The following is a 258,928-nucleotide window of genomic DNA, read 5'->3' on the forward strand; positions in this document are numbered from 1 at the left end:
GAAGGGAAATTGAGAACTTGTGTAAGCGTAGAGGCTGCAGCAAACATTAAAGGAGGGCAACGTTGCAATAAATTTCAATTTAAATAATCAATGTCTTTTTCAGAGAATTGACAATTTCGGGATGAGAATGAGTGATAGTTTACCTCAGAGGTACAACGGGCCACGCTTGAATTCAGTCGGGGTGTAAGGGAAGGAGCAAAGCGCACAGAGTTAGTGTTGCATGCAACAAAACGAATATCATCAGAACGCCTGGATGCAATTATTCGAGCTCTATGGATTTCCGTGTTGCATACGCACGGAAGTGAAGGCGTTTTGACTCTCGAGGCACGCACCGCTTAATCCTGGCAGCATTGCAAGCCCCTTTCTACAAAATGTAATCTAATCAGTCACTTAGTCGTTCAGGTTTAACGTGTAACTACATGACTACTCAAACGATAAGTTCGATAGTTAAATAAAATCAATGAGCTCGACTCTAAATCTAACTGTGCCCTATTTTAAATAACTCCGGTTCAGAGGCAACATTTTCCGGATTTAGGGGCCACATGGATCCAGTCGCTGAGCCCGAAACGTGGATAGTAGTCCTGTACTTTGAACTGGATCATATTCAACCCCTTTACATACGCTATCTGGTATTTTTGTCGCCAAAACAGTTCAAGCTTAATGCACGAAAAGTATCAGTTTCTACGGGAAAGTATAATTCACTCAACAGAAGTTGTCCTCAAGAGGTTTTGTATTGGCTCTCTAGGTGGTGTAAGAAAGTGAATCACGAGTTGAATCTGGAGTCAACACACTATTCTCGCTTAATGATGATCGATGAATCACGTGATAAGTATTTATTTTGATCTGATAGTGACTAAATAATGACGGGTTTAGCAGATTACGAAGAGAGTTTTTCAACCCAAATCGCAATATTGGGATTGTATTGATGGTAAATAAGTTTGAATAAATTGAAAATTGCGGGGTCAAAGTGTACAGTAAGTTTATGAACGCAAAGTCTTCACGTTTGAAAAAATAATGAAACATATCTCTCATGGCGATTTTTTCCCTCCAAGACGAGCAAGCAGCCAAGTGGGAACGTTCGATGTCAAAATAGCAAAGTAGAACTTTGTCATGCCGGCTGCTTGATCGAACAATATACGCAAGCCGTCTCTAACTTATGTCCCCCCCCCTCCCCCCCTCGACACCCCGAAACATCGCGCCCTAGTTCTGGTCCGCATTTGAATTTCATGAGCAACGACACTGAATGATTCCCATATGCATTCCGTCTCGACTTTGCTATGGTAAACATTAACCTCATTTTTCCTCGGCAGAATCCCCTGTGTGAAGTTGATGATTATTTTAATCATTGTAACTACTTTGCTCTTTCAGTCCCTTTTAATGCAAAGTATCAGGTATGAGGAAGATCTGTGAATGTAAGTAATGAATGATTTGAGCATAGGCACAGCTAATATTAAATATTTATCAAAATAAATATAATAATTGGTCATTTTCTCTCGGCTCCTAGTATAAGAGTAATTTGGAGTATATATTACACCAAAAGTTTGCATGCAAATACCTGACGCATTACAAAATAGCATGGTGGTTTCAGGAAATGCGCTGAACTTAGAAGATTATCAAAATATCCAAACATCAAACCCTGATCTCAAGTCTGCAAAATGGACGCATCTCTGCCAAACGGAATTAAAGACGAGTGGGAAAGATGGAGTGTACTCATAAGTAACAATGTAAAAAGGGGCTTGGTTCCCTTTGGATAAGTGTGGAACCAGGATTATCTGTCAAATGAAACTATGTGCATACTGAATGCGGCACTCATGAGCCATGGGCATGTGAAAAGAGCGTTGTGGACAGGGCTCATGAGTTAATGATTCATCCGGCGACCTCGACTAACGAGCACACCCTTTCTTTCCAACCTGTCTCTGGTTCCGTTTGGCAGAAGAACGTCCAAATTTACTCAACAGTGATGTGTACAGGTCACCATTTTCATTCTTCATAAAATTTTTGTCCCACAAGTCCGGCAAAAACACCTTTAGGGATTCTTTTCAGTCGAGCCTGGGTCCAGTTTAATCACATTTTCCTCACCTATCGTTGCCATGCTGCCACCAATGAGCATCAGCAGTAGACCAACAGACAATGCCTTACATGCGTTCCAGAAGCATTTCGTCGACACTTTGCCGGACACGTTCCATTGCGCGGGAGTGGTGCATCTCCCTCCATGTTCCGATGCATTTCGCCAACTGTTGGTCAGCAGTGCACCCGGCTGCATAATTCACCTGAAATCAAATCGGATCATGTACAAAACTGTCCACGATAGTAAAAATAAGTACAGTGAGGTTTTTACTGGAGGAGGACTTCTAAAATACGATTTTGGTTCGGAGCGCTTCAGTTTTCCGATTATGCCTTACGGTTTTGACGTGCAATTAACTCCGCTACTTAGTCGAAACTCTACTCAAATCAAATCGCCTGAATGCAAATTTAATTTCACAGATTCTGAAGCATAACTTGAAATTGCCTTGGAACGCCTTTCATGTTGAACGCCTCTCATTTTCATGTGATACTCTACGAATTAAAACGCAGTTAATTTGGTTGTCCAGCCACCTCGAACTCAACTGAGAGTCAAAAAAAGGAGAATTCATTCTACATTCCAGACCCTGTTTCAGCTGAGAGCTAACTCCATGCACGGAATAATTTCTGAAGCTTTAAGGAGTGTTTGCTCCCATTTGCTTGCAGACATTGACTCGTCTCGACGAGACCATAATGTTTCCTAATTAAGAAAAAGCAGTGGAACGCGAGAGAAAAAATAATGAAAGCGATTAAATTATTTTTTGTGCAATACTTTTAAATTTGAACAAAAGTTGTACAGGACTCGATGAAAGTAGAGCCTTTTATAATCGAGATCTTACATGCAAATGCTTGCTTCAAGGTTTGTCAACGGAAACGGCAACATTTTAGAGGCAGAATGGAGTGTTAATCGACCCGTCATTCAGATTGAAATTAGAAGATTGAACAGCTCTATCAATCAATCAAATTGACAAGTGGAATGAGGATAACCACAGGAATTTTGAATTTGTCAACAATATTTGATGTTGCTCAAGAACAAAACTAATTTTTTTTGAAAATTCATTTTGTCCTTAATTCGGAATTTTTTTTTTATAATTTTTTATATAACTTTAGACTTTCACTTTTGCTCTTTCAAGTCACTCTATAAAGTCAGTATGGTGACAACTATGTCAAATAGATTAGCTGTTATCAGGTCAAAGCATTCGTTACTTTCCAAATAATATGTATACCCTGGTTACCCTGGTGCCCGAAAAGAATACATAGTTAAGGCGGCAACATTGGACGAAAAGTAGAACAGGTTGGAGGGGAAAGGAAAGTAACGTGGGTAAGTTGTAGAAACAATTGATCGTAGAAAGCGGATTCCAGCGCTAAAGTTTCAGACTATTTTGAAAATTTGTTTTGGAGGATGCTCAGTGAGCAGCATCCAGGACCAACATAAGCAAAGCGGAGTTGGCGATCGGCCAAATAAGTTTATTGCATTCACGTTCTTTCCAGACCTGTACGTTCCGGTGAAATCTTTGACCTTTTTAAACCCTTCTCTAAGCCCTCAGAAAAAGTCTCCGGGATGCCTCACCTTCCAGACCTTCTGCGCATCTTTGTCAAGAGAGTCGAGAGGCTGAAAACGTCACGAATACTTAGCTCGACTCGGCGGAAAGTTTCAACTGACAGCCTCATTAATGACCCTCCTTTCAGGCAAGACAAATGGGCGACTAGACAAGGTCTGAATTAGAAGCAAACGTCACATGTTTCCACTTCCAAATCTTACGTGGAAAATGTTTCACACAATGTGAAGTTCGGAAACTAACTCATGAATAAGATATGAACAAGTGTTTTAAACACAGATCGAATGAGGGGCTTGGAAGACAAGGCGCATAAGTGCAGTTTTTATTATTTCGAAAAAAACGAGTTTGAAGTTCTGGATTTTACTCGGACCCATAGAGTATTCCGAATACCTTCAAAATTTACAAGTGTTGGTCTAACACCTTAAAGAACATCTTCTGAAATTTTCAGCTCAGTTGAACTAAATAGACTTAAAGTGACGGTAGATCGCACTTATCCCGCGAAAAATGCACTTATCCCATATGCTATTTTTTTCTGCGTCAAATGACTTCCAGGCAAAATCGCTTGGTAATCTGATTGACCTCACCTTTAATTTCAACCACCAAAAAACACGCACAACTCAATTTTGATCAAAGACATGCTTCTGTGCACACGATTTTATTTTTTTACCATCCATCCTATTTCAACACGAAAAAACATGAAATGGTCCGGATTTCTGTTTCCCCCTAGCCTTTCCTTCTTGTTTTTGTCTAATGTGCTTTCAGTGAGATCCAGTCGTTTTCTCGTATCTCACCTGTTGAACCACAAGCACAACGAGCTATGGCAGGCAGCTGAGGTGGCAGGGATCTAATCTCTAGTCTCCAATTTCTTAAAATGCACTTATGCGCCTTTTCTTCCAAGCCACTCAAATGGAAGTCAGATAATGCAAATTACGTCATTTGTATTTTTTACAATGTGATCAATGTGAATTTTAAACCTTTATATCTTGTTTAGGCGTTGATTTCCAAACCTTCCGTTGTGTAATTCGTTTTTTTTTTGAGCTCTAATGAGTACCAGTACAAGACTGAGGGGGGGGGGGGGGGAGAGTGTTCAGCTCAGGCAGCTTGCGTTAAAATACTAAGTTGAGGTCACGACAAGAGATCTGTAACGTTTTGGGTCCTTTTAGACCTTATCAGTAGATCACACTCGTCAATGAGCCCAACTTAGCATCCCGCAAAATCCAAGGGGGCTTCGAAATGCCATCCTCTATACGACGCGAGGCATGAAACAAAAGTGCGATCCTCGCGCCATTTACCGTCGCTGCTGAACAACACTCATAACAAAATGAAGAAAACCCGAAAAAAATGATTATCAGGCCGGCATTATTTCCGAACTCTTTCAAAAAAATCTTGACGATTTGTCACTAATTGATCTGAAAAGTAGAATGTCATGATCAGTGTTACTTTAGGAGATGAGCTCGATTCTATGTGAACTTCCCTCAAAGGAGAAATTACCAAAGCACTTCAAATTGGAATGAATCTTAAACAAAGGATGAAAGGGTAGGCAGAAGCACTGTGACATCAGCTGAACGCACTCACGCTTGCAAGCTTGCATAAGGCTGCAATTACTGTCACATAAGATCCAGTGAATTCTGATGTTAATACGGCAGCAGTGTGACAGGTCATTACAATGGTCCAGGGATCAATGGCGGTTGCCGAGAAGTCAAGCACATGTGAGGGCCTCTTCATGAGAAACGGCACAAAGTATCAACCATAAAAGCCGAGCATATGCTCGCAGTGGCGTGTCGTGCTGTGCGATGAATCGATTGATTTGCCGCTTAGACATATGGAAAAGAGTCGATTATCAGGGTGTATATTAATAATCGATTCTTTAACATAGTCTCAAATGGGATAACATCGATAGTCGGTGATTCGGGCCTCACCACTGGTGTTTGCAAGGCTCTGTACATAAAGTAACCGGTTCTCAAACCCCAGCCATGTGAAACAAGCGTTTTTATCTCGAATAAAGCAACTCAAAACTCAAAAGACTACGAGATCGAAGAGGTGAGTTTCCGGCTTGAGTCTTAAATAGGATTTTTGAGAATGACAATTTTTTTTTGTCGCTTACCGCGGTATCTTAAGGGAACAGATACGCACATCGCACAAAGATATTGAAGTTTCCAAGACCAACTTATCTCAGACTCTTACTACCAGAGCGATTTACAGTACTGCAGGCAAACTTAAATGAGCTTTATTATTTCAGACACTGCTAGAGCGTTTCTGCAATGTGTTCCACATATGAACCGCACAGAAGAAGGGGAAGCTGTAAGAGCTTGAAAAAAAAGTGTGGGGAGCTCAATCCACCCAAATCCTCCTCATTTCCGTCCATCCCATGAGCAAAATTACTTGGTATGGAGGGCATACTATGTCGTCGAAACTTCAGACTTGTGCATTCGGGATAGAGACAAAGAAACTTTAAAGGCTCTTTTCAAAGGTTGAATGAACGTTTGAGTGGTTTAAAGAATGTATTTTTACTTAGAACAGCGATTCGTACAATTATGCAGCAGTTAAATGGCCCCCAGGTTTCTACTCATTTTAATTACTTTTAATTAATTGTTAAAAAAACCAACAAATTCGTTGTTTCGGTAAGTCAAACCATGCCGTCAACGAAGAGCCGTATCCACAGGAACAGGAAGATCGAAAAAATTTAACTGTCTTTAGATTCGATGGGGTCTTGGGTAGTTTTCAAGGGCCCTCATCACCGCCAAACTCTTAATAATCAGACGTTTTTATGCTAAAAGGAACTATGTTGCGCGTAAACCCTATGCACCTAGTTCCTTTTAGTAAAAATACGTCCAATTGCTCATTGCGTCCAGTAAGTGTACGTTCTACATCCCTGTGGCAGTTGGGCGTCTTAGCAGAGCGTCCTAGTGCGCTGTGAAAGCGACTAAAAATAATTTATACATTCTCGTTCTACACTATTACACAGGTGAACTTGAAATGTAGATTTGCTTGGTTTTCTCAACATTATCTGATTCGTCACTCAAAATTTGGCACGACTCGATTTACGTAATACTTTGTGACATGACCAAGGATATTTGTAAGTCTTGTGCTACTCCCTTATCGTGTCATCCATGCAATCCTCGGTTAATTCCGTCGCCACGAAGGTAAATGAGTTGCCTGCAACAATCATCGGTGTTCCGAAACGTGAGCTTTGAAAAAAAAGGACACGCTGGTTACGTGCCAAGATTTCCGCCAAACGCTCGCCAACTTCCCAGCACTTAAGATTTAAGCGGGTTAAGCATGTCTCCTTTAGCGCCAAAGCTTTCAGAACGAGAGGCATTCGGCTGATTCACAAGTGCACTTTTTGCTTGCTAATCAGACTCATGAGAGATATTTCCGAATCAAACACGATTTCAAAAATATTTAAAAATCAATTTCATTTTGAAAAGACGATACTGTCAACGGGGAACCTAAATTTCTGGGAGAATATTTAGCACGATGGCAATTTTTGTTTCGATAGATAAATAAATGTAACATTAGAGTTTTTAAAAAGAAATATCTCTACTATAACACCCGAAAATATTTAATGTCAGCGGTTTAGTTCATTTTGTGTCTACGGTTGAAATTCAAGAATCCGTCAGAAAATGCTACCTGGTACCAAGTTTCATAAACATCGATCGAACAGGAGCCGAGATAGCATTTCAGAAACATCCGCCATCTAAGATTTTTGAATTTCAAAAATTTGAGTTAAAGGTCAAGTTTCCCGTCATAAATACCTCTGGCACCAAGTTTCACAAAAATCGATCAAACGGGTGCTGCATATTGTAGGATCAACTATAAAACTCTACACAGTACAGTGGTAAGCGATACCAATAAATTTACATACGTCAGTAGCCTTCAATTGTGTTTGATACTGTGCAACACTTCTGTGGTGGAATAGTTGCTCAGAGCACCTTTAGCAACGTCGCTTCCATTTAATGGTAGCAGATAACGATTACTCGTCTTGAGGTTGGCGAAAACTCAATGGTAAATACTGCCGTGCTAAGGAAGAACGCCGTATGAACATTCGAGAGTTGCAACATTTCCTACAATAAAATGTGAAATTTTGAGGAACGGTATGAATATTTTTCCCTGAAATTTTTGGACACTTTAGATCAAATACCGTACAAAATTATCTACGAATTTGGAAGGACAATATTCACAAATTTTCCTGAAAATTAGTGGTTTGTAAAAGGAAATTTGGCAACGCCTGGAGGCTCATACGGTGTTTTTCCTTAACACGGCAGAATAATACTGGCATTCAGCTCATGTAAATGAGTTCAATACCAAACTGCGTCGTTTCCTTGTCTCATGTCAGGCTATTTAAAATAGCTTTGATAAATGAATTACAAAGTAACACAGAAAGCTTTTTCCGAAAGGTGACTGTTCCTATAGGATCTTTCGACTGTCAAAAGAGCTCTCTCTTTTCCTCATATCATTTTTCTTCGTTTCAAGATGAAATTTCATTTGAAAAAGTGATTATGGAACTCAGAGGAGGTACGTCTATTGACCAAAGTCGCATCTCAATGATCGAGTGACTCTGAAAAATGAACCGAGTGAATTGACGTTGAATTTTCATAAAATGTAATATTCAACTCAATGCATTTTCTTGCGCACGATGACTTTCCATTGTGCACCTAGGATCGTCAAAATACCTTGTATCGTAATTTGATGACCTGCCAACAGCTTAATCGATTATCCATTTTGTAGACCATTTTAAGTTGTTTATTTCATCGTGTTTTTGGTTAATTAAGTTGTTCCTTCAGTCTTAGGTAATTTTTAGCGGCCTCTAATGCGGAGCGTGGTGGATGGAAATCGTCGCCGGACAGTTCGTAAAACAGTAGCAATTTTGGAAGTTGGCAACAGTGTTTTTTCGCCATTCAAATCAATTAAAAATTTCGATTTCGGGTGAGGCAAGCTGCCTCACCGTTAATCGATTGTTTTACATGCATTTAAATAGAGGAAAAACAGCGTTGCCAACTTCCAAAATTGCCGTTGTTACGAACCGTCGCTGCGACGATTTCCATCCACCACGCTTCCGCATGAGAGGCCGCTAAAATTACCTAAGACTGAAGAAACAACTTAATTAGCCGAAAGGACGATGGAATAAACAAATTAAAAGGGTTTACAAAATAGATAATCGATGAAGCTATCGGCAGCTCATCAAATTACACCAGCACGAGGTATTTTGACGATCCTAGATGCACAATGGAAAGTCATCTCCGGTAAAAATTGGCGATAAGAGTGCGTTTCAAAATACCATAGGAATTCTTATAGCCGGCTAAAGAACGCTACGGAAAATCATATAGCTGGCTGTAGAATGCGGAGAAAATCATACGGTCGGGCTATACGAAGCGATAAAAAATTATGCAGCCGGGCTACAGTTCCTATCGCCGGGCTTTACACTTGCCTGGCTGTTGCTTTTTCGCCATCGATTATGAAAGGCTATAAGAAATTGTGTAGAAATTCGTGTGCTTTGGAAATCATTAAGTTTGTTACGGAACCACCTTAATATTTACTAAACACACATTATATTTTCCTTCAATACATACTTTTTTTTCATCAATTAAAATGAGAATAATCCATACAGGATGTGCAAACATTTCAAAATCATGAGTTGAATAACGCTGACTCCGCCAGATTATAGAGCCTAACACAAAGCGGAGCGGCGACGCACTGGCGCCTACAAACCTAACAGGGATACTTCACGCATTGCGCAACGCGTGAAGTATCCCTGTTAGGTTTGTAGGCGCCAATGCGCGTTTCGCGCTGGCCGCACCGCAGCGTGCCACGCCACAGCGCTTGAAGCAACTATTTCACACCAGAGGTATAGCACAGTATCATACGAAACTGAAGGCGCTCTAATATATTAGGAATGACAGGCATCCATCAAAAGTACGGAGGTTTCCTCGCAAAATAAATCAAGATACTACGGCCCAAAAAGAGAGCAGTAGTCCAAAAACTCACCAAGTCCTAGCATCAGTAATTAGGTAGTAACGTTTAGTATACACTTTATAGCCTGGCTGTTGCTTACTCGCCATCGGCTATAAAAGGCTATAAGAAATTGTGTAGCCGGCTATAGAAGCTATTGAAAATCTTACAGCCGGCTGTAGGTTTATGGTATTTTGGAACACAAATTCTACCGCCAATTTTTACCAGGGCGTGCGCAAGAAAATGCATTGAGTTGAATATTATATTTTATGAAAATTCAGGCATTTACAGGTTCTCAAATTACAACAATACGAAGTATTCTGAGAGTCCTAGATTCATGCGGGATCTATGAGAGGGCGGTAATGAAACAAAGACGTTAAAAGATTGCTCTTGTCGGCGGGACTCTTGAAAGGGGCCTCAGGTGTGTGCCTAGTCCCACGAAGTGGCAACTCCATTGGGCGGAGTGTCGAGCGGGATAACTTAGTTGCGACTGGGACTCGCCCGGCAAATGTTAACTGGATGTAGATTACACGCCCGAAAAGGCAAAGCTCCCGGCTCCGGGCCCGGCTCTATCTCTCACTTGTAATTGATTACACTCATGGTGACGGCTTCAAATTATTTACAGTCTGATCCATCTCTACTTTGCCTTGTCACGCCGGACTCCCCTACCCCTTACCCCACCATCGAGGTCTCTCGGATCCATTCATACCACGCCATTTTAATACAGTGCTAGAGCCCCTTTATACTGAGAGTAAAGACGATACGAATCAATTTCTGATTGGTTCCCGTATCTAAGGCCTCTACATTGTCACAAAGACAATGCGAATCCATTTCTGATTGGTTCCCGTATTAAAGACCTCCACAGTGTCACAAAGATGATACAAATCCATTTCTGATTGGTTCCCGTATTAAAGACCTCCACAGTGTTACAAAGACGATACGAATCCATTTCTGATTGGTTCCCGTAGGCCTTGTCTCCACGGAACGTTTCATAGGATTTGTCCCAGAGAAAAATCTCACTCGCGAAGTTGGGAAAAATATTGAGTTAATCAATACTTATCGCAGTACTAAGCAGAATCTTTGTGGGGTCCTAAATGCGATTCAGAGAGAAGGAGAAGAAATTGTGTTGCTTTGTTTGGTTTTGGACCATTATTTTTTTGAATTCAAATAAAGCACATCAGGCCACCTGAGAGTATGGCTGGATGATTAAAATCAACATTTGACCGCTATTTTGTCCATACCTTTTACTATAGAACAAAGAAGTTGTGCAATTTTTTTTTTTTTTTTTTTTTTAAATTCCTCTTCAAGTCTTTTTAAGTTCTTTAAGTCCAAAGCCGGGGTAAATTAACAAATAGCACGAATATACCAAAGCACTAATAGTTGTATCCCTGCGCTTTCATTGAGTCTTTTAGAGCTTTTGACCCCGATTAAACATTTTCAACGAAGTTTGCTCCGTTTCATTATCGCTGAAACGCTGGATTCAATCTTTGCATAGGACTCCTCTTGGAAGCTTACAGAGATAGCCGATCCAACGCGAGAGAGCTTTTTATTAAGCTCAACTAATCCTCCCGTTACGTCTTACATTTACAATCTTTAAACATTAATAAATGTAATGCCTCTAACATTTTACTCGAGGTATCCTGGAGGCAATAAATCTCCGACCAGAGCTTGAGCGCGGATTGCCACCATTCCGAGAGGATTTGCGCGAAAAATAGGTCGTATTTTTGCAGGTCGAGGCAAGGATATAAACAGATTATTTTCTCGTAAAAAAAAACCCTTAATGTGCTATAAAACAACACGGTACGTGGTAAGCCGTATGACGATTAATATTCTTCGTCTAACTCACTTAAAAAAAAAAAAATAAAATACATGCTTTACACAGCACGGTGTGCGTAGCAAGTAAATGATGAGGTAGCTAATCGCTTTCCCATAAAAAAGCATTTACTATTGATTAATGTATTTCCGGTGAGGGTGGTGGTGAAAAATTTGCAAAGAAGTATCTAGCTCGATGATGGCGGCTTTAGTGATAATCCGTGGCGTAACATCAGTGGCGGACGGTTTTTAAAAAGTATTTACTCAAAAGCATCACGAGATGAGAGCTTCAGAGTCTGGATGCAGGGGACAATAATTGAATCGGTCGAGTAAGTAAGCCCATTTTCCAATAGATATTGAGCCTTATAGCTGCTATCATGGTGACGTCGCCAGAGGGATTCTCCGCTCTAGCGAATTGGATCCAAAAAAATAAAATGATGGCATAACTTCCCTTATTGCTGCCAATGAGAATAAATCGATGTATAGCTATCGATCTACCAATATATCGCTTTTCTTTAAGGTAACACTGGTAGCGTACATAAGAATGTCGAAATCTTAGAGTTCATCAGCTAATGGACAAGATCGGTTTTAACACTGACCGATTTAACTATACTAGAGAAAGAGGCGGGAGTTAGACTGAGTTGTGATGACACCGAGGATTCCGTTCCGTTCGAATTATAAAGAAACATTTTCAATTTGAATTTCCAATCACAATGTAATTGGAAAGCTTTGATGCACCCTTCGAGTTGGTTTAAGCCGTACCATGAAAGTCACCCCTATTTCGAAACGTAGGCGAAAACTCCGTCTCCGAAATTGAGACGATTATCCATCCACCGTTTCCGCGACCTAAATACTTTGCTGCACTTTTTACTTTGCTCTAAACTTGGTCGACATTATGCACAAAAGAACCAAAGTTTGTGAGGAGATCAGAGAGGGTCAGCTAGTTATGTATACATTTTGTTTAGTAACATCAGTCACTGCAGCGTTGTTCTCTCTATATCTTAATCAAGGAATATTTTTTAGCCTTCATCGATGAATGATAATTGACTGCATTTCTTCTAATCGGAACTAAGCGTCATAGGGGGAAGAAGGGAATGCGGGTTGGATTGGCGGGTGCTCCGGTGCTGCGGCCCAAAAAGCTCGTTTCGTCCGATGCTCACAATGCTTTTCCATGGCGCTTAGTTCCGTTTGACAGAACGCTCTATCCCGGATTCTAAAATCTTCAAACGGAACGAAATTAGATCTTAGTTCCGTTTAACAAAAATACGCCAAATTAAAGTTTTGATCCCAGCAATAAGGAAAATCCACAGTGAGACCAATGCTCAGAGACAAGAAACCCTCCACTCGTATTTCGGCTATGGTGTAAGCTTTTACTTTCAGGACTTCAACATTAAACTGTTGACTTACCTACATGGTTGATGTTCAACAACGTGTTGGCAGTTTCGTTTTGCAAACAAGCCGAAGTTTGGGAAACTTGTTTGGCTCATGACGTCACCCGAAGCTCATCATCCACCATGTAGGTCGATCAACAGAGCCGAAAAAGAGTGATGACTGTTGCTCCCTTATAATTGTCCATGAGGAAGTGCTGAATTCCCGAAAGTAAAAGCTTCTACCTGTCGCCAAGAGGCCAGTTGAGGGTCTCTTGTCTCTGCCAATAATGCTAAATCAAGAATTTATAATCGTGTAAAGTTATTTTCCCGCAGCTATGCGGGCATTGTGATCCTACGTTAATAACGTTTGTATGACCAAGAAACAATCAAAGTGGTTTCTAAACAAATAAAATATTAGGTTAGGAGGCTAAACCGTTGTTCAAGCTGTTGCATTTACGCGCCCGTGCTGCGCGCGCGGAAGTAAAGTGTGTATTAAAAAATGACGGCATCCGTTAGCGCGGAAGCAGGGTTCAGTTGCGACTGAGACAAACCTGCAGCGGTTAGATGTCAAAGCCGTAAATATTTATGGCGTGCTAAAAAGCATTTCTCGCGCAATGTATCAGAGTTTGTGATTGTAGCCGCGCTCGCTTTCTGTCCCTCCCGTGGAATCCGGGCCGTAGCGCGAGCGAAACGCTTGGAAAGATACGAATGCAGGCTCATAGTTACCGCGAACGATTCGCGCTGAGAGCGATAAATGGGAGGAAATCGCCCAGTTAGGTTTTAGTAGCATCGATTTGCTCCGGTTGGTCGATTTGTTCTAATTAGCGATTCGCTTTTTCTCGGCTCTCGTGCTAAGGAAACACTCCGTATGAACATCCAGACCTTGCAAAATTTTGTTTGATAAAACACGAGTTTTCTTAGAAACTCGTGAATTTTTCTTATAAAAATTATCGCAGAATTTCACTCGCAATTTTATCTAACTTATCTAAAAATGTAAAGCAGAAATATCCATTAATTCTTCGATGATAAATATATTATCTGGGGAAAGTTGGCAACGCCCAAATGTTGATCGACGTTTCTCCGTATCGCGCCAATCGAGACCCTATGATCACCTCGTTCTCGGGAATTCTTCTTCATATTGCTGCTCTCTTTGCCTTACCTTCTTATCTTGCTCTAGATTCTTGGAAATTCCACGAAAGTTGTACTTTCATTCGAACTCTCGGTGGAACTTCTATTAATATTCAGCCTATAAATAAATAAAAATCTTGTTTTTAGCTGCTTATGTAGGTGAGGCTACCGAAGAAGTTGCTTGATTGGGTTCTTCCTGGGAGGAGACGAAGGGGACGCCCAGTGAAGGGGTGGCGACAGGGGGTTTTAGAAGAAATGAGGATTTGCTTACTCCCTGAAGGGCTTTGGGAGGATAGGGGACTTTGGCGGCAAGGGGTCGCAGAGCGCTGAAGAGCCCTATAAAAGCGGCACATACATACATACATGTGCTATGGTCAGATTACCATTTTAATCATAATTATTGATTTCCTAAAAAATTCTGAATTAATGAAGTTAAAAGTCATGGAAAGGGGCTGATATTCTTGTTAAAAACAAAGACAACTGAAAAATCAGTTTTTGCATTTTATTCTATCTTTTGATAGGAACAATAAGCTTGAGATTTTTGGGGTTCAAAATGTCAAAAAATTTATCTTTTATGATCTGTTCCAAAGGTTTTTTGATACTTGGCTGAGGTTTTTTTCCTTAAAAAAGGGGGAAGAAGTCTTCAATTTCCATAAAATTAATTATCCTCAAATTTAAATAAAACAAAAATGAATTCCAAAATTTTCCTCTACAAAATGAAACAGAAAGTTATTGTGGAAATGTTTTAAACAATCTAAGTTCCTTGTAGCAACGCTGCAGCGATACTATACAGCACACTTGAACACCGAGATTAACTACGGCCAACGCAAATCAAAAGTGAAACTGCAAAATTGCGTATCTCGGTTGCTGTGATTAAAAATCCCCTCTCCTATTGTATTTTTCAATAGGAGAATAAACCGACACCATGACTTGAAATTTTCACATGCCATCATGCTTTACAAAAAGAGAGAAAATGATATCTGCTATACATTTGAAGTTCAGTAGTTTTACTTTTAGAAAATGAAATATGACAGAAATTCTGCAACGCCGCAAATCGAGATAAGCAATTCCATAGTTTCACCATTGATATGCAACATGGGTTCCCCATCGTACGTCGTATATGTGCACAAACATTCCCAGCGCAAGATTAGTTTGGAGTTTTAAAACTGATCTGTGAGAACACAGCAAAGCGCCTTCAATTTTGCTTGATACCCTAAGCACCATCGCGGAGTTAGTTTAGTTGCTTAACCCAACCGAACCTAACGCTGTGCCCCGCCTTAAAAAAATCTGTAAGTACTAAAAGCACTGATATGCCTATGGTCACTATAACTTCTTACACACGGGTACAACTAACGATTTTTGGCCGTTAAACGCAACTCAATATGTTTATTTTTTTATTTTTCAATTTGGCAACGCTGTGCCGGAAAAAACAATTTTTGAGAGTCTCGAAACTTTCAGATACATTATTCTTTATGCCAAGAAATACCATATTAATGTTTTAACAAAGCAATGAAAAAGCATGAGAAGCATGTTCAAAGCAATGATTGAGGTGCGAGAGGTTTGCTCCGTTCCCGCTCCCGAATTTGATTCCTGAAAATTTTTAAGGTTTATTTTCCAGGGGCTTGGAAGAATGTTCTGATTTTTGGCTAAAATGTTAGTGAAAATACTCTACTATATGGTCTTAAGGGTCCCATCGATAAGTTTTTCCATTTTATTTAATTTTTTTCAAGCACACTGTGGGAGTTGTAAAGCTGATCTGCGAGAACGCAGTGAAGCGCCTTCAATTTCGCTTGATACCCTAAGCATCACCGCGGAGTTAGTTTAGTTGCTTAACCCAACCGAACCTAACCTGGCTTGTTACTTGTCACCGCCCGCTGTTCTGGGCGATAAAAAGGATACCAACGAAATGGCTAAACTACTATTCTGTCTTGTTTACGCGTCATAAGCTTAATATCTTGTAACGCGAGCAAAAAATGTACTGAATCACGCCGTTATGAAATAATATTTGTAATCGGTTTAAATACATTATGCAATGAAGTGGAGAAATGCTCACTGACACGACCAAAATCCTTTTCTATAAATTTCCGAAAAAGCTCTACGAAATAAGATTATTGCTCATAGTCCCGATGTTTTATCATTGCCTTTCATTTTTAAAAAAATTCAATGTGGGGAGGCTCTAACGTAACAATACGTGAGAGTCCGCGATTTTTGACTTATTGATATTATTAGAAAATATAATTTTTCTCTTTACCCGGTGCCCTCCCCCTCCCGTTGAGAATGATGGAATACATGTCTCTGAAATATTCAAGACCCCCCCCCCCAAAAAAAAACCCTCTTTTTCACGCTACAGCGTTGCCAAGTTCGACATTTTGAAATTAAATTTTAAAAAAGGAATAAAGCTGTCGAGTTAACAAATGTGACTTTAGAAATCTGCCTTACGAAGCACACTTGAATATCAGAGAGGATAGACTCTACAGGCCTCTGTGGTTCTCTTCAGAGACTGCGGAGTAAATTGTTCGGTGAGGAGTAAATTTAGGCATGATCAGTCAGGAGCTCAACAAGCGTCTGAACACTCAGTCCATTGCGGCTCCTTTTCGCTAAACGATATCCTGGCGGTTCACTACCATCGGCTTTGACGATAAACCTTAAAAACAAATTACTATGAACGAGTGTTTTCGGGCTTATGTCACGTTGTTCCGCTGTAATAAATCCGTTTAATCTTTGTTAAGTGCCTTAAATAAGCCTCTAAACCCTTTATATTAATGTTAGTCAGGCTCGGGACGTATTCCCGAGTTACCCCGAGAAAATAACGCGAAGGCGTGCTCTGTTTCTCTCCTCTTATTAAATCGTTTATTGAAGCTTAGGATAATTATGAAACGTATCTATAAAGTGACGCGCCAAAGTTGTCGTTCCTTCGCCAATCCGCTGCTGGAAGAAAGGATCATGCTTTGAATTATGCTGTGTTACCCTCGTTGAGTGTATTCAATGAGGCAAAGAAAATATTATTGATCATATGCCGCGTGTCATTTTTCCAATGAATTAATTTCCTTCGTTTTAAAAAGATTGGATCAGACTTTACATGCTATTTTATTATATGCATTATCTTGCATTGATGTTGGTAGTATTTTAGGGGCCACTCATAAAAAACTGAACGCTAAATTCCAGATTTTTCGATCCCCCCTCCCGCACTTGTTGGGTTTTATCATTAAATCACGTTAAAACAAAATGGCGCGACACTCTTTTTGACCTTCCTCCCCCTTGCGCGTTACGTATTTTATAAATGTCACCCTTGCGCCAATATTTCGGATTGCAATAGAATTATTAATCTTCAGCATACTTCTTTCTGTTAAAAATTGAGTCCGTCAAAAAATAATTTAACAGGTTAAGGGTGCAATCTACGACAAAATTATGCATATTCTTAATATTTCCCACATGTTCCGAAATAACTCGCCAAGAACAGCTAACTCAGGCTGCTGTAAATTTTTTTATTTCAAAAGGGTAGTTTGAATAAACTGCAGGATCTTCCCTTAATTTGTGTTTCAATGGTCAGTAATTTAGTTCCTTTCTCCGAATGCAAGAATTACCCAGCAACTTAAAGAGAAGAACCAAATGTATAGTAGGTTCCCTCCCTGATGTCCTATTTTTCCGATTTTCCAAGGGAACCAAGTGCAAAGTAATGCTTACTGAGCTTTTCTAAGCATTGGTACGCATATCCCAATGGTTTGCAAAGGAACTTGGTTGTTCTTTACTGTTAAACCTGATCCACTCGCTTCAAGAAATAACTCAAAAATTATGCCAGCATTTTCTTTGTGTTCTCATAATACTCGGGGAAAAACTTCGTCGTGAAATGTTTCCTGGCTTGTCGTGCCCTGAAGTGGGGCAACGGCGTTCCGTGGTTAGAGAGTGATTTATTTTTCTGTGGGAAGTGAACAAAGCTCTCAAATAATGATTTAAAAAAAGATTAACGGCCCGCGGAGTGTCGAGTGCCCATTGATTCCACGGCCCAAAAAAACGAGCAACTTTTCTCTTATTCAACTCTCGGCTCGTATCCTTCTTTGAGTTCTTTTTTTCTCTTGACAAAGAATGTTTCACGTCTTCGCAGCAGAAACGTTTTATTAGCCGTTGCTTTGACTTTATTTTTCGTGAAAATGAGCATACCTCACTGAGTGCAACGGTTGAAGGCAACGACAATTTAAGAAAGAGAAAATAAGCAAGCAATAAGAATTCGACAGGTTTGGGGCTTTCAATTTTATTCTTTCATCGCAAAGTTTAGTATTGAATAAAGGCACCACGAAGCTACCGTTCAAACTTATCATCGTTGTATTTTAATTATAAAATAAGGTAAAATGGATTTTTTTATATATTTCCGAAATCTATGACTTCAGGTTATTCTGTAATGTTTTAAAGGTCAAATTATCTTCACATATTGATTAAATTTCTGATAGTAATTAAATCAATCAGTTCAGAACATCATCAGACCAGTCTCAGTGCTTTTTGGTTGTATTTGAACCTCATTTCTCGTACAACTTGCAGTAAAGAGAGAATATTTGTTTTCTTGTAAACGGGGTGGACCCCGTCATAGACAAGTGCTCTCTACATAATTTATCACTTCGCCTATTTGGAAGATCTATCTGTATCGAAAAAGGTAGGCTGTGTCGAAAGTAGGGCAGCTCATGAAATTCATTGAAGAGGCCAGCGATGATATTAAATACCGAGGCACAGGGCAGGATATATTTTTACCGAAAAGAGTTTGAGTGTAGCTGGAAGCCACCAGAACCACCCCTGTCAACTGCCTAAATGCGGTCCTCAACGCTGGCGTTACCTCAAGAAATATGACCTAGGTTATTGAAACATCCGCCATCCATACTTAGCGTACTATTTTGGCATCGTGCCTCGGTCCAACACGGTATCTTAAGGAGCTTAATAGAGGTGGAACTAAATAATAGGATGCTGATGACTTCGTGGAGTAGACATCTACCAAAACATGCCAAGGAAAAAATTAACATCTCTCTCCAGTAAGAAGGACGAGGTATCCTAGTTTTGAAGGATCTTTTTCACATGCAGCTTAGTCAGTAATCTTCGGAGTTATTAGTTTCGTAGAATCGACAGTCCAGTGCACACTCCACTTAACAGAATCAAAAAACCCCACATGCGTTTACACCTTACACGTCATCATCCGGATGAATAATAACCCTCGGCTACAAATACACCAAGACAAACTCTCCATGCAAAGATAGGGAGCAAATACGTTGACAGGGCTGCCACTTTATTCGGGGACTCTAAAACTAAACACAGCAACCCTGTTAATGTATTTGCTCTCTACCTTTGCATAAAGAGTTTGTCTTGACGTAGAGGTGGACTCTCAGGATAGCGTGGGATATCCCCTCCATTTTGGCCTCAACTTGAGAGCTGTTTTTGAGCTTGGGAGTTAATTTCAGAGAAAACCGGTGGCACCATCGTGTTTCTCACGAACTTTCACATAAGAATCATTAGTCCAATCGCAAATTCCTCACACAAGCAACATCTCCATTGCCTATACTCAGCTATGCCGTTTTGGGATATGTGAATGGGAGGAATGCTTACTTGTTGTTAGCAGAAAGGCAACTCTTTTCGGAAATGGTAGGATTTAGTCATTCCGTAAGTTATAGTGATAGAGGACTAAGGAATTAGTATTGATAACTGTAAAAGTTGCACGGAGAAAAAAAAACTTGGTGCGTGGAACCTAAAGTTCAGGTCATATGGATCTCTCAAGTTTTTGGATTGTACATCTGAAAACTTAAGATCCAGCTGCCAAAGTTCGAATCACTTATCTGAAGTGTTTCGGTACTTCGGTTGAAACTACTATTGAACCAACCGAAGCACTTAAGTACCTCAGATGTGTGATCTAAATTTCGGCAACTGAACCTCAAGTTTTCGGATGCACGATACGAAAACCTCAGAGTTCCACCCGTGAGCTCTGAACTTCGGGTGAGTTCGGGGTCTCATTCTCGAAGTTTCTTTTCTCCGTGTACTTACTCCAAGGAAAAATCAGAATTCCTGAGTGTAAGAAGTGTCACGCTGTTTCAGAGACAATTGATCACATATTTTCTGGTTGCTTGCTTCTTATGTGGAAGGAATAGGCTTAGCAGCATAGTCATGACATGGCTGAATTATCCACCTGGCAGCAGCAACGGATCGCGAGCTATGTACACATTTTAAGCCTTATTACAAATATGTACGATTCTCGTGGAGTCTCGGAGGATCAGCGTTTTCGATTATATTCGGGATGATCCACTTTTGACGGATAAAACCGTCGTGGCTAATGCTCCGGATATAGTGTTAGTTGATGAGTAGAACTGTAAGGCTTACGTTATCGGTATCAATATTCCTAATAATCACAACTTGGAACCAAAGTATCAAGGGAGGGTCGCAAAATACCTGCCCTTCGTAATGGAAATAAAAGCATAATTATATAGAACCTAAAAATCGTTCACACAGAACTCGCTCATCTCTTGTCGGTTAGGGATGTTGGTAAAAAATACCTCATCAAACATCAGAGGGAGCTTGAAATACAGAATTACCTGTTTTACACAATTCAGTGGTCCGGAAAGGACGTCTAGTATCGTTTGATCTTTCCTCCCTATAATTACTTGGTTTTCAGTTAAAATTTTTTAGTTTTCATAATTATTTCTTTATTTCTTTCTTTACCTTAATTAAATTTAGTTATTTTATTTGAATGAAGCATTCAAAAATTTCAAAACTGTGTCACTCTCGTCATTGATGCTGGTTTCCGGAAACATTTTCTCAGAGTTTTTCATTTTTAAAAAAGTATTAGCGGTGACTTTCTTGATGCTTTAAAATAAATAAGAGGCATGGTATGTTGAAGCATTGGTAACTGTCGGATTCAAATGTTAATTTAATTCAAAGTCAGTCAAATATTTCTAGATTCCTTTTGACAACGAATGACAATAGAATTCATACCTGACTTTAAGTTTTGGATCAGTATCACGGTGTTTGTGACAATCTTGAAAAATCTACGTTACACCTTAAAGATCACGATATGTTGGTATTCAGTGGTCTGTTTGATTTATCGCATGCTGCTGAAATGTTTTACAGCGTACATGCAGGAGATCGCACATAAATTAAATGTAAAAAAATCTTCTAAATGTATTATACATTTTCGGCTCTAATTAATCAACCAAGAAAATGTCCTAGCATTGTGCAAGGAATGTGAGTAATAAAGAGCTTCCTCGATGTACTAATCTTTGAGCACAAATACATCGTTCATTAGCAAAATAAACAACAAAGTAAACAAAAAGCTGCCGAGCACGTTTACCTTATTTGAGGTGAATATTGGGTTCCCATAATCTTCCTCCGTTCAAAAAACTTGGCTCAAAAGCTGCGACAGGCTGAAACACGACGAAAGATGAGGCTCAAAAAAACCTCGAACGCACTACGTAGAAATTCAGGAAGGCACCCTCACGCACACTTTCCGGGCACGGTATTACGAATTCATTAGCTCAATAGCATCCTGGAAAATCGTAAATCTTTATTTAAGAGGGTATGAAACACAGACCGAACCTCCGATGTAAAAAAAGGGAAACTATGAAAAATCTACAAAACTATACAAAAATATAAACGAGAGAGTGGTGGGTTCCGCGCTCGATTCGGATGTCTAATCGCGAAATGTTTCGTTGCAGGTGACTGGGACGTATGATATAAGTATTTAGACGATGCTCTGAACGAGAGGGAGAGCAAAAGAGCAGGGACCGGGGGACAAAGGGGGGCTGGGATGGGGCGAGGAGAACCCACGTTACCATGACGACCACGGGAGGACCATGCGCCCTCTCATGATCTGCCTATCACCCGTTGGGACTCGTGAAATAACAACAGGTTGGTCATTTCACATTACTTATAAACAGGGTAATACCCACCGCGCGTACTTAGCGGTTTTTAACGTGATTTCAATCCTTCTCATGCTGTCCTCTCGGTTTTTAATTCTGAACCATAGTTTGATTAAACAGACTCGGTAAATACTGATATTATTCTAATATAATACAATTATTTTTAAAGACCATCAATTTATACCAAACGAGAGACGTATAAATCGCGGCAAACCCGTTTTCCCGCTGCTAGATGGCATGTCACTTACATATTCTTTCATTCTCTTCTGTCTATAAAGGCAGTAAGAACCGTATGTTGGCTGTGGATTCCGAACGGACTATAGGCCACTAAATCAGATGAAAAGAAAATGAAAAAAGTAAATTTTTTTTGGTGTTGTCACAATGTATGGAAAAATGACCTGTAATGCCAATTCATGGGAAAAACCTTGTTATCAGATACAGCAAGGACACCTTTTTAAACGTGCGATACGTGTTCCTTTGCGTGTGTTTTCAAATGAGATTTAAAAGAATGGCCTTTGTTTTTTTTTTAGAATGTGCCCGTTTTCTGGCAAATCAGTATTTGCCGATTTTTGAGGAAAAATCTCGATTCTGTGGAAAAATTGTGGGCGATGAAGGAAATTAAGGTAATTTCCAGCAGACATCGTAAATTTACGGAGCTTAAAATGTGCGTCCCCTCTGAAATCAATGTTCAGAGTGAGAATAGCTATAATTAAAAGAATAAAGGGGTTACAAGACATTTCTGGAACACGAAATAAGATATTCGTCATCTTGAGTGAAACTGGTCTTGGGTTGAACATTGTAAACACATTAAAGTAAATTATTTTTGACCTCAATATTCTAATTTTAAGTTCACTCATGTCTAACGCTACATCATATGTAATTTCTGAACTGCGAATGAGGGGCTTGGAGGACAATACGCACAAGTGCAGTTCATGCTGTTTCGAGAAATTCGTGTTTGAAGTTTCGAAAGTTCAAAGTGACTTTTTGGTGGTGAAAAATTGGAAGTAGAGAGCAAATTTTTCACAGAATATGCGTGAAGACTATAGTTTTACTTGACATCATTGATAAATCAAATTTTTACAAAAACCGCATTTATGCGCTTTGTCCTCCAAGCCCCTCAAATGCGTTTTTCTCGAAATCACAAGAATGTACTCAACTCTTCCATGCGCGATACGCCCCTATTAAAGTGTAGCCCGTGCGAGACAAGCAACGCCGGCGAGTGACCGGGCAACTGGGTGGTCTAGAAATCAATTATCCGCGACCACGTTCGGACATTAGGTTCTAATGAAACGGCGCTTGTCTGCAATTTTCTTGGTGACCTCATCAGGGCGAATACCGTTTCTAATCCAATTAGTTTCCAAATCCGCGGACCGTTTGTAGTTTTCTAATGAAAATTTTACACGGAGGACTGTGGGTGCAAAGGCAATTTTGGACATTTACTCCTACTTTATTGAGGAATTGAAGGAATTCAATTGAAAATAATCTCGAACGACGCGCAGTAGGATCGAGTCAGCAAGAGAAGTCGGACAAAATTTGGAAACTTTAAACGCTTATAACTCCGTTCATACAAAATTTTGAGGTTCTAAAAGTGTTTTTATAGAATTCCTCGTGGAATTTGCTACTGGAAGCACTTCATGAAATGTAAATTGTGACAAAATAAACACCAAAATTTGCAGTTTGAGTAAAAAATGTCATGTCCGACCTCTCTAATTGACTCGATCCACTGTGCAACGGTGGAACTTTGAGCACGCGAGGATCCTTTTTGCGGTGTTTCAAAATCTCCGTTACCAATTATTTGATCATAACTATCCACTAATCTAATATTTTGACAAACTATTCCAATTGTCTGACATATTTAGTATTTACAGAGTATCCTGCAGCCAGAAAGGAACAGTTAAGGAATTTTTAGAAAATAACGTTAGTCAGTTTGCAGCGTTACCAACCGAGATATGCGCGATTTCGAGTTTCATCGTCGAAAAGTGTGCATATGAGTCTGCACATTTGAACCGTCCGTTGTGGGTTTGTGCGTATCAAAAAACTCTCTGCGCATAGCTGATTTTATGTGAAGTCTAGTGTCTTCGATAATAGGGGTGGGAGGAGGGCAAAGAAAACTCACATTGACTTGGCGATCATTTAAATAATGCAGGGTCATTATTCTGATCAGCTATCGGAAAATCGAGTGAACGCCGGGAAATTTGCGGAGGGACCTTAAAACTTAGTAACGATTAAATGAAACATAAAACCATGGCAAATCGCAGAGTACTTTGAATGCCATTAAAACTCGTTCGTAACGACGGAAACCTGCAAAACCTCGCGAAAAAAGTTACGTATTTTCAATTATTATTTTTCTAAAACTTATTTTTGAACGTTTTAAAGTTTTATTAATTGGTTTAAAAGTTGAAAGATAAATCAGACCGATGACAACGGAAGACGGCAGAGTATTATTAAATATGTCAAATGAGGGCTTGATTAGACTGAAAAAACGGAAATAGGTCGTAAGAACCGCACGAAAACCCGTTAATTCTATGGATAACTGCGGGAAAAATCCGCGCAAAATTATGGTAATGGCAAAATGACTAAAATCTAGTTTTTGGTTCGTCGTGATGCGACATGTTGTTAGGAAGAAGACGCCATAGTCACGCGGCCTGCAAAACTAAGAGATAAGAGGCCGTTCATAAAGTACATTAATCTTAAATTGGTAATTTTATAACATCCTGCCCTCACGCAGGTTTGGATTATTCCTGAAAAATCACGTAAAATTCTGCTAAAAATCCCCTTTAATAACACCAAGAAACCAAAAAATTGTTTTGCCGATTTACTTACCATAACCGCATGCAAAAATGTCCCTTAAACTATGGTGATTATTGTGCGACCGCCGCCGGTGCCATACTGCTCTTTTCCTTCTGTCACTCATTTGGGACACAGTTAAACAGTCTCCTTTCTTCACAGTCCATGACGCAATTTCCCAGCAAAGCATGGCGTCCTCCTAGTGCTTGAAAACTCAACATGAAATCTTTATCCTAATCGTATATAAGTTACGTTGCTCATAAAATTTACATATGTTGCCCATAAAATTTACAGAGTGAGCTGAACATGAACTCGCTATGGTAATCGTATTTATGTCATATAAAAAAATGTATAAAAATGTATATGTGTGTTTATAAAAATGTATCGAGTTCAGCGATGGGAACTAAATACCCTAGGAATAGCAAGGAGTCTGTTTCATATTTTTTTTTTTATTTCCTGTAAAAATGTCGTAAAAGTTCCAAATTTCAATTTTAATTAACTGGAGGAGTGCGTTGGTGACCAAGACCAATCAAATTTGCTGGAAAAATTAATATTTTAATCATTAACTTGGCACCTATATCTTCTGAATGCAAAAGGGAATCAAATCAACTTAGAAAAAGGAAATGAGTACACAACTTGTTTTCTCTCAGGTTTTAGATTTGGTTTCTTCTTTGGTTTTCTTTTTCTTTTAGATTTTTCCTTTTTTTTCCCTTGGTGATAACTCGATTACACACAAAGGAAGCATTTGTATTGTTTTGTGGAGTTATTCCAAGCAACTAACAAAAAAAACCGCTCGTTTGTCAAAAAACATGGTTCTCGCTGTCAAATTCGATCTGGATCTTGTTTTCCGTAGTTTCTTATTTTAACTATAAAATGTGGCAGGATATAATTGAAAATTAAAGGGGGAGGAGAGAATATAAGCCCTTCTTCAATTATAACAACGTGAAATTCCTATTGATGAGAGATAATACGGGTTCGTATTTGAGAGAGGATGTCCATTATTTGATGTATCTCAGTACAGAGTCATTTGTATGGAGCTCAGAACTAGCCGGGTAAACTTCAGTAGCAAGGCGTGAAGCATGGACTATCGATATTTTCCCGCTTTTAAAGCTACAGTGAAGAATCGAATAATCGGTCATGATGCTATCACCCTGATAATCGATCATTCTCTCTAGGTTTAAATAGCAGATCAATTGAATGATTCCATATCACAACATACCTCTGAAAGACTTGTTAGGTTTATTCATTGACCGATTCAATTACTGAACTTGGACAGAACTTGGAGAGTCAGAATGATAGGGGTGCAGATGTTGCCACTTCATCCTTAATCACCATACACGGCATGCGACAAACTGCGCACAATGCAGAAATGGACCATGAAACAGTGTACGCATTGCAGTATCACTAATTATGATTGTTTCATTGGAATTTTAAGTACCAGGGTGTTCCAGATCATCCGCGCCAAGCTTTTTTCTCGGTTACTATAGGTCGAACGAAGTCGAGAACCGTGGGGTTTATTAGTGAAAAGACTCCAAGGAATCCGAATTTCATCACCCCCAGGCTCCGTCCCCCCTCCCGAATTACCATTACCGGTTACCATAGGGGATTCTGATCTGTAAAAGCAGGATCCCCGTCACAATTCTATGAAATTTAGGAAGAACTGAGAATTATATCCTTAATTGATGACAAAAAGTCTAAAATCGCTACGCATTTGCCCGAAGTACTGTCCTCGGAAGTTGGGAGATAGAGTCCCCCTGGTAAAATTTCAGATCGGTAAATTGACGTAGCAGTATAAGAAAAAGGTGTTTACCTTGGTAATTGACCCTGAGGATCCGAATTTGATGATACTGTAGCCACTCTCCATTGAATAACTTCAGTGTATGCGCTGCAGCAAATTTTAAAAGTACATTTTTGGAACTCTAAACAAAGGAAGTATATTTTGAACCATACTGAATAAAGAAGCTGAATACCGATAAAAAACTGGGAACTCGTTTTGATTTACTAGATTTCAACGAATGCAAGCTTTATGTAAAATTCAGCATTTCATCCTAAAAAACTTATCCAAAATGTTGGAGTAATAGTAAACGGTTGTAAATTGTCATTGTGCAAACATGTGTGATTCTTGAAGTTATAGCGATAAAAAATATGTAGATAATCTCTGTAACACAATTTCAGAAACGCGTGCCGCCGGTTGCATAAGCCGGCGCTGTGAAGGCGTTCTGTAGGGAAGACTCATTAGTGCATTTACTTTACCGTAGACAGCAGCACATGACCCGAGAAGCAGCTGTAGTTGCGAAATACTATCGGTAGATGGCTCTTGTATCCACGCCAGGTGTAGCATCCAATCAATACTGAAATACTCGTCCATGGGGTATTTTGAATCTTCTGCTCTGATATGGGTTCCGCGGCATTTCAACGGAATTCCTTATCCCGTCACCATTTTGCGGGTGCTAAAAATTGAAGATTCTCATTAAAAGCATGTAAAATGTTATAGAGTTTGCATAATTATTCATAACAAGAAGCTCTCTATCTCTTCCCTGGGTAAAAATTGGCGATACGAGCAGCGTTTCAAAATACCATAGGAGTTCTTATAGCCGACTAAAAAAGGCTATTGAAAATCATATAGCTGGCTGTAGCAAGTGGAGCAAATCATATAGCCGGGCTATACGAAGCTATAAAAAAGTATACAGGTATAGCTCCTATCGCCGGGCTTTACACTTTATCGCCATTGGCTATAAAAGGCTATAAGAAATTGTGTAGAAATTCGTGTGCTTTGGAAATCATTAAGTTTGATACGGAACTACCTTAATATTTACAAAACACACATTATATTATCCTTTAAAACATATTTTTTTTCATCAATTAAAATGAGATGGCCCATACAGAGTGTGCAAACATTTCAAAATCATGAGTTGAAAAACGCTGACTCCGCTAGATTAAATATTAGAGCCTAACACAAAGCGGAGCGGCGACGCATTGGCGCCTACAAACCTAACAGGAATACTTCACGCATTGCGCGGCGACGCACTGGCGCCTACAAACCTAACAGTGATACTTCACGCATTGCGCGGCGACGCACTGGCGCCTACAAACCTAACAGGGATACTTCACGCATTGCGTGGCGACGCACTGGCGCCTACAAACCTAACAGGGATACTTCACGCATTGCGCAGCGTTTTATTTCCATAGTTTTCACTGAAATATATTTTTAACTCACGAGACATACGATCTTCGAGGAGTTATTATTTCCTGTGATAAGAGGAGACAGATACTGAATATCGGTACATATTGCTTCCACATACTATCTCTACTGATGTAGTCTAATGTATTTATCACGAATATTGGTAGATTCCCTCGCTAGGCTAAAACTATAAAGATTTGTGCACCACAACTGAAAACAAGCCTAAAAAATAAGATGCGTATAAAACGCCTTCAAACTTCTCTGCAGCGAGCGCACACAGCAACGCGGGTCGATAAGCGGATAAAGGTCGATAGACCCCGTATAAACACACAGAATATTAGGAATTTCCAATTTTTGCTATTTTTGTAACCATTGGCAAGCTGAAGCAAAATAAAAAAAAAAAAAAAGATTATGAAATAGAAACGAATTTTTTTCTTATTCTTATAATCAATTCATGCCTATGTTATTACTGAAATCAACTCTGACTTTCCTTCTGAAAAATCAAATAGTGTACAAAGGAGTATCAAAAGGTCTCTGCTGAAATGCGATTAGTTAAATTACAACTAAGGGGACTAAATTTACCATGGCAGGTGCATATTTTTGAGCTTCATTTATATGTAGAACATGTATCTGTTCTGTCAATAATGATAGATTACTGAAATGTATATGGTCCGGGGGGGGGGGGGGCTCTTGGGCCGGGGACTGGGGACCAAGGGCCGAGGCTCCCAGTGCCCATTGACAAATTCCAAATTTTTAACTTACAACCGACATGATTGCACGGGAAACGCGTGGCCGTAGAATTTCCAAACACCATCCGAACAGCCCAATTCGACGAGGAAACGTAATGCCTCAATGTTTACACAATCTAGTGGTCTATTGACCCACTTAGAGTGCGAGTGTTCTGAATTCAGATCGTTCATCTCGCAGGCGAGTCGAGGAGGGGCGAAACCCGACAGCGGCGTGGCGTGAATTGCGATACATCGATTGTTATGCAATTTAAATCTATGGAAAAGGATCGATAAACAGGGTGTTCGCAGCGAACACCTTAATAATCGATTCTTTACTATACGTTTAAATGACATAACAATGGATACATCGCAATTCACGCCACGCCACTGAAACCCGAGGAAGCGAGGATGCCGGGAGGCGGGAGTATCTTTCATTGAGGAATCAGTTCCAGGATCGGGAGCGCGTAATTAGAGCCAAAAAAGTTCCGACCCATCAACCACGCTCAATTAGACAAATCCCGCTCGGCGAGAGCCAAGGCACAAACAAAAAGCAAGTAATCGAGTTTTTTCCCGGGTCACGACGACAGGCGGGCTGCATAAATCCGCAAGACTTCCGATGTGCATGGCCGCAGCGTAAACTTCGCAGACATCCTCGCTCCTCGGTCAAAACAACGCAACCGCATCTCCACGTCGCAAACTTCCCACTCGCGATCCGTCATCTCACTCGGGCTCCATTCGTCAAATCTGATTGGAATTTTCTAGGATTTTTCCCCTGGTAATGAACAAAATCAGCAGGATTTTGGAATCAAATGTCGTTGGGTCACATTCCTTTGAAAGGTACGATTTGTTCGAGTCGACTTTGCAACGTTGGTTTGGGGATGCGTCGGAACGCCGACGACGTGCAACGTCGAACTCGCCAAAGTTCACCGTGCTCATTGGCGAGGCTCTAACTCGCTAAAACTCGAGGATTTATGGCCGCAATTTAACGCATCTTGCCCAGGCGTTAGGTTTTCTCCTCGCGAGCGTGGATCAGCCCGCCGCGAGGGAGGCCGCGACTCACTTACACTAATTCGAACCCATCCTCTGGCTTGCAACTTTATCGCTCCCCGCAAGCGGTGTGCCGCCTTCGATAAATCTCATCAAATCGGCAAATTTGCCATTCCAAATTCAAGGAGATGAAGAAACTCGCATTCAACCGATATATTCGCGAAACCAAAGCTTATGAATGTTTGCACACGTGAGTTTTGCATTGCCAAGCGCGCCAAATTACTTCGCTGATATCGTATAGGCACAAATCGTGGTTCCCTGGACGACGGAACATAACTTCATTCCAGGATTGAACATTTGATTCAAACACACCATTCCCTACAAGCCCTTACATGAATATAACTGTTCGATACCCGTCTTAAGTGTTGCTGACTTTCACCTGTGATCAGATCACAGATCACTGAAGCTTTCAGCTCCAGAAGCCCGACAGAACCCTCCTAAAATAACAGATTAAATTAACCGAGTGGAAATTTTGCAACGCTGACTGAAGTTACGTTTCGTCGTCTACTAGGGGACGAAAATAGGAGTTGCTCAAAAATACCCCTGAAATTTTCAACGTGGTCACCCTCGAAGAATATCAATAAGAGGAATCGGCTCTCTAAAAAGAGGCGAAAAATATGAGTTTGCCTTCCCGCACCGAGGCAACCATAGATAGAGCGAAGATTCGAAAAATTATTTGACAGGAGTGAAAAAATATGGTGTGGTCGGTGCGGACGGTTTTCATGATTCTTGCCGTTAGTCTAAAGAAAAAGGAACCGCGTGATCGGAGGTTGAAAAAACCCGATACAGGCCAGCCCTCTGAAAGTTGCCACATTCTGCAAACTCATAGGACTTTTAAAATGTTGTGTCAATTTTTGTGTTTGAAAATGTTATCTAGTCTAGAGCCCCTATATTCAGTATATTCAGTATATTCAGAGTAAAGACAATGCGAATCCATCTCTAATTGGTTCCCGTATTTAAGGCCTTCACAGTGTCCTAAACTATAATACAGATTACATTTTCACCAAATGCAAAGATTATAAACTGGAATGGACCGGGGAATTGGGGGTACGGCAAGGAACAAACGGAATGAGAGAGGAAACGGAGACAGGAATGCGGGAATGGGTTGATCAAAGATTACAAAAAACGTCCGATTTGTGTAATCTTCATTCCCGTTTGTGACATCCATCAGCCGAGTTGTCTTAACTCTCTATACGAAGGGACTCTAATACAGTCTAGCGATTAAGCCACTAGTTATCAAGGATGGGGGACTTTGAAAACAACTCGACTACTTTTTTCATTAGGAACTACACTCATTTCTGGCTCACTTTAGGAACACTGTATATATCATTAGCTTTTCTATTTATTGTGTTCTTAGGAAGAGCCAGAATTTGTAGTTATTAATTGCAAAATGCAGTTCAAATCACGTTAGCCCTATTGCGCTGTGCTGTAGAGGTTAGACGGTTCTCGCAATCATAATGAAACAGATATGAAAGTATGTGGGTATGGAAAATTTGGAAGAGATGACGAGTAATTGGGAGAAGTTAGGACAAATACGGATGAGTTGGGATAAAAAATTACAAATTGGGAAACTGTAGTAGAAATGGAGAAACAAGCAGGAAGCTCCAACGCATTCGCGTCGGAAAGCGGCTCTGGCGACGGTAGGTAGTTGTTACGCGTTTACGGTTTCCTTGGTAACCTTTGTTTGCTATCAGCTGATGTCGAGTAGTATGACTAGGAAGCTCCAACCACGGCATTCTTCGAAAAAAGCGCGAAAACTTATAGATTTGAATTTTCAAATTTTAAACGTAAAGTACATTTTTTCCAGCGCGAGATTAAAGCACAGACCCGTTTTGAATTATTGACAGTATCACCATGATTCAAAAAATACACTACACAACATAGCATTCGCTCACAGGAAAAAGATATCAATTAAAATAAAATCAGTCCCCCCTAAACAGCAGAAAATGGCGCCGATTCCCATCAACCAACACGCGGTCTCTCCAATGTAACATGGTCCGTTGATACTCCCCAGCTGGGACCGTCCGGAATAGCAGCTCTAGTGCAAGCACCAGAGCCGCTAAAAACGGTATGTAACTCGGCAATTTGCGGGTTCAATAGGGATTCTTGCGAATAAATAAAGATAAAGCGTCGTGAATTCAGATTAATATGGCTCTTCCGGGATGAATATATTGAAATATAAGGATACATCATTTTAGACATCTTATGCGAGGAGATCATTAAGGAGAAACAGTTTCAAATGAGAATCTGCGTGTTACTACGGTAACTTTCAGGAATTTAGCGTGAAGCGACGGAAAATCAAAACGCCTTCAAAAAATTGAATAGGCACATCGAGCTTCCAGGAGGTCGAATAGTGGTATTACGCGCCGTACACTCCTACAGCACATAACTTAAGACTTTTTACTATAAATCGTGTAATTTTTTTGCTGCCGTGCTAAAGGAAAACGCCTGTATAAGCCTTCAAACGTTGCCATATTTCCTTCGATGAAAAATGAATTTATTCGAAAAATTGTGAATATTTTTCTTCAATTTTTTCTGACAGTTTTGTTAGCAATTTGATGTAATATCTGAAAAGTGCGCGGACAAAATAAACATAACTTTCCTAAAAAATGAACGTTTTATCAGAGGAAATTTGGCAACTCTTGAATGTTCAGAGTTCTTCTTTGGTGCGACAGTTTGGGTGATTTCTTAGGCAGTTAAAACATCTATTTACTTTAATGAATTGATTCGAATATTCCTCTCAAAGTTAGCCGGATCCTATTGTCTATAACAGTTTCCGTAAACTTTACAACAGAAAAAAACATTAATTTTCCAAGAAATTGGTGAATTTCCCGAGAAAATTTGGCAACATGCGGAGAGTTGGAGTGGCATCGCATTAGATCGAGTTTGACACTGATACACGTATTTGGTGAGTTAGATTCGTTCGATGTGTTTGTTGTGATTGTCGCGTTTGATGGGTGTGCGGTGTGTAGGTGGTTGATCATTATGATCGTCGTGTTGGATGAAATTATTGTTCATTGTCTTCGTGTTGGTGGATAAATGAATTAATTTCAGTTAAAAAAAGAAAGTCGTCCCTTGTCTGAGGTCGGTTCATTTATAATTAAACCAACTTGAGTTTTCTTCTTCTTTAATATTTATATTTTCATTTCTTTTACAAGTTGCAGAATGGTGTGTCAGGCGAACAGATCCATAAAGGCTAGTATGAAAAATGAGACTCATCAGTTTGGAATTTTGTGAAACCCGCGTAAAAGGGGTGGAAAAAAGGAGAAAGAGAATTTCGAAAACGGAAATTGGCAGTCGAGGTCGAAAGGCCAAAGAGAGGGGACGTGTTGCAGCGCAAAATAGGTCAGTTCAAGCCTCGTTATTTAAGCGTACGCAAAAAAATTCCGCTCACAATCCGCACAGAACAGTGTTGTCAATTCTGCCGAGAAAAATAGCTCATTGTACGTAGGTTCCGACGGAAAAAATCCTAGAATACATCATGCTTAGGTAACACTGTCACGGGGGTGGCAGCGGAAGTGGCGCAGTGGTTAAGGGCACATTTGAATGAGGTTATTAAATAAATGGAGTAGTACAATAAATTACTTGAGCTCTCGGGCAAACATTTATTTTTCTATTGTAAAATCGCTCTGTTTCCATTCAAACGCGCCCCGACTCTGAGGATTTGTTTGAGAATTATTGTTCCCTCCATCCAAGCCCTGATATGTAAACGAAGTCGTGTGCCAACTTAGCTCGGCGTTTCCTTAGCGAAGTCAATTCGGTTAGCGTTCGTTTTCCGTTGCGAAATGCGAGTTGCGAGGGACGATAAATACGTGAAGACGGGTCCTCATGATTCTAGCACCTTCAATAAATATTCTACCACCGACTCGAGGAGATGGCGCGAAAAATCAATCGTCTTTATCTTGAACACAAACGTTTAAACAGTTTGATGATTAAACTTGAAAAAAAAAGACACACTCCAGTTGTTGCAGCCTTCCATGAATAAATTGATGTACTTGTAATGTTCGTCGTTTGAGGGGTGAGAATGGGCCAGTTGCGCAAGTCATAGAATTGTATTTTCATTATTCCAGATGATAGATCACCGAAAAATGATAAGATCCGTCCAAATATCAAGTTTCTACGTCCAGTATTGGCAGAGATACCACCCTTCAAAAACACGGCGTATGACGTCATGCACTGCAGTGGTGCTTACCATGGTGCCTTCCTTCTTGGTTTCTACAGTGTTTTGAGTCGAGGAATTAATGCAATTGTGGGCATCAATAATTGATGAATTCAAGGGGGAAAAGTCCAAGGTGGTATGTGCTATTGCGGCAGTTGACGTCATGGGCCGTTTCATGCGTCTTTTCATCCAAGCGCCTCAATTTACCTTGGATTTTGCAATGAAAAATTAGCCTCTATCTCTCAAATTGATGTGAGTATTGCTAAAATAGGTCGGCGTCATGCGGAAAAAAGTATTAGTTCCAAGATGTATTTTTTCGAAGAGACGCAATCAAAAAGTTCGAATTTTGTTTGTGTGTTCACTTGTATACTTGGTCCTTAGGCTGGATACCTGGAACCATTTAAAAAAGGATAGCCTCGAATAAGGGTCGTCAAGTTTCCTACCTAAAAAAAATAAATACTGTGAACACTTTTTATTGTAAAAATATCAGTTTATTTTCCGTGAAAATCATCTCAAAGATTCCTTTCGATAGCTTGTTGAGGGAGTTCCCAGGAAAACCAAGTTATTTTTAAGGCGTGGGTGAAAAGCAAGGGCGAATAATTTGACCGCTGAACCGAGACAAAATAGCTTGATTTGTGGAGCTTGCTTTTGTGCAGTGATCTCGGAAGGGTTCAAATTAAGCGTGGAACGAGAAATTCTGTTCAAACTTCTAAAATCCACTTAAAAGTTCAGGTATAGCCTGTTTCAGTTGAACGCTACGATAAGTAGTTTTGAATTGGTTTGTTGGAATATTAGACTTGCCATTCTCCTTTTCGAAATTCCCGAGTCAAAAGTCTTTGCATGTTAAAATCCTCCCTGGACGCTGGACGCTGCGCCATTGTGAATCTTAATTTGATATCCTTTTTTCTGAAATAGTGACTAATATTTGTGGATACAGAGTACTTTGTACTTGGTATTTCAGTGAAAACGATACATAAATAAAACAAAAATCTAAAATTTTAATCAATTTTCAATTAATATCAATAAATTGAATCAATTTTTCATATTTCACCATGTGACTTCAGCGTCAGGATATTGATGATTCCCACTCTGTCATTCGTTACGTTTCCGTTCAAAGGCAATTCCGCCTTGCTAAGGAAGAACACCGTATGAAAATTCTAGAGTTGCCAAATTTCCTTTAATAAAACGCGTATTTTTGACGACATTCATGCTTATTTTTCTTTGAAATTTCCAGATATTTTAGATTAAATTGCGTAAAAAATTGTCTGAAAATTTTGGTAAAAAATATTCACAATACTCACAGTAAGTTCGGTTTTCATCGAAGGGAACTTGGCAACGTCTGAAGGCTCATACGGTGTTCTTCCTTAGCACGGCAGCATTGCACAGAACATAAACTCATTTTACACTCTCAACACATAACAACTCTCAAACATAAACTCAAACATTTTTCAACTCCTTCACAGAGAGATACCTAATTGAGAAATGGCGTGGATAGATGAAATATAGGGTCAATGGGTTAAGTGGGAAGTATTTTGTAACATGAGATCATATGACCCCGAGGTCAAGTAATAATGGGAAAGTATCGGCCAAAGTGAAAGCCTAGCCCTCTCGGATATTGAATTTCGTGCTAATGCGGGCGGAAGGGGCAATTTTCCTTGACCAGCTTTACGTGATATAGAATTTGGGCTTTGCAGCTGGTGTAATAAGTGGGCAGATTTAAATGAATAAACGAATGACCCTCTTGATTCAATTGACCTCGTAAAATCTATAAGACAAGGGATGTCTCCCTGTCTATCTCCTTTTTTTTTGATAGTGCAGGAGAGCTGCACGGATAAAAAAGCACGGTACAGGTGGCCACCGACTGTCTTACTATGAATCTTTCTACCTGGAGCACCTGCTTACATAGCTTTTAACTAAATACTGTCTCAGTCTTCAATTTTAAGTGAGGATCCTTGACCCACCAGCTAATCTAGTGTAACTCATTAAGTCTAGATCTAGTTTCTTAGCGTTAATCAAATATTTCTTGATGCATGTACTTGTAGTCGAAATTTGAATAAAAAAGAGAGAGAAAAAAAGAGGAAAAACATTTCTGTGAAAAAGCATCATAATCAATGCGAAATTTGGGTCAAAGGTAACGCGGTTATGAAGGTGAGGTCGCGGTGTGGGCTGCGAAGTGAAATAGGGCGTTATAGACAAATGAACTAAGGTCCTTTTTGTGCCGCAGCCGCGAATACTGCCGTGCTAAGGAAAAACGCCGTATGGACATTCGAGAGTTGCCAAATTTCCCATGATAAAACCTGTATTTTTGACAAAATTTTTGCATATTTTTCCTTGAAATTTTCAGACATTTTAAATTAAATTGTGTACAAAATTGTCGGCAAATTTGAGTACATATAATATTCACAATTTTCCCAGTAATTTCGGTTTTTATCGGAGGAAACTTGGCAACATCTGAAGGTTCATACGGCGTTTTTCCTCAACACGGCAGAATGCTAAACGTACGAGCGTGAGCTAATTAATGAGCGCGGCAAATGAGCGGTAAGAAAGAGCGATCGCGCGTTTATAAATACAAATTGGCTTGCTATAAAGGGGAGCTAGGCACCGGAGCTTGGAGACGGCTTTGAGCTTCGGGACGAGAAATTGAAAAAAGAAACCAAAACGTGACTTTGCGGTCAAAGTCTTTGGTGTGAGATCCTCGATGTCAGCTCTGATTCACTAGAACGTCCCTGTGTTTGTTTGCTACTTTCATCGCGAACGCCTCTTTTTTTAGCGCAAAGTTTCCTCGAGCGAATTAGCCCATTTCCCCAATATTCGTAACATCACCAACGAACTGCTCTTTAAGTGGACGTATTCATGATAAAAGGAACTATGTTGCACACAAACCCTATGCACATAGTTCCTTTTCGCATGAATACATCCAATTACGTGTAACTCTCAAAACTTTTCATGAGATCACGTTGATGTCAATCACATTTTTAGTACCCACGGTAAAACTTCAGAATGTTACCTATTTCTTGAAATTACTGGAAACCTTAACACCCAATGGGTCGTTCATAAATTACTTGTTTTCAGTTGTGGAGTCCCCAAATAAAGTGGCAGCCCTGTCAATGTATTTGCTCCCTATCTTTGCATAGAGAGTTTGTCTTGATGTAGATGTAGAGGGCGACTCTCAGGACAGCGTGGGATATTCCCTCCATTTTAGCCTTAACTTGAGAGCTTTTTTGAGCTTGGGAGTTAATTTCAGAGAAAACCAGTGGCACCATCGTGTTTCTCGCGAACTTTTACAAAAGAATCATCAGTCAAATCGCAAATTCCTCGCACATGCAACATCTCTATTGTCCATAGCGTCGTCTATCATTTTGGATAATCAGCCCGCTGGGCCCTTTTTTTTTGTAGAATAACATCCAAATGAGCATTTTCTTTTCACGAAATTAACGATAGCAAATGTTATGCGTTGTTGTTCGTAGAATGGCTGCGGATCTCATATAGCACTGAAGCTCCCCGCAGAGTAATTTCAGCGGTAAATGACCGCGGTACAAACGGCGGATTTTCCAGTGGCCGCGCAGCGTGTACCGTGTTGTTCGGTCACATTCTAGCTCGGAAACCTTGCGACAGCCGGTTCAACGGGAGCACGGACGTAAGTTTAGCGTGCTTCAAAAGCTCCTCCAAACTCCTGTCCACACCTCGAGCGCTCCCGCAGTTGTGGCGTTGACGCGGATCAACCGCATTTACTAATCGACATGGGTTAACGCTCTCGAAACTTTTGACCGCCTCTGGAATCCACCTATGGGAAACGGGTCGAGTAACATAGGAAACACTATACGCGAGAGACAAAGAAATATCAAATTGATCGGAATTTTATTACACAAAAATGTGGGAAAATATGCACATGTACATATGCATTATGCATGTTACATTTTGATTGACCTTACGGTTCATCGAGTTTGATTTCAAGAAGGCACTAACTTCTTTACTTCGCCTCTTCTGGCATATTCTCTATACCCAAAATTTTGATTTTTTCAATTGGGGTCTTGACCCAATAAGAAAAATAAAACTCATCGCAAGCACAAATTAATTTTTAATGTTTATATTTGTTAGAAACAGATTTGAAATCAGAATTTATGTTGTCAAATTAGGCCAAGGAAGAGTTTGCACGGGACGGGTTTTATTGTTCATCCACATAAAGCATCGTCACTACCATTTGTGACCATCTGTAATAAAAAGAGACCGTTGTTGTGTCGAAAAACTTACGATTGAGCTAGGAAAGCACCACGGCAAAAAGGGATGCTTTAAAAATGAAGTTTCTTGTAAAATCGCAAAAAAAAAAAAAAAAAAAAAAAAAATTAATGTTTCGAACTAGACACGCTATACATCATTTTCCACAATCTTTTGACAATCGGTAAGCATTGGCGATTTTGGCAACAGTGTTTTCCTTCCATTCAATTTCATTAAAAATATCGGTTTTAGGCGAGGCAAGTTGCTTCACCAAGAATGGATTGTTTTACATACGGTTAAATTGAAGAAAATCAGTTTTGTCAATTTTTAAGAATCGCCACCGTCGGTATAAAATGATTTTCAAAAGCGGCACCTATTTACGTTCTTAAATTAAATTTTATATTGCTTTTTCACCGAAGATCGATTCATATTCACATTGGACGACCGAATCGGGCAACGTCGCGAGTTTAAAAGGTGCAAACAAAGTAATTTGTATTCGTGAGCGGTTTAAAATGACGAAGCTGGCCTCCGCGAGGCTGGGGGGCTCTCGGAGCGCCGTGCCCCATTTATTGATTAACTTTGAAAAGGAAACAAAAGAAAGCCGGGGCTGAGTAGGGTGCAAAGAGAGCGAAAGAGGGGCGGGGGGGGGGAGGGATTCATAGTACCGGCAAAATCTCAAACTGGTCTTTGACCAGGTCATTGATTTATGTTTCCATCTCCGTGGTAGTTAAATGTAAACATCTCATTAACTTCGCAATTTTCCGCGCCCCCTCCCCCCGCTCCCGACTAATTCCATTTCTCTCTAATGAGTTCAATTTTCTCCGCTCACTCCGCTGCCCACATCCCCGCCGTCCGCGTCCGTCCCCGGCGAATTGAAAATAAATAAATTGGATCGTCAGTTTTTGTTTTTATACGTGTCCTGGGCCGGCGCACGGTAGTTCGAGTCAATGGGGGAGGTCGGACAAAATTTGGAAACTTCAAAAGCCTATAACTCCGTTTATACGAAATTTTGAGGTTCTAACAGTGGTTTCATTGGTTTCCTCGTGAAATTTCCTCGTAGAAACACCCCTTAAAATTTAAAATGTGACGAAATAAACATCAAAATTTGTAGTTTTAGTCAAAAATTCCATGTCCGACCTCTCTAATTGACTCGATCCACTGTGCGGTGCGGAGCGGCGGACGCGCTTTTACAACTCATAAATTAAACTTCGGGCGGTGATTTGATTCATAGGGCGCACCGAACCCTTCGTCAAGTCTCAGAACTTCCCTGCCGAAATTTACGAGCGTCCTACAGTGGCGCGGCGTGATTCTTCGATCATCAATATGTCCCAATTCGAAGCCATGGTATAGAATCGATTGTTAAGGTATACACTAAATCGATCCTTTTTCATTGGTTTAAACGACCGATCAATCGATTTATGGCAAAGCATGACGTACGCCACTGGCGTCTTCCTCCGGCCTTGAGAGCTTACCGGTTTTTGACCAGGGAAGTCTTGCCAAGAGAACGTATCATCAAGTCAACGGTGACAAGTTTCCACTCGCAAATTGTATTTTTTGTAAAAATCTGCTTGGAGTACGTATACCCGATGGAAAATTTCACCAACCTTGAGTCTTTATCGTCGTTCTTTTAACTTAAGGGCGTAACGGACATTGAAAAGGTAAGCGCTATTTCCCATACGACCACGTCACTGCTTTCTAGGGTCCGTTAAAAGTGAGATATGTCTTTTCGCAGAAGAGTGATGTTATGCTATAAGACCTGCGAGGATGACTACTTGGTTGCTTGGTATTAGTCAAAGATATTGACAAATGACCCAACCAATGTTGTATAAGATGCGCTGTTATTGCAAGTCAGGGCCGGATTTAGGGGGTGGACCACATGACCGCGGCCCATGGTGGCAAATTCAGGGGGCGGCAAACATTGCATTTATTTTATACGTACGTATAAAAAAAATCGGATTCAGAAAAAAAAATTACAAACGAGAAAAGGCGACAAAATCTCTCATTTTCTGAGTAATTTATAATTTTGTCGTTTTTCGGTGATACAAGAGACAGCACCTTCATAAGTCGAGTTAAGAGAGAAACCAAACACGCAATTTGGCCTGGAGCGGCGCGGCGCAGAGAGCAATGATGACGAGGACTTGAGATGAATAGGAGAAGCCCTTCCTCGGCGCGGCGGACGGCATGTAACACATTTTAGCGCCTACAAGACTGCATGAATACTTCACGCATTGCGTCAAAGACAGTGCAGTCAGTCCAAGACAGTGTAGAATCACGCAGTGAGACGCATAGCGCCTAACAAGACTGCATGAATACTTCACGCATTGCGCAAATACAGTGCGGTCACCGCGGCGCGGTGGTGGAAGTTAAAATTATTAAACCACATTTATGTTTGTTCTTCCATAATATTTTTGTTAATTTCTTATAAATGGAAGGCCTTGTCTACACAGAGGTAGGCTTATGGAATTTAACTTTCGCGCAAAGTTCCACGAATTTTTGCTAGTAGTGTTGACAGGGCTTTCGCAAAAAATGTGTCCAACACGAGTAAACGCGTCTTATGCACCCCTTCCCCTCCGGCACGTTCACTTGATGGTTTTCATTGATGTTTCAAAACGAGTGAGAAGGGGGCGGCAAAATAAAAGCGGCCCATGAGCGGCAAGTATGTGAATCCGGCCCTGTTGCAAGTTATAATTTGTGATGTTGTAATGTTGTTTCTCAGGATTGAAAATTTGTCTTTTTCTCAGTACATCATGGTACACCGCATTTATGCCGGGTCGTCTAGTCAAGCCGTTTTATACGATCGTCTTATTGAACCGTTACGTTCAACTGTCTTTATGGGCTGTAATGTAAGGACAGATGGATTGATGGACAGGCGGACGGACGGACGGACAGTGCACGGACAGAGGACGGAAATTGGCAAAATATACTCCAAATTGATCACAAACTCCCGAACATACTTCAAACTTGCTCGAGGAATATTTTACTGATCAACATGAGATGCAGGATAAAGTAGGCGTTATTTTACCACACATGCTTGACTGTGATGGACCACTGGACATGGTAAGAATCCAGACACTACAAAAGTCTCAGTCATTCATATTTTAAGCAGAAAGCTTTACATACTCACTAAAAGTTCAAAATCATTGAACTGATATATAAAAAATGAGAGTCAATAGTTTACATTGAAGCAGTAAACTCAAATTTTCACCACTGAAAAGCCTACAATCAACGTAGCTTAGAATCGGCCATTGAAAGTAAACTCGGAGTTCGAGAAAAAAAAAATTGTTGGGCTCCGCTAAAATTTTCTCATGTTAGTCTGATGCATCGTATATAGATATTTCAGCAAATATAGAGAATTACTTTTATCGTAAAAAACTGACATTGATTAAGAGACCATATCCGATACAAGTAGATTTTAGGTTTGTTGCAATTAGAAAGTTCAATTGCCGAACACTTGAAACGTAGATTACTCCTTTATGAATTCAAATGTGTTTCCACTGCGTTTTGCGTGAAAGTTTGGTGCGCTCTTGAGTTTAGATTCCTACGCAAAGTAGATGCATTCTGCAGGAGCAATAATAAGGCTTAGGAATAAGACGCGTGGTTATGCAGTCACTGCAACAACGCAAACCATTTCGTGGACACTAACCTTTCACACGTTTCTCCGCCGTTGGGTATGTCCTTATTTGGCAACAGTAGCAGCATCTTCCTCTATCCCGCATTCCCTGGAAAGCACTCATCCATGATCTTATCTTTGTCTCTCGTCATGACTTGAACTTGAGCTCTCCACTTAAACTCTGCAATCAAGCGTTAAGTGCTCCCCATACCGAGCCGGCGCTTTATTAACCTTTTCCCATTTTCTTCAAGTTCTGAAATTGATGTTCGGCCGGTTCGGGAAAAACTTTATCCGTTTCCTGTACCACCGTTTCCGTCGTCGGTTTCAAGTTTCTGTGTTGCGCGGTGCTCTCAACCAGGGGACCGTTCATAAATTACGTAACGTATGGCGGCAAAGGGGTTTTAGAACTGCTTTTAAGTTACATTCAGGGGATCGGAGGGAGATCGCACGCAGTGAAATGATCAAAATTTGAAACAAAGGCATTGTCTTTTTTTTTATTTTCTTTGAAAGAACGATATCTTCACCAAAATTTGATAGATATTGAGAAATAGGGTAACTTCCTTCCGAACTTTACATGATTTATCAGAGGAGTTCGAATACACCTGTGCGTTACGAATACGTTCCATGGCAGGGTGATAGGTAAAAGCTGTATTCGTGTAACAATGAGCGTTAAATCCACAGAAATAAAAGGACCGTAACTCAAAAAATCTCAAAATTGAGTTATTGATATCGGAGCATAAAAAAAACGATTCTACTAACTAAAACAAAAAAACTACAAAAAACCGAAATCGAAATGTCAAACCAAACCGGATAAGTAGTGATTAAATTTTGAAACTCTAGAAATTTATAATTCGAGGACAAATATTTTTAAAATTCCGATCCGCTTGGTGCAGGGCACACAGATTGCTGTAAAAATACTGCACTTTCTCTATTTACGCAAAAATAAACTAAAGCATTCGTAACTTATTATTCAGGACACTGGAGGGAGTAAGCTGTTAAGTTTCTAAGTTCAATTTTTCAACATAACTCTAAAAAAATCGTTCCGATCAAATTGTTGAGCAGTTGACGGTAACAAATGGACATGTTCAGGGGAAAGAAGTTTATTTTTTTCGGGAAATACCTAGGGGGTCTGCTCTTTGAATTGTTCAGCAGTATTCCCTTTCTCCTCCCCTGTTGAGAATAGCGACACCTGGCAGCATAAAGCGAGAACAATGCAAGTGCACGCATTACGATCTCGCGCCTTCAATTTCACACATGCAACACGTCGAACACGAGTAGTTGTATCTCTGCGCCGCCATCAACGCCTCAGTACAGATGCCCTAAATGGCACATCGTTGGCCCAACTCCTTTGACCTTGAAGGGAAAAGGGAGCAAATCAAGGGTTCTGGCCTGAAGATCACAGTGTTTTTTAGACTTTCCTGCCGATCAAAACCACCCCCTTATCATTGATTTTTCGGACCAGTGAAGAGGTTATTATATCACCCACTCTCTCAGATCGGTCAAAACCTCTTCCGATCATAACGGAGGTATCATCCCGTAAAAGAAAACCGATGATAATTCATCCCCCTCGTGGCGTGGTATCGTCTGAAACTCAACGCGTGGAGAGTAAATTATATTTTTAATTTCAACGAAAAGAGAGCATAGCAACGGAGGGTTTTAATCAAAAATTTCGGCACACAGCAAAATAAGTCCGTCTCTGAAGTGATCCAAGGGTTCCAAACAAGATGCTTTGTCTCATCTCTGAACCAGAGTAAGCTTTACCCCTTCCTCTCTTTTCCCACCCATCACGCTCACGACTAACTTGCGCATCTCTAACAGCGTTGCCACAATCGCACTTAAGAACCTCTCGCTTTAAATCTGTGCGCGTAAATTAGGAAACGCCCTGAACTCGGCAACGCGAGTCTCCTGAGATAAGTTCGAAATTAGGTAGAGTCGAAATGTTTTGTAAACAAAGGCCAAATTGCGAGTAAGTAGAGATCTGGGAGATAGGGATATTTATTGCTGTTACTTTTAAACGCTCTTCACAGGGATACTCGTTCGGGAACTAGCTCTGTCTGCAGGTTTTCTTTGTTGAGCAGTCGAGTGTTTTCACCCTTCTTTGTTCGAAGATTTATACAATTACCACTTTTACCTCACCGTCATTCCTCGTAAGTCTCTAACAGCAGCAGCCAACTGCAGGATCTCTAAAACCTGGATCCCTTACAAAATAATTTTCCAAATATAATAATACTCGTAAGACAAGCATCTCAGTTACTAGGGTTTTTCAGAACTTCTAGGAGTTGTTTTTTTTCGTAAAGTCGTTTAAAAATCACGACAATCCATTTTTACAGAGAACCTCTGCACACGGTAAGAATGAGAGGAGGGCTATGCATTTCCTTCAGTTGAAAGCTCACCTGGTCAACGAATTTAAAATTTCCACAATAAAATCATTAGCGAGATATAAGCGACAATAGCTTACGTTCGAATCATCGAGATCTGTTTAAACCTCTCGATCCACAGATAGATAGGTCCCATTGTGTACTGAAAAAAATAACAGTTCGAGGTAATAATCAGAGTTCATCAAATTAAACTCAGTACTAGCTGCAGGTACTCAAACAAAAAAGGAGAAAATAGAATGCACCTTTTCTGGATTGTCCATACGTACTGGTGGGTATGTGTATACCAGTACTTGTCAAATTATGCTTCAAACAGCGGACTGTCTTGTTTGTTGAGTTTCATATAAGATCTAATATATCTTGTATTTGGGAAGATTTTGGCTCCCAGCTTGTCTTGTCCGTGAAAGACGCAACCTTCACCTTTTTTAAAACTGGAACCAAGACAATGGAATGTGCAAAATTCTTGCAAATACTGTGATGCTTGCGAATACTAGATTTTGGACATTTTCAATGCGATCTCTTTGGAAGTGGAGCAATATCACACAGAGAACAACGCTTTTCAGCTCCACGGAAGGTAGCAAAAAGCCAAATTGTGTTCAAGCGATAAACCAACATTTTGAATTGAGTTCTTGGAAGTATACTATTTATGGCACTTCTCCGCAGTGTAAAGTTCTTGGAATGGGATATTTTGGACTCGATTTAGGCAAAACCTGATAATTTTCGAAGAAAACTGATTCTTTGTTGAGAGGCTTTCTAAAAAGTATGAGCTAGACTAGTTTATTTAGCGAGGGTATACTTATCAATGAAGTTGAGGATTAAAAGGCTTGCCGTTCTCCCATTCTTTAAGCTCGGCTCTTTAAGTTTTTCTGCAAGTAAAATATTCTTCTCGACAGCCGATATCGTATAATGTGCTATTATGAAAGGAAAAGGATTTTCAAGCGCAGAATAGCAATTATTCAACCAATGCGAGTTTGCACGCGAGGCAAACGTGATGAAGACAGGCATCTGAATCGAAGATGTGCAGAAAGTTACTTTAAGTGATGGTCTAGTAAATCGGGCAGCTAATTTTGTGAAATAAGACCTCGCGTTAGACAGGGCTGGATTTAGGGGGTGGTCACATGGACCGCGGCCCATGGCGCGAAAAAAACAAAAAAAAAACCGCAGAAAAAAGATGAAATCTCCTGAGAAAACCTAAAAATGTGGCCAATGTAGTGCTAGACTCACACTATTTGCGGGGGGGGGGGGGGGGGGGTTGGACCGACCCAAAAAGTTCAAAAATTTTCAATCAGAGCAAAAATTTTGTGCTCTAATGAGGATCAGTACAAAACTGATGGGGTAGAGTGTTCAGCTCACACAGCTTGCATTGGACTATTAATTTGAGGTCACGTCGAGGGATCTATAATTTTGGGTCTTTTTAAAATCTCATCAAAAGATCACACTCATCAACGAGATCATATAAACCGCTGTTTCACAGGATTAAATCAAGTTTGGTAACCATTGGTAGGAGATTTCATCTTTTTTCTGCGGTTTTTTTTTTGTTTTTTTCGTGAGATGAATCGTTCAGGAGATATTTGCAAAAATCTAATCGTGGGTTTTCTCAATTTTGAAAAAAATCAAGATGGCGGCGTCCTGACCACCAGATAATTTTCCTGAAGTTAATATGGGCATGATTGGACTTCTTTGCACCTATAAATTGAAAAAAATTGATCTGGGTCGAAGGACAGAACCCATGCAGAGCGGTGTAATGTGTGCCGAAATGGGCAATTTGGCCGTTTTGAGGTTAGAAAATTGCGTGCGTGGGTGTTGCGCACCACTCTGATAGACACGATATTTTAACTAAATGTACTTAAGTGTGTAACTCATGAGGTAGGACTATAATATCGAATGTACCTACCTCTCTTTTTTCACACGGAGTGATAATGGGTGCCAAAATAGACATTTTGGCCGTTTTGAGGTTAGAAATCGGCGCTTTCGGTTGTTGCGCACCACTCTGATAAACACGAAATTTTGACTAAATGTACTTAAGTGTCTAAGTCATGAGTTAGGACAATCAAATCGGATGTACCTCTCTTTTTTTTCACGCGGAGTGATAATAGGTGCCGAAATGGGCAATTTCGGTGTTTTGAGGTTAGAAAATTGCGTGCTTGGGTGTTGCGCACCACTTTGATCAACTCGAAATTTTGACTCAAGGTACTTAAGTGTCTAAGTCATGAGTTAGGACAATCAAATCGGATGTACCTCTCTTTTTTTTTCACGCGGAGTGATAATAGGTGCCGAAATGGGCAATTTCGGCGTTTTGAGGTTAGAAAATTGCGTGCTTGGGTGTTGCGCACCACTCTGATCAACTCGAAATTTTGACTCAAGGTACTTAAGTGGATCACTTAAGAGGTGAGACGATAAAACCGGATATTTCTCTCTACATTTCTCCACGCCTAGTCATCGAAGGAGGCTAATGGTGGCATTTAGGCCGTTTTGAGGTTAGCAAATTTTGCAATTTTTTAAATGTAGGTATAAAAAAAAATCGAATTCAGAAAAAAAAATTACAAACGAGAAAAGGTAACAAAATCTCTCATTTCCTGAGAAAATATTTCTAATTTTGTCGTCTATCGGTGATACAAGAGACAGCACCTTTAATTAGTCTAGTGTAGAGAGGAATAGAACACGGAATTTAGCCTGGAACGGCGCGGCACAGAGAACAATGATGACGAGGACTTGAAATGAAAATTAGAAACCCTCGGCGCGGCGCGGTCGGCATGTAAACACATATTAGCGCCTACAAGACTGCATGAATACTTCACGCATTGCGTTCGTTGCGGTCAGCAGCGGGCGGCGTGAAATGCATAGCGCCTTCAAGACTGCATGAATACTTCACGCATTGCGTCAAACACTGTGCGTTCAGCAGCGGTCTGCACCGGCGTGAAACGCACAGCGCATGTAGGAATGCTTCGCACGCATTTTGCCAGTGTGGTCAGCGCGGCGCGGCGGCGGAAGTTAAAATTATTGTTTGTTCTTTCAGTAGAGAGAATGTTGCCAAATGAATCTGAAACACTTGATTATGAAAATGCGATGAAAAACTCTCTCTCGTGTCCGATAGAAAAGAAAAAATTCACGTCTAAAGTTACAAGCGGTCTAAAACACGTTTGTGCCGAGTAAGGGCAAAACGTTCCATTGTAATTTTGGGCAAATTAGGATTTGGAATAACTTCTTCTCGAAACGAGACTTTTTGATCACGGAATGTTGCAATTCACTGATTCTGAAGCGAACTATTAACGTTAATCCCTCAATTATAAGTCAATTTTTGTTAATTTCAGTACATTTAAAGTGTCGCACGTGACATTTTCATGAGATGGCCTTTCTATATGGTGATGTCCATCTCACTCTGTGAATTGACCCATAGGATGCAGAAAAACTCTATGATTAATAATTCTTTGAAAATGTATAATAAATATTCTATTAATTGTTTGCTGAGGTAGATTTCATCCATCGAAACACGATGCTGTTCGTGATATAATAGATCAATCGCATTAGAACACTGCAAAAAATCGTATAAAATACAAGTACGTTTTGGACCGCAAGCTGCCAGCCTCAATTCCATGTCCTCCTCATACCTACTGGGATGGTTTTAGCATGCGTATGCGGTAAAGGAGGAACTTCGACTCCTGCAATTTCAAGGTGAGCAAGACGCGGTACGTGACCCACATTCAGTGCAGTTCCCGATGAAACAATAAAAATGGAGAGTCCGGGGAGAGCAGCGGAGAGAAATGGAGCGCTAAGGAAGAGCAATAAATCCTGAGAATGAATCGTAAAAGATAGGATCGAGGAGCCGGTGCACAGAATGCACACACTGGAGATAATAGTGATGTCCACAAATAAATCATATCGAAACAATCTGAAATAATTTCCCTCAGCCCGACCCGGTATGGTGCACGCTTCCGTGCGATTTTTCGACGAATCCTCGCCGATTTCTTTCGGCCGTCGTCGGCAGAGGGCGCTCCCCCCGCCCGGCGTTACGATCGTTTTATCATGCGCATATTCATTATTATTAGTATTCAGAATACAGCCAATTCCTGCATCCGTTCGATGGAGCCGAGTTCATATGAATGTCTGCCGTGAGCGTAACCTCCTCGCCGAGACCATATTATATTCACCGCATGTTCGCCGAGAACCTCTGCTCGCTGCAATCGCTCAAAAATGCGCCCGAGCTTTACAACTGTGAATTGAGTGGTCGGGTATCAATATCGATTCGGTCTACTGGTTTGTTCCTCGTGTCTCTCACATTTTCCGAAATGAATCCGTGAAATCGCTGATCAGCGCGTTTTATAAGAAGCCTAATTTTTTCTTCACTTGAATAGTATCATAGTTAAAAATTAAAATGGATTTCAAATGTAATAAATGAGGGCAAATAAAAATCAATAACTCCGACCCTTGAACTTAAATGGTTGCGTGAAAATATATTTCTCTCCTCGGAGAAAAGGGATCCAAGTTCTAAAACTCAAAATTGATTTTTTCACAACGGGACGTAGGGCATGTTCTTTGCACTTTTCAACACAAAAACGCTGAGTAATGTCGAGCCATATTGAAGTTCTGGCGGTTAAAGCTTACAATTGAAAATAAATCAAATGGACACTAGTTTTGCATTTTGGATAACCAAAATTGAAGGCACGACGGTGTGAGACGTGATGTCATTAAGACATCAGCTCTATGCTGCTAGTGAGGTGTCACTCCCATTCAGAAGAAACATAAAAAAACGAGGCCGGATTACGTCTTTTGTATCTTCGACTGTTTTGGTCACGTGTCTCTTGGAGCAGTACCACAAGTAAGACAAGCGGAACCTACAGAGCATGGAAATAGACCAAGGGAAATGACACGCCGGGGAAAATTGTAAAATTTCTCGGGGGGTGCCCCTCGGACCCCCCCCCCCCCGATCCGTGCTTGGGACACAGACCTTAAAACTGGCACCACGGCCCGAGATGGGATGTGGCGAGCCTGCATGAAGGCTATTTCCATTTAAATCTTCCGTCACATTTTTACGGCGCAATGATACAACTATTTGAACTCTCCGGAATGCGTGAGGTATCACGCCGCATTTGAAGGCGTTTTCAAATCAGCCAAGTTCCGATACCCGGATTATCGTCTTGCATAGTTCATATTCTTTTGTTATATTCCGTGCCACTTGTTTATTTTTAATCCTCGTAGAAAAAGCACCCATTTGTAAATACAATTCTAGCTGAAGCGCACTTCAGCTATACATTCACTACTGCAAAAATGTCAAAGGAAATCGACACGCCCAGCGTGCAGGGAGGCTATTTCCATTTGAATCTTCCGTCACATTCTTACGGCGCAATGATACAACTATTTGAACTCTCCGGAATGCGTGAGGTATCACGCCGCATTTGAAGGCGTTTTCAAAACAGCCAAGTTCCGTTATCGGAATAATCGTTTTGCATAGTTCATAGTATTTTGTTTTCATTTCTAACCATTGACAAACGAAGGGGGAGTCCAGGGGGGCCTGACCCTCATAGAACTGAAAACAGTATCATATGCCCCCCCCCAAAAAAAAAAAAATAAAAATTTTCCAGATGTTTTGAATGCAACAATTCGCAAGTATTTTGTGCTGAAAGTAGAAAAAAACAAACATAATTATTCCGCAGAAATTGATGGAAAAATTCTTTATGGAAGCTTCAAAATGCGTCCGATTAGTCGTATAAATTCTAAATTTTCTCGGGGGATGCCCCTCGGACCCCCCCCCCCCCCCTACGTGCTTGGGACTCGGACCTTAAAACTGGCACCAGGGCCCGAGATGGGATGTGGCGGGTCTGTGTGCAAACGTTTTTCACAGTGTTATGCATTACGTTACAATCCCATACGTAAAGTCAACCTCAATAAAGTAAGTGTAATACGAATTGCAATTGTAATTCTGTATCTGTACCCCCATTATAATTATAATTGGAATTAAAATAAAGGGATTGTCCTCTTTCAGATAGAAAACAACATGAATGTAATAATTATAATACGCAACGATTAGATTTAAGTTCAGCTTAAAAACTCTAAGAGTCTTGAAACGTAAAAAGTGATTGTTCGCATCGTATTGATTCCAGTTTATCCTTCTTACAGATCCATCTAGAGAAGCCTGATTGCAAAACTAAACAGACAAAGATGCCGAGATGAGCCGAGATGCTCAAAGATGCCGAAGCTGAGACGGTACAATTAAGATCTTTGATCTTAAGTTATGTTGAGAGAATTATCAGCAGTTAGATTCTTTAAAAGAGGAATAATAAGAAATTCTGCTCTCCTCTCGAGTTTCAATTTATTTTACCTAGAGAGAAAACTCGGAAACTGTAAATCCGTGAGCCTCAGCGCTTAATTTAAGTAGCGAAGAAAATGAAGTTCTTTGCAGTCATGTCCATGCTCTACCTTTGAAACTTATAACTGCCCTAAATATCCTGAGTCAAGCATTTGAATTATTTTTCCTCCATTTCTGCGCAATACACTCATTTGCGTGGACTCATCATATCTGTTCGAGGAAACAGATTAACATACGAGTTAATAGCTTTTGTTCAGTACTGTTGGAGTCCTTCACAAATTACGTTCCACTAACAATTAACCCCTTATTCTCTTTAAGTTTGGACTCCTACACAAGCTCCTGAATAAATTAAATTTTGGAATAAAAGTAAGTAAAATTCAACCCCGGATTTTTGTAAAATGATCTTTTCAGCAAATTGATATCATAATATGCTACCACAAAAGCCAAATGTGTGAAAGCAAAAGCCGTCAGAGTTTGATAGAATTTAATTTAGGTAAAAACTGCGCTACCTTTAAACTTTCTGAAATCATTCCCTTTATTCCCTTCATGCCCATCATTCCCTTCATTCCCTTCATTCCCTTCATTCCCTTCATTCCCTTCATTCCCTTCATTCCCTTCATTCCCTTCATTCCCTTCATTCCCTTCATTCCCTTCATTCCCTTCATTCCTTCATTCCCTTCATTCCCTTCATTCACATAAATAATTTCCCTACCATTTTGTTTCAATTTTTTCATTAATATAGGTAACATAGTATTGATGGTATTCTTTTTTTCCCTACAAGAATTTATTTTTGAAGTCATCCTGTTTAATTTTCAGATTTGAGTTCATTATAAAAGTGTCAATTAGCTGGCGCTGCGTCCGATCCTCTCTCCATTTCGCTAAAACAATTTGGGTCCCCTCACGGGATGGAGCTGTTTTAGACACGATCTTAAATACGGCCCTTAATATGAAAGTCTGTGCTCGCACTAATTGGAAGCGTCAAAAAGTGTAAAACTGTAAGTGACTAACTCGAAGAGTCCTGCTCCTTGAGCTTCACTGTACGTGCCCTGAGCCGCCGGAGAACCTCTCGTCCACTAATTGCAAGCCTTAATATTTACATTAAAGTTTCAATCCTCCGCGGCATTATTTGAACCGTTTATCTCCCTGCACAATTTATTTGTTTGCTAACGACCCCTAATGCTCAGCTCAACGTATCCTTTCGCAAATGCAACTGCGCGGCGTTGTTTATTTGTTCATTTATTATTGCTCTTTTTTCGTTAAAAGTGGGTTTAATTTAGGTTAAGTTGTCTTAAAGTTATGGAGCAAAATGCTGGAGGAAACGAAAGAATAATTACCAAAAAATTACCCTCTTGTTGTTCTCTACTCGGCGAAAATCTCGACCGCAGCCAGGAATGAATGACCCTTAAAACTGTGGAAAAAGTAAAATTTCCTAAACTTTTTATTCAACGGAATCCGGTGCGGTGCCTTTCGAGGATTAAATATGTATTGCTTCTAACTTTGCCTTAACTAGTGAAGTACAAAGGCAGATTCTTCAAGAGAGAAAGGGAGAGGGAGGGAGCGGGGAAAAAGAGAGAGGCAACAAAACTCAAAATGCGGCCAAGACATCGTGTAAGTAACTGGCTAGATAGATGATAGTATTGGGCCCACACTACACTGAAGAGGAGAGCAAAAATGGGAGATATGATGTTAAACTTTGCAGACATAGGTAAAATGAACATGGTCAATTGGCGCAAGCAAGTATATTACTGCTCCAAATACGCTCAGATTACCTGTCACATTTTTAAAGTCAAGAATGCATGAAATTACTTTGCGTTCACAGTGTTTTACACCAACGGTGACCAGTTCGCCTTCAAAAATTTTACTTGCAGTTTCAAACGTTTTTGGAGCCGTAATAATTCTTGCTTGCACCAGTTTGACCATGTTCACTCGCTTCTACGTAGCAAGGTGAGCATGTGAACTTACTTCATTTCACCAGTTTGACCAATGACCTTGTTCATTTACCAGTGCCGGCAAAGTTTAACAGCGTTTTGATCATATTCCTCGTTTTTTATCCTCCACACAACCTTCAGTTTGGACCCAGCACTATTCTACTAGCTAACAAATTCCGCTACCCTCCCCCCCATTCTGTACCTCGGAGCCTATATTTCAGAAAAATTGATATCTTCAATTACCTGCTGCGAGATAGAATCGCGGAAGTTGGACTGATTAGATTTCCAAACCTATAATAACAAATGAAATGTCACCTGAAATAAAATGCTCACTAGCGCAGGAGGGATTCGAAATTGAATCGAAAGAAATAATAAAATACGGCAAAAGTTTCGGGATCCCTCGCTCCAGAGATGTTTTTAATTTAGTGGACAGGAAATTACTTGAAAGCTTTTCAGGCCCGATCTAAAGTTCTTTATTGGCGATGAATCTTAAAAACGTCTCTCTTTCTTCAACTCAATCACGGACTCTTCTTTGTGTCTCGTATCGCAACTTTCCGTCGAATAATAATTATTAACGGGGGAGAGTCCCTCGCTAGGTATTACGCTACTTTCTTCTTTTACCTACTTTTTTTTTTTTTTTTTTTTTTTTTTTTTTTTTTTTTTTTTTTAACAAGAGGCATTAAAACGATAATAACTGCCCTAACTTTTTTCCTCGGCTCGGGACTCGGAGGCCGGAGCCTGGAGTCCGGACGCGCTGCGCCGGAGTTCGGGCGTCCTCGGGAATCTCCGGCTCGGCTCGCGCCCTTTGCGCGCCCGCAGGGATGCTGCGACTGTTTATTATGCGTGACCGTGCTCTCAGTTCGCTCCGGGTCAGCCTTTGAGACGCCCTGCTTCTCTCGGACGCAGTCAGTTCTCGACTTGAACACTTCGCCACGAAAAAATTTCTCCTGACAACCCCCTCCTCCCATATGACAGAGATCATTTCAATCGCGACACTCTGTTTATATTCAATAATACCCGAACGAAAAGTGATTTTTCCCCGGAGAAGTAGCGAAAACATGTACAATAATTCTGTTTCATAATTGTGTTTATCCGCCCCTCTTCCCTCCTCCCCTGTGGACCCCTCTGATCCTTTCCCTCGGAGCAGCCTTTACTTTTTAATTATCTCTTGACTGAATCATGACGCTAAGGAGCTCTGTGCTGGATTGAATTTTGTTAGACTCGGTCTCTCGGCGAAACAATAGACCTCGGGCGATAAAAGCTGTTTGTTTTTATGGTGTTTGCGGGTCGCGCCTTTTATTCTCATTTGGTGTCGGTAGTGGCAATGATTCCGTCGGTTTTATGACCCTGGAGTTATATTTGCACAGTTTTGTGAGTCTAAGTGCTTCGAGGCAACAGATTTGAACCATTTTCCCGACTGCAGATAATTGCACGGAGGAATAGGTGCGTATGCTTCAAATTCCGAATTTTCTCCCGCTTTTCATAACTCAAACTCTCTTGCTCCCTTCCTCCTTTCTCTGATCAGGCAGCGTTCATCAAAAACGGATTTTTTGGCAAAGAAAAAGACTGCGTATCGAAGAAGCGCAGAAAAAATGTCACTTCAATTCTAGGGAGGGGGGGGGAAGCTTGAAAAACAGTTATTTTAAGCATTTAATTGTTCCTACTTTTTAAGATTTTTGCTTCAGAAATATGAATGTGGTCAAAAATTCACTGTTTGTCTAAAGTATTTTTCAAGGCATGTTTCTTTTTCTTGAAAAATAGAAAACGTCGTATTGTATCACAGGAATGGACATATCGACGCTTTGCGTTATTTGAGAATTCTGAAGAACTTGCCTCACAGAAAGGAACTGGAATCACGCACAGATGTTTAATTTCATGAAAAATTATGCCTAAGAACTCCCAAAAATGCTCCCGATTTTCCAAAATTCTAGCCTCTACCTTTAAAGGCAACCCGTTTGTTTTCCATGCGACGACGAACTTGCGTGCAAATCCTACGAAATGTCATTTACCGTCGAGAAGAGGTCATACCTCTTCGGGCCGAAGAAAAGGGTTTGTTGACTCGCTGTTCAAATATATTGGTGTTATTCCAAGAGCTGACGTTGCTAGCTCCTCTGCTTCGATATTATAGCAAGCAATTCAATTTTTGTGGACAGACATTATTAATGAGATGAAGTGAGCATGGGATTAAGCATTTAACTAGTGAATTCATTTATTTTTCAAAACAACGTTAGGCACTCGGTTTTCAAATTTGGATCAATTTTTGATTTTTAATGAGGTAAGCGTTTATAATCTCAAAGCAGAGGAGCAAATATCATTCCACCACGAATTTTCATATTTGTTTTCGAAAAGAGGGCCAAGAAGGCATTTCAAATTTTCCTATTCAAATTATGCAATTTCTGCTGATTGTGCTTCCAAATCTCGAATATTCTCGTGTGAGATGATCTAGTCGATTATAGAAGTAGGTTATGCGTCCTTTGCTTGTATTTAAGAAAGTAATAAGAAGTATCATTTTTTGGACAGGTGACTTACTCAATATGAATTTATAAATCAAATGCGGATGGGAAGTTGTGAATTCCGTCAATGGACCACTAGACAAGGCACGAATTTCAGCATTCTGATACATGTGTCTTCACCAAAATTTTACGTAAAACACGATGCGCACAACGAAAATTACCGAAATCAACTCCTTCCGAAGATATTTAATGATTCTTGGTGCGTGAGTTGAAACCATCCGCTCATGAAAACTCAATGCTCTACGTGATTCACATCGCGCGCGAAACGTTATCATAACAGTCTCTGCGATATAAAAATCTAGCAACCTCAATCTTGACACTTTGGCTCAGCTATAGCAAATTACTTATAGTTTGAAAAACACATGGTGGGAAATGAACGTTGCTCGATTGATAAGCTTGCTGAAACCGTTGTAGTGCGCAATTTCACTCACGTAGAGCTTTGAGTTTCTTGTCAGCGGGCAGTTCAAATTCCTCGTAACCAATGTGAAATAAAAATGTTAATATCTCCGTTAGAAGTTGGTTTCAGTAATTTTCGTAGCGTGAATCGTGTTCTACGTGAAATTCTGGTGAAGAAACATGTATCAGAATGCTTAAATTCGTACCTTGTCTAGTGGTCCATTCCCTTTTTCTGGGAGAGTAAAGTTTGCCGATTTACCCCCATTTCAAATTGTAAGTTCCGCAGTTTTGCCATCGTGTGAAAGTTTAAATTCCGCAGGCAAGTGTGTTAGTTAGAAAGCACACACTTTTCAAGGAATACAAATTTGCTTACCGATAAGTTAAGTTTGAGATTATCACAAGGTTTTTTTCTCATGAATGTATTGAAAATGATCACTTTATGAAAAAGGGTCGGGTCGGTAGAAAGTTCCGAAATATACCTCCAATTAAGATGGACTTTTTTTAAACTGTGGAAATAACTGTCATCCACGCCAAAGTTGGCAACACAGCTGCCTGCATGCAAGCTGCTTGCAATCAGCTATAGATATCAACTCTGAAAACTCGTATAGATAACATTTGTATTTGATGCTCTTGTATTGTGAGAGTCACCGGACCGTTCCAAAAATATTTGTCTCTTCCATCATCGGCGGGATTTACAATTGTTTGCCGGGAATGAGCGGTGGAATTTTTACTTTCGGAAAATGGGAATTCCGCGAAATTTACGAGCGTCCAACCGGATGAGTGCACATCCAACCGTCGCAGTCATTCAATCTCATTTTATCGCATCCAAGCATAGCAGAAGAGGGATACAGACCATACGCGCAAAATTCTTTTAATAAGGAGCCATAACATAACGAGAATACAGCCAGGAAGAGGCAGAGGAAACATGCGTTTCGCGGATTGAAAAATCATGCAGTCTCACGATCTCAGCAATCTAGCGCTGAATTTTTATGTTTCACCTTTTGACAGACGCCCGTCTATCCGCCCGCCTGATCGATTCATACTCTCCGTTCATCAAAAACCATTTCTAGAAGCAATTTCTTTCCAATCTTTTATGAATGAAGCCATCACCGTATGAAGGAAGGAGAGAAAGGGGCAAGTGCCTCATCGTTGGCGTCGAAATGGCAAGATGTCAGCTGGAGAAGAGAATGGGAAATTTGAGAAAGGCTAGTTTTTGGGACGCGAAAATAAGATTAGGGATTTCCATTCGATGTGGCTACTACATCCATTAATGAATGAAACCGGGATAATTTAAACTAAGAGGGGACCAAATAATTTTGAAACATTTTCAAGTGAGGCTTAAAACGCAATAAATGCCCCTATCACCGTGGACAACATATGGATGATGCTGGTCTCATTCTGCCATGCTAAGGAAGAATGCCGTATGAACATTTGGTAGCTGCCAAATTTCATCGAATAAAACATTATTTTTGAAGAAAGTTATGCATATTGTTCTTTAAAATTTTCCGATATTTTAGATTTAATTGGGAACAAAATCGTCAGAAAAATTGGGGGGAAAATATTCAGAATTTTCCCAATAAATTTACAGGTTATTAAAGGAAGTATGGCAACGCCTGAAGGCTCATACGGCGTATTTCCTTAGCACGGCAGTATTGAAGTATGTGTAATAAGATTCTGATTCAAATGTTGATGCGGGTTGATCATGTGCAATGCAACAATTTCATCCCATGCTATTTTTTTGTGCCAGATCATCTGTATGAAGGAGAAGTACACTTTAAAGCGAATGTTTGAGTGCGCTTCATTTATAAGTGAGTAGGTCCTCCTGACACATGCAGGCAGTGTCAGAGGAAATTTGAGAAGCTACGCGTGATTGTTCATGCAGCGTTTTCTCAAATTATGGCAGAATGATAATCCAATGTGGTTTCTAGTCGAGTTGTTCATAGAGGCGCCTGTTTTTGAGAACAAGAAATGCGAGTTAGAAGACAAGAAGAGAGCTCGCAGCCATTTTTGTGCACGAGGTTTTCAAAGTGTTTGTGTCTCAGATCTGAAGAGTATATACTGGCACGCATTCCAGGAAGACCTCAGAGCAAACTGACACCGAGAGATGAAAATCCGTCCCGAGGCTTCTGCATTTCAAATCATCTTCGATCTAATCCCTACCGCGAAGCGAGCGTATTTCCATCAGAATTGACTCGACCGATGGTCTGACAGTGTTCGCAACGCTCCAGACTCCGCAGAAGTGAGAATCCACGCCACGCAAAACTTGACGAAGAGACCATCGCGAAGATTTCAAATTAAAGAACCTGGAGATGTATTTCCTTGTAATACAATCACGCAAAATACGTGCGAATCGTTGAATATTTCCATTTGAAATGGGCCTGTTGCACACTTTTGCCAGAGCCGAAACAACGGTTGTCTCTTTCAGTAAATGTCTCAAAAATCACGATGAGCGCACTGGCAAAGTTAGAAATGCGTTCCTAATTTCATAATCTGCGTAAGAAATTTGCGTTTTTTGGTGCCTCCCGCTCATCCCCGATTGTAGCATCGTTTTTGAAGGGGGAAGCTAATTAAAACGCAAAGTTCTCGCGCAGATTGTGAAGTTAAGAGTGCATTTCAAGCTTTGCCAATGCGCTCATCGTGATTTTTGAGACATTTACTGATAGAAACAACTGTTATTTTTGCTCTAGCAAAAGTTTTCAACAAGCCCATTTACTTATAAAATAGACAGTTTCCGGCCCAAAAAGGAAACCAAACTCAAGACAGGCCGCACAGGCCTTGGCATCAATCAAACTCTTAGATGTAAAAGTGATCTGCGAGAGCGCAGCGAAGCGCCTTCATTTTCGCTTGATACCCTGAGCTTCACCGCGGCGTTAGTTTAGTTGCTTAACCTAACCGAACTTACCTTGGCTTGATGCTCTTGACCGCCCGCTGATCGCGGCGTAAAAATGGATAACAACCAGACGGCAAATCTGTTGTTATGTAATTTTTACACATCATAAGCTTATTATCTTACGATGACAGAAAAAAGAGCCTTGACATATATAAATTACGCAATAAAGCTCAGAAATTTTAACTGACACGACGAAAATCCGTTCATATAAATCGTGGACAAAAGTACTTTCTGAAAAAGGAAATTATAGCCCACTGCTGCGATTTTCTATCACTGCCTTAGACTGACCTAAAGTGACTTCAAAAATTCGTCTACGACTCTACGAACTGCTGTATTCTATATGGATTGCATTTTGCAAAAAGGAACCACTAGCATTGCAATGTTGCTAAGATTGTGCAACTCCTTTTGTCTTGGAGGAAAACCCCGATTATCCATTCATAGTTTCTATTTTACTCGCTAAAAACTGTAAATTTAAGACAAAAATTACCATCTAAATTTCATAGTTTTTCACGATTTCCGCAATTTTATCGCAACAGATGAAGTTGCACAATCTTAGCATCATTGCAATGCTAGTGGTTCCTTTTTGCAAAATGCAATCCATATGTCCTGCTTCCAAATAATTCCAAAGAATATATGCATGAACTATCACGTGAAATCATAAATCTATCCCGTAAATAAACTTTGAGGGTTTGCATCGAATCCAAAATGGTCGGGTTTCGCGGCATACCCAATGTCCGCGGGGATCATTTTCTCGGAAATGTTCAATATCCTACGCAAATGAAGCACCAAACAACTGCCACCCGAACGAAGAGGCCGCTCCAATCCATCCGCCGCACATGTCGATACTAGGCCGACCAAAGGACGTAACTGCACTTAAAGATGGACCCGAAGTAGCATTGAGTTACAGGGACCTCAGGGTTCATCACGAGTTGTAGTTACGCCCTCATGTCAGGAGAGCGACGATGTGTTCACGATGGCGTTCGATAAAATTTCCATCCTCGGCATCTCATCTCCGACAGCGGTGATCGCGGATACGTAAGTCTGAAGAAAACGGCGGGGGCTCGCTGAGGGATGGAGTGGGAGGGGGGAGAGGGGAGGGATCCGACGTCTCCCCGGACTCGACGCATTCATCGGTTAATTGAAAGGGCTCGACTTGACGTGGTTCGGCCAGCCATCAGACGGTCCCACCAAACACCCCCCGCTCCCACCCACTCCGTGGGGGCCATCGATATCTTGGGAAAGTTATGACAAAGCGCTTCAACACTTTTTTGATGCCCGAATCGAATTTCAGCGCGGTCGGGGCCGACACAGAACACACCGCCCTCCTCAATCCCGCCATCCACCATCCGCTCAATATTCATCCGTCGGGTCTCTATCGTGTCACTCTATCTTTGCCTTCTCACGCGATGCGGTGTGAGAGAGGTCTGCATGAAGGACTCCATTATCCGGGTTATTTATATGTGCGCGTTTATATACACATTTCTTTTACGCGTCAAATGAGCGGGCGTTGGATGGATAGACGGAGACTAGGAGTCACATTGTCACTCAAGTGCCACTCCGTTGGGGTGTTGTTTACTTCAGCCGCGGGATCCACCACCCTTTCACCCGTGATGCAAATGAAATGAGGACCCAAGCAACCCGACTTGACAGCGTTATGCGTGTATGCTCTGTCGAGTATCAGACTTGGAGTCTTTCCTTCGCTGTGATCGAGTATGATGTCTTATGTAGGAGGTTATTAATTTAGTGGCCTACGATGGCCTGTCCAGGATTTTTCGAGTGTCGATGGATTTTTGCAAAAAATGTTGGCCACGTGGACGATCCACCCTCAAAATGACATAGAAATCTCTATCTTTAATCTTATAATTTCTCTATTTTTTTTTATCTATTAATTTTTTTATTTTTTTTCCTGGAATCTAAAACTATTTGGTTCAGTGCTTTTTTGATGTTACATTCTCAAAGTCACTCAAACGGTATCTGAAACGAGCTTCATGTTAACAACATTTCTATTCATCTTTGTTAAGCTCTGAGAAAAACGAATTGAATACTACTGCCGTGCTAAGGGAGAACGCCGTATGAAAATTCGAGAGTTGCCAAATTTCTTCGAATAAAAAATGTATTTGTGAAGAAAGCTTTGCGTAGTTTTCCTTGAAATTCTCAGATATTTTAGATTAAATCGCGAAGAAAATTTCCTGGAAAAATTGAAAAGAAATTTTCACAAGTTTCTCCGTAAATTGGACTTTTATTAAAGGAAATATGGGAGCATCTGAAAGTTCATACGGCTTTTTTTCCTTTGCATAGCAGATTAGCTAACGTTACATAGGTACAGTACTAGCATTTTATTTAAACTTCAATTCTGTCGTTGAATGCGCCACTATGAAGAGCCTCAGAAAAACCCTATTTATCTAAATGTGTAGTTGGGCATCATTTGTGTTCCGAAACGGGAATCGTCGTGGAAACCGTCTCTCTCCACGGATTATCTCCCATTTAACATGAGATAGGAGTTGAGGAGGGGTCAATACTGCAGCACTTAACTGTGATTCAGATCGATGTTTATTCACTGAAAATGCCGTGCTTAGTCATGAGGATCTTGGTCGAGGAACGGAAGGCGAAACTACGTCCATCGCAGGGACATTGCAAAAAAAGGGGGGAGGAGGGGCATCGTTAGTTCCGGATCCGGGTACGAACAGAATCCGGCTGACGTACAGTTCGCATTCTGCATACTCTATGCTGCAGTTTCATTACGTATTCCCCTTTGCGATGAAGCATTTGAGAAAATGTTGGTCGTGGTTGTATGCATGTACTAACTCAATCGGGATGGAGTTGATGCTTTGCGATTTTCTTGTTTTCAGCAATTTTGGGTCTGGCTGACAAATATTTTCTGAGAGAATCTGGTAGTAAAATTGTTAAAGTTTATGAGCGTGCCACCTTGTGCAAAATAATTATCTAAATTTGACAGCATGAACTGTGACAGGCAACTCACAGGGAAAGTCCCAATCCCAACTAAAAAGCACTCCAAACATTGCCGTATGTGTAGAGATCGAAACTTATTATAAAAAAAATAAACAAGCCATTCTATGATTTTTTATTTTTCGTTATTATGTAACTTTCTTTAAAAAACTGAGAAGATTTAATTTTTTCACGAGACAATATTTACGTCTTGTTTGCTACATATTCTCGTCTCACGCTTGAAAGCAATCCGAATTTTTCTTAAAACATTAAAGTAATGCAATCTTTGCGTGTGAAAAAAAAACCAAAAGAACTGTCAATGCTCATATATGGACGAATAACTGAAGTAAAAAAAAGTCCCGACTAAAAGACATCAGTGTTGAAAAAGTCGTTAAAACCGTTACCGATACGCGTACCTAACACCTGGATGCAGCTATGTCAGCTCTACAGATGTCCGTGTCGCAATTGTTGCATATTCAAAGTTACGAAGGTGTTTAGTACTTTCTTTTGCTCACAACTACGAATGAGCGTCGTGCTTTGCAACTCGTATGCGCGAGGTAACTTAAATGGAAAAAAGCTCACACTAACACCCATTATTATTGAATCAAAGAGGGGAGGAGGTTGAAGAGAGAGGATCATCATTTATCACGTTTTTGGAAGGATAAACAGAAAAAGAAGAGGAGATAATATTGAAGTATCTCGTCTTCCCTGTAGTTTTCGATCATTCATGGCATGGTATCTTACTGCTACTATTACTACTACTACTACTACTACTACTACTACTACTACTACTACTACTACTACTACTACTACTACTACTACTACTACTACTACTCTTATTACTACCACCATCATTCCATCCTGGGACTCACAAACCTTTGTAATTAGAATTTTTGTAATGTTCCCAGCTTTTAATCGATTACCCATTTTTCAGCTCTATGTCTCGCTGATCAATCCAAGTGTCGGGTTTTCTGTTTATCTGACACTGACTTCTAGGCCCCTTCCTCCATATTCTAGCACTAACATCCGCCCCAAGTATTCAGTATCAGCCGGTCGTCAGCAAAACATGATGTAAATACCGTGCACGTATTACTCAGAGGAAACGCTTTTTGCAAGCCAAAAGAAAATTCCATAAACCGGAGAGTTGCGGATAACCAGTGGCGTGGCATGCTGTGCGATATACCAATTAATCTGCCATTTAAACCTATGGAAAAGGATCGATAATCATGGTGTTCGCAACGAGCACCTTAATAATCGATTCTTTGCCATAGCTACAGATGGGGGAATAACGATAATCGATCATGCGCGCCTCGCCTCTGCGGGAAACTAACTAAAAATCTCATCTGAACATTTGAAGCCGACCACTCTCAGTTTCAACCGCCGAGAGTCCATACTCTTCGGTCATTCGAAAGTTTTTCAGCCCTTATTTAATCGAGTTTATTCTTTTTTGAAACTCTCCCGCACGTTTGACCACTAATAGCAACATTCACCTCACGGAAAAAGTTCATCAGTTTTGCGTTCGATTATAGGCCCCCTCTAAATTGTTAACATCTCTGAGGCAACATGAGTGGAGGAGGAGGACGTGGAAGGGGAGGGGGGATGTCGATCTTTTCTAGGAGCGTGAGTGCATGGCGTCCGCATGGATTCCTCGATAATCATCCTGTTTCTCAGTTGAATTACCTTCGTCTCACTCCCGCTGAGAATTCCAACTCGTACCTTGCTTGGTAATACTGCAGGAAACTTTGGAAGTCTGCTCTGGCAAGTTTCCCGCTCCGCCGGAGGATAACCTAGTTTTGTGTAAACTTGGGTCTCCGGGGCCAAGTTGCCGTTATTGGCAGGCGTCTCTCCGATTTCAACGCCGATTTGTGCACGAGGCAGTGTGAAGTATAGACGAAATGTCATCTGAAAAATAATTGCAAGGGATAGGTCAATCGAGGGGCTTGGAGGACAAGGCGCATAAGTGAAGTTTTTGCTATTACAAGAAATACGTGTTTAGAGTTTCAAAATTCCATGGGGTTTTATGGCGGATTGGAAGTTCAAACTCACTTTTTGATACTTTGAAGTTGGATTATAGTTGTGAATTTTTCACAGAATACACTTTCAAACTAGATTTAGTCGATTTCATCGATATCTCAATTTTTTTCAAGAACTTCACGTACGCGCCTTGTCCTACAAGCCCCTCAGTCGAATAGCTTATTTTAAAAATAATTCTATTTTGAATCGAAAAATAAAAAAAAACAGAAGGCGGGGAAAACCGAGTTTAGCCACAAATTTCTGATGAGTGGAGAACGTTTTTGATAAATGCTATCAAGCTCCCTAAAAGTGGCATGCAGCCGAAAATATGGATATTTTTGATTTCTTAATACTGCAAACTAAACTAACCCCGAAGTTTACCTTTTTTCGAAGTAAACAAGGATTCGTCATTTAACCAGCATTTATTGGATTGTATTTTGCAGTTAGGAGCTCCCATTTTTGAAATACCTACAAAAGCACAAAGCTCCGTAGAAAAACTGATAACACATATGTTGTTTTTGAAATGAGCCAGAAATTGTTGGTTCCTATCAACCCCTCATCAACATCCTCAAAATGTAGTCCAATTGTGTGCTCTTTATATTATTTTCAGGAGTTAATTTCTGGACTCATTGTGCCGTAATTTTTTATTCTCGTTAAAATCCAAAAGAAACCATGCTGTATAATGCTTTATTTCATACATTCTCTAAAGACCCGTCAAGATCCATCACGATATAATTTTGTTCATCGATGAATCCGTGACCGTGACGGAAGAATTCATAAAATGAATCCCCACGGTGGATAACGTCATGCACCATTTATTCTTCGAAGATCTTTCAGCCTTTCACTGACAATTAAACTGGAAACTTTATGACAGCTGATCCGCTACCAAAGTTTGTCATTAAGGAGATTGGAAAATTAATTCATAAGTCCGTTTGAAGCCCAAGCATGTGTGAGAGTTATCATTTCTGAGATCGGACTTAAAATCTTGTTATTCCTGGATGTTTGCTCAACTTTAAGCTATGTCTGTCAAATTAGGATATTGTGACACCTTACCCAATTCCAGATTTTTCGCAAGATGGAGTACGAAGTAGGCGGATTTTTCCCGACAAATCTTTGCAGGCAATTTTTCGAATAATCTTGAATAGGTATAAAGCAACCAAATTCACCGCGAAAACCGGCAACACCGCTCCAAAATGCTCGTCGGTCCCTTGTATTCACATTATATGGCGCGGGAACATTCATGCACAAAATCGGAAGAGAGCATCGACGGGTCACAGAATGAGCCTTTTGCCCAGGTCGTGGTTGACTACTCCCATGAAGGGACTTTTGAGAGCACCCGCAAAAGAGGCTTGTGATCTTCACTTAATTCTCGAATCGTCAAAGGTTTGGGGGCGTGTTCTGTTTGTTTTTGTCAAAGGTTAATTAGTGAGTATATTATTTTGATGGAAACCGCAACGTCATCCGCGATCCATGTTACGTATTTAATAAATTGTAATACGTATATCGCTTACTGGAAAAGTCTTTGACTTAGTTTTTCTAATAGAGAAAAGTTTCAAGTCTATCCTTTTCTCTCGGTTTCTCTTTTAGACATTTTCAAGTTCTGGAAAGGGATTCTTTTTTGCAATCGTTTGTTCCATCTTTTTTATGCATTTGTTTACGTTCAGCGAGACAAGACGGCTGACGTAAGGGTAGGGTATAATATTTGATCATATCAAATGTCGAAATTTCCGTGAAGAGAGAACATTAATTTGTAAAACTTTTCATTGGCTCTTCGGGATTGCAGTTTTATCAGTGCGCACTGCGAATTGTTTTTTCCCGCAAGTCGGTCTCTCATACAAAAACATCTCTTGTTATAAAATGGAAAAGGTCTCGATAAATGAAGAACAACTTAATCAGCCGAATCACATAATAAAATAGCAACTTAATTTGGGGGAAACCTTTCCCCAAATTAAGTTGTTATTTTATTAGGGTCTGGATAAAGTTCAAGTTTTTTTCGCGGGTGCTATGTCTGCCCAATCCTCCCAGACGCTGCTCAATTCAACCTTTAGATGCCTAAACCAGTCCAAATTGATCCGAGTCTTGCTGAAAACGCGTGGCCCATGGGTTGTACGGGACCGGTACGAACCGGCTTTAGATATAAGTCTACAAATTCATCGTGAAAAGAGCATCAGGCATCAAATTTAAAAAAAAAAAAAATAAAAAAAATGAGTGTCGTGGAATTTTTTTGACAACTACCCTTAAGACACCCAAGCCGGGTCAATTTGTTCCGACTATCTCTTTGACGAGAATTACGGAGTCGGTACATACCACCTTTATAGGTATCTAGGTTTACAAAAGGTCTACAGGTACTAAAAAAAATTAGACATGAAATCGAAAAAAATCGAATGTGAATACAACCGAAGATAGGGGAGACGTGATCGGACCTCGTTTTTTAACCTTTCTCCCGAATCTGAGCAACACTTTCCTGGCAGCATACCATTGGAAGTTCACGGCTCGCGCCATGGCGCCTTCAATTTTGCAGACGCAATACGGACATTCATCAAGCACGAATAGTTGTATCGTTGCGCCGTCATCAACGGGCGTCCGTTCTCGTGCTCTATTTCCATATTGTAATGGTACCGTTTGTTTTATTTGCAGCACGTCTAGATTTTTTCATTTTTAGCTGTATTGTATGCTACATTTTGACTCTCAACTCCCTGAGAATGGTCGTGTGAGATCGAAAGGCTTCGGAAAATGAAAGTTGGAATTGTTATTTAAAAATGTTCCAATGAGATGACGGTCCTTTTTTCATTTCTTAGCAAGAATAGCGTACTCACTTTTGTATAATCTTAAGATTCCCGATTAAATTACCCAAATCATGTATACGTCTTGTAAAACGTGGTAGCTTAACATTTTTCTTGGATCAAAAATTTCGCAAAAATCCTTTATTCTTTAGCATAATGAACACAGGTAACGTAATAAAGCTAGTAGACACGTTTCTTATTTCATTAAAATTGTAAGCTTTCATTTGTTTTACTCCCTTTTTGACCAAATAATATTCATCCGAACAACGGAATGATAAAAACATGACAAATACTTAATTGTAATTAGAATGTAAGGGTCAGGATTAGAGCGAGAATAAATTAAATACGGAGGTCAGAATTGCTTGGACTAAGCGCAGTTTGCTCCTTCCATCAATCAAAACACCTTGAAAAGAAACGCTGTACACTTGAAGCTTACGAGGCAATGCTTCGTGCATCTCTTTGTAATCCCTCTCTCTCTGTTGAACCTCTTTTTAGTGAGCAGATATTTTTCACATGCAGGTTAGATAGCCGCGCTTAATCTCCCTAAAAGAGCAGACGGATTAGAAAATAAGACTAAAAGCGATAAATTTTAGCCCATCCCCTCTCTTGTATGGAATCCGAGGAGAGAAGTACGGGAGCGAAGCAGCGGATAAAAAAGAGGTAGATCAATTTTGAAGAAAGTTAGATTTTTCTCCGTCTATGCGGAGTCGACTCTGCCGCCTTTCGCCTCAGCTCATCTTATTCCAGTTTTTTGCCGAGACTCCATTATTTAGTGCGCTGTTTTCGGACAGTTATTATTGCCGTTCCTTTCGAAAGTATTTGCCAAACACTTCATTTTATTATCACCCCGTTCGTTCGTTTGAGCCCATTCCAACGGGGTCGCCTCCCCACCCCGGTCTCGCTGCGTCAGCCTCTGTCGACTGACAGTGTGTGTGTGTGTGTGTTGTTGGGTCTGCGCGGGACCTCGGGTGACACTCAGCGAATTGGATGTGTTCAGCATCTACTTTCGTATTCAGGGAGCTCTTATTTCCGAAGCACCGAAATCTCCTCCAGAAGTGCCCTATATATTAGATTCTGGGCGCAGTGGAGAAACTACGATGGCGAACTTTGACCTCTCCCTTACTATTTTATTCTAGCACTTGTCATATCACAGGCTTCCTGAATCGAAATTTGTTTTTATTTTTATCTCATACTTATTTTCAGTATGACGAGACAACTTGTATAGTATGACCGTGTTCAGAGAATGAAAGGAGACAGGTTGCCGCTTGCCGAAGAAGGTCCTAGATCGGGTTCCTCCTGCGAAAATGCGCTGAGGGCGTTCAGTGAGAGGGGGAGGGAAGGACGGGATAGAAGAAGAAACATCAAAATGCTCGATACCCAAAGGGTTTTGGTTCGAAAGGGGCCATTAGCGGCCAGGTACCGCAGAGCGCCAGGGAGTGCTATTTAGCGACATGTATGTATACTTTTTGTTCAGGAATGTTCAGGGCCGATTTTAACATTATTTCGGCCACATTGGAGGGTAACAATTTCAATATTAGCCCTGTGTCCTCTAATATTGGCATTATGATCCAGATATTTTATTTTGATGACGCAGCCCGCCTGTCAGGAGCTGAGGCGTAGCACGGTCAATGAGACCTCTGATTTCAAGTGCTCAATCGATAGTGAACACTTTTTGCTTCCAACTCTCGTCACTAGGATATCAAAATACCATCGCCCAGCGATTCTCCCTACAAGCTGGAGTGCATCACAAATATTCGCTCACAATTCCATGAAAATGAGGCGAATGCCTGCCACCTACAATTTTGCCGGGGTACAAAACAAAAGTTCCCGGTTATTTTTCGATAGTGTACATTTTTGACAAAAACAATACATTCCCGGAAGTTGGAATTTCACGTTCACTTCCTGGATTGTGTACGATTCCATAATAGCAGCTTATACCACCTGCACCTCATACCAGCGCCTCATAGGATGTCATAAATTTAGGCACTGAAAATGGAACTATAGAATTTTCGGGTGCAATTCGATTGTCGATCGATCACTTGGAAATTTCCGAATTATACGACACAATATCAAAATCCCTCGGTTTCCTGTCATGCGTTAGAGATTTAGGTATTTGTATAGGCACACAATTTGATTTTAACATTTCGTAAAACAACTCAAGAAATACCTTCTGAATGTGTACCTATTGTATATTGTTTTGTTTTCCGATTCACAATATTCACTCGAAAAGTATTTTTGGAATTATCGGGAGGGTATTATTTGATCATAATTTGTATAAAGGGGTCCTAGCGCATCCAATCGCACAATTTTAGCGGCTTAAATTCTTATAAAAAAGTCTCACTGTAGATGGCATCAATTTAAAAACAAAAATTTTCTCTAAAAGTGTGAGTTATTAAGCTGCTGGATTGAGGGTTTGAAACACAGTGTTCTGCAAGTAACATATTTGATGAACATCCATTTATGTGACAATACATTTGATTATTCTTCTGTACCGCATTTATTCCGAGGCGAGGAAAAATAATTGAAGGAATTATTGTTAAACAGTTGGTAATATGGCGGATCGTATGTTTTTGCGGTGCGGCACAGCAAATTGCCAAATCATATACACAATCGAGTATCTCATGTTGATCTTGTGAAAAACTGAAATTTCCGTTTAGGTCTGGCAAGAGGAGCATCAACACTGCCCTCTCGGGGTTCGAAAATGAAGCACTTGTCTTTAATCCGCTGACAACTAATTTAAGCGGCGGTGCGCTTTTGAATGGATACATATCATCCATCATCCTCATGATTTTAAGTGCCAGCGGTTTTTTTTCTCCACTCTGTGGTGGCTTTATTGCCACATTGATGCAAATGAGGTGCGTTTACATGCAAATGGCCCACATACTTACCCTTTGAAGTCAATATTTTCGGAGTATTATCATACTAGCCTGTTATAATCTCCGCTGCCTGTTATAATCTGTTATATGTCTCTGTGTGTTTTAATGAAATACAGCTTCCTTTTATCAGCTGAACACTGAGACAAGAATTTAACTCTTTAGCCATGCTTGCACACCACGGCAGTGCATTCTAATGGGTCTCCATGACAAGCGTGACAATATTAGTATTCGTAAAAAGTTAGTGCGCCTTCCTCATATTTTATTTGCAACATCGACTGTTACCGCGTTGGTATTGAGACACAGCAGTCTCCTTCTTTCACATGTGCGGACCCTAGTACATGCAAGAAATCATTGTGACAGACAACATGGACTGTTTTTTTGAGCAGTAAAAAATCACGAAATCTCTCCATATACTTAACGTATAATTTATATTGTTTAAGAAATATCCTAACAATCCCAAAGTGTGCCATTTAACTTACGTAGTAATTCACCTTGTCCTATACTTCCCCCAAAGGGAAAGAAGGTCACTTTGCTATGATCCTTCCTAGAATCCTGTTTCGATGGTCTAATGGTGCTGAGTCAAAGCATTAAGTTTCTTCAACCACGTTACTTTTACCAATAAATATTGATGATATCCTTAAGAATGTATAATTTTAATATATTAAAATTATACTATGTCCGCATTCATATATGAATGCGGACATAGTTTGTTCCACTTACTACTGGGTCTTATCAATGGTGCATCACGGAGCAGCAGCAATCCTTCTAAATTGGAATTGAATTCAATTGATGAGACTAAGGTACAGGAATCTTCTATCTGGGAATAAAAACTCAATTATAAGGATTAGAAACGTCAACTCAAAAAACAAAAATACTTCCATTATATGTACATTATCCCCATGATTTTAATTTCGATATTAAAAATAATGGGCATTTATGCATCTGATGACGTCATTCGCCTTATTTTTTCTGAAGCTGATATTTCCCTAACTGTAACATATACAGTATAGTTCTCGGAAAAATCCTTTTGGAGTTCCAGAAGTCCTTAAGAAGGGACGTGATTTTTATTCTATTTAGATGTGTAGCGCAATTTTATTGTAGGGTTCTCGGACACTTACACTGGAAAAAAAAACACATTGGATTGGAGTCCAGACTCTTGAAAACTTTGACAAGAAAAAGGACTCTCGATTCAACCAGATTTAAGCTTAAATCAAAAGGAAATCCGCTCAAATTAAGAGGCTTGGTTCTTGATTTAGGCTTAAGTCTGATTGAATCAAGAGTATTTTTCTTGTCGATGTTTTTGAGAGTCTGGACTCTAGATCCAATGTGTTTTTTTCTTCCAGTGTTCTTTTCCAAATATTTTCCGCAATTTTTTCGTAAAATTTGGCAACAATCGACCGGCTCTGAACGAAGTCCGGGTCAAGTCCGAGGCCAGCGAGCGATGCGAGGCTTTTCACACCATCAGCCATCACTCATAACAGCATTGCAAATTCCTCGGTCATGCCACCCCCCCCCCCCCCCCCGGGACCCTATCCGAATACCGCGATAAATCCATCACGTCCGACTGAAACCGCACAACTATGCTGCCGCGTTACCAAAGAGAGCAGTATGTGCAGGGGCAATTTTTCAAGTTGGCATCACTGTTTTTACTCCATTTAAAATCATGAAAAATATCGATTTTAGGCGTGGCAAGCTACCTCACCAAGTGTGTCACAAAGTGTTGCACTGATAAAAATATTTGTGTTCTTGAGTTACTTTTGGTCGATTTAGGAAGTGAAACACATACCAACACAATTTTTGTGCTGATTTTAGTACATTTGTGGTGAATCTAGCGCAAAAATCAATGGAGAGACTGGGAAATGCATTCTTCCGATTGCAACAATAATATTCACCATTCGTTTTTTATTAAATGTTTTCAAGAAAACTAGCTGGTACTTTCTCTTGAAATTTTCAACCGAATGCCAGGGTTATTTTGTATTTTACTTCCCGTATTAACCAAACTTTTGTTTCAAAATTTCTGTCTGCGTGCCAACTTACAAGAACCGCCACTGAGTAAGTGCAAAAAAAGGTTTTTAGAAAACGGATCTAGTGGCATCTGAACGGTAAATTGTATTGTTTCTCGTTAAATCATCCTGAAGACTCGTAATAATTTTTCAAATGATTAAGAATCGACAATAGATTATATAATGAGTCAAAAGCCCTTCTCACAAGCGTCCAGGCAAGGCAGCAGCATTACTTTATTATGCATGCTTTCTAAGTTACGCTTCGGACACACAACCACGAAGTTCTGAGGTTTAAATCGGCAAAAAAGGGTACCATTTCACTCAAGACACCCGTTTGTACAACTCCAAGGCGGAACTTTGGGGGCTCATGGCAGTTGTATTCAAAATGACGTGTCATTTTTTGCGCAACTGTTATTCACAATTTTCTCATGTCTTGCATTTTCCTTACGAAGGAGACGAATTTTGCTACACTTCAACGGGCTCAGTTCGTTCATTCAAATAAGATCAGTCGAATTCCTCAGACAACTCGATTCCAGCTTCTGTCCTCCTCATTTTAGACATAGGCGGTTTCGTACCATGGCGTCGAACTGTGAGTTTATTCAGGTATGGAAACTCGGCAACGCTGTACCCTTTTTTATCAGGGCCCCCGACAATATCCTTCCTCCGTGGAATCGTCGCCTCTCGTACCCCCTCCCCCCCATTCGAATGAAAGCTTCCCCGATCTTTCCACCCCCTTCATCATCTCTTTTTTTCAGTAGCCTGTCACCTAGTCATCATTTTTTCCACAACGCCTGTCCGGTAGGCTCGATAACGAGATTTTAATTTGATTCTCCGTTTGCGGGACGTATCCTATATTGCGAAGGAATCTCGGTTACGCCAGTAACTTCGGTTGGCCATGCAAGAAAAGATATTTTTGAGGCCTCACAGTAGTATCCTATAGGATAAGATGTGTATCTAATGTGTTCGTTTTACACTGTAAAAGTTGCTTTTAAAATTAGATTTAAATATGGTGATTCGATGGACGCCATAATTTGTGTCAAAACGGCATGCGATGTGTCGCAATTGTCGCATGTATTAGTCCCATTTTTTCAGCTACTCGTCATTTTTCTCGAATTTTGGGATCGCAATTCTGTTGTCAGGATACTACAGAATTCACCTACAAATTTTGACAATTAAATTCAACGATAGGCGTGGTTTTTTAGAGAGAAAATCTCGCATTCGAGTGCACTTTCGATATCAGTATCAAATGCGATATTTTTTCTTTGTACGTGAAATTCATTTCATACTACGTCGTCAGTAAACTCCAAGAACACTTAAGTGTTTATTACCTCACAGATTTCTCGACGGATTTTAATTAATTAAAGAGAAACCGATCGAATTCCTTGAAGGTTCTAATAATTTTCACACCTCAAAGAATATCCTGTAGAAATTCCAGAGAATAATTTTTGCTCATACTGTTATAAGAAATGAAAAAGACGCTTGCATACCAAAACACGACAGTCAAAGCACGTGTTTTTAAACTCTCATTACCGATCCACGCTACCAACCTCACGTCAGGTTAGGTTTAATTCCTCTCCTTTCTCGTCAGGCGGCTACCAAGTAAAGTTGCCAGATCGTGCAATTAAATGAAAATATTTTAAATGGGTTTAAATGAGGGATATAGTGTCAAAATCTCAGCACTATCTGGCAACTATGCAGTACCGAGTAACTTTCCGTATCCTTCGGTTGGTCTCAAGAGTAATTTTCAGAGGGTCTTTTATGCGTTCATGCCAGAGATGACGAAAAGAACATCAAACGAGAATGCTCTTAATTCCTCCTGAATTTCTGGAAAACGCGTTTTTTCGGATTCCGAACGGGACAAAAGTGGGATTTTCATGACGACCGAGCAGTGGAAAATCTATGTGAATCGACTCAAAGACCGTCGGTACGGGATTACGGAGAGAGCTTACGGAGAGAGCACTACGCGGCACCTGGAACACGCGACGCAAAGACGTAACTCGATGCACATCCGAGGCGCGAAAAGCATTGAGGGATATGGAATATATGGTTCATAACCGAATGAAGTTACGCCCTTACGTGAGAGAAGCGACGACGATCTCAAATCGAGGTAGGGTCGTCCCGGTCTCGGGCAATTTGTCTCCGAGCATCTGAGCAAACGCGCAGAGGATTGAAAGATTAAGGCAGGGGAAGGGGGTGAGGGGGTGGCGGTGAAGTCGTAACGACGTGAATTTTTAAAGCCAGCACCCAGGTGATGATTGCGCCTAATCACCTGGAGTCGATTCTGAGCGGAAGAACCACCTAAGCTCGACGGATGCCCCGCCTGCATGCGCGGTTTTCGCCGGAGGATGCGGACTGGGTCCGAGGTAAAGGAGGAGAGAGAGCTCGTTCCCGTTCCCGATTGCTTTTTACATAAATTGCCAATTTGCGGATGCTTCAAAGGGAGGCAAGGCGAGGCAGGGCGAGGCGAGGCGGGTTGCCGAGGCCCCATTTGAAGGCGCCCAGGACGCAAACACAAACTTCCTTCGGTAATCCATTCAAATTGAGGAAAGTCTGCGAGCGGATACCGCGGCACAGGTTAAGAGCACAGTGCCACCACGGTCAGGGAGATTCGGATATGGCGGTGAAAAGTGGGACACCATCCTTCTTTGCCTGCCGGGGGGTCTTCCTAGTGTTTTACAATTTTATTTAACGCAGATACAAATAGCGATGGACGGCTTTTCTTTTATTTTATTTTTCCCGTGTAGAAGTATGTTTGGTGAATTTTACAGAAGTATTTAAGCGCTTAGTAGTAATTTATAAAATTCAATAACTATGAAGTAACTATTGCTACAAGGTACCAGAGAGAAGGTTGATGCGACCGAATGAAATGTATTTTCAATTTTAAAGTTTTAAAAAGTTCGAGCACTGGTGCCTGGATATCGATTCTGACAATATTTAGGTCAAAAGTATGATTCTGTGTACTAAATTGATATCTGACGTTTTTAGGATTGCTTTTATATCATACGCGATCAACAGTTAACTGAAATAAAAAGAAAGCCCATTTAAGAAAACATGGTAAACATGGTGGTCCTTTCTTATTCAGTGGTCGTTGATGGTAGAAATGTTAAGTGAAAGTAGTTATGCGAAAAGAAACGACCTCGACTCAGCAGGATAATCTTTCATTTTTTTAAGACAATATAGCAGCATGCATTTGGTGATTTAAAATCTTTATCCGTGTTTGTCATTCTCTGAAAGACATTTGTCCAAATTTTCAATACAAATAATCAACATTTTCCTCCTTTTTTTCCAGTGTACAAGGTCAAAATAGAAATCTTGCACTAAACATATTGTCTCTTACACAGATTGATTAGCCAGTGCAAGCTCTACGGGGTCCCGAAAGTAATCCCCCCCTCCCCCGATTTTGAACGTTGTAATTCAATCAATAACGACAAATTCATGCGAAAACATAACCTTTATCACTGCTACCGATTCTAACAAATCGATTCCAAATATCGCATGTCTGCACGTGACGCGCGTTAATCAGTGAGTCGGATGAGAGCCTGCCGACAGAGACATCTGTCGTGCTAAGGAAAAACGACGTATGAAAATGTTCATGTATTCATATTTGCTACGATAAAATATTCGTGTTAAGGATATTTTGAATATTCTTCCTTAAAATACTCTTTAATATTTCAAATTAAATCGTGAGAAAAATACTCTGAAAATTATTTAAAAAAATACTTTACTCCTCCAGAAAATTCTCGTTTTATCAAACAAAATATGGCAACGTTCAAAGACTTATACAGCGTGTCCCCTTACTAAAGATACGTTGCCTTGCCATAAGAAAAATTTGAATGAGGATTTAGGCGTTGTCAAAGTTCTTATGGTAAACTTATGTCCTTTTAGAGAAACTCGTTTACATTTTTTCCCCCATTTTTCAGATAATTGTACTTCCAAGTAATATGATATATTTAAGACTTTCCAAAAAAAATATTCATAATGTGATGTAGATTGATTTGATTTGATTTATTGCGGGATTTAGCAACGTCCGCATGGCCAAAGAAGGCAAAATAACTGCGTGATACGGCGAGCGACGCGAGTTGGGTCACGGCGCTGCATGCAACTATTCGTGTTCATCGAATGTCCCTGTTGCATAGCTAAAAATTGAAGGCGCTTGGGTTTTTGTAGTGCTGTGCGTGCTCTTCTCGAGATTGCTCCGCAGCGGTATGAGCATTTGAACGATGTCGGATTTCTATTTTTAAAATATGAATTCTCTGTTAGACAAACTAATATTTTTCTTCGGAAGTTCCAGAGAATGTCCTTGTAAAACCCCACCTACTGTACTTGAAAGTTTCAGATAAAAATCTAGATATTTCTGCCGTTTTTTGGCCCACCCTAAATTTTCTCAACTTTACAATTTTTGGCTCGTGGAGGATCCGTATTCACAGAATGCGTAATAATTCGATCATTTTCGGTCTCTTTTTGAGTTTAACACTGGCCTCAACGTGGGTCTGAGGGCAGATTTCAGCGAAAAATGCGGATTTGTGGTCGAATGTAAAGAAATCCGCATTTTTCGCCAAAATCGGCCTTCAAACTTATGTTTAAGCCAGTATTAGATCCTGAAAAATACCAAAAATAACCTTATCATGATGCATTCTTTAAAATATAGACCTTTGATGAGCAACAAATCGTAAAGTTGAGGGAATTTGGGGTGACCTAAAAAGGGCCCTTATCGATACCTCTCCTTTTCTTCAAAGTAAATACATGTGATCAGCGGAAATCTGGCAACTCATGACCGTTCACTTGACGTTTTTTCTGAAGGTGGCAGAACACGCCACTGTGCGGGAGCGTCGGGAACAGTGCGAGGGTTGCTCACCGGCAGATATACTAGGAAAATTAATATTCCACGGGTTATTGATTGACTTTTTCCATTTTGCGTCGCCCCGAACCGACCCGACAGTCGGCAGCGCTTTCGGGGCCTCGAGCCAGGAAACGGTCACCAAGTGACTTGCAGGAAATCTAAATCATTGTTGCCAGATAGTGGTGAAATCAGCAATTTTCCCCGTGTAAATCCATCTAAAAATATCTACATTTAATCGCACAACTTGGCAATTGTGAGCTCGATCGCTCTCAGGAAAGCGCCGCTCCTTACTAGTGTCTCAGTTTCGAATATTTTTACAATTTCTCCTCCGTTATTGCCTCTTCTGTTCCGATTCGATGTCTCGAGGAGAGCGGAGTACCTACACGGGGGGAGTATTGCTAAGTCTGTGTCGCTCTCTGATTGGTCAGCATCAGTGGCGTGGCGTGCTTTGCGATATATCGATTGTTGTGCCATTTAAACCCATGGAAAAGGAACGATAAACAGGGTGCTCGCAACGAACACCTTAATAATCGATTCTTTACCATAGGTTTAAATGGCATAAAAATCGATACATCGCAATTCACGCCAAGCCACTGGTCAGCATCTTTAAATCTTTCATGGGACTGCTTGGGTCCGATGTAAACCAAATCTCCATAGGTGAAATGATTGATGTCTTCAGGAGAACTGTGCGGCTCTTTATATAGAAAACATACTCATCAATGATTGTTTAGAACTTATTTTAGAGGTTGAAAATAAAAACTTCTTACATAGTTGGGACTCTGCCGCCAGCTTATCTATACGCCTTGTTTTAAAACACCTTCAAAAGAGAGATCAATGCAGATACAGGGTAAAAATAAGCCCAAAAGGGGAAGAAAAAAAAAGAAAAAGGTGGAGAGAAAAAAGGAAATGTGATAACAATGAAAAGAGACAAAGAATAAATGTCAAATCATAAGGCAGCGTTCTGAGTATGCGAAATTGATGATATAAAAAGTAGTCGAAAATGACATCCTAATTACGGGTCGAGCAGAAAATCGAATCTATAAGTATAAGTATGCACTCGTGTTGTACATTTGAAGATATGTTTAAATATGAGAGAACCCATCGAGTACGTAACCGTTGATTCTGAAATTATAGATGGACAAGAGCACAGAAATGTTCCGAGTCGGGTTTTGTGAGATAGGTATCGAGAGCAAAAAACCGCAGGTTATTCTAGTTTTGAGAAGGTCCATCAATTCCAGCACAAGGATCTCTATTTTTATCCGCTATAGCTCGCTAGATAGTTGAAAAAGGCGGCAGTGGAAGTCATAAAGTAATATTAATGCTTCAAGGATGCCAAATATGCATCGGGTGTTATCAATCATGTGGGCGGGCGAGTTGGCCGCCGATGCGTCGTTTTCGGAGGGTTTATCGGCCTGTAACCCCCCTCCCCCTCTATCTCTCTCTCTCTGCTATGTCCCTGCCCCTTCTCCCTGCGACACTCTCTGGGTCACTATATTTGATATTGTTTTGTGGACCTGGGCCCCCGACCCAGCTACCCGATGCGCTTATGTTGCTTCGTTGTTGTCAACTCGGCTTGTAGCTTGGTTTCCGCCCTCAGAAGTATGAACTTTATGTTTTGGTGGACAAGATAGGAATTGAAACATGACTAAACATGTTTACATGTCCGAATGCCGCGCAAATTACTCTGAACTTTGAGAATTTCCAAAACTAACATGCAAAGAGGGTTAGGGGGCTATGAAAAATCAACTCAGCTTACAAGTGAATACCCCTGCGGTCAATTTGTTATACATGAATGCCCTACTTGATAAGATTAATCAATTTTTCAACATGTATTCATGATAATTTAGCAACTAATGAAAACTTCGGGAAAAAATTTCATGAGAACTTAATTATTGTGTGATTAAGTGGAACTTCATTCAACAAATGTCAATCAGGAATGAATATTCCAAATTTTGTGGAATAAAATATGGCTAGAAAATATGAGAACTCAATTTTTCGAGCAAAAAACTAGAATCACCTCTATATCCACTTCTTACTATCAATTTCGCCTCCCTGTGATTCGACACTTTCTACAGTGAGAAAAGGAGAGACGGAAAGAGCAAGAACGTATCATAAATACATCAAAAAAAAAAAAAAAAAAATAACCCTCATGATGTCGATTAAAAATTTCATTTGTGAATGCATTGCATTCAAAAATGCAATTTTTTTTAAGATTGACTCTATCATAACACCCAATCTTTTGAAGAGCACCTCTATTCAGTCATGTAAAAATCTCGAATTCGAAGATTGGAGAGCCAGGGTTGCTGTTTAATTAAAATCACACATAATAAACACTTCTCACCAAAATACAACTGCCTTTCTACGTCAACTATCTTGAGCAGTTTAATTGAGTGATACAATAGTTATTCTTGTCAATCGACTTTTTCCCGCCGAATTCTGACAAGAAACTCTTTCTGAAGCATTTTATCCGGACTTAGTTATGCTGAAAGCAACTATGTTACACGCAAACCCTCTGTATTTAGTTGATCTAGCATAAATACGTCCATTTGACGATACGATAACGAATGAGTGTCTCCTGATCAGTTTGCAAATAGCAAGATTCTCAAACTAAGACATCACAGCAAAACAGATGTCTCAACTTGAAACACACCGATCATCGCTGGGCGGAAACTAATCTTGATCCCAGGAAATAAAAGATACACCGTGAGCGCCCTACCGCGCAGAGATTTACAATATTCTGTCGCTAGGTGATTTTTTCGACGGTAATTCAATTTATTTGTCTGCGAAAGCTGAAATGCATATCAAATAAAAAAAACCGAGTAGGAATCGAGACCCGAGCCAATGCTAAAAGGTATCAAAACATCGAGAAATTTGTTTAGAATCGAACTGCTGGGTGCAGGCAGTCGTACAAAAATATTTGACTGGGAGGGTGGTGAAGAAGGGGGAGTCAGCGCGCGGCAACATCGTGAAATGCAGAGCCGGGAATCCGCCACTATGCAGCCAAATTGTTCGAAATCATTGTAAAATGTCATACAAACCTCGGTAAAATGGATTATTTATCTTTGCAATTTGGCAAGGAGGCTGAGGCCGAGTCGACTGCCGATGCGCTGCGATGTAATTAACCCCATTAAGCTAATAGACACTGGAGCGTCGCTGAATATCACTACTCTGACTACCAGACCAGAATAATGCATCCCACAAATTTTGACCCGGTCCTACCCTACCCTGCGTCCGTCCCTCGCAGCAACATGCTCCCTTCCACCCTGCGCCGCGGCGATGGGACGCAAATCGGTGAACTGTCTCGCCGACATTTTAACGACCGGTCCTAATAACTTTATATGTTTCGCTTTAATACCGAGGTCTATCTTCCTTTGGTCCGCGCGGGAGAAAATGATACTTCGCATTCTCACAATTCTCACTTTAAATTAATATTGGTCCATGGACCATTTGATTGGTTGAGACGTGCATGGATAGTTTGAAAGGTCTGACAGAGAATAAACGAATAGGGGGGGGGGGGGGTGTCATATGGCAATAATACATATCGACGGTGTAAGTCGGCAGTCACATAACTCGTTCGCGGTGTCTGAAAATCTTCGCTCTATGTTATTTTTTTAAAGGAGAGCAAATTAATTAACATCATTCCTGGAAGTTTTTGTAGAATTTCCTTCGCACAGAGAGGAAAAATCACGGCAGTTTTAAAGAATTGCCGTTGAGTAGTTTTCCGTTTAAAAAATAAAGTATGATAGGAAGTCTGCGACGTCACAAACCGAGCTATGCGATCCCCGATTTACACCGTCGATATAGGCTGTCGATAATTTACCAAAATTTTCTCATGGTAAAATTTGTTTTTATCGTACATTTGATTTTTCCGATCATTTATCATCTCGGAATTTTCATTGCAAGGGAGCATAGAAGAAAGGGGTAGTAATGACCGGGTTAAATATCAGGAGGAGCCCCACACGAGCCTTAGACGTTGTCAAATTTCTATCCCTAAAATACGACTTTTCAGGAAAAGTTGCAAATATTTTTCAGATACTATTGCCCGACGATTGCATCCAAAATTTTAAGTACCTAATTAATTATTTTAAGACGCAAATTCATTACTTATTTCAAAAATGGGAATATTATCAGGATGAAAGGCATCCTCTGAATGCTTATTCGGCGTTTTACCCCAGCAAGGCACAAATACCGTCAACTGTGAGTCAATTGTTGCCGTAGGTGTGGCATTTACTTCCTGGAAGGGTTGTAAGTTGGTGTTTGATGTTGGATGATCTCAATCATTTTTGAGGGGACTGATTAACTGCATCAAGATCTCTCTCATGGAGGGAGAAGCCTTCGCGTTATCTTTGAATCAATTTCCCGATTAATTCTCTTGGTATAGAGAAATTAAACATATGCACAAGAACAGGAGAGTGAAAGGAGACGCGCTGTAACGCCGTTCACTGTTATGCATCGTTTTGAGAGTTCCTTCATATCCGCGTGTAGGCAATATTGCTTCCTATGAGCATGTATAGTGGTATCACGGCTATTAGCTTCTCGTAGCAACCAGCAGCGGTGTGATGATAGGATCCCGCGGGAACCATGCATCTACTCACGGAGCGAGTGTTTTCCGCAGAAATACGCTCCAGTGAGCGTGATCTATATTGTGGAGTAAGGCATATTATTACCCAGCTTTTCAAGGCTGAGCAATGATTTCTTGTCTGTTTTACTCGTGTGCCTATTTTTATTCCTTAAGTTTTATATACGCGCTATAACTATTACTTATGTGATTCCTATTATCCCTCTCGTACGTCTCATTCCATCGAATGAAATATTCCTCTGAAATAGACTAAATTTATTATTTTATCACGTGAAGTAGTCTCTTCGTTCAGATTTCAGTGTCACGAGGAAAATTTTTTTCATTTTGTCGAAAGTAATAAGTTTATCACTGCTTCCAGTCTTTTCAAGTAATTTTTACAAAGATGAGTCAACTTGTTTATCATGGAAATACATTGAGCCAATACGAGAAAACCCAGTACAAAGTTGTTGTCATAATTTTTTTCTTTATCTTTCTTTTTTAATCCTACGAATGGCGGGTCATACTTTTTTTTCTTGGCTAAAGCTGAATCTTACATAACGGCGACATTTCAATCCCTAAGCTCTAGGATAAGAATAAGATTCATTTTGATTCCTATCGATTTTTTTTGTCAGCTACTAATTGTTATTTCTTTCCGCTAATTTTTTTAATATTTTGTTTTTTAAATCCTAGTATCATTACTTTTCCATTATCATTATTTGATTGGTACAGAGTTTTAATTTAAAAAAGTCCCTCCTCATTATTCTTCGAGCGCAGAAAGTGGAAGTAAAAAAAGTCCTATAGCCATTTATACTCGTCATCTGGTGAAATCAGATAAAACATATGTGTGTTTTGTAAATCTATAACCAGAATATTACTATTTTTTGAATGAAGGATGAGGCAACATAGTTCCGTGAATTTTTTCTTTTTCTCCTTTGCTTAATGAATATTTTGTGAGACTTTGAACTCATAGAGAAGGTTTATTTTCCTTCAATAAATGCAACAAAGTATCAGTTATTTTGAATCATCCCAACCGAGAACATATATTTCAAGTTATCCTTATCGGTATATGTTCATCGTTCATAGTTTACAGTATGATTTATGCGAGCCACAATCGCGGAAGCCACATTTTGTGACCATTAAAAGTCCCCTTCGAAGGTCATTGCTCTTAAATGGCTCCAATTTTCAGGCTCGGCTTTGCCTGGTCATCTAAAAAATAATAATAACAAAACTTCCTGTGATAACAGCTGGCGAGCGATTAGCCCGTTCCTATCATTAACCTTAACACCCTCCACTTTGCTGCCGTGCTAAGGAAGAACGCCGCATGAGCCTTCAGACGTTGCCAAGTTTCCTCCGATAAAAACCGAATTTACTGGGAAAATTGCGAATATTATTTTCCAAAATTTCCAGACAATTTTGTACGCAATTCAATCTAAAATATCTGAAAATTTCGAGGAAAAATATGCATGAATATTCTCAAAAATAAATATTTTATCGAGGGAAATTTGGCAACTCTCGAAGGCTCATACGGCGTTCCTCCTTAGCACGGCAGTTTGCCGGGCCGAACAAAGCTCGGTGAAAAATTTAAATAGCCTACCCGGAGTTGGGCCGGAAGGGTTTGCGGGTGGAGTTAAGGCCATCATTTCGTCGCCCTTCTGACGTGAGTGCGAATCACTTCTTTTACATGAGCCCTGGAAAGCATGGCGTTTTACGGAGAACAGGGCTCACGAGGGAATGGAGGTCCGTCCTTACGTCAGAGGAGCGAGGATTTAAGCCCTCCTTTTTTCGCAAGGCGGGTGGGCAGCGTGGCGTTAAAAATGTTGCGAGTGTCTCGGATATAATTATTCACATTACTCATATCGGGAAGGTACACGCCGAGGTCAGATTAAAGGGATGAGCGGAGCGGGTGAGCCTACTTTTCGCCGTGGGACCAGCTCCGTCCGATCAACTGCCAATTAAATATGAAAAATCACGGACTACCGTCCCATTAATTTTCAGCTCGCTCTAGCTCTCCCACTTTTTGCCGTCCGACATCGTTCTAACTCATTCTGCTGACTCGGTCGAGTGTCTCGTCGGTGGGAAGTTATGTTATCGCGTTATCATGCTCTTCACAAGGAATGAGACCGACATTAAAATCAAATCCATTCGGACGCTCACGAAAATTCATCGACGCAGCGTTGATTATTGTAAGTCGGCAAAACTGGGTTTCCTCCATTTCAAACCGTAGTAAATTTCGATCATTTTACACGCGCTTACACCGAATAAAAAAGAATGCTGGTTTAACATTTTAGATGTAAAAAAGTGTGCGACAACTCACAAAACGCTGAGGTAACTGCTACAGCAGTTACTTCAGCAATGGAAAGATGTAAAACTAACTGCTGCGGTGGTTAATTCAGCACGTGAGTTGTCACAAATTTTTTTAAATCCAGAATGTTAAATCAGCATCCCTTTTTTCGGTGATGCATGGACGATATCCACCTTGTGTTGACAAATCGTGCATAGAGAATTGCTTCAGCAGTGCCGTTATGAACTCAATGTTGATTTTTCGCTAAAATAACATAACCACCATTATTGTGACCGTCCATTGGGAGAGGGAGTTTTGTGCCAAATAACTCGATATTAATTTGCTCAAACCAATGTGTGAAAATTTCCATCGGGTCTAGAACTCTGTAGTTACCTTGTTCGTTTGCATTGGGCCAAATTTGGAGCGAAGGGGCTACCATGAAAGCTCAATACTTGCTGACCAATCGGAGAGCGGCACACTTTTTCTGTAGTAAAATGAAAGAGATGACAATACTCTCCCTATATACAATCATAGATACAAATTTTTAAGAGCTGCCCGAGACAATGTCAGTGCTGCCATTTGTGAGTGGATCTCGAACCAGTGTGTCGATCATTTTCGGTCAACGGTGCTGGCATCGATGTGCCTTGTTTGTTATCATTTTTCTCTTTTTCTCAGATCCAGGCCACCACCATGTAGGGCTCAGGTTTCCATCGTTTTTTTAAAATTTTTATTGTATTTCCGACAGGAAATAACTCAATTTTGAGTCGAAACGTCTAGGTTTGTATTAATTGTGTATTTCAGCCTTGTTTCCCGTTTTTCCACTCTTATACACAAATTGGTACTCTATTTGGGAGGATGGAACTATTCGGAACTGACAGAAGCGGAGCACAGCTATGTTCCCAATTTTCCTCGTGACTGGCATGACGTAGCTGGCAAAGGATTCGATGTGATGACGTCTCAAGACGTGAGAGAGGGTTTTTCGGGCCGGGCCGAATCCGCATCCACCTGACTCATAATTCAACTGCCGCGGACCCTCCAACCCGATTTTCAATCGATTCTAATCAAGATTTTAACATCAAACGAGTCCTTCCCCTCAATTCAAACGACCGTCTCTAACCTACATAGCGCTGTAGCAGGGGAAATGTATCAAACTCGCCGCATTGGGGCCTTAGATTATACTCAACGTCCAGAATGGACCACTAGATAAGGTACGAAGTTAAGCATTCTGATACATGTCTCTTGACCAGAATTTCACTTAAAACACGATTCTTCCATCAAAAATCCCTGAAATCAACTCCTAAATAAGATATTAACGTCTTAATTTTACATTGGTTACAGGAAATTTGAATTGCCCGGTCACGTGAAACTTAAGACTCTACGTGAGTCAAATCGCGCACTACAACGGTTTTGGAAGGCATCTCAATCAAACACTGTTCATTTCTCACCCTTTACTTTCAAAGAGTAAACTATTCGCTATAGCTGAGACAAAGCGTCAAGATTGATATGGTCATATTTTCGTACAGCAGAGACTGCCTCGGTAAGGTAGTTTGCGATCTGACGTGCGTAGAGCATTGTGTTTTCATGAGCGGGACGTTTAAATTCTCGCGTCAAGAAACATTAAATATCTTAGTTAGGAGTCAATTTCAGTAAATTTAGTTGAACGAATCGTGTTTTACGTTAAATTTTGGTCACGAAACTTGTATCAGAATGCTGAACTTCTTACCTTGTCTAGTGGTTCATTGTCGCGTTTAATCCAAAAGTTGAAAGAAGAGGCAGCGTGCGTGAGCGTGAGGAATAATTGAACAGTTGGATCGCATTTAGCAAAAAGGAACCAGCGCGATTACAGTGTTTTAAAAATCGTGCAACTTCTTCTCTTGTAAACATACTTGATACATGTACAGTATTAAAATCCACACAATTATTTTCCTTTAAAATTCATAATGTTTTGATGGAAAGCCAAAGGTATTTGCTATTCTGGGAGATTTTTAAGATAATTACGAGGAAGCAAAATTTTGACAACACTGTGATCTCGCTTGTTCCTTGTTGCTAAGTGTGATCCAGTGGTTGTGAGGAAAGAAGCTCTGAGATTGTTTAATTTTGTCCGTCATAAATCGGGTCGCAGCAAGGCGAGACATACCATAAGGTGCGCAGATTTAAATTGTTCAGCGCAGCGCAAAAATTCGTTTAGGGCGAAAAATGTAGAGTTTGAGCGTTCACCTCACTATACTGCCGTGCTAAGGAAGAACGCCGTATAAACATTCGAGAGTTGCCAAATTTCCTTCGATAAAATGTTCATTTTTGAGGAAAATTATGAATATTTTTCCTTGAAGTTTTCAGACATTTTCGACCAAATTACGAACAAAATTATCTGAAAATTGGAAGGAAAATATTCATAAGTTTATCAGGATATTCGTGTTTTATCAAAGGAAATTTGGCAACGCCTGAAGGTTCATACGGCGTTCTTCCTTAGCACGGCAGTATAATGGTAGGTAAGACCCTACTTTGCTTTATGGGTAAATCCAACAAATTCTTACCAAAAATGCAAAATTACGTGAGGAAGAACAGTTGCCAGAGATTTGTGAGAACAAGTTTCAATCTATGAATCAAATCCCGACTCAGATATAAAAAACTCCGAGTTAGAACGTTGGAGCTCTGGCGCGCGTGAGAATCTCGTCGTAAAAACCCTCTTGAGTGCGTTTCCCTCTCGTGCGGTGCAGTGATACACACACCTGCTCGTGTTTTCACCCACCGGTTAAGGGCGCATCTTATTAGTTGAAGGCAAAATTCCACGTCCCCATATTTTCCTTGCAGTTGTTCACCAGGCGTTGCCGTTCCTTCATGAATTTCGTCCAAATCCTCAAAGGAGCTCTTGCATGTGCGAGAGATCTGCGAATTAAGTGCTATTTCTTATGTAAAATTTCGCGAGATACATTTCCAATTATAAATAAATGCACACTATGGCAGCCCGAGAACATAGAATAAAGGTAGACAAAAATAGACAGGAAAAGGCGGGGAACGAGGCTGAAAAAACACGCAATAATTACTACAAATCACGGGACGTTTCGACCGGTCTCCCGGTCATTATCAACCGTCAAAAAATAATTAAAAAATCTAATAAAACAAAAGCAAAAACAATGTTACCGGTCCCCGGTCATGGCGGCTAGCATTTCCGATTATGTCTCTCCTATCTTCGGCTGTGCTGCGAACATAGCTCTCACAATAATAAGACAGACAAAACCAACAAACCATTGACTTAGCGCACGGGAAAGGACGCGCGTTGAGAACGGCGCAGAGATACAACTATTCGTGCTCGATGGATGTCCGTGTTGCGTCTGCAAAATTGAAGGCGCGATGGCGCGCGGCGTGAACTCGCAACACTTCGCTCTATGCTGCCAATGAGGCGGCGCTCAGATTCGAGATGAAAGTTAAAAAACGAGGTCCGATTGCGTCTCTCCTATCTTCGGCGGCGTTGACTCTCGATTGTTTATTCTTCAATTCGGTGTCTGATTCTTGTTTTAAAGTATGCTTGTGTGTATTTTAAAGATGAATTTACCTTTATTTAATGCGCGTATGTACAAGCCCCATACAATCCGCGGGGTCAATTTGACCAAGGCAACCTAGGGTGAATCCTGGCACAAGCATGAGCTCCATCCTAGCTGACAAATCAGAGAATTTGTCGTAAAATTGGCAAATCTGTGTGGACTACTCTTGGATTTTTCACTCTTGGCTCATCATACATACGTGACGCATCAGGGTCATGGTTTAGAGAGTATGAAGGTAAAATTCCTGAGTGGGAAAACTCTACTTTGGAAAATAGAAATTCCCTCGCGTATATTCACTCTGTAGTTATTATGCAAATTTTAAGTTGCACGTAAGTAAAATAACATGGATGATTTTTAGGACAGTATCACCCGCACTTGCCACGTTGAATGAAAATCATGAATTTCACGGGAATTGAGAGGAATTAGTCTGTTGCACAAGAGAAATGCAGCTGCATTAATCATATTCTAAAAAGTACTAAATGTAAATTGCGATGGTCACATAAAAAAAAGTCTGACACTCGCCTTTCAACATAAAATTGACCTCTAGATAAGGTATGAACTAAATCATCACGAAACATATTATTTCTTCAAAACTTCACAAGGAAAACAAATCACACGACAATAAGCCTGGGAATCGACCCCCAAAAAGATACAAATGCTTACAATCAACATTGGTGACATGGAAAAAATACACATGACGTCGTTCGTATAATTTAACTTCCATTTGCTCCGTGTAAAAAATGAATGTCAATCTCCCGTACATGAGTTGAGAATTTTTCGTTGTGTGATTCGTTCTCAAGATTTTGAAGAGAACTGATGAGACTTTTCTCCAGATTAGACCTTGTCTAATGACCCATTTGCGTATGACGTAACACGAACAACTTGAATGCATCTTTCTTTTGCTTTGACCTTCTCGAATTTAGCCATCGATTTTCGGGACCGTGAACTTCCTTCATCCATGAATCTCAATCGGATTGGAGCCACACGTTTTTTGGGGAGTTGAAGCTCAGCTTGATTAAATGTTAATTATTGAGCATTGTTAAGAATTTTCGGGGTCTGATAATATAAGTTTTTTAGCATTTAAATTATCATTTAAATATTGAGAGGCAAGTATGTCAGACATTCCAAAGTCCCTCTGGACCAAATGTGGTAATGGGACATTTATTGTCGTTAGTCCATTCATTCTAGCGTGTAAAGCAAAAAAAGTAAAAAAAAAACACACAAAAAACAAACAACCAAAAGACAACTTATATTTGTTTGCTGTGACTAGGTATGTAAAAATTTGGACAAAGTGCTCAACATGTTGCTTATCAATCATTCATACGCAAAAAAAAACAGCGCTAATTTCTGAAAATAACTTTTAAATTACGGAAAAATAGGGGGTGCAAATGCAGAGTCCCTATTGGCACTGTTCCAATGTGTGTTTCGTACAGTTTTGAAGATGAAACACGTATTTCTCTGCTCAGCTATATCGAATGGTTTGCCACAGTGAGCTTTTTTAGAGCACATTTTCAAATTGAAAAATATCCTGATTTAATTACCGATAGCAGGTAGCAGACGAGGCTCACGAGTAGAGGACTTTAACTTTGCGGGTAGTTATTCTTTTTCCCCTGTGTTTATAAACGTATCCATTTTTTTTAAGCTCACTAGCATGCATGGGACTTTTATAAGCGGTCGCGTAAAGCCACTTTTTTAAAACAAAAAAGGAAGAGCCATTGAAGCTCAAAAAGAGCAAGTGCTTTGAAACACTGCCAACCCTTAAAATAAAACTAAACTAATTCTTTAATCTTTATTTTCGCTTCCCTTGCATCCCATCGCTATGCGGGTAGCCTTTTCAGGGATTTTCCACCCTTTTTTTTTACTTAGTTGAGCGCATTATTCACATCACAATTTGAACAGGGACTCTCATCGCACTCGCCTGTAGAGACTTAATCTAGTCTGTAAAAAGACTGTTGAGAGGAGGAGAGCGGGAGAAAAAAAGTTCGTACGTTGCATGAAGGCGGTTAGAGTGTCTCATCCTTTGGGTCTTTTACGGGATTTTTCCCGCGAGGATTTGGAGATGGAATTGAGAGATTACTTGATGAGACTTTCACGGTATCAATCGGAAAAATTTGTCCATCAATTTTATACCGTTCATAAAAGACAATAAACCCATGGGTTTATTTTTGGGCCTGTTAACCCATGGGCCCAACCATAAAAGCCTTTCTCTATGCATGGGAATCAAAGGTAGATACGTCGTTTCTGATATGATTAGCTACAAAAATTTGCTATATATATTGTTTAATGGCGAAAACAGATATCTGATACAAAGGAGAAAGCATTCAGCTCAGCTATAATATACACGTAATAATGTAATCAGCCCAATTATATAAAAGAGAAATAAAAAAATCACTAAAACGGGAAAAATCAAGTCCAGATTTTTCTGAGTCTTGCCTTGCTGTTAAACATACCTCAAGCATTCCAAACGCGCACTGACGCCAACAAACCTAAAGGGATACTTCAAGCATTGCATTCACGCACTGACGCCTACAAACCTAAAGGGATACTTCAAGCATTGCGCAATGCGTAAAGTAGCCCTTTAGGTTTGTAGGCGTCAGTGCGCGGAGGCTTATACGTGTTTTCAATTTTGTGTTATGTTTTATAAGCGGTTGAAAAAGGGCATATTGATCCCGAAACGTCCCGTTAAGTTGTTTTAATTCACAGCCGGTACCCCGTTTTAGTGCTTTTATTTCTTTTACATTGTTTAGTTGTCATCCAACGTGGATCCTGCCCGCCAAAAGAAGACGCTCTGCCATAATTTTCGATGATCAACGTTAGACCTCAAATGTTATTCTGTTGAAATATAATACGATAGAAAATTTAATAAGGAACTTTCATTAAATTAATTTTAATGTTAAATTGATCGCTCGCATGACTCCACACTCTTAAAACAATGTATGGTCTGTTAAGTTTGTGAGCATGTTAGGGTAAAGTTATTGGGATTCCGAAAAAAATCTCAGAACTGAAAGCTTACATGGTGATTTAAACACTGCAAAAGCGGAACTTCATCGCATGATTCGCATTTTCGTGCGTTTTGGCTTCGGAATATTTAAGTTTTAAAGGACCTACAAAACTATGTCTTGTTGATATAATTATATTTTACAAAATGTAAATTCGCGCAAGAAAGTTATCGAATTAATGGATACATTCATTGCTAATGTGCGTTGAACAAAAAATTAAGCCAGTAACTTTAGAATCCTTCTCACAGAGTTATAACGTTACTTCTCCTACTGCTTGTTCACAATCCTCCGACTGAAGTTACATTACGGATAAATCGTGTAATTTATAAATCGTGTGGAGTGAAAAATCCAGAATCAAGCCGGTGAGGTAGACCATAAAAAAGAAATAAATAGAAAATCAAAGGATTGAAACGAATTATTGAGCTTGAGGTAAGACTGTTCTTAATCTCATATAAAGTATTAAAGAAACCACGAGATTCTCTCAGACCCGAAGCGAGATTAAAAAACATTACTGCCGACAAAAGAGCGTAACTGGATTTTGTATAAAATCCTGACCCGTATACTGCCGTGTCAAGGAAGAACGCCGCATGAGCATTCAAATGTCGCCAAATTTATCCCCATTAGGCGTTTATTATTGAGGAAACCCATGAGTCGATGGCCAAAATGCGAGACCGTATATCTCCTTTCGCGACGTTGCAGACTTTCTGTCATGCCTTACTCTTTCTTTGAAAAACTAGTCAGCGTAATTTATTAAAAACAGCATTGATTATTCCTCTCAATCAGTGAAATATTCTGTGCAAATTTCAAGGTGGAAAGTTGGCTTGTTCCTCTTCTAAAAAATAAAAAAGGAGCGGCAATTTTGAAACACTATGATGCACATACGTGGTTTTGCACTTCAACCATCGAAATGTATTTCCATAAAAATTTTCAAATACTGAAGTGCAAATACCGGATAAAATTCCCTGGAAAATCGATATAATAATATTCACAGGTCTCACAGCAGATTAAGTTCGCAATCACATATCTTGCGTTTGTGGTTTCTGTAAATCTCCTCCTCTATGTCATTTTTTTAAAGGAGAACAAATTGATTAACAGCATTCCTTGAAGTATATGCAGAATTTTCTTCACACACAGAGAAGAAAAATCACGACAGTTTCAAAGAATTGCCGTCGAGTAGTTTTCCGTTTAAAAAATAAAGTATGACAGGAAGTCTGCGACGTCGCAAACCGAGTCATGTGATTACCGACCTACACCGTCGATTTGTGTTTTATAAAGGGCAGTCCGGCAACCTTCGACGGCTCATACGACGTTCTTCCTTAGCTGGCGAGAAGATGGAGGCAGAAATCCAATTACGTTGCTTCATCACGACGACGAGGAGCACCACGCTGGGCGGTGGGCTGTGCGTGTGAATAACAATGAAGAACCCAGACATTAAGAACAAAAGCGGGGGTTCCGTAAAGCGACCGGAACCGGGGGCCCCATGCGAGTGCCGCCCCCCACGACCCCCCTCCTCCAAGTGCAAAACCTTCCCACAAATCTCCCTCTTTCGCGTCTGCATTCCGCGATGTTTGTACCTTTTGTCCACGTACATCTCGTCGCTCCTCTTACGTAAGAACGTAACACGATTTCCGTATGAGCCCCAGGGAGTATTCGCTTATATGTGAAGCGGGGTTCACATGGATATTGAGATACGCCGTTACGTAAGAAGAGAAAGGATCTGAGGCTCAAAGATAATGGATCTGCCGCGAGGTCTCGCTACAGACGAATGAACCGTCGACTCGCCGCGAGGAAAAGAAATCGATGCAGTCGATGAAAGAGAGACGAACGAACGTCGCCGTTGAGTCTCTGCTCTTGCGGTGTTCGTTGTGCAGTTCTTCGGACCGAGAAGGGGTGTGCGCGTCGTGTTGATGCTAGAAAAAGTCGCCGTACTCCCTCGAGAGGCCGCAGTCAATTTCAAATCTAAAGTTTGGTCGGCTCTGCCAGGTTTCAAGTTTATTGGCGGTTTCTTTTCAAAAATACCGAAAAAGAAACAAGAGACGGTGCACTGGAAAAAACACATTGGATCTCGAGTCCAGACTCTTGAAAACATTGACAAGAAAAAGGACTCTTGATTCAAGCAGATTTAAGCTTAAATCAAAAGGGAATCCGCTCAAATTAAGAGGCTTGGTTCTTGATTTAAGCTTAAATCTGATTGAATCAAGAGTATTTTTTCTTGTCGATGTTTTTAAGAGTCTGGACTCTAGATCCAATGTGGTTTTTTTCCCAGTGCGGGAGTATTTTGACGCACTGGAAAGAAAAGCTACGGGCTATATCGACGGTGTAAGTCGGCAATCACATAACTCGTATGCGGTGTCTGAAAATCTCCGCCTGTATGTTATTTTTTTAAAAGAGAACAAACTGACGTCATTTCTTGAAGTTTTTGCAGAATTTTCTTCGCACGGAGAAGAAAAATCACGGCAGTTTTAAAGAATTGCCGTTGAGTAGTTTTCCGTTTTAAAGAAAAGTATGACAGGAAGTCTGCGACGTTGCAAAGCGAGTTATGTGATTGCCGACTTATACCGTAGATATAGACTTACCGACTGTTCCAGGCTCAGAGACCGAGATTCACGGGTGCTGGAGCCGTCGTTTCGATTGCTCCGGGTGCTACGCCCGGAAGTTACGGCCTCTGAGCCCGGAAGTTACGGCCTCTGAGCCCGGAACGCGGACGGTTTGTCTATATAACCCTTAGGTACGGCTCCCACGGTCGGCGTTTTTCTTCCAGTGCGGTGAAACTCCTAGACCACATATCTCTTTTGCGGTGTTTAAAAAGCCACGCTCCGGTCTTATTTTCTGAACAGAGAACAAATCAAAATTAATCCTTGAAATTTTCAGAAATGACTTCACCCAGAGACAAAAAATCTTGAAAGTTCTTAAAAATTGACGTTGAGTACTTTCTCATTGAAAAATTTAAAAATGATGAATCAGGGGTAGGTTTGAACTTAACTGACCGCTTTTTTCCCTCCCACAAATTCAAGATCGAGAAAAAACATTTTGATTGTGAAAATAGCTGAAAACATTATTTCCAATATCGTGAGTCTTGTGGGGTAATACAGAACCACTTTTCTCGAGTTGATCTTGGCGTGACTTGCTTCGTTCCTGTTTAAATTGGTCCATTTTGTCTAAAAATCTCATTCGCCATTTATAAGTCCGAGTACGATGGTGCCAAACTTCTCGAACTGGTCTACATTATTTATGAAAACAGTTTCTTTCAATTCATTTGAAATTTAAGCAAAATAATAATTTTATCGTCGAGATTAATTCCTAAGATTTTCATTTAAGCGATTGTTAACGTTTTAAAGCAAATATTAATACAAAAATGAGATTCTCAACAACTTCAGTCAGTGTTGATGATCGATATCTTTGGTGACGGAAGCCGCGGCTGATAAAAACCAAGTTGTGTTCCTCTGTTTCAAATGTTCTTTTGCGCTTGAATGGGTTGCATGAACAGGCCTCGTTGTTGGGAAACAAAAGAAAAAAATCGAGGTACCTGCGTGATTTTCATTAGCCATTTTTAACGCTTGCTCAAGCTGCAAGCTCGGTTCCGTGCGCGATCTAGACGCCTCTGTTTTATGTCCCGTCCTTTGGACGAACTCGTCTTGAATTTTGTGTCTCTGCGTAGGATCTCCTTCTTTCGCCTCACCATTTTATTATTCATTCCCTCGTCGGTGAAATGGATGATCCACCTCAGTGACTGTTGCCTCGCTACATCTCTCCTCTGATTCTCATCAACGCGCCAGTGAAGTGGATCGGGTACGGAAACTTTTAAATGTCTCGCTCTTGAGTGGTTCAGTCCTGTCTCCATTCAGAAGTAGCGACTTGAAAATCACTGTGTCCGCCTCCAGTCAAATGAACCAGAGTTTTAAAACCAACTGTTGTCAGCAAGTTTAAGCAAGACGTCTTTATGAGGATTTGTTGTGGCAGTATTTACACTATCCCAGTCGGAATCCATGTAAATTCAAGATATAATTTCTGTTCACCGAAATGCGAGGGCATTATACACGATTAAAAGTAGAGTCTCAAAATGAAACTCCATTATACATGTATAATATATATCAGTGCAAATCTAAATCTAAAGAGAGAGGGTTTGAGTTTTTGCCTCTGGCAGGTACATAAAAAATCCTGGATCAAAAGATCTGACTAGACATCTCGAATGTTCGAGCTACCAATAATCTAGATCTAATTGTACGTAGATCGGACACAGTCTGTTTGTGTCCATGCGACGTATTCAATGCCACTAGCATCTGTCTCCATCATACATAATGTTCACCGCATGAGGATCTAGATCAAATTATCGTACGAGTCTCGAGAGAATTTGAAAATTTTCACTAATTCTCAAATGAGCACACCTATACCTCGTATGAAAAACTGTGATTTCAAAAATGAGAGGTTAGAATTAAAACACCCTTTGCAGCAAGATTTCACATGATATATTCAAAATTCTGGTAATCTACATACAATTTTAGTGCTCGCATTATTAATATCGAGACATACGAGGAAATAAAACGTTGAGCCTCTTTTTATTCATCGATATCTAAGTGAGACTCAGTCCCTTTCAGCTAAGCTCGGTTCAAATAATGTAACATTCTTCACGTGCATTCACGTAACATTCTTCATGGTAAACTTCTTTACGTGCAGAAATGAGGAAGTCACTCGAAACTGAAATGCTTGGGGAACTGTATCAATTCATGAGTCTTTTATTAATGTAAACTATTTAGACGGTTTTTGACATTGCAGCTGACATGGCTGGCAAAATACTACGCGCATTTATGAACACGTCTCTCACTGCACAATAATAGAGCCAGCTACTAGAGTTTAACTTCGTCCTCCAATTTCAGCAAAAAATCATCGACAAGCCCACGCAATGAATGCAATAAATTTTGTTAAATAATTGGTATTTGGAACTTTTATATCGACATATGTAGGATTTCATCACCTGTTTGCGAATATGAACATTGAGCTATGAAATAAAATCACTTTAACTAGGTCATGGAAATAACTCCGGGTTTACGAAGAACGGTCATTTCATTTCCGGCATGGCACTTCATTATTTGTTTTACCTCGGTTTTTAAACGCTTGTGGTCACATATACAGTACGCGTGAATTCTATTCATGTTAATTCCGATTGACAATAACATTCATGAACTGTGATTATCTCCCGTTGCGGTCAAGATATGGCCGATGCGTTATAATTCTGTTCACGAATAATTAACATATTGGATGTCGTCTCCAATAAGAATAAAATCACCTCCCTTAATAACATAGTTTTCCATACATATTTTAAATAATAATTTTCGCAGGAAATTTTACACATACATTTTTTTAAACATGTAAATTAGTTTGTAAAAAAAGAAGAAGAAAAATGGATGTTAATTGTTCTGTTAACTCGCTTAACTGAGACTATGCGAGGCTATATTTTCAAGATTCTACAATTTTATTGGAGGCTGTACATATATAAATTAATATAGTTACATTATATCATTACATAAATTTCTCTTCGATGATTTTTATTTTGACGCTCTCGCTTATTCATTCCCTCCGCTTAAGATACTAATTACAGATACCTCAGTGTACATTATTATCTGCTGGACTTTGATGCGTTCAAACTCAAAGAATAGGAGGGGTTTTTTGAAATTATTCACTTGAGACGAGACGAAAATACGACTGTGCTGCCACACCAAGGAAGAAAACCGAATGAGCTTTCATGCGTTGCCAATTTTTTTCGATAAATTCAAACATTTTCAGAGAAACCTGATGCATATTTTTCTTCCAATTTTTCAAAAAAATTATTCCGAACTGCAGTTTAAATTACTTGAAAAGAAGGGAAAGTATTCATAACAATTAGTCGAAACTGTAGGTTTTATTGGCGGATTTTGGCAAAGTCCAAATGGTCCTTTTCTTGACGATGACAGAATAGCCGTGCAGAGTTGGGTCACAACGCCTGAATGCAACTATTCGTGTTCGACGGATGCGCATATTGCATAAACTAAAAATTGAAGGCACTTCAGTTTGAGTCGTGCGGTGAATGTTTGAACTTTCCGGAGTTTTGTACGGAGGCGGCGAGGCCAATACTTTTCTTCGGGGAAGTTGTGAGCATTGAAGACGATGCAATGCTCAGTTATTAGATACGTAACTCGTCGAAGTTCGGTGCGGGAGACCTCGTGGAAGAGCGGTTCAGTGCTTTGCACCATCCACTGCGGGTTACAACCGAAAAATAATTTACAACATGCATGAAGTGTTCACCTGACAAGAAAGTCGAAGCGAGTACACCCGACGAGAGCATCTTCAGTATTCCGCGACACTTCGCTTTGTGTCACGCTCGGTCTCTTGAGACGAGAGACCATTAATTCTTGAGCGTGAGTATTTATCTTCCTTATCTTAGACTTCGGCACATGATTCAACAATACAAAAAAAATAAAGAATTCACCATCGTTAAATTTTCTCAGTGGGGGATTCCTTGACATTACGAGGCCAGTCTTGATGGAAAAAAACTCTTTGGCATTTAAAGAATTCAAATTCAAACTTTTGAATATGCGTTTCCACGCTCAAGAGAGAAATTAATATACAGTAGACGAAACATCGCACATAAATCAAAGGGTAATACGTGAACGGCGCATAGCAGAGAGGAACCAAACCACATCAGCTTTTGTTAAGTTTAACTGGGCAATTAAGATTTTTTAAGACCAAAATGTTATGATTTACACTGGAAAAAAAAAAAAAAACACATTGGATCTAGAGTCCAGACTCGTGAAAACAATGACAAGAAAAAGGACTCTTGATTCAATCAGATTTAAGCTTAAATCAAAAGGAAATCCGCTCAAATTAAGAGGCTTGGTTCTTGATTTAAGCTTAGATCTGATTGAATCAAGAGTATTTTTTCTTGTCGATGTTTTTAAGAGTCTGGACTCTAGATCCAATGTGTTTTCTTTCCAGTGTAACACATTTTTTTCCAAAATTTGTGTGGGATTTCTTCTGTTTCAAGCCCCGAGATAAATCGCCTAAAAAGATGAATCGGTGGATGAGCAGTGGCTCTTTTTGAGGAGTAGGGAAGAACATAACAAAAAGGATACCGAACGATTTCTCCAGCAGGCTGCGAAAAACAATTTCTCAATCTTATTTTTTGAGTTACGAGTTGATAAATTCCGCTAGCGATCTGAACGACGACGGGAGCGCGATGATACGGAGCGTCAACAAATGCATGCTCGCGCCAGATCGGGCCGAAAATTCGACGATGGAGGACGAGGAGGTTGTTGCGCTTCTCGGTCGCGAAGGTGGGCGGCGGCATGACAACTGCAGAATTATTCCACCCTTGCCCCAGACGAGTGAGATAAAAGCGCCGGCATACGATGCATCAGCGTCGCTGGATCCTCCACGCCCGGAATTTGAGGAAAAAAGAATCTGTTTACGATTCTTTTACGCGGCGCTGAGCTTGATTTTATTACGATCCTTAATCCGGGTCTCATTTCGTTAGCCCCAAGCTCGCCGAGCAGCGCCGCGTTGCCGACCCCTCGTGAATACTGATTATTTTTCCCCGTTGGCGTGGGCCGCTGCGGTTAAATCTGGTCACTCGGCGGCCAGAGCTTGATCCTATCGCGCACCAGGCATTCCTAGCAACAGCTTGAGCTCAAGTAAAAATGATACACTTGATGACTCAATGGTACACACTCACTTCATCCGAGCCATTTGGTGGAATGCCCTTGCCAATGACCCTCGCTTTAAGATATGAACCGTTTCGGACCCACGTCACATTCGGATCGCGACTCAACCCGAGTGGATGCAAACGAAACACCTGGTTGCCTAGTTTTACTTTTGAAGCTTTTTCAGGGTGTTGGAAAATACAAGCGGTCCAACGCATCATGGACGCATCATATGGATGAATTTCTGCTAAACATAACTGTCCTACCGTGCTAAGGAAAAACGCCATATCGACGGTGAAACTACCAAACCACGTATCTCGGTTTGCGACGTCGCAGACTTCCTGTCATACTTTATTTTTTAAATGAAAAACTATTTAACGTCCAGTCTTGAAAATTTCTGTGATTTTTCCTCTTCGCGCGGAGAAAATTCTGTGAAAATTCCAAGGAATGATATTGATTTGGTATACTTCCAAAAAATAAAATGTGAGCGTAGATTTTTAAACACCGCAAACGAGATACGTGGTTTGGTAGTTTCACCGTCGATATGACGCAAGGGTGTATATCAAGATCCACGTGAACCCTGTTTTACGTATAAATCCATGCTATCCGGAGCTCATGCGAGGATATCGAGATACGTCTTCACGTCAAAGAGCGATGAACTGATTTACCCTTCTTTTGTCTCCGACGCTGACGCGTTTTTTTTTTTCGTGCATATGATCCATCCAACCCTGCAAACTTACGTTTGAGTCTTATCAAATTGGCCAAAAGTGTGTCGAGTTATGTCAAATTTCCGTTAAAAAACGAGAAAAAAGAAAGAAAAAAAACCGTTGGATGTTTGCAGTGATCCACCTCCGTTACGAGCTCAAGTGGTTAAGGTACAAACATTTCATGCAAGGTTCCCAATCACTGAGAACTTTAACGAGTTGCTTGTTTCACAGTTATGCAAACAGGGCGCTCGTAATTGACGACATCTGAGCGGCGATGCTGGAATTTAAATTTGAGCTGGCGCAACCGTTAAGCCAGCGACATGAATCCGCGACACGGGTAAATATTCCCGGGATGAATTACTCGGGAACTTTTCTCATCGCTCCGGCATTCATTCGAAATCGAAAAATCCACGGGAGCCCGGGAGCGCGTCTGAGGAAATATGCATTTTACGTTCCATTCGGAGATTTCACGCTCGAATTCATTTGCCGAGTCTCAGAGCCAGCCTTCGCTTGTTTACAAAATCTTACTCAGCCACAGACCTGTCCCGTCTTGAGATGTAACCGCATTTCAGCGGGGCTTCCATGTGTATTTTTATCTTAATTCACTCATTCGGGCTACTTCCCGAGCTCACGCCCCCGCCCCCACCCCCGCCCGCCCGCTCCACCAATCCGGTTCCTAGTCCCGCTCCAAAATAAAATACACATCAGCCGGGATTCCTCTGTTTCCTCGACCCATTTCCTCGCCGTCAGTCAAGTCCACCTTCTCCGTCTCAATCAATTTAAACGGAATGAAAGTATATCGATGACTAAACGCGGAAGATACGAATCTCCATTGGAACGTTTAAAAATCTTTGGTTAAATGCTATTTCTTAAAGAAAAAAAAAACCCTACTTCAAAAAGCCCTTGATTCTCCAAGGATGATCTATTATCTCATCTGCAACCGGAAACGAAGGATTCACGGTTTTTTTTTTAAAATTTTGCATTCATTTCATTTTCCTACTTCTTGCTTTCTGGTTGACATGGGGGTTGAAACCACTTTGGAATGTTCCAAGTATTCGGATGTAAATTTCTAGCCTTGTAACAAGGTGGAGAAATGGTGCTGGGTCAACACCATTTCGCGGGGAAAAGAAAGCCAAGAAGTTCCAAAAATTAAAATTAGAGCCAAAATTAAAGTTCCTCCACTAAATGAGGGATTAATCATCCAGAGGTCATGATAAGCCTGATGATGTAGATAGATAAATATTTATCAAGAGGCCACAAACTATCAAGGCTCCGATGTGAAAATTTAGGTAGAAAATCTACTCTAACCAGCACTGTCTGTTTACTTAAGTTTTTCTGGTTTTATAGATGATGGGATTATGAGTTATAATTTATTTTTCAATTTACTGTACTTACATTTTATTTCTAGAAGCGAGAATACCCTTGTATCATCAGGATTTGTAGATTCACATGGTGAACCTTGTTCTCTGTCTCGTCATTATATGTGCATCTACTCAGGTTTCAGAGTTCGCTTGTTTCTGTAATTCCCATAGAAGGTCCAAAATCCCGTTTTAATTGCTTCCGCTGTTATAGATTTTCATGAGACTGCCAGGACACAGGAAGTAACAGATTTTACAAGCGGATGCAAGTGAGATTGACAGGAAAATACGATTAAATTTGCTGATATTACCCCAAATTCCTCTTTGATCACATAATCATGCAAGATTAATTAGTTTGCCAGCCTATAATACCCGCTGAAAGTCCTTCAAGAGTTCGTTCATTGAAAGGTTGCCGAAGAGTGCAACAGATGTCAATCGTCAAAGGTTAGGAAAAAAAATCCCCGATTCATCCAAAGTACTAGTTTAATATCCATAGTGAACTTTGAAATTCTTTGACAAAATGGTCTAAAAATTCAGCAAAAGACATTCCAGAATGAATAATTCTAACAAGAATTATTTCCTTCGCTTGTATTAAAATACATAATCCAGAAACCTTATACTTTGAGAGGTGGTTAAGGTATTGCTACGCAATCACTCAAAAGTATGATGGTGGAAAGGAAGGGGTAAAATATTAGCAAAAAACCTCGCAGAATACTCGGACGAAAACGTCCTATGTCCAAAACAGTGTTTCAGAGTTTGAGTGGACGATTACATTGCAACTTAACGACACAAGGTGGTTTCAGACGTTAGGAATGTAGAACAAAATTATAAATAATCCCCTAAGTAAAATTAGGCGTTTACATAAGAGATCGATCTTATTCATCAGTGTCGTGGGGCAAAAGAAACCACTGCAATAATGAAATCCTGTATTGGACAACGGACGTTTTCGCACGATTCTTAGGATGATTTTCGTTTCGATTCAATTCGTAACGCTATGCCATAGATGGTTAACTTCCGCCGCCGTCGCTCCGCGCTGACCGCACTGTGTTTGACGCAATGCGTGCGGTATTCCTACAGTCTTGTAGGCGCTATGCGTTTCACGCCGCGCCGACCGCTGATGACCGCACGGTGTTTGACGCAATGCGTGAAGTATTTATGCAGTCTTGTAGGCGCTATGCATTTCATGCCGAACACTGCGCCAAGGGCTTCTCCGTTTCATTGCAAGTCCTCGTCATCATTTATCTCTGCACCGCGCCGCTCCAGGCCAAATTGCGTGTTATAGGTTCTCTCTCTAGCCAGACTCTAGCGGGCAATTACGTTGTGCTGTGGTCATAAAACTGCGTTCTGATGGTCGCAGCAGATATCAAGTATAGTAGGGTAGCAAATAGGGATTCCTACGAGTGCTTTGGATGAAATTTAGTAATATTTGCAGCACTGATAAAGTTAGTCAAGACCGGAGAGGTTTGAGTAAGTGGAAAGTGTAAATTACCCACTGTTGTAAAGTAGAACCTTGAGCGGAATTCCTTGCAGCAACGGGCGGTCATTCGGTGTGCACCGAGTGGCAGATGCTAAAGGAAATCGAGGCCGAAGACTCTGAAACTGTTAACGAGAAAAGCAGCATGGGCTCGCGCGAAACGAATGGAGCACCCCCCCCCCCCTCCCTCCCGACAATATTAAGGGAGGGGTAGTAGGCGGGGAGCGAAAAAGTGTTGAGATGAAATAAATTTTTCCTCCGTTCCTTGTCTTAATATAATATTGATAGAGTTTAATCGAAAGGAGGGGACGGGTGGGCGGGTGGGTGGGGGGTGAGGGGGAGGAGGAAGAGGGCGGACAGAACTTAAGTCGGAATCGTAATGTTTCTACTCCAATTCTTCCTGCTGCCGAAGATAACGAGAGAAAACTGAAACCTTCACCGAATCATTAATTTAATTGAAATGCTGTGATAGGCTCTGGCGCCGCGGCACGGAATTCACTTTTCCGCACGTCGAATTCGGAACACGCACAGTTTTTATACTCAGTGGGTCTTTTGTAGGATTCCTCTTACGGTGATGATTGTCATCGCTCCTTTTTTTCTATATGCTTCCCACCTCAGGGTAATTTTCATTTCTGTTTTTACAATAAATTCGTCCTTTCATTTTTTTTGTATTTACCTTCTTCCTCCACCTGCTGAATTCGTCTTTATCTTCTGTTTCTATAAGTTGTTATTCCTCTCCCACTATCGTTTCTTATTTTACCAATTTTCTTCTTTTAATTCTCATTTTTGTATATAGAGCTTTTTCTTGTCCCATCCTTCTTTTTATTTTTTGAAATCTTTTTCTATTCCTACATCTTATATTATTCTAATTATTTTTTTCTCTTCATCTCCTTCCTCTTGTCGTTTTTTTCTTCATCCCTTGTTCCTTGGCTTCATTCACAATTCATTTTACTTCTTGTTGTGAAAATCTCCACAACTGTCCTCGCAACTACAATTTTATATCCTCTTCCTCCGTAGAAGACCTGATTTGTATGTTAATATCTAATTGTCACTTTTTCCGACCCACCTATTTTTCGTTATATCTCTTTAGCGTCAGAAGATTCAGCTAGGCGACCAGTAAAAATTTATTGGGAACAAAGCCGAAGAATGATTCTGCAATTTCTTACTACGGAAGATTTTAGAGATAAAAACACAAAAATCCTGACCTCGGACGCGAGCCAAGAAAATGCAATTAGGTCTGAAAGAAAAATAGAGGTTTGCGAATGATGACGTTTTCTACAGATACGTGGTTGGTTCTTTAGCTTCAAGTTATTTCTTTGTCCTACGTAGTATGACAATTAAAGATACTAGGAAGCTGAGCCTCCTAACTTCTTTGGTCGAACCCTCCGAAGCGCTTTGCACCTCAGACCAGTGGCGTGGTGTGCTTTGCGATATATCGATTGATCTGCCATTCAAACCTACGGAAAAGAATCGATAAACAGGGTGTTCGCAACGATTACCTTAATAATCGATTCTTTACTACAGCTTCAAATGGGAAAATATCGATAATCGATTGTTCACGCCACGTTACTGCCTCAGACAGTATGCGTTACGCGTTAATCTTATGGTTTTACACCATAGAGTAACATAAAAAAATGGAAGGGAATACATAGCTGTTTCAGTTTTAAAAAGAGGTGGAGACATTACAGTGCCCGCACAAAGAAATTATCGTTCATTTCATTAAGTTTTCAAAACAGTGAATGCACTATCATAAAAAAATAAAATATTTCACAAGTTAGATTGAACTAACCGTTCGGCGTAACCGAGCCCAATGATAGAGCCTCGTCATAGCGGTTAATGAAAAATAAATTGTATTAGGTCTTTCTTCCGAGTGGATATGAGAGCTGAGGATCACGAGGTCTTCCGGTCGGTGAAAGGGATAGATTTCTCACGGAGTCTCCGAGCAACTTGCATTTGATGTTTGGAAAATTGATAATCCAGAGGACGTCAAAGTAAGATGCAGACATAAATTACCTCCATTCACCCACCACACTCGACGGGGAGACTTTCAGCTTTGTTGGAAGCGAGGAGACGCGGAGGTCTGGAGATTGATTGTCTGTGATCACCAACAAATGCGAACATCGTTCAGTTTATAAGTCAATTTTCAACAGTTTGTTTCGAACGGAACTTCGGAGACACGCGGGGACGCGGGCCCCAGGAACCCTCACCCCTGTCAGTCCCCATCCCTGTTGTCGCCTTTCCCGGGGCAGGTGTTCGAAAATTCACCGGATAGCGTGTTTGGTCGTATTTGAATCAATGGGTCAGTTACGTTAGTCACAGATACGTGTTTTGATAATATCGGATAATAGATTATCAAAAAGTAATAGAGTTATCCAAATACCAAGTTTCTACGTTCAATATCCGCGGAGATACCGCCCTTCAAAATTCACGGCGTATGACGTCATCCACCGCGGTAGTGCATGCCATGGTTACTGTCTCCTCGGTTTCATTCGTGTTTTACGTCGAGCAACCAGTGCAAATAATTGCATCACAGATTGACAAAATCAAGGCGGAACAAACCACAGTATGCACGGCCACGGTAAATGGTCGATTGTCGATATTTTCCCATTTGAAACTATGGTAATTAATCGATTATTAAGGTGTTCGTTGCGAACTTTCTGTTCACGATCCTTTTCCATGGGTTTAAATGGCAGATTGCTCGATATGTCGAGATGCCAGCGGTATGCCTGTGCAGTAAAGGATAAGTCATAAGCCATGTTTTTTGAGGGGCGAAATATTTCCGTTAATATTGGATCTAAAAACTTGGCGTTTGGACAAATCTTATGCTTTTGTGCTGATCATAAAGCTTGAACCACCAGAACACGATTCTCTGACTGCAACGACAGCTGGTCCATTAAGATTGGTCAAGAATTCAATCGAAAATTGAAAGGACTTCATCCGAATCGCCCCAGAAAAGTATTTAAAGCTTTTAAATCGGTAATAGAAGCGTTGGAAACAGGCAAAGCAAACTAACTCGGAGGCAACACTATTTTTCACTTTAATATGATAAATTAGCAACTTGTTGGGCTTCTGTCTTCGAGGAAGATGACTGATGAATGCCGCTGTTAAGCCGTTTGCAACAAGGAATGCGCTACACTGAGACGTTTATGCTAAACCAATTTTCCAACAAGTCTTTCATCAGAGCAAAGTTTTTTCAAGAATTCGTTGAAGATTTTTTTCGGGTTTTTTAAGTATTAGTAATTTCCATATTAAAATGGCACCTTGTTAGGCTAACGGGCTCTGCAACTGCGTTTTCCAGGTTTAGGAGAAATATTCAAAAACTCGATGAAATATACCCACATAGTTGTTGGGTTTATTTATACATTGGAATAATTTTGTAAGTCAATTATTTTGGTGATTGGAACGATTTTTTGTTACGCTCGAATAATAAAATAAAATGAAATAAAATAAAAATGAAGAAAATATAGAAAAAAAATGAAATAGCCAGCAGACGGCGAGAATCAAGTTCGCTGGATCTGGCCCAAGATTTCGACTAAAATCACTGAGAAAAAATGTGCCCATAAAGAGGTCCCCTCAACCTCAAGGAAAGAAAGTTGTGCGATTCAAAAAAAGCACATCTCCGCCAGAAATAAGCAAGCAATAAAACAGTTAGCCCGCAGTAAAAATCAGAATATTTTAATCGCATCCGCAATCTTGAAATTTATGGCGACCAAAATCAGATCAAGGACGGTGCAGAATTCAACCTGCTTAAATTACCTTTGAAGTTGGCATCTGAGCTTGACAGTGGTGTCGTATTTTTCCCGTAATTGTTCTGTGGGTGGCAACGATAAAATGACACAGAATTCTAATTTGCTATGGAAAAACATCGAATGAACATTTGAGTGTCATTGAAGTCCTCCCGATGAAACATTTATATTCAAGAAAAATCAGAGATATTTCCTTTTAAAATTCAAAATATATGGAATTGAACTGCGGATGAAATGATTTAAGAATCCAAAGAAAAAATGTCACGAGTTATCCAGAAAACTCGTGTTTCATCATAAAAATTTGGCAACATTTAAATGCTCATGTGGCGTTTTCGCGTATCACGCCAGAATACGTCTTTTATTTTTGCTTCATTCCTCGTTTATTATTTCTCGGTAGGAGGTGAATTTAAGAATGCATTCTATTATTACTCGTTCGAAAGTTAAATTAAATATTTATTTATACGTATATACTGAAAAATACTGAATAAATACTGAATCTAACTTCCTCTTTTTTCAAGCATGTTTTCGTCGAGGAGGTCGAAATTAAATCCCGGAATGAACTTCCGGTATAACTTCCGCGAGAGGAGTTTGCGGTTTGGCGCGCGAAAAGTTCTTTTGTCTATCCTGTTGACCTATTTTCCTGGTCCAGAGTTTTACTGCATATTTTTCATGGTTCGTGAACATAACAAACAATCCTTCATTATCATAAGTGGGACTCGTCCGAGGTTTCCTGCCTCGGGAGCAGACGACAGCGGCGCGGCGACACAGGGGGAAGCGGCCAAATGTGCTTATTTTTCCGAGCTCATAATGCATGCACATTTCTTTTAGGGTTATTGCATCAAACGGTTTCGTTTCTTTATGTCCTTGTTATACCACCCCTCGCACGGGGGCCGGGGGGCCAGATTATTATTGATCCTATAAAACTTATTTTTCACGACTCTTCTCGCCCGCGATTCGCCGAGAAACCCATTTTCGACCCTTTAATGACCGCCGGAGAAATATTGTTCTCCTTCGCTCTTCGACTGCAGTCTAGAGCCCCCACATCGCTCACCTCCTCAGAGGCGCATGATAAAATTTAGCTCAACGCGCCATGTGTGCACATCATTCAAATAAAATTGCACTATGTCTATATCTTTACACTATATATTTGCTCAGGAATGAGTGAGGCGATTGCTTCAGGATGAAATTTAGCTCAACACACCATGTGTACACATCATTCAAATAAAACTGCACTATGTCTACATCTTTACACTATATTTTTGCTCAGGAATTAGTGAGGTAATTGCTTCTGACTAAAAGCATTTAGGATCAATAGTAGACTGATACTTTGCGACATTTTCATAATTTTAAAATTTCTTGTCAGAACCATGAAATCTAAATTGAAATAATTTCACAATATTTGCAAACTACAAAGTTTTTTCGGGCAAGAAAAATATAGTAGACGTAGCAGCACATATGAAACTCATTATGCTCCAAAACAACTATTGGCTTTGAAGCACCTGAAGTAAGGTGAAACATCAAAAATTGTAAGTAGTCAAGAAGAGGAAAAGGGTACATTTTTCAGAGCAACATGAAACAGTATAGCTCGGGGAAATTCGCCAATTTTATTTGTGTATTATATTGTTTTCAATTGCTAAATTAATTCATGATTTTTTTCTCTCTCTTTGTTGCAGAAACCATAAATAAAGCGCACTTGAAGAGCTCTAAATACAAAATCGGAAAAGTTTGAGGTAAGTTTAATATGATGTGGCAAATTCTTCACCGCAGAAAATCATTCTGTACTGTATAGAGGATGGAGGAAAAGCCTGGTCATCAACTACGAGTGAAGCTGCTCGGCAAAGTACGATCAAATAAACTAACTAAGCTGAAAGCTTGTTTGAAAAGTGCACCCGCCTCGCCTCACCCTTTGCCAACGTGAACGCACCTCGTTATGCATCATATTGTATATGCAGAATCCCCTCGTGCATAATGTCTCCTCAGCATCTCGAGGTGGGTGGTCCGGCCCCTTTTTTTACCTCACACCGATATGGATGGCTTCGTTTATTCAAGCCGCGCTCTTGCATTAGCATTTTATTATATCAAAAATCACTTAATTTCCTCCATCTTTTATGCGGAAAGTTGGTTCGGAGGAGTTAGTGGCAGTTTTCCACACTGAGAAAGGGTTCCAGGTCAGGGAGTAGTAATTACGAGCTATACATACATGTCATCCGCATCGAGGGTTCAATGGCCGAGCTTCCGGGTCAGAGACCGTAAGTTTCGGATTTCGGAATCCTCAATGCACCGGCCGCTGAATCTGTATCACGGACAGCATTTTCATATACTCTATGATGGGCCGGTTGCTTACGAGAAACAAACATACGTTAATCTATTTTAGTTTATCGAAATATTTCTTAAGTTGATTCGATGGACGCCATATTTCGTGTCAGAACGGTACGCGATCTATCGCATCAGTTGGTTCCATTTTTTCAGCTACTCGTCATTTTTCTCCAATTTTGAGATCGCAATTCTGTTGTCAGGAGACTAAAGCACTCACTTACCAATTTAAGCAAAGAAATTCAACGTAATAAAGGCGTGATTTTTTCAGAGAGAAAACATATCGAAACTGCACTCGAATGCGATATTTTCTCTCTAAAAGAACCACGCCTTTATTACGTTGAATTTCTTTGTTCAAATCGGTAAGTGAGTGTTTTAGTCTCCTGACAACAGAATTTCGATCTCAAAATTGGAGAAAAATGACGAGTAGCTAAAAAAATGGAACCAATTGATGCGATTTATAGCATGCCGTTCTGACACAAAATATGGCGTCCATCGAATCACCTTAAGTTTTAGTAGTTTCCATCAGTTTTTTCATCGTAATACAGAAGAATCTTAATAAAAATTCAATACAATTAGATTTAACAAAAACAGAGAATCACAAGCACGATTTAAATAATTTTTCCATCAAAAACCACCGTCAGTTCTCTGGCACTCTATAGACGGTGAAACTACCGGACCACGTATCTCGTTTGTGGTGTTTAAAAATCTCAGATTCCATTTTTCCATTTTATTGTTGTAAAAGAAAACAAACCAGTATTATTCCTTGAAGTTTTCACAGATATTTCCTCACACAGAGGAGCAAATCACGGAAGTTTCCAAGAAGTGAAGTCGAGCAGTTACCCATCTAAAAAATAAAGTATGGCAGGAAGTATACGACGTCGCAAACCGAGATATGCAATTTTATAGTTTCACCGTCAATATAAAGTATTTTTCAACACTACACATGCGATGAAATTTTCAAAAATTCAATGAAATGGCAAGTTTGTAACTGGAGCATTGGAGAGCGCATCCGACGCCAGGGCTCTATTCGTCGCTCCTCTGACGTAAGAGCATATCTGGATTTCCGCATGAGCCCCAGAAAGCATGGAATCATATGTGAAACAAGGCCCACGTGAAAATTGAGATACGCTCTTACGTCAGAGGGGCGACGCATTTTGGAAACTTCCCGCTACCTCAGTTTTGTTGAGCTGTTCCCGGAAGATCATAGCCTCGTTTCATTACTTTGTTACAGAGCCGAACAATCTGCGATCCCTCTTTTCATCAGAGTGTAGATGTTATACACAACGCGGATTTCTACGTATTTGATTTCAGCAAGTGATTGCTTGGTGCAGAGAGATTCTGAATTGAACGTACCCTGCCGTTAGCGAACAGCTCAACGCTCCCGATCTCGGAAGCGTTTGGATTCAGGGAGGCTGAAACCGTTGCTAGTCACGAGTCTTGTGACAGCATATGTACTAATTTTCAGTTACGTCGTCCGAACTCCTTGTATAAAACGGAATTCCACGCAGAGTTTTACACATCAAACAGCTATAAAACGATTTTGATGGCTAACACGTTCAACCAGATGAATTTCATTGAATGTCTGGATGCAACTTTTCGAGCTCCACGAATGTCCGTGTTGCATACACCCGGAGGTGAAGGAATTTTGACTCTCCAAGCATCCACCACTTTCTGCACGGCGTGGGATGTTATGCGAGGATTCAAAATGACCGACCGCCTTTAATTCTTTACTTATGCATTAAAGACATCTCTCAGGTACGATTAATTGTAGCTTCTCAAAGTTATTATGAAGTTATTTTTTTATATAAAATTCGTAGGGACCGCGAAAAAAACCAGCTTATTCCTAAAAAGAAAAAACTTATAAGAAACCTTAAAAACCATACAAAACATCCAACTAATAAATAAAACAAAAACTGTATGAAAAATCACTTAAAGGATCATGCTTTCATTCTTTTTTCAAACTTCTACAAATAAAGAAACTTGAGAATTTAAAATTGTATAAATTTCTCTTTAATTGTGGTCTACCATAATCTACGGTGACACTGGTTTTTATTCCGTCGGGAACAAGATTTCAAAAGCTAGCCATGGTTAGAACGATCAGCAAGTCAAAATGGTAGCCCAATCTCGCTGAATTCATACCTCGTATATCTGTATGAGGGCGTCGGCAAATACCACCACTGTTAGATCTCACACCAGAGCTCCTTCTCATCAGCGTGGCCTTCTTATGCACAACGCTATCCGTGGCGTAGCGTGCTTTGCGATATATCGATTGATCTATCATTTAAACCTACGGAAAGGGATCGATAAACAGGGTATTCGCAACAAACACCCTAATAATCGATTCTTTACCCTAGCTTCAAATGAGAAAATATCGAAAATCGATGATTCACGCCTCGCGGAATCGAGAAAGCTGTGTAGCGCCTTAATTTAGAATCTGGCTACTGGCCCGGCTGTTTTTTTTTAATTTTCCAGGACAAGGACGCCCTTCCAGTTTTCCTAGTCCGGATTTCCGACGTCCCGAACTTGGCTATCAAAGGGCTCTAATTTTCCGCCTCGCAATTTTTCCGCGGTGAAAAGGTTGAAGGAGTAGATGACTGGACGACTAAACACGAGCCAACGGACGATGGGCGATTAAGAGCCGCTTGAATATTCATAAAAAAGCAACAGAGCCATCCGCAGTGGAGCTCAGAAAAAACCTGACTTGAGATTAGCGCGCTGAGCACAGACCCTCCTGTTGCCACATCCAGTCATAAATATACCGAAAAGATTTTTCTCTGACCAAAACCTTATTCGGCCGTCATATCGTTTCATGCTTATACTTGTTTGATGGTTCTGATGTATGTCCAAGTAATAAGCAATGTAAGCGATGTAGAAATTGAGCAGTGGAAAAGACGCGCGTTGATGACGGCGCAGAGATACAACTATTCGTGCTTGATGGATGTCCGTGTTGCGTCTGCAAAATTGAAGGCGCGCTGGTGCGAGGCGTGAACTCTCCCATTTACATTACGACATCTATGCACTCTATAATAATAAAGTACATAAACTCCTTGCGTTTGCGTCTTAGTGGTGAATGCTTAGTTGACTTCATTTCAGAGGGCAGTTTTTAGTCGTCTTTGTTCTAGGTGCCAAACATTAGGTTGCCTCAGTTGGCGTGATGGTCTCGAAAGGGCATACTTGCGAATCAGGTACCTTGGCTTTGAGGCATTCCTGAAAACGTTTCCACTCTGAAAAACGCTCCGGTTCGGATAGGTAGATAGATCTAGTCTTAAGGAAGCTTCCAAAAGTAGCTCATAAATGGAAAACAGACGTTTTTATTTTAAATTAGAATCGACCAACTCAAATTTCTCGCCCGTGAAAAAAAAACCAAAATCAATGAAGGCCGAATTGGCCACCGAAAACAATCTCAAAGACTCGATAGAGAATGAGTGTTTTGCAAATATTTTGCAGGGGTCAGGGAGGGGAGGAATGAGGCTTTAATCTTACCTCCGGCGTTTTATGTTTACTCTTACTTTACGCGTTTTGAGGAACAATATTTGCCAATTTATAACACATTTTGAAAAACAAATGTGTGGAAAACGAGGCTCAACATGTAGCCGGTCCATGAGGCACCATTTAATCGAGGCGATGTTGGGTCGACTCGAACTTTGCTTTTCCTTAGCAAGGCAGTCTAATGGTCCATTGTATGCGATGAAGCATGACGTTTCACGGATTTCGAACTACTCCTTATTTTTCCGAGCGGCAACGGTGGCGGGTGAGATTAGTCGCAGCTCTTTTAATATTCATGACTCCTCCGCTCACATACTGTTTGAACACGTTCGATTCAGCCCGCCCCCTCTCTGACCCCCGACCCCCGACCCTCTTTCATCTTCGCCATCATAAATAATGATCACTTACGCTAGTATTCATCAAGACGGGGGCTGATGAATACCTAATTGTTGGTCCCACCCCCGGGGGCTTTCATCACTCGCCGGAAATGAGGAACCCGCCAGGGCTCCGGCCCCGAGACCTCTCACAACACTACCGAGCTAAGGAAAAACGACACATGAACTTTCAAATGTTGCTAAATTCACTCTAAAAAAATATTCATTCATGAAGAAAGTTATAAATAATTTTCCTTGCAATTTTCAGACACATTAGATCAAATTTCTAACCAAATTCTCTCAAAAAAGGAAGAAAAATATGTACAAATAATATGGAAAATTCGTGATTTTCAAAAGGAAATTTGACAACATCTGAAGACCGGTACGGCGTTCTTCCTCAAAACGGCAGCATATCCGACGCAGAATCGCGGCTCCAGAGAGTGTAGTGGAAAAACCGCCGTGTTTGCAAAGAAGCTATCCCAGAAAATGGACCTTGCATATGAAGCACATAAGATCAAAAGATATTCAGGCCACTTTTCGATAAAACTGGGATGATACCACAGCAATTTTGAAGTTGTATCCATAGAAGTGAAAATTATTAGGCGAATTTTACATATTAGGGGCTCAGAGTGATAGACTGTCCCCATAAATTTTAGAAATTTCAAGATGGACCAAAACCCAGAAAAGAAATTTCACTAGGAATAGGAACTAGTCAATGGTTTCTGCCCTTTGACCCCCAATCACTCACTTTATGAGTAACTACTGGCTCCTCGGCAAGCCAAACTTCTCTTTTTTACTTCATAATTGGACGTATTTCTGCCAAACGGAACTATGAGCATTGCGACATGAACCCTGAGACCCATGAGAACATATGCATATTAGAGCTCACGTCATAATGCACATAGTTCCGTTTGACAGGAATACGTCCAATTAGTCAATTGTAAGAGTTACTTTCAGTGAAGTTGCTTGGATGATTTCCGACCTGTAAGCTAAGATACTACTGACTTGCCTCGTGGAAGTCTTAAAAGAAAGTAGCGGAAGGAGGGGGAAGGGGACTGAAAGTTGCTTACAAAAAAAAAATATAAATATATATTTGTTTCAATCACGTTCATAGCGACATTTTTGAACTCGCAAAAATGCGTCCCTCTTTTCTTGATTTGTCGGATTCATCCCATCGTTAACAGACCGTGATTTCCAACATAATTTGAATCGAACGGCTTTAAGTTGAAACCTCACCACCATTACTTTTAAAGTCCCCATAACTTAGTCTCACCCGGGGGCTTAAGCATCAATGAAAACCGATAACCTAGCTTTTGAACTTTAACGGGCTTTATCTGCGAGCTTAGCTCCCTGAAAGTAGATGGCACATGGTTGCCAAGGGTACAAAGTATCTTGACCCGCAAAATATGTTCGGTTTTTTTGCTCCTGTTTTCTCAAAAAAATCGGTGCACCTTGATCATCCAGAGTTCGTGCTCCCCACATGTTTCATTACTCACTTTTAGCATCCCGCAAATTTTTTTGGGAGATTAATCCTCTGAATGTTGAATATAGTTATATGAATATGAACGTAATAGCATGTTGAAAGAGACACGAGACTACGGTTTTCGCGGGGTTCAGTAAGTGGTAGAATTTACCATGAAGAGTTTCAGGAGCCATGTAACACATCAACCTCGATTTTTAGGGGCCAAATTGACTTTTTGCCTATAAACCACGGCGCATTTAGTGAAAAGTCAGACGCAAGATGTTTTAGCCACAGAACTAGTAACTGTAACTGGGGGAAATCTCGAAAAATCACCAAACAGAAAAATTGAGATTTTTTTGGAGAGGGAAGGGGCAATTTTTGGGGGCCATGTTGGCGCAGAGCCTTCTTTTTTATGGCGTCATGACCGATTTCTGAGGCGCATTTGGCGCGTTGGCGCATGTGAGTTTCGAACACTGTCTAAGCTAGGTGCCGGTGCATCCATTTGAGCATTTCTGATGCACAAGCCGTATGTGCCGCTATTGAGTGCGCCTTCACGCACAATTTAAGCGCATGTCCCGCATGAGTCGCATCAGCTAAACAACATCGAAAACTTTTGATATTTTCCAGCGCATCCATAAGTTCCTGATCTATGCGCGGTGCGCGGCTCATCTATACCTTGAGCGCACCTCTTATATGGCTGACTTGTCACGATTGACTAATGTCCATTACTCGCTGGGCACGGGTCGAGCACCCATAAAAAAGGCGTGGTTGGTGCTGTGCGACGCGATAACAGAGAAAGAAAGCGCTCAAATTGTGCATAGCATACGATTCATGCGCTTCATGCGTGGAAAATGCTCACAGTAACGTAGTTATGGCGAGAGCCGCAGAGCGGACACGATAACTATGCTGCTGTGATAAGGAAAAACGTCGTATGAACCTCCAGGCGTTGCCAAATTTCCTTTGATAAAACACGAATTTCTTGGTAAACTTATGAATATTTTCATTTCAATTTTTCAGACACTTTTTGCTCGCAATTTCACTTAAAGTTCCTGAGCATTTCAAGGAAAAATATTCATAACTTTCCTCAAAAATGGACATTTTACCGAAGGAAATTTGGCAGCTCTTGAATATTCATACGGCATTCTTCTTTAGCACGGCAGTATGCTGCCTGACGCTATGAGCAGTTTATAGAGGGTCTTCCCTTGTCAAGAAAAAAATTACACATCGTCGTTAAAAATTACAAATCATATACTCTATCGTATAAAATCATGAGTGTAACACGCCTGATGTCTGAGGTGCGAAGCGCTAGAAGTTACCAAATTCGTTTTGATGATATATGATTTTTCGGAAAATTATAGCAGATTTTTCCCAGGAATGTTTATAAAGAATTTTGTTCCCGAATGTGATCCGAGTCTGGCAGACTTTGGTCTTGCGGCTGACACTTGGAAAGTTGTGAAAAGAGGAATACACACATGCAGCACATTAGGACAGGTCAGATGTGGATGCATTAGAAATTCGAAAAATGAGAGAAACTGGAAGAGGGGGAAAAGGAGAGGGGAAAGAAGAAGGAGGGTAAAGGAAAGAATAAGATGAAGAAAGAAAGAATAAGATAGAATAGAATAAGAATAAGATGATAAACGTAATGAGAAGAACAAACTAAAGAAGACCTCCTTTTCCTCTTCTCCTTCTCTTTTTGCTTTTTCTCCTCACTCTGCTCGTTTTTTATTTCTAGTGCATCTCGCAACCATTACATGCCTGAAATCCGAAGCATTTGCACATACAAATGTGTTTTTCTTTCAAAACTGCCCATCAGGGTCCAATTACTTACTAATACGATCTGGAAGGAAAACATCAAGCCTAGTTAGGTTACGTTGGGTTAAGCAACTAAACTAACTCCACTGTGATGCTTAGGGTATCACGCGAAATTGAAGGCGCTTCGCTGCGTTCTCGCAAACCAGTTTTAAAACCACCGACCATAGCGCGCGACATGCTTGAGCAAATCTAAATAAATAGAGATACCTTTTGTTGGGGCCTTCAAGACCAAGTATCTGACATTAAAAACAAAAACAAAATTAAAATATTCTACTGCTCCTCTGGAACATAAAGTCCACCTAAATTTTCTAAGGGCCGAATTCGGGAGTGCGAACGGAAGAAAACCCTCCGCACCTCTCTCCATCGATGGAATTAAAACTTTTAAATGGTATACCTTGACTTAAGAAATGATATCTCTGAAAGTTTAAGACCCCTAAAAAATTTCCTCCTAGCCACAGCTTTGCCAAGTTGAACATTTTGAAATTAACTTTTAAAACAAGGTGTAAAGCTATTGAGTTAGGCGTTGCGGCCAAATTCGTTAAAACTACCCGTGTGTTTGACGTAAGCCCACATGGCCTTTTCAGTACTTTCCGAGCGTTGTTGCCACTTCAACAATCTTTATTTATTCTCATATCTCCTTGACGGTAGCGCGACAACGACTCATATTTGAAAATAAAGAAAAAAAACCGGTCGAATCCTCAATGAATCAACATAGAAAAGAGGTCACAGAAGTAGCGACTCCCCCTCTTCAATAATCGTTTGCCTTTCAGCTCCGCTCTGAAAAGTGACAATCGAATTTTGGCTAAAATGACTTACCTGTATATTTCCAAGGTGTGGAAAGAAACGCAGGAGACGATGAAAATGTGGGTCTGGTCGACAGAAAGCTCTCGCAGTATTTACTTGAGAACAAAGCATACAAATTGATGAGCTCTCTCCCACTCTTCTGAGCCATCCACTTAAAAAAATAGAAATCCAAATTTTGAGGAGAGAACGTTCATATCTTTTATCCAAGACAAATAACTCACCAGGGCAAATCTCGCAACGTTGGAATGCTCATAAGGCGTCCTTCTTCAGCGCGACGGCGGCACCAATGGAGAAGGATTACGGTTGTCTTACAAAACGCGGTGCGGCGTCGCGGCGCGACGCCGGCTGAAGATTTCAACTTGTCGCTTTGCGGTTGCGCTTCTCCGGTCGAGACACCTGTGTTGTCGCGTCCGTCGTTTGCCGTGAATGATCGTCACAGTCTGTTCTTGACAGTGTTTGTTCCCAACTACTATTTCTGCAATGAGGAACTACTACCCCGACCTCATTTTGGAAACATCATAGGTACCATTTGTTTCCCTGTGCAGGTAGGTGCTTTCATCGATGATCCAAGAACAGTAGTTTTTTAATCGCAGAATGCATGCAGCTCAAATGATTGCTGCCTTTGGTTTCGCCATCTAGATTACGTTTTGCAATTGAGGACTACTGTTTATGGCTCACCCTCAAAAGCACCTAAACTAATGGGAAATACGTTGTTAATGAGACGTTTCTATACGTTCTAATAATTCTAAAGAAATAGTGATTCCCTACAAAATGTAGTGCCCCTAATGACTGGCATGTTCTCTACCTTATCAGGTATCCCTAAAAATGAAGTAATCCCAATTTCACATTTAACGTAATCTATAGACTCATATAATTTGATCAAAATTAGAGCGAAGCACATTTTAGAATGTCTCGAAATGACCAATTTATATTAAAGCTACGATAGGACTCTGTGCCGAAGTGCCAGAGAAACCAGTTTATGGCGAAACAAGTTATTTTCCGATGTATATTAGTCTCACTTCGATTCATGGTTAATTTTGAGTTTTCTGTGGGACGTTATAAAAAAATTGAATTTTTGAATTTCCAACCATCCGTTTCAACCAATAGGATCGCTCCATACTTCCTATGTCTCCTTTTTTTATCGCTTTGCCCATCAATTTCAATCATCAGCCCGCAGTTTTCTTACCTTCTTTATATTCTAAAGAACTATTAAACTTCTTTAAAGAACTATTTATATTCTAAGACAACGTCGGCGTAATATGGGAGAATGCCGCTGTTTTATCAGACAACGTCGGAGCCGGGAGCATAGATTCGCGGGGAGAAAACGCAATTGTAGAGTCACGGATCAGTGGATTAGCAAGCGTCTCAGGTATTCCTCGGTCAAAATTGGAGCCAAGAGCGTTAATCCCATTGTTTTCCCGAGCCCGAAACTCATTAAATTGCCGAGGCGCAGACGCAGCAAACTCCTCAAACAAAGACCAAGATTCGACAGCAGAGCAAAATGTTAGTTTCTTGTACTTCGGGCTTAGTTCGTATTCAAGAGCAGTTGCAATATTTTAAATTTTTCCGAGCTCTAAAACGGACGAATATTAGCTTGAACACCAGTGATCATTGGTGCGATTTCTTCTTCTTCTCTCTGAGTTTTGTTTTTTAATGCAGACGCGCGCACGAAGTCATCAAACTTCAGTTCGTATGACTAAAATGGAACATATACCACGGCGTCCTCCTCTAAAACAGACACGCGTCGAAGAACTAGCCGTTTTTACAGGAAATACTAAAATTTGTTGACCTCACAATTCTCAGTTTGCATGTTTCCGTTACAAGTCTCCCAAAGTTTTCCCCCATGGCCTTTGAAATGGTGAAAAATGGAGTGACATACGTTTATTATTCCATCTGTATGTTTAAAATTCGCTGGAATTGCCTGATTAAGAGGGTATCACTAATATGTTGTTTTAACAAGGAGAGTGCGATCTCAATGGGTTTGTGAACTTCAATTAAGGATCTACAGCTTCTCTTACAGCCCTGTATCTATTAATGTGTATACTGTAAGGACAATGGTTCAAAGGAGCTGCAGGTTTTTGAAATAAAAAAGTAGGGAAGTAGCATGAAAATGTGTCATTGCTGCATCTGAGAGTGCTTAATGAGCTACGTTTGCAGTATTTTTCATGGTTTTTTTGCTGAAATGGGAAATTGTAGAAACATTGAGCTAAAAGTAAGAGCAATATCCCGCCTTAAGACGTTATCAGACGGCATTTCCCATTATAAAACGTATGTGTGTGATCAGATAAGATTATTTTGTCGAAACTTCTTCAATAATTTCTCCATGTACATAGAAACCAAGAGCATTTTCGTGTTCAATTCCCCGCGGTAATTTCATCTTAAGCATGAAATGTATTAAAAATCAGAAACGTGCAAATTCTTCATCACGCGAGGTGACAAATTTCACTGTTTTCTTTAACCCTCCCTTGAATTTTTCCGTCATTTTGGGGGAAAGAATCCCTCAAGATATCTCCTAGTTTTCCGGTTCTCTGCGAGTGGTAGAAACCCTGCTCGGGGTGAAACTGTGAGAGTGACCGGCAACAATCATGTTACTTGCCCTCTATATTTACCGAGGAGGACGAGGTCGGTTTCCGGCGGCGCACAGTGGATCCAGCCAATCAAAGCGGTCGGACATGAACTTCTTGATTACAACTGCGGATTTTGATGTTTATTTCGTCGTATTGTAAATTATAATGGGTGTTTCTGGAAGGAAATTTTACTAGGAAACCAATGACACTACTTTCAAAACCTAAAAAGTTGATAGAGACGGAGTTATCAGCGCTTAAAGTTTCCAAAGTTTGTCCGACCTCTCCTATTGACTCGATCCACTGTGCGGCGTCCTGCCGGATATCAAAATTTTATTTTCCTCTTCACTGTGCTCCGTGATTAATTTGCCGGCAAGATGCTCCGGGGGACTTTCACACGTCGGCGAGCGGCAAGGAAATCAGGCGGGGGAGGAAATAAAAGGGAGGAATCGGCGGGGGCGGGGGTGTCGCGGCTCGGGGGGCGGAGGTTTAACGCCTTGACGGTCACCGAGAGCGCGGGACCGCAACCACAGTTTACCCTCTCAACGATGAAACTTTGCGCTTGTCGTTGGTGAACAATAGACGATACAAATTGTTGTCGCTCGCCGGGGGCAATTGGACCGGTCGTTTCTGAACGACGACATGCCTCCTCTCGGATGAGCCGCGAAACGCCCGTGTTTGTACGTGCGCCGAGGCTCATGTTCCTTCCGGGGGACGACTAGTTCAATTTTGAATGCAACCGCCGCAGTCATGTAACAATACTCGGATATTAAATTGCAGTTTTGAGTTCATCAACTCCCGACTTCGACTACTGCCCGCCGGCGCTTTACGAAGGACGTTCGACTCCGCTGTGTTTAAAAATACGGACGGGTCGTACTTAGGACTGTCTCAAGCAACCGCTCTCTTTATATGTTCCTCCAGTTATTTTATGATACTTCATTTTTTCGCAGTCTGTTGCGTTCTTCCCTTTAATAGCGCGTCGTCTATCCCGACAGCGAAAATTGTATTGTTCCGTGAAGAGGAGAATTTCTAACACCGTGCATCAAGAAGCTCCTGCTGATTTGTGTGTTTATCTTTCGAGCACAGTGAAATAAATTTTGGGGTCTAAATATTCTAAATTTTCGCATCCTTCCTCATGCATTTTGGATATAGCATCATGCTTTCATGCAAAACGTCCGGTCAGGTAGCGTTTAGAAAAATAGAGCCAACTTTATGGAAAAATAAGGAATGCTGAGTGAAAGCAGTACAAAGTAAGATAATTAGATCACTCAAAAAAGTGTGCCTTCTCAATTTTTTCCGAGAAAATGGTGCCTCGAACGAAAGGTAAGCTGTATACTCCGAGGGACGGCGATAGGCTCATACCAACATGTCGAAGCTCAACACACGGAATATAAAATTTTCGCGACTATTTCGAAAAACACTAAAACGTGATCATTACTTACAATGAATGAGGAAAATAATGTGGACCGAAACTCGAGCATTTGATTTCCTGGGTAGGATTCTCATTCAAATGAGAGTTTAATATGCGGGAGGGCTCCATCTCCCGGAAGTAAGTTAGAGGAAATAAATAACGGTGAGTATTCAAAATGACTCGTTCTCAATTCTCAGCAAAAAATATTCAGCTCCAGCACGGGCAAACTGGCTTATCCTAATCGCGGGCTCCCAGGTAGGATGACGAATTTCTCTCCCTCACCCGGCAACGGAGATCGATATGGGACCTCATTTGAAATTCGCACAACTACTGTCATTTGCTTATCGCAAAGATAGATTACGCAACCTCAGTCTTTTTTACCGAGTGCGGGACGTCGTTTGTATAAGCGATGCTAATCGAAGAAATAATAACCTCACTCCGTCACCAACTCGTAGAAAAAAGAGGAAGGATTGGTTAGTCGAGGAAAATGTTTGCTTTTGAACTCGGCGCAATTTGTTCTCCTTATCTTGCCTGTTGACGTGACGGGAGCAATGAGACTCGGGAATGATTTACCTTTACTTCATGCCGTCGAGGCGTAACTGATAATACGCTCAGCGATATTTTTAATTTTCCAACTGCTCTGGACATCAAAATAATACTTGAACGGAATAAAACTATCATGTCCAGCGGTGAAATTGTTTTGTGCAAATTATTGCGAATTTTGAAGAAAAAACATGTATCAGAGTGATTAAATGCATACCTTGTCCAGTACACTGGAAAAAAAAACACATTGGATCTAGAGTCCAGACTCTTAAAAAACATCGACAAGAAAAAATAATCAATCGGATTTTTGCTTAAATCAAGAACCAAGCCACTTAGTTTGAGCGGATTTCCTTTTGATTTAAACAAAAATCTGATTGATTCAAGAGTATTTTTTCTTGTCGATGTTTTCAAGAGTCTGGACTCTAGATCCAATGTGTTTATTTCCCCAGTGTAGCCCATTAGTCGGTTCCTATAAATTAGACTAGTAAAATATCGAAGGAAACTGAATTTTACACATTTCATGCTCCCTTCAGAAAGGCGTCAGCATTGCTGGGCTAATATAAACGGCTTATAGCCTTCAGACGCTGCCATATTTCATTCGATAAAATCCAAGTGTTCTGGGAAAAGTCTGAATATATTCTCTCAATTTTTCAGACAATTTTGTTCGCAATTTAATCTATAACATCTGAAAATTTTAAGGCTATACATGGCTAGTATTCAGCAAAAAGGAACCAGAGTCATTACTATGTTGTAGTAATGTCACTTCTTCATCAGGGCCGGATTTAGGGGGTGGCCACATGGGCCGCGGCCCATGGCGGCAAAAGGGGGCGGCAAACTTTGCAATTTTTTTAAATGTAGGTATAAAAAAAATCAGATTCAGAAAAACAATTACAAAGAAGAAAAGGTGACGAAATCTGTCATTTCCTGAGTGTATGTTAAAATCTAATTTTGTCGTCTTCCGGTGATACAAAAGACTGCGCACCTTTAATTAGTTGAGTTAAGAGAGAAACCGAACACGTAATTTGGCCCGGAGCGGCGCGGCGCAAAGAGCAATGATCACGAGGACTTGAGATGAAAAGGAGAAGCCCTCGGCGTGGCGGTCGGCATGTAACACATATTAGCGCCTACAAGAGTGCATGAATACTTCTCGCATTGCGTCAGACACAGTGCGGTCAACAGTGTTCGGCGTGAGACGCATAGCTCCTACAAGACTGCATGAATACTTCACGCATTGCGTCAAACACAGTGCGGTCAGCGTGAAACGCGTAGCGCCTACAAGACTGAATGAATACTTCACGCATTGCGCCAAACGCAGTGCGGTCAGCAAAAGTCAAAAGTATTAAACCACATTTATGTTTGTCCTTTCATAATTTTTAGTTCATTTCTTTTTTAAATGAGCGGCCTTGTCCACACAGTGATAGGTTTACGGAACTGAAGTTTCGCGAAAAGTTCCGTGAACTTTTGCTAGTAGTGTTGACAGGGTTTACGCAAAAAATGTTTCCAACACGAGTGAGCGCGTCTTATGCACCCTTCTCCCTCCGGCACGTTCACTTGATGGTTTTTATGGATGTTTCAAAACGGAAAAGAAGGGGGCGGCAAAATACAGGCGGCCCATGGGCGGCAAGTAGGTACATCCGGCCCTGTTCTTCATAATTATCTAAAAATTCTCCTAAAGTAATACATAGTTTTTACTTCCCACCAAAATTGATAATTTTAAAGAAAAATAATTGTGTAACTTTTAGTACGGTACGTATATTAAGTATTTTTAAATGAAAAGAAGAGGTTGCACGATTTTAAAAACACTGTAATCGCGCTGGTTCCTTTTTGCTAAATGCGATCCAAATGTCCGTAGCTTTCTTCAAAGGTAAACATTTTATCGGAGGAGATTTGGCAACGCCTGAAGGCGCCTATGGCGTTTTTCCTTCACACGGCAGAAACACAGCACGAATCGGAGGGTACATCGTGAATCTCACGGGTATCGAGGGAAGATTTCGCCACTAAAGGGGTGGAACTAGGGTTGTCGGCCGCATCGGAGTGTCCTCTTCAACCGATATCGTCATCCCTCTGACTTAAGGGCGCATATCTATTTCCACATGAGCCTCAGAAAGCTAAAAGTTACACGGAGACTACGGCTCATGTAGAAATCGAGATTCACCCTTACGTTAGAATAGGGATGATATTAGATCAAGGTAAAATGGAACGTGGGGAGAAATATGTAAGAACATACCTCGTTTTACACGAGAGCCTTGATCTCTGTATAAGTCCATGCTTTACGGGGCTCATGTAAAAAACGAGTTACGTCGTTACGTGAGAGAGACGACGATTTGGGGACCCGCAGCCCGGCTCGGTTCGTTCATTTATATTAAAACTTCTCCGCAGCGTTGCACCGTGGGAGCGACGAGGGTTGAGAAGGAATCCGCGGTGCAGTGGACTATGTTGCCATTCGGCGAGGGTCGAAGCGGGAACCCCGAGGGCGCGCCGATGTGTGCCGATCGAACACATTCGGGTGAGGCGGCCCCGCGGCTCCCGGCTTCGGGATGCGGAGAGTGCGGGTCGCCGCAGATGCAAAACGCTGAATTAAATATCCGTGTAAAATGTGCGCTCGGAGAAAAAGCGACCGAGCTTTCCGCCCCGGCGCCGGCGCCGCACAACCGGCTCGGATTCGGGATTCTCCTGCCGCGGGCCTCACAATGAGCCGTTTAGCGTAACTAGATGAGGAGAGGATACACTGGGGGGAAAAAAACATTGGAGGTAAATAGCAACGCTAAGAATGGGAAAGTATAAGAGTAAATGGAGCTACCCTAAGATAGTGATGTGTAGGCCGAAAAATTCGCGACTTTTCACCATGCTAAATTCTTTTCACAGAAGCAAAGGAGCATTATTCCTCCGAATTCTTTCTCATTCCTTTTTCTTTCTCTTTCTCCCTCTTTTTTTCACATCTCATCCAGAATATTTTGTAATTAGTTCAGAGTTTGATCAATATAAGCGTTCAGAATTACTTATGTGTTTTCCTGTAACAAGCGAAAAGATAAAGAAGCAGAGATTTTGAGACGACACTGGAAAAAAAAAAACATTGGATCTAGAGTCCAGACTCTTGAAAACATTGACAAGAAAAGATACTCTTGATTCAATCAGATTTAAGCTTAAATCAAAAGGAAATCCGCTCAAATTAAGAGGCTTGGTTCTTGATTTACGCAAAAATCCGATTTAATCAAGAGTGTTTTTTCTTGTCGTTGTTTTTAAGAGTCTGGACTCTAGATCCTTTGTGTTTTTTTCTTTCAGTGTATACTAGAATACCTAAATAGAGAGAATGCGGACGATTCGAGATTTGGGGCTGCCCGAAAGGGGAGCCACCTTCCTAACACAAATTATGTCACTGCCAATTTTCAGATTCAAATGTGGATCGTATAATTCTGTATCAAACAGATGAGATTGCATCGATATCGATTGGTCAACATCTAAACGTAGCATCAAAAGTCGATTGAGTAATCTGAGGGAACGGGTTTCTTGCGATAAATTTTTGATTCTTACGAGTATAAAATGGCAATGAAAAGTGAAATCGTCAGGAATTTCCTCATTTTCAGCTTCTCATACTCAAATCCTAAAATTTTTGTTTGAGGTTAAGTTCTATTTTTTTAACCAAACGATACATCGAATCACAATATAATACAATTTATTAAACTAAGATGGCCAAGAATGTTCATAAATGATCGTTTTTCTAAAAAATTGGGTAAATTTATGCAAAAACTAGGTGATATACGTGCTCTAAACGATGGGTCGTCACGGTTGTAATGATAAAATTATTTTGGATAGTTTCCGTAAACAGGGTTGGCTGTCTTTTTGGGCCCTAAAAGCTCCACCAAAATTATCGACATGACAGTACTCTCTCAATGTAGGTACTCTAGTTAAGCCAGTGGCGTGGCGTGCTTTGCGATTTATGGATTGATCTGCCATTTAAAGCTATGGAAAAGGATCGGTAGACAGAGTGTTTACAACGAACACCTTTATAATCGATTCTTTACCACAGCTTCAAATAGGCAGACATGATACTCGATCATTCACGCCTCGCCACTGAGTTTAGGTCTCAGACTCAGACAGTTTAGGTCTCAGGTTTAGACTCAGATCTCACGACTTTTCATAAGCGGCGGATGATGATGAAAGCATCGGAGCAAGAGGAGAAGGAAAATGAGGAGCCAGAAGTAATTGTTTTTAAACGATCTCTTTTTTCTGTTCCTTTTTTTCATCCTTTTCCTTAAATCCCCTCTTCCTTTTCTTGTGCCTCCTATCCTTCTTATTCTAAGTCTTCAACCTCCTCATTTTTGCAAGGGTGATTGCTTCTTTTGGTAAAGCTTTCTCTCGGCTCCCTTTAGGCTAACTTGATTCCAGGCGTCTAAGAAAAACTGCGCCAACTATGCGTGAAGGAGTGGACTTTAAATATTCTTTATGAGCACAACATAATTTTCAAGCGGTTTTCCTTAGAAAAAGGGCATTAAGTTGGCTACAGGTATTTTTTACGTCCAACGAATCTATCGTTTTTTTAGAAGACATTTTTTGAGATTTTTCAACCTAATATTTCACTGATTTTACTTCTCTAGTTACGTGTTTGACGTCTAACCGTAGTTCGATTTAACACAATTTTACCCCACGGTGATTGAAAAATACTTTTATTTTTAATAGGTGCAAGGCGTCGTTGAAAAATAAACGTATTTTACTACTACTACTTGACATTTCAGACCAAAGAGAGGGAGATAGTGGTAGTAGTAGTAAAATTAGAAAGAAAAAAAGGAATGGAGAGAAATATGCCGCTGAAACTTGGCCCACTAAGCGCCGTGCCGTAGCGTTCCCCTACCAACCGAAAAGTTGGCGACTGGATGGTGCTGAACTTCTAATAAGGATGCGGATTGTTGCGGCGGGAGGGGGGTAGTACCTTATCCCAGCCGCAGCGCCGTTGGGGGTTGGGAGGAATTCGTATTGAAACCGTACCGGAGCGCGGTTTTTTTGGCGGAAGGTGAGTTGTGTAAATGCTCGCGAAAAAACCAGAGCTGCGAGGTTTTCCGCTATTTGGCCAATAGAACTTCATTCCTGTCAGCAATTTTACGCTCAAAACAATTTCAACAGCTCTCACATATGTCCCGGCCCGCCGATGCAAATTATGCGAATACTTTTTACTATTCGCCTCCCGCGAGGTACAGATGTAGCCGGTTTTACACTCGGAGTTTAACTTATCGTCGGAATAACACGGAATATGTACAATCTATGTGCATCTTATTAAACAACTTTACAACGTGGACGCTCTTTGAGAAAAAATTCCTTTTGAATCAAAAGGAGCTTTCATTAAATGTTCTTCTCAGAAGAACTCCAGTAGTTACAAAACTGCAGTTATTTGAAAAAAAAATGAAGACGTGTTCGAATGCTTAGAAAGGAACGCCCGCTCAGGAAGTATTATATGAAACTTTTTTCTTGGTGCTGCACTCGCCATTGGTGAGAGATACACGACGAGTCTCGTTACATGACTGCAAAACAAAGGGGCAAAGACGGAGTTCCTCCTTCAAGAAAAAAGTAACCGAAAAACAAATATTTTCAGTATTGTAAGGATCAGTGGCGTAGCTAGGAATTCTTTAAGAGAGGGGGAAGGTCCATTTACAATAACTTCTGTACGTCCCTGATAATATTTTATATCTGCCCTCCGAAAGTAAGCAAAAAAGGTACAATAATGAGGCTAAGGGGGGAGGGGTCCTGACCCCCTGTACCCCTCCCCCGGTCTACGCCACTGGTAAGGATCACAGATCAAATCATTCTGTATAAATATAAAACCATAAGAGTAATGCGTAACGCATACCGCGCTTTGGGAGGTAGAACTGCGAGGCGATCAGGGGGCGTCGCCCCCTAGTAATATTTTAAAAACTTTAAAGTAAAGACGCCCAATCAATGTGAATGCATGCACGATGTAAACGGTTTATTACGTTCGGCTGATTTAAAAAATAAAATTAAGCGAGTAAATTGTTAAGTATATAAAAATACAAAAATTTGTGTACCTTTTATCGCCCGTCAAAACGATGAATGATCGATATTTTTCAATCTTGCAAATGGAAATACCATCAGTTTTTACGGAGCAACTTATAACATGCAAGTACTGACTTCTTTCGAGCTCTGATCACCCAAGCTGAGCATATCAGTTTTAGCACGAGCAGTGCTGGCTCACGGAGCAACAAAAGGTAGGATAAACAGGGGCAGAAAAACAATAACAAAGGTCGATTCATTCCTTAGCAAATACTTTCTCTCGTTTTCAATAAAACTTTGCTCGTAATTCATATCATAGTCGTGCTCAAGAACAGATTGCTGAAATCGTCTTGAAAATTTTGCGCGTAATCGCGTCAGGTTGGATCCGAGCACGGTCGAGAGTGACTCTGCCACGGGTTTCATACCTCTCGGACGAATGAAAAGAAAAGTAGTTAAAACTCAAACCCGCTTTTTCCGAGACTTAATTTTTCGATAAACGCTCGGGGAGGAAGGCAACCACCTTCATCTTCGAGACGTGTCGGGCTGGGAACTTCTGACAACAAGCTTTTTTCCGAGTTCACCCGGAGCTAGTATCCGCTTAACTTCGCCGTTTCGCCATCGATTTATTAAAATCCTCGAAGTTTCCGAAGCTCGTTTAACAAGCCTCTTCGTTTTGTAAAAATAAATAGGGGAAAGCCCCGTCTCAAATCTTATTAATCGCGATTTAGCATTGAAGTGAGTATCGTAAATTGCTTCTTTCGGTTGGAAGATACACGCAAAATCACCTTTAAGCTTGAATATTTCCTTCGTTGTTTGCGCTTATTGGATAACTTGGTGTTTTACGAAAACATCCACATTGGAAAACTTACCACTAAGGCATTAGACCCATGAGTATACTGCCGCCGCACTTAGAACAAATGCGGTATAAACATTCAAGTGGTGCCGAATTTTTGCCAATAACAACTGAATTTTCTTGAGAATAATTTTTACCTTTTAACAATACACGTATTCCTCCCTTGTGTCGTACTCCCTTCGTTCTCCTTTATTCTGTATGAACGACGCGACGTTGCTATAGTCCTCCTATAGTGTACATGGTGTATTCAAAATACAATACACTACTATCGAAATGCGATTCTTCGCCACCTCGAATAGGCACCTTAAACGCACAGAATTGATCTACATTCCCAGGCTGGGGCTTTCTAGCTTTTGGTAGTTTTTGTAACGAACTCATAATGTGAAAGGATCATGTCTCCTGATGCCCGTCCGATTGCTAAGTGATTTGTTCATTGGACGCACAACGCCCAATATAATCTTTCAACACCCTTCCAATCATACGCCGTTTTTCACGACCGCGGTGTTTGCCCAGTCAGCCGATAGGGCTGTTGCCAGACTGCCTGAAAAGTACAAAATAAAGCACTCAAGCCTTTCGGGGGAAAACGCTCTGGTGCGTGGTGCGTCAACCTTGGCTGGCCGGTGACAATGGCTCGAAAGGGTAGTGGGCGTGGAGATCCGGGGTGTCGGTTTAATATTGGAATCAATTTAGGCGATTGAAAGCTGTGCGGAGGGTCCTTCATTTGATGCGAATATTTTCACCGGCGGGGGGGAAGGGGGGTCTGTTTTTGTTGATTTGCCGCAGTCGCGACCCAAAAACCGGGTAATTGATACTGCACCCGAAATTTCTCACCCCTCGCATTGCGCCGTGTCGCCATGACCGTCGCATTGTTGACACATTTAAGATTAGTTTGAATAATTATCGTGGCCTGATTGATGGCGCGTCCTCAAACAATTGAAAAGAGTTCTGAGGGTTTTGACACTTTTGACACTTTCTGAGTCTGTGACATTCATGAGTGGCATTTGAATAGCGACCTCGATGGTGGTGTGATTCAATTTTCAGAGGAGCGGAAGCAAGGATCCACCTCTTGACGAGTAAACTATACATATTGGAACTACTATTTTTTACTCATTCACAAAAGAACCTATCCGCATATGGAAACTAACGACACTTATGTGGTTTCTAAAAGGAGCCAGAAATAGTTATTCCTTATTACAGAATGTAATCCATAAATGCAAATTATACTTACCATGTCTGAACTTTGTTAGTTATTATTATATTCATCTACATTATACATTATGTGAGAAACACTGATATGAAGAGGAGAAAATAATCTTACTGCTCAGACCATACAATCTTCTTCCATTTCCGCGATAGGAGTAAAATAACTGCATATGATAAAAATAAAAATAAAAAAAAAAAAAATAAAAAAAAAAAAAAAATGTTGAAAAAGAATTTGTTTCGGATTTATCTTCAGGTTTCAAACTTCCTGAACAATTTTACATTACTTTGATATTTAATGTGCGTTGAGAGTGTCTAAATGAATTGTAAATTTGTCCCATATTTATCCTTAGAATTGATCGACCTGGCCGGATTTACCTACTTGCCGCCCATGGGCCGCCTTTTTTTTGCCGGCCCCATCTCATTCGTTTTGAAACATCCATAAAACCCATCAAGTGACCGTGCCGCGGAGGAAGAGGGATGCATAAGACGCGTTTACTCGTGTTGGATACATTTTTTGGGGAAGCCCTGTCAACACTACTAGCAAAAATGCACGGAACTTGGTGCGAAAGTTAAGTTCCGTAAACCTGCCTCTGTGTGGACAATGCCCTCCATTAATAAGAAATGAACGAAAAAATTATGAAAGAACAATCATAAATGTGGTTCAATAATTTTAACTTCCACCGCCGCGCCGCGCTGATCGCACTTTGTTTGGCGCAATACGTGAAGTATTCCTACAATCTTGTAGGCGCTATGCCTTTCACGCCGACCGCTGCTGGACGCACTGTGTTTGACGCAATGGGTGAAGTATTCATGCAGTCTTGTAGGCGCTATGCGTTACGCGGCGACCGCTGCTGACCGCCGTGTGTTTGACGCTATGCGTGAAGTATTCATGCAGTCTTGTAGGCGCTAATATGTGTTACATGCCGACCGCCGCGCCGAGGGCCTCTCCTTTTCATCTCAAGTCCTCGTCATCATTGCTCTCTGCGCCGCGCCGCGCCGCTCCAGGCCAAATTGCGGGTTTGGTTTCTCTCTCAACTAGACTAATGAGAGGGCAGCCAACCTTCTGACACAAAAATGTCACTGACAAAATTCAGATTCCAATGTCAGACCAAAACGGCCAAGAATGTTCATAAATGAGCGTTCTGGCCAAATTGTGTGTTTGGTTTCTCTCATAAGTCTACTAATTAAAGGTGCTGTCTTTTGTATCACCGCAAAACGACAAAATTAGAAATTACGATACTCACAGGAGATGCAATATTTTGTCGCCTTTTCCCGTTTGCAATTTTATTTTTATACCTACATTAAAAAAAAAAAAAATTGCACAATTTGCCGCCCCCTAAATTTGCCACCATGGGCCGCGGCCCATGTGGCCACCCCCTTAATCCGGCCCGGCTGTTAACCATTCCTCTCTAAAAGAATGCAGGAAAATAGGAGGACTCATATGAAGAGGAAAAACTTACGACGAGCATGTGAAGTACCCTCTTTATCGACTTACGCAACGGACATTATAGCCGCCCATACTCGTGAGTTGCTTGCAAATCATGGATACAACTATACGTACTCAATGGAAATGCGTGTTGTCTCGACCATGAATTGAAGGAATTTTAGCGCGCCCTGCGCTGCCTAGCAGACCGCATAATCTCCGTTCGTGAATCAGGAGTTTTGCTATACTTCACTTCATAGAATACATCGAAATATTGTGACTTCGATGATATTAAGTCTCTTGAATTTTGCGAAGTTTCGATACATAATAAGTATCTATTTATAGTATTGATGCATGAGATGATCAGTCGACAACTTAGAAGGTTCGTATTAATTTACTGCATTTCTGATCAAAATGTGCCTCAAAATAATGCACTCGTGGACTAAAAGTCTCATCAACCAATTTTCAGCGAAAAGTTGACGTTTATTCTACGCATATGTATGGATTTGGTAAGTTAGTAGATTAAAAAAGCTACACATGCTCCAGCAGTGTGAACACCCAAATTAAAATAAATCATTGAAAGCCTCAGTGCGGGAAACGCTCTCACTGCTGCGCGGCTAAAGTGGATTCTCCCGAAAGCTGATGAAGGGCTGATAAGTATCCTGAGGGTTCAATGATCTCCTTCCGAGAATGAAAGCTTTTTAGAGGACCAGCACCAAAATAACACAATATTGTCATCTTCGTCGGTGGGAATTAAAGATCAAATTTCCATATTAAAAATAGCTTGAAGGACTAAAATAACACTTCTCAAACTTGCTGTTGGTGACACATCTCTGAATGTGTCAGTGCTATTGACTTCAGAGCATGCAGGGTATAATTGCCAAGAATTTTACGGAGGCAGGGTCACAGACGGTGATAAGTGAGAAGGTTTTTACAAATTTTGAAATTGATTTATATTGAATTGATTCTAATCGGTCCAATTGCTCCAAATTGCAAAGGGAGATTGGGCAAATGAGAGTCGGGTTTGAAAATCTTTTCATTTTTTCGGTCGTTTTTTTTGTCGAAGCGGGCGTAAGAGAGCGCGAAGCGCCTTCTGGAGGTTGGGCCGCGTAGCGGCCATGGGGCATAGCTCCCGAGTATATTCATATTGCGTGACATATTTATGAACGCTTTTTTATATAGTTTTACGAGCTCTTACAAATAATGAGTTGCAGGATATATTAATTGCATTGCAATGTATGAAATATCTCATTTTACAAGGTTCACGACGATCTAAAAAATTCCAATTAGAGACTATTGTAGACGCTCAAAGCTGTGTTTGTGCTATTGTCTGCAATCTCCGGGTATTTGCTGCAATTTAATTACATCACATTTCCCACGGCCTGGAAAACTCTCTCAAAAAAAGCGAGTAAAAGTAGGAGTATACGTTTATTTTAAGAGGTGCCTTAACATCCTAGGCCATCCGTCACGGAAAGATGAGAGAATACGGTGACAGGGGAAACGTTTTTCGGATTCACTCGAGGCAAATAAATTCGATCAAATCTCAAGCATCTTTAGAAACCGTCCCAGTGAAATAATTTTCAGCTCCCCGCTCCAGCCACCCACCGCCCTTGCTCTGGTCTTGTCTCAAAGAGAGATAAGAAATCATTACCCGTGTTGACAGCGCGGGATAAAATGCTTTGTAAGTTTTTTAGCGACAATTAATCATTTTCCTCGTTCAGAACCTTCAGCGATGGCACGGCGCCTGAAAGTATTTTTATTTATCGCACTGCAAGCATGTGAGAAAATGACACATTTTCACAAAAAGCAGCGAAAAAGAACTCCTAGGATGAAAATAACATGACCTCAAAACCAGTGGTGTTAAATAATGTTCACAAGAATTTTTCGAATTTTTTTGGCTTTCGTTCCATTAATTATACAGTATTAGCTTGAATTGATCAGCACGCGTATAATATACGACCATCGTAAATAATCATTGTTTTGGCAGATTTCAGTGCGAAAAATTCAGACCGTTAATGAGTATAAGCTCTTGGGTTATTGAGAGGAGTCCCAAAATTGATCAATTTATGGCGTTTTAACAGTCGCTTATCAAAATCCCTCTTTTTTTATAAGTTAAACATGAAGAGCTTTGAAACAGAGGATAAAGGCTACGGACAGAGACCTGTGGCCTCTCCTTCGGCAATTTAGGATGGTTAGCTGAATTGTTGGCTAGTCACCTGAAATGGTTTTTATGTATACTTTGGGTTACATACCCATAAGATTATAAGCAGGATTTTGCATGTGTGCATTGCATCTCTGCATCGCATAATTTAAAAGTCATTACAGCTATTTTTTAACATTTCTTTTTTTAGGAGCATATACTTTATTTTGGACAAGCATATCATAAAATTCACAACCAAATGAATTTTCAAAACAATAACTCATGATAGATACGAAACAAATCGTTGCACTTTGTCAGCTGCACTTTTTAAAACTGAAAAGGTTTAGTGAATAATCTCTCTACGTGAGTATTTTTCTTCTTTTTTTCAGTCAAGTTAAAACCGTTTAGACCATATACGTATACTAACACCCGTTAGTTATTAAATTCTCTTCCTTTTTCCATTCAACAAATTTGTTGATCGATTTTATTCAAAATTGATTTCAATGTTGTTGTTTTTCTTATACGAGCGTTTATATTGTAAAGGAATTGTTATTGCCCTCTTAACTCAGTCTCCAGAATAGCGTAAACTTTCCCATCACGCTTCGTGAACTCGTATCTACCCGAGAATGGACTTGAAGAACCGAAATCCACTCACTCAGAATTTCAATATTGTAGATTTGGCGCTAGGCAATTCCTCAGACTAATTAATTAAATGCGCCGTAAGCCTTTGATCCTTTTACGTAATTCCAATGCCTTTATCCGCATTTCTACGACCCCTGGTCTTTTATATATATATTGCTTTATTTTCCTTGGTAAGCATGGTTTATCATTGTTAGTCGTTTACTTTGCTTAAGATCTAATTTTTCTCTTCACATATGAACACTAGAAGTCGTAAAAAATAGAGGAAATCAACATTTCTTAGTTATTGAGTTACTAGTGCTGAGGCTGCTTCAAAAATTAATGGCATCTTTCAAGTGAAAGCGCCAGAGCCCGTCTACATTGAGAAATATTTCCCAATTAATAATACCCGAACAAGAATTCTCGTCAATAAGAAATTTCTGTAAAGTGGCTAAACTTCTCTTAGGAATGACAGACGTACTGTTTAGAACAAGAGTATTTCTTGTTGGCTCAACGAGAATTCACGTCCGGGAGATATAAATTGGAATTCTCATTGATCCAACAGAAAATTTCTTCGTGTATCACATATTGTTTCAGTAGCTCAATGAAATTCTTGATAATCTTTTTTTGGATTTAATGGGAAACGGCTCATAAATTAAAACGCGATTGTCCGACATTATTCGAGGGGAAAAAAATAATGGTGTCCATTGCCCTCTGTTGTAGATAAACTACGCTTGCACTAGTGCGTTGATACAACAATCCAATTGCGATTGAGCCGTTAACTGTCTCCCATCCCCTAAAGTACGCAGACGCGTTTAGAATATGATTTCAGGCGGTTTAGAGGTTAATGGCTAGATGCACGTTTGCACGAAGCTGCCAGCCAGGACATTTTTATAAAACCATTTGACCGCGTTTTATGGCACCGTAAAAACTCGTAATCCTCGCTTTTATTAGTCGTGACAAACGTCTATTTAGAGCTGAATGGGCTTCCCGAATAACAATAAAGCGCTCAACTACTAAATTAATACGTTTTTGGGCCCCTGTCTAGTGGCCTCATGAAATAAAGCGGATGGAAAATCTCTTCAATTTGCTGATAACGTTCAACGTGTCACTGTACTGTAGTAACTTTTTTGCGGCTCAAAGGGTTCTCTCGGATGAAATTTCAAGCTGTCTACATACACACACGGGTAGGTGACCATCAAAATAATTCGCAGGTAAAAATAGTAGGTAATAAGAGAGAATCACTTGGCGCGTGAGCCAATCTGAAACAATGCTTTCGATGCTGATCAGGCACGAATTTTACACACGCATACTCGAGCACTGACACACGCTGTGACACTATCATCAATTGAGGCAAAACGGAAAACGCTAGTTTAGTTATAGTATTTCGGTTATTTTAAACAAGATACATTTCTTTTCGAATATAAACAATTTTTAAGAATTTCAATATTGTCACGATTTTTTTCTTTGGTGTGTTATTTTTAGGCACTGGTGGTTATATCATTGATCGTATTGATTTTGATAGTGATGATGCTGGTTTATTTGGGTTTTAAGAATACAGTCAAGAATATAAGGTTTCTAAATATAATCTAGAAAAATAGTTTTTTTCCTCTGGTGTTTAATTTTTGAGGAGTCCGGGAAATCCCGCCCTCCCACCCGATGAAAAAGAAAGCCCTGGTAAAAATTGACGATAGGAGCAGCGTTTCAAAATACCATAGGAGATCTTAAAACCGACTAAAGGAGGCTATTGAAAATCATATAGCTGGCTGTAGAAAGCGGAGCAAATCATATAGCCGGGCCATAGCTCCTATCGCCGGGCTTTACACTTTATCGCCATTGGCTATAAAAGGCTATAAGAAATTGTGTAGAAATTCGTGTGCTTTGGAAATCATTAAGTTTGATACGGAACTACCTTAATATTTACAAAACGCACATTATATTTTCCTTTAAAACATATTTTTTTTTTATCAATTAAAATGAGAATAATCAATACAGAGTGTGCAAACATTTCAAAATCATGAGTTGAAAAACGCTGACTCCGCGAGATTAAATATTAGAGCCTAACACAAAGCGGAGCGGCGACGCATTGGCGCCTACAAACCTAACAGGGATACTTCACGCATTGCGCAATGCGTGAGGTATCCCTGTTAGGTTTGTAGGCGCCAATGCGCGTTTCGCGCTCTCTGCCCGCCCGCCGCGCCGCAGCGCGCCACGGCGTCTGAAGGAACTTTTCCACACCAGATGTATTGCACAGTATCATAAGAAATTGAAGGCGCTCCAACATATTAAGAATGACAGGCATCTTTCAAAAGTACGGAGCTTTCCTCGCAAAATAAATCAAGATACTACGGCCCAAAAAGAGAGCGGTAGTCTAAAAACTAACTAAGTCCTAGTATCCGTAATTAGTAACGTTTAGCATAAACTTTATCGTCTGGCTGATGCTTAATCGCCATCGGCTGTAAAAGGCTAAAAGAAATTGTACAGCCGGCTACAGAAGCTATTGGAAATCTTACAGCCGGCTTTAGGTCTATAGTATTTTGGAACACACATTCTACTGCCAATTTTTACCAGGGAGATGTAAAATAAAAAAACGAGGGGAGGGAAGAAGAAGAAATGCAAGTATGGAATGTGGAGGGATAGAAGAGGATGAAGATGGACATGGAGAAGAGGAAAGAAGAAGAAGCATTTGTCTTCTCAGTAACATTAATAGCACATAAGCTGTTTTTAAAATGAGCCTAAAATATTAGTTCCTAATTGCAGAATGTAGCCCAACTCTGGTAGTCTCATAATTGAATGACCGCGGAGGGCCTGGCGATTTAGTTGACGCGGGCGTAAACGCCGGAATAAACTAATTATTCTGTGTGCATAGGAACAATAATTGTAGTCGGGCCCCGATCGCGCTGGTGAATAATTGAAAAACAGATAGCAGAGACCAACCTCTTCTCTTCTGACGCGTCACATCAGCGCCCCCCCCCCCCTCAGTTTTCCTCCAGAGCTCCCTGAACGCCCCCCTTAACGGCCCCCTTAAACTCCCTCGGCGTCCCACCGCGGGAGCTCGCCTATATCCGTCCATCCGTATCCATCTGGGCCTGGCATGGTTCGAGTCCGTGCGCTCCTGTTTAGAATATGAATATAAATGACCGTGGTCTGTAGCGGAGGTGCCGAATCCCCGGAAAATAATCACAAATTGGAGCATAGTCGATTCAAATCAAATACTACACTGGAAAAAAAAATTCGGTGTATTTACTAAGAAAAGGGTAAAATTACCAAGAATGCAGGGCTCTATTTGATCCCTGTTTTTTCTTGGTAAAATTACCATTTATGGAATTGGTAATTTTACTGGACCTTGGTAAATACGCCAATACTTTTTATCCACTGCGGTAGAAATACCGAGATAAAATGGCAAAGTTACCGGGAATCGATTACCAATAAAAGTGGCATTCTTACCTGAAAAAACAGTAAAAATACCGGTTTTTAGGTAAGCTTACCAGTCTGTCTTGGTAAAATTACCAATAATTAGTAAAAGAAGTGAGATAGTAAAGGTACCAACGGACCTTGGTAAAAACGCCGAGAATTTTTTTTCAGTGTAAGGGAGTTTCTGGAATAGTTTGAACCATTCACGGAAAAAAGAGTCAGGGGTTGTTGGATGATTTGGGCGCAATTTCAATTGATTGTGGTTCTTCCCCCAATAAAGTAAGTTACTAACCCAAATGTTCCGGCACTACGACGATTATTTAGAAATGCCCGTATCATCCAACAAATTGGGGGAGTACCACGATTTTAGGAGATAACCCCTGATACGTTTTTCAGTGTTTCACTCTCATTTTCCATCGTGACCTTCCACAAGAAAAGGAACTTATTCCTTAAAAAATTCAAACATTTCGTCATTGATAGCGAACCAAATAGGAGCGTTCAACAAACACATTGAAAAGTAGAACTCCCAAAAGCGTCAAACGAGACCGTATGTATGGACGTATTTCTATCAAACGGAACTATGTGCATTAAGACATGAGCCCTGCGTCACATAAGAATACATGTATAACAGGGCTCACGTCATGATGCACATAGTTCCGTTTGGCAGAAATGCGTCCAATAATAAGAAAGACAGAGCCAACAAACGCGTACGGACTTAGCGTACGGGACGCGCGTTGATAACGAGAGATACAACTATTCGTGCTCGATGGATGTCCGTGTTGCGTCTGCAAAATTGAAGGCGAGATAGCGCGTAGCGTGAACTCGCAACACTTCGTATCCAGGCTGCCAATGAGGCGGCGCTCAGATTCGAGATGAAAGTTAAAACAAGCGGGAAAGTTCTAATACTGTCGTATTAGAAAAGCGCTCAGGTGTTAGTAAATGTATTTAATGAAGAAAGGACGTATAAACTTCGTCGACTTGGCTGGGTAATGGAAATAAAACATCAGCTGATAGCAAACAAAGGTTACCAAGGAAACCGTAAACGCGTATTTTTGTTTCCCGAAAATGAGCTCAACGTTGAGCTCATCAGGCGCGTTTTTTTTTAGGCTTCATTTGAGTTCAACGATCAATTTCGATAAGAATTACTCTACCGCTAAGAAATTTTCTTATAGACAAACGACCGAAACTACCTGCGCATTACGTTAAAAGCATAAAATACGGTTTTCACAGCTTTATTTATTTTCAAACTGGACCCCCCCCCCCCCCAAAAAAAAAAGCCCACACATCGATGAGCTGGTGCGCCATTTAAACGAATTAGCACTAGTATACTAGTATTCTAGAGGCAAGTCGAAATCAAAAAGCGCTGCCTATCGGCTGAGCGCTTAAAACGATGCCCGATTACGTCTGCAGTCTAAGATAGTGTTAGAGTTATTTGCCTTGACTGACCCTCGATTCTTTTCCTGCATACGTCGTGGTTAGAAATTAAAGCTTATTACATGGCGAAGCATAAACCCGGCCGGTCCTTCAACGCATCGCAAATTCAGCGAGGTTCTTTATCTCATCTCGGGTAAATGCGCACCCGCAGTGAAAAGTGAAACAAACGGGAGGTCTGTACCAACGCATTTAATCAAACGCATTAGGGCGAGCAAAGTCGGGAGATTCGCCGAGGTTCTTTTGAGCGGCGGCAGATTTCGGATTAAATGAGTAGCAAAGTGACTCATAATGTTGCCGCATCGCTCACTATTTCTCGTCTCTCCTTCCGGAATATCACGAGTATTTCCAAAATACTCATGGTGAATTCCAGGCCCTGCCTACTCTTCCTGTAGTTAAAATTGGACTTATTTCTACCCAACGGAACTATGTGCATTAAGACATGAGCCCTGATACCCATAAGCATATGTGTATAACAGGGCTTACATCATAATGTACATAGTTCCGTTTGATAGAAATACGTCCAATTATAACAATTATATCGGTCCTGGTAAGAACGCTAACCGAGACGGCATTGTAACAGGGACTGTGAGAATATTGTTATCGTAAAAGTCTGCAAGGCCGCAGACGGAGACTCATGGTTCAGCACTTTGGTACTCTGTATAATGGTAACTAGGGGGTTCGCCCCCTAGCCGCTACGCGGTCCATTCCTCCCCCCTCTCCCCAAATCGTCGAAATCGCCGGTTGGCGGTTAATAAGCAAATAATGTTAATTAATTGAATGACAAACGATGTTTCAAAGAAAAATTCCCCGCCAAACAATATCCTTAATGACACTCTCCCTACCCTGAATTTTGATTCCTCCTGTGGAATTCGACCATTGGACCAAAACGATTTTATTAGAATAGAAAGAATGTTTACTGCTTATTGAAAATTCGACAAACCGATTCATTACTACACGTAATATACCTGGTAATTATTGTAAATTTTTCATCTTCATCCGGGTTTTTTTTTTTTTTTTTTTTTTTTTTTTTTTTTTTTTTTTTACAGAATATATAAAACGAAATACTTACTGCAATTTTGCTACATATAGGGAAAACGCAGAGATTCCACACACTCGGTCTTGCCCTCCTGGGAATGAATGAGCTTCTCGCACTGGAAATAAGAGTTATCATCACTTGACTGGATCGAGAGTCGTGAGGCATGCCGACTTGCAACAGGAGATGGCAACGAGCACATTTCATCGTGAGCCAGAAATCGCACGACACCAAATGCAAAACTCGGCTCACGTTGAAATGCACTTACTGCAGTTTTCCCTAGGACGACAGCACGGTTGGCGTTTGCTTGCAAGTTGGAAACGCCTCGGAAGGAGTCGCTGGAGTCACCGGTTCCAAAGGCCGGTCGCGTTGCAACGGTGCAGTGCTGCAACGCTCATCGCTTTCAAGCGAATGGTGCTCCGCTCCTGAGTCATTTTAAGCCACTCTGCGAGAATCACGCTGTGCCGAGTTGATTCAGTGCCTCCTTCCAATTAAAACGCGGTATGCATCGATGCTTCACATTCGGCGTTGGCTCTACTGTCCCCACTCGGGGCTTAAATTCAGTCGCCCACAGACTCGCTCATACGTCAAAATTTTGAAGAGTCTAATAAGTGGCTCAGTTATTTCCTAGCGGATTTTTATAGTCAGATTTGCCTGATTTAGACAAAAATAGACAAACTTTTTCGACTGTTATCACTCTTCCAGCACATGATTCTTATGTATTTTTTTGCGTACTTTTCGTTTCTGGCCTTTTTAAAGGCCTCCGATAAATTTTAAGGGGCCTTATGGCCCATTGTTGCCATTTTTGGCCCATTTTTAGGGGTTTTTTCCATTTAACACATTCAAAACTCAACTTAATCCAAAAACTGTGTACATTTTTGAAAAGTACGTAAAAAAATGAATAAAAAATGTTCAGTAAAATTTTTTCCTATGTTGCCAAATTTCCGAGAAAATTGGTCCCAAAGTGTCGAAAACGGCAAAAAATCGATAAATCGCCGCGTCTAAGGTTCAAGAAAGTGGAGTACATTTTTCATACTGTACCAGATAACAGCTCTTATCCATCCATACAACATACTAAAATATCATAGTTGTACCTGGATTCCCACGATGTGAAAATTGACCGAGATGTCGATTTTAGCGGCCTTTTTATACTTGAAGGCAGCTCTTTTGAATGTTTTTCGACCTTAGTCACCCTCTATGGGTGTGTACTATATGTATTTTTCTACGTACTTTTCATATCTGGCCATAAAAATGGCTTCCTGTGAGTTTTAAAAGGCCTAACGGTCCATTGTTGCCAATTTTCACCAATTTTTAGGGGTTTTTTCAAGTTTACGTGTGTGAAACTTAATTTAATCTAGAAACCGTGTACAATTTCGGAAAGAACGTAAAAAAATACATAGAAATGTGATTTGTACCTTTTCCCTACGTTGCCAAATTTTCGAGAAAAATCGTCCTGAAGCGTCAAAAATGCCAAAAATTGGATTAATCATCACGTCGGAGGTTCCAGGAAGTGAATTATGACATTCATGTGGATCGTGGGACACTTTCTCCACGCATTTTCTGTTCTTCGGTATATTTGGCCTGTAGCAAGCATCTTGAGAACCAAGGATTATCTCGAGGTTACAGGAATAAAGAGGTGAACTGGAGTGAAGGATAAAGTAAAAGCACCTTGAGGGCCCGTTTTGTCACGTTCATCTGCGCCATTACATGTTCCTTGAGATGCATTGCAATTTTCCATTTTCGATACGTTATTTGTAGTGAAAAAAAACTCGAAATTCACTTCCTGGAACCTCCGACGTGATGATTAATCCAATTTTTGGCATTTTTGACGCTTCAGGACGATTTTTCTCGAAAATTTGGCAACGTAGGGAAAAGGTACAAATCACATTTCTATGTATTTTTTTACGTTCTTTCCGAAATTGTACACGGTTTCTAGATTAAATTAAGTTTCACACACGTAAACTTGAAAAAACCCCTAAAAATTGGTGAAAATTGGCAACAATGGACCGTTAGGCCTTTTAAAACTCACAGGAAGCCATTTTTATGGCCAGATATGAAAAGTACGTAGAAAAATACATATAGTACACACCCATAGAGGGTGACTAAGGTCGAAAAACATTCAAAAGAGCTGCCTTCAAGTATAAAAAGGCCGCTAAAATCGACATCTCGGTCAATTTTCACATCGTGGGAATCCAGGTACAACTATGATATTTTAGTATGTTGTATGGATGGATAAGAGCTGTTATCTGGTACAGTATGAAAAATGTACTCCACTTTCTTGAACCTTAGACGCGGCGATTTATCGATTTAGATCATCACTTCGACGGGATTATTATGTTCAAAACATTAACATTGTGATCAAATCAACAATAATGGAATATTTTGTGTATACTTTAGATATTTTAATCAATTTTACCGAGGATGTTTTACCTCTATGTTCTATGTTAGGCCTTTTTCAGGAGATTCCTGGACGAGATTATTCTTTCAGGTATAATTTGATTTTTCGGAGGGGGAAAAGTGGAAAGTACTTTTAGATTTAGCAGAAAAAAATGCATACACTTCACTTCCGGCATTCCTGTGAAATTGTATTAGTACCTTTCGATAGCGAAGTAAATTCGGTGAAACAACCGAACATAATATGAAGTCATTCTTTGTCGGTACTCTTGCAAGGATTATATCCACCGAAATCAAATTTTGGTTCGTGGCGGATGTGATCAGAGAAGTCAAATGAATTAAATCATATTCTACTTTGACATTGTTAGCAGAGACTGAGGTGAGAATGATGCAGGAAATCATGATACCACTAAACGTGTTCGGCGGAAGCGATATTGCCTACACGCGTAATTGAAGGCGTACTGATAACGTAGAGCTCTTCTGAAGAGGCGTCTCTCGCATTTGCACACACTTCTCCCTCTGTTTCCTGATGACTCTCGTTAGTTACAACTAAAACAAATTTTGCTATATTAGCTAAATTACTAAGTTGGTTTCGTTGAACTTCGAAGAAAACTCGATTCAGGAAGTTTGATCGTTACTGCTCTGTTCGATGATGAGATGGAGTAGTAGTTACGCATTGTCAAATGCAATCAATTTCTCGATAAGCATCCAGCCGAACCTGCTTCGGGGATGGCGCTTGGGTGAAACGTGGGCGCTGAGGAGTTAGTGCGAAGCGAATGAATAACAAAGGATGTTGAGTGGGACGGGGGCGGGGTGTGGTAATCTTACAATTTTGATGCGTAAACATCAAGGCGACTCGAAGTGAGACAAGCCGAGCTCAGGTTGTAGCGGACAAAGGCGCGGGAAGGAGGCTGGAAATCACCGACGGCGGAAGCGGCGCATTCAGAACGCCGCCGCGAGGGGCAGGGGGGACGCAGGGACGGGGGGGGGGGCGAGTAGCGCGAAATGTTGACACCTCGAATCTATTTAGCGCCATTTGACGACCGCGTTAATTAACGGGGTTAACGGGGGAGGGGCGGCCGATAACGGGGGTCGCACGGCGGCGTGTTTTGCGGGGGCCTTTGCCGACGCTCCCGGGTCTCTGACTGACACCAAAGGGGGCGGCGTTGTAGGATAGGGCCTTGGAGTGTGGTGAAGAATCGTATTCGGATGGTTCAATAACATTGCAATTTAAGGAGATCCTACGGATGGCCCTTGCCCCTAGTTGCAGCGAGAACCTCCCCAAAATTTTTGGAGGAATAAACGGTGGGTCGGCGATGGTTGTTGACGAAAACTCGTGTGGAATTGCTCTTTCCCATAGTTCCTAACGCTAAATTAATGAGTTTTCTAAAACCATGAGGATTTTGAAGTAAAAGGGCTTTTCAGGGGGTTTAAAGGGAGAACCAAGGTGTCCATACTCGAAGATCCGAAGCTCCTAATAATGGCCCTTAACATGAAATGTCGATTTTTTCGAGACAATAGATAAAATTTGACATTGCTAATTATAAAACATAATGATTTTCAATAATTTGAGTCTATAACCATCGCCAAAATTCAGAAAAAAACTATAAAATATCCAAAAATATAGGAAGAGAGGCTTTGTATCTCCCTTGACTGGGGGTACTTTGGGAAAGAAAACATTACAGCACAAAGAAACCTTAATTTGACTCATAGAGCATACTCCTGCAGTATGGTCGATTCACCGTGAGACACTCTGTACACGGGCAAACTTCAATTGAAGAGACTGAAGTGAGCTCGATGAGAGAGATCGTAATACTATACTACTAAACGTGCTCGCCGGAAGCGATATTGCCTACTCGCGTAATTGAAGGCGGACTGATAACGTGGAGCTCTTACGAGGAGAGGTGCTTCTTTCATTTTCTCACTGTAAACAGTCAGTCAAACGCCTTGATTTATCGACTCTTCTTTTCATCCAGAACAATTAAGTCCTCTCCGACAAAATTTTGCTCAACAGTCGGTATGATTCCCGTTCAAAGCTCGACCTGCTTTATTAAATATCATAGAAAAATTAATAGTAGGATTTTGATTACGAATGTAGTGGAGCATACACCTAGTGTGCTTCTAAGCGAGATATGAATTAAAAAAAACACACAGCATGCTTCTCTACAAATTGTCACAAGGAAAACAAATATTTAGACGGAAACTCTGCGTATCAATTTGTAAACAAGATATATGTATTGACAATCAACATAGGTTGAAAATCTAAAATATTTTGAATGTGAGAATATTCAGCCAATTCCGATAAAGAAAAAAAATGCATTACAACCGAGTTAAATAGAAAGAGACCATGTTGCTATAAGATCAAACTAAGGAAATGTATATATGACATTAAAAGTCATGGAGTAATATTACTTAGAGTTATTAAAACTACTTCAGGTTTATCTTGATGTATGGTCCGAATAGCTTTTTGCTCTTTTAATAGAAATTTGCAGAGTGTCGAATTGTTATCCACGCATTACAATATTAGTGACACGTAAACATAAAATGTAAAGATACAAAAATTTAATGACATTTAAATGATCTACCAGTAATAAAGCATTTAGATATCTATCATGAGGAGAAAAATATAAGTACCTCGTTGACATTAATCTTGATACTACAGATTCCGTAAGAGGCGCCTCTTTTAAGATACTTAGATACAAAATTCAGGTCTCATTTGAACGATTTTCCCTCTTGAGTATTTAAATCAAGTTTATATAATTGTGTAGAATTCATACACTGTTGCGCTAATATTTGGAAGGAAACTCTAGATTTTTGACGAGAGTTGACATCGGTGTTGTTAATCGCGTCAAGACGTTCCTAATCGAGTCACTTGAGGTGCAGCTGCCGGTGAATGAGGCGCAGTCGTTAGTATAAAGTCTCCCCGTCTTCCCTCCTACCCTCCGGGTCCACCTTCATCTCATAAATTAAACTCTTCTTTCATGGCCGAGCTACTGGTTTCTAAGATCTCGGCGTATCCTGGATGAATTTTCGAGCGCGATCATTTGCGTGGCACGCCAAAACGCGCGGCATCGATTTATCAGCAGATAAGCTCCGGTGCCATGGATACAGGCTCACCACCGTGCGCTTTGGTAAGGGAAAACGTCGTATGAACATTCGCTGGTTATCAAGATTTCTCTGCATAATAGTATTTCTTTTAAAAAAATCGTTTACATTTTTCTGTGAGATTTTCAAGTATTTTAAATGGAAAAGACTATGATATTCTGTGAAAAGTTCAAAATAAAATAGACATACATTGTTTAGAAAATTCAAGTTTAATGACAGTAAGCTTATCAACGCTTGGATGTTCATAAGCTGTTTTACTAGTGCGGAAGATGCGGTGCTTCGCTACCGTAATCCAGTCATGCCAAAAAGTGGAAAATTTAAGACCGCTGTCGAAGGAAAATGCGCGCGCTACGCCGAAGCTGACCTTTATGTATCCCTCGAGGGTAATTCTCCGGTAAAGCTATTGGATACTGTCCTCAGCGCTGTATCCCCTACATGAAATAAAATCCCATTAATATTAGAGTGATGATAAAGCGAATTATCAGAAATTACCTCGACGTATAAAAAATGTTCTCTTGCGGATCAATACCTAAAGCAAACATACGAATAAGACATAATAGTAGTTGAGTTTAGTTTCTCACAAATTATGTGTATTTTGAATTATAATAAGGTAAGTCTTAGTGAATACTTAAATGAACTATGCACTTTCCCGATGGCTCTGCGCGACGGTTCAGGGTTTGCAGTGCAAGTTGGAGGCCTCGAGGCCGGGCCGGAGAGCGCGCGCTGTGTGCGGTCGGATAGACACTCCATAATCCGGGACTTAGCGAGTTGTTTTAACCGTTGCTCACTTGTAGCGGCGCAGCGGATCGGATCGGGCCTCGTTTTTAAATAATCCGCGGCTCATTGAAAAGCCTCAAGCCGGGGAAAAATCACCCGGAGAGAGCGGCGCCCTCGCAGAGACAACACACATCACCTCGGGCGTGAGCCTCGAGGCACGTAAGAACACACGCTAGCCGCGACTCACGCTGCAAACCACTTACTCCTGTCACCGGTAGCGCGGGCAGGGGCACGGGACGGAGGGGGCGCCCCGATGCAAAATTCAATCGCGGTGAAAAATTAATGGCTCGATGGGATGCGCAAGTGGCGCGCGGAGAGAGAGGCAGCGATTGAGCAGCACACACCGTCGACATTCGATCAAAAGCTCTCGACCGAACGGAGCCCCGGGCAAAAACCGCGTAATTCTAATGGAATCCCGACGCGCGTCCGCGGTTTGTCCCGACTCCGGAAACGTAATAAACATTTGTTGGGATCTCATCAAAGGTTTTATCTGTGTTCCCGGAGTGCGATGAGCGAAAATATTAGCGCAGCCTCGTGCTGGTGGTTTATTCCCTGTTACACTACCCCACAAACTCCCGTCCCCCTCCCGCTCGTCTCCCGCAGCCTGCACAAACAATGCGCGGGTAATGATCGTCGCCGTTAAGGGGGTGCGCGTTTTATTATTTAAAACATTCGAAATCACGACGCTCGTGTAGCGTCGCTTCCGTCGCCTGCTGACACCGCACGATCAAATATCAATGGTGAGGATAAGATGAAGGGGAAAAAACCACACACGATCTTTATTACGTCGTCTCGAAATCTCTGCTTATTTTCTTTTTTCTTGTTACAAAAAACCACATTACTAATTCTGGACGCTTACTAATCAATCACACTCTGGAGTCCGGGTTAAGGGGGTGGCCACATGGGCCGCGGCACAAGGCGGCAAATTTAGGGGGCGGCAAATTTTGCAATTTTTTTAAATGTAGGTATAAAAAAAATCGGATTCAGAAAAAAAAAATTATCAATGAGAAAAGAGGACAAAATCTCTCTTTCCTGAGAGTATAGTAAATTCTAATTTTATCGTTTTTCGGTGATAAAAGAGACAGCGTCTTTAATTAGTCGAGTTAATAGAGGAACTAAACACACAATTTGGCCTGGAGCTCAGCGCAGAGAGGAATGATGACGAGGACTTGAGATGAAAAGGACGCAAGCCCTCGGCACGGCGCGGCGGTCGACATGTAACACATATTAGCGCCTACAAGACTGCATGAATACTTGACCCATTGCGTGAAACACAGTGCGGTCAGGAGCGGTTGGCGTGAAACGCGTAGCGCCTACAAGACTGCAGTAATACTTCAAGCATTGCGCCAAACACAGAGCGATCAGCCCGGCGCGGCGCAGCGGCGGACGTTAACAGTATTAAACTACATTTATGTTTGTTCTTTCAATTTTTTGGTTCATTTCTTATAAATGGAGGACCTTGTCTACACAGAGATATGTTTACGGAACTTAACTTTCGCGCAAAGCTCCGTGAAATTTTTCTAGTAGTGTTGACAGGGCTTTCTCAAAAAATGTATTCAACCCGAGTAGGTAAACGCGTCTTATGCACCCCTCCCCCTCCGGCACGTTCACTTGATGGATTTTATTGATGTTCCAAAACGAATGTGAAGGGGGCGGCAAAATACAGGCAACCCATGGGCGGCAAGTACGTAAATCCGGCCCTGTCTGGAGTAATTACAAAATATTCTGGATGAGATGTGAAAAAAAGAAGGAGAGAGAGAAATAAAGAATTCGGAGGAATAATGTTCCTTCGCTTCTGTGAAAAGAATGTAGCATGGTGAAAAGTCGCAAATTTTTCGGCCTGCACATCGATATCTTAGGATAGCTCCATTTATTCTCATACTTTCCCATACTTAGCTTTGCTATTTACCTTACTCTGAGATGAGAGGTTAAAAGGGGGATACGTACAATTGCATGGTTTCTCATTACTAATCTCGATTCGGATGGTCAAAATTTGGTTCCTATTTTTTTATTGGTGCTCTCAGTCACTTACACATTATGTTTTTCATTTGTTTCAGAGCATCAGAGCTGGACTGCGATGATGCAAAGTTTCAGTCAAACCGGTTTGGATCCTGTGATAAACCTCAGTGATTGCGACGATATTTTTTCGTAGATACCGTTATGTGCCGTGCTAATCATCATCTTTCTACCCACTCACTCACCTCCCAAAATGAAAAGAAGAAAAACCAAACGAAAGAAACATGATCACGTCATTGGAGTGAATGTTTATTCTTAGATCGTCGTTCAAATTTTGGCTATTCGTTAAGTTTTTCCCAGCCCATCTGAAACCCTTACAGGCAAATCGACCGTTCCCCCGTCGAAAAAATGCTCTCCTCGAAAGTGACAAAGGTTTCTAACCTACAAAGTGGCTCAATTTCAATTCATATCAAATTTTAGATTAGATTTGTACAAAATTCACATAGGGATGGCCAGAGCATACAGACGTTAATCGTTATCGGAGCTTTTCAGTGCTTGGGCGAGGTCCGTCTGTCTCCGCTCAAATTCCTAGCTTCAGCTATATGAGACATCCCGATTATTTCTCAGCATCGCACAGCTGCAACCAAAAGGGTCGGTCCGAAGAGATGTTTCATTTTTAATAATCGACCGATTGTAAGATTTAATGAATGAAAAATCGATTCGACTCACCTTAACTTAACGCAAACTTCAGGTCAAATTAGAATATTTTTTCTTTATGTGGCTGGATCTTAAATTTGAAATCGGATTTTTCCTGAACAAAATCCCCGAATTATACGTGGTAAAAAGAGCGAGGGGGGAAATTGAACTCGTCGAAGCTGAATTTTCAGCGTTGGATGGATAAAGTGGAAGTATAAATCGGAACATGTCCGGGGAAGCGTGGGTGAAGCGGTGGGGTTTGGGAGGTGTGCTCGGATCCCGTTGAGATGCAGCCGTACTCGTCGATGACGTCACGGGGGTACTCGTCGCAGGCGAACACGCCGCGGGCGTGCCGGGTGTCGCGGACGCCGCCGATCTCGCGGTCGAGCTACTACGAGCACGGGCACGGGCGGGACCTGCACCGGAGCGAGCCGCACCTGGCCGGGCCGGGGGCCGGGGCTGTGGCGCTGGACCAGCAGCTGTTGCTCCAGCAGGGGCCTCCGCCGCGGCACCAGTACTACGTGGCGCCCCTCCCGCGGTCTGGGAACCCCACGGCGGCCGTCCACCGGCTGAGCCCCATCCACCAGCCGCACCCCCACCCGCACCCGTACCCGCACCACGCTCACGCCTTCACCGAGCTCCACCGGCCCCCTCGCCGGGAGCCCTGCCCGGTCGCCCACTGGGAGCTCGACGTCGACCTCCGCCACCACATCCAAAACTGCACCTGCAGCTGCAACCATATGGGATACGGAAATTACATGGACTACCAGGTAAATAAATATTTTTCGCCACCTCTATTTTTCTCACCGCACTGGAAAAAAAAAACCCATCGGATCTAGAGTCCAGACTCTTGAAAACATTGACAAGAAAAAATACTCTTGATTCAATCGGATCTTTGCTTGAATCAAAACGAAATTCGTTTAAATTAAGAGGCTTGGTTCTTGATTTAAGCTAGATTCTGACTGGATAAAGAGTACTTTTTCTTGTCGATGTTTTTAAGAGTCTGGACTCCAGATCCAATGTGTTTTTATTTTCCAGTGCACCTACTCTGCCGTGCGAAGGAGCAACACCGTATGAGCCGTCAGACGCTGCCAAGTTTCCTTCGATAAATTCCAAATTTAATAAGAAAATTCTGAATATTTTTTTCCACAATTTTCAGACAATTTTGCACACAATTTAATCTAAAATGTCTGAAAATTTCAATGAAAAATATGCATGAATATCGTCAAAAATACGATTTAACACGGGAAATTTGGGAACATTCGAATTTTCATACGGCGTTCTTCCTTAGCACGGCAGTACTCAACCAGTTGCAGGCTGATAGTCAGTTAAGAAATTGTTTCACATCCCCGCAGAATTTTTAAACTTTTTTGGGGCACGTCAGCAAGATCAGAAAACATAAGCTTATGGAGATCTATTAAATTTTGCACGTTTTTGACCAAGATTCCTGAAAGTCTCTGCACTTATTAAAAAGAAAAACCAATCAAAGTACAGACGCATTGCATCAAACACAGTGCGGTTATTGTGGTCAGCGTGAAACGGATAGCGCCTACAAGAATACATGAATACTTCACGCATTGCGCTAAACACGGTACGGTCGACGCGGTGCACTATGGTCCGAATAGCCGGTTTAAGCGGCATTAAATCAGATACGTATGTTTAAACCTCGCAACATGAGTTTTCAGGGGTTTTTAGGGTCGCTGAGTGCAAAAATGCTAATATTCTTCAGGAAAAATCCATTTTTAACATTTTTATACTTTATATAACTGTGGTAATAATTTGTTCACAAACCTTAAATTGAGGTCAATATTCCGGGTTGAAGCGGTGGAGCAATTGGCATCGCGTCTCCCTCATCTTCTTGATGTCCCGGGTTCGATTCTCGGTAGAATTTTTTTTTTTTTTTTATAAGTTTAAAAATTAATTTTACATTGGATGGACTATAAGAAGCTAAAAGTAGAGCCTCGTCAAACACTACTATCAAGGGAACTTGAAAATGACAGCTCAGGATAATACTTCTACGTTTCATGGCTCCAGAGGCCTACTTTCAAGTCCCACCGATCAGCCGTTTGAACTTGTTTTTGTCTGCCAAGCGAAACTTAAGCTTAAATATATCCATTTTGATAGATTATTTGTTTGAAACATGGGTAAACGTAAAAAAAAAAAACGTTTACGGGACCTCAAAGTGGCTTCCTAAGACAATTTCATTGCTCGGGAGCCTTACTTTCAAGTCCCACCGATCAACCGTTTAGACTTGTTTTCGTCTGCCAAGCTAAACTTATGCTAACATATATCTACACTGATAGATTATATGTTTGAAACACTTAAAACGTCAAAAAAAAAACTTTTACGGGGCCTCAAAGTAGCCTCTCGAGGCGATTCTTTGCTGTTCTTGAGCACAAAGTTTCAATTGGTCCCGATCAACCCCATCAACTCGTATTATTCTGACGGGGCAGATTTAGGCTCTAATGCATTCGATTTGCTAGAATATGACAATGGAACATGATAAAAGTCATCGTCAATGGCATATGATAGCTAATTGTAGTAAGTGATAAGAAACGCGAAAACGTCATTTTTCATGAGAAATAACTTGAGGCTATGGTGGACTATGGTTCTGCCACTAGACTAAAAGATAGTCTAGAGTCATGACAATAACTTCCGAGTAAAATTACGAGGTGCTCAGAGGTGCTAAGTATATTTTTTGGGTCCTACTTCTGCGATTTTATTGATAAAACTGACTATGTCTAAGGGTTAATCTAGAGCATTAGATATGATAAAAAAGAATAGTTTCAGCATAAAACATTTTAAACTTATCTTGTATTTTGTGAATCAAGTGCCCAAACACTTTCAGGTACGGTGAAACGACGAAAACAAGCCCTTAAACACAGCACTGCCGCTCGGTAACTGGAATCGCACTCATAAAGTGCTCCGCGCGCCGCACTTCCCAGGCATGTCACATCTTTATTAGTGCTTTAATCGAAGTGAAATTTTACAGGACTCTTCTCTACAGTATGTACTATCGATCTACCTCTTAAAATCTAACTTTTTCCAAACTTCACTTTTTCGATTTATTGCCGCTTAAACCGGCTATTCGGACCATAGTGCGGCGCGGCGGTGGAAGTTAAAATCATTAAAGTAAATTTTTCATAATTTTTTCGTTCATTTCTTATGAATGGAAGGCCTTGTCCATTAGAGATAGGTTTACGAAACTTGACTTATTTCGCGCAAAGTGCTAACCTTTTGCTAGTAGTGTTGACACGGCTTTCCCAAAAAATGTGTTCAACACGAGTAAACGCGTCTTATGCACCCCTCCCCCGCTGGCACGTTCACTTGATGGTTTTTATTGATGTTTCAAAACGAATGAGAAGAGGGCGGCAAAATACAGGCGGCCCATGGGTGGCATGTTGGAAAATCCGGCCCTGCATGCGAAGAAAGAAATCTGATGAAATCAAAATGAAATTGCCTTGTAAAAGCTCCAAGGATTGTCATCAATTCTCTAGTGTTCCTATAGTGATAGTCGTGGTTTATAGAGCTGATCCAATTTCCTTGATGGATGCTCCCCTGTTCCTCACGTTTATAATCAAGCTAGTACTGAATATTTATAAATAAGTGTTAACCCAAGGGGTTTAATACTCCAAGTAAGACCACTGCCTTGCTCTTTCACGCATTTCTTCCCCGAATTCATCAAGTTTCATTTTGCGCAGAATTTTGTTCAGAAATCTATTCTCATCTTCGAATTATTGCGACTTCAGCCGAACATCGGCTGCATTCTGGAATCACCAATTTTAGAAGTTAATTAATCAAATCCAACGCGAAAATTCGCTTTAAGTGTGGCAAACTTTCTTTGCAATCTGCTCAAGGGGGTATCCATCAGTCAACATTAGGCGAGGATGTAGGTAGACGATTTCGGTCTTGAAAGTAGAAAACTCTGTAGCTCATACTGAAGCGTTGCAAGCGTCTTGCCTCATCTTAAATCTTATCTTTAATTCATCTAATGTATAAATTCCCCGGTCAAAATTAACCTCAGTGAAAGTAACGCCCCTTATTGACTCCTACGGTCAGATTGTCCACTTTTTCGAGGTTAAAAATGAGTATAATGCCAAAAGCTATTCCATGATTACGATTATTCTACAATTTAATCAATTAACATTGACATTTGGCAGAAAAAACACGTGGAAAGAAAAACTCGTTTCCTCTAACTTTGGGAGGTAGTCACTCACTGGGTAAGTGGTTTTGGAAAAATATATTTCATCACAAGTATGACTAGCCCTGACTTGAAGATTCAGGACCCGAATTCTTTCACACAGTTCTAAATAAGAACGGACGAGACACACGTGAAATAGAAAGTCATCAGTCTGAATACTGCAATATTCCTATTATTTGGACGTTTTCTTGCCTGATTTTGCATTATTTTCACCGGGTTCTGCAAAAATAAAGCTCTCCAGGTCGTAGCACGGTACTCTACTGTAGTAGGTTTTTCCTGGTCCTCGCCGGACTGTGTAGAGGAGCCAATTTGGTTACTCTATCCACCACTGTCCTAAAATTTTGCATTATTAAACACACTATCACTCCCAACGGGCCTTTGAACTCACAATAATGGAAATATTTTCCAGGAAAGCTTAATGAAGCGTAAAAAACGAAACGCTTTTTCATCTCAATTTGTGTTTGTTTTATGTGGCAATTTACGGTGGTGCGCTTCGTGCTACCGACAAATTGTTTACGTAATCAATATTGGCGGTCTAAAAGGGTTATCTCTGGACATCATGCAGAATCATTCCCTATGATCTCGGTTAGATATGAGACCATTGGGGGGGGGGGGGGGGGGGAGAAAAATGTGTCCTTATAAATCTTAAAACTTCTCCCTTCATCATTAGGGAGTGTTTGTCACATATTACGTTACGTACTTGGAAAAGGATGTATGAGTACAGAAAAAAGGTCGGGGACTATATTTTTTCCTCCAAAGCACGAACTCATGTTTTTCATTTTAATGTTTAAAAATTGGGAGAGACACGAGGGATGAGAGAGCTGACGTAGGCGTATAGATTACCTATGGTTTATCCGAAGAGCATGCGTCTGTAGCGTCAATTCAAAGATTTAGAAAAAGGAGGAAAAAGGCGGAAATGAATGAACAGGGAACCATGTGTTTTTCTCCATTTCCGCTCGTTTGCGATAAAATCGAGGGGAGTTTCCTACTCCAGCTTCCGCTGATGAGAAGGTAAACTTACAACTGTAATGAAAATATTTATCTAGGACCACGGCAAGGAGGAGGGTTGAAAGGTTTTTAAAAGTTGGCGAGCAAGTTTGTTCAAGATCGGCTCCGGTTGGAGCTCAAACTTAAAACGTCAATACGGTGCCTCTACTCAACTTAATTAAGTACGTCTGACATTTTCCGGCAACTTTCATATTTAATTTCGATTTCATCGGAGATAAATTTTTCAGACTTGTTACTGTGTCCCAATTTCTTCCTTTTTTCCCGTCTTGGGTCGTTTTCCCTGAGTCTGTCAAGATCACTTCACTTCTTCGCAGATTTATCAGGGCATGCTAGGACATTGATACGCGGAATATCGTCGCTCCTCTGACGTAAGGGCGTATCACGATTTTTTCTTAAGCTCTGTTCTTCATATAACACCATGCTCTCTGGGGCTCATATGAAAATCAAGATACGTCCTCACGTCAGAGGAGCGACGATATGTGCGTTCCCCCACAGGCATCTGTCAAATATAGAGAGGAAAATTGCATTATTTCATTTTCTTTTCAAATCTAGCTTCAAATCAATGTCTCCTGGATGCGAAACCATTCTTTTGTTCGAGGCGATGTCATGTTGACAGTTAATTCAAGATATCAAATATTCCCACTAACATTTCAGATTTTAATTTTTCTTCCGAAGATATCAGATCATAAAAATCTAGTCGCCCTACACCATAAGCGTTCGTTAGAAATTTTCCCGTGTTTTTATGTACATGAGCCACACGACGGTGTAAGTCGGCAATCACATAACTCGGTCTGCAACGTCACAGACTCCCTGTCATACTTTATTTTTTAAACGGAAAACTATACTCAACGGCAATTCTTTAAAACTGCCGTGATTTTTCTTCTCTGTGCGGAATTTACGATGATATTATTTAAGGCACTTGTGCTTATTTAGAAAACCTAGAACAAAAACATAAAGGTGAAAGTGAAAATATAGATATATTTTCACGGCGTGCTCTCCCAGTACTCGGTGTCGGAATTCCCTGCTTTTTTTTATGGAATAAAGGCAAATTCTTCCAACTGCAATTATGCATCAAGAACGGCCGCCTCTCTTGTATACACCGAAAGACGAGAGGGATAAGGACAAGGAGTCAAGTTGCCGTAGCGTCGCGGTTGGCAAAGACGGCGACACGAAACCGTGTGGAACTTACAATGAGCCATGGGAATTTGTTGGCGTAATTTTGACATTCAAGGCACCCGCACTTACGGCTCGGAGTGGAATGCATCCGAAGACGAGATGTATATTCGCCGGTCTCTAAGTGCTCGAATAATAGCGAGGCCGGGACTCCGGCGCGACGAACAGGAGCGGAATTCCTTTGTATATTTACGCATCCAATCAGCATTGCCATTCATTAGGAGTAGTTTGATTATTTACAGATACTCAGCGACTCAGCCGGGGCCGATGACTCAATTCCCGGGCCCGAGCGACTCCAAGGCGGATTCCTAACGGCAGCGCCGCGTGCAATACTCCGATTTTGTTAGCGTACTTGACTCTGATATTAATTACGTTCGAGAAGCTCCGATGCATTCCGGCCCGTGTTGCCAGCCTCGAAGAGCGCATCCTCGAATGTTGTCATATCGTCACCTTCCGGCCAAAGTAGAGCACCTTTACAGGGAGAGTATGGACAACTCGAAAATTTGGAGGTTAGGTTTGATCAGGTCATGTAGCTCCCAAAATGGGTGTCAACCTATGAACTTGAATTATCCAGTGGTACTAAATTTCACACTTCAACTGTTTACGCTGATTAAAGATTATAAAAGCACGAGTAAAACCTTGATTTTGCACGCTGTCGGCCGTATTGATTAATCTTTCAAATGCATAAGTTGGCAACGGCACTTTTCTGGTGATTTTCGTTTTACACGTTGTCGCCCTTTTGGGCCCTAAGCGCTACATAAATCGAGTTGTTCTCCCTCGAGTTGTCGAATGTCGAGTTGTAACTCTCCTTATAAAGGTACTCTAGGCCGAAGTATCACAAGCGCCATGCAACGTTTCAAAATTTCCGCCGCCATTTTATTTTTTAACAGTGCAATTTTCTGTTGAATCTTTTTGAAAAGTTCACTGAGTTTTACCGGCAACGCAAAGAAAATTGAGAGAAATTTTCGGAAAGCTTCGTTGAGCAATTTCTCTGCAAAAAAATAAAATTGCGGCGGAAATTTTTAAAAGTCGCATGGCGCTTGTGATACTTTGGCCTAGAGATGACGAAATGTCGAATCGGTTGCTAAAGTGCGAGACTAGTCAACTTTATCGCTGTGTTTCAAAATGTCCGCTCCAATTTTATTTTTTAAAAGGAGATTTTACAGGTTCGGACATTCTCGATGACTCCTATATTGTGAATATATGCTACGATTTTGTCTGTGTGAGCGCGGAGCGGTTGCAACAGGCACTGACGAGAAGGGGGCGCAAAAATTGGAAAAGGAAAAAGGACGGGAGAAAACCAAAACGAGAAAAAAATGCTCTGATAAAATTCAAAATTTTCTGGGGTTCCCCCCTCCCCCTCCCCTTGCAATCTTTACTCAGGAGGCGGGGCGCCGACAACACCCTTACCACAGGTGCTAAAAGTTCACGCCACGGTCCTGCGGCGTGTTTTTCTGTCAAAGTGTCTGTAGTAAATAAATACCAGTCGAGAATTCCTGGAAACACCAAAGTTCCTTGTTTAATCACAGGGTCAATTGCGAGCTCCAGAATCGGGGCACTTCAAACTGCAGCTCGATTCTTGGAACTGTTGACAAGTGGTAACCGTCTGCATTTCTATGCCGGAGGGAGAAGTTAACAATTGCCACCAATAACTTTTTCTAAACCAAATAAATTATCATAAGCTGAAGTGATCACTCATTTGGTGCACAGCGGCTTAGGCAGATAGTCAAATTTTTATAGTTTACGAAGTTTGGTGCGTTTATAACGAAAGGTTTTTGATTTTTGAATGTTTTGAAAGTGAGGAAAAATCAAATCTACAACCTTAACTTGTGCTTTCCTCTTTAAATGATTCTCAAATGTTTTAAAATTTGAAAAATTCTCTATTTTAGGATATGCTGCAAATTTTGATATAAATGTTGGTTCATTCACCAAGAATCATCACAAATACAATGGGTCAGCTGCGTTGATCACAGAATTGAGTTTCGATGCTTGAGTCCTTTGGATGATTAGTTAAAAATAATGAGATTTGTCAAAACAACACCTTTGTACGTTCAATATTAATCGAGATATCGCGCTTCGAAAAACTCGGTTTTTACCGTCATCCACCGCGGTAGTGATGCCTTGGTTTCTTCCACCTTGCTTTCATCAATCAGTGAGGCATACGCATTTGCATCGTGAAATTCGGATAAAAGCAAGGTGGAAGAAACCAAGGGCATCCCATCGCGGTTGATATTTCAATTGAAATTGGACAAAGGAAGTTGCTATCTGCGACCACCGCAACTGACCCATTGTATCATGAAAATCTATACGGAGAATTCTTTCCTACACGGACATATAATTCTTTTGTTTAAAATTAGCATAAGAATCAGAATTCCAGTCCAAAAAAACATTTGACTATTTAAGGAGATTGGAGGACAAGGCACATTTGTGCAGTTTTCGAAAAAATTCAGATATTAATGGTTTCAAGTAAAGCTAGTCTTAACGCTATTCTGGGAAAAATTCGCTCTCAAACTTCAATTTTTAAGCATCAAAAAATCAGTTTGAACTCCCTTCTCGCCATAAAGATCCATGTGATTCTGAAACTTCAAACATAAATTCGAAGTAGCAGAAACTACACTAACGCGCCTTGTCCTTCAAGCCCCTCATACAGGACTGGAATTACCTACTTGCCGCCAATGGGCCGCCTGTATTTTGCCGCCCCTTCTCATTCGTTTCCAAACATCGATACAAACCATCATGTGAACGTGCCGGAGGAGGAGGGGTGCATAAGACGCGTTTACTCGTGTTGGACACATTTTTTGTGATAGCCCTGTCAACACTAGCAAAAGTTCAAGGAACTTTGCGCAAAAATTAAGTTCCGTGAACCTATCTCTGGGTGGACGAGGCCTTTCATTTATAAAAAAAGAACGAAAAAATTATGAAAGAATAAACATGATTGTGGTTTAATGATTTTAATTTCCGCCATCGCCATGCATGAAGTATTCCTACAGTTTTTATAAGCGCTATGAGTTTCACGCCGACCGCACTGTTTTTGACGCAATGCGTGAAGTATTCATGCAGTCTTGTAGGCACCATGAGTTTCAAGCCAACCGCCGCTGACCGCACTACGTTTGACGCAATGCGTGAAGTATTCATGGAGTCTTGTAGGCGCTAATACGTGTCTCATGCTGATCGGCGCGCCGAGGGATCCTCCTTTCCATCTCTAGTCCTCGTCATCATTGCTCTCTGCACCGTGCCGCACTAGGCCAAACTGCGTGTTTGGTTTCTCTTTTAACTAGACTAACGAAAGGCGCTGTCTCCTGTATCACCGAAAGACGAACAAATTAAAAATTACCATACTTTAACTCTCAGAGAATGTGAGATTTTTTTGCCTTTCCTCGTTTGTAATTTTTTTTCTGAATCGGATTTTTTCTTGATACCTACATTTGATAAAATTACAACATTTGCCGCCCCCAAAATTTGCCGCCATGGGCCGCGGCATAATGTCTGCGACATACATTTCCGCTTCAGTAAGGTCATCTGATTCTCTTATCTAATAAAGTATGTAAAGTTACTAATAGTTTATTTAATTTGTAGGCTAAAACTTATTAGTTGTATGCTAAGACTTACAAGTTGGACTATAAATAATTGATTAATAGTTTGATATTTTATGGGAGTTTGTCTTATTTTATTTATAGGTATCTGTACATCAGGGAAAGGATAGACATTTAGCGAGAGAATGATACATTACGGCATCTTTTAAAGTATTTAATTGTTTAAATTCTTGATCTAATTTACATTAAAATAAGTAAAACAATTGTTGATTATTTCTTACTTCTTTTTACTGAAGAATCATTAGATGGTGCTACTATAGTTGTTTCGCTGTAGACTTCAACTGCATGAATATTTTATCAATCGATAGGTCTGAATGGAAATGTGCGGAAAAGGACGACTTGTCCTATCGAATGCAATGGAAAGAGCGAGCAAAATAATCGGAGGTGAAGGAATTAGCAGAACCTCCGTCATTGTTTCCATCGCCCGCCTCTTGACAGCTGTAGCGACAGCTGCATTAGACCCCATCGCCCCCCTCCCCCGGACCGCCGCGAGCAGACTAATAAGAGCGAATTTGTTTAATCCTGGCGCGGAATATCTTGAGGTCCTAAGGCTTGTTGTTTTACGATCCGTATTAATCTAAACTTCAAATTGTGCGAAGTTGCGGCTAATGCCCTCCGTGGTCGAACCCTGTCAAGCTCGAGTTCTAGAGACTTTCCGAGCGCGGGCTCGTTTCCGTCTTGGATATGGAGTTAAATAGGAAGCAAAGTAAATGGTCGTGTTCATTGAAACAGCCAACTGTGTAGGTGAATCAATGACAGATGCGACGTTTCTGAATAGTGTTCCGGACAAAAGAATGGTTTCTCTTCGCTCCTAGGTGTGTATCATGATTACCCACCCTCTGCGGAAAGTTGATTTAATGAGGAGGCCGACTCTTTTCTTCTAAAGATTTTTAACATGAGGCCGCGCTGATTCGGAAATCATTAAAAACGAGACGTGTGAAAGATGTTCTACTCCTTTACTAGAAAACACAACGACAGTGTTTTCCTTTTATTTTTATTTATTTTTTCAATTCGTATTTTTTTTTTTTTTTTTTTGAAAATTCTAAACTCTCTAACCAGTCTCTGCAGGGTAGCCCCCCAAGACCCTCCTTTGCATTCGGGGATATCTCGTAACGCTAGCCTTTCAATAGGCGAGGCACTGGGAGGTATATGGGCTGGGTACCCCGCGGGGGTAGAATTTTAAGAGAGGGGCAGGCAGTATAAGAACCTCTCCCCCCCTCCCCCACTATACTGCCGAGCCTAGGAAGAACGCCGTATGAACCTTCCCAAGCTGCAAAATTTCCCTGAATAAAACATGTATTTTTGAGGAAAGTTATGCACACTTTCCCTTTAAATTTGCAAGTATTTTTGATTAAAAGGGTCTGAAAAATTTGAGGACAAATATTCAAACTTTTTCCACTAAACTCGCTTTTCATCGATGGAAATATGGCAACGTCTGAAAGCTTATACGGCGTTCTTCTTCAACACGGCAGAAAAGTAGATCTCTGTTTACGCTCGTAGTTTTAAAATTCCACTGCAAGGGTGTACTTAACTGTTTAATCGTGCTCGACTTTACAGTTATCGTTGACACAGTGATCGTCGACACGTAGATCGTTTACGCCATGTTCATTGGCACTGTCATCATGGATGCCGTGATCGTTGACACCTTCACTGGAGAGGCCAAGATCGTTGACACCTTCACTGTAGATGCCACGATCGTTGACACCTTCACTGTACTGCCGTGCTAAGGAAGAACGCCGCGCGTATGAGCCTTCACACGTTGCCGAATTTCCTTCGATGAAAACCGAATTTTCTGGGTACATTGTAAATATTTTCCGCCCAAGTTTTCAGACTATTTGGTAAGCAATTTAATCTAAAATATCTGAAAATTCCAAGGAAAAATATGTTTAAATTGCGTCAAAAAAACACGTTTCATCAAGGGAAATTTGGCAACTCTCAAATGTTCATACGGCGTTCTTCCTTAGCACGGCAGTATAGATGCCAAGATCGTTGACACCTTCACTGTAGATGCCACGATCGTTGACACCTTCATATTGTAGATGCCACGATCGTTGAAACCTTCACTGTAGATGCCAAGATCGTTGACACCTTCATTGTGGATGCCACGATCGTTGACGCCCTGATCGTTAATATGGAGCTTTTGTTGTTACACCGCCCATCTTGCAACGCTGCGGGAAATTAATGAATGCGACATTTTTCCCGCGATCTAATGTGTCGGCGTGACTCCCAGATGAGTTATTTCATTAAGCACATTTTCGAAAGCGGCGCGCAAAGAACAGGTATAAGCGGGGGTAATTTATCTAATCCCCCCTTTCTCATCGGCAGCGGCCCGAGCGTAGTCCCCGGGCGAGGTGTCGCGTCGACCTCCCCGCTATGACGCGACGAAGCTGAAATTAATAAAATCCATCCGCACATTTTCAATGCGAGTTGTCACATTCTCAGACCGAGCCACCCTCCTTTTCCTCTGTTTTTTTGTTCACAGGGTGTAGGATGGATGCATTATGCCTCCAGCCTCGCCTTACTGAGTATCGTATTATCTGTGATCTCGATATAAACAGTGTCCCTGGGTTGTTACTCTGCAGAAAGATGTTCTAAATGGCAAAATATGACTTTTTTCTTCAATGCATTTCCCCTCAAAATATCCCACAATCAGACAGTACTGCCCCTCCTCCAATCTTTGAGAAGATTATCAAAGGAAATTCAGACATTTTAGAAGAAATTGTGAACAAAATCGTCTGGGAGAATTGAAATAAAAAACTTCACGATTTTCCAAATGAATTAAGGTTTTATTGGAGGAAATTTGGCAGCGTCTGAAGATTCATACGAGGTTTTTCCTTAGTACGGCAGTATTCTTCAAGACAACATACTTCAAACTCAGGAATCTACTCGCAAAGCGGTAACTTTCTATATTTCCTTGCGTATTTTTTTTTGAAACAGCAAATGCGTAAATCGCCTGCAAATGTCTCAAGGGCATTACTTTGACCTTTATTGCCACATAAGCGCTCAAAGGAAAAAATCACTCGGCGCGACTCGGCCTTTGCTGAGTAACCTTTCCTATTCATCGACTCAGCAACGTAAGGCTCGGTTGGGATAAGGAGCGCGATAAGCGATTGTTAGCACCTTGGAGGTGGAGTAATTTACAGCGGTTTCCGCGAGAAAAAAGCTCAAAGGAGCAGATCAAGTTTGTATGCATCTTTGCCCGTAATCAGCGTTTTCTGGCTCATTTTCCGCGAGACCCCTTCTCGAGGGCATGATTTATTGCGTGCGAAATTCTTTTACTAGTCCCGGCCGCGCCGCGCCGCGTTGAATCTCTGATTAAAGCGGTTCCTATTTTGCCCCGCTGATGAATCAACGTACATTTTTAACCGCATTCAACGCCTCCCGCTACTCTTTGCTCATTATCTTAGCCTCTCCGCCATTAGAATCATAATTCAAGCAGCGCGCTCCCCAATTAAATGAAGGAACCGAGTTAGCTTGAGATAAGGGACTCGAGTGAAACTGACAGAGAACTGATGGCGGATGCAAAATAGCAGCCGTTTTGCCCCTTATTCTCTCAGACAAAACGTTTATTAGTGCTTCTGCAACAATAACAGCCGCAATAGCCGATTCCATTCTAAGGAGTTGGAGGGAGGGATGGGCAAAATGAGGATATTTTATGCCCATGTTCAGATGCTCCTTTGGTTTCAGTTCGAGAAAGAGTTGCTTCCTTGTTGCATGAAAAAGACTCGCACGGTGTTCTTCCTGAGAAGAATCTTCATTACAGCGGAACCAGCTAACATTATCTTGTCTCCATTTAAACCTATGGAAATGTATCGATTCTCGGGGGAGCCAAGACAAGAATCGATACATTTCCATAGGCTTAAATGGAGGAAATCCGGTGTTGCCAAATTGCTAGATCCGCCTCTGAGAATCTTGTGAGAGAATCTTGTTGTGTAAAGTCAACTAAGAAGTGCGGAGGAGCCGGCAGCTATTTTCTTCGTTTTCAACCGAGCCTCTCTGAAATAATCGCATAATCAAAGATTTCTACGGGAGCCTGTGCATAAAATATGATATTTACTTGTAATTAGTTACCATCTTTCCTTTATTATAAGAGTTTCACTCCGCTTACCCAGCTAAGAACATACTTAATGTTTAAGGAGTCAACAGTTTCCGGGAAAACTTTTTTTGATTAAAGAGAATGATGAAACAACAACGAATCGTTTGGGAAGTATAATTAACGCTGACGACGGATTTTCTTTTATCTTTCGGAGGGCAAGTAGAATTTGAGCCCTTGCTTAAATCTGTGCCTCGTTTGGATGGTGGTGATAAAAAAGGGACTATCTTTTTTCCCTGGTCTCCGAAGCATCAAACTGACTACATTATGCAAAAAGGAATTACTATATTTCTGGTTCATTGATAAACGCAAGCTTCTACGTAAGAAATCTAGTGGCAAATATGTTGTTAGTAATACGAGCAAGAAATAGTATAGTTTCTAATTGTATACTTCAATCCAACTCTGCCATTGATTACCTCAAAAGGATAAGAGGGCCCTTATAATATGTTTCCATATACGTCCTTTTTTTCAAGGAAGGCTAATCAGCGTAATCTCATGCATTATTCCGGTATCCACTGTGCTTAAAAAGTTGTCCTGTGTTAGAAATAACGATAAAAAAGAATATGTATGGTGTATCCATGGAATTTTTTTTTAAAAGTCAGTTTTTGTGAAGTCGCATTGAAAAATAGAATTTAAATTTTTGAAGAATAACGAACGTACTCTATTATTCTGAATAGTATAAAATATGATAATAAACAAACGCAGTTGCAAAGTCTAAGAACAGAAAAATGAAAACAAATAACTATTAAAGTGAATAATCCAGGGAAAAAATCTAAGTGGCACGAAAGGTAGGACGTTCGAGGTTACCACTCACATGTTTTCCCCCCAATATTTTATATTTTACTACCCGGTCAAGTACGTTTAGAAACATTCTACCTTTTTAGTGTTCTTAGATTCGTACGTCCGTTTACCAATTTTTTGAGTTCATTACCCATCGACACGGAAAAAAAATTAGATAGCATTTACCATATTCTGGTTAATTAACGGCACAACCAGAGAGTATGGTAACTTTCTTCAAAATTATCGTGAAAGTAACGAAATTAGTCCTCGTTATGACAACGATTTTGGTGGAAGTTACCATACTGTCTGGTTGTGCCGTTTTTTACGTTGCCCGTATGGTAAATGCTACCCAACTTTTTTTTCCGTGGAGAAAAAAACCCTAAAAATAAAATCAGGAGTAATTTATATCTCTTTTGCGGCAATACAGGACGTGAAGTTTGACCTTAAGCTGACAGTTTTGAACTCGGAGCAAGAAAAACAAAGCCTTTAGCTCATCATTTTCAAGTACCTGATTTTGACAACTAACTTTTTCGCGGCTGCATGAAAGTTTGAGGTGATAATTTCAAGCATTTCCCGTGTCAAAATAGTGGTGCAATATTCAATCAGAGGGATTGCAACATCCGTACTTTTACGCGGCATTCTTCTTTGGGGCGATAGCGTTGCAAAGGAGTCTCCGGAGCATTTTAATTGATTTTAATTACGCGAATTTTAAGAATTGTTGCCTCGCTCTGTGACCGAACGTCCAACTCTCGGCTCTTCCAGAAGGCCGCGCGAAACAGGCCATAGTTCCGGTTCCGGGTTCCGCGTACATCTCGAGCGGCTGTTGCTGCGCCGCCACTTCAGTTTTCAGTCGGACGACGTAAAAATGCATTTCTCGGTCGGAAACAGAGCGAAAAAAGGAGACGGAAGGAAATCATTTTTCACCGGAGTCACATCATCACGGTCGACGAGTCAAATGCTTTTGTCCCGACAAGTGAGCGCCGACGGTGTGCTTTTTATAAAAACTCCTCTGTCCACCCCCCCCCCCCCATCCCCTGGGCCCCCGTCTCTTTGAGACTTTCGAAATCTACGACAGTGAGGAAAGCCTCGTTATGATTTCCGTCATCCGACATACCCACTGCGTTAGATTTCGGTCGGAGGAGATACGCTGAGCGTCAAAGCTATTTGCGAAGCATGTGCCATGACCGACCGAGCAGTGGCGTGGCGTGAATTGCGATATATCGATAGTTATGCCATTTAAACCTATGGAAAAGGATCGATAAACAGGGTGTTCGCAGCGAACACCTTAATAATCGATTCTTTACCATAGGTTTAAATGACATAACAATCGATATATCGCAATTCACGCCACGCCACTGCGACCGAGACGGTACATGCCTCATAGCGGGGCGCTTCCTCTAAATTAGACCCTACTTAGCAGCCTTATCTAGCTGCACTGAGCTTTTCGAGAAAGAATGTATCTATTTTATGCATTTATAACCCACACATTTGAAGTGAGCAAATGTCTACACTGGCCAAACGATTAGCCAGTGTCAACATTGGTTAATGCACTCTAGCAATCTTCTGTATTTTTTTCGCTTGTATTCGTACTAAAAGATAAGTAACTTGTTGCCATGAGGACTCAGTAAGACGAGGTGAAGGCGCACTCGACCCCAAATTGGGTATCGTCAGCCGACTGATTCCCTTTAACCTCTTATTTCAGATGACAAAAAAATAATCATCCAACCAAGGTCTTAAAACAACATTTGAAGCATCTAAAAAAACATGTAAAAATATGTCGATCACACCTATTTTATGTACTGGTGCAATGAAGTGCGGTCATTTCATTTCAGGCTGCAAAGTACGCTCGTTACGCCACAAGGACATCTAATGGTCATAAATTGTAGGAGCAAATTTTTTCTGCGAAGACATCCTTTGAAGTCATGGCCTCCTAGCTAGATAAAAGATATTTCGATTTCGCAGAGGCCTTTCTTGGCAAGAATTTCAAGGGCGCCCACAATGAATTGTGAATGGGTTTAATTCCAGATCAATTTCCGTGTACAGGTCAAATTTTTATAGAGATCGTCAGATCGTCAACAAATTGAAATGTTTCCGCGGAAGTTGGAGACTCTAGGGATAATCACAAATTTTCCGCCCACCAATCATAGAAACAAAAACAAAGACAAAACAAAAAAAAAACAAATAAAATATTCGATTTACGTCAATGATGCCTCGAGGGAAGGGAAGTATGTTTCCGCCTTTTAGAACCTATAATTAACTAAAGTAAGCACCTGGTAGCAATACTATATTGCCCTGGAATTTGGATGGTCCTCCCCCCCCCCCAAAGCTGGCTCATGTTACAAGCTTGTTAGAGCTATTCTATAAGCGGTTGCAAACCAATTCAAAAGTTTCTATATAATTTTGCATTGCTTAAGGTTTCTTACGGCGTTTTTCTCTTATGCAGTAAAATGTGACTGCTGCCGTGAATTTAACGATTGTCTTCACCTGCTGAAGAATGGCACCGAACTCAGTTCAAAACTTAAGAGAGTGAAATAGTTCTGACGCACTTTGCGACTCTTACAGCAGTAAGAGGACGGAGATAATGAGTTTAACTTATTTCACAGGCGACGAAGAACGCAAAAAGCAATACAAAGCAGAACAACCTGAAGTTCCTTGGAGGAATTACAATGGAGCACTCACAAAGATTTACCGTGCTGTGAACGACTCAAGCACCCCCTCTCGATACGAAAAGTCGTCAAAATCAGAATGGTGACTCATATTGAGCGTTCCTTTGCCAACAATCTCTCTGAAAGCATTTGAGCCTCATGGAATGTAAAGGTCTATACTCTACAATGACCGATTCTTACAACTCTTATGAAGGAAAAACATCATCTTGACATCATTTTCATGTTCCATCTCATTTTCGCCTCACTTCTCGTTTTCCCGAACTCGTTCGCTCGAGAAAAATACTGCTCAATCCCTTGAAAAGGAGATTTCTGCCGTGCTAAGGAAGAACGCCGTATGAGTCTTTCAGACGTTGCCAAGTTTCCTCCGATAAAAACTGAATTTACTGAGAAAATGCCTAATATTATCTTCCAAAATTTTCGGATAATTTTGTACGCACTTTAATCTATAAAATATCTGAAAATTTCATAGAAAAATATGCAGGAATGTTGTCAAAAATACATGTTTTATCAAAGGAAATTTGGTAACTCTCGAATGTTCATGCGGCGTTCTTTCTTATCACTGCAGATTTGCGAAGAGCGCCTATTCACAAAGGCTTACAGTTGTCTACAAAGGATTATTAATGGATTTTAGACTAGTCAATCATATTTTTCATTAATGGCTGTTAGATTTAGAGGCTGTTGACATAGAGTATTCAATTTTTATCAAATTTATATGAATGAGATAAATAACTATTAAAATAAAACAGAAGCAACGCTTAAAGAGCACTGAAAGCGTCATGGTCACTCAAATTCTTATAACGATTTTTCGCCGTAAAGCGCAACCTAATAGCTTTATTCCTTTTTTAAAAATTTAATATAGAAATTTTCAACTTGGCAACACTGTAACAAGTAAAATTTTTTGTGGTCTTGAAAATTTCAGAGATATTCATTCTGATATTTTCAATGGGAGGGCGGAGGACACCGGGTAAAAAAGGACATTAATATTTCATCATAATAACAATAAGTCAAAGATCGTGGATTCCTGCTAGTAGTTATTTTTAATTAGGTTTCCGAAGTTTGAATTTTCAAAAAATTAACTAGCGGCAACATAAGGCAATGATAAAGAATTGTAGCTGTGAGCTATAACCTACTCTTAAAGTGATTTTCTCCACGACTTATCTACTAGGATTGTAGTCGTTATGCCAATAAAAATGTCTGAACTTCATCGCGTAATTCATTTAAACGAATAATAAATAATATATTTGTTAACGGCATTTGTTACAGTACCCTTCTTATTCCTGTTAATAAACAAACCGACCATGTGATGTGTAAACAAGACATAACAGCAGGTTTGCCGTTTGGTTGTTATCAATTTTCACGCCGCGCCGTGCACAGCAGGCGCTAACACGTATATTTAGGCAAGTTAGGTCACGCAACTAAACTAACTCTGCGGTGAAGCTGAGGGTATCAAGCGTAATTGAAGGCGCTTCGCTGCGTTCTCGCAGATCAGTATTCTAACTCCCACAGTCTGCTTGAACTAATTTGATTAAATGGAAATACCGAATGATTGACCTTTCAGATATTATAGTAGGATACTTCCACTAACATTCTGACCTTAAATTAAAATATACCTTCGAGCTTTTTGAAATTAAAGTCCCTTTAAAGTCTTTAAGGGTCAAATTCAGGAACGCAAAAGGAGGAGAACGACCTGCACCCTTTTCCTCGTTTGGATAAAGCTGAAAATGTTATACAGATTTCCCACTGCTCCCTGGGATGAATATTGATATTTCTGAAATTTTACAGACAAAAAAAAATTTCCCGCTACAGCGTTGCCAAGTCGAACATTTTGAAATTAAATTTTATAAAGAGGAATTAAGCTATTGGGTTGCGCTGTACGGCCAGAAATCGTCTGAGGTACCCGTGTGTATGATGTAACAGTGACCACCGCTTTTTGATAACCAAAACTTTTCCAAGCGTTGTTGCCATTTCAACCATTTTTGATTAATTGCATTTATATTTCTTCTTACATTTGATTTTTCTGCGACACGCTGATCCAAATTTGAAATTAATTCGCTTTAGCTCTGATCCACTCAGTGAGTGGCCCCTTGAAATCACCTAAATCCCGTAAGTTTTTTTTAAATACTTAAGATATACATATACACTTTTTTCATCTAAAAATGTTAACACCTTTGTTGGGAGTTACTCACAATAATTCTTGTCGTACAAATAATCTACTCTACGTGAAATTCGTATTAGAAAACATTTATCATGATGGTTAAATTTTCACATTGGCTGGTGATCTATTACGTCCTTTTTTCACTAAAGCAGACATTTAATTATCAGTTAAAAACTTTCCAAGAGCAATTATTTAGGTGGAACCGCTCGGTATAGTTAGGTGCGTCCACCCTCAAAGAACAGTATTCCGTCTAAAACTCAATTTTTGAAAATTTAATGGTTACGCTTTTCCTCAATAATCCATCCAATAGCGCCAAAATTTCGAGAAATATAAAATATGTAACGGTAGGTGACCTAACCTATCTGTAACATTTCACTACGCTGCGCAAAGATAGCGAAGGCATCCACTCACACCCCGAAACGTTGTACGTAATTTACGGACTGCCCGCAGGCGTAATGTAATTTCATGAGACTGTGAGAGTATTGTCAGAACAATCGGGTTGTCTTAAGCAGGAGGCACAGCCGTGACCGTAATAATGACATTTTTTCCTGGGTAGGATAGAGGAGGTATCTCACCACGTGACTGTAATTTGTGACGTATGCAACTCACTCATTAACTTAAATTAGCTAATTAAAACGGAGGTGGACTCCGGAGCCTACAGTAGACGATGTGCAGTCTAACTCATGAATAATTTAGAACTTGGTTGATTCTGTTGCTTGCATCCTCCTGTCGCCGGCGGAAGTTCATCCTTCCAAGTTGCGGTTTAGTCAAGGATTATTCGCTATGTTCTCTAATTGACTCCATGTCTCAGTTGCCACATTAAAAACACTGCTGCATCGGGTTGTTTAGCGCTCTTAATATAAACCGCATCTTGCAAAATGGAACTACGATTTAGTGGCTCATTTTAGAAACAGCATCGCTGCTGGTAGGTTCCTTGTGCAGATAGGTGCTTGCAGCCTGACTGTTGAAATTTTTTGTTCGTCGGGACGACATTGATGACATAGGTTAAAAGGCGGAGCGTGATTGGTCGGCTATGTCTTATCGCTGCTCTGTTGTGCCTTTGTCAGGTTGAATGGACGACGTACTGTTGGAAACTTGAGAGGTGCCGTTAGCTTGTCGTGAGTTCAACCCGGCATAAGCACGACAAAGCAGCGATAAGAGATATAGCCGACCAATCAAGCTCCGTCTTTTAACCTATGTCATCTATGTCGCCCCGACAAACAAAAAATGTCAACAATCAGGCTGCAGTATAGATGACTCTAAACCACTGCCGTTTTACGGAAAGGATCCGTCGATGCGGTCTGGTATAAGCCTTGAAGCACATAAGAGCATGTGCTAACCGCGGCTCATAAGAAAATGCACTTACGGCTCTTTTCCGTAACAAGTCAGAATGGTAGTCCCGTATTCCGAAATGCAGTCCATATTTAAAGTAAAAGTCAGCCGGAGTATGTAAGAGCTAACAAGTGGACTACAGTTAAATTGGGAACTACAATTACTGGAACCGAAATTAGATACAACGTTTGTTCCATTTCACTCCCTACATAAATCAGTGTTTTCACCGATGACCCAGAAACTGTAGCTCTTAATTGCAACTGATCTCCAAAAGGTAGATAAAATAAGGAGTATCAGAGTATCACCTGTTGTTCCAAACTAGGGAGTGGGAGTCTTTAGATCGTTTTCGGCCCGCCTTCATTTATGCGAGTAGGCAATATCGCTTTTGACCAGCAAGTGTAGTGGGGCGGTGTCGCAATCTCCTGTATCCTTTTTACTCCAGAGTGTATTGTTGTTACCAAATTAAACACCTCAGAATCTCCGAGTTTTGGCCTTGTCTCCCAGGTTTTAAACCCGAATCAAATTAAATCCAAACAAGAGTGTGATTTGATGTATTTGACTGTTTTGATTACATCCACTTCAGTCGAAAATGTGACTCCACTGAATTTGTTCCTCACAATATGCCGCCTGAAAGCGATTCGAGCGCTCATACGTATCTCTACGTCACGATTGCATAGCGGAGTTTTGTTTTTCTGCATTTTTAGATTCATCTCCAAAGATTCATACCGCTTTAGAATCCATACCGGATAAGTTTACGCACCTCAAAAGTGCGTCAGGAGAAGATCCAGCATCTTGATTTTTGGATACACGTTCAATGTCAAAGTGGAGGCAGAGGGTCCTATGCTGCACTCTAAAACGGCGTGTACTTACCAGGCGTGGGCTCTAACTTTAGATATACTAACAACTCACGATATTCCGTCTACCTTGCTTCTTTTCTCGCACACTGCTGTACAATTTCAGTGGCTCTTAAAAAGCAGACGAAGGCTGACCTTCGTGCCCCACCCCCCTCCCCCGACACTAACGTTCCCGTTAGTGAGCAAACTGAAGATCAACAGTATTGTAATTGCCTGTATTCTTTTATCTGGCGGTGACAAAGTCGAGAACCTATTAAGCGCAGTTTCTGCGGGGAATAACTTAATTACGAGGCGTCTGGGAAGATACAGTCAAGGCTGGAGCATGCCAAGCCAGACGCAACCCCCCCCCCCCCCGCGCCTACCGCCACCCTCACCCCTCGAGAACATTATCGGGCAGATACGCTGCGGCGGTGTGCGCTGCAGTATACTTACTCGACAGCCATAACTCAAGAGGGCCATAATTTTCAAGTCCCAGTCTTCCGACAACCATGACGGGGCCTCGCTTATCTTAAGCCTCCTCGCTAAAAGCATTGTCAAATAGCGATCTTTGCCTCATTGATGTACGTGATGAGTGGATTTTTTACTGGGAAGTTTCAGTTACATTGCCGTGGTGAAATTGCCTATTCGGCCGAGTACGTCGCTGTTTTTCCTCACAACTTACTCTTTTCATAGTTATTACACAACATTTTGTTTGATTTTTCTTTGCCATTTTAATAATATTCTCTGAAATTCCTCAGAGTTGTGTAAGGTGGTGTTATTTTAACCCTATAAGTTTGAGGCAAATATTTTGGCGTATCATAATCAAGATACGTAATTCTGTAGTTTTGCCGTCTATTTTAGGCCCGAGAGCTCATTCAATAGTAAGGAGTGCTTAAATTTGTTTCATTATCACCGCGAATCTTGACGTTGGGCCTTGTAGACTTGGTTGATCATCATAGAGTTAATATTGTGTATCAGTTAAAAGTTCAAAGATGATTGAGTAGGATTCCTTAATATCTTTCACATCGATTTTTCTTTGCATATAACTTGTAAAAGCTGTTCTGGAAGAAAAATTTGATCCTGAGTTTTTTAATGAAAATAGGAAAAACAATAACTGTAGGTATAGATTACTACAAGCTCCTGCACATTCCAGAACTTTGACATGGACCCATGTACCATTTTGTTAATGTTACGAAACGTTTTGTGTTATCTATGGTTTTTATTCGACTGAAAAAAATCTTCGAAGTACGTAGCAATAAACATGCAGCACTAAAACATTTCACTTTATGGCATTGCAATATGCCATTTAAAATCTCAATATTTTCAGTCAGCTGGAAATCAAGGGAATAATCAACTGTAGATTTCAGTGACTTTCCATCATTTCCCACTAAAATAGCACGAGCTTTGGCAGATTTCAATAAATCCCTCGAAGAATGTTTTTCTATTTCGTGTGCCATTCCGCAACCCTGCGCTGTATCCGAGCATGTGCAGATGTAATCTTACCCAAAACCACTGCACGGCGCGGCTCTTCCATCTTCCATACTCAGCGCACACGTACACTCAATTCATAAAATTAGACTGTAAGCGTACGTTCCTATTAAAGTGTTATTGCGCCTCCTTGGAAAGCAGCCAGCGTATGATGAATTTTTAACCATATTTTATTCGAGAACGCAAGACGTAGTCGGGAAAGTTTTATTCAAATCAATGCTTAGCGTTCCACAGTACGTCTGTACCCAGGGCCCGCAAGAGGATGCATGAGAAAGAGAGAGCACAAATAATACAGACTGAAAAGATTTCGTGATGGACTCGTGGCAGTCGTGGCAGAGTCGAAGGTACATGAGTGAAAAGAGGGGAACGAAGAGGGAAAAAATAAATATTTACGTGGTGAGAAAGATATCAAGGGACAGGAAAATCCAAAAATATACCATCGACGTAACGTATGTGACTCCGCTGTGGAACATCAATATCCTTTTATGGGCCTCTTCTGAGCTCCGGATATGAATAAAATGTGCTTTATCGGGCTCCTTCCGATATTGAAAACGAAATGGATCTAAAATAAGACAGAATTGTGAATGATCTTGTGACAAAACAAAAGTTTTACCACTTGTAAGCATGTATCAATCTTCCTTGATTAAAACTTGTCATAAACTAAAAAACGCAAAAAGGGTAACCAAGGCTAAAAGACAACAAAACATAAAACCTGGGATGTTTCGGGGTGGTCTCAACAACCTTAGCGACCAGGAGACAAAAATATATCAAACATTACAAAAATCAAAATACCTAGACCCCCACATAACCCGAGTGATTGCGGTTAACTGATTTTTCGTGTGTTTTTTAGTTGAAAAATTTGGACTATTTTCGTGTATTTGTTTTCATACACACACTTGGAACATTCTTCCACTACATGTTAAAGTCCCATCAACTTTGATGAGCGTCATTTAAATACGGTAGCATTTGTGGCAAGCAGAAATGACAATTTTAGAAACCCTGCATAAACATCTCACTAGGAAAAGCTTGTGCGCCAACGCTCGGATTCGGTTATATATAGACGACTGGTGAACAAAGTTTTGAGCAGTCTACCCAGTAAACAGGGCCTAATTTAAAAAAAAAAAAAAAAAAAAAAAAAAAAAAAAAAAAAAAAAAAACTTGCCAAGCATAATGGTTGCCCCGACATTTACCAGTTATCATGAGTGCGCTCAACAAGTTGCTCATTAGGCGGAAAACGATCGTTGATCTCAGAACTCAGCTCCTTTCACAACCATGGCATTGCTTGGTTTTCCATGTTAGTTTTTAATTTCTAACCCTTTTAAAAGCACAAAAATATCACTTGCTATTTCATCCGTGAAACGTTTCAACGGATGGATCGATTTTGCCTTGCAATCCCGCTCAAAGGAAAGGAAAAGACCAACTAGATAGAGTCCTGGCAGCCCTCTTTTGTTCCTGCAGTGCTAACCGTAACTCATCCGTTATTCAAAAGCTCGGACCTTCCGGTCACCAGGACACGGCCCCCAGTCCACGCCGCGCAGGGGAGGGAAAAAATCGAGTCCGCTCAAGCATCGAACGTTTGCTCGTTCAAGTGCACGTTAACAATCACTTATCCTCGATCCCTTGACAAAATGGCGTAAATCCATTCCGAAATGAACCGCGAACCACATCGTTACACGTTCGTAGCGAGGTCTAGCCAGAGATGCAGTTGCGTTCTTTCATAAAGAGTGAGATTATGGGACGAAGCTCCGTCAAAAGAACCCGCAGAAGTTTCCATCATTAATGAAAACAAAGTTACGCGGACCTCACCCACACTGGATGGGGAAAAGGAGGGGGCGGGTAGGGGGCACCAGCTCCGGTGCCCTAATGAGCGAACTCAGCGCCCTCCCATTCCAATTGAAAAATGATTTTTCCACCCGCAAGCAGGGAAGGGTCAAGCAGGTTAAACTTTCCAGGTGAGCCCGCTGATTTCAGCAGTGGTGAAATACATACCGACGGTGAAACTACCAAACCACGTATCTCGTTTGCGGTGTTTAAAAATCTCCGCTCACATTTTATTTTTTTGAAGTAGACCAAATCAATATCATTCCTTGAAATTTTCACAGAATTTTCTCCGCACGAAGAGAAAAAATCACGGAAATTTTCAAGACTGGACGTTAAGTAGCTTTTCATTTAAAAAATAAAGTATGACAGGAAGTCTGCGACGTCGCAAACCGAGGTACGTGGTTTGGTAGTTTCACCGTCGATACGCTCGCTTCGAATTTATCGGAGGCTACGATGAGGAAAATGCTGTGCTCAGGGGAAACGTCGTATTTACATCTGTGTGCTCCCAAACGTTCTTAAGTAAAATGCGAGTTTTTCTCTTTGAATATTATTAGAGAATTTAATGCGCAATTCAAGTTACAGTGTGTGAACATGTTAAGAGGAGATATTCAAAGAATGTTTTAAAAATAAATATTTTATCTGAGGTAATTTGGCAACATTCGATTGTTAATACCGTGCTCCTCCTATCCATGGGAGATTAGCCTCTCCTCCGCGCGGGATATTATTCTCAGTGCGAGGGAATGAGGGTCAAGCAGATAGGAATTTCAACCAAGAGCGAGGCGTGAATGATCGATTATCGATATTTCCCCATTTTAAGCTGTGGTAAAGAATCGATCATTAAGGTGTTCGCTGCGAAGACCCAATTTATCGATCCTTTTCCATATGGGTTAAAATGACTGATTAAGCGATAAATCGCAAAGCACGCTACGCCACTGGTTTCAACTATCCTTGAATGCAGGAAACATGAGCTGCTGGTATAGCGCAAGTGTCTAAAAGCGCAATGCCCAAAAGCAGAAATGAAGATTTTCGTTATTGGGTTAGTGACGACAGGGCGCCGTTTGGCAAATGGATGCCCTAGAACTTGAGGAAAAATAGGCGAAAAAAGCTTCATCCATTTTAAAAATCTGGTTGCAATGTGATAACCGTTTTAATTACATGATAATTAAATATTCTCTGTCCAAGAGACGGATGATCACGAAAGTTTAGTGAGTATATGTTTGGTTTGGAATAAGGTTGTTTGAGAGCGCAAATGTATGAATAAAGAAAAACTTGAGAAGAAAAATTAACATCATTTTTATGAACACCTTATCTAGGATTTTATGGGAGATTACGTCAGCTTCTTTTTCTCTGTGCTCCGTCATTGATTCGTTTCTCATGAGTTTGGGTCTGCTCGTGTTCCGATTTGATGACTCTGAAGCAATCAATGACATAAGACAAAGGCGTTTTAACTTTCTAAGCAATCGCCGCTTCGCCCGCAGCGAGGTGACGGGCAGTATGTACTGTGAGGAGTCACGAAGAAAAAGCGCCTTCAATTCTTCGCATATACTACAAACGCATCTTAATAGATGTCGTGCTTGCCTGACGGCACGAATACTGCCGTGCTAAGAAAAAACGCCGTATGAACCTTCGAGAGTTTTCAAATTTCCTCCCATAAAATTTGTATTTATCAGGAAAGTTATGAATATTTTTCCTCGAAATTTGCAGGAACTTCAGGTAAAATTGCGAACAAAATTATCTGAAAAATTGGAAGGAAAATATTTATAAGTTTACCCGGGAATTCGTGTTTTATCGAAGGAAACTTGGCAACGCCTGAAGGTGCATACGGCGTTTTTCCTTAGCACGGCAGAATACATGTGGTTGCTCTATAAGTAATGCTCAGCATGTCAAAGTATCCAAACTGAAGAATGGAATATATACCAAAGAACCGACGCGAGGTGAAGTGGTGATTGCCTGGAGAGTCAAACGACGCCGACACATTTAGATGCAAAAAAAAGTCCAGATCTCCTTAAAAGAAGCTGTACACCGAGTGGAATCTCCGATGAAGGTCGGGTTTTTGGACGACTTCGTCCCTGACTAAAATGGAGGGTAGGATGGGAGAGGAGAGGGCTGTTCCGGAGCAATTCAGGCGGCGCTCGAGACCGGAATCGATATTGTAATGGCTTTTTGTAATTTAGTGACGCCGTACTAATTCAGTCCGCAGAGCACACTCACGCCAAAGTGTGTTTTGGAAATCAGTCATTATAGTTTCGGAGTCCCGAAATTCTCGGGTTCCTGCCCATTGTGCTCTCCGTGGGAGCCATTGTCCCGCTGTTCGCTCGGCCGGGAGAACGGCCGCAATTGCCGAGCCGAATTTTCATTCTTTCGCCCGATGCACGCTCCACCGAAGCCGAATTTCCAGTCACTCCTAATTTTTGAAAGTTAACAGGACATAGGGAAAAATTATTGCAGAATTGAGCAAACTTCGAGATTGAACGCATTTTGCTGAAGTACTGTTCTCGTTTTCACTTTTTTCCAGGAAATGGGTTCGTTTTGCCCGGATGCAAATTTTTAGCTGTTCATTACCGAAATTGTCCATCGTATAACTTAAATTACACAAAGCCCTTAAATAGCAGAAAAAAAAGAAAAACCTAAATTAAAACTAAAAGTATGTGAACACGAAAATAAACCAATCAAGTTGACTGATCGAAAGATAAGAGGAGAATTAGCAACGCTGTGGAAAAGTATTTTAACGTACGGATGTGAAGTTTAGCAAAAAATGGACGCAGTATATGTTAAGAGAAACGGAGATTAATTTTTGGAGGAGGTTTGCAGGAATTTCTAGGAGATACGTAATGATAGAGTGCGTCGGATCATGGATGTCAAGAATGACATTAGGTTCGATGTCATGACCAAACAGCTTGTCTGGTACGCTCATGTCAACAGAATGACGGAATAGATGCTACCAAAGAAGATGCCTGATTGGGTTCCTCCTGGAAGGAGACGAAGGGGATGCCCAGTGAAAAGGTGGTGACGTGGGGTTTCACATGAAATGAGGGAGTGCCAACTCCCTGAAGGGTTGTGGGAGGACAGGGTACTGTGGCGGTCAGGCGTCGCAGAGCGCCAAAGAACACTGTGAAAGTGTCTTAAAATCTGAATTTTTGTATATGCACCCATCTTTCAAATTCTTTGTAAAGACGTAAACAGTCTAGGATGATGAATGTCAATAAATAAATTAATTAACTAACTAACTATTATTCTTTAATAAAATACTATTTGACAAGAAATCATCAAGTTCTTAAGTCGAGATTCGCGTTTCCCGCCTTTCGCAATCGTTCCGCTGCCTCGATTCGATGGTTGCGGATGTGAGCGTTCCATGCCGATTCTGGCGAGACGGCGGAACTTAATCAGGACTCGAACGCGTGGATTGTAAAACAAACTTCCGAGGTGCGAACGACTGAGTCCGTCGCAATGCAAACGAAATAACAAGATGAAAAGCGAGGATCAAAAAGTTTCCGACCGTTGTCCCAGTGACTTTTTTCCGAATCCTAATGATAAAGAGGGGAGGGCGAGAGCTCTGCCTTTGTAAAGTAAAACGTCGCATGAGCATCGAATGTTGCCGAATTTCATCCGATAAAAACAAATCATCTAAAATCTAGAGTCCCTTTATAGAGAGAGTTGAGACAACGCGGCTTGTGGATGTCACAAACGGGAAAACAGATTACACAAATCAGACGTTTGCTGTAATCTTTGATCAACCCATTCCCGAATTCCATGTCTCCGTTCCCACTCTCATTTTATTTGTTCCCTACCGTACCTCCTGTTCCCCGGTCCATTCAGGTTTATAATCTTTGCAATTGGTGAAACTGTAATATTTATTCCCGTTTGTGACACTTTAAAGGCCTAAAATACGGGAACCAATCAGAAATGGATTCGCATTGTCTTTACTCTCAGTATATAAAGGAACTCTATGTGGTTCTTTCTCTTTTGAATTTATAGATGATCGTATGCGTAGCTTAATCTAGAGTATGGAAAAATTCAAGGGAGTAAATTTATAACTTTACTTAGTGTGAGTGTTATCCCGGAGGAAATTTGGCAACATCCAAATGTTAATACGGCGTTTTTCTTCAGCACGACAGATGCTGAGTGGATTGTGCTCGAGAGAGGTTTTTTGTTTGCATCCTATTGTAAATATCGAGAAAAAAATGCTGCGTAGCTAATAGCGTTTTTGACCGATGCTGCGAGGGTGACGGTGGGACCCTAGAGGGGGGAGGGGTACGGCTAAAGGGGGTCGAACGGGTCAGTGGATGGGGGAAGTGTGCCGACGCACGGTGGATCTAAAGATTGGGGGTGGCAGCTTCGTTGCACCAGTCGAGAGAGCATTTCTTTCACAATCTTTCATAGTCCACCAGTGGCACTTTTAGTCCACAGTGGCACTTTCATAGTCCAGAGTTCTCCTCTTAAAAGGCCTTGATAAAAAAAAAAAGGTCTTGATTGGCGGTCAAATTCCGAATCAATTCCAATGAAAATAGACCATTTGATAGCTGCGTGTCATCATGCAGCATTCCTCTTCGATCCAAATTGGACGGCCCACCCGATTTAATAAAACAAATTGAGGGTCACTATTCATAATTTTTTGCCGGATGAAACATTCCTGCCTAGTTTTCATTTAAACATAATGAGAGGTAACGATTCTAGGATTGATGATTCCCAACTCAAATCCTCTCATTTAGATGGGCACTTACATCGTCCACGGAGGCCTTAAAATCGCTACATAATCTGGGGACAATCCAACAGAGGACGACATTTTTGAAAGCCATTTTACTCTTTTTTCCATGATAAAAAGTGACTTTATCTAAGAGGAAGTATTCTTTAATCTTCCGCTTGGAAATTTCTTTTTTATATCACTCAAGGCTGGAAAATGTTTGTGTCAAGAAGAACAGACATTTTTAACAAAAAGGAAGTGGATTAAATCAAGCAAATACATGTCCGATTCAAATAATTTTATTCTTGATTCCAAGGAAATCTTGACAGAATATTAAAGAACATTTTTTTTTAGATCAAGGTTTTTTCCTTGCCGCTCTGTGTCCATTGTGAGCCGGGAGGAACGTGCCAACGACGACGTTTGGCGCACAGTAGAACAAGTCATTGGAAGATTTCTGATATTATATGAAAACTTTAAAAGCTCATATCTTCATAAATGAAGGAGGTTGGGCTTCAAATTTTTTTCTATCGGATTCCTCGTGAGATTCCCTATAAGAAGCACCCCTGAACATATATATTATGTGAAAAAATGAATGTAAAAATGTTTGATTTTAGTGCAAAATTTCTTTATCCGCCCTCCCCCATCGTCTCGTTCTACTGTCCGGCGAGCCGATGTGGTGGTGAGGCATGGAATAGATGCTCACATTTCGTTGCCTCTCTGACGTAAGAGCGCACATCGATTTCCACATGAGACCCAGAGAACATGGCTTTATATGTGAAACAGGGCTCACGTGAAAAATCAAATTCGCCCTTTCGTCAGAGGAGCGAGAATTTTCCGCAGCGTAGCCAGGGCCGCATCACGTTCGTCTCCACGCTGCGCTGCGCCAGGCCGAGCCGCGCTGACGTCCTACTTTCAGCACTCAGCCACTCTGCCGGCCATCGCTGTAACACTAGACTCTCATATTGAAAGTTTAAATTAGATAAGCATTAATAACAGGACCAGGCCAATGCGCCGCCCGCCTCTCGCCGCGAGACCTTTTTGCAGAACTTTTCACGCCGCTTCCACCTCGTGTAACCGTGACAGCGTTCCTCCATTAATGTCCCTTCGGAGGAGCTCTTTAACACTTACGCGGGTGTCCCGAGGAAAAATTAGAAAACAAACAAACTGTACTCGTCGGCGTTCCCTGAAACACACGCATAAGCGAAGTACATACGTAGGAAAAGTATTGCCATGTCTGTGCCGGTCTCTGATCGTCTTATCAGTTTTAGGCTTTTCATTGGACCGCTACCAGAGACAAGAGACCCTCCACTGGCCTCTTGGCGACAGGTGGAAGCTTTTACTTTCGGGGATTCAACAGTTCCTTATGGACAATTATAAGGGAGCAACAGTCATCACCCTAATTTCGGCTGTTGACCTACCTACATGGTCGATGATGAGCTTCGGGTGACGTCATGGGCCAAACAAGTTTCCTAAACTTCGGCCATTTTCGGCTTGTTTGTGAAACGAAACTGCCAACACGTTGTTAAACATCAACCATGTAGGTAAGTCAACAGTAGAATGCTGAAGTCCCGAAAGTAAAAGCTTCCACCATGGCCAAGATACTAGTGGAGGGTCTCTTGTCTCTGACCGCTACCGACTAACTAGGAGGTACGCCCTCTGGCCACCACGCGGCCAACTCTCAGAAGGTGCGGTGCGTCTTCTATGGACCCGTTTCACGGGCTTCAGTGAATTAATCTTAATAGAGCGGGGGCTCATCTGGAGACTATCTCTTATCAATAACCGCAAAAATAATGAAAATCAGCGCGGTATTTATTAAGAGCAAAATGTAACAGAAAATGAAAATTAATGTTGTTTAAATGGAAAAATTTACAATTTTATCACGTAATATTAAGAAAAACCTGGGTCATATTTCACAGCCCCTCTTGAGTGCTGGAGTAGCTGCATTCTTATGAGATTTTTGCATTGGCTTAACTCTTCAGCGAGGGTGTGTAAAGAGGGAAAACCATGCATTTTGCTTTTAAATACCACGTCATTTTTTGAAAAATAAAAAAAAATAGAAAAAATAACGTGCTTATATTATATTTCGATTGAAGAAAGTTCTGAAAACATAATCTTAAAACATTTATTTTTCACTTTGTGTGCAGACAACCTGCCTGATAAATGGAGGTGGAAGGTGCAACGGACAATCGAGGTCCCTGATAGCAGCAGTAGATTCGGTTTCCAGTGACTCCAGTTCAGATGGACCAAAAGGTAAGAATTCCATTATAAAAATTGATATTAATTCCGATGCTTCACTGGGCACATTTCAAGTTGAGTCATAGTCATAAGACAGAGCACATTTTTACGATCTTACCTGACAATGAGTAACATGTAAAATGTAAGCTATTAAGTTGACACTATCGAGAGAATACATATTTTAGTTTGTGATGTTAGATCTTTTACACTTCAAAGAAACCGCCTGAGGAATGATATTGAATTTAGTGTGCTTTTTTCCTGCCATCTGAAAAACGTTTTCCAAATAGAGTACACAAACTATTTAATGAAAAATATACTTATTCTGAAAAAGGTAAAGACGGTGAACCTCCCAAACCACGTATCTCAGTTTGCGACGTTGCAGACTTCCTACTTTTATTTGCTTTTTAAATGAAGAACTGCTCCACATCAGTTCTGAATAACTTCCGTGATTCTCGGTAGGAAGCAAATACTGAAAAAAACTGCCAGGACTGATGCTGTTTTTTCCGCTTTAAAAAGAAAACAAAAGAAGGACTGGATTCATTTAAACACCACTAACGAGGTACGTGGTTTGTAAGCTTCGCCATCAATAAAGAAGACAATGAGCGTAATTGTTGTTCAAGTATCTTAAATTAGACACTTATTTTGTCCAGTCCCTTTCAATAAGTATAACTGATAAAAGCTGTAATACATTTTTTTCCAGAAAGCTAAGCAATTCGTGACTTATAATTTTAATTATCATGTCTTCATTATCTTTTTCTTCTAAATATTATTCTTCCTCAAAATATCGGGTGTAAAATTTAGTTTATTTTGACCTCGAAAGAAAGGGGGAAAAGCACCTTCTTGGATAGTCCCTTAAATACATGTCGGCGGTGAAACTGCCAAATTACGTATCTTGTTTGCAGTGTTTGAAAATCTCCGCCTCCTTTTTATTATTTTGAGGGAGAACAAATATATATCATTCTCTAAAGTTTTCACAGAGTTCTCTTAACATAGAGAAGAAAAATCATGGACTTTTTCAAAATTTGGCGTTAAATAGTTTCCATTTAGAAAATGAACTATGACAGGAAGTCTTCAACCGAGAACCTAGTCCGGTAGTTTCACTGTCGATATTTTTTTTTACCCATAATAAATTATGGCATGTCTTATTTCCTCCTCATCGGCCATTTCAAATATAAATTACAGATGATAAGTCATTTCCGGAGGTTTATTATTTATTAAAAATACGCAATTTTTTCCTAGTTTGAATACTTCGCCAAAATATCGTGAAATTTTCCGCAGACTACAAAATCTAAATTTAATTCAATAAAACTCTTCAGAATCAACAGGAGCGTGGTTCAATTAGAAATCAATTTTTGCAGTAACTTTTGAGCTGCTAAAGATAAGGCTTTGATTTTGATTGCATTCAAAAGTATCCTTCCTGTTCCCGATACGAGATATTGAGCTTTTGATGTGTAAATAAGACTTTATAGCAGTTTTATCATTTAGTTATTATCCTTTATTACGCCCCGAACAACGGGCGGTGAAGAGTGCCGGGCAACGTTAGGTTCGGTTGGGTTAAGCAGCTAAACTAACTCCGCGGTGATGCTTAGGGTATCAAACGAATATGAAGGCGCTTCGCTGCATTCGTGCATAGTATACCTACTATTAGTTTGAAAGTACACTGTGTGATTTCTGACTTTTTGTGTCCTGTTTCAGCAATTTATGAGTTACGTTTGAGGCCTTGGGCCATCCTCACAATAATATTTCTCCTCGTCACTGCCATTTTAGTTGGAATTGTCGTGCCTTCAGCATTAAAAAAATCGAACGGTTCTCCAACTAGCGAAGGAATGTCTTACGAAGATCGATTAGCAATAGTTCAAAGAATACTATCCGAAGTTCCGCTTGTAGATGGGTATGTATTTTTGCCAGACTTCTTCGTCCACGTTTTATTCATTAATTCTTCCCGTTACTTTGGTACATTTTATCAGCCTACTTACGGAAAACGTGGAGGGTTAGAATCATTTTCCTGCTTAAATCCGAAAAAAAAAAATATTATTCCTTCGAGTTCTCATGATGAATTTAGTCAAAACCAGACTATAACGTCTTTATGATTTGTAACGATAGATGTGAGATCCGTTGCGTTATAATAGCGTGTTTTTTCTCGGAACACTGTTGTGAGGGAGCAATATTAAACACAATGAATGTTTTCATTCTCTCGGACTATCGTTGGTCGATTCAAAGGATTTGCCAAGGATTTTTGGGGACTCCCACGGTGATGAGCACTTTACCCTTACAAGGAGCCTCTATACAACCAAAGTCGAACAATTCGTCGAAATTGCTCCATAATAACTTGAGAACGGAGCTTGAGAGGTTGAGAAACTCTAAGTACGTAAGCCTCGCATGCTACATTACGGGATGTTCCGTGTGGATGATTTCCATGAAGTTGATTTCCATGAAAAAATGACACGGAAAAATGGAACAGGAAATATTTCCATGTGGCTGATTTCCATGTGGCTTATTTCCATGATAATTTTTCATGGAAACGAAATCATTTCCGTGAAAATTTTTCATGGAAACGAAATCATTTCCGTGACAATTTTTCATGGAAACAAAACCATTTGCATAAAAATGATCACAAGAAGGTTTCAGTACCATCCAAATTGCTCACGGAAATTAAATAAATCTTAGAATCAAGACAAAGGAGACAAGCGTCCCAATGGGAGCACATGATATTTGGACCATGCAGACATGCTCAGTAAAATAGAAAATGAACAAACAACACTCACCAACTCGCTCAAATCATGTAATCCACTGGGTCAGAAAAATCCACTTGAAGACAATAAATCCAAATTTCCGATTAGAACTGGTGCAGGTACGAAGGAACTTTTGAAAACACGATGAGTGCATTGTAAAAATATCTAAAGCACTCTTTAACGTAAGAGAAAAATTAGCACCATGATTTAATAGCTGATCAATACAGAACACCACTCTCAGAAAAGCACTGACACAACACGATTTTTCAGTTTAGTTTTAGAGGAGAAAGCATTTTTCAAAAGATGCGACATCATAGATCCACAGCTTAAATAATTTCACGATTTACTACGATCATTGATGATATTAAGGTAGCCATCGATTCTCTACCCGACGTTCCTTCCACACATGACAGGAAACATCTACAGGCATAGAGCAAATGGCACTGAGCAGCAATGTACATCTGATAAGGCAAGCTCCTGGAAGTGTCGATCTGCAAAAATACAAAGCGGGAGACAGATCATCAAATTGATCTACCTATGGTTAATGGCCGTCCTTGGAGACAGACAATAAACTACGTAACAATATATCAACCACCTTTTGATATCAGAACGAATTTAAAATGAGAGCAAGACCCTTCCTTATGGAGGGAGGGCCAAGAAACATTTAAAAACGGAACATTTTACTACTTACAGGTCAGAGCCACTGAATAAAATACATTCCACCAGTCAATAAAATTTTAAATTTTGAATGTTGATGGATAACCTGATTGCCAGTATACATGGAGTTGAAACATCTGAAACGTAGAGCGGTTCATTCTCATAGAAGCTTTCGTAAGTAGTTCCAGATAGGTACTTTAAAATTAGACACCGGTCAAATGTAGTACAAGAGAGGAAATGGGTGCAACAAAACTTCAATTGTCCTTGATTCTTTTGAAGACACAAGGAAAATGCAGGCAGTATGAGGATGTTCCAACGGACTACCTATAGCACTCGCCTGCAAGAGTTGGGAAGTTTCTACTTGTGATGAAGTCCGCGGATAATAAGATTTGCACTTAGAGAGTGCAACAGAAGATCCACCATCTTGATTCTGGTCTTTCCCTTCAATGCTAAATAGATGAAAGATTATCTCCCTTCCCACGGAAGGAGTGGATAGATTTATTAGACGTAGACTCTTCGATCAACTTCGTAACCACGGTTAGGAATAGCACATGGTAGTAAATGCATTCGCAAACCAAGAGAATAGAATTCACGATTACCTCGCTCGTTAGAAAATATCGACTGAATCGTAAATCGGCAAAGAAAATTAAACTCGAGTTACTTGATCAGTATAGCTTGACATGACAAATGTGTAATGTAAGCACAAGGTGACAGGCTCATACTTAGGTGTGTCCGTCGTCTAGAAGTGAATGAAAGAGAGATAATTTACCTGTGTTCGATGAAACTGAGTATAGTCAAGTAGACGCCGATAATACAATCGATTCTTCGTTAAGAATCATGAAAAGTAGATCAAATTAAGTTTTCATTTTTAAATTCACGGCACGGCATGGCTTGGCTGGCTGAGTGGATTGAATTGAACAATGGTCCGGAATTCCGAGTGCGAGTTCCGAGTTGGACATCGAACAGTTGGACGAGGGACCATTCCGCGGTTCCGCCTTTTGCCTTTTTATCGAGGTTGCGTATGAAAATGAGTGAAAATCAGCCACTATAATGATTATAGAGAGCCAGTTTTTGTATTTCAATCCTTTTGAAAACATTTGCCTGATAATTATTTAGATAATAAATACAACCCTGGAAGTATCGGCAAGGAACGATTATTCCAGGAACTAGGAACATCTTCACAAAAGTTAGGTTATATTTATCTCTCACTAGTCTCACATCACCACATCACCTTAAGTAAGTAATAAATGAATAATTTTTCACTTTCACACCTTTCACAAAAGAATCAAGGACAATTATAGTTTTGTTGCACCCATTTCCTCTCTTGTACTACATTTGACCGGTGTCTAATTTTAAAGTACCTATCTGGAACTACTTACGAAAGCTTCTATGAGAATGAACCGCTCTACGTTTCAGATGTTTCAACTCAATGTATACTGGCAATCAGGTTATCCATCAACATTCAAAATTTAAAATTTTATTGACTGGTGGAATGTATTTTATTCAGTGGCTCTGACCTGTAAGTAGTAAAATGTTCCGTTTTTAAATGTTTCTTGGCCCTCCCTCCATAAGGAAGGGTCTTGCTCTCATTTTAAATTCGTTCTGTTATCAAAAGGTGGTTGATATATTGTTACGTAGTTTATTGTCTGTCTCCAAGGACGGCCATTAACCATAGGTAGATCAATTTGATGATCTGTCTCCCGCTTTGTATTTTTGCAGATCGACACTTCCAGGAGCTTGCCTTATCAGATGTACATTGCTGCTCAGTGCCATTTGCTCTATGCCTGTAGATGTTTCCTGTCATGTGTGGAAGGAACGTCGGGTAGAGAATCGATGGCTACCTTAATATCATCAATGATCGTAGTAAATCGTGAAATTATTTAAGCTGTGGATCTATGATGTCGCATCTTTTGAAAAATGCTTTCTCCTCTAAAACTAAACTGAAAAATCGTGTTGTGTCAGTGCTTTTCTGAGAGTGGTGTTCTGTATTGATCAGCTATTAAATCATGGTGCTAATTTTTCTCTTACGTTAAAGAGTGCTTTAGATATTTTTACAATGCACTCATCGTGTTTTCAAAAGTTCCTTCGTACCTGCACCAGTTCTAATCGGAAATTTGGATTTATTGTCTTCAAGTGGATTTTTCTGACCCAGTGGATTACAGATTTGAGCGAGTTGGTGAGTGTTGTTTGTTCATTTTCTATTTTATTGAGTATGTCTGCATGACAGATGTCATCCATTATTACTTTGCATGATGCATATTTAGCTGAAAGATTCTCTTTACACATGCCTAGTGGAAGATACATGTGGGTTTGGAACTGCTAACATGCGAACTTTGAAAAACTACGCTGCTATGATATAGAAAATCCTACAAGTCCAAGAAGGTCTATGCGCTGATATCAATTACATACTGACATATACCCGTCAAACAAGTTCCCATGGCTGTCATAGATGGCCTGCCCACAAAGGATAACTCATTTATTAAATGAAATTTTACTTTCTTCTTTCGATTCATCCTATCAAATTGTCCTTGGTGAATATTTGGTTTTATTTCTATCCTTAAAATTTTCGATATAAAATATACCTCATTGTATATACATATATTTTGACGGAAATATTACTTCATTTTAAAAACATTTACATTTTCAAAACGTAGCAAATATGTGTAAACCCTTTTCCGAGCGATGACATCGATATTTATTTCATTGAGCCGTAGTAGTGTCGGAAGAAATTATATAAAAATGGATAAAAGAGGAAAAAACCAAGAGGTACGCAATCTTTGGTTTTAACCCATTTGTTCACCTATCTTTTAGAGCCAAATACGTCCAATTTTAGCGTTAAGTTTCGCGTACACCACGCTGCAGCAAAAATGCACAAAATACAGAAGAAAAATTAAAATGCTTTAGAAATCATGAAATTTGACACGGAACAACCTAAATATTTACAAATCATCCAATATACGTTCCTTTAAAACTTTTTCATTTTTCATCAATAATAACGAGAAGAATCCAGACGGAGTTTGCGAACGCTTCAAAATTATGTTTTGAAAACGCTGACTCCGCGAGTTTGAATATTGAAGCCGAACAGAGCGGAGCGGCGGCGTGCTGCCAGCGCGACACGCGCATTGGCGCCTACAAACCTAACAGGGATACTTACCGCATTGCGCGACACGCGCAGCGGCGCCTACAAACCTAACAGGGATACTTCCCGCATTATGCCACGCGCGCATTGGCGCCTACAAACCTAACAGGGATACTTCCCGCATTGCGCGACACGCGCAGCGGCGCCTACAAACCTAACAGGGATACTTCCCGCATTGCGCAATGCGTGAAGTATTCCTGTCAGGTTGGTAGGCGCCAATGCGCGTGTCGCGCTGGTCGCCCTCGCCCGCCGCGCTCCGCGGTTTACCACGGAGCTTCAAGCAACTATTCCGCAACAGAGGTGTTACACAGTATCATACTGAATTGACGGCGTTCCAACAGCCTAAGAGACTCATATATTTTAAGAGTACGGCGCACCCCTCGCAAAATAAATCAAGATACCACGGCACAAAAAAAGAGAGGTAGTCCAAAAACTCACTAAGTCCCAGCATCCGTATTTAATGACGTTTATCATAATGGGCCTGTTGCAAACTTTTGCTAGAGCAGAATGAAGAGTTGTTTCCTATAGATAATGCCTCAAAAATCACGATGAGCGCATCGGCAAAGTCTGAAATGCACTCATAACTTCACAATCTGCGTAAGAAATTTGCGTTATTTTGAGCTTCCCGCTTCAAAAACGATACTACTGCACAGGTGAACATTTTGTTAGAGGAGTCGCTCCATCGTCGGCAATATTCATCATGGCCGACGCTTGCGCAGTTCCTCGCGTAATTCGAGGAGAGTTCAAGGTCAATTAAGGCGGGCGAGGAAAATATGAACGTAAACACGCCGATTGTTATATGGTTTAATCCTGTTCAGGTGTTATCTCGTCCCATCACACGTGTTTTGGCGGACTGGCGTCGGCCATGATGAGTATTGTCGCCAATGGAACGACTCCTCTAACAAAATGTTCACCTGTACCGTAGTATCGTTTTCGAAGCGGGAAGCTCAAAAAACCGCAAATTTCTTACGCAGATTGTGAAGTTATGAGTGCATTTCAGACTTTGCCGATGCGCTCATCGTGATTTTTGAGGCATTATCTGTAGGAAACAACTCTTAGTTTTGCTCTAGCAAAAGTTTGCAACAGGCCCATTTTTGAACTTCATTACAGAAAAAAATGACTTGGTTTAGGCAGAAACATTCTTGAGTATGCCATCAAGAATATTTTATTTTGAATCAAGAATAAAATAGCTGAATGAAAGCGGGTGTCTGCTTGATGTGAGTGACTATTTTCATATACGCATCTTTTCTTCTTTAAACAAGCATTATTTTCTTTATCGATTTGTAAGGAAATCTTCTCGGTGGTATTCGAGCATATTTTTGCTTGAATTAAGTCACTATTCTTCTAATGAAGTTCAAAAATCATGCGAAACGTTATTGAATACAGATACGAGGACTTTCGAATAAACTAATACTGGCGATAACGTTTGAATATTCTCCTTTTCTAAAATGATGTAAAGGAGCGTGAATTTTTTTTCAGGAGATTATTCACCTCGGCCTCTTTTGAAAGTACATATGTATGATGTATGCTCTGCGAGCGAAAGTGGTATTATTTTTAAACAGTCCCTTCAACATAATGTATCAGGCATCATGGCTACTCTAGGAGTCTTACTTCATCGGGTACCCATTGTTTGAAGATTTTTACATAAGAAATGCTTGTAACACTTGCTTTCACGTGTTTTTTTTTTCGTAATTTGCCTCGCTAGAATTGGACTTCGAAGAAGACTTAGAAATTGGCTTAGAAGAAAGGAACCAAGCCAAATCAGATATTGCCAAATTTAATTCGGCAATTTAATTTTTTACAAGAGAATCTTTATGCGGATTCCTTTGCAAATTTTGGGGAACTCGCTCAGTACTGTGCAGCAAATTCACCAGAGTTTGTAAAAAAATCCGCACAATTGTTTTCATGTAAAAAATTAAATTGCCCGATTAAATTTGACAATAGCTGATGGGGCTTGGTTCTTTTCTATTTAACGCGGTCCGAATACTTGCTTTGTCGATTAAATTTCACTTAACTTCTGCTTGTCTACAGCCACAACGATTTGCCGTGGAACATAAGGAAATTCATCCACAATCAACTGTCTTCATTTAATTTTTCATCTGATCTGCGTACGGTGGAACCCTGGTCAAAGAGTAATTGGTCACAAACAGACCTACCTCGCCTAAAAAAGGGGATGGTTGGAGCTCAGGTGAGCTATATACTTTTACGAAAAGATATTTTCAAAATTTCAAAAGAACTAAATAGGGAAATTGATTCCAACGATCAAGTTACTTAATAGATTGGAGAAAATTATTTGCATAAGTAAATTAAAAGAAATGAAGTTACTTTCTAAAACTGCGAAACAATTTGAACCGACTAACTGATATGCACTGTCACCACTGAATAGACTTCTTAGTTCTGATATTCTTCATGTTACAACGCTTGACTCAGTAAGAAAATCCCTTTAAATATTTGACTTATAATGATTAACTTGCTATTTCATGTCTTTTGATTTTTGCTCCTAATAATGTTGCTCTCCTAATGGTGTTTCAGTTTTGGTCAGCTTATGTGCCGTGTGGTGCTCAATTTTTAGATGCTGTTCAACTTACAATGGAACAGATTGATGTGATAAATAGATTAATTTCACTTTACAATTTAGATTTACAATTAGCAACCTCTGTAAAAGGTAAGACCTTAATAATTTTCCTCACGTATGTTCATTTCATTATCGTCAATTAACTTTGTCTTGATGTAACCTGGACTTTTATTTATTATCAACAGCTAAGGGTCCAGGTTTTTTTTAGTTATTTTTACTTTGTTGTTTCCTAGTTGACAAGGGATTGATTTCATTCCAGAAATGTTTGAGGCATTTTGTTGTTTAATATAGCCTTGTTTACCCATTTTCTTTTTTTTGGTTTTCATCAGATTGATCGGACTATTTTAACGTTTTGTCCAATCTCCTCTGTGATCAAGTTGATTCTAAAATTTCACCACATACTTTAGGATGAAGACGAAATTTATGGTTGTTAAATTTAAAAAGTGATATATTTAAAATGTAAAAGAGCTCAAAGTCGAAAGTCCATACCTAAGTTAATTAATTCTTTACATTATATCACACGATCCTTTAAAAATAGCAGTTAACAATTTCTTCATGGAAGCCCTGACATTTTAATTGTCACTATGCAACCATAGTGGACATTGACCTTGAAGGTAAAACGCATAATGTATTTGTATAGTGTCTTTCATAACATTAAAAGAGTAGCTCCGGCCAATGAGATCACCATAAGTGGCGATAAGTATGCTTAAATAGACTATTATTTCTAGTGTTTTAATATCATGTTCAACATTTTTTTTAAAATTAAATTGCGTAATACGAAGAACCAAAACCTCCGAACTAGCATGTATTCAAGTGTTTGAACGTACGTCGTTTTTCAAAATTTCTTACTCAGCACTCCTCTTGAGAAAATCACTTAAACTTGATTTTCATTTACAGGTATACACGAAGCAAAGAAGGCTGGCAAAATAGCTAGTCTGATTGGTGTAGAAGGAGGTCACTCGCTCGGCAATTCTTTGGCTGTGTTACGGACATTTCATAGTGTCGGAGCAAGATACCTCACGTTAACACACACCTGTCACACGCCATGGTAAAACATACTTGATATTGATACCTACTTGATATTGTTTTTTTTTATTTTTTATATTTTTATTTTTGAAAGGAGAAATATTTGCGTGAAAAATTCAATCAAATCAGTACTTTTAAGAAAAGCCGAAGTCCATTTTGCCGTATGAACCCCCAGGCGTTGCCACATTTCTTCTGATAAAACTCATATTTCTGAGTGAATTTATGAATATTTTCCTTCCAATTTTTCAGAGGATTTTTTTCGCGATTTTACCTGAAGTCCCTTAAAATTTCATGGAAAATCAGTCATAACTCTTCTCAAGAATGATCATTTTACCGGAGGGAATTTGACAACTCGCGATTGTTCATACGGCGTTTTTCCTTAGCACGGCAGGATAATAGAAGCATCTTCAACTCACTTCAACAACACGTTGTGCAACCCTGCTTTTAAGAGAATAAGCGGTACTCATTAAAGCCTTAAATAGACTTAAGTGCTTTAAAAGAGGTCCTACCTACGTGCTAAAATGTTCTTTGCGATTAGCAATACTTTAATATTCTGCCTCAGTTCTGAAGTTGTATCGCAAAATACGGATAACATTGACGATTCAGAGTCTGGGTTCCACCTTATCGCTGGAAAATACTGGTGGTTTATTTATTTTAAGCATGTGTTGCAATTCTGTTGACGCAAATCCTATTCTTTCCTTTGAATATTTTATTAAAAGTATATTATAGGGATTATCACACGATAAAAATCATGAACACCCTTGTAACATTTGCTTCTTGGGTAATTTACCGTGACGAGCCGTCTTCTTGGGCCAAGAATCCGGTGTTATACTTGAACCATTCTTCAGGGTTTCTTCAAGCAGAGCTTCTTCAATCCTTCTTGACGCGTGCTGGAAGCATTCTGGGGCCAACAATAGATTTGAACAACTGAGTGAAACGCGTACCTGCTCAAAAGCAGGTAGAAAATGCTCGTGCCCCTTAAATTGCATCGTGCGAGATTGAAGGAAATTCAACCCTCCTGATTTCAGTTTGTCACGTTTACGTGCAGTCGCTTCCATTATCCTAAAAGAAATGGTGCCCCAACAAAGTATGGTATAGGCTTATTGCGACATGAAGTGACGTTGGGATGGTCTATATGCGCTTTCGTATCCGAAGCAAGACACGCTGAACGAGACTACTGCAAATTAATTGCAACAGCTGAAAGGATGTGAATTGTATGCAATATGATTCAAAAATCATAGTGAGCGCATTGGCAATTTCTGTAAGTTCTTCCCTTGCAATGGAGGGTATTGGTGTTGCAATGCCTGGTTTGAATGCAGACGAACCACCCTAAAATCCTAATGTGTACCAATCCGCCCGTTATCATTATAACGAGAGGATAATCCTCTCTTTGAACCTCAAATGAAACTAAACCAACACGAAACTTCGTAATATGGCAAGGATTCACGCTTTTCCACATTTTAGATGACGTTTCGTAAATTGTGATTTTTTTCCTTGTATCAATTTTTTTTATGAGTTATGCCATGAAATTACTCGCAAGTATCTTAATTTTCTTGTAAATTTTCCGAAAATCGAGGTGTCTCATTTTCATAATACTATCAAAGTTGCAAGCTTGAAAACTTGCTAACCTGCGTAGTTTGCAGAGAAAAAAAGGAATTATAGACTTTGCCAGGGTTACGTAGGTATCATTGCGTTTTCAAGGAATGTATTTTTAGCACTATGTAAATTTGAGGTACCCCGCAACGTGAGTTTACCATGATGTGTAACATATTTTTATCGATGACGTCGTAATTTGATAATTTTCTTTGATGAGTTTTTGAACTCGTTTTAAAATTATCTAAATTAGCCAATCCTGACCTAAAAATAAAAACAGTCGGAAGTGCCGGGCAGAAAATAATACATCGAATCCAAAGGTTTACTCATTTAAAATCTTGAAAATTAAATTCACCGCGTTACGCAACTCACCCTATTTGACAAGTCCCGATTTTGAACGCACAAAAGCAATATGCACGCCTATGTCCTAATTAACTAATTTTCTCAAACCGGATTTCCGAAGTTGTCAATTTGTGCAGATAGTACCTCAAATTAGAATAAAATCCCAACTTATTGTCACCAGTGAACTCTGAATGAATGATTCCTTCTTCTATACTCATTCAAACAATTTCTCCCTTAATTGAAACACATTGAGTTGGTTTCTTAATTTTTTTCTTATAATTTTTATTAATATGATAATTCAAATATACTATCACTGACGAGACTTCATCAATTTTTATTTTATCACTTGTCATACTTTAGTACATCATTCAGAGTCAGTTCTCAAATGAATCTTAGCTTGTAAAATGTCTAATCCAGTATTAAGAAGTGAAATTAGGGATACCTCCAATCATAAATAATAAGCGTAAGATTCAAACCCGAGCAAGATTTATTTGACTTTCACATTTACCGGTAAAATTTTCTCACCATTATAATTTTATTTGAAATTTAAACGTTTAACTGGATAATTCTGCAATGTTTAGTAGGAGGTGTATCTATATTCTGTCAAATGCGAGGAATGCTTTCGAAAGGAGTGCAGCGAGTCTCGCCTTTTGTCTACAAACAAAGTGATGGTCTTTTGAAAATCAAGTGTGAAGTGGATTTAGCGCGATGAAATACAATTAGCTCCGGTCTTTTAGGGAGAGGACGTATAGAAGAGAGAGCCGGCTCCCGAAAAAAGGTCCACTGTTTGTTTATTACTGACGACCGGCACTGCTTCTCTGGTTTACGAGCAAAATCCTGGAATCCTGACTCAATGAATTCGTGCGTAGTGGTAGTAGGTGCCTCGTGTGAAAATAAGTTAGGACCTCTCTGAGGATAAATCACATTATCTAGTCGTTTAAGATGTTTTGACTTCTTGACTTGTGGCACATTTCGTGGCTCCTCTGAGGTAAGGGGTATCTCTAATTCCGTATGCGTAACGGAGAGCATTGAACTATACGGAGAACAGGGCTCACGTAGAAACTGAGGTACGCCCTTACTCCAAAGGAACCACGATTTTGTACGCCTCTCGGTGATGAATCAGTTGCGCTGGTCTTAGAATCGTGTTTTAATGCTTGATTCTTGTAGATCAGCTAAAAATAATAAGATCTGTCCTAACAGCAACTTCCTACCGTTGAATAATAACCAAGATATCGCGCTTTGACAAATTCGGGTTATGACGTCATCCAGCGCGGGTGTGATACCATTGGTTTCTTCCACCTTTCTTTCATTAGTCAGGGAAACACACATTTGCACTTGTTTCTCAACATGAAACTCGGATGAAAGCAAGGTGGAAGAAACCACGGTGTCACTACCGCGGTGGATGACGTCATAAACCGAATGTTTCAAAACTCGCGATATCCCGGTTAATATTGAACATACAAAGTTGCTGCTTGGACGGATCTCAATATTTTTAGCTATTGTTTAGCTTACCACTTAAAGCGGTCAACATTTTGAAAATAATTACATTGCTGTAAATCGGAGAAAAACAGATCGATCTGCGGAAATGCGTTTTTCAACAAGACGTTTTATAAAATGCGCCCAAGTGAAAATGATGATAATCTCTGAGGGAGGCACCTAGGGACCTATTTGATACGAGAAAATCAACTTGTGACCCATGGGTGGGGGTAGGAGGTTCACGGCGTAGTCGTTTTTGAGGCACTACGCGCAGCAAAATAATCGTACTTCTCATTGCACTCAATTGAGATATCACGAAGATGAGGCGACAAAGATATCTCACAACTTGTTGCGAAATATTATATTTTGTTTTTTTAGCCTTTGATGCCTATTTTTGACGCTTTCCACTGTTGCCAAAATCACTCGAGTGCAGGATAAAAAATTTACTACTTTTATTCTTTGCCCTTAAAAATTTGCGTAAAACTGAACACTAAAAAAGTGTCAAACTGCCAATAATTTGAAGGGTCAAAAATAGCCATCAGTCCCTTATGTGGGGCCCCTCGGGGGCCTTACGAGCCTACGTGCGTACATTGTAAATCTGGCCCTGCATTAAACTCTTTGAATTTCTTTGACCGCAGGACGGAGGGGCTATTTTTGCGTGTTCTTCAATGATACTTAGGATGAACCTTACAAGAAATTTCGCTTCTCTTGTAGCAGAGATAATGTAATTTTGCGCGGTTCTATGAATCAACCAATTGATTAGATTTGTCTTCAAATTCGGATAGGTAAGAGAGAGAGTCTAGCGACACAACGCTGCCAATGAATAAAACCCCCAATGAACGGCTGGTTTTGCCGTAGAACCAGGGGCTGGGCTGGGCTGGGCTCTTCTGCGTTGCCTCCCTGCCATTTCTTATTCGTCAGCTACAGGCTCTGTAAGGCATGACATATTTAATTACAGTTGCTCCAAGTTGGCAACATTGGGATGGAAGTACTTATCACAAAGGTCTTGATTCTTGTGCCTTTATTTTTATTATTTCATGAAAACAAGGGTGGAAATGAATGCAAGAGGCCTTTTCTTTCTTTACTGCGCCGCCGCGCCGCGCCAGTCGTTGATGAAGCCCGACCCGCCGTGTCCCTTTACTGAGCATGCCTGGTCCGCTGACCTGAATTTTGTGCCAGGATTTCGGAAAAGTAGTGTTGCCACATTACCAAAAAATGAAATTTTGAGAAAATGGGCACAGCTCAGTACAGTGTCTGTGCAGAATACTTTATTGAACAGGTCCCTTTGTTGTCGTTAAATTTTCAAAAATCCTCAAAAAGACATATCGACGGTGAAACTACCAAACCACGTATCTCGTTTGCGGTGTTTAAAAATCTACGCTCACATTTTATTTTTTTGAAGCAGACCAAATCAATATCATTCCTTGAAATTTTCACGAAATTTTCTCCGCACAAAGAGGAAACAAGCAGGAAGCTCCAACGCATTCGCGTCGGAAAGCGGCTCTGGCGACGGTAGGTAGTTGTTACGCGTTTACGGTTTCCTTGGTAACCTTTGTTTGCTATCAGCTGATGTCGAGTAGTATGACTAGGAAGCTCCAACCACGGCATTCTTCGAAAAAAGCGCGAAAACTTATAGATTTGAATTTTCAAATTTTAAACGTAAAGTACATTTTTTCCAGTGCGAGATTAAAGCACAGACCCGTTTTGAATTATTGACAGTATCACCATGATTCCAAAAATACACTACACATCATAGCATTCGCTCACAGGAAAAAGATATCAATTAAAATAAAATCAGTCCCCCCTAAACAGCAGAAAATGGCGCCGATTCCCATCAACCAACACGCGGTTTCTCCAATGTAACATGGTCCGTTGATACTCCCCAGCTGGGACCGTCCGGAATAGCAGCTCTAGTGCAAGCACCAGAGCCGCTAAAATCACAGAAATTTTCTAGACTGGATTTTAAGTAGTTTTTCATTTAAAAAATAAAGTATGACAGGAAGTCTGCGACGCACGGTGTGGCGAAAGGCCGGTTTGCCCGGACATGCGCTCGACCACTTGCGTTTTGTTGTCAACTGTGGCCCTAAAACGCATCATTTTTAATTACGGAGGCTACTTCTGGGGCAATTTTTGTCGTAGATTTCAAATCTGCCTTTATTTTTACCATAAAAGTGATGAAAATTCGAGAAAAATTGCTATTTACATAAGTTGTTCCTGAAAAATACTGAAAACATTGATTACTACTTGGATACTGTGGCTTTAAAACGCATCATTTTGAAGTAAGGAGAACTTTCCAAGGGCAATTTTTGTCGTAGATTTCATATCTGCCTTTACTTTTACCATTTGAGTGATGAAAATCCGAGAAAAATTGCTATTTACACTTAAGTTATTCCTAAAGAATACTAAAAACATTGATTTCCTGAACTACCTCGAAACTGTGGCTTTAAAACGCATAGAATCAAGGAGCATCATCTTGAGCAATTTTTGTTGTAAATTTCAAATCTGCCTTTACTTTTACCATTTGAGTGATGAAATTCCGAGAAAAATTGCTATTTACAGAAGTTGTTCCTGAAAAGTACTAAAAACATTGATTTCCATCTCGCAAATGAATGCATTTCTATAATTTAAACGTCCGACACTTCTCAAAATATTTGCAGCCGTCCTTCTCTCTTTCCACCTGGCTTTATAAGCGGCATTGTACGTATTCATATTTGTATATCTTGATCCTGCTATTAATATCGGAACAAAAAAAAAATTGAATAAAATAGAAGAAACGAGATTTTAAACAACACCTCTATTTGCCCTTCATGACCAAACAAAACGTTAACTCTCGACTACTTAATCCGCTACCACATCCAGCTAATTAGCTACTTCCAGCTTAATTTATCAACATGAATTATTTTTTTTTTTAATTTTTGGTAAAATTAATCGGACTAAAATTTGTAATAAGTCTATATTTACAAAATTATTTCTATTAATATTGACTTTCTACAAGTGAAATTTAATGATATTCTACATGATATTCGAAATTTCTAAAATTGCCGTGTTAATAATTATTATAACATGAAGATACCAACCAGCGCGAGTAGGAGCCACATTATTTAAAGTTATAATAACAGTTTCAACCTCTTTACCATTCATTATTAGTATGATAAATAACAGAAACAATTTAAATTTCTGAAATATCCAATATAAAAAAGTAAATAAATTACACTACTACTGCTGCATCTAGTAACTTTTTTACACGTAATTAGCCTATTTTAACCTTTGACCACTTACCTGCGTGATGGATCTGAGAGAAATATCAACAATTGGTTGCGCGGAGTGATTAAAACCGATTTCGCGCAACCGACTTCATATCAGATAATATCATGCTGCCGTCGGAGTAGCAGATATTAGCAGCTAAAAATTGTTCAGGAGGCTGCTCAGGGGTCCTGTGGGTCTGACCCAACAAGTCCCAGCGTGGCACTCCTTGGCACTTGCAACGAAAGTTAATGTAAAGTTTTATTTTCAGCATTTTCGGCGCGAGGACTTTCAGACGGCATAAATCGTCTTCAAACCTATTTACGACTACATTTTAGTAGTGAAAAATGATCAGCAGCTTGCATAGAGTAAGATTACATCATTGGAAAAGGTCTCATTAAATTTTAAATTAGGCTAAAGAATGCACAAACATTGGTGCGTTTTTAGAGGAAATTTTAGATTGCCGACTTAGCGGACTTTAGAGGCCTCTACCATCAATATGGGGGATGAAAATTTAAAAACTGTCATCAAATCCATATAATATAGTACTCGTAGAACACATTTCCGGTCCTAAACATTCACAATCCCGGAATCGCCCATGTCCGACCTTTTACCCATATCGCCACACCGTGCGACGTCGCAAACCGAGATACGTGGTTTGGTAGTTTCACCGTCGATATCTAATTGTAAAAGAGGTTTAAAAGTTCTTAAATTTTTTTTTTTAAAAATGTCTCTTCGACCGAATTACCTTTCAAAATATAGCCCATTTGATTGCTCGAACACGAAAAATAGACTGTTGTCGAATATTTTTTTTCCTAAAGGTCATAGCTAGTCAGGAGAATTTCCAACTGATTGAATGGGAATCTATGAAGACTTTTTTGAGAAAATCCAGAGGCCTGAGAATAATAACTCTTGTCGTGGAAATAGATCTAAAATGTAAAAAGTTTCCGGATAAAAATTGCATATTTATAACGGAAAGAATTCAGGTTCTTTTACAGTACAAGGGACACCCACGTACAATCTGACTAACACCGAATTGCGCTAACCAGGTATTGATTAGGTATTCACTCCTTAAATGTTTCATTTATTCCATATTTCGGAGAAAACTTCTTGGATGGTAGGCAGTAAGGTTAGAAAAATATCTGCAGATAAAAAAACGGGAAGCTCAATCGATTTGGAGGCATTTTTATTTCGCTAGGAGTAATGTTGGGGGAAGGGGGGGAGGAAGAGAACCGTTGAAGGAAGAATCAGAAAACGTAGTTCTAACCGGCCGAAATCCGGAATTTCGCCTGTAGATCCGGAACTTCGCCTGTAGATCCGGAAGATTATACGGACTACGATGCAACGTTCAACAGTGCTGCCAAGATTCTTGTTACCTCTCAATATGTTATTGAGAATCTCGCATCCTCCGTGTTTCATGTGGCAACTTCGTTCAACGGAAAAGGTAGTTCCGGACAGAGTTGCCAATTTCATATTAAAATTCGAGGATAAACCTCGATCTCTGAGAATCACTGCGTGAATTTTTCCCTTTAAATCGGACGTTCGGCGAATCTGTTGGCCTCCCATAATATAGTGCACGTCCGCTTGATTTTTCTTTAGTGTCAGTAGGTTGGATATAGAATTTAAAAAAAGATCGGCGTAGAAATGCGAATTTTTCACAAAATTCGGAAAAAAACGAAGATGCTGGTAAACATTTTGATCCAATATGCCTCGTAATGCTTCTATTTTATGATGATGTTGGGAAAATAAGCTGAGTTAATGCGATAACTCCGTGAGCAACTCGTAAGTGAGATTCAGGGTTTTGGACGGCTGTGACTTGACGCTTGGCAATATGTGTTACGGCGGTTTGGACTTATTGTGATCCTATAATATACTATTTCATGCATTTTCTCACCATTCCTATCCGCATCATTGAACCGTCATAATGTATTGGCCAATTTTTAATGGGAGATTTGTGGTCTCCAATTTTTTTACAAAACATTACTTACACCGCTCAACATGGGTTTTTTCCTTCAAACCAAACCAAGTTTTTTCGATTCCGAGGTGATATAGAAGTTCAAAAATGCCCACAATTACTGCAAGAAAATTGGCTGGTGCTCAGGGCGCCGCCATTTTGAATTTTTCAAAATTGAGAAAACCCACGATCAGTTTTTTGGAAATATCTCCTCAACGGTTAATCTTACAAAAAAAAAACAAAAAAAGCAGCCGAAAGAACATAAAATTTCCTACCGAAATCACCCTCCTCTGTTTTTCAAGCTTAATTTTTTGGGAGTAAAATTATCGTTTTCTTCAAAAATTAGCTAAAAAAGGCGTACTTTTGCTGATTTTAGGGGAAACTTTGCTTCATATCTCCAGCCATGATTATCTGAGAGAAAAAAAACTGTTATGCTCTTTGAAAAGAACGTAAAATTTACTTCTAGAAAACATATGTCAATGGTTCCTAAACTTTATTTAATCCTGAGAAAAAGCAGTTTATTAGCTCCTCCCTTAAATTTCTCGACCCTTGATTTTGGCAACCATCTCCTTTAAAATCATGAAAAAAGAAGAAAAAAAAACGAAAAACATGGCCCAAACTGTGCAACAAGGTGGTAAAATAGTGCTGGGCCCACACCATTTTGGGGGGGGGGGGGGCAAAGCCAAAAAGTTCAAAACTTTTCAATCAAATCCAAAAATTTTGAGCTCTAATTAAAAGCTCCAAAGTACAGAACTGATGGGGGAGAGTGTTCAGCTCAGGCAATTTGCATTGGACTATTAAGTTGAGGTAACGTCGAGAGATCTATAATTTTTGGGTGTGTTCACACCTCATCAGTAGATCACACTCGTCAGTGAACCCAACTGAAAATCATGCAAAATCCAAGACGGCATCAAAGCACAAGTTGGAAGTAAAAGTTTTGTATTGCAACACGGTAAGTTATGTACTGGTACTCATTAGAGCTCAAAATTTTTAATTCTGATTGGAATTTTTTTTGGAAATTTTTTTTCAATGACGTTGACGCGATTAAACATTGAGGAGATATTTCCAAAAAACTGATCGTGGGTTTTCTCAATTTTGGAAAAATCAAAATGGCGGCGTCCTGAGCACCAGCCAATTTTCCTACAGTTATTATGGGACTTCAATATCACCTAGGAATCGAAAAAAATCGGGGTTGGGCCGCGTAGCGGTCAGGGGTAGGGCCCCCTAGTAATGTATACGTTGCAGGAAAAGTGGATATTTTGACTTCCCTTCCCCCTCATCGCATACCCGTAACGCAGCCTGTAACTCCGTAATACACTTTCCGTAACGCTCTTTTCAACCCCTTTCCCCTCACGTCCGGTTTTTTTATGAATACTTGCCACCGTGAGGCGATTTTTTAGCGTCGAAAGTCATATTTTTTTCTTGTGAAGATTTGTCCAACAATATTGGAGTGTTACGGTGTTACGCACGTAACCTATATCACTATTTGTCGCCTACCTGTCTTAAGGGTGTAACTACAATCTGCAATGAACCCTGCCAAAAAAACAAAAACAAAAAAAAAAAAACATAAATGCTACCCGCTGGTCACAGCGCGGAGGGTCATCATAACAGCGTGAAACACGATAACACGTCTTCCAGCTCACCTCACCTAACGCAAGTCTACTTGAAAACATGCTCTTATGATCGTCATTTTATCGAAATTGAGGATACAAACTAATTAAAATATTGTCTCTGAAGAGTCTTATGTGATGATGAATGCATTTTATTCCATTGGAAAGTTAAAGAAGGGACTCGATTACACGTCATCAGGGGTTACATTTCCAACTTTTCCCTTGAAAAAAAATTATGCTGAGACCAGATAATAGTGTGAAAAATCCCCTCCTCCTTTTGCAGTCACACAGAAAGAAAGAAAGAAACAAACAGTAAATCAGTGAAAAACTGAAATTGACGAAATGACGGCAATACAACACGGATTCTCCCGTTAGAAAATCGTAAAAGTAAATCAAGGCTCACAGTCTTCTCGCGGCCGCGCCGTCTTGAAAATATACGATTCAACATATTGGTAATCCGAATGATCGGGATGTGTCAAGTGAACATAGATGAGGGAGGGGAGGGAAAGATCAGATTGAATCATACGAAAACCGCCCTCCGTTGACCGAAATAGGTCGGATCGGCGGGAAAAAAACTGGCATGAATGAAGGAGCGACGTTGCGATGGAAAGTGTGACGAATCTCAAAGGTTAGGGTCAGCGCGTCTTCGAGGATATTGACCTGCTATGCTTGATAGGAGCCTTTGCCAACGCCACGCCGTGCCACCAGAAAGGTTCGCACTCTTCTCTTTTCGAACAAAAAGAAACACGGCCACCGAATATTATTGTTCTTATTTTGCCTTTCGTTCGGAGGGAGCCTTGTTTGACGGTCTTCGACGATGTCGGTTTGTGTTGGAAAACGCACATCTGTATTCTTACAGGCTTGCAATACTACACTCAATTGGTAACAATGGTGAGCCGTTGTTAGCGTTAGCCCACATCATGATCCTCAGTTACTTTGGGTACGAAAATGAGACCAGTCGGCGCATGACATCAGACGCGACAGCGTCAAAGATATGGTGACAGCTGTTTTAATGATTTTCCGATGGGAGGAAGACTTTTATAAATTGAAAATTGACGTTATCAGCAACCATTATCTTAAAAAATTATGTTCAAATTCAAAGAAAGGTAGGTATGCGATTTTGAACCTCAGTGACTCGTCTAAACAATTGAAATATTGGCCTTCATCTTCCGAGACTGATTGCGGGGGCAGAAGAATGAAATTATCAGTTCACAATATTCTATTAAATTTCGGAACGACCCTGGATTACACCGCGCGAGCGCGCATTGACATGTATTACAAAGGATCAACTTTTAGGCAGAAAGATGCAGAGAAGGTGAAGCCATCGAGGCTTTTTCGCGTTCTGAAAACTGGCGAGCTTTGAGACATTCTTTAAAAACCATACAAAGTTACGCTTTTTTCCCTCGAGTAAGAAATTGTTTCATATTTCTATTTTTTTTTTTTTACTTTTTAGAGAATATTGGGGCGAATAAAGAATTCCGTATTAGCATCTTTATACATTGCATTATGCTCGCATGAATTGGAAGGATTGCACCAGAATTTCTTAACTTACTTAACTTAACTTACTTAATGTATTCAAATAGTTCAGACAAGCTGATAACTGTTGAGTATCCAATCCGCATTAATTGCTGAGTGCGCGACACTCAAAAAATTTAGGGCATCACTCTACAACGCACAAACGACTCCCACTTTTAGTTCTCATTCTTGACGTGTGAGCAAAGGACAAAAGTGCATTTCATGGCGCGTAATTTTCCTCTCAAGTTTCATTTACTTGAAATGAGAACCAAACAACATAACACCTTGAAACTTCTGTAAATTTCTCCTAAGTTTAAGAGAATGAATTCCCAACATTTCAAGGAAAAAAATTGGATAATTTTCTGTTGAAAAAATAAAAAATGAGAGTGATTTTGGCAATGTTTAATGAAGTGGGCAAATACTGTTAAAATCCGTTCAACTGCACCTCGGAAAAATTTGCTGAGTATCATTATACCACATTATTAGAGAGTAAAATGATGACAAGAGGCTACATTGATTCATTTTAACAGTCGAACGAATTTAATTTAATTAATCTAATAGACTAAAAGGATAATTGATTGGATATCAGTCGTTGCTGGCACTTCTGTTTGAAGTCTCCTTAAATTAGCTAAAGGTTTGAGATGTCAAAATATTCGTAATAGTATTTATTAGAGGATGAACTGCATGTCAACGTTCAAGAAATTTCCAAAACTTCATTCTGAACTTCAAAAATAAATGATAAGTGGTGCAAATAGTAGGTTCTGGGAGATGCACGCATGTGCCGCACTCTCGGGGATTGAAAAAAGAACTAATCGCGTGAAGAATCGCTCAAACTGGAACTACAACGATAGATTCCGCGTCTAAGTGCCTGACAGTTAGGCCGCATGCGAAACTTCTAGAGCAGGAAGAGTACAAGCATTCTTCAAGAAGGGTCCGATTATCAGTGACGACCCTCGACGACCCTCATTAAAGCGGAACGACCTTTTTCGAATCCGGGTCTCGCGGCCGTCACGGGTAGTTATCGCCCTTCGATGAAAACAATGGATCGGACGGCGAAGAAGGACTCAAGAATGCTCAAAGTAGTCACCAAGTACAGAAAAATCGTCTTCTTCAGAGCTTCTTGGACTTTTCAGAAGCCTACAAGAAGCCTCCAAGACGCAGATTAAGAAGCAAAATGTTACCAGGGCAGTAAACTTCGCACTATGGTCAAAGTGCAGTCTATGTATTGGAAATTTAAGGATTTTCTGACTAAGACATGATGAGTCTTTGAACGCGCGATTCTTCCTCCCTGGACTGGACCTAGATTTTTCAGCTCACTTAACCAGAATTACGAATAACTCAACTAGAATTACAGTTAACCGAACCAGAATTGTACTCGGATACACCCTCAATTTGTTTAGGCGAGCCAAAATTCTGGCGGACACGACTAGAAAATCTATAGTTCCGAGATAAAACCGGAATTTTCGGTCCCAAACCTTTCTTCTCCTTTTTCGATAAAAAATATTTTCGGGACAATGTGCCGTCTGATGAATGTTAGTCCTCTTTTGTTGAAGTAGGATCACTTTCGAGGTACATTCTAAAATTCTACGAGTGAGGAAAAATGCCGCAAAAGCAGTGAGGGACGAAAACTTCGTAATTCCCCGGAGTGTGCCCCCAATAAAACTGGGAGTAAGCGTTAGGCAAACTTAAAGCCGGCTTTGTTCCACTTTTTCCCATACACCTTCCTGAATAAAATCTCGCAGCCCGATGCCGTAATATTTTGCGAGGGACAGCTTTAACCTCACCCCCTGTCTCGCTAAGGAGATAACTCAAAATGGATGGCCTTAATTTATTAAAGATGCTTATGCTATTCGGCTACCCATCGTGTCCAATTTTGTTCTCTCTGTCGTTCCTCCACTCCAGGTCCCTTCTCTACGTTCCTTTCAGTAAGGTCTGCCTAATTTCACTCAAAGACACATTTTCGTCGAATGAGAGATGAACAACTGGTGATTAAGTTACTCTTAACGGTGAATATGTGACCGTCTACAGCAAATCATAGTAATCACCTACAAGGAAAAAGAATCTTTCCCCAGCTATATTGTTCAATTTTACTGAAATTACGTAAAAATTGTCCTTTCTATGATGCTCAAAACTACCATAGTCACAATGTCAAGCCACATGGGGTATCTTCACGAAAAGAGCAGCATAAGGGACAGCTATGAATGCGGCCCTTGGCCGTCGAAGGGGCTTTGAGAATAAGCAAGAAGAGATGCCTCGATAGATCGAAACATGAAAATCTGGCATGTGCCTTACCTGATGACAAAAGGAGGGGAAGGCATAAAAAACCATCACTCGTGAGGCTTGGCTCATTCTTATTGGCTAACGGGGAGAGGGCCTGTTGAGGTAATCCTTTGAAACGGCGGCGCGGCACTGGAGAACTACCCTCAGAAGCGGTTAGATTAATCCCCAAAGGGAAATTGTTCCGGGTGATAAGGGAGTTAAAAACGCGAAAAGCGGATGAAAAATTAAAAGAGGCAGTAATATCGGAGCATAACACAGCTAAGCCAATTCCGCATTTTTAATAGGCGGCAAAACGCGGATGTTTGTCCGCGGATGAGCGCTTCTCCTCGCGGTCGCAAATCGTCGCTTCTCTAACGTAAACGCGTATCTCGATTTCCACGTGAGCCTTGTTGTACATAAAACTCCATGTTTTTCGGGGCTCATGCAGGAATGGAGGTACGCCCTTACGTCAGAGGAGCGACGAAATGCGGCACTCCCTCATTTGCATTTTAATAGAATAGGAAAGCAATACGTTATTGTTAAAATCCCGCCTCCTCTATATCGGTCTTCCGCCGTCTTTGAAACATACGTTTTTATTTAGTGTCCCCCGGCCTTGCGGTCGTTACTTTTTAGCACCGTGACCATAAAGGATCATGCGACCATGCTAAGGAAAAACGTCGTAAGAACATTCGAGAGTTGCCAAATTTCCTTGGATAAAACGATTATATTTGATTAGGATCCAAATCTTCTCTCTTGAAATGTTCGAATAATTTAGATCTGATCTCGAATATAATTCTTTGAACGGTTCGAGGAAAAGCATTCGCAGTGGTCCCTGAAAATTCATATTTTTTCAAAGGAAATTTGGCAACGCCTAAAGACTCATGCGGTGTTCTTCCTTAGCACGGAAGCTTGGCCCTCCCTCGTTTGCGATAAAAGTATTCCGTCACCGTACTTTAAAATACTTCAACTAATTAGCTTTCCGTCCTATGTGTTAAAACCCTAACAACTCATGGGTGCGTTAACTACCCTCTGAAGCTCTCACTCGGCCCGCTGAAAAAAGGTCCGGCTCCGGATGCAGCTTTATAGGCAAACCGTCCGTTCCAGGCTCAGAGGCCTAAAGTTCAGGGACAGCCTTTGAACCCCAAGCAGGCAAAGCTACATAGGTTGTCCCAAAAGTACTGCACGTTTTTTTCTTATTGACGAACGGTAGTAGATATCAAAATGCAGTTTGTGTAGTCTTAAAGACCGGCCAATTACCGATAAAACAAGACAAATCCGAGCTCTCTAAGTCAAAAAATGACCAAGTTACAGCGTTTTGAAAATGACTTGTAGAGGGGACCCCTACGGGATTTTCAGCTTCTTTTCTGGAAAAAAAAACAAAGAATTAAGGATTCAAGTGGTTTTATTAAATCAATTTTGCAGAATCTTACCAAGATTACTAGCATTTACTCTTCTTCACTGGATGACTGGACACTAGTTTCTTCTCAAAATACCCTCCATCACTTGCCACACAGCGCCGCAACCGTTCTTCCCAATTCTTCAAAGATGGTTTTTTCGAATTCTTCTTGCCTAATGTTCTTTAAGAAAGTTTCAACAGCTCTTTTCATCTCGTTGATGGAGTTAAACTTCCTGCCTCTTAAGCCCTTTTTCAACGTAGGGAATAACCAAAAATCGCAGGGTGCAAGGTCCGGGCTGATATCATGTTACCAACTTCATTCGATCGCGACGATTTCTCTGTAGAATTTTTGATCAATCAAATCTTTGTTTTTTCCAGAAAAGAAGCTAAAAATCCTGAAGGGGTCACCTCTACAAGTCATTTTCAAAACACTGTAACTTGGTCATTTTTTGACTTAGAGAGCTCAGATTTGTCTTGTTTTATTGGTAATTGCTTGGTCTTTAAGACTACACAAACCGCATTTTGATATCTGCTACCGTTTGTCCAAAAAAAAAAAACAATCAACTCTTTGTTTTTTTTCCAGAAAAGAAGCTGAAAATCCCGTAGGGGTCCCCTCTACAAGTCATTTTCAAAACGCTGTAACTTGGTCATTTTTTGACTTAGAGAGCTCGGATTTGTCTTGTTTTATCGGTAATTGGCCGGTCTTTAAGACTACACAAACCGCATTTTGATATCTACTACCGTTCGTCAATAAGAAAAAAACGTGCAGTACTTTTGGGACAACCTATGTAGTTGAAAGATCGTAATTACTTTGTTCATCTTCCTCTTTCTGTTACTCTGCTACACTCAAAAAAAGGTATGACTCTGAGATCCATAAAAAATGGCTCGGAGATCCATAATTTCTGACCAAAGTGACTTACCGTCTACAGTATGGCTTTCTGAGCCATACTTTATTGGTCGTGAACCTATAAGCATGGCTCCACGAACTATATTTTATGGCTCCATGATCCATAACTCGGCCGGTAAGTCACTCTTCCCATACTTGTTTTTTGAGTGTATGTTTTTTCAGTGCGATTGTTATTTGGTGAGGTCCCCGAAAAAACGGTTAGTTACGAAGTCAACCGATAAGTAACGTGACATTTCGTCAGAGGTACGATGAAGTCTTTGGTTTCTTTAACATTCCTGAGACTCATAAAAGTCTCTCGATGTTGAGGTCGTCCCAGGCGATATGCAAAAAGAGGAGGATTAACCCATATTAAAGGGTGGCATATCCTGGGACTTGGAGGTAGTTTATGAACGCTTTCAAAGAAACCTAGGAGCTCATTCACGACGCAAGCTTTTTGCTCATTAATTTTTGGTCACATACTCCTAAATCTTTGCGCGTAGACTAATCGCTTGAAAAACGCAATTCTACCCCACACACAGCTCCGGATTTTACGAACTTATGAACGAGTGCATCTTTTTTCAGGGCGGTGTGCTGTTCGCGTGGAGAGAATCCTCTTTCATCTCATATTGATGAAAATCAAGGACTTTCTAATTTTGGAAACGTGAGTATTAGATACAATTTAGATAGTATACGTGGATGTTTTATTTGTCAGACAAAGTCTCAAAGACTTAAAGTCAGTCATTAAATTGCTTTATTTAAGATATTATCTTACTCTATAAGTTTACAGAAAGCGAAAAAGACCTTATACGCCATGCCGAACCTTCATGAAACATTTTTACATACATACTCAGGCTCATATATTCCGGCATGAACATCCGACTTTTACAGTTTAGTTTTGCTATTAACTTTTTGAAGATTTTAAAGCGTAAAGCCTTATACTTCTCGGCTGCATTACGTTTCCGCGATTTTGAACCAAAAATGTTTCCGAGTAAGCATAGCAAATATTTGTATCTGATTCGCAAATAAGTATCAATAATGCTTCGACAAAGTGCACAATTTGGAAACGCTGCAATATAATTTCAATACTCCGAACGGAAGATTTTGATTGATACACAATTTTGTAATTTTATTAAAATTGTGAAAAGAAAAAGAGACGATTTTCCTTGCAAACGTATTTTATGAAAACTCCCTCTCGCGCATATAAATTTTCAGCTGTTATGTAGGCTCGTGATCCACCGGGACTGACATGTACCTTAAACGAGAAGATGTAAAAACCAATAAAATTATTACACGTGGTCCTAGCTCATTACAAAATGTTTAACCCTTTATTGCACAGCGTTGCATGAAAACAACAAATGGTTTTCAGCTTTATTTCTATGCTGAAGTATTAAATTGAATCAAAGCAAGAAATAATTTTTGAGGAGCATTATAAGTCTAATATTCTAACTTAAGAAAAAAAAAACTACAAAAGCGATTCCAACTGACTCTGTTGTCGAAAAATTACTGAACAATGTAGATTTTCTCTCAAAAATCAACGATTAGCTCATGCAACAAAGGGTTAAGTAATTGAACAATGAACCAGAAAATATAACTTAGAATGCGTCTTCATATGGAATGATGTACACATTATATATTTATAAAATACACGCTAATAATACCCTCAATGGAGATGCTGCATGTGTGAGGAATTTGCAATTTGACTGTTGATTTCTTTTGTAAAAGTTCGCGAGAAACACGATGGTGCCTCTGGTTTTCACTGAAATCAACTCCCAAGCTCAAAAAAGCTCTCAAGTTGAGGCCAAAATGGAGGGGATATCCCACGCTATCCTGTGAGCCTACCTCTACATCAAGACAAACTCTCCATGCAAAGATAGGGAGCAGAATACATTGACAGGGCTGCCACTCTATTTGGGGACTCCAAAACTGAAAACACGGCAACCCCGCTAATATATTTGCTCCCTATCTTTGCATGGAGAGTTTGTCTTGATGTAGAGGTGGACTCTCAGGATAGCGTGGGATATCCCCTCCATTTTGGCCTCAACTTAAGAGCTTTTTTTGAGCTTGCGAGTTGATTTCAGAGAAAGCCAGTGGCACCATCGTGTTTCTCGCGAAGTTTTACATAAGAATCACCAGTCAAATCGCAAATTCCTCACACATGCAACATCTCCATACGCGATAGTGTTGCCAAGTAGATCAATTTAAGAGAACGTAAACGGCAAGAAAAATTGAACATAGTAATCGCGAACCTTTTGCGGAAATGTTCATTGGTAGGGGTGCAGAAGCTTAACGCATTGTGTTTCTATCGAAATCTCAAAATCTCACTGAACTCATTCTGACTGTTTATTTCCGCAGCTTGTAGTCCGTGAACTGAATCGGTTGGGAATGATCGTGGACCTGAGTCACACGAGCGTGAAAACGATGGAAGATGCGTTGAATGTAACGGTTGCTCCTGTCATTTTTTCTCACTCGTCCGCCTTCACCCTTTGTAATTCATCGCGCAATGTTCCTGATCATGTGCTCAAACTTGTGGTGAGTGTCCACATTCTCTTTTGTGAATTTTGCATTTTCAGCGGCCATTCATCTATGACGTCAGATTTTTTTCCCTCAATTTATGACCCCCTTCCTTCTTATACATACATAAATGTCATTGTTACAGCGGTCGTTGGCGCTCTGCACGTTACCAAAAGCTCGTTAGGTTCGGTAGGTAGCTAAAAGCCAGCGGTCTGTTGGAGCACATCAATAAAATGTTTCGGTGAAAAAAGTTTGATTGAAACCTCCCGAGACAAAAATCCGAAAGAAATCGATGCCGAACTGTGGCAATGCAATTACTTTATTTATTATTATAAAGCACAAGTGCGTCGATTTGAGGAACAGTGTTAAGACAGTTCAAAGTTATACTGGATTTGTTTCTGCATGCTGGCTTCTCGATATGGTCTTATTCTGTAATTTTATCATCATTTTTTGGGTTATTTTATAAATATTTAATTTTCAAACAGTTGAGCATAATGTGACGGTTTTCATTGTTTTAAGCTCCTGCGGTCACATGAAAGATACTTACATGCACATAATTTGTTTCAGGCCTTAAATGGAGGGATCGTTATGGTGAGCTTCTATTCTTATTTTATCACATGCAGCAGTGTGGCAACAATGGATGACGTTATCGGTGAGTACCGCTTTATACTCATTTTTTTGAGGGAGGGAGAGGAGACCTTTCTTATACCTCAATTCTTTTTTTGCTAAGGTTTGTCTCCTCGATCAAGAACAGCTTCACGAACATTTTCAGAACACGAGATTTGTGGGTTGTAATTTACAGATATACATAGGTTGTCCCAAAAGTACTGCACGTTTTTTTCTTATTGACGAACGGTAGTAGATATCAAAATGCGGTTTGTGTAGTCTTAAAGACCGGCCAATTACCGATAAAACAAGACAAATCCGAGCTCTCTAAGTCAAAAAATGACCAAGTTACAGCGTTTTGAAAATGACTTGTAGAGGGGACCCCTACGGGATTTTCAGCTTCTTTTCTGGAAAAAAAAACAAAGAATTAAGGATTCAAGTGGTTTTATTAAATCAATTTTGCAGAATCTTACCAAGATTACTAGCATTTACTCTTCTTCACTGGATGACTGGACACTAGTTTCTTCTCAAAATACCCTCCATCACTTGCCACACAGCGCCGCAACCGTTCTTCCCAATTCTTCAAAGATGGTTTTTTCGAATTCTTCTTGCCTAATGTTCTTTAAGAAAGTTTCAACAGCTCTTTTCATCTCGTTGATGGAGTTAAACTTCCTGCCTCTTAAGCCCTTTTTCAACGTAGGGAATAACCAAAAATCGCAGGGTGCAAGGTCCGGGCTGATATCATGTTACCAACTTCATTCGATCGCGACGATTTCTCTGTAGAATTTTTGATCAATCAAATCTTTGTTTTTTCCAGAAAAGAAGCTAAAAATCCTGAAGGGGTCACCTCTACAAGTCATTTTCAAAACACTGTAACTTGGTCATTTTTTGACTTAGAGAGCTCAGATTTGTCTTGTTTTATTGGTAATTGCTTGGTCTTTAAGACTACACAAACCGCATTTTGATATCTGCTACCGTTTGTCCAAAAAAAAAAAACAATCAACTCTTTGTTTTTTTTCCAGAAAAGAAGCTGAAAATCCCGTAGGGGTCCCCTCTACAAGTCATTTTCAAAACGCTGTAACTTGGTCATTTTTTGACTTAGAGAGCTCGGATTTGTCTTGTTTTATCGGTAATTGGCCGGTCTTTAAGACTACACAAACCGCATTTTGATATCTACTACCGTTCGTCAATAAGAAAAAAACGTGCAGTACTTTTGGGACAACCTATGTATTAGTCATGGGAAGATCACTGAAAAAAAAGTATGGTAAAAGCTACTATAAGTCTACTTGATTTTTTGCACAGTGATACTTGTCAGTGAAAATGACCAGAATTATAGTAATATTCACCAGAATTCAGGTGATTCTTACCACAATATGGTAAATTCTACCACACAATCTGGTGTTAATTACCATACTCAGATCACTGTGTCAGAGTATGGTAAAATCTACTTCACTTATTTTCAGTGATAATTACTGCTGAGGTGAAGCTAGAAATTCAATCTTAACTGTTCTCCAATTTTGAGTTTTTTTGCAAGGAAATAAATACAGGAAGATGGATAAGAAAATAAACAAAATAATTACTGTTTATTTAAAAGTGACAGAGGTGTAAAATAGTGCTGAGTTCGCACCATTCTGCATGGAAATCAAGGCCAAAAAATTCCTAAATTCCGCGAAATTTAGCGGCGACACGAGGCATGACGTCAGAGATCGATCCTCGCGGCATTGACCGCTCCCTAACGGAAAAGCACACATTCCCAACTGTGCGTATAGACAAGAAAAAAACTCTAAAAACATGGCCCATAATTTTAGTATTTTTAGGTGCTTGTCATACAAACAAATACGGATGAATTTCTGAGAATCCAAGTAGTTTGCGAGAATTGATCATATCTTGTTCACAGCAATTTTGATTTAATTGGGAAAAAGTGCAACCGATAAATATGAAAACGCTATGTTAAAATTGAACTAATACCCCACTTAAATTCTTACAATACGTAATCATCTATGGAAAGAATACTTAAATATATTTGGATCAAATTGCAAATTCACACCCTCTACTAGCACAAAATAAACTGAAATGACATGAAGCTGTTATTAAAGAAGACATCCTCTCACCTCCTTCTGAATAAATCAAAACTGGCCTGACCCCCTCCGCCCTTTCCTTCCCAAACTTTATAGACAATTACGGAGGGAGCCCAAAAAATAGCTGCGAAAAAGTTTGTAAGAAAATATTATCTTACCCTATTAATGGAAGGAGCTGATACCCCCCTAAAAAGGAGCTAAGCGCGAGACTCGGATCACTAGGCGATCCGAGGGCGTAGCCCCCCAGTTTATTTAAAAGGTGGCAGCTTACCTGGACTGAGCTTGACCTCCCCTCCTTCCTCTCGTAAGACCCCATGAGGAAAGTAGAGACCCCCTCCCCTTAAAGTAGTTTACGGAATACTTGAACGGCTCTCAGAGATGTTTTTCCTGCCAGATATTCAAACTTTGATTTTTCGACAATGTCGATAAAATTACTCTGCTACAATATATGCCTTTGAGTGAGGAGGCATTTTCTTTACTGCAGGCGGTCGTAGTAATAAAAATATTTTCAAGAAACATTACGTGAAAATTCCATTTTTTTCAACAAAGTCAACAGTGGAAAAAGTGACAAATTACGCCGATGGACGACGTGGATGGCGTCCCTGAAGCAATAAATGGACGTATTTAAGTGAAAAGGGACTATCTTCATTCTGACATGAACCTTGAGATCCTCCTGAATGCATGCATGGCAGGGCTCATGTTACAATGGACATAGCTCTCTTTGATTTAAATGCGTCCAAATGTCCCTCGTTATTAGTTTTCGTTTGAATATGAATAATAGCCAGAGTTCGTTGGTTTTGTTGACAGCTCACATAAACCACATCCGAAAAGTTGCTGGCGAGGATCATGTGGGGCTTGGAGCAGGTTACGACGGCATCAACTAGTAAGTGTCCTTTGACGTCGTATTGTGATGATGGTGCACATCTTTCCATTTCAATTATCATGGGCAAAATTAACGGAGCTGTAATTTGAAATTCAAGTAGTTGGCTCCTGAATCTGAAAGTTTAAAAACTAGTTTGTTGAAACTAGCGTGCATTTCGCAATAAGGAACTACAATTTCTGGATCATACGTATAAACACCTAACTGCGTAGAGAATCTAATGGCACATATCGACGGTGAAACTCCAAACCACATATCTCGTTTGCGATGTTAAAAAATTTCCGCTCCTGTTTTAGTATTTTAAAGGAGAACAAGTCAATATCACTCCTTGAAATTTTCTCAGAATTTGCTTCGCATGGAAATGGAAAATCACGGAAGTTCTTAAGAATTAACGTTGAGTAGTTCTCAATTTAAAAAAATCAAGTGTAACTGGAAGTCTGATACTGATATTGATACTGAAACGTTACTGACTGTTACTTTTGCATTACTGACTGTACGACTGTTACTGATCTGACTCACGAACTCTGATATGCTTGAATTAACGCATCAAAAAACGTTAGGTATCCGAGAAAGGAGTTAATTTTAGTAATTTTCGTTGCGCAAATCTTTCCTAAGTAAAATTTCAATCCGGAAACTTATATCAGAATGCTTTAATTTGCACCTTGTCTAATGGTCTATTTGCCTACTGAGTCGGTGCGTTGAATTTGCCATCAAGTTCGAGTGGTACATACTTTGCCACGCTCTAGTGCTCGAATAATTGCTTTGAGCTTATAAGCTCGCCTTCAATTTACTATGCCATGCTCAGGTGGTCGAATAGTGGCATAGTTGCGCATATCTACGCTGAGTATAGGTCGCGACCATTTTTATTGTTGTTCCCTGAAGAAATATCTAGAAAATTCCTTCATTTTCATCATATTTTATTCTTCTGAATGTATATCGTGGGTATTTTCATACAAAAATTAAGCCGCTTTCACAGCGCAGCCTCGCGCTCTGCGACGCCCAATCACTATTGCCCCCTATCCTCTCCAGAGATCATCAGGCAATTGGCACCATCTGAACTCAAAACGTTCATCATCCTTGCAATACTTGATGCATCACTTAAAAATTATTTTGAAATAAAAGTTTTGAAGGTTTTGCCATGAGCCTAAATTTATTTGTTGGTTTTTTTTTTTTTTTTTTAAGCGAAAAAATAGAATATAAAGGAGGAAAATATCTAGGTTTAGGATTAAATTGAAGAAATGAACCCATGTAAATATTGTTTTCAGTTTTTAATTCTTTCAATAAAGCACGCGGGGAAGAGACTACAGTTCATATGGCTTGCAAAATTTTTTGGTACAGGTAACCGAAGTTCTCAGTTATAACCGTTCTCAGAGAGGATCGGGGATCAACTATTATTTCTTTTAATTGTTAATCGACTCTTATTGTGAAAAATTAAGACTACTTTGAATTGTTTCAGCACTGCTGCTGGACTGGAAGACGTGTCTCACTATCCGGATCTGTTGGCCAAACTGATGCAGGACGAATCCTGGGGCGAACCCCAAATAAAGAAACTCGCTGGGCTCAACTTTTTACGAGTATTCGCAAAAGTCGAGAAGGTCAGTCATCCGAGCGCTTTACCGTATTTTAGCTCTCTATATTATCTTAAAATCGCGGCTCGATTGGACGCGGTAATGCGCAAGAGGGTTAATTACATATTTGAAGATTTCAGAATGAACCTACTTGTCTGAAAAACCGATCGAATTTTAGGATTGGAGTTTGAGATCGGGTCCAGGGCAAAGTTTTCGCCCAAGATGATTCTTGAAGTTGTAATGCAGAAAAACTGTAATGCTGCTCCAAGAAGAAGAAAGGAGTTTATTTGCAGGAGAGTTAAAAACCCTAACCGCTCAACTTCTTTTTTTAATGGAGCCTTGAATGGTGTATGCGAGTACTCTTTGTCATTGATGTTCCGAATTTTCCAATTTAGTATGCGTCACCAGCTAACATACATTAGCAGTCCTAAATGATTCCACATGTGCGCACATGTGGAATCATTCAGTTTTCCTCATCAGTCATCAGTTTTCCACGTGTGCAAAACTCTTAAATTTTGGTTTAGATGCCTTCAATTGAATATATGTAGATCCCTCTATTATTGAGGGATTTTGCAGCCTTATCAAAATAAAATGGATGAAACAGGAAGGAACCAACCGAATTACAGTGTTGTAAAAATCATGTATCTGCATCTTAATCTATCTCAAATGACTAGAATAACAAATAACTTTTGTTTTTCTAACATTCATTTTTGTAATTTTCAAGGAAAATGGTAATTTCAATGCTATTAAACATATACAGGGTGATCCAAAAGTCCCTTCCACCCCCTCTAACTTTTTACCTAATTGAGGTTTTTTTTTTTTTTTTTTTTTTTTTTTTTTTTTTTTTTTTTGTTTAAACGGAAGTGAAAATCTGCTTTCTCCCGCACTAGATAGAGGGGGAACCAGATCCGTGGATCCAGCCCCCCAGATCCGGCGGGCCCCGAGGGGGAGGTTCCATCCCCGCCCCCGAGTACCAGATGCCAGTCGCGGCCCAGACCGAGTGGAACGTCCCGGGCATCGCTGCCCGAGACCTCGACCTGGGAGGGTGACTGGGTATGTGGGTTTGGCCCATGACGGTGGGCCCGCCAAACACTAACGACACTCCCCTTGAGATGCGTCCGCACTACGCATCCCCTTTTGTCCGAGTTTGCTTCCCACCCGACGGTCAACCTACGGTCATTACCTCGTCAGGCGAGAGGGCCCCCCGCAACAGTGTCCAGCCGAACTCCCAATCCCATAGGAGCACCCCGATGCCTCCGGAGTACCTAACCCCCACCAGCAGATCCAAGCCACCCAGACCTGAACCCGCCGGCAGCTCTGGGAAAGGGAGTCCGTACCCCAGGACGGGTGGAACTGCCCGCCCAGGGGTCCGTCAGCACTGGAACCTCTGAAGCGGAAAGGTCACCTCCCGAGATGTGTGGGGGATTCCAGGTGGCTCCCGGCCAGGACTCCGAAGAGTCCTGTGTTACGCCGGCGCTCCAAGTCCTACCCACTACACCCATGGGACCCAGACTTCGCAGCGCCCCTCCTACAAGTAGTGAGGGGCGCGGCCGGCCGACCCCATCCGAAGCACTAGTCAAAATGACTTGCTCCTCCGGTCCGGCCCGCTTTCAGCCCCCGCCGACCACCAGGGCCGGATTCGCGGACTCAAGGTCCGCATTCCGGGATCCTGGGGGGCGCGGGAATCACGATGCCGGACACGTCAACGATTCCGCTTGATCTGTACGCCGTGGATCAGACAGGATATGGGCTAACAACCGAGGACGCAGGCACAGAGGAGCGGCAACATCAGGGGAAGCCAAAGGAAGGTATCCCCAGTCGCGAACAACAACAACCCGCCGCGCCTGTTGAGGGCCACGAAAGGGGAGGAAGGGGTCGGGGTTCACTAGCGAACAACCCCCGACCAACTCGGGTGCGCGGGTGCGTCAGACCCGAATCCAAGGGAGGATCCCTGCGCCGCGAAGGCCCCGCTGTTAACAAAAACCGAAACCGAAAAAATAAACACGCCGAAATAAAGACTGCACTAAAAAATCAAGAAAAAATTAGCCAGCGGGACCCAGAAAAAACGTCCAACAAAATCGCCTACTTTTTAACGTCCCGGAGCGGCACCGGCCAAGGCCGATGCCGCCCCGAGACGGAGGCAACGGCAACACGGGCGGCGGAAGAACGGAGATGGCTGAAAAAGAACGCTAAATGTAAGTACGGACCGAAGCGCCGCGCGGGCAGGCAAAAAAGAGTACACCAAATATTTCAGACCTGACAATAAAAATTCACCGCTAAGACTTGGATGCAACGACGAGGCTTATCTGATGACGCGGGCTCTTATCGCCCGAGCACGCGAGACGCGATAAAACACAGCGCAGCACTAAATCATCGGACAAATCAAATCAATGGCGGAATACCGCCCCAGAGGCCCCCTAGCCAGAGAGGGCACACGCAGGCAAAAGATGAGATGAAAGCTTCACTGGGCCTGAATTTTACGTGTTGCCACCACGGTGTAAGTATGAATGAAATGAAGCCCACATGCACCCCTCCCCAGCGCAGAGACCCCCAGCAAGACAGCACCCCGCCACCGAAAAAGGTCAAATTCCAACCGACACCCACACCCGGGGAAATGCGGGCGACGGCCAGAACGACAAAAATTCACTAAATAAAAAGTCTCACATGCTCGGACGAATTAATTTCAAATACAAATCATTAAAAAATGCAATATTAAAATTGACAAATCCTTTCCTACTAAAAACAAAGACCAAAAAATAAAAATCCTGCACTAAAACTACGTGGCAAGCCACGCAAAATGGCCGACGGGCCAGCTCAAAATTTAAAGACCAAAAATAAGACGGAAAGGTACAACCTGACGTTGAATCCAAGTAAAAAAAGGAGTGACGTCAGCGCGGTGAACGGAGATGGCTGCCTTTTATGTAGCTCCGGTTAATTTGGTTGAAAATTTGTGTTTTTTTAGTGAAATCTTTGTTAAAAGTGGCCGAAGTGTTCGTGACGGGCAGGTCTACGTTTTTTTACTTGGATTCAGCGCCAGGTTGTACCTTTCCGTTATATTTTGGTCTTTAAATTTTGAGTTGGCCCGTCGGCCATTTTGCGTGGCTTGCCACGTATGGGGTCTGGGAAGAGATCGCGGAGGTGTTGGGTTTTTTTGACTCCAGATTATGACTTGCTTTTATGGACCAACCATGGAAGGGAGCAAAAACCTTGCGGACAACACCTTGGGGGAGGAGGGCTCGGTATCTTCGCGGTCTTGGACCTGTCGGCCTTTTTGCGTGGCTTGCCACGTAGTTTTTGTGCAGGAATTTTATTTTTTTGGTTTTTGTTTTTAAGTAGGAAAGGGTTTTGTCAATTTTTTAATATTGTATTTTTTAATGATTTGTACTTGAATTAATTCGTCCGAGCATGTGAGACTTTTTATTTAGTGAATTTTTGTCGTTCTGGCCGTCGCCCGCATTTCCCCGGGTATGGGTGTCGGTTGGAATTTGACCTTTTTCGGTGGCGGGGTGCTGTCTTGGTCGTTGGGGGTCTTCTGGGTGATGGGGAGGGGTGCATGTGGGCTTCATTTCATTCATACTACACCGTGGTGGCAACACGTAAAATTCAGGCCCAGTGAAGCTTTCATCTCTTTTTTTGCCTGCGTGTGCCCTCTCTGGCTAGGGGGCCTCTGGGGCGGTATTCCGCCATTGATTTGATTTGTCCGATGATTTAGTGCTGCGCTGTGTTTTATCGCGTCTCGCGTGCTCGGGCGATAAGAGCCCGCGTCATCAGATAAGCCTCGTCGTTGCATCCAAGTCTTAGCGGTGAATTTTATTGTCAGGTCTGAAATATTTGGTGTACTTTATTTTGCCTGCCCGCGCGGCGCTTCGGTCCGAGACGTTTCTTTTCAGCCATCTCCGTTCTTCCGCCGCCCGTGTTGCCGTTGCCTCCGTCTCGGGGCGGCATCGGCCTTGGCCGGTGCCGCTTCGGGACGTTAAAGAAATGGGTCGCAATCAATTATGGGCATTTTATTTTAGGTCGCATCGTGGACAGTTTTTTGGGTCCCGCTGTCTAGTTTTTTCTTGATTTTTTAGTGCAGTTTTTATTTCGGCGTGTTTATTTTTTCGGTTTCGGTTTTTGCTAACAGCGGGGCCTTCGCGGCGCAGGGATCCTCCCTTGGATTCGGGTCTGACGCACCCGCGCACCCGAGTTGGTCGGGGGTTGTTCGCTAGTGAACCCCGACCCCTTCCTCCCCCTTCGTGGCCCTCAACAGTTGCGGCGGGTTGTTGTTGTTCGCGATCGGGGATACCTTCCTTTGGCTTCCCCTGATGTTGCCGCTCCTCTGTGCCTGCGTCCTCGGTTGTTAGCCCATATCCTGTCGCTGTGGCAACACAGTGGCAGATCAAGCGGGATCGTTGACGTGTCCGGCATCGTGATTCCCGCGCCCCCCAGGATCCCGGAATGCGGACCTTGAGTCCGCGGATCCGGCCCTGGTGGTCGGCGGGGGCTGAAAGCGGGCCGGACCGGAGGAGCAAGTCATTTTGACTAGTGCTTCGGATGGGGTCGGCCGGCCGCGCCCCTCACTACTTGTAGGGAGGGGCGCTGCGAAGTCTGGGTCCCATGGGTGTAGTGGGTAGGACTTGGAGCGCCGGCGTAACACAGGACTCTTCGGAGTCCTGGCCGGGGGCCACCTGGAATCCCCCACACATCCTCGGGAGGTAACCTTTCCGCTTCAGAGGCTCCAGTGCTGACGGACCCCTCGGGGTACGGACTCCCTTTCCTCAGAGCTGCCGGCGGGTTCAGGTCTGGGTGGCTTGGATCTGCTGGTGGGGGTTAGGTACTCCGGAGGCATCGGGGTGCTCCTATGGGACTGGGAGTTCGGCTGGACACTGTTGCGGGGGGCCCTCTCGCCTGACGAGGTAATGACCGTAGGTTGACCGTCGGGTGGGAAGCAAACTCGGACAAAAGGGGATGCGTAGTGCGGACGCATCTCAAGGGGAGTGTCGTTAGTGTTTGGCGGGCCCACCGTCATGGGCCAAACCCACATACCCAGTCACCCTCCCAGGTCGAGGTCTCGGGCAGCAATGCCCGGGACGTTACACTCGGTCTGGGCCGCGATTGGCATCTGGTACTCGGGGGCGGGGATGGAACCTCCCCCTCGGGGCCCGCCGGATCTGGGGGCGCTGGATCCACGGATCTGGTTCCCCCTCAATCCAGTGCGGGAGAAAGCAGATTTTCACTTCCGTTTAAACAAAAAAAAAAAAAAAAGTAAAAAAACGTAGATCTGCCCGACACGAACACTTCGGCCACTTTTAACAAAGATTTCACTAAAAAATCACGAATTTTCAACCAATTTAACCGGAGCTACATAAAAGGCAGCCATCTCCGTTCACCGCGCTGACGTCACTCCACCTAATTGAGGTAAAGATTTGAAACTTGGGGGATATTCCTAGGTCAAAGGGAGCTACTTTTTGGCCCCCCTAAAATTTTCAGGGGGGCCCCCCTTGGGGGGGCAACGGCCCCCAACTTTTAATTTTCAAATAGGAAGACCCCCTTTGTGATAGCTCATTCGAAAGAGCATAAAAAAAAAATAAAACTTTTCGCGCAAACCCGAAGTCAATATCTCAAACCGTTTCAAAATGGCGGCCGGTTAAAGTTCAAAATGGCCGAAAATTCACACCGGTTATTTGTCGATGGATTTGCGCGAAAATCGGAAAGTAGGGGTATTTTGACACGAGAAAAACAAATTTGACGTTAGATTTTCAAGAAAACCGAAATTTCCAAAATGGCCGCCGGTTAAAGTTTAGAATGGCCGGAAAGTTGTCACCTCGGTTTTTTGCTGATGGATTTGCCTAAAACTTGGAATTCGAGTATTTTGGCATAAGATAAACAAATATGAACTTAGATTTCTAAAAAAATCAATTGTTGGTCATTTTGAACTTAAACCGGCGGCCATTTTGGAAATTTCGGTTTTTTTGAAAATCTAACGTCAAATTCGTTTTTCTCGTGTCAAAATACCCCTTCATACCGATTTTCGTGCAAATTCATCGACAAATAACCGGTGGGAATTTTCGGTCATTTTGAACTTTAACCGGCCGCCATTTTGAAACGGTTTGAGATATTGACTTCGGGTTTGCGCGAAAAGTTTTCTTTTTTTATGCTCTTTCGAATGAGCTATCACAAAGGGGGTCTTCCCATTTGAAAATTAAAAGTTGGGGGCCGTTGCCCCCCAAGGGAGGCCCCCTGAAAATTTTAGGGGGGCCAAAAAGTAGCTCCCTTTGACCTAGGAATATCCCCCAAGTTTCAAATCTTTACCTCAATTAGGTAAAAAGTTAGAGGGGGTGGAAGGGATTTTGGATCACCCTGTATTTAGTATTTTTAAAGCTAACGAGAAGCTGCACAGTTTTTAAAACACTGTAATTGCGTTGATTCCCTTCTGCAGAATGTGATCCAATGAACATGGATACCGTGCTTTTGTAATCAAAGAGCGAATTGTAAATTGTAATTTTTCCGCGGGGCTAAATCTTTATTTCGTAAGATAAGACGGCCTAAATTGAAGCCATAAGAATAGACAGTGAGTTAAATTCTTTAACAAAGCACGACATTTATCACTAACTGTTAAGGTATTGCCTCTGGCATCACCGAAGGCCCATCGGTATGTAGATTATACCGGGTGTCCATAAAGTAACTGAAAAGTGGGTATAACTTTTGAACAAAAAAAGATAGAAGGCCGCGGTTTGTGGCATTCTTCATCATCCAAAAGGGGAAATTTTTCGATGGGGGGCTTTTCCTGGTGGACCCCCCTGGGGGGGCCCCAGGGGGGGCAACTTCAAAAATTCAAATGGCAACCCCCATTTTTTTAGACATGATTAAAAAGAACTTAAAAAGACAAGAAAAATGGCGCAAATAAAATTAAAATCGGTTATTTCGTTCAAAAGTTACAGCCGGTCAAAGTTTTAAATTGACCACTTTTTTAAAAATCGCCGATGAGCTCCAAATTATCGGAAAAACAAAAACAAACCGGGAATGAAAAGTTTGAAAAGTGCTTTTTAGGAAGAGGAAAAACAACTGACGTTGTCACAAGTCTGGATGGCATTGTTTCAAAATAAAATTTCGGAAAATTCAACATGGCGGCAAATTTGAGGAAACGCCAAAAATGAAAATTCCAGAAACTGTTATCTTTCAAATACCCTCTAGTTTAAGGAAATCAAAGGTATCAACTTTTATTCCTTTATTTGGCCAAGTAAGAGCAAAGAGGTGTGTGAAAAAACGGCCAAAAATGCCTCAAGGCATTTTCGAATTTTGATCACTTGGGGTGATACAGTAGCTTTCAAGACACCCAAAACCGGTCGCCGTTTTGCTTAGAAGCGCCGGGTTGCGACGAACGATTTCAATGAACTTTTTTTTAAAATGTTCCTCGTAAATAGAGCTATCTAATGGCATTTAGGTTTCTGGATTTTATTTACCTTAGGGAGGCACTTAGGTCGTTTATATGGTTCTTTGCAGAGATTTTTCATACACAAAATAGTGTCGCTATTTTTTTTTTCTTTTTTTTCAGGAGGGGGTCTGTAGGTATTTCCCCCGATTTTTTTTAACATTCAAACTAGATCGGAAGATCACCATCGCTTAAAGTATAATGTGAAAATCTTGGTAAATTAGCAACACCACCTTCTCCTGTACAATGAGAGCGTCGCTTTCAATATTTGTACACGTAAGAATAGTGCTTAAAAGAATCCCTTTTTTTAAAAGTTCTTTCTTTTAAATTTTGCCATTTTAAACCCTCCCACAATCCGCCGAGAAAAAAAAATATAATTAGCAACACTATTTTTTGTATGAAAAATCTCTGCAAAGAACCATATAAATGACCTAAGTGCCTCCCTAAGGTAAATAAAATCCAGAAACCTAAATGCCATTAGATAGCTCTATTTAAGAGGAACATTTTAAAAAAAAGTTCATTGAAATCGGTTAAAATGCAGCGGAATTATGCATCTTTAAGAGTTTTCACTTCAAAAAATGGCAACGTCGCACATCGGCAGCCGAAGGTGAAAATACGGCTCGTGTTGTACACCTTACTGCTCTGTGTAATTATTTCAACGTAAATTGAACGTAAGGGACCCCTAGTTCGCGAATGACTCAGTGATAACACGCATTCACATTGCGCAAAAGCGCATGTGACCAACTTTGAGCGGTCATATCTCGGGAACTAAACGTTTCCCCGGGATGATCTTGTGCTCGTTAGAAAGGTGAGAATCTGAACTTTCATTTAGACTGGTTTTTGTTTAGATTCCGTCGATTCCACGATCGTGGCAAAATAAAAACTAAATTTTTGTGTCTATCAAAAACTGCTAAAACCGCGTGAGTGCCACTTAAAGCCAAGTAAACCCCAAGAAACTATACATCACTAGAAAGCTCTATTTAAGAGAAACATTTTAAAAAAAAGTTCATTGAAATCGGTTGAGATGCGGCGGAGATATGAATTTTTAAAGGTTTCCACTTTAAAAAATGGCAACGTCGCAACCCGGCGCTTCTAAGCAAAACGTTGACCGGTTTTGGGTGTCTTGAAAGCTACTGTATCACCCCAAGTGATCAAAATTCGAAAATGCCTTGAGGCATTTTTGGCCGTTTTTTCACACACCTCTTTGCTGACTTAAAAGTTGTCAAGCGGGGCGCCTTCAATCGTTGGAGTATGCGACATCACAGGATTAAGTGTGCTGTCGAAAAATGAAGCCGATGTGAAAAAGCGCTCCTCCTTTGGGATGCTTTAGAAATGTTTGAGGTCCTCCTCCTCAAATTTAACGAGAAAAAAGAAGAAAAGTAAAATTTAGCAATTTTTACCCACAAACTTGGCGAGCCAAAAAAACATGATTTATCCTGGTGGGGTAGGGGCGGTGGACATTTTTGACATTTCTATCTCTGAAAATTAAAAATCCAAGAATAATTTTAATTCTCTAACTCCTGGCACTCCAATTTGGCAAGGAGGATATCTACTACGCTTCACCGTGTCACCGATCAGATAGTGCATCGGATGTTACCGAAAAGATTGGTGTCTCAAATCGTAAGGTTGAGACTGTCAATAAGATAATCTCAATTCAGATAATAATCAAGAGCAGAACGGCGTCTTCGGAATTGGAAGCGTAGCAGATATCCTCCTTGCCGAACTGGAGTGCCAGGAGTTAGAGAATTAAAATTATTCTTGGATTTTTAATTTTCAGAGATAGAAATGTCAAAAATGTCAGCCGCCCCTACCCCACCAGGATAAATCATGTTTTTTTGGCTCGCCAAGTTTGTGGGTAAAAATTGCTAAATTTTACTTTTCTTCTTTTTTCTCGTTAAATTTGAGGAGGAGGACCTCAAACATTTCTAAAGCATCCCAAAGGAGGAGCGCTTTTTCACATCGGCTTCATTTTTCGACAGCACACTTAATCCTGTGATGTCGCATACTCCAACGATTGAAGGCGCCCCGCTTGACAACTTTTAAGTCAGCAAATTTGCTCTTACTTGGCCAAATAAAGGAATAAAAGTTGATACCTTTGATTTCCTTAAACTAGAGGGTATTTGAAAGATAACAGTTTCTGGAATTTTCATTTTTGGCGTTTCCTCAAATTTGCCGCCATGTTGAATTTTCCGAAATTTTATTTTGAAACAATGCCATCCAGACTTGTGACAACGTCAGTTGTTTTTCCTCTTCCTAAAAAGCACTTTTCAAACTTTTCATTCCCGGTTTGTTTTTGTTTTTCCGATAATTTGGAGCTCATCGGCGATTTTTTGAAAAGTGGTCAATTTAAAACTTTGACCGGCTGTAACTTTTGAACGAAATAACCGATTTTAATTTTATTTGCGCCATTTTTCTTGTCTTTTTAAGTTCTTTTTAATCATGTCTAAAAAAATGGGGGTTGCCATTTGAATTTTTGAAGTTGCCCCCCCTGGGGCCCCCCCAGGGGGGTCCACCAGGAAAAGCCCCCCATCGAAAAATTTCCCCTTTTGGATGATGAAGAATGCCACAAACCGCGACCTTCTATCTTTTTTTGTTCAAAAGTTATACCCACTTTTCAGTTACTTTATGGACACCCGGTATGGACCCTTGTTTCAGAATCCTCAGTCTCACAGTCAATTTTTCTCCCTTGTTTTAGGTTCAGTTTCAAAGTAAGTTTTACATGTTTCAGGTTCGAGATGAATGGCAGCATGAAGCTCTTCCTGGAGAAGAACATTTGTTAGCATCGAAAGACTTAAAGGCCCCTCCACCCTCAGACTGCAACTACGGCTCGTGATACCCTCACCCTGTCTATAATTTCCCATCCACACATTTATTCCTTCTTTCATTGCCCACGAAGATAATTTATTGAAAGATGTTTCAACATTCGAATTTTCTTTAAGCAACTTCAAAGCCCGGCATTTTTTATGACTGATACGATGCCCATCTTAAAGTTCTCGGATCCTTTTTGGTAAAACAGTTGCAGTGCCTATCACGATGGCGGCGCCTGAATGAAACTATTTTCGCTGAACGGATGTTCGTGTTGCATACGCCTAAAAGAATGAAGGCACACTCACATCTTCGGAGAATTAGCGCAGTTTCAGGACATTTTGTCAACGATTTTTTGTCCGCGAACCTTTTTTGTCCAGTAGTTTACGCCCACACGTAAAATAAGCAACGCTGACTTGGTTCAAGCGTTATATTTTAGTCGGTATGTAAAATTATATTGACAATATGGAAATGAGAAATTGAGAGAGAAGGAGGTGGTGTTGTTATGGTTGCTCATTTTCTAAATGAAATGTTCTTGCTTTCTCCTTTTGAATCATCTTTTGAAATTGTCATTGGTAAATATTTGGTTTTATTTCCATCCTTAAAATATTCGATGTACAATATACCTTATATGTGTATAAGTACTTTTTTTATTTTTTTTTTAATTTTTTCTTTACGAAATTATTGCTTCATTGTGGGAACATTTATATTTTTAAAACGTGACAAATATTTGTAAACCCTTTTCCAAGCGACATTAATCTCAATGAGCCGCAGTTGTGCCGACAGAAACTGCAAAAATTAATAAAAGAGGGAGAAAAAACCAAGAAGCACGCAATCTTTAGTTTTAACCCATTTGTACATCGATCTTTTAGAGTTAAATACGTCAAATTTTGAGCGTTTGGTTGCGCTTACACCTCGCTGCAGCACAATAAAAGCACAAAATGTAAAAGAAAAAATTAAAGTGCTTTGGAAATCATTAAATTTGACACGGAACCACCAATATTTAGAAAACACACATTATATTATTATTCTCCTTTGATAAATTGATACATATTTTTTCCCATCAATTTAAATGAGAACAAGCAATGCAGAGTGTGCAAACATTTCAAAATCATGACTTAAAAAACGCTGACTATGCGAGTATAAATACTAAAGCCTAACAGAGCGGAGCGGCGTGCTGCCAGCGCGAGATGCTCACTGGCGCCTACAAACCTAAGTGGATACTTCACGCATTGCACAATGCTTGAAGTATCCACTTAGGTTTGTAGGCGCCAATGCGCGTTTTGCGCTGGCCGCCCGCCCGCCGCGCCGTGCGGCGGCGCCTGAAGCAACTATTTCACAACAGAGGTGTTGCACAGTGTTATACGAAATTGAACGTATTAAGAATGACACGCATCCTTTAAAAGTACAGATTTTTCCTCGCAAAATAAATCAAGATACTTATCGTACACTGGAAAAATCTAAGAGCCTTTAGCTGAGGCAAATATAGAGGTTCATCCGGTTCAGGTATAACAAGGTGGGAAAATCTTGAAAGATAATTAAGTCCTGTTACACCAAAGAGGTGTAGAGAGTTTTAGTAAATTTTGTCTCATGGAATTGGCGCACCCCCATTTTTACCAAAACTCTCAACTATATATTATTGTCCGTTGGACCAAACAGACAAAACAAAAAAACAAGCAAACCCTCATTCTTCCAAGACATTATATATTTTCATCCAAAAACGTCGTGAGCAATTGTCGTTTGTATTTACACGTGGGCCACTTAAATTTGGGTCTCAACTGGCACGTGGACCAAAACTCCCGTGCCGAAAAAAAGCGTGGACGTAAATTACTGGAAAAAACAGGTGCGCGGACAAAAAATCGTCGACGAAATGTCCTATAACCATTAGCGCGCACATCTTTTTGTGAGGACTGCCAAATTTACAAAACACTAAAACTGCTGCTGGGTCCCAAGAGTTTAAAATAATCAGAAAAACTACTGGAAGTGCGCGGAATCCAAATAAAATACCAAAGTACCAACCCTCCTCTTCTCATGTGAGGTATCTTCTATTTTGTCAAAAAGAATATTTTCTTAAAGAAACTCTTCCGTCATAAAATTCACCGAAATCGTTTAGCGTTCGATTTGACTTGAGCAGGTTACGTTAGCGGGAGGTGTAAATTAACGCAGACGATAGACGTTACTCTTTAATTCATGGGCTATATTTGGAAGGTCTCAACACGTCCAGCCTATCTTTCGTAAACTTTCAATGAGGTTGCATATATTACGGTTCTGAATTTCGCACCGTGTCCATGCAGTAGTCGATTACGTACATCAAGCGTCCACGCTAAATTAGTCTCCGCATTTTTAGAGTGCGATAGAGAATCAGTTGTTGTTAAAAGTGAATACAAAAATCAATATGTCGAATCTTTCGTCGTACCCCTTAAAGTGCGTAAACTAATTCTGCGTGGACTCTAGGTGGCTGCATCATACAGAAAAGAACAATAAGTAAATAGGGTAAATTCAATCAAAAATAGGTGCCTCTCTCTGTGTATCCCCACCACCTAAGTGTATCTAACGCAGTTTTCGTAACCAGGTCCAATTTTTTGTAAAAATAATCTCAATTTCCAGATGGACGTATTCAAATCAAAAGAAACTATACCCATTCTCGCATGAGTCCTGAGATTTATAAGAATACATGTTTAACAGGGCTCGCTCGTGCCACAAGAATATAGTTCCTTTTGATCTAAATGCGCCCAAATAAGCGTGCGCAAAAGCTAGTTTGTAGTCAGAGAGAGAAAAATCCATCATCACACCAGACGAATCGAAAGTTCACTTTGTTCAAAAACTTCAATGTTTACCACTGCCAATGTAATTTACCTGCTCAGTAGTATTTATTCATCTTTTCATGTAAATCAAATCTACTTATTGATCTCAAGTTGTATTTGAATATAGTATTACCTCTCATTAAGGGAGCCTCTTTGTAGTGCTAACGAGGCCAAACAGAGAATAAACATTAAAGCAAAATTAGCTGTCATGTTGAGTTGCTGAAACGGACATGTAACGGAAACGGAGAATGTAAATTTATTGTTGAAATTGTAAAACTCAATATACATTTTTCTCACATATACACCGCAGTTCTCTGTAATTCGGATGAAAAATGCACAGCGCCGGCGCACATGCGTGGCGAAAAAATATCAGAAATTTCCCCTCTCGGCTTGGAAAAAACCGTTTCGAGCTGATCTTACTTTATTTAAAAAAAAACGTAGGATCTCACAAATCTGGTGGTGATTTTTTTGTGTGATAGCTTCTGAAGCTTTTTCACAGCTCTCATTTAAAGTTACATTTATTTACCGTAGTTTTCCTCTCCTTACCGCCCTTCACAACAATGGTAAAACTAAGATCATTTTATTTCTTTAAAAATCCTTGCATGAATAGTCTTTTGGGATAGTGTTTGTAACCAAACATGAAAACAGGGGTTGCACAATGCTCTCATTTCCAGGAGAGCAAAAGAACGGGATTCACGTCGGCATTATCGTCCGAGTTTAGCTCCGGAATTTCTCTTTAACACTCTCGAGAATACTGAGTCAAATTTTCGAGTACAAATTTGCAGTATTTACTTAAAAAGAAATAAAAACAATTTGTATCAAATGAAAATGCTCAAAAACTGGCATCAGTGTGTTGGCAGAAACTTTCATTTGGTTCCACCCATCTGCCTAATAGATTGCTCAGATGCAATGGTGATTCTTGCAGGTCGGTAAAATTAGTTTTCCTCAATTTAAATCAAGTACCGATCATCTATGTAAGGCAATATTGTCTGCCACCAGGATATGATGATTACTTCACTTACATTTCAATAGATGAAATCCAGTCTCTCCACCTTCCGAATATCTAGCGCGGAGTCTATGGGTAGCAATTTTCCATTTCATGGATTTCCTGTTGGAAAAGGGAAAATATAGATTTTAAGAATTCTGACGTAGGTATTATCTATATGTAGACTGAGTAAACCACAAAACAACTGAGCACATGAGCACGTCTATAAAAGCACCTATTTATTTTTTCCAATAAATCAATGGCAGAAATAGGTACCGTCACTGAAGTAAGCCAAACAAGTTGATTTTTCTCTGTTGCCGTGCGATAATACTCTCAGCATTTTCATGTACACGAATTTCAAAATGATTTGAATTTCAAATTAGAAATGAAGGTGGCTAGCGTGGACATTCGACGGTAAGTTCGATAACGAAAATAACGAATTTAAGCAAAACACGGTCAAACTTTGCAGACGCTGTTGCTAACTTAAGAAATGAATTATTTTAAAAGCTTATGGCATTATTTAAAATGTAAATTATGACTTTAAATTTTGATCCAATGCTCTTGAGATTGAGAATAAATGATTTTTAATGGGTTTCAAAAATTTATGTTTTTTATGTCAATCTGATTTTCTCTATCAAACTGAAAAATTAAACCTCTAACGTACCTAAGTCCAAATTTCATCTGGGTTCATAAACTTTTTTGTGATTTTTCATGAAAAAGAGATTCACTTGTAAGTTTGCTCAAAAATTAACAAGAACCTCAGTTAAACTTTAAGGGACACTCAACAAAACTTGGAGAGCCCGATTTTTCCCCACATTTTTGTTTTTAATAGTTTTTGTGACTAATTTATCTTTCGAGTTCACCCCCCCCCCCCTCTCCTTGTGAATAAAACTAGATTTGAATTTTTTCTCTTTGAAGCAAACTATACCCAACAGAAAAAAGTTATTGTGCAAAGACAACTAAGAATGTGGGATTTAGAGGCAAAAAAAGAAGAGAAATGTTGTAAAAAATAGCAAAGACTCGTTGAAATAGGAAATAAATGTGCTGGCGGGGAAAATAATGGTCGTTTAATACTTCGACCAATTAAATATCATTGATTTAATTGTCTACTAATGATAAAATATATGTACTTTTGCATTAAATTCACCAAATGTGTATCCTTGTATCATTTTTAAAAGAATTAATTTACGTTACTCAAGTTTTAGCGTCCAAAATCAATGAAATTTCCTCTAATATGCACTAAGTTTGGTTTCATTAATACAGATCGACCTTAAATCTGTTACAAGTGTAATTTTCTACCTTACCATGATTTAATAAAACGATTTGGATATTGATGATTTTAAAAATTGGCCTTTTGTTTTACCTCACCACATTCCATAACCAAAGAAAATCCTACTGATATATTTAGCGTTCACGGCAGGGAGGAATGAAGACGCACCACATGAAGATAAGCAATTCTTTCTTGAAGAAAAAACGACCAGAAGGGAATAAAGATGTTGTTCAGAATACAGAGGTTTATCGCCACATGCTCTATTCAACAATGATAGTGGAAACAAACAATATCAATCCACACAAGTCAGTCATTGTCATTGCATGTCTTTTTGGAATCTATTTCCCGGCCCTCACTCGACCGCAGGGCCAGTGTCACGTAGTAATGGCTGCTCTCATTAGAAATGCATTGAAATTTAACAACGCTTCGAAATGAGCAGTAGGGTGCATTTATCTTGCCAGGGTTTTACTGTCATCGAACAGTTCAAATTAATGAATAAAAACAATTATTATATACAAATAAACGTGATTTAAAGGGAAGTAGGTGGGGAACACAAATTAACCATGATTTTTCTTTATGTTTAAAAGTTTCGCAAGTCTCTGGTGTCTGGTGTAAAATAGAGAGCTTAAAAAAATGAATGAAATTTCATTTTGGAATATTTCATGAAATTTCGCAATTCTGAATATTATGTCCGGTAGAATTGACGATCTGCTAAGGGACAATCGCAGGTAACGCACGGGGTAATGCAAGGTGGTTAAGGTTGAAATAGGTCATTAAATAAAAACGAAGGAAATTAATAGTCGGGAATGATGTCCCTGATTTTGTCCATGAAAAAAACAAGATGAAATGCCATTATATTTAAAATATTAGAAATTTTGAAGGTTGTAAGTGTCCGGTCCGTCACATATCGCCGAGTCACTATCCCCGAATTTTCAGAAAGGAGTACTTTTTGGGGTTAGATCAGTTATCATGGATTTTACGCAAAAATTTTCAGAATGGGATCTCTAGTCTGCACACACAGATTGAAAAATTGAAGTAAAATTTTGCTTTTCGAGCCAGACAATTTATTGGGAAGGTGTGTTCACTACTTGCAACAAGGTTCAGTGGTAGGGGTAGTGACTATTATTAGGACTCATCGAATCGTTCTCTAACTTCACTTTGAGAAAACTGTTACTAGTGGGATGGATTAATTAGTTGTGAGCAATACTTTGTTTTTTAACACAATGCTCGCAGTCCTAACCTATTCCGCTTATCGACGGTGCAGTAATATGCATCTCGTTGGCGATGCTTCGAAATCTCCACTAAGGTTTCATCTTAAAATTTTCACGGAATATTCTTCTCAGACGTATAGAGGAATAAATAGGGAGGGAACATTCTTTGTAAAGACGTTAATAACCTAGGATGCTGAATGTCTATAGATAAATTAACTGACTAACTGACACATGGGTAAACAAAGCCTTGTTTACCCATGTTTTATTTCCTTCCTTACTTATTCGTATGTTCGGGCTATGTTCCTGTGCTTTATCGTACAGAGGAAAAAGCAGGGAAGTTTTCAAAAATTATTTGTGTTTTTCATCAAAATAATTAACACAAAATAATTAACACAGCGCAACATCGTAAACTGAAGTACGCGTTTTGCATTTTCCTCGTCGATACGAATTTTTTCCAAAACTTCCCGTGCAGATGGACTTCTCTCGTTAAAACGGGTTATTTCTCAAAATATTTCCTGATTTTTCTTCATCCTATTCCGGACAGCCGCTGTTTGATGAGAACGTCATTGACGTCATCCAACGCGACCGCGCCTCTGGTGGTTTATATTGCCTTGATTTTATTAGTAATATACAAGGGCTGCGCAACAAATGCAAGTGAATTGGGTCAATTTTTTTATTTTTCTTCCAGGGGCGATATTGCTCCGTCAACATTCAACGTAAAAACTCTGCGTTGGGTCCTAACTAATTTTGGTTGTTTTGTACGTTTTTAAATTTGTAAAAACACTTTTTTTCGATGCGTGCTTCTAACGAGGTTGCCACTAACGTTTGAAGAAAGGTAAACAAACCAAGGGCAAATGCTGCTAACATTGAAAGCGCCTCATTCCAGTAGCACCATGTGCCGAGTTTGGAACCACATTTGGATACTATGCGTTCTTACGCGTATCAGTCAAACGGGTGAGCTATCCTTAGAATTTGTTTTCAATACATTTTCCACATTCTTCTCATTTCCTATTTCATTGTTTACACTGCACCGCTCAAAATTGAATTCTCACTCAAGAATCGCACCAACAGTTGGACCAGATTTGAATCTACTTTCATCATTCATTCGTCTTCAATGGAATGCATATGACCAACACTAAACTTGCTAAATTTTAGGATTTTCAATCAACGGTACATCGTACCCCATTTAAAATGAAATCTGATGGTACATCACCTGTAAAATTGAAAAATGTTGTTTCCTTTTTTTATGCAAGTAAAGTAGACCACACTATTGCAGTTTGGCGTTTGGAAGGTTAGATTTAATTCCCTTTTATTATTATGCCTGACTCACACGCTGAAAATTTGCTGAAGGGTCATTCCACGTCAACGCAACCAAGGTCGGAACCCGACCCCCTCCGATTTGGCTGAAAATTGGTATACGGGGTCTTTACATCATTCTAAGAAACTAATTTGAAGGGTTTTCCCATCCGACGCCCCGTTCGCGAGATATCGACCCCCAAAGATGGGGTGAATTTTAGTGATATTCAAAAACGCCCGTTTTAGCGATTCTCATTTTCTCGACTTCCCTCTCTTTGACTCTCCATAGCGAGACTCTGTATCAATCCATCATACTTTGAAAGAGTGTTTCTAGACCAATTTTTCATGTAGATTCTGAATATGCCATCAAAATTGAGCTAAAAATTATTTAAACGGCTGTAATTTAGAGTTTTTTAAAATTTACGATTTTTTCGCCATTCAATGTTCAAACTGAATTATCTAAAAAACAGTCTCTCCGATTTTCGATTTTTTTTTTATACTTCAAGCTTAGGATATATACTTTCGGTTGATATACTTTTTTCAATTGCCATCGGACGGTTAAGGGCCTAAAAAAATTCAAATAGGCCAAAAAAGGCTAAAAATTGGTAAAAAAGGACGATTTTTCACATGTTAATCCAAATATTTCGATAATGAACTCTTCAATTATCGATATTTTTTCCCACTTTACCCTCTAACATGTATAAAATCAGACTATCAACGCTTTCCATACATGCACCGATCGATTAACGGCCTGATGGAAACCGGAAACCGACCGAAAATCCTCGAAATTGACGCAAAAAGACGATTTTTCACACCGTAACCGATACATTCCATGGATTGTAACTGCAATTTCCAATTTTCTCGATCTATTTCAACCTTAAGGTGTATACTTTCGAGTAATAAACCCTTACTATAACGTGCATCGATGGGGCACGGATCCAAACGGAAGTGAAAACCGGCCGGAAATGCTAAAAAATGACGGGAAAAGGCGATTTATTGCATAGTCAGGGGAGCATGTGTTCGAAAATTACGTCCCGTTTGCACGTTTGTGATGCAAGTTTACTCTCTTCATTTTGGTCCCTAGAATGAGAAAATCTTTGGTGGACTCTCCAATTTTGATGCCAAGGCCCCAAAAACAAGATGGCGGCCAAAATGGACGCTGAAATTGAAATTTTGGTAAAACGGCACAAAACGTCAAGAGAGGTGTCGATTCTCATGTTTTTTGGATCGTAGATTCCAGAAAAATTGTCATCCAGACCCCTCGACCCACGGAAATGCCCAAAATCCAAGATGGCGGCCGATTTTGGCTCTTTAGCGGCTAAAACGTCAAATGCGGAGCAAAGAGAGGAGTAAACACACTAGATATCTGTTTTCGAGGTCACAGATTCCAAAAAAATAGGAGAAAAAAATATTTCATGCCAAATGGTGCTGATTTGGATCATGCAAAGGCCGAACTCGGCAGTCATTTTGATTAGTGTGTTCAGGAACACTCTAATCGAAATAATTTTCCGGGTCAGTTTCTATAATTAGCATTATTGGTTTTTTTTAAGGTACCCCTGCAGAATATGGGTAAATTTGTTCTCAAATACACAATAAAACTATTCCGATGAGTTTTGACCCACTAAATCTGAAAATTGCGTTTATTCTTCCGGATTACCCCTCAATTTTCCGGAAAACTAACCAGGATAATGACCATTATTTCGGGCGGAATCGGCTTTTCCAGAGAATGGAGATGTTGCACGAAAGAGGGATTTGCGATTTGACCATTGATTCTTATGTAAAAATTCGCGAGAAACACGATGGTGCCACTGGTTTTCTCTGAAATCATCTCCCAAGCTCAAAAAAAGCTCTCAAAGTGAGTCCAAAATGGAGGGGATATCCCATCCTACCCTGAGAGTCCATCTCTACATCAAAACAAACCCTCCATGCAAAGATAGGGAGCAAATACATTAGCAGGGTTGCCGTGTTTTCAGTTTTGGAGTCCCCAAATAAAGTGGTAGCCCTGTCAATGTATTTGCTCCCTAGAGTCCCTTTATACTGAGAATCAAGACAATGTGAATCCATTTCTGATTGTTTCCCGTATTTTAGGCCTCCACAGTGTCACAAACGGGAATAAAGATTACAGTTTCACCGATTGCAAAGATTATAATCTGGAATGGACCGGGAATTACGGGTTCGGCAAGGAACAAACGGAATGAGGGAAGGAACGAAGAAAGGAATTCGAGAATGGGCCGATCAAAGATTACGAAAAACGTTCAATTTCTGTAATCTTTATTCCCGTTTGTGACTCCATGAGGGGTGTTGTCTTGACTCTCAGTATAAAGGGACTCTATTGCTCCCTATCTTTGCATGGAGAGTTTGTTTTGATGTAGAGGTGGACTCTCAGGGTAGGGCGGGATATCCCCTCCATTTTGACCTAAACTTGAGAGCTTTTTTTGAGCTTGGGAGTTGCTTTCAGAGAAAACCAGTGGCACCATCGTGTTTTTCGCGAACTTTTACGTAAGAATCGACGGTCAAATCGCAAAACCCTCACAAATGCAACATCTCCATTGTAGGGTGATGGAAAAAAACGGAGGTTTCCGGATTCAGCCCCTCAAAATACGTAGGAATCACCTTATCTCATCGGGGAGACATGGTTGTAATTTTTTTGCTTGTTAAACAGTGCCATTGCCGGGGAGTACCTGATACTCCCAATTTCGATAATAATTAATATATTACACATACATACAAAGCCGCTTTTATAGCGATCTCTGGCGCTCTGCGACACCTTACCGCCTAAGCTCCCGATCCTCCTAAGGCCTTTCAGGGAGTTCACATACCCTCATTTTTCTAAAACCCTGTGTCGCCACCCTTTCACTGGGCATCCCCTTTGTCTCCTCCCAGGAGGAACCCAATCAAGCATCTTTTACGGCAGTCCTTCGTTCGTCATTCTATATTGACATCGCCAAACCAGTGAAGCTGTCTGATCATGCTGTCGAATACGATGTCATTTTCGACTCCCATAATCTGATGCACTCTTTCATTGCGGACCCGATCGCTTCTAAAAATTCCTACAGCGACCTCCTCCAGAAATCCATTTCCGTTGCTCTTAGCATCCCCTGTGTCCGTTCCTTCAGCTGCCAAACTTCACTGTCATATGTAAGAATACTTTGGTCTTCGCAATTGAAAATTTTCCTGTTGTTCTCTTTGGAAATCTACGGATCCCGGAGGATTCCATTGAATATTGCTGTAGCCTTCCTTGCTAAGATGTTTCTTTCCTTTATCCCTTTATCCGTTCTTCCATCCTGGGTCAACAGAACCCCCAAGGACCTATAGTGCGCCTTTGATCTGCTGCCCATCCTCCAACTCAATGCTATGTTGATCACCAATAGTTTTATTGCGTGAACATATTTACCTATATTACGGCTCTGCTCCGCATTTGACGTTTTAGCCGCTAAAGAGCCAAAATCGGCCGCCATCTTGGATTTTGGGCATTTCCGTGGGTCGAGGGGTCTGGATGACAATTTTTCTGGAATCTACGATCCAAAAAACATGAGAATCGACACCTCTCTTGACGTTTTGTGCCGTTTTACCAAAATTTCAATTTCAGCGTCCATTTTGGCCGCCATCTTGTTTTTGGGGCCTTGGCATCAAAATTGGAGAGTCCACCAAAGATTTTCTCATTCTAGGGACCAAAATGAAGAGAGTAAACTTGCATCACAAACGTGCAAACGGGACGTAATTTTCGAACACATGCTCCCCTGACTATGCAATAAATCGCCTTTTCCCGTCATTTTTTAGCATTTCCGGCCGGTTTTCACTTCCGTTTGGATCCGTGCCCCATCGATGCACGTTATAGTAAGGGTTTATTACTCGAAAGTATACACCTTAAGGTTGAAATAGATCGAGAAAATTGGAAATTGCAGTTACAATCCATGGAATGTATCGGTTACGGTGTGAAAAATCGTCTTTTTGCGTCAATTTCGAGGATTTTCGGTCGGTTTCCGGTTTCCATCAGGCCGTTAATCGATCGGTGCATGTATGGAAAGCGTTGATAGTCTGATTTTATACATGTTAGAGGGTAAAGTGGGAAAAAATATCGATAATTGAAGAGTTCATTATCGAAATATTTGGATTAACATGTGAAAAATCGTCCTTTTTTACCAATTTTTAGCCTTTTTTGGCCTATTTGAATTTTTTTAGGCCCTTAACCGTCCGATGGCAATTGAAAAAAGTATATCAACCGAAAGTATATATCCTAAGCTTGAAGTATAAAAAAAAAATCGAAAATCGGAGAGACTGTTTTTTAGATAATTCAGTTTGAACATTGAATGGCGAAAAAATCGTAAATTTTAAAAAACTCTAAATTACAGCCGTTTAAATAATTTTTAGCTCAATTTTGATGGCATATTCAGAATCTACATGAAAAATTGGTCTAGAAACACTCTTTCAAAGTATGATGGATTGATACAGAGTCTCGCTATGGAGAGTCAAAGAGAGGGAAGTCGAGAAAATGAGAATCGCTAAAACGGGCGTTTTTGAATATCACTAAAATTCACCCCATCTTTGGGGGTCGATATCTCGCGAACGGGGCGTCGGATGGGAAAACCCTTCAAATTAGTTTCTTAGAATGATGTAAAGACCCCGTATACCAATTTTCAGCCAAATCGGAGGGGGTCGGGTTCCGACCTTGGTTGCGTTGACGTGGAATGACCCTTCAGCAAATTTTCAGCGTGTGAGTCAGGCATAATAATAAAAGGGAATTAAATCTAACCTTCCAAACGCCAAACTGCAATAGTGTGGTCTACTTTACTTGCATAAAAAAAAGGAAACAACATTTTTCAATTTTACAGGTGATGTACCATCAGATTTCATTTTAAATGGGGTACGATGTACCGTTGATTGAAAATCCTAAAATTTAGCAAGTTTAGTGTTGGTCATATTCATTCCATTGAAGACGAATGAATGATGAAAGTAGATTCAAATCTGGTCCAACTGTTGGTGCGAGCCAAATCGGAGGGGGTCGGGTTCCGACCTTGGTTGCGTTGACGTGGAATGACCCTGAAGTTAAGCCAGAGGAGGTAGAGTCCCTTTATACCCAGAGTTAAGACAACTCGATTATCAGCTGACTGGCAGCCGGCCTTGGCTGGCCATGGAGGCCGAAACGAGTGCACCCAAACGAACGATATTGAGGGATAAGGATCCGGAATCCTGCGATGTCTGTCACACAAAAACAACAACATCAACAAATTGATCAATTAAAAAGAAAATGAGATTGGTTTGTGAATAATTTCTTAATCTATTTTCATTTTGGACCGATGGCAATAACAATTTACTCTTGATAAACCACAATTAGGTAATATTTTCATTATTCTTGTTGACATTCGAGGTACCGCCATCTTGGTGCACTCGTTTCGGCCTCCATGAGCGAGAACCAATCAGAATTGGATTTTTTTTTAGGCCACTTTCAGCCCAACCCTGGCCCAACCAAAAGTGAGTTGTCTTAACTCTGGGCATAAAGGGACTCTAAGAGGAGGGTGTGATTATCAATGAATGATAATGATCTTTACCTTCAGCTCCGTTCTAGCAAAAAGGAAACATTCATAAATAATTGTGTTTCCGTCTCCTTCATTCTTTCTCCCAATTGCGTCCGATCCATCTTCTTTTTTGGAATTTTAAATTACATGCAAGGATTACCTATGTACTAACGTAATCGTTATTGATCTGATTATGATGAATTCCTTTTAGGTAACCTTCTTTAATTTATTTTTAATATTTATTTTTTAAAATATTGAAATCGTCTTATATCAATAATATTATCCAAAAAATTATCAATCATCGTGTATTCCATGACAATTTGAAAAAAATAAATAAACACTTACGATATGATTAGGAGAAAGAAAGGAGTGATCATAGAGAAAACAAAACAATCATAGAGACATGGATAAAGCATTAATGAAACATGAATGAGACTTGATTATCTCTGGCGAAATTCCCAAAACACGTATCTCAATAATTGTGGTGTTTTAAAATTTCCGTTCCCGTTTTATTTCATGAAGGAGATTAAACCAACATCATTTCTTGAACTTTTTTAAGAATTTTCTTCGAGCAGCGAAAAAAAAAAAACAAGAAAATTATTATATTTTGACGTTGAGTAGTTTTCTATTTAAGGATTAAAGTATAACAGGAAGTTTGCAACGTCGGAAACCGAGATACGTGATTTAAAAGTTTCGTTGATTATATAGTTCCTGGTGTAGTGTGCTGTTGTGAGAGCCAACTTAAAAATTTTTTTTTTCTGCGTCAAAGCACTTAGTTAAAGCGAGAAAATAAACAATACATTTCCTTTTTTCATCGAGAGTATATTTATATACTCGAAAAACTATAAGCAACGAATGAAGCCATTCACCAGCGGCGAGGCGTGAATGATCGATTATCGATAATACCCCGTTTGAAGCTATGCTAAAGAATCGATTATTAAGATGTTCGGTGCGAACACATGTTTATCGATCATTTTCCATAGGTTTAAATGGCACATCAATCGATATATCGCAAAGCACGCCACGCCACTGGCATTCACTTGTGCGTTCTCATATTGACTTCTTCGATGCTTTTCGCTTTATTTTAATATTTACATTCCTCCAGATCCTATGAAGTCTGGAAGTGCCAAACCCCCACCTAAAGAAGAGGAACAATCCAAAAAGTTGACCCCAACTCTAACTTTTGGAGATTCTACAAAGGCCTTGCTGAGCGAGGGGGCGGAATCAACAGTAGGATCCTCAGGGGCAGAATCAACAGTAGTAAGCTCAGGGCCACCTGACTCCGGGACAGCTCATCAACAGAGGGTTCGTACAAAGCTATTGCATCCCAATGAGATAATTCGCAGTCATCTTAGCGAAAAACACGAGAATTTCGCACAAACGGTGGAAGAATACACATTTTTTTCGGATTTAAAAGTTATCGGGGTCATTCCACGCAAAATCAACCGAAGACTCGATCAACCCTAATTCTTGTCCCTTGTTCATCATCTGATAAAGGCACATAAATCATTTTCCCAATTTTTCTTGACCTCCTTATTATCCGGCTTGGTCTTTTAGAAGTTAGGTTTTTAGCCATTTTGGCAAAATCGACCCTTGCATGCAAATGGGCTTATCTCGAATTCTATTTGACTTACTGATGTGAAAAAAAAAAAATTGGCATTATACTTCATTCTATTCTCTATCTTTTAACACGCACTAAAATTTCTGATCTTCATGGGAGTTGCTATTTGGGGCTGAACCGAAAGGTACGTGGAGCGCAAAATTTTGAAACTCCCTATTTCTGGATTTCTTTTAAAATAAATGGGGAGAGAAATGAATTCTCTTAGCAATTCACAAAACCTCTACCACATAAATTTCATACCAACATAATCATCATAATATGACCACCCGTGTAGCATAGTTTTCAGTGATAGTAAATTGATATAGCAACAGATACCATAGTTAGGTAGGTGCATAAAAATGGTCAAAAATAGCAATGTCGCACCACGACATCGCGATCGAATCGTTCTTATCGTTAAATAATTGTACTATGAAATACGTTTTATGTGATGCTCATTGCTGTTCAGTGATAATCGTTTGAGTTTACATCAAGAAAGGCCCCTAGGCGCCCAAAAAATTCCATTTATGGAGAGTAACAGAGGGAGAAAATTATATGCTTAAGGGAAGAAGAACACCTTACGAACTACTTGGAAGGTCTCTCAAAATTGGTTCATATTCCACGCTTAAAAGAAAATTGCAAACAAATGGAAGGTCCAAAAGTAAATATTAATTCCATGTTGTCAATAAATAGGCTTTATACTAATGCTTACTCAAAATATTGCCATAATACTTGCATCTACGACCACTTTTCGGCTAAATATTGATTCCAGACTCACCGATTGTTGATTTCTCCACCGCACCGTCGTCGCACCATCTGCTGTGCTAAGTACGAAATGTAGATCTGCGGGGCGATAATTGAAATGATACACTCAGTCGTTGGCGCGATACGAAAAAGCGGTGACAGAGTCGATATTTCAATAATCGCTCCACTGAGCGCCTTCATTTCATAGTATATGCCATATAGACAGCAGTAAAGCAGGAATAGTTGTATGCACATACGTCGCCCCCAGTGTCACAACTGTGTATCAGGTTCTTCAGGCACTATTTGTTTCATTTCTGCATGTTTTAATGAAAAAAAAATCTGGTGTTATTTACAATATATTACATTACAAGAGCACAGCATAATACATGAAAAAAGTTGTTTTTATTAGCTCGGTTGCATCCACATTTTCCTCTACGTAGAAATAATATCGATGATAAAGGTTGAAAAACTCGTACCTTGACAAGGCTGTTGTGGCTTTTTTTTTTTTTTAACTTCTGTAATTATTCTCCTTTTGAGGAAACTCTGAGAAAATGAAAAAAGATGAAAGGTTCTCCGTTATTTAAAAAGAAAGAAAATAGGAGTGGAGGATATGTGAGCATGAAAACGGCCTCAAGGGGCCTAGTAACGATACACGCTGAGCGCATTCCTTGCTACGGTTGAAAATTCGGGCAAAATATGAATTTCTAGAAAATTGTCCTTTTTCTTTCAGGTTTCTCCTTCCATTCCGGTGGGGATCCAGGCTACGGTAACCCGACACGTGAGAAGGTCGTTAAGCCCAACCAGCCAGTAGGATCAATGACTCCAGGTTATAAGAGGCTCTTGCCAAAAGAAGGAGGCAGGCCGTCGGAAGAAACTTCAGGGAAACCACAGACGCCAGAGAGTGCAACCGCGAAGGAGGGTTCGTAATTTCCTATACATCTCTTTCACTTGAAACCTGCATAACTTTTTTCTTTCATCCTCACGACGCAACATATGATAGTGTCTACCACAAACATTGGTACACTGTAATAATTTCCTTGTTAAGGACTACCACATATTGATATGTACAAACAGATCTTCACAATTTTTCAAAACGGTTACCGGAACATTTCGTCGCCTTCCTGACATAAGGGCGTAACCGCACTCGACGATGAACCCTGTTGTCCATATAACTCAGTACTTTCTCGGGCTCATCTCAAATTGTAGTCACGCCTTTAAGTCAACCAAGCGACGATTTGAATCCGGCGGTGACAGCAATGACGTTGGCGTGGCAAAATTTATTTCTTGTGAGTTTCTATGGTCACATTTTGGAAAAATGAGTTAGTTAGTCAATTTATTCGGCATTCGACATCTTAGGCTATTAATGCCTTTACCAAGAATATGAAAGATGGGTGCATGCACAAAAATTTAGATTTTCAAAGTAAGGGAGGCAAAAAGTTTCAGTTTGCTGGCTGTGTCATGGGCTAAATTAAAGCTGCGAGTATATACATATATACTAAATCGCACCGTGCTATTGGATATTTTCTCACATAAAGTCTTCGGAAAATTTTTTTAGGTGGTATTACTGTCTAGACGATCCTTTGCACAACAACTGCAGTTTCCACCGCTTATGGTATAATTAAAAAGAGCCTTTGTTGCTGGATAAAATGAAAAAATCTACAAATTTTGTATTTGACTCATTTAAAAATATGCAGTTAATAACAGCAACACTTCAGTATAAATCTTCTTTTTGTCTCACATCGTGCCCTCAGATGGTGCAGTGTAATCATTCATAAATAATTAGAATCACAGTCAATCAAAATAAATAAGTGTCTATATTTTTTTTCAATTGAGAACGGTAACTATTCCCCATTTTTTCAAAAAGTTTGCGAAATGAAGAATATTTTGCAAAATTTACGAGCAACAAAGGTTTTTTTATTCAAATCATAATTTGCGAATAAATAAAGAAATAAATGGAAATATATATGTAGATAAATGGACAGATAAATAAATAAATAGACGACTGACTACATGAAATGAGAACGGTTGTTTTGTGATTTTTTTTCGATCGCGATAAATAATTTTGTAGTTTTTCCGTAAGTACGTATGAATAAAGAAATACTAGCTTCCAGGATCTCTCAGCAAAAGATTCTGGAGCCACCACAATATGAATAGGTTATAATGAATGCTGAGAGGCGCAGCGCGCTTTTCTTTTCTCCCACAGGATTCAGGCATACTGTTAAAAATCAAGATGTGAAATTCTGTGCCGCGGTCGACAAAGCGCCCAAAATCCCGGAGTAATGTGCGAATGCGGAGTGAAATTAGCTGCATAAAAGCCGCAAAAAGGGAGGATTTTGCTCCGTAATCTTGTATATCACTCCGTAAGGAGAATAGATTCCGCTCCGCAATTATATCACTCGAGTAAAAACTCCGGCACAGAATTTAATTTATGTGGATTTTTTTTCTCCTCAGAATTCACCTTCAGACCTCTTGACGGAAGCGGTAACACTAATGTGAAACTTGAGAAGCCAGGACAGCCTAAAACGACTCCACAGTATGTGAGGCCCTTGCACAGAGAAGAAATAGCACCATCATCAGAAACAACTTCAGAGGAACCACGGCAGAGGACAGGGAAAGCTCGGTAAAAGACGGTTCGTAACCTTATGTTACTCTTTTAACGAGAAATGGACTCTTAGCGGAAGGGTGGGCGGTTCTAGTTTCACCTTGGTTTCTTTAGATAAAGAATTAAAATTTCTAAAATGTTAACAAACAATTGGACGGAATTCATCAGAAAGGAACCTACCCACATTTTGAAAAAAATCTAGGTAAGAATGCTTTTACCAAAAACTCAAGTCGAGAAAAAAAATTAGTCTGGGTTATGAGGGGTTAACATTTATTTTTTACATTGAGCCTTATGGAGAAATAAAACTTCAAACCTCTTTTTCCAGTTTCAACTTTATGTGGTTTGGTTCCTTTCTGCTGAACTCGGTCCAATTAGAACGTTTTCAACTAATTTTTTTTGGGGCCTCAATAATTGGACGAATCTATATATTCAGAGGAAATAGAATTCTTGGCAGCGTCATACGGTGCTTTGGCCCCCTTACACACAAGAATCAAGTCAAATGATGAAAATATCTCATCTGATTGGCAATATAATAAAACTAGTGGCCTGTAGCCGCGTTGCGGCAGTCAATATATCAAGAGAAAATTCTAGGTACTTAAATAATCGTGAAACAAATATTCTCTAGTATAATTTTTGGGTTAATTACTTAAATCGAAACATGGCAATGATATTTATTACAAAACAATCAGCTTTGTATAATGTTGTTATCGTTCCTCAGAAACAACTTTTAGGTCATTTCTATGACTCAAGTAATTCATGGGTCAGAGTTTGAGTCAGATGTGGAAGTTTGAGGCGATGATAATATTTCAGGCAGTGATATTCAGATGTTCTTAGCCCTCGTAGTAACTGAGGTATTATATCGACGGTGAAACTACCATACCACGTATCTCGGTTTGCGACGTCGCAGACTTCCTGTCATACTTTATTTTTTAAATGAAAAACTACTTAACGTCCAGTCTTGAAAATTTCTGTGATTTTTCCTCTTCGTGCGGAGAAAATTCTGTGAAAATTTCAAGGAATGATATTGATTTGGTCTACTTCAAAAAAATAAAATGCGAGCGTAGATTTTTAAACACCGCAAACGAGATACGTGGTTTGGTAGTTTCACCGTCGATATGTAACAATGGCGGATGTGAAAAATTACCTTTTCGAAACACATTAAAAAAACTGTTTTGGCATCGAGAAAATTTTGAGAAAATACTTGAGATGTGATCTTCGAGATCTGTACATTATGCCAGAGCCAAACATATTAAATTTTTGTGTGAACATAGCAGTTTTTTAAGCGTGTTTCAAAAAGGTAATTTTTCACATCCGCCATTGTTACATATAAGGCCTCAATTATTTTTTGACGTTTTTTTTTTTTTAACTTAAAAAATAAAAAGCCATGACATGAACACCAAAATAATAATTGATTAATCAATACATGTAAACCATTTGTAAAATTCATCAAAAATGTATTTATTAATAATAAGCGTTAACTGTTCGATTAAGTAGCGATGCGAAGCCAAGAGAACTTACTATTCTAAAAAAAGTTTTATAGATGTGCAACTGGATAGCATTTCTCTAAAGGGAACCAACGCAATTATACAGTGCAATTATGTGTGACTTCTTATTTGCTGTCACAAGAAACTAAATATGTTCAGTGATAAAATTTAGATTATCTTCCTTTATTACTAATTAAAATTTTTTTGGAAAAAATACAAAAACTCTTTCATATTCGAGGATTTTTTTAAAGCGAATATGAAGATACAGACATTTTAAAACACTTATTGTAATTGCGCTGATTCTCTACTGCTAAATGCGATCCAACTGGTCTACATCTTGATGCTCACGATATTTCAGTTACATTTTTAGAGGTTTTAGTTCTTCATATTTCAATAAATATTTAAATGTGAAAGAAAAAGTATAAAATTACGATACAGTCATTTAAAAAAAAGTTCAATTAAATCGACTTGGCCTGTGTTTATTATGTCGTTTCCTGAAAGGTTTTCAATGCGTCTCAAAATTATTCTAGTTTCTTTTCGATCTGCCACAATATTTACCGTAGAATTATTTTTTCGATGATTTTTTGCAGCCTCAGCAAAGCCGAAAAAGGTACCGTTTCTGCAATTGCCCTTTAAGAAAAAAGGAGACACTTGTACTTTGGGCATATTCAAACCAGTAGTAGAAGGTTAGAAGACACTTAATTAAATTTTAAATATAAAAAATAGTGTATTTTCTAAGAAAATACACTAATCAGTGGCGTAGGAAGGGGGGGCCAGGGGGGGCCTGGCCCCCCCCAAAATTGGAAATAGTATCATCTGGCCCCCCCAGAAATTCTGGATGGTGCAAAAACACCATCTTTAACATCTTTAACATTAATTCCATCCTGCTTTGTTTATTCAATTACCTCTAATTAACGAGGAAAAATCAGAGTGTAAAATAAAATTATGAATCAATGAAATTTATCACTCTTAATGCACATAGTTTTTACTTAAAATCTCGCGCTCGAACGGTTAGTTTTTTCTTCTCTGTTCATTATTCAGTTGAATTGCTCTAAAAAATCTGGATGCAATCGATTTTTTTCTAATTCATAATTCATATCTTTATTTTTTGGTACATGACAAATGCTCATTCGTTCATAGTTACGTCTTGCTCATTATATTATATTTTACTTTGCATGGGCTTTTCCTAATACAGAACAATGATTCTGGCATTCACTAAACATTTATTTCGCAATTTTCACACAAATGAGTGGTTAAAAGTGAGAAAATAAATGGAATAACCTGTTGAATGCAACAATTTCAAAGTATTTTAACCTTAAAATGCATAAAACTGGGTGAATTTTATGCAGAAATTGAAGGAAGATTAACGCCACAAGTGCCTCGAGATGCGCTCAAATAGAGTTAAAATTTCAAAAATTTTCCGGGGGAGGCCCCCCGGACCCCCCGCTGACCTGGGGGGTATTCCATACCCCCAGACCCCCCGGTGGTGGGGGGCCAGGCCCCCCCCCAGCAAAATGGCCTAGCTACGCCTATGACACTAATAATTCGGCATGCGAATGGTTAAAATGTTGAAATTAATCAATTCCACATGCATGCGAATTATATTCCAATCGAAATAATTACCCCAGATAATCGCTCATTTATATTCATAAATGCCTTGACAAAAAATAGGGCTGCTGGCTAATTGTCGAAATTGATGGACAAAGCAAAGAGAAAGAAGACATAGGGAATATGGAACGATCCTATTGGTTTGAAATGGGTGGCTCCTACAGACTAAGGAAGGAAATGATGGACTAACTATCGGGTCTCCCGCTGGTTAGGTAATCGTCGTTAGTTAGTATATTACCTACCTTCTTTGTCCATTTCAACTAGCCGCTTCCATCCACAGGATCCCTTTATATCCCTGTTATCTTCTTTGCTTATCAATTTGTCTATCACTTTGTCTACCAATTTCAACAATTAGCCCACTGCATGGTTGAAAAGTAGCACAGATCCAAGCAAGCCAAAACGAAAAGGATTAGAGAAGACAATAACGAGGGATTTCAAGTGATGAATACAAAAATGATATCCTTTTGCTCGTTCAAGCAGCGATTATTTGCGAAATAACTCTCGGAAAAACGGAATTATCCGGGGTAAATTCGTAACAGAGAAAGGGTGCATGTTAGAAAAAAAAATGCCATTTTCGAATGCAGAAGTCAAAAAGACGTACTAAAGAGTTCAGCCAGATTTATATAATGGAAAAAATGTTTCATTTGTATTGAGTAGTAGATACGTATTCTTCGACACTCATCCCTCCTTTATCCTTTAAATAGCGTAACGTTGCTCTTGCTTTTAAACTCTACTTTCACTCAGATTTGTTTCGCAATTGTTAAAGCTTATACAATTCAACTTCATTTCCAAAATCTAGGTAACGAGATCTCAGAATACGAATGCAAAGAGCACTGCGTGGCCCAATTCGGTGTAATTGTTCCAGAATATGAAAGCCAAGAAAGCCGAGTAGACATTGCTGAGCACAGCGTGACTCGAAAAGGAAAAGAATGTCGCTGTACTTTGAATAAAAAAGGGCTTCAAGAATATTTCAAGAATCATTTTTCCGAAGGGGCCTTCCAAAATTTCTTCGACCTAGCCTACGGCGAAGGATTCTGCGGTGCAAGGGTATGGTTAAGAGATAACGGAGTTAAAGTTCATATTCCGTATGAGGCCGAGGCTAAGGAACAAAGGCTACGGGCTCCATCAGCGCCAAGCACACCACTTTTGACACCGTCTGACACACCTGTGCAATCACCCTCTATGACACCTCTTATTCGAACACCCCAGGGGACACCTCCTCAATCGCCGGGAAGAACTTTTCCACCACAGAAGGTTCCTGTAAGGGCCGATGCAGGCAAAGGTGTAGCGAATTCATCAACTGGTACTACCCCTAATGACACTTTAAATATGTTTTCAAAATATTTTTGAACCGAAATAAAATGTTTAAAAGATGTTTCTTTTAAACAAAAAGTAAAACATTTCGAACAAAACTTTGAAAGGCTCGAGATGATACGTATTGGTGACGACGACACGTTTTAAAAATGTTTCGATGTCACACTCTTATCATTTTAAAAACATTTTTAAGAATTTTCAAAGACATTAAAAGTTACAAATTAAGTAAAAAACACTAAAAATGTGGCCCGAACTGTATATAACAAGGTGGTTAAATGGTACTGGGTCCACGCTATTTTACGGGGCAAACAAAGCCAAAAAGTTCACAAATTTCAATAAATTAGAGTAAAAAATTTTGAGCTCTCATGAGTGCGAGTGTGAAGTCCTAGTCTCCCCCCTCAGTATTTTGTACTCACTTTTAAAACCAAACAAAAAGTATTTTTTTAACTTTTCCAAAAAAAAAAAAAAATCCAAAACTAAAAATGCTCAACTGGGATTCTAAAATAGCCTAAACAGCATTTACTTAATTATTTCGTAGAAAATTGTTTGTTAATCTAAATAAAACGTTTCCGTGACAAACTTGTTTTTGGCGTGCTATTAGGGACGGCGACAGCACCTGGAACACCGGATCGAAGTCGTTTGGGAACAGCTCCTGGAACGCCGGACAGATATTCTTTGAACCGTGACATCACTGGAAAGGGCAAGGCTGTGGTAGATACATCAACGGATACTGTAACAACAGCAATTAAAGACGTAATTGTGGGGTCTTTTAAAAAAAGAGGTCAGTGAAGACTTTTTTAGAAATTAAACATTAAAAAAACCCGATAAGGGATTTGCAGCTTCGACGCAATTACTCAGTCCTGCGTACGATCAATACATTTCAAATTTTAACCATTAAGGACGGTCCTGTTGAAAAAGATCTTGATTTCAGTCGCTTGATCAACTAATCAATTATTGAAGGAAAAGTTCTGGAATTCATGGGGTAAAATTCTAAAATAAAGTTAGAGGTACTGTTTTCAATTAACTTTTGATAATGGTACATTAACATCGGTTTCAAACAGGAAATAGTTTTCTTTTAACTTTGTTTTAAGTGTATTTTCCGAAGGAAAGGAAGGTGAGCTACGCTGCCACAAATTGAGCTGAAATCATTTCGAAGAGAAAGTTCCTTCACTAATAAGGGCGCACCTCTGCATTCTCCTTGAGTACAAGTCAATCTGAATGAAAGTTAAGCTCTCATATGAAGCAACAGTTACAATTTTAACCCATGAACACTGGTGTCGCGAAATGCATGTATTAAGCTGGAGGAAGAATAAAAATGAAATATCTTATTAGCCCAAGGCAATAGAAATGTTTAATCCGTCAATACGTATTATATTGTCTTGTTGAGAACAATACATAGAGGATGGCGTTTTCATATCAGCGAAGTACTGCATGGGAAAAAAGTACCCTCAAATTTTTTAAACGAGCGAGAGGATAATCTTCCCAAGAAACAGACGATCTCGTCCTTGAATACATAATCAGTTAAGGAAAAAATAAGTAAAACATTAAAAAAGCTTTGTCTTGAGCTCACTTAAAAAAATTCGAAAATGTTAGATGGAATTAGACACTGACCACGTAGTTCCGATAGGAGCAGAGGAGTTGCTGAATGTATTGACTCAGCCAGCAATGGCAGTTCATTATTGACGTTCAATGCTTTTTCCGATTTTTGAACCCCATCCTTTTTCCAATGTTTTGTCTCTACTCTCCCTCCCATCTTCCTTTAAACCCATGTATGCCCAAAACTATTTTTTTTTTTTATTTATTTTTTATTTACTCGATGTTTTTGACGTTATGTAGACAGGGTAAACACGTGTTGAGTCACAACAAAAATAAAATAGGCTTGCCTATACCCCAGACATGGATTATCCTGTGTTAAACACATGAAACTCCCTAATTTACACTAACACTAGAAGTCAAAAACTGCGATGGGTCGCTAACGACCCAATGGGCATATATGGGTTGGTTCATCAGGCATACCTACATCTTTCCATCTCCCCTTCCCCAATTATCATCTTTTATGGACGGTTCCGAATCGGCAAACAAATCTCGCGGTTTGAAAGTTGTAGTAGTTTCAAGGGAATTCGAGACTCATACACGCATGGCACTTTTAAAGATGAATGGTTCTTTTGCACTGACTCTTTCTGATTTCAGCGGGCTCTTATTTCTCCACAATGGCGTGCAAGCAAACTTGCTACGTAGCATTCGGGCAACTTCGCGTCCCTGACTGGAACTACCGACACAGCCTGCCTTTTACCAGGCCAATGATCAGAGATAATGGAATGATCTGCAATTGTATCATGGAAGCCTTCGTCCAAAAATTTTGTGCTGCTCAGAGCAGGCTCGACTACAATATACTGGTTAGGAAAATTACAGAAAACTTCTTCTGCGACGGAAAGGTGTACATCGAGCGTTCGACAGGAATGGCTCTCGATATTCAGTACGAGTATGATTCTCGTCCAAACACATATCAGAACGAAGAACTTTTTAAACCAGTATTTGAAGTGTTTTACACTGGGGGAGCCCCTGGAAGAGTCGGGGTAGGAGATATGCTCATTTTGATGGCGACTTTACGCAAAGGTGAGTCGACACACGGCTTCATTATTCAAACGACTGTCACGGAGAGAAAGATTCAAGTGCTGACAAACAAAATTGAGCCACTACTCTTGCACTTTCTCGAACATTTTTGCATTAAGAAGCCCCTAAAAATACAAAACTACACTTTTTGAAATTTGCAGTTCTGAAAATGTGATATTGAGGAAAAAGTGCCTGAGTATTAAACAAAATGCACGATTTAAATGGTGCAAAATGAGGATCAAGAGAGAGTAAAATCTGAAAACATGGGTAAAAAAGTCTAAAATGGGTGTGTTGCAAATCTCTGCTGGATTAAAAAGACAAGTTATTTTTACGGAAAATGACTTTAAAATCGCAATAAGAGCAAGGTTGTCCAAAATGAATCTTTAATTTCAAAATCTGCGTTTTTTCGCATCCTTTTTGAGCCTTCCGCTTCAAAAAGAATAAAACGGCAAAGATTCGATTTGATACAAAAGAGTCGCAATGGTTTCACATAAGTCCGCGCCATGCTAAAAACGGTCGCGGTCATTTGACATATGTGACATAACGGCGGCATCTTTACTTTTGAATGAAGTTGTTGAACCGGTAGGACGAATCTGCACCTATCAAATTATATAAAAAAAAAAAAAATTAAAAGTTTTGAAAAGAATTGAAATTCCGATCATTTAATGCCATCTTGGCAGCAAACTGGTCAGAAATTCAATGATTTTCATTACTTTTAATTTTATAATATTTGCTGCTTCTCCAAGCATGTTTAACTACCACCAAATTATGTCCGTGTCATACGATACTCTTCGAGGTCATATGCGGATTAATTTCTTACGCACATTCCGTGACCTTAAAAGTGACTTTCGGATTTTCTATTGCTGTCATCGTGCAAGTATAGAGCCACTCGTTATTACTGGCAACTCTTTTTTATACAAACTGATTGCGGTGGACGCACGGGTCGTAAGACAGTATGTTAGAGTTTTTTAGCCAACTTGCGTTGAAAATTTAGCATCAAGCTGGTATCTCGATACAGAAGGAAATCTCACACAAGCACAATTTTCCCTCAAAGAGATGCGCTGTTTGATGCAACGCTAGTAACAACCATTCAGGAAAGCAACTGCAGACGCGTGTCGACCTTGTTGCCACTACTACTTGCACCACTGCACCAGCGACCGCTTGCCTAAGTCTCGGGCTGGTTTTCACGACCTCTCCGAGCTTGGTAGCAGGAAATTCAGGAGGCTGCGCTGCACTGAGGGTTGGCCCAACAAGGCTGAAATGCGTCTGTTGCCTCCCTGAATGGTTGTTATTAGGGTGTTGCATCAAACAGTGTAGCTCTTCGAGGGAAAATTGTGCTTGTGTGAGCTTTTTCCTTCCGTCTTGAGATATCAGCTTTATGCTGAATTTTTAACACACGTCGGCTGAAACTCTAAAAAGTTTGCAACAGACTCGATCCCTAAACGAATACATAGGTGATCCAAAAAATCCGCAACACCAGCGCCAAGCATCACTCATGTAACTTTTGAGCAAGTTGAGATACAGACTTGAAATGTTAGGAGTGCTCTTAGATCGAAGGACACGACTTTTGGGAACCCTCAAATTTTTGAGGGACCGCCCTGAAAAGTAGCAAGGGCCTTATTGGTTACAGGCATCGGCAAGAAGTTATGAGTTTCACATTTAATTCGGCATATCTTGCACACAAAAAAAAGACGTATGAAAATGAAGCGTTACTCTCTCTATTGACATCAAAATCAAGTGAATTGATCACAACTTGACCAACTGATGCCGGGATTGAACAGTCCTCTCCATCTTAAACTCAAATTCTGATTTTTCAACTTTTTCAACTCGATAAGAAAAAGCTACCGTGAAAATTTGCTTTTGAACATGAAAGTCTCTCTTCCCGTGGACGACAAAGTCCCCGTATTTTTTATTAATTCCACTGATTTCATTTAGTGACGTTCGTTTATACTGAACAACTGTTGCCTGTTGTCCAAATGTATGACCAATTTATTCACTGGTTCTTTTTTTTTCAATTGTTTCCCGAATAGCGTCATTGTGACAAAGTGACCGCGTTACTTTTTGTTTTATTACTTGTTGTGCGCTGCGTTTTGGGCAAGGTATGCTCCTAACTATGACATGACGTCACCAAAGAGCCTTTTCTTCATATTGAGTTGGATCCGATCAGTAAAAATGGCATTCTTAACTGGTAAAATGAGAAAAATCAATACCTCTTGAATTCTGTATTGTAGAAAACTAATAACATCCCCAGCGAGAATGAGTAATGACGTTATAACTTGTTTTGCCGTAAAAAAATTGTGTAAGAACCGAAAGAGGTGGTACCAGGTACCCACCCCTTTTTTGTCAATAAACATTCATTAAATTACCGATCTTTCACTTGTCAAACCATGATGGAAATAGAACTGAATTTAGCGAAATTTTACGATAAGCGGATCTAAGTTTAGAAGTGCATAAAGTATAGACTTTATGCAAAAACCCGGCTCCACCTAGATAATTTTTTGGTAACCAAAATATATTATTTGAAACTTCGGAAATGATGCTAAGTTAAAGGTAATTGCTTTTTGGAGTTCAAAGTTTCGGAATAACCTTTTGAGGTGGTGGGGTGAACGAACCCTAGAGTTTTCCTTTAAAATGGTAGCCCCCACTTAGTGCCAAGTCTTTGGAAAGGGCATAAAAAACATAACTTTTGAATCTTGGCTTTGGGCTTAGACTCTGTAAGACATGACTCTTCAAACCTTTTCCTGTGTCTCAGTAATTTTCCGTCCTGGGTCGCCTCTCTTGGAGTCAACAGCGCACAGTGGGTCCAGTCAATTAGAGAGGTCGAACATGACATTTTTGACTAAAACTGCAAATTTTAATGTTTATTCCGTCTCATTTTAAACTTCAAGGGGTGCTATATTAGACATTTTCACGAGAAAACCAGTGGAGCCACTTTTAGAACCTCAAAGCTTTGTATAAACTAAGATATAAGCGTTTAAAATTTCCCAGTTTTGTTCGACATCCTCCATCGACTCGATTCATCTTGCGGCGCTATTTAGAGAGAGGGAGGCAAGAGATTAGCCCCCTCCTTGCAATTTAAAATTGACCTTTTACGAAGGCGATTCAGGGGTGCCCAAGGGATTCCATGAAGCCCCCCGCCCCTCCGCAAGCCAATTGCGTCTCCTTTATAAGCTTTGACTGAAAAACGTTCCTGCTTGCCTCTCCTTCCTCCCGAGATGCGCTTTCGCACAGTTTAGTGTGCATCTCCAAATGATTTTTTTCTTTTTCCAGAAAGAAAAGAAGTACTTACTGATGTAACGTGTCAAAACAAATGCGATAAGCAGTTCGGCTTCATTTATTTGACTGATAAGGATTGGCTTCCTTTCACTCTTGGACGAATGACCGAGGACTGGCATGCATGCGAATGTCTTGTGAATTCTTTGCCTATTAAAGAACAATTTGGTAAAATAAAGCAACGTTCCAGATGGCCTGAGTTTGCCACGAATTGTAATGAAGGATACTTCCCGGCGGTAAAGTTCTTGGAAATACGTGAAAAAACATTCAAAATGTGGATCCAGTACGGCAAGGCGCTGAAAAAAAGTGAAGCACGACAAATAGAGAAAATGCGAGGGGAAAGAAAAAAAAGTGAAGAGCGATTGAAGATGATAGAGGCAGGGGATTGTCTACTGAAAAGTTCTGTAAAAGGTCAGTATGAAGTCTTTTTTCTTCAACTTACCATTACAAGTGTTCAGTGAGTGCGAGGACTGACTAATTTACGTCTCGATTTGTAGTTAGTTGGTTTTCGACGTTCAGATATAAAAACATGAATCTTGGTTTCATGCATTAAAAATTTTTCATCACAGAATGGGTCAGTGGCGTGGCATGCTTTGCGATATATCGATTGTCATGCCACTTAAACCTATAGAAAAGGATCGATAAACAGGGTGTTCGCAGCGAACACCTTAATAATCGATTCTTTACCGTAGGTTTAAATGGCATAACAATCGATATATCGCAATTCACGTCACGCCACTGGAATGGGTATCTGGTTTCGCAAGAACCAGATCCCGCGTCTCGTTATATTTCACACATAAGTTTTAGTTTAGTGATAAAAATTGGTATGTACCCCGCGTGTCCATATTATCGGATAGCTTGCGCAGTATCTTTTTTTTTTGTTTAATTTTTTTGCATTATCATATGTATCTAATGCTCTAACTTTCATTCTGCCCAAATTATCTGCGATACCGGCCATCCTTTTGAGAATTTGTGTCAGTTTTACGCATGACTAGCTGAATTTTTATATTCATTTTGACAACAAGGGTGGAGCCCCGATCTTACGTTCGAAATGTTTAAGAGTCAGCTGTATATCTAGTGTTATTTTTTAAGTTTGGTCCGGAAATTTAGCTCTTTGAGATTTTTACTTTCGTGTAGGTGAAAGATATAAGTCATGTGTAAACACACCAAAATTATTCTGACAACGCCCATGACTGTTCTCGAACTAAGTCACGTTATTTTCAAATATGCCTCTTGCCTATTGATCATACCGTAAACTTTAGCACATCTGTCATACCTGTCAAGTTTTGAAAAATGAATGCACGCGCGGCTCCACTATGTGCTCGGCACAACTATGATATTAGGGAAATTGCTTATTTGGCCAGTATAAAAAAAAAAAATCAAAAGAAATACGGCTCAAACACTGCTTAATAACTCGTCACCTTCCGGCCAAAGTATCACAAGCTTCATGCGACGTTTAAAAATTTCTGCCGCCACTTTATTTATTTGCACAGAACCGAAGCTGTCCAAAAATTTCACTGAACTTTCTTTGTTCTGCCGGATAAAATTCAGTGAAACTTTCAAACAGATTTAACCAAAAATTTCTCTGTAAAAAAATAAAATGGTGGCGGAAATTTTTAAACGTCGCGTCGCATGGCGCGTGTGACACTTTGGCCGTAAGGTGAAGAGCTGAGTATAGTACTCAGCACGCGGCTACATGCCATACTCAGAATCGTAAAATAATACCTGGTCCACATTATTCTTAGGAAAAATCAAAGCTGCAAGTGTGACAGATTTAAACGTATAGGTCTATTTCCTCTTTCACAAAAAATGGGAGTATGTGAAAAACAATGTATTAAATTGTATTTGCGTATCTATTTCAGGCATGCGATTCATGAAATTTAGCGGAGAAGAATGCGCAGCCAAATGCAATCGGGAGTTCGGTTGGGTCGTCGCCTTCCAAAATCAGAAATTTCCATTTGCAAGTCCCAGATTATCGACGAGCAAGACAAGGTGTGAATGCTGGTTTAATACGAAAGCTCTCAGACCTTATCTTGAAGGCACCCTTGGCCTCGACTTCGTAGACTTCATGAAAGTCTTAGCTAATGGTGGTTACGAGCGAGGTGTTGAATACTTAGCTGCGTTTGATCCAGAGAGAGCCGATATCAAGGGGGTATTGGAGAAAAAATGGCCAAAGATGGGAGTTAAAGTCGTGGATGAAAACGGCGAACTAAAATTTCAAAAATACACTGTAAGCTCTGGGACGACCGGGCCGTCTGGGACGTTTGGGGCGACTGGGACGTTTGGGGCGACTGGGACACCTGGGACGCCTGGGACGCCTAGGACGAATAGGACGTTTGAGCCGACTGGGACGTTTGAGAAGACTGAGACGTTTGGGACGACTGGGACGTTTGGGACGACTGGGACGACTGGGACGACTGGGACGACCAGGATGTCTGGGACAACTAGGACGTCTGAGACAACTGGGACATCTAAGGGGTAACAGAGCTTTAGGGCGACAGCAAGAGCTTCAAAAATCCCCAAAACCGGACATGGTGTGAAACAATAATTGTCAACGTAGTACCTTGTTCAAACAGTTGATACTCGAATTAACAGGGAATTTGGCTTTGACAGTTGTATAATTAAAATACCAGTAAAATGAATGTCAAAAAAAGAATTCCACACGGAGTTTTGGTTAAGTAAATTTCTGTTAGGTGGGTTTGTATGAAGTGAGGATAGATTAAGTTTAGGCTACTTAACAAAGGCTAAGTGAAGATAAGACAAATTAAGTTCGGATCGGCGATTAAACATGAGGTTATTCCGTAAGCATACCCGGCACAGTTGCGTTTTGTGAAGTAAAGTTAAGTAAGATCCAAAGAAAAGTTGACTCTCCAATTGCTTCCTGGTGACTACTACAAAGTACTCATGATTCAGTCGAAATTAGTGAAAATTGAGTAAACTTATCTTTTACTTGATACCTCACTTGTCGAGACGTGTTTCCATTCAATTATTTTTTTTCATACTTGAAATATTTCCGTTTCCTTTATTGGTATGCTGTTTTTTTTTTTTTTTTCATTTTTAACCATACTTAAGTACTCATTTTCTCCCCACTCTCATACTTTTTATAGGTATTTTGGGTCCGAATGTAATGTATTTGTTTCTCTCTCTCTTTGATTTGCCTTGAATTTCAAGTAGTTTTCTTTAATATTTGATTATTTTATACATATATTTTGCCGGCATTTGAAAAGTATTACATTTCTATATAACCTGGTTCCTTGATATTTTCTTTTTTGTTTGTAACGTCTTTGGGTACGACTCCCTCCCTGATCTCGGTTCTCCTTATTACTTTTGCCAACATTAAAAAAGCAAATCGTTCCTTCAATTGATTTTTAAAAATACTCCATTTCTAAAAAAAAAAAAACTTCGTATTATTTATTTATTATTGTCCATTATTCCTAAGCCACTGAATGTGTAACATCATGGGCTGTACTTCAAATGATATCAATTTAAAATTTCTCTTAGATTGTTACTTCATCTAAACATTTACTTATTCTCACTCATCCACTTTGTCAGGCGTGTCGAACGTTCTTCTTGGAGCAAGGAGCTCGAGGGCCAGGGCATACCCCCGGCCTTTTAGCCGTGACGATTTGAGTAGCGAGAGGAGCACGGCTAATTTTGCTATTTTTTGTATATAGCTGCCGTACTGGATCACTCTACCGTCGCGTCGTCAAAAAAAGTGATCGAAACGTTCCTCTGTAAACTCGGGGCACATCTTATTACAGTTGAGAGAAATAGCGAAAATCGATCTAGTCTGAAAAAGTTGACCACGAAGCCACCAAAAGCGGGAAGTTGTTGTTCCCATTGATTGTGAGTAGGTAGTATGGTAGTAGTACGAGAATACCAAGTGGGTGCTCGCAACTTCCCTTTTCTGTCTGAGAGCAGAATCTCCCAGCCAGCCAATGGGAGTCTCGGATCGTGGAATGTTCGCGCAGTGCTGCGAAATGAACCAATATTACATTACACCGTTTTACATTCCTTCAGTGCATTTAAATGTTAAAACTTGAAAAACTCTATGTGTTATGACGTGCTGAAAATTTCATGATAAACGTGCATTCAAGATCTTAAAATCGTTCAAAATACTATTGTATGCTGCATACTTTTACAGAGAATTCTTCTTACAAGAGCAACGAATTCTTTTGTCTAAAATTAGGGTAAAAAATTAAAATTTCAATCTAAGTAAGAATATTTGACTATTTGCCTAGGCATTTGACAAAATGCCCGATATGACTAATTGCCTGCGATATAAATAGAAAGGTGCCATTACTAAGGTATATGTGCCATTATTATTTGTTACTTTTACTACTATTAGTGGTGTTCCATATGAACCAATAATTGGTTTATAAGCCATAGCTTTTTCTCAGTATGGAACAAGTGAACGTCCATAAAAAATTCAAATTCACAGCTCCGAAATATTTTTGAAAAATCCGAATGAAAGGGCCTTTCAAGTGACCTTCTGACAAAGTTCAGAGAGCAATCGTTCCTTAGCCCCACCCGCCTGTTAGCTCAACCTCCAGGATATCCCAGTACATGCAATATTAAGACTGGAAGGTTCTGTAAAATTTAAATTTACCCCATTAAAAATTCGAATTTGTGTCATTGCCGCTAGTAAAGTCAGTGAATATCGAACCAAAAAAAATCACGCCACCACTACAAAGCAGTCTGCAAACCAGAGCGTTAATTCGCACCAATTTGAGAGGAAAGAGGGGGAGAGCTCACGGCCAAAAGCCCTCCTAATGGCACTTAAACAGCTGCAGTTTTTAAGAGCCTTAAAATTTTGGATATGCACGGATTAAATATTCTTTGAAATTCCAAAATTTTCCGTAATTTTCAGACCGCCTTTCATCTTTGGCGGATCCTCACCAGACCCTCCTCTCGGGCGGGGCGCTAAAAACATATTGCCCCAGATGATGAAATTTCACACTACGGTTTTGCTAGTGATACGCAATGTACATGCATAAGGGAAAAAATGCGCATGTGGGTATCACAGATTGTCAATGAAAAAAGCAAACATGAGTGCGCCAAGCATTGTATCCATTCGGACGTGTGATTGTATCACCAAAAACATCCAACGTAAAAACTGTCTATAACCAATATCAGAGGGCTTCGTACGTTTTAAAACTTTTAAACGTATATTTCTCCTCATGAATGATTTCATCAAGGTTTCAATCAACGTTTATAGAAAGGTAAACAAACCAAGGGCAAACGCTACCGACATCGGATACGCCTCATTTCAGCAGCGCCATGTGCCGAGTTTGGAGCCTTATTCTGATAATATGCGCTCTTACGCGTATCAGCCAAACGGGTAAGCTATATATGCTCATGATTTTTTTATCATTTTATTTTTCATACCGGTTTCATGTTTTACATATTTTGTGTTTCGATCTCACATGTTATACCACTTATGCCACTGTTGCCTGTTCGATCCTTCACTCATAAATTACTCCATACTATGATTGAAGTATACCTGTGAATCGACTGTTGATTTAATCTACGAGTACGCTCTTCGTTAATCGGTCTAGAAAAGGAGAACATGACATGTAATAATACTTACTAAAATTTTGGATTTCAAATCGACGACATTTTGCACCGGCCTCATTTAAGAAAAAACCGAGCGTGTACTCAGGGGCCATTGAATTGAGGATACAATTATTTACATTTTCCCCCCGTTGTTTTATTCTTTTCTTTTTTTTTGTTGCTTGACCTGTGTTAGGACTTTGACCTTGCTTCGGCAGAATTGGCTGCCATTGATACTGTATGACGGATAGATAATACAATGACTTCATTTAGTGTATTGCAAAGAGTTGGAAGCGCACTACGTGTGGAAGCATTTCTTTTTACCATAGTATTTATAGTTGTCTACTTCAGAATTTTGATGGTAGGAAGACTGTTAATTGCAAGGATTTTACAGAACATGATACCTAGTTTATTTTCATAAAAGAATGCAATCAATTTCTTTGATTGAAATAAATAACGTGACGTGCGTATAGTTTTGATATTAAAAAGATGTACTATTCTCTATTTTGTTCTTTTTTTCTGTATACCGATAGATTTAAATAAACCATAAACGTTGTTATGTTGCACTGGGTCAGACCAGAGGGAAAAATGTGTTAATTTTGCCAATGGACCACTAGACAAGGTACGAATTTCAACATTCTGATACATGTTTCTTAACCAAAATTTCACGTCAAACACGATGGGCTCAACGAAAATCACCGATATCAACTCCTTACGAAGATATTTAATGATTCTTGGTGCGTGAATTCAAACTATCCGCTCATGAAAACTCGATGCTCTACGTGATTCACATCGCGCACTAAACGTTATCATGACAGTCTCTGCGATATAAAAATTTGGCAACCTTAATCTTGACACTTTGGCTCATCTATTACAAATAGCTTATAGTTTGAACAACACATGGTGGGAAATGAACATTGCTCGATTGAGCAGCTTGCTGAAACCGTTGTAGTGCGCGATTTGACTCACGTAGAACTTTGAGTTTCTTGTGAGCGGGCAGTTCAAATTCCTCGTAACCAATGTGAAATGAAAACGTCAATATCTTTGTTAGAAGTTGGTTTCAGTAATTTTCGTGACGCAAATCGTATTCTACGGAAAATTCTGGTCAAGAAACATGTATCAGATTGCTTAAATTCGTACCTTGTCTAGTGGTCCATTTAACTTTAGCATTAAAATTAATCGATTGTCTGGCAGGCTTTACCGATCGATGGATTTTTTACAATTTACATCAAAGGGTCACGGGTTTTTTTTTACATAGGAGTGACATTTAACTGTCATTTGCTAAATTTCAAGAGAGTAATACATTCGCAAAATGAATAAAATTTAATAATAACTAATTTTTTACTTCAAAGGTTAACATATCCGTCTACAAACACATCAAACAAAACGGACACATACGAAACTTAGAGCAAATATAAATGAGTTGTTTGTTTCTAAAATGGAGTACATGTTCATTCTCTAGATGACCTCCATAACGCTAGTTTTTTGCATGGCCCAAAGCTCATTTAGAAAATGAACTTACCAATCCGTTCAGGTGCTGAGCTAGAAAGAGTCGTCTGCCGGCCGCAGGTTACCCAAGTAGTCAGCGCGTCTGACTCTAAGCTCACATGTCTCGGGTCCGAACTCCGATAGTATGACGAATTTTCACGGGAAAGACAATAAGATCTGCTGAAACAGACTCCGTTCAGCCTTAATCCCTGAAAAGTTGAAAGGCCCAACGCGTGGACGTGAATATCGCTTTGATGTCTGCGATACTGTAAAACGTCTATGAACGACTGTAGGTTTCTAATCCCTGGTAAAAACTGGCAGTAGAATGTGTGTTCCAAAATACTATAAACCTAAAGCCGGCTGTAAGATTTCCAATAGCTTCTGTAGCCGGCTGTACAATTTCTTATAGCCTTTTATAGCCGATGGCGATTAAGCTACAGCCAGACGATTAAGTTTCTTCTAAGCGTTACTAAATACAGATACTAGGACTTAGTTAGTTTTTGGACTACCGCTCTCTTTTTGTGCCGTCGTATCTCGAGTTATTTTGCGAGGAAAGCTCCGTACTTTTGAAGGATGCACGTCATTCTTAATATGTTGGAGCGCCTTCAATTTCTTATGATACTGTGCAATACCTCTGGTGTGAAATAGTTGCTTCAGACGCCGTGGCACGCTAAGGCGCGGCGGGCGGGCAGAGAGCGCGAAACGCGCATTGGCGCCTACAAACCTAACAGGGATACTTCACGCATTGCGCAATGCGTGAAGTATCCCTGTTAGGTTTGTAGGCGCCGGTACGTCGCCGCTCCGCTTTGTGTTGGGCTCAAATATTTAATCTCGCGGAGTCAGCGTTTTTCAACTCATGATTTTGAGATGTTTGCACACTCGGAATGGACTATTCTCATTTTGATTGATGAAAAAAAAAAGGTTTTAAAGGAAAATATAATATGTGTTTTGTAAATATTAAGGTAGTTCCGTATCAAACTTAATGATTTTCAAAGCACACGAATTTCTACACAATTTCTTATAGCCAATGGCGATAAAGTGTAAAGCCCGGCGATAGGAACTATAGCCTGACTGTATACTTTTTATAGCTTCGTATAGCCCGGCTATATGATTTGCTCCGCTTTCTACAGCCAGCTATATGATTTTCAATAGCCTTCTTCAGTCGGCTATAAGAACTCCTATGGTATTTTGAATCGCAGCTCCTATCGCCAATTTTTACCAGGGAACGGAAGATAAACCGAACAACTGGCAAAAAAAAAAAAGATGAACCCATAAAACTTACACGTCGCAATCTTCTTCTATTGCCTATATAGAGCAATAAGCAAAATAGGTTTTTGAAAACTATAATTCTCCTCCAAGTGAGAGAAAATAAGGCTCTGAAAAAATTTTAAGCGAGAAAGTTCTCCTTTGCCTTTGCTGTGGTTTGTTCAGTAGAGTGGAAATGCCGATTTAAAAACACCTGAGATGTCGAAATGTAACCTAACCTAAGTTCAGCGTTGCCGTGTGACCTAACCCAAGTATAGCGTTGCCGTGTGACCTAACCTAACCTAACCTAACCTAACCCAACCTAACCTAACCTAAGTCCATTTCAGTCGCGGGTTGCGTGCCTCGTCGACCTAAGGTGCAGATATGCGGGTTGCATACCTTACGGACGGGAGGCGTCCTATGTTGGTCCCTCACTTCGCCGGTGCTCAGCGATAATTTGCGATGTGCAGCCCTCACGACTCCCATGAA

At 40.3% G+C, this 258,928-nt stretch overlaps 3 protein-coding genes across 4 annotated transcripts in view; 2 read left to right on the forward strand and 1 right to left on the reverse strand.

Moving 5' to 3' along the window:
- LOC109039825 (uncharacterized) overlaps positions 1-21,593 on the reverse strand; it is a 43,988-nt gene extending 22,395 nt beyond the window's left edge. Inside the window, exons 1-2 of the mRNA XM_019055493.2 lie at positions 21,195-21,593; positions 2,080-2,270 (exon numbers count right to left, since the gene is read on the reverse strand). Coding sequence (XP_018911038.2) covers positions 2,080-2,263 — 184 coding nt within the window. The 5' untranslated portion in view covers positions 2,264-2,270; positions 21,195-21,593. The remainder of the gene's footprint in view (positions 1-2,079; positions 2,271-21,194) is intronic.
- Positions 21,594-52,981: 31,388 nt separating this feature from the next.
- Positions 52,982-226,971, forward strand: LOC109039826 (dipeptidase 1). 2 transcript variants are annotated; one of them, XM_072297701.1, is made up of 15 exons: positions 52,982-53,539; positions 105,368-105,424; positions 107,242-107,765; positions 144,918-146,282; positions 177,481-177,586; positions 179,267-179,462; positions 186,131-186,287; positions 186,632-186,764; positions 187,572-187,722; positions 204,557-204,635; positions 206,327-206,503; positions 207,053-207,137; positions 209,977-210,052; positions 211,506-211,644; positions 221,760-226,971. In XM_072297701.1, the coding sequence occupies exons 4-15, from the start codon at positions 145,800-145,802 to the stop codon at positions 221,862-221,864; spliced, it is 1,887 nt and encodes a 628-aa protein (XP_072153802.1). In that variant the 5' UTR covers positions 52,982-53,539; positions 105,368-105,424; positions 107,242-107,765; positions 144,918-145,799; the 3' UTR covers positions 221,865-226,971. The 2 variants fall into 2 exon arrangements, with proteins under 2 accessions (XP_072153802.1, XP_018911040.1); XM_019055495.2 differs by lacking the exon at positions 107,242-107,765.
- Positions 226,972-240,519: 13,548 nt separating this feature from the next.
- Positions 240,520-253,378, forward strand: LOC109039821 (uncharacterized). The gene is made up of 7 exons (XM_072306588.1): positions 240,520-240,610; positions 241,936-242,031; positions 243,753-244,256; positions 244,869-245,048; positions 246,458-246,883; positions 250,151-250,564; positions 252,016-253,378. The coding sequence occupies exons 1-7, from the start codon at positions 240,520-240,522 to the stop codon at positions 252,633-252,635; spliced, it is 2,331 nt and encodes a 776-aa protein (XP_072162689.1). The 3' UTR covers positions 252,636-253,378.
- Positions 253,379-258,928: the final 5,550 nt, after the last annotated feature.

This window comes from Bemisia tabaci, chromosome 1 (genome assembly GCF_918797505.1).
Source record: "Bemisia tabaci chromosome 1, PGI_BMITA_v3".
NCBI lineage: Eukaryota > Metazoa > Arthropoda > Insecta > Hemiptera > Aleyrodidae > Bemisia > Bemisia tabaci.

Bases quoted from the DNA above. Each gene is read 5' to 3' on its own strand.
- LOC109039826 (XM_072297701.1), top strand. From the start codon at position 145,800: ATGCAGCCGTACTCGTCGATGACGTCACGGGGGTACTCGTCGCAGGCG. The intron at 146,283-177,480 runs GTAAATAAATAT...CTTTGTGTGCAG, and splicing joins GAAATTACATGGACTACCAG to ACAACCTGCCTGATAAATGG. The intron at 177,587-179,266 runs GTAAGAATTCCA...GTCCTGTTTCAG, and splicing joins CAGTTCAGATGGACCAAAAG to CAATTTATGAGTTACGTTTG.
- LOC109039821 (XM_072306588.1), top strand. From the start codon at position 240,520: ATGGCAATGATATTTATTACAAAACAATCAGCTTTGTATAATGTTGTT. The intron at 242,032-243,752 runs GTTAGAAGACAC...TCCAAAATCTAG, and splicing joins ATTCAAACCAGTAGTAGAAG to GTAACGAGATCTCAGAATAC. The intron at 244,257-244,868 runs GTACTACCCCTA...GCGTGCTATTAG, and splicing joins TGTAGCGAATTCATCAACTG to GGACGGCGACAGCACCTGGA.